This window comes from Python bivittatus, unplaced genomic scaffold (genome assembly GCF_059951505.1).
Source record: "Python bivittatus isolate LINGU-HERP-01145 unplaced genomic scaffold, Pbiv_v1 ctg000850_np1212, whole genome shotgun sequence".
NCBI lineage: Eukaryota > Metazoa > Chordata > Lepidosauria > Squamata > Pythonidae > Python > Python bivittatus.
Genome location: NW_028277112.1, coordinates 8,696,732 through 8,985,089, shown reverse-complemented (window position 1 = coordinate 8,985,089; position 288,358 = coordinate 8,696,732). Strand labels below are relative to the sequence as shown.

The 288,358-nt window shown below is 36.4% G+C and overlaps 1 protein-coding gene across 1 annotated transcript; it reads left to right on the top strand.

Moving 5' to 3' along the window:
- Positions 1–55,309: 55,309 nt before the first annotated feature.
- Positions 55,310–246,319, top strand: EDIL3 (EGF like and discoidin domains 3). Its single transcript, XM_025167536.2, has 10 exons — positions 55,310–55,457; positions 72,424–72,549; positions 134,932–135,060; positions 142,061–142,174; positions 154,673–154,854; positions 176,906–177,061; positions 183,598–183,742; positions 191,277–191,461; positions 224,154–224,309; positions 246,162–246,319. The coding sequence occupies exons 1-10, from the start codon at positions 55,310–55,312 to the stop codon at positions 246,309–246,311; spliced, it is 1,491 nt and encodes a 496-aa protein (XP_025023304.1). The 3' UTR covers positions 246,312–246,319.
- The last annotated feature ends 42,039 nt before the right edge of the window (positions 246,320–288,358 follow it).

The following is a 288,358-nucleotide window of genomic DNA, read 5'->3' as shown; positions in this document are numbered from 1 at the left end:
AATTTAATATTTTGAGAGCAAAGCTATTGGCTTTTATCTTCACTTTAGATGAATTATATCCCTGCCTTATATCTTGGAAAAGGAAATGCAGCATTTTTATGCCTGCTTGTCACATTGGATGGAAGTATTAATTGCCTATAGAATAATCTGTATTTTATTGCATGTGATACTGTAACAGAAATGATTGATGGAATAAAAGCAACCCAGTATATTGGCCTCATGTAGCTATGTTAAGGGTCAAGTTCTTAGCATAGTATGTAATGTGACCTTCTGTACCTCAGTCGTCTCCAGACTTTTTTCCAGCAAATAGGCATCTATTTTTGTCACAGTGCCATTAGCTAATCCTACTACACCTCACCTATGTACAGCCAGCAGGAGAGGAATCTTCAAGTATTTATAAAGAAAAAAATGAATAAGAATATCCTTCAGTATAGTAAATGTAGCCTATCTATAGACCAATCATCATAGGGGATGCTTGCTTTCTGCAAATTAAAACTGTTTGTTTGTTTGCTTAAGGTGGGCAATGTGTGGTGATGATGATGTTGTATAATTCAATAACATGCTGCATCTTGAAAGGAAGCAGAAATGTTGAATGTAGCCATAAAAATCACACTCAGCACCCATTTCCAGAAATACTGCTTCTTTTGTGGTTTTATTTCATCAATGTCCATATTTATTATTACATCAAAATATCTCTTGAAGTCTTGCACCACAGCCATATCTCCTTGGTTATAACTACTTCTTGGTTATATACAGATGAGTCTGCTGGTTTTTCAAGCAAATGCTTTCTTCGTGAATGCTGATGCACTAGTGCAGTGTTGTCCAAACTTGGCCACTTTAAAATGAGTGGACTTCAACTCCCAGAATTCCCCAGCCACTGGGAGTTGAAGTCCACTCATCTTAGAGTGGCCAGGTTGGACAACACTGCACTAGAGTCTTTCCAGTGTTGACTCAAGATTTTTGCTACCTGGAACAGAGCCCACCTATACCCTTCTAAGGCCATATGTTAAATAGTCATGCTGCACTCTCAAGACCCAATTCCTGTCATCATTTACTATGCTTCTTGAAGATTGCTATTTTATTCTAGTGTAGGGGTGAGCGACCTGCATCTCTCATCTTTCCCCCTCATTAGCTCTGTGGTTAAGTTTCATGGCAGTTGCAGTTTAACAATGTCTGGAGAGCCACATATTGTCTATCTCTACTCATCTCAGAACCTGCTCTGAGCCCATTCCTTCAAAAATAAGAGTACAATATTTTCTTGATTCAGTACGTAGCTTTCTTCTCAGGAGAGTATAGAAAAAAACCTCCCCTCTAATAACAATGTTATGATGAAGGTTTATTATGTAATTTCACATACAAAAGAAAGAGAGATAAACACGGTAAAGAAATATAGACCAAAGAACAGGGTTTGACAAACTGTAACTGTACCAGAAGCTGGCTCCTACAAAAACCATTTTTTGTGCGTCTAAAGTCATGATTGTGTTACAAGTGTCCTACATGTAGGTGGCTGCAATTTTGAGTCTGCTGTTTGTTTACTTGAACACTAAAATGAGTAGCTTGCATTCTTCTTTATAAGCAGAGGAAAAGGGGAAAAGGAGAGATTAGATTCTTGCTTTTCAACTAGTTCTAGAAAGATTAAAAATTGCTTTTCTCTATGTGGCCACTCAGAATGCTGAAACAGTAATTGTGATACAATGATCTGTATAGGTTGCAGAAAGATTTAATTCATACACTCCTAGACTATTACAGACTAAAGCTGTGAACATACCAGAATACTTGCACTGAGACATCAGGAAAATGAACAAATAGGAAGAACTGGGCAAAAAGGAGAACTTTAGTACATCTAGGTTGTTAAGTTACAGGAGAAAAGCTTGGTGTTTTTAGGCATAAATTATCCCCCTTAGGTTATATGAGAGAGAATACAAATAGCTCTTTTTAATCTCTTTGTTTGCTTTGATGTACCTTGCTTTTAATGAAAAGCAACTGTCTGTACCTGCATGATCAGAAATAGTTAAATAAACAAGTGGAAGGTTACTTGCTGATTTTCCATCTGGCCAATTGCTACCTACCGCTGCTCTTCCTCTGTATTGGTCTTTGTGAGGAAAAACATAGGAATGGAAAAGCATTTTTTTTTTTAAGCCATCAGCAGACAAAGTGCTTAAAATACATTTTCATCATCACTCTTTGCACTCCCTGTCTCAATCTTCCAGCACTGTTTTTCATTTTTAAAGTGCTGAGCAAAAAAGGCATGAAACTTTATGTCTACTTTGTAATCTAGGTTCCTTTTAGCTACATAAAGTAGAAAACAATGTGTGGTGGTGTAGCTTGATACCTTGTGCCGTATGTGCGTATACTTGTCTATGCGTCAGTACACAAGTCGTCTGTCTGCCTATCAATCACAATGCGTGGCAGAATGACATCACTGATTTTTTGGCAAATATGTGTTACTACTGAGCAGGAAACAAGAAATAAGAAAATAGAAACAGGAACTTGCAATAAATTAAGGAACATTCTTGTAAAAATGAATTGTATCTAATAGCAATTTATACAAATGCCCCCCCCCCCCAAATGGTGCTTAACTCTCTCAAATAAAAACCAGTGGTACTCTGAAATACTTAGTTTGGTCTTTTCCTATACAACAGAAACCCTTACAATTCCAACTGTACTTAAACTGATTCTGCCCAACCACAGGCCCTGGAGCAACATAGGTCTCTAACCTTCCCTCCCAGTTGTTTTTTGGGTTTTTTGGTTTGTTTATTTTTGCAGTTCCCAGAGCTCTGATCGTGTTTCTGAGTCTTTGCCATGGTTTCCTGTAATTTTGAGGCAGAAACACCTGAAAATTGTGGTGTATCCTAATAAAACATTAACATAAATTAAAATAAAAATCCTAATCCCCCAAATCCAGAAAATCCTCATACAGTCCCTCCCATTTTGCATTATTGCCCACCTGTTTTTGGTGTCTCTGGCTACCAGAATGTGGTCATTCCTGCTTGGACACTATCTAAGAAGTGTGTGGACAAGTTCCATCTCCTCCAGAAGTGGGCCCTCTACTATAAGCAGTTCAGTAACTTTCCTGATATTTCATATTGTGGCATGTATATACTGAAACACATGTTGACTTTTATGGTAGTCCTCAAAGTAATATTTTGGGGAATAAAATAGGGGTTCAGACCCAAATCCAATCAATATGATGTTTGTGGGAAAGAAAATGTTCATATATTACTTGTGGTCCTCAAATAAGGGCTCGTAATAGGAACACTATAGTTTTCAGGTTGTAAGCTAGCTTTGAAGATGTAATGTTGTTATCATGACCCTGCTTCATTATACTTCCTACTGGAAATGGTGAACAGATTCTTTCTTTCTTTCTTTCTTTTTTAAGCTGGACACAGGGGCATCTATGTCAAGCCAAGATGTCATCAAAATGATGAAACAAACATCATGATCTCACAACCCCTGCTCTATACCTTGCATCCATCATTACAATACAACTACAAAAGGTATAGAGTTGGTATCACAACATTATATGTTTTGTCATTTGCCCCTCTTGAATGGACAATAAATTTAATAAACCCTTAACAGAGTAGAAAAGAAAGTGCTATAAGAACCAGGTTAAGTACTGTCCTTTTTCAGGGGTCCATGAAGAGGGAATCAGAATGTAGAGGAAGCATGTTACCAGAAAAGGATCACTGGACTGTTTCAACCTTATAAAAGTGAGACACACTTGCCAGTATTGAACAGCAAACAGCAGACCACTAAGTCCCATTTTTCATGAATGATATCCCCATTTGGCTTGACTACACTGTCACTATCTACCATTTTAATTTGCATTTGAAATATATGCTGCAGGCTGAATTGATGATCACCAATTTGCAATTTTTATTTTTATTGTTAACTCACAGATTTATCATCGCTGATCTTTTTTTTTTAATTTAATAAAATAGAAAAAAATAAGAGAAAAATAGATTAAAAATAACAAAAAAGAAAGAAAAATGCAAATACCGGATAACTTGTACATAAAAGAGATTGTCAAGCATATATAGATGTGTGTGTATATACACACATAAACATATACACATGTATATAAATGAAATTATTTATGTAATAGTTTCAATAAAACATAATAATATTTCATTTTAATTGTCTATGCATAATTTAAGTCCATAGGCAATTCATTCATAGGACACAAGTAATGCCAGGTGTTTAGTCCACTGGGTAATTGGGGCCATAAATTTGTCTTTTCAATGTTGAAGAACTAATCTCTTGGCAATAAAAAGGGCATTGAGAATCCATTTCCATTGTCCAGCTGTCAATTTCCTTGTGGTTCTTAAAAAAAAAAAAAAAGTGTGTGCGTCTAAATGTATTTTATTAGTATATACTTACTGTTATTATTTCCTCCCAGAACATAGTAACTTTAGGACATTGCAAAAACATATTTGAATGCAACATTATTTTGGCTGTATCTCCAGCAACATGATGATTTACTCATTCCTTTTCTGTACAAATGTAATGGGGTCTAGTAACTCTGAAATAGTTTTGTGATGGTGGTTGTTGTGTAATCTGTAATCTGAGGTGTAGTGAGGCTTTTTGGTATTGAAGTTATAACACATTCCCATTGTTTATGCAAAATGGGGGTCTCTATTTCCTAATTCTATTCAATCTTTAAAGTTTGCATATACACTTTAAACTTATTTATTTTTAACAGATATTTATAAAGACTCTGGACTTTTTGATCTTACAGGATTTAATTGTCCCATCTAAAATTGTAGGTGCCTCTGAGGCTGAAAATGCTATGGGTCCATACTGAGTTGTCAATAAATGTTTTAACTGTAAATGTGATTAATGGGTGGCAGGTACAAAATGGGTTTTCTCTTTTAACATATAAAATTATTTAAAAAAACATTGTTATCATCTACTGGTTGATCTAATGTAGAAGTCCCAACATCCATCCAGATCTTCCATAAAACCATTTTTTTAAAAAAAATCAGTGTTGAGATTTGCCTCATCACAGAGTCAATTTAACAAGAGAAAAAGGATCAAAATATGTTTTTCCAGAAATAATATAAAGTACCATGGTTTTTTAATCAATATGATAGTGACAGGAGACCTAGCAAATCTATTATATTTTGAACCCAAAGCAGCCCAGTTAACTTAAGATCTTACATAGGAATATTCTAACAGGGCCCATGATGGAGAATTTGCACTAAATGAAGATGTCCAAAATTTGGTACTAGTCAAAAGGTATGCATACTGATATAATCCAAGACTCAAAAAACGGAAAGCCTCATCCTTAACTGTTTATACAATAGTTTCAATTTAGCTTTCTCAGCCTTCATTTTTATTAGCTGCTAAATGTAAATTATGTTGTGAGGAGTGCAAAATAAAGCATTTGCAAGAGCATGTGTCCCTCATCAGTCCTTTTTTTTTTTTTTTTTGCTGAAGCCTTGTTGGGTGGTAATTGGTGGATACAGCTACAGTCCCATTGTTCATGAAATCCAATATCATTTTCCACTGAAGGATAACCATTGCTTGTAATTAAGCATGAGCTTTTTAATGAATAAAATGTAACTAATGCTTTTCTGAAAATATTCACTAAGAGTGTTAGTGGTTCAATGATATGTTAGGGCTCTCTTCGGTATTCTGTAATTGATGATGGGGATAAATGAAAGAAATCTGTTTTATTTAGGTTAATTTCATACATTTCACACATACTCTTGTTACCTGAAGTTGATAGCTTTTGTTAGTGCAGCATTAAAATATTACTTTTGTAAGTGCAGCCTTAGAATATTCAACGAACGAACATTTCCTGCATTATGTAGACATAAAATAAAAGCTTCTTCAAAAAAGTAAGCAAACAGCTTTCTCCCTCTTGTGTAACCTAGTTTTCAAGATCTGTATTCAATTCTACCACTGTATTCTTTTGTTATGCTAGTGCTAAATCATGAATCCAGCACCATCTACAATCCCAATGCATAAAGCAACATACATTAGCATTCCCCTGATTTCCAGTCTCTTATGTAGAGCCTGTATATTGTACTATGGTGCTGGATTATAATTAGTATATCTATAATATTACAAATAAAATCTTCTTTGCTCTGAACTGGAAATGTTCTGCATCTATTAAGAGTTGAACAATGCACTGTTCATACGATGCACTGTCATACTCAGGTAATGTATGAATTAGACAACATTCACACACATACATATACACACACTTCATTCAGTCACACAATCTGTCACTTATTCTACTGGTGCTAGATAACAGTTACACAGTTGGTAAGAATATTTCTCTCTCCCTCTTAATTATATGGATGTTTCTGCAACTTTTAAGGAATGAATTGTAGAAGAGTGAGAAAATGGAACTAATGGTCAAATAATGCTTTATAAGGAATATTTTGTCTTAATAAGATAATGTACACTCTACATATTTCTCTACATCCAAGGACTTGTGAGTTTCCTCCCCCCCCCCTTTTTTTAAACAACAGCCTGAATATCCAAGAATGGGGTATAATATCAATTGCTTTTTAATAATAAACATTATTTGGACTGGCATGTTGTGACTTGGTTACATTGGTCCAAAGATATTTAGTAGTCCCCAAACATCCTTATTCCTAAGCAGTGTTATGGCTAGAAATTATAATTAGAAATATGGATTCACAAAACATGTAAGAATATATACAATCTAGATAGTTTGTTTGTATCTCCACCTTTTTTTTTTTAATTTGTCATATTACAATACTCCCAAAGTGAAACACATTTATTGGTCCAAGACTATGAAAGTATAGAAGAGAGAAAACTTGCCAATCTAAATGAACACGTGAAACCAATAATTGATAGGGTTTCATTCTTGCTAAAAGACCAAGTACACAGCTAATCTGGGTTTGGCACTAATTTTAGAGGTACAGGTGGCATTACTTGCCAATATTAGTTTTTGTAAACTCCTCCTGATCCACCACCTGTATTCTTTATCATTCATATTCTGGTTACATCCAGACTATATTCATGTGACCAATTACTGATGAATTCACTGAGTGAATACATGTTAAGCACTGAGTCACATCTTTAAAGCTATAAGGAGCTATGGACCAGCTTATTTAAAATTCCTCTATACAGACCTTGTTCATCTGCCTGCTGCTAAGACTAGTTAAGTTGGCTAGTACTTAGGGTAGGCTATTTTTTCTAAAAATCCATGTTTTGAAATGCATGTTTCTCTAATTATTTTTGAATGAGGATTATAGACCTGAATGTTCCCGCGTACTTTTAAAAGATTGGATGCCCATTTGATTTACAATGTTTACTTCTGCTGTTTAAAATGCTTTAGGCTAGTGTTTTAGTTACTTCAATGTTACATTATATTGTTTCTTTTCTCATCTAGTAAATTGCCCTGAGCAGATTTTGCCTGAAAGGCAGATTATGCATTTAAACAACAGTGACTATATCGAGACCTACAAAAACTAGACATGGGTGATTTAAATAGTATAGAAGGAAATGTAAAATATGTGAGGGTTTTCCTATCACCATGTTACCCCAGCATAGCTACACATTTGCCATGCTTATGTTCTGGAAGGTGAATTGTTCAGCATCTCAAAAGACTCTCCTATATTTGTCCTGATAGCAGCAACGTTCCATTTCATCTTATACCTATACCCCAAACTTTTCTGCTCTGTTTGTGAGTGAGGGTGATGTTATATCTCCTTCAAAGAACAAGCCATATTTTTTTGGTTCCACAACCACATACTAGAAATAATTTCTTTTTTTATGTTTTTCATAAGTTTAGATACATTTCAGTTAAACTTTTTTTCTGAAAGGCACCTGTCACTGAGCTCAGAGGATTTTAATTTTTCTTTGGCTTCCTTCATGCATAACTGAAATGTTCAGAAGGTTGTTTCTGTATTACCTGGATTGGCCAGCTTGATATTGCTTTCTTAAAAGCTCCTAGTAGAATTTTAATTTTCTGGCAATCATATTGATTCAGGAACAAAACTGAGATGTAATATTATACACCACATTGCTGGTAAGACACTATTAGTACAAAAGCAAGGATTATTGATCTGATATACAACTGTATCATATTTCTTATTGTTTTGTATAGAATACATTGATAAGCAAAATCAGGAGGCAGAAGAATACGTTTATAAATAAGATGTATAAAATAAAAAGCATAAAGTAGCGATGATGATGATGATGATGATGATGATGATGATGATGATGATGATTTTTTGCTCATAGGGTGCATTTTACTTCACTATAATGGTAAAATGGACATTTATTTATTTAAATTATTATGTAACCTCCCAACTTGCATACCAGAAGAAAGCAACAACAACAATACCATAGAACATAGAATATCTAAGGTAACCACAACATATTCCAATTCAAAATCATCTATCTTATCTAACATTCCGGTCCAATGCCTCAGGGAAATCCATGTTTTCAAGGCCTTAAACAAGGCCAGCAGGTCAGAGAATTATGGACTTGGACTACAAGATCCATAATTTCCAGCACTAAATAGAATATTATTGATTACTTACAGCTAAAGAGAGGACTCACTGCCTTAAATTTCGTTCCTTTATGAGAAATTCTTGTTTAAGGAAAACAGGATGGGGCTGACAGACAAGATAGTAGTGCAAATGGGATACCAACCTTATTTCAAGTTTTGGTTCTACCCCAAGGGAGGCTGTATCTAGCTTGATACGGGACAACCAGAATATTGAATAAGGTGGTTACTGCCTACTTCAAAACCTCATTTTATTTATTTATTTATTTACCAAATTTTTCAACCGTCCATCTCCCCCCAATGGGGGAACTCTAGGCGATTCACAACAAACATTAAAAACATAAATATCTATAAATACATAAAACATTAATTAAAAACATTACTAAAAAGGAGAAGGAGAGTCCAAGAGAATGAAAAATCTGAGGCTGAAGACAGAAGGACTCTATGGGGCTAGCCATCCCCATAGTGTTAGCCATCATGCTAACACTAGTACAAAGAATTGTTCACATTGGCTGTTTTTATTACAATTCTGAGATGAAAGAAAAGTAGAGAGCCACTCTAAAGTTTGTGTCAGGCCTGATTTGTTCAGCTACATCTGGTGACAGTGAGGTGTGTCCTTTCTAGACACATGTGTGCACCTCAAGTACTACCAGAGACATGGGTGCCCCTCAAGTACAACAAGCAAAAGAGCCCCAGAAGGTTCCCAGCATGGTTTGTTTCAAGCAGAACAGCTTGAACCAAGCCAGAACTCCCACTTTTATGAAAGAATAATTTGCTCTGATATCATCCATGACCTGTCAAGTTCTTTCAAAGAGTGTTTCTAGTCTGTCACACTTTGCCTGGATAACATGAGGAGGAACTTTATTTTGTGAGTTATCAGAAAATCCAAAAGGTACATACTGCAAGCTATGTCATAATCCAGACATGTTTTTTTTACCAACACTTAAATTCTGTATGTGCAAGCTTTAAGAAGAAATACTTGGCTGCAGCACTCCAGAGCTAAAGATATCTTCTTTATTTTTTTGTGCAGAGAAAATAAAGGCTTGTGCTTCTGATCTACAGAATAAATAAGAGCAATGCTTTCTATAATTGGAAATTGCTCAGGCTGGCACTTCCTTACATTTTTATTACTGCTGAAGGGGATGGCAAATAAGTTCATGTAATTAGCAGGAAAATATTAAAGGGTTTAAAGAATACTTGAGATTAAGAATTTATCTCTAGGCCCTGAGAATTCATAAGTGCAATCAATATTAATAAGAGAGCAGATGCCAGTTTCAAGAATATCAAAATTGCTTAGGCACTGCTATCTCTTACCTGTCTTCATTCGCCTTCCATAATAAGTGGGTTTTCTTCTGTGTTTGTAGTATTCTCAGTGATTATGTAGACATTTTAAGGATATAAGGTCTTTTTCACATTTGTTTCTATCTGTGGTTCTGTTCTATGTTATCACTGACTTTTTTCAGCAGAATGAATTATTTCTTCATAATTGCAAACTCTAAAACAACAGAAAAAAATTGCACCAAATTTTATGGCAGTTTGTTTGAATAAGAATTGATACGGTTTAAGAATTATTCCTCTCACTAAGCACCTGCCCTTTCTGTGTCCAAATGCCAAATATAGTAATTAACAATTTTACCTATAAACAACATCTTTGAACCTAAAGTATTAAAGAAACTCCCAATTTCCAGTAAGAAAGGATTTCATTTACCTCCAAATGTCTAGTTTTTCCCAGGGGAAGGGAATAAAGAAAAAAACCTAAGTTTTCCTTGGTTTCATAATTTCCAGAAATATTATTCTATAACAAGGTATATGCAATGACAGGGAATGAGGAATGGATTCAAAAGCCAGGAATCCAGTTTCTAGAGTAGATATGAGACTGAAACAGATTTCTCTCTACAGAATTGTGGAAAAGGCTACGTCATAAAATGATTAAATGAATTCAATTTTATATTTTATAAAAATTTCAGGTTTTATGGTATCTTCTTTTTTCTCATTTTTCCTAAGCATAAACAAGAAAGATTTCTAATGCTGATGAAGGTTGAAAAATTCAAAATGCAGCCTCTCATCCTGCGTCAATACTTCAGATTATGTTATCGTTTCTTATCTCCCGCTCCTGTCTCCATAAAATGGCCAAGCTTGTTTTTGAACCTAAAAAGACAAATTATTTCATAGACGTTCATAGAAAGCTCGATTATGGAATCTCAAAGCTCAGAAGAGATAATACCACATTATAGGTTGTCATCTTACTGATCTCCTTGAAAATGGGTGCCAGTTGTGAATGGGCAGGTTAAACATGACATATGAGGTTGTGCTCTCAAGTTGAGGTTGTTTATGCTCAATTTATGCAAATGGAACACCAAAGAGGACTATTATACCAAAGGCTCAATTAATGCAGTCTCATAGTGAGAATCTGTCAAATGTATTGTCAGTTTTCAGAGTACATTGAAATTTTGTTTAGCTTCAAATTTCAAATAAATTCAGTAACTATCTTAAATATTTGGATCTAAAAGTTGTGAGATAAAGCTTTCCACAAAACCACACTAATTATTTATTAGCACTAAAATATATAGCGACTGTTATTTACAGTATTTAGAGCAAGTCAGTGTTGGCTGCTGTTGAAAACATTCCCTATATATCTTTAAAAATTGAATTATTTAAGTCAGACTGTATTGCTTTGTTGGCAATAAATACAGAAATTTAATACTTTATCTACCCCGTGACATAGTCCTATTGAAAATAATACTCGATTTTAGCCTGAATAAATTACCATTTCTCCAAGTTCATGCTCTCTCACACTTTTCTATGTTTGGTACCCCAGGGAAGGAATTAGTCCACAACATCTTGTCTGACAGAACTGCTTTCAATAGCAATCGGAAATGCTGAGGAGGATTAAAGGTGGAGAGCCTATGACCAGTTAAGTGTTTCATCCAATGTACTCAGTCCAAAGGATAGGGTTTAAGATTTTGGATTTCCTGGTGGGAAGATCTCAGAAGTGGATTCTAGAGGATTATACCCCCAATTCATGAGAAACTGTCTTATCAGATAAACCCCAGGTTGTAGGGTTCATATATACACACACACATGCATACACACCCACATACATACAGTATATACACACATATACATACATATGTGCATGCACACACACACACACACACTTGCAACTTCTGCCCCCGGAACAGAATTCCTCCTGACATTTTCATGACCCTGACCTTAGAGCACTAAAAACTTAGGCCAGGGGATATTTTGTAAGACTGCTTAGCAATGTGATATTTTAATAGGTTTTGTATGTTTTGTATTTTCTGGCACAAACTTTTAGTTTTACAGTTTCCTTTGTGGTTGTGCTATTTTTTTTTTTTATGATTTATTTTGTGATGCAATATTAATTCTCTGTATGTTACTTTGAGTCATCTGATAGGCAGCTTATTGATGGAATAATAAATAAAAATAAAATGAACCCATGGGAAGAATGATGTGAAAAATGATATGAAATATGAGATAGTAAGTTTCCTGAATGTTTGTCTAGAGAAACTAATGAAGCGGAGAAAGTGTAGAAGATTAACTTAGATAAAATGCAGTTATTGTGCATTAAAACCCAACTAGACAACATGCTGTTACATGGGCGGCACCCGGGGCAGGGAGGGGGGCAACTCATAAAAGACCCATTGTGATGTCATGATGCAAACTCTCCCTTTACATAGTTGTGTGAAATATTGTGACACAAATTGAGAAATGTGGAGCCTGTATCATGTCAGATGATGAATATTTTGTCATTTTGGCTTCATCATGTTGAACTGCATACAGTTCTGAATATAATTTGGTTTGGTGTGTATTCTGCACAAAACATGCCTTTCTGAGTACTCTTTCAAATTGTGAACCACATCACATACTCAAGTGCTATCTGGTTCCTAGTTTTAAATGATGTAGATTGCTTGTTTTTGCATGAATCTGGACTGATTTTTCTCTATCCATAATTATTGTGTTCAGCTATCCATGATCTTCCATGTGGCAGCTTCTTCTAGTAAAATAATAGCTTTTCAGTAGAGTTGTATGAAATACTGTAATGAATACACTGCTTAATGACAAAGGGGGGGGGAGAAAAGTCTGGCAACTGAATGTTCTGCAGAAGGGTAGGGAAGGGAAGGGAAGGGAAGGGAAGGGAAGGGAAGGGAAGGGAAGGGAAGGGAAGGGAAGGGAAGGGAAGGGAAGGGAAGGGAAGGGAAGGGAAGGGAAGGGAAGGTGCCTTTAATTAAGAGAGTAGTCAGATTTTCCAAAATCTGAAAAGGCAAAAGAATTAGGATGCAGTTTGAACTCTAGAGCCCATTTAAAAATTAAAGATCAAGGTTATTACTTCTCAATGGGGTTCATGTGACCTTACAATAATGAGTCTTGCTATCAGAGACAATGCAGGTATGCTGAATAGGACTGTGTGACTCATTCCTGTTTCAATTTGAACTGGAGATTTGAAATTCAATCGATTCAATTCCAATTAGGAATTCAAAAATGGGATGAAAATAGAGGGATGGTAGTCTCTTTAGAGAACTATAAGGCTTCCAAGTTCTAGTTGGATATCTTTAAGGATTTTACTACAATACATTTTTTGAGACTTATACTGTTTAGAACAGAGTAGAGACCTTTATCTTTTAGAGAAGAGAAAACAACAGCATAGCAACTTCAAATCTGCCAGCAAAGAATCAATGACGTCCTACTCCAATTTAAAAATACAAACTTTTAAAAACTATGTTAAAAAAATGTCTTACCATTCCACTTTCTTTTCTGTGGTACCCCAGGACTATGCTTTGCTGCCTCAGATCACTGGGTTTCCATCCAGCAGCACTAGGAGGGATGCGTAAGATTGGCAATCTTGACCCCTTATTACTGGCCTCGGCAGAGTGCCAAGCTGGGCAAGACGTGCTGACAAAACTTCACCTCTCCTGGTCAGGAAGAATGGACTTTCCCTTGTATAGCTTTGATGTCTCTGTCATCATGTGCTCTAAGATGCCAGGAGAGTTAACATAGCTGTCTGACAAGCCTGGATTCTCTTGGGAATGAATCCTTCATCACTGACCAGATTTGGTTCTATCAAGGAGATGGTTTTTTGGCCATTCTCTGTATTAGGATACAACACCACAGAGGTAGGCAAGCCACAGATAAAGGGACTGGCATAGAAACTCATCCCACCCATATTTTTAGAGCACCAGAAGTTTAGATTAATGCTTCTAAGTTTTAGACTAGCACCAATTCTCTTGTTGTCAAGAGCTTAATTCTACCCCAGTCATGCAGAATCAAAAGTATTGACAGACTCTTGCCTATATTTAAATCACTGAAAGTTGATTTGAACTTCTGGTTATGTTGGCAGGGCCATCATTGATGACTAGCATCCTATTACCACCAAAGAAAGCAAAGTGAGGGCTTCTGGCTCACTATAATCAAGAACTTATGAACTGAGAAAGTAAACAATGCCCAAAGTAATGTTAGACTTGCTACCTTAAAAGAGCTGTGATAGGCACAGAGTTTAATAAGGCCATACATCTCACTGGCTGGTTGTTCCTGTTCATGTCCGAAAGACCATCATATCATTCAACCCCACCCTTACAGCATTTCCAAAAAATTAAATTGAAATTGCAACATTATACTGTATATGGTCAGGAACAATTTCAAACACAACAGAAAAGTTACTGAATATTGAAAATGCCTAAGAAGAACTTTGGAACCACCCAATTTGCTGTTTTCAAGCACATCCTTGTTTCAATTGAAAAATGTATTTGATGGGTAATTCAACTGAAGGTTTGTCAAATGAAATGACTCATTCAAAACTTTGTATAGATCTAATGGCCTGTAGTGGTTTTGCTCTTTCTCCCCTGCATGCATAGTGTAGTGAGAAAAGAAAGTATTGTCCAGTTCAGCTCCAGGTCTAACACAAATGATTCCTGAATTGGTTGTGATTCATACTTCACAAATGTAGACTTAAAATATCTATTTAGTTTATAGTTTTTTTTAAGTTTATGCTTTAAAAAACAACAACACTGAATTAACAATAAAGAAGAGCCAACAATACTTTGGCAGGGGAATTCAACTGAGAATAAGGAAGAGGCAGAAAAGAGAGGAGAAAGAAGAGAAAAAAGTGGAAAGATTGCTGATTTATTTCTGTTTTTGAGTGCTGCTGATTGCCCATTGTATGTGATTGGAACATTGTTTGCTGCTGACCTAGTTGAGGCTGCTTCAGGAGATATATAAGGAAATCACCTGTCCAGAGAGCAAGTTCACTGACTAAGTGACCAGGAAGAACAAACAAGAGTTTAGTAGGGGAAGCAGAGGGAGCTGCTCTTGTGACCTGCAGAGGATGTGCCGTCTCCATTTTTTCTCCCTGAAAGCAAGAATTATACATGCTACAAATGCAATCTGACAGTTCTCCTGGAAGAGAAAGCGAAAGGGCTGGAAGCAAAACTACTCACCCCATAACCCACCCAGCTTATCAGGGATGACTGGGAGTTCTTGAATTGGGCAGAGTGACAATGGCATCAAGAATCTTTCCAAAAGACATAAGTGGAGATATGGAGAGATGAAGGATTGTGACACAAAAGCCCAAGACTGTCAAAAAGAGCTCTTGTACTCTGGAACTTCAGAAGAGTTTCCAGGGTCTCATTTCTGGTGTTTCTAGGCTGCTGGACTGAGGAAGAGGAATGTACAAGCTTTACAAACAATGGATTTCTGCCTCTTCCCTACAGGGCAGTGACAATTAGAGACCCTGGACTGAGAAGAACTGAAGCAGCAATTTGCTGGCTATACACTTCAAGAGAAGCATGCTGCTTTCCTGGGCTCACATTCAGGATGTAATGGAAAGACTCTCAATACTCTTTCAGCTTCACTAACAAATATATTTTTCCATTTCATATGGACACAAATGACAGAGATATAGCTTTGGAGATATTGCAAGCCAATATGAATTGCTGAGCAGGAGGATGAAGGAGCTGTGGGCACAGCTGGTGTTCCCTTCCCTCCTCCTTATCAAGAACATGTCCCATGGATAAAGAAAAGAATAGTAGAAAGAAACAACTGGCTACACAAAGGTGCCAATGCAAACAGTTTGGATTATTTAACAGGGAAAGGATATATTTGGAAATTTTTTTGCAGACATGACCTGGAAGAATTTAAAGTGAATCTCATGGAGGAGGAAAAAGAGAACCCAGAAAGTAGAGCATTGCCACATACTAGGAACAGGATGGGTTATCCTGGATGTGGAATAGTTATGAACATATAAATATAGGAAGGAATTGGTCAAGTTAACTGACCCAAGGATTCTGGTATCTCTATACAAATGCACAAGGATCAGAAATGAACAGGAAGGACATCAGTGCAGAAAGGTGAATGTGATTTATTATGCACTAGTAAAACCTAATTGGATGAAAGTCTTAAGCAGAATACAATGACTGAAGGGAATAACTTATTCAAAAGCAATAGACAAATACAAAATTGTCCAGCTATTCAGAAATAATCTAGGACATGACTATAGGATAAATGGGACCTTACTTGGCAAAGCACATACTGTATGGAAAATATTTGGATGTTTTTGTAGGCCACAAACTGAAAATGAGCCAATAAAGTGATGCAGCTGCAAGGAAAGAAGAAAAAGGAAAAGGAAAAGGAAAAAGACAAAAATAAAAATAAAAAGAAGAAAGGGAGGGAGGGAGGGAGGCTGCATTAACAAAAGTACAGTATCAAGATCAAGAGATTTCATTGTACCTCTCTCTTCAGGATTATTGAGACTACATCTAGAATATTGCATATATTTTATATATTCCCCATTTTAGGAAAGATGTTGACAGACTGGAACATTTCCAGAGGAAAGTAAACCAAAGTAAACCAACCTGGAGAAGACTGTGGGGAGTCAAGTAGCTAAAGGACTGTCATGTAGATGACAGAACAGAATTGTTTAGAAGACAGGACAATAAATAATGAGTTTAAATCATAAGGAAGTAGATTTCAGTTGGACATAAAGAAAAATTTCCTTATTATAAGAACTGTTCAACAATGGAACAGACTGTCCTTTTAACGATGGATGCTCTTTTCCCAGAGGCATTGCAACAAAGTCTGAATGGCTCTGTGTCAATGACGCTCTATTAGTAGATGCGTGTACAAGGCAGGGGTTAGGCTAGATGACCTCTAAAATACTTTCAAAACTTTTTACTCTCTAATGCTATAAAAGACAATTGCCTCTATGTGGGAGAAAAAACCCGCATAGAAGACTAAATATATTATTGGATCCATTTCTGTTTGAGAAGAAAAAAAAGATACTTATACTATCCAACATTATTAGAAACTGGACATGTGTGTTATAACACTGTTCCAGAATGGCCAGGTCCAGATCCTGAGATGAGTTACTTCCTTGTTCCTTGTTAAAATACTCCAAAACAGCTGCGTAGCTCTTTCAAGCTCAATGCTCCAATTACACCATTCCATTCTCACTAGGGGAGAGTGACAGCTTTTAAACTCTTAGATGAATCATTCCACAATCTGGAAATAATCCTCTTTCAAAGAATAGCATTACTGGTTTATTGAGCATAGAGATATACACCCTTCATTTCAGATCAGCAAATATTCATAGTATCCCTAAACTTTCTAAGAATTTGCTAGTAACCTGGAAATACTGTAGTTTATTATATTTAAAATCCTTTGAAACTATGAATAATGGCCTTTCAGACAACATTTAGAACACGGAGAGTTTATCTGATCCTATTATAAAATTTTCAGTATAGGACATCTCTTAGGCATAGAGGTCATATAAAAACATTCTGATTTACTTTTAAAAAGTAATTTGAAATGTTCTTTACAGAGTGAACAAAGAAGCTAGGATAATTAATCAAGATGACTATTGATTGCTATTTGGGAAAACTTGACTGTAAAACAGAGCTGACTAATTTCAGTCCGAGTTGCTTTGCTTTTGCACATAAATAGAAGCATCTGATTAGCTGGCAGTGTATTACTGGCCTGAGGCTTTACTATAGATAAACACCAAGTTAATTAGGCTCTATTCTCAGAACAGAAAAGAAAAAAACCCCAGAAATGCTATTTAGTTCCTTCCCCCACAAGGAAACAAACAAAACATCCAAAAGGAGCAGAAAAGTTATAAATATGTTTCAGAAAACATAAATCCCTTTCAATTGGCGATACCAGTCCTGATTAAAGTAATTTTATTATTAAATTATTAATTACAATTAAATTATTAAATTAAAGCACATTTTAGGACAGGAATATGCAATTGTCATTGGTCTGAGGGCTGTACCAGGCTTTGCATGTCATAACAAGGCCAAACTTTAAAAGTGGTTATTGTTTTTTGAAGGTATTAGTGATCCCAGATACTGGATTAGATTTTTTTTTTTGACCTAACAATTACATAATTACAGAAGTTTCAATCTTTTTTCAAAGTTCTCAGCGTCAAATGACCCATGTATACACAGTTTACTCTGTCCAGTGTTTGATACTGTGTGTGGCATTGCATGAAAAGGTCTTCAGTAATTAACACATTATTGGCACAGCAAAGACAATGTGGAGATGGCAAATGTAAATGAATTAATGAAGTAGCAAAATGTGATGTAAAGGGGAAAGAGAATCTGAAGAGTTCAAAGAGCAGGAAGCAGAATAAAATTATTTAAAAAAAAATAATGAAAGGAAGCCAGAGAATCAACACACTTTAATGTTAATATTAATGAATTAAATTCATTAACTATGAGTAGATTGAAGTTTAACCTTATAAATGAATAACGTTAATATAAATAAAAGTAATCTAGATTTCTTTAATCAATTCACATTCATGGGTGTGGGATGCTCATTTACAAATGATAGAAGTTATTGCCCAACTCATGTGAAGAATATCCAGCCCTGTTCAGAAATCCAGATGAATGAATGCGGCAGCGCTCTAGAGAGCATCTTGATTGAAATGAGTGGAGGAACCAATAAAAGAAATACTGTTCCTGGTGTGTATTATCAACCCTCCAACAAGGACAAGATGTTCATGCTGCTTTTCAAATGTAAACTATTGATTTTTCGAAGAACATGAAGCATTATGATGTGAAACTTTATTTGCCCTGACATTGTTGGAAGACAAATTTTACCAAGCAAGGTCTTGCTGAGAAATTCCTGACTTGTCTTAATGACAATTTTCTCCTTCAAAGAATGAAGGAAGGCACAAGAAGATCAGCTGTTCTTGACTTAAAACTAATAAATAAGGCACACGAAGCTGAAGAAATGGAAACAGCAGGAACTTTGGGGGAAAGTAACCCCGTAAATTGGTATTCTTAATTTTAAGCAAAACTGAATATTTATTGAAACAAGACCTTGATAAATACAGAGTAATGAAAAATAAAATCTCATGGCAGAAGTTAAAGGGAAAGCCCAAAACAGGTGGGAGTTGTTAAAGAAGGTGATGCTAAAATTGCAAACAATTCCAATAAAAAGAAAAAAGAAGAGGATGAGAAAAGAAGCTCACATGGCTACACACACAAAACCTAATGAAAGTCTTAAAACAAAGAAACAAAAATGGATATGTATTTATTTTACAATACTTATATGCTGCATCAATCCAAACAGATTCTGGGTGGGGTACAATAAAGCCCAAAGAAGTGAAACTGACAGACAGAGAGACAGACAGATATGGATAATAAAACCCAACAATAAAAACCCTGCTTTGGCTTGTTTTCAGAATACATATAAACTATCTGCCTGGGATACTTCAGTTTGGATTTATGAACTCAAGAGAGCTTTGGATTTTATGACCTAAATGGCCCCTTCCCATTTCATGATTCTATGAAAGCCAACTGGTCTGGGAAGACTGAACTAATCAACTTGTCTAGACATCATTAGATCAGTGATCTTCAACCTCAACAACTTTAAGATGTGTGGACTTTGACTCCCAGAAATCCCCAGCTGGCCATACTCCATTCCAATAGCCGATTAAAGTTGCTGAGGTTGAGCATTACTGCATTAGAGTGTTAGACTCATCACTAAATTGGATACACATGCAGGCCGAAAGTAGCGATTGGTCACTAGCTTTCTCTTATATAAAAACACCCATCCAATTTACATATTCCCCCATAATGAGAGGTAAACTTCAATGTTTCATGAATGAGATTGGGGAAGATCGTTCAGAATCATGCACTGTCCTTCTCTTTGAAGACTAGAGATTAGGTGAAGATCTAGTAATTGCTATAGATACTATTGTTTCTTTCACATTTTTTTCATGTTCAGGTCATCACACAGAATTATTAGGTTAAATTCTTAAGCAGAAGTTTCTCAGCTTCTCCTCTGGTCTGCAGGCATTCAAAAAGACTGGGATGAATCTGTCAGGTGAAAGAAATCCATTCAGTTCTTATAGAGGACTAACTATTGATTGGAAAATATCTGTAAACATATTTACAGAAGATTCATAGAATATTCCAGAAATAATTGGAGGACAAAATTTTTATTTGATCAGCCTAAAATCAGGTGGTTCTCAGTTCTTGCATATATTAAGTGGCACCAATCAGTCTATCAAGGAACTTGGGTCCAGACATGACCAAAAGAAAAAGCTTATTTTTTTCCCAAGGACATTTATATGTTTACAGGTACCTTGTTACTACATTTATTATTTTAAAGACTTAAAATTTCAATGACTCCCCTTGTGTTCCACCTAGACTACTTTTCTGTCACATCTGTGATATATGTTGGGAACTATTAGACTAAGCTATGGCTTTCATATGTGAGGCAAGGCATCACTTACATCATTAGTGTGGGATTGCAAGGCATTCATATATATATAATTTTTATTAAAAAAATTAAAAGAATAAAAACAATACAATTTTTGAAAGAGAAAAGTAAGGAAAGTAAAGAAAAGTAATAAGTGAAAAAAAGTAGAAGAAAGAAAGAAAGAAAGAAAGAAAGAAAGAAAGAAAGAAAGAAAGAAAGAAAGAAAAGAGAAAAGAGAAAAGAGAAAAGAAAATGTTATAAAGAAGCAGTTTCCAGTCTTCTTAACAGCAGTTACAAGTAATATCTCTCTAAAGTTACAACATAATTTCCTTCTTTTCATAGTCTACCCTTTCTAATCATCGAACCCATTAATCACAAGTTCATTATTTTCTTTTTTCTGAAAAAGTCAATAAGGGGTTTCCAGTCACTAATAAATGTAGTTATTATCCTTTCTCTAATTAAATAAGTCAGTTTTGCCATATCTGCTAATTATGTCATCTTTACTATCCATTCCTCCATTGTGGGTATTTCAGAGTCTTTCCATTTTTGTGCATATAATAATTTTGCAGTAGCTGTCATATATAAGAACAATCTTCCATAACTCTTTTCCTATAAACTCTAAACTATCCATTATATATATATATATAATCATATCCATCCATCATAGTTTATATATATATAATCATATATATATATATATATATATATATATATAATCATATATATATATATATATAATCATATATATATATATATATAATCATATATATATGTGTGTGTGTGTGTCATTTTAATATCTTAGAATCTTTTTTGTGGACAAATTACTCCCCTCCAATCTCCAATTTTCATATGATAAATCCATTAGTTTATCCATAGGTCCTTTGTAAAATGTTATTTTATTCACATTTGGAGCATAAATTCCCACTAATCAGAGTCTTGATTCCATGCAAAGTAGCTTCAGCCCCCATATATCTACCATAATCATCAGTCAATATTAGTTCTGGCTGTAACTGGGCATTTATATACAAAACAACTCCATTTTTCTTTTTAACTCTTGCTGAAATAAATTCTTCACCTTAATTTTTGCAAATAAAATATTTTATATCCTTTTTTCTGATATATATTTCTTGGAAACAAACTACATATTGTTTCAATTTTTTAAAATACTGAAAAAAATTTCTTCTGTTTTGAGGAGCATTTGCTCCATTTATATTCCACATTAGGCATTTAAAATCCATATTTATGCCAAAAATGTAGAAAAGTCAATACTTGTAGCACCTAACATGGTGGTCTCCTCCTCAATTTTTTATTGTGGCTGTTGCTTACAGCCCTCTGTCACTTCCATTTCCATTTCCATTTCCATTTCCATCTCTTCCAATTCCCCTTAATTTTTTTCTAGGAATTCTCTTGCTTTTTGGACTGAATTCAACCTAAACCTCTGTTGTTTAAAAGTGAAGATCACTCCTTCCAACTTATCCCATTGAACTGGTATCTTTTTCTCTTTGAGCTTGTCAGTAAAAAAAAAATAATAATCTTTTTGTTTGCGCAGTATTGGAATTGGAATTTCTTTAAGTACAATCACATCTGTATTATTAATCTTCAGTCTGGCAGTAAAATGCTGCTGCAAAACTCTAGTCTTCTTCCTGACAAAGTGCACAAGAATATCCCTTGGTGCATTTTTTAATTTTGCAAATTGTGTATTGATTCTATACACTTTGTCAATTTCTGCCTCCATCATCTTCATCCCATTCCAAAAAATTTTTAAAGCTTGAACAACCTTTTCATTGGTGTCTTCTCCACGATCCTCTGGAACTGCTCTAAGTCTCAAGCAAAATTATTTTTATCTCAATTCCAGTAATGCCAGATTGTCTAAGTCCTTTTCCATCTCTCTGTTTATACAATACAATACAATACAATACAATACAATACAATACAATACAATACAATACAATACAATACAAATACTTTAATGACCAAGTATAAAATATACACAAGGAATTTGTCTTCGGTGACGAACAGCAAGATCAATGGTGCGTTTGGATAGCAACAAAAAATTAATAAACAGTAACAATAACACTGCCCAATAAAATAACTTTTCCAAAGAAGAAGCCACTGTCCAATACATATCAAATCATACAGTTATTATTTCTGTTTTACTTTCTAAAATGCCCACCTTGTCATTAATTTGTTTAACTTATCCCATAAGTTGCCCTATAGATTCTTCATTTTTTTTGTAACTTCTTTTATCTCCACTTTCATCTTTACAAACCTTTCTTCCATTCTCACTTCAGTAGCCCACTTTTAATAGATTTGACAGATTCAGATACCTGCTTCTCCATCTCTTCAAACATCTTTTGTAATATTTCTGGAGTAACCCCCTTTTTTGTCATTCTGTCATTCTCCAATGATCCTTTTCTTCCCTCACCAGCCCTTGCAGTTTTTCTGGTAGTTACCGTTCTTTTATTTATAATCCAAACATAGAAGTAAATAATTTACAGAGATGGAAGTAAAAAAGGAAGGTTCTCCTTCCCCCCCCCCCACTTTCACCTTTTCTATACCCGTAAGGCTTTAGTCCAATCTATCTTTCTGTAGTTTTAATAACACAGTCAATCTCATGTTACACTTATCTCCTTGTTTTGTAAATTCCACCAATTGTCTTTTCCCTTTTATGTCAAACAGTGACATCAAACAATCAACATTCCCATGAAGGTCTGGGCTATTTATTTAATTACTTCCAAATAGCACCAGAAGCGCATTCACCAAAATATTAATCTTTCAAATTTGTAAAGTCCCCTTTATCCTTTTATAACTTTCTTAGTCAAAATCTTGTTAAGCTCTTCGCTGTTGTTTTAAAGTCTTTTAAAAATATAATTTTCCCCTTTGCTTTAGTTTTTGTAATCTTCGGAAGGAAGGCTGATTCACCCAGAGGTGGTTTTCTTTGTCCTGCTGTTTTCAAATACCTCTTTTCAGCTGTAAATTGATTGTATCCTTAAGTGATTAAGAAAGGTAGGGTTTGGTTAAACTTAGTGACCTTTAAAAGGCTGCACTTGTGTGTGTGAGCATGCTCTTTCTCCTTCAAGCCCCAGACACTGTACTCATGAGAAAACCACAGGACTTCCATCCCATGGTCTCCTCACAAGGAGCAGCAGTCTGGGGTGCAAGTGGGCAATCTCTCAGTCTCTCCTTTATCCAGAAAGACTTCGTTGGCCAGAGATCATGCTGACTGCCATTCACTGCCACAGCACCATCTCTGCTCCTTCAGAGATGTCTAGTCTTTATATATATAATTGCTTTTTAATTAATAACAAAAAGGGAAAAAACCCACCTCACCCAGAAGCCCAAATTGCAAGACATTCCAACATGTAAAAAGGCAAATGTAACATCTGAGGTAGCTGACCTTTTCATGTTCAGTGTGAACATCAAGATATATATTCAGGTCTTTAATTCTTTAGCCTTTCAAATTCTGAACTTAGAGAATGCTTATGCTGTATGTTGAACAAATCACTCATTCTGATCAGTGGATGTTAAGTGTAAAAGAGTCACTGGTGTTAGAAACATAATGGCACTTTTGTTAGTTTACTTATCCAAGAACCTCATTACAAGAAGGCTAGAAGCCTGAGGACATGTGAATCTGAACTTCATCCAGCTGTGGTACCACAGGAGTCTGGCTAAAATGGCTGGGGAGGGGGAGGGAGACAATGGCAAAGCTAACCATCTACTGCCACTTAACATTTAAAAAATGGCAAAACTTTTGCCTCCGGTGTTATTCAAAAAACCTGGACAAACAATGAAAAAAATACTTCTCTAGTCACTTAATTATCCCATCTGTCATGCTGATCTCTGCTTTCATAGTAAGTAAATGTATTTATGATTCAGTCATTTGGTTGCTTGTGATTCTTTATGGCCCCATGGGCATAATTTCACCTGGACTGTCTGTCAGTAACTTATTCTCTGAACTCAAAGAATATATATAACCACACAAAACCTTACACTGACAAATGTAAGTCTAATTTACACACACACACACACACACACACACACACACACACAGTAGCTTATTTCTTTGCTCAGGTTTTGGGGACAACTAATAATTGAACTTGGGGAATGTAACTAATAAAAACAAATGTAGTTAACATTAACTGGGATTTTTCCTTTTCCCATAATACGACAAATGGGACTACTGCCTGATAACATGTTTCAGTAAGTATCTTGGGCCCAATGTAATCTTTTTTAAATTATTTATTTCAGTAGTTTGGAGGCTGCCCAACTTCTGGTGTCTCTAGACAGCATGGAGATTTTTAAAAAAGGGGAGAACGCTATGACAACAGTATCTTCATAAGTGTCTTAAAGATGAACGTATAAACAAAAACCCTGCAATAGGGTCTTCAGGCTTATCTTATCCTAAGACCTGGGAGAATAGCTAAGTATTTAGTAGCTTCCTGAACATCATCATGGTGGGAATCATCCAGATCTCTAGGGGGATATCATTCCAGAGGTAGGTGCCATGACAGAGAAGGTATACGTCCTGGGTCCTGCTAGATGCCATTCCTTAATTGATGGGACCCAAAGCACCCCCTCTCTGCCCAATCTCATTGGATAGACATAAACAGCCAGAGACAGGCAATCCTTCAAATTACCCATTGTTATGCCATGAAGAACTTTACAGGTGATAACCAGTACTTTGAACTGTACTCAGAAGCCTACTGGTAACCTTGAATTGCACTTGGAAACCTACTGACAACCAGTGAAGTTCACAGAGCAATGGGATCATAGGGGCATAATGAGGCATGCCCACTACTGTCCATGCCATCCCATTCTGGACTAGTTATAGGAATGGCTTCAGGGTAGCCTCATGTACAGTGCATTACAATAGTCCATTTATGAGGTGACTAAGACATGAGTTACTGTCTGAAGGGCATCCTGGTCCAGGAAAGGACACAACTGGTGTCCTAGATGTACCTATGCAGAGGCCCTCTTGGCCATAGCTGCCACCTCTTTGAGCAGGAACTGTGAATCCAAGATGACCCCCAGATTGTGCACTAGTCTTAAATGGGGAAGCAGAATTCCATTCAAGACCAGAGATGGAAAATCCTCAGACCCAGGAAGCCCAAATATCCACATCCACTCAGGCTTGTTAGGATTGAGTCTTAAATTTGTTCCTCCCCATTCAGACCTGCACAGCCTCAAGACACTGGGATTGAGATGAACAGTTGGGTATCATCAGCATACCTGACCCCAAACTGACAGATGAGGTCAAAAAGCATTTTCATGTAGATGTTAAACAAAAGGGGTAAAGGTGTTGAGCCCTGTGGTAGCCCACAAGTGAGGCCCTGTCCCTGTGTCAACACCAACTGAGACCGGCTGCCAAGAAAGAAGAGAATTTCCACAAAAGAGTGCTTCTCATTCCCAAACCCTGCAGCTGATCCAGAAGGGTAGAGTGATCGATGATATTGAAAACCACTGAGAAATCAAGGAGCACTAGGAGGGACATATTTCCCCCATCTCAGCTCTGCCTGAGGTCATCAAGAAGCATAACCAATACTGTTTCTGTATTATAACCCAGCTTGAAACCTGACTGAAGTGGGTCCACATAACCATCTCATCCAGGAATCTAAGGAGCTGAAGCCCAACCATCTTCTGAACAACCTTTCCCAAAAAGGGTAGGTTGGAGCCTGTATGAAAATTAGACAGATTGTTAGATCCAGAGATGGTTTCAGAAGAAGGGGCATACCACTTCTTCCTTCAAGACTGAGGGAACAATTCCTTCTCTAAAATAAGCTGATACCATTGCATGGACCCAGCCATAGGTCATTTCCCAGGTGGCCTTGACCAACCAGGAGGGACTAAGATTTTACAAACAATAATCAGCTTCATTCTGTTCATTAGGGTAGGTAAGACACCAACAAGGTTGGAAAAGTGATAGAAAGTTAGGGAGGAACTGCATTATTATCAGCCCTAGATAGACCAGGCCAGGAAATTGAATCCACATAAAAGCCCCTTCAGCCCCTTTTGCCTAAGTAAGGGTTCCTGCATATCTCTGTCAAGATGATATTCCTTACTTTCTACAATTATCCCCAGCATCTATTGGGGCTATAGTAGCATGAAGAAGACCCTGTGCTTTACAACACACTCACAGTTACATAATGATATGGATAATGATGGATGGATAAAAATAAAAATGATGGTATGCTATGCAGCTATGTTTGTTCCACCACAGTTCAAAGAAAGCATGACAAAGCATGGTTGATAAAAAATATTTATTTTCCCTGGACTTTTTTTTTTTAAATAATGTTTTTAAGTGTGGTATTTGCTTGTAGGATAGGTAACCATCTGAACATTCACTTAGTCTAATAGTCAAAAGGAAGAAAGAAAAATGCTATGCGAACGGTTAAAACAACTAAGATGTACTATAGGTCTCACTGATACCACACTCATCTTCAGTGCATAGCTCACGTGTACAGAATCTATTTTTATATATGCTCCATTATGTAACATCCACAAAGCTGGGTATGTAGTAGTAGTAGTAGTAGTAGTAGTAGTAGTAGTATCTTTATTATGGTTATAATATTATTATTATTATTATATTATAATTATAATATATAATTATATATAATTAATATATAATATTATATAATTAATTATAATTATAATTATAATATTATTATAATATTATTATTATTAAGACCAGTGCAATAGAAGTTAAAGCAACCCAAATATAATCCAAAAATACAGTAACAGTATAACAGTTTAATACATGGTGTACTTCTCTTAACAAATATGGGTATGACATAGCTTTATGGCTACAGTACAAAACTTAGCAATTAAGTGATTTCAGGACACCTGTTGCTTAAAAAAATTTCTGAATAGCATTGATTAGGGGAGCCAGGCAGTTTTTCCATTAATGGAGAATGCAGTTCTACATAGAATTTATACCTTAGAAAAACGTGTTATGGGGTTTCAGGTTTACTAGAGGCACAAGGGCATTGCCTAAGCGCTACAGGGATTCTTTTGTATCTGCCATTCATAATCTCAGGAGGGAGGGCATTAAAACAAGCTCTGGAAAAAGACCATCGGCAATGGGTATGGGATAACTTTAATAGTGTGTGCAAGTTGTGGTTCTCTTGATTCATTGAAGAGATGATATAACTTAGGGGCTGCTGCTAAATTATGCTGATGTTCAATTTCTTCTAATCTTTGTTTAACAAGCTCCATGGCAGATTTAGAACCCAGATTGAGAAAGAAATCATGGGACATGCCAAGGTGAAGCAGTTTGTTAGTTAATGCTATACTGTATACCATCTAGACTTAAATTATAACATACTAACTGGAACAGAAGCCTTATGGAACATAGATTCTAAGCCAATAAAATATTATTAACTGCCAAACTGTTGTTTCAGTGCTAATTAGCCCACCTAGTCTAAGTACAGCATTGGAGACATTTTTAGGTGTAGAGAATATGGCTCTCAAAAACTATAATTGTATTCTTTCATATGGCTGGAATTTTATTCTAGGATGTAGTCGCACACCATAAAGAAGCCATGCTACTGATTTTGCAACAAATAATCTGTCAGGTTCAGCCCAAGAATAACAGTGAGACAGTCCAGAACAGATTAGCTCCTTTATTAGCGTACACCTAATAGATAGAATCTCATCAGACTAAATCTACACCACAGCAACCGTAACTATAACCATGAGGCCCTAGGGAGGGGCCAGTCTCATTCTCTTGGCTTTCCCACACTACGGCTGGTGACTGAGGAGGTGCTTCCCCTGGAATGTCTCTCTCCCCCCTCCTGGCAACCTTGAAGCTCCATTCCAGAACCTTCCCCACTCATGCCTTCCATCACAGTACTATTGATTTTGCAACAAATAATCAGGGATGCAGGTATATAATATCCACCCTGGTTCCTAAAAATCTACAGTGGCCACCAGACTTCTGTGATGGCATTGTTGATATGTACCATTTGATGTCCAGAGGCCTGAAAAACTACCCCCAGATATTTAAAACAACTAGCCTGGTCTATTGATTGTCTATCTATGAACTAGTTGTACTTTTTGGAGAATATCATTATTTTGCTTCGGGGTTTTGTTTTTGGATAACTAACAACCAACTGATCTTTGATACAAAATTGGCTCCATCTAAGGCCAGCTTGTGTCAGGAAAAGAATTATGGCATCATCTGCATATAGCAGGATAGGCAGGTGTTTGCCCACTAATTTGGACCATGGAACCTGCTGTATAATTCCTGCTACCATTGCATGCCTGCTTCTTGTGTTAAGTTTATGTACAGGCGATATGAACATGGCTATTATCTCTTTAAAATCATTTAGTCAGGAACAACCACCGGATTTCAGTAAAATAAGTGGGACATTCCCAATTGTACTTGAAGGTCAATATTCCCCAGTCTAGTGGCTTTCAGGTGCACAGCATAGCAACCTGTCAGCATTTACTGAGATCCACACAGAAATCTTGCCTCATTTAGCTAGCAGCTTATAACATATATTTTAAAAGGCTCTTGGGACAGAAAACAACTGCTGTAATGTAACCCTTTGGGGTTGATTAAGCAAGGAAGTGTTAACAGCTAGAATTAATAGAACAAATGAGAAGGAAATAGGAGCCAAAAATGGTGGCAATGCAGGCCACTGAGAGAAAGAATCGGAGCAATGGAAGAATTGTTACTGTATTACTTAATTATTCACAAGGTACATGTGAATTACTTTGAAATTAAGCTAATGTGATCATTTATGCTTTCTGTTCACCAAGGACTTTGAGGAAACATTAAATGCAGAGAACGATTAAAGTTTAACATTAGCACAGTCATCAGGAATATATTAGTGCTGAAAAAAAATCTGTGGAGCCTGGTCACTTGAATTTCCTGTTCATGCTAGTAACAGGAGTTGGTGCTAATTATTTCTGGCCACTGAATCCATGATGAATGAAAAATACTGATGTCTGTATTCCCCAAAATGAATGTTTGGGAGTTTTGTTTTTGTTCCTATGCTGATCACACAAACTGAAGGTTGAAGATTTATCCTCAGTCTTTTCTAGCATTGATTACAGTCAAGATAAATTAGGGAAAGATATGCAGAGAACTGAAATCTAGGAGTGGTTTTTTTCCCCTAGATTTTCATATGACCAACTATTTTATGGTTGCCTTGTTCACTCAGAGAATTAATTGAGGCAGTCTACAAATAATATAAAATAACATAACATAGCGAACACATATTTTCAATATTCAAATGTATGCATAATTCAGCTAATGACTGTTACTTCTTTTCCTTTTAAGCTTGAAATGGTTTAGGACCAGAATGTAGGTATGTAGTAATATATGTTTTGTGGGCACCATAGTGATAAATTCTCATCATCTGGTAAATTTATATAGGTGATTATACTCTAACATTAATCTGGTGAATCACACAAGCATTTGAAAAGTATATCAGATACTTTCATAATTCACCGGGTTTTTTTTCCCCCCTGCGAATTAGAGAGAAAAAAAGTAGCTTATAAAAACTGAGAAACATCTGTGTTACTAGATTTCTTTAATTATTGTCCTCATAGATATCCTTTTTACAAGCCACACTTTCCTATTTGTAATATTTATAATTGTTATTTTGCTCTAGATGTGGATTTTGTTGAGAATTGTGAATGTTTCTCACTTACAGTAAGCAGTTGCAGTGCTTAAACATACAGACATACATTTTGTTTCATGGCTGGCATGGAAGGAAGTTCACAAAGAAGAATTTGGAGGATGAAAACTCTGTGTATGTTTACACTGAAGGGTGGCTGGAAAAGAGAAACCTTGGTATCCCACCATCACTACCACCACCCTGCACTGTTCTTGGTTAGAAGCCAAGATGGGACTTCTGTAAGAAATTAGTTCCTTTCCTTTATGTAGATTTTCAACTATTCTAGAAACAACAAAGATGTCTGAACTTCCTTCACCTCCATGTCAGGCTACTAACTGAAGGAAAAAAAAAATCTCTGGTAGAAGCAAAGGTTTTTTTGGCTTTTTAGAACTGACATTGCTGCTGGAGCTAGTGTGTGTGTGTGTGCACGCATGTGTGTGTGTTTGGAGACTACAGTTTTGCCAGAAGGAAGGAAGAAAGAAGACAGAAGTATGGGGAAAAGACAACATGGAATGTTGAAAAGCAGTAGCTGACACATAATGAGACCAAGTAGACAAGCAGAGGCAGCTAAGAACAGCCTGATAAAAAGAAAAAGGAATCCTGCATCAACTACCTAAATAAATATCTAAAAGAGAGAGGTGAAACATATTATCAAGTGACTCACCAGTCTCAGAGAGATAATTAGAGTATTGACTGAGAGCTGGTAGGATAAAAGACTGAAAAGTGAAACTGAAAGTGAAAGCAAGTTAGAGTGACTGAAATTACTCAGCAAGGTTTAAATAAACTGTCATGAATATTAGGAAGAACTGCAAAATAGTGCGATTCAGTACACTAAGTTATGAGATGCTTACTTAAGGACTGTAAATAAATCAGTAGACTAATAAGAAAAGAGTTAGATAGGAATCAGATATAGATAATTTCTTAAGAATAAGAAATAGCTAAGTGAAAATAAAAGTCTACTTGTGTATCTAATAAGCAATAAATAAAAACTTTGTAATGGTAAAACATATTCCTATTCATCCTGCTTGTGTTTATACCATCTATGACAGATTATATAAAATATTATATAGCAGTCAGAATTGGGTTACTTGGATGGTCTTCCAGATTGCTTTTTTTCCTATTGCTGCTGCTTATTTGTAAATAACCTTCTTTACCATGACAAATTTTATAGAAATTTAAATAGTTTAACTTACATAGATTTAGGATTTAGATAAATGCCCTATGGTCGTGCCTCTGGATAGATATGTAATGCAGATTATTATTTATATTAATTAAAATGTCAGTAAGTAATATGAACATATTTTTCTAGTAAAGGTTTGTTTTTAAAAATAGTATAATAATACAATGTAATAAAATAAGAAAATACAGCACTTAGAAAATTTCTTTTACAATTATAAGATGGAGGTTAGTTTTGTTCTGAATCTAACAGTAATTTTTATCTTGACATTTTCCTGATGCTAAAGACATCTTTACTTATTTTGTCTTACTGAATTATGGAGCTAAACTGTATGGTACATGAAATGCATTTCTATTTTTATTTTTGTCTACTGTAAATACTCACTGACCTAATCTATAAAAAGAACCTAAAAAAAGAAAAACTTAATCTTTCCCTTCCCCCTTGCTTGAAAAATAATAATAATAATTCACCATTCCAGACATGAGTGCAGAGACTTAAAAAAAAAAAAAATCAAAATTTCTACATTTACAGTATGTCTTAACATAATAGCCATATAATAGCTGCAAGTTAACAGCTGCATTTCAACATAAAGCTAAAACATTATTTAGCATTATGAGAATAAGCCTCAGTTAACTTCAGATTTATGTACTCATTTTTTCTGACTCTCTCAATATATCTAATAGAAAGGTGTAAGCTTCTGAACCCATTTTGAATTAACATGAGGCCAGTTACAAAACATCTCAAGGCAATCTTATTTTTTTCATTAAACATAATATTAATATCTTTATAAATAAAATAGAAACAGCCATAATCATAATCACAGTACAGAAGCATTCTCCAGAAAATACATTGAAACTTATTTATTTATTTATTTATTTGTTTGTTTGTTTGTTTGTTTATTTTTCAAATTTGTCACCACCCATCTCACTGCAAATCTCTATAAATACCCACAGAAGGGTCACTTCACCCTGGGCACAGAGAGAACTGCTCCTGTCTGTGCTCCTGCACTCTGAAGATGCCGGTCACAGGTGCTGGCGAAACGTTAGGAAACAAAACTTCAAGACCACGGCCACACAGCCCGGAAGACCCACGCCAGCCATCTTAATAGATGACTTCATATAAAAGCATCAATATCAGTATAATACTATTGGTCTAGAAGATGACTTTTATTTGTAGGTCAAATATGGTGATGTAATGGTCTGTGGGAATGACATTGGGAGACAGGAGAAAGAGCCACAGGCTAGACAATGGTCTGATAAATGAAATTTGAGTCCAAAGTGGAGAAAGCATCTCAGAAGGGACTCTCCCTGGTTTTGGGGAGAGTAAAAATGAGAGACCGGAGGAGTACTTTTCAGACTTGCAAGATTCTATAAATTTAACCCTACAATAAAGGTACAGCTAGTATTCATTGCCATGCTTCTTGTCTGGATTATGTCGAAGAGCTAACAGGTGATGACCTGGCAAGGTCTGATATATGCATCAAACTGATGTTATTCCTTTAATATAAACAAGTTCCAGAGGAGTGGCCATCTTAGCTTTCTGATTCCCAAACAGTTTTGTGGGATAACCATTTTATTAGCACATATGCTTCTGTAGATTACAGTCCACATTGTTCTTTTTTGCCATTTTTATTGCTTAGATGACATGCAACTGACCTCAGCATCATCTGGATGAGAGCCAGATGGAAAATATGTATAAAACTTTCTGTAGTCTTTGGATGAAGAGAAGTACATTCCAGCTAACTCCTTCTTAGTTCCTAGCATTCTCAGGCAGCTGATGTTGATTCAGCCTGGCAACTAGCACTAACTCCTGCCATGAATCCTGGAACCACCTTTGAAATCTTTCCACAGAATCCCAATGCAGCATCATTCTGAAGCATTTAGAAAATGCTGGTGTATTTTTGCCCACCATTTCCATAATATCAGTCTTTGGTTAGTAGCTCACCAACACAGGGAAATGTCCTTTAGAGGATGCTTCGTTGAGGGCCATTTCAAATCTAGTGCTGATTATGGGACCTAGTGGTGTCACAAACAAATATTTAGTTTGCTCACAAATGTGTTCAAGCTCAGCATGGAGAATGTTGCATACATTACAGGGCAATGAGAAAATGTAGTTTCAACTCTGAAAAAAGTCCTCCAGATTATTCCAAAATTATAAAATGAATGTTTTGCTTATGCCTTTTTGAAAGCTCTACAAGTACCAATCATGTGTTGCTAATACATGAAATGAGGTTACATTTCTTATCCAGTGATTTCCAATAAACTCTTTTAACAGACTTTAGCTGAAAATGGCCCCGTGCAAGACAAATACCCCAACTCCATCCATTAAACCACTGTATTTTTCCTTTCACCAATGTATTTCTATTAGAATCATGAAAGAGAAAAGAATTTAATACTAAACAAGAATATATCAAATGAACTCATTTTTAGATTAAGCATTAAATCCCTGACATCTCAGTCATAAACCCTTTGTAAAAACAGTATTAATTTCAGTAACATATCTATTATTTAATACTCTCCTTCAAGTGGAATATTGAAATATTCCTAGTTCAGAACAATTCTACATCTAACTTCATATGTGGAGTAGGAAGCTAAGAACAGGATTGTGCTTAGCAGCCCTGTGCCTGCCCAGTCACTGATTTTATTTTCCTGTTAAGTTATTTGTTATACATGTGTTAATGGAGTTCAGTCAGGGTAACATAAGAAGGTTAGGGTGTGGGTAGAGCAGTGATGGCGAACCTTTTGAGCTTGGCATGTCAAAAATTCAGAAAATGCCTAACTTGACTCTGCTGGCATGTCACACACACACACACACGAACAAAAGAGAAACAATTCTTTACATATTCATTTATTTAAAAAATAATAGGTTCGCCATCAGTGGGATAGAACTGAACTGCTGTGTCCATCTGCCTGCAGGCAATGTTTGCATTATATGCTTAACCACCTCAATGATAAACCTAACTGCTGCAATAGCACAATCTGTTAACATTAACCTTATTGGCATTAAGATTGGTTAGGTTTATTACAGCATAATGTGTTGTAGAAACCCAGTAAGGTTTGTTTGTGATTCAACATAGTATGCAAACCAAAAGCATGCTAATTCAACAAGCATGTTAAGCATGTTTTATGAACAGAACCACAAAGGGCATGTGGCGTGGCCTCTCAACGTTGTCTTCATTTGTTCAAACAAAATTTGTTTTCTTCAGTCATGCTTTGATTAATTCTTTTGAAAAGTGGTTTGCTCTGTTATGCTTACAATTTATTTTGTTTTGTTGATTATGACTTAATTTGTTTTTTGGTCTTTGTTAGCAGCTCTGAAGCGCTAAAGCAGAAAATCATAAAGCATAAATATGACTGAGTAAAAAAAAAAGTGAAACAAATGTTTCACACTCTCTTGGCTTCTCATTTGTTTTAATATTGGGTGTGTTTTAATAAACTGGGTGTGCTGAATCCAGGAGGTTTTTTTGGCTATTTATTCATTCATTCATTCATTCATTCATTCATTCATTCATTCATTCATTTATTTATTTATTTGGCTTAACTGCCTTAACTGTAGATGATTCTAGGTAATTTACAAGCTAATAATTTACAAAATGAAATTAATAATACAACAGAACTACAATATTAAATTAATAGGTCATCATGCAAAGTTAATTCATGATTTTCCATATCTATCCATGATGTAATCCCCAAGGTCTTCGGAAGTTACTGGATTTTAACCAATCAATGAAATATCATAAGGGAAGAGGCCATTCTTGCCTCTAGGGGCAAGCTATTCCATAATCAGGAAGCCCCCCCCTCCCCGAATATCTACTTCTGTGCTCCCATATACCAGACATCCTGAAAAGTGGGCACCCTTAGTCAACTAATTCCTTAGTGCCAGGAATAGGGAGTGTTGAACAGACCCAAATAATGTGAGTGATATTGGAGGGGATTTATCCACAAAGAGAGAATGCAGAGACAATAGCACACCTTTGCCCATACTATGCTGTTGAGAATTAAGTTGTCTGCATAGGCCTCTTTCACATATGAGGGACATGCAGGGGATTTCTACTGAAAAGGGATTTGCACGCAGCAAATCTGCTGTACAAACAAAGATGAGTCCTGGGGACATTGGCTGCTGTTTTGTGCACCTGTATGGAACACAGGCCAGCTCCCTGGTAAAAGAGAACACAACTCCAGCAATTGGGGCAGTGGCACATGGCAGGAAAATGGTGCCAAGCATATAATGAGTGAGGCCACTGGGGGTATGAAAGTTCTAATACTCAAGTTAGTTGACACAACAGATATAACTTTAAAAGAAAGTGTGCATTAAAGGTGTTCTAGTTCATGCTGAATTCATAATATGAATAATGGATGAAAAATAAATTACAAAATGCTAAAAAGAAAAAGGTTAAATGTTTGGCAGAAATTTTTACTGATTACATGTGGTGCAGACATTCCATTGCAGTGCCTTTCAAAATATAATTGACATAATTTCTTCCTTTAAAATGACAGATGCAGGAATATCTTGTACTTCTATAGTTACAGAACAATTTGGCAATCTCTTTTCTTTGCCTGAAAATGGAATAGTAAGAGCATCTCTTGCATGATTACTATGCCTTCTATGGTTTCAGACTTGTCAGCTTGTGGAATAAAAAGCATGAGTAGGCCTAAACTAAAATTGGATGATATACAGCATGTACATGACTGGCATTCTTCTCAAAGCCACTCTAGTACTGCCAAAAATTTTAACAGAATTCTAGTGGGAGTCTTTACTTTGAACTGGTAGTCAAGTTAATTTACCAGGGAGGGTGTTGTATAGTGTGGATTCTAAACAGGAGATTCTTGGAGATCAGGTTTGAGCTAAATTACTACCTATGTATTTATCTAAATTTCCAAGGAACTCTGATAATTTTTATTTGCATTATTTGTTAGACAATCAGGATAAATCTCTCTCTCTAAAAGTAGCTAAATTCTGCTACATTATGTGCAAGCTTCACCTACAAATGGTTGCCAACAGTCATTGATGTTAGAGGTTAACTTTCTTTGTTTTATCGAATGTATTTTTATTGGTCAATGACTGAAATAACGTTTCTGTCTATCTGTTACTTAACTATGTAAGTTTTATTAGTTTCAGATCAATAACATACAGAAAAAAGTATTTGCAATTGTCTATTTTATTCTCAGTGGTTCAAGCTACAGGTGGCCAACCCTATAAGTGAGTGCTAAGCTGGGTGTAGGCTGCTTGGACTGGAGAAGACTTCACAGTTTAACTCAGGTAGACATTGCAGATGGATTCTTCTCACATATGGGAGTTTCCTGGGCCTCTGATATGCTACCTACTGGAGTCTTTTCAAACGATCTTTTTTTTTTCATGCATGTAATATTCATACTGTATTCACACATGCTCTCTCTCTTCTGTTTAACTCTTGCAATTTTTGTAAGCAGCCTCTTTGCTGATTTTAGGAATTCTGGAAATCAGGCATGCCCATAAATATGGTGTTTTGTTTATTGGCTATTTATCAAAGTTGCCCACTGATACAAATCAAGCCATCTTTCTAGTTTCTGCTAGACTCTTCTCATTAGTTCTCTGAGACTTATAGTTCTTCTTTCTTGCCTTTCATTTTTCACAGCACTCAAAACAGTTTCTCATACTTTCATCAGTGCTCTTTCCAGCAACCAACAGAGGAGTACAAAAACAATAATTAATGTAATACTTTGCCTTTTATGGCAGCAGCTGGCATGATGCCTTCATTTGGTCTCCCTGCCCTCCACTGATTAGACCTATCCACAGAGAAAGGAGGGGAACCAGTGGAACACATGCTCCTAACACCAAATGCCAGCCGGCAGTCTAGAAAGATACCATGATTGCTGTTACTGAGGGCTGTTGAGAAATTAAGTAAAACAAGGATGGTTGTACTATGCCTGTCTCAGCTGTGCCAAATGTCATCAGCAAGTGCAACTGATGCCATCTTGGTACCAGAAAAGGAATGTTGGAGACTCAACAAAAGTTGTACAAAACAGGGATTTAGAGCAGCAATGTCAAGGCAATAGACCCTTTCCTTATCTTTTTCATCTGGTATAACCCATGTTCCTTTATATAAATAGCATGAAGCAACTGTTAATTAATGTAGAATAAATTAAAGATCTCTATTGTTTCAGTTTGTCTGAAACATGGCTGCCCAGAGAAACAAAATATTTTTCTTCTGTTATTCTATCTTGTTCAATTCCAGTTTCTGAAGACCGTAATAGACTCCATGTTGGGGAAAAGAATATTCACACTATTCTTGAAACTGAAAACTCAGTCATCCATTGCTTTTTTCATATTAAAATTACCCTATTTATTAGGTTTTTCCATTCTTGACTTATTCAGTTAAGAATGTTACTATAATAGATATATTCTTACAAGGAAGCTATAATATAATAATTGTCCTCATGGGTGAACTATAAGAGTTTTTAAGGGTATATGAACTCAGTGTGAAAGCCTTTGTTTTTATTCCTTGCAGTCCATTTTTGAGGAATGTTAATGCAAAGTCCATATGTCTGAACTTTAAACTCCCATCTATAGGTATCTGCAGGGAAGGTAAGGGGGGCAAGTGATGGCAGGTGCATCATGACATCATCACACTACATGTATGATGACATCATGATGTATGCATTATTTTGAAGTCATAACAACTTCTAATGGACATTATTGATCTCATCAATATGGCTAAAATGGCAAATACTTTGGAGCTATGGGACTCTGTCTTACTGTGATCATTATACGTCAGAAGACATAATAGGTGATTATTGTAGTAGTTATGATATCATCTGTGTTCTGCAATCATAAATTGAAATGCATTCAGACTAGCCATAGATGACAAATGTAATTATTTCACATTTCATGGCACACTTAGCCCAAGTTATGTATCCCATGGCAAACAGTGCACTGATAAAGCATTGTGGCAGGAAATAATGGTAGTGGGGAAGCTGCTGTCATTAGGAGATCTAACCCCACTATTTCCTATGCCAACAGCTGAAATAGATTTTGAAAAAAAGGGGGAAAGAGTGCTTCTGCTTTGAAAACTTATATAGAACTTGGCTTCCTGAAAAAGTTATATAATTGCTTTTCATTATCTCTCCCAAAATTCACTATTTTCAAATTTAGTGACTAAAACCAATTTTCCATCTGGACACAGAGTAGATGTGCTTCTCCAATCTTTTATTTCTTCATTTCTCTCTCTTATCCCCTTCCCCCTGTGTTTGTGCATGTACACACTTTTCCCCTACCTCCTGAGAAGCACACTTGTACATATATATACCAGGAGAGAAGAAATAATCAGAAGCAGCTTTGGGTTTTTTTATTGAAGAGAGTATAGTACAGAGAAGAAAAATAGTTCTCTCTCTCTCTCTCTCTCTCTCTCTCTCTCTCTGTGTGTGTGTGTGTGTGTGACACACACACACACACACAGTTAAGGACCAACCATAAAATAGAAATAGGCTGATTCTAATATCTCTTTTCTGATTTAGATCTTACCTGCAATGGAGAATCAGATAATACCTTCTTTCTTTTTTCAGGGAGTGCATTTGGCTCAACTCCCAGTCTACATAGACCCTCATGGAAGAGTTGCGTATTCCAATAAAGTCTTGGCCAAATAATTCCAGCAAGTGAAACCCAGATTCTATGGATAACTTTTCATGTTAACTTTTTACTCAACCCAATGGGGGAATTGCACTATTAGTTCTAGGTAATGTGGCAGCCTCAAATACCCTTATTTTAAAATGAATTAACATTAATAAATGTAGGTATATAAATGTATTTAGATCTACAGCTCCCCAAATTTACAGGTAGCATGGAGGTCATCATGGTATATTGTGAGAGAAACTGTGTGCGTCCAACAGCAACATTTATTAGGAAAAGACAATACAGTAAAAAAGATAGATTTCCTACAATGTGTTCAGAAAATATGGTAGGGGAAGAAAGAAACAGAATAGTGTATTTCCATAATGAGTCTCTGGATTGTTATTAATAGCTCAATTTAATAAGAAATATGTTAAAAATCCTGGCTCTACTTTATCTCTTCTCCATATCCAGTGTTTACTTTAGCCCTTTGTTTGTTAAGCTGGCATGCTGCTCCTCTGTCGGGACTATGTTAATGTGTTTACGTAGTTGCAATAACTCTTTTCTATTTCCAGGCAATGTATGATGAAGGTTCTCTAATCACCTGTTTGCTCTATAACTACTGTATTCTATTGGCCCCAGCTGATTTTGCTAAATGATGGCAATAAAGACCTAAACTTTAGCACGTTGAACAGAGGGAGGGTAAATAGGACCCCAAATTAAGAAAAAGAACACTTAGAAGAGATACTTTTTAGAAGAGACAACTTTTTAATAGGTTTGGCCAAGATGAAATATCTTAGGGCAGGGGTTCCTAAACCTTTTGTCATCATACCTCCCTTTAGTATAATCTTAATGTACACACCTCCCCTAAAAATCCAAACATCAAAATGGACACAAATGAACAATTAAAACAACACAATGAAACTTTGGGAAAGATGGATTTATTGTAACAATGTAACTAAAAGATTCTTCACATGTCCCCTAGACTCTGTCTGCACCTCCCCAAGGGGCGGGGGCATACACCGTGCAGGTTGGGAAACCCTATTCTAGGATTTGCCTTCCTGGTGTCACAGTTCCAACTGGGACACACATCTGCCTTAGAAGAAATCACTGAAAAGGCAAGACATCATCAAAGGTAGCTCTTGTAATCAAGAGCTTAACTCCTATCCCATGAAGAATTCTGCAGGATTCATAAGCTAACATGCATCCCAGCCTAAACTGGTCCAATGAAAAAATGTCACTGCATTTCCTACTTGCCTCAGTTTGGACAGTTTTCAGTAATACAGTGATTTGCACAATTAGAACTGCAATTTTATACTATATTATTGAGCATTGGCCACTGGGGGCAATAAAATATCTGTGTAGGAATACAGCTTGGTTGATATCTCCAGTGACTACAGATAAAAGGATCATGAAGTATAAGAGCTGGAAGTCCAGTGAGAGCCAATCAGAACAGAAAATCCTGGCTATTTAAACAAATGGATGACTGCTTATGATGTAATTCCAATATACAATATGTATTTATAAAGTATTTTAATTTAAGTTGTATTTATAATTGTTTTCTAGTGCCTTTCTTTTTTGTCCTGAGTGCTATATATTATGGAAGCTTGTGGCTTAAAAGAAAGCAAATATCTCTATACTTAGTTGTATTCATTTTCAGATTGGATAGGATATTCTAAGCAAGAGATGTAATTTTAGAAATGGCTGCTTGCTCCATGTTGCTCTTTTTTCTGAGATTCACACTTCTAAGAAAAAGGTGGTCATTCTTAATAGTTGAAGGACAAACTATAAGGTAGTACAATAAAGGAGCAAGAGGGTCTCTTGCATCATGGGCCAAGAGTATAAAAGGAAAGAAAGGGAACTACAGATTTTGTGTGAGTGTATGCTTGACCTCCTCCATCTCTCCCACCCTCCTTCCCTCATAACGTCGACCCTGCCATATCTTTTGTAAATCACAGTTTATGCCTTAATTTCTGTAACCAAGCCAACTGTAGATTTATTCATTTATTTAGACTTTTATACCACTACAATCATTACAACTTTCAGTTGTTGTTGTTGTTCTCATTAGAAAGGAGACTGCAATGTTGTTGCCATAATCTTCTTAATACATTTTACTAATAAAAACTCAGAGATACTTGTTCTTGAGATTAACTGCTTCCGGTCTAGGTAGTTACCAGACGTCTGGCATAACCCATCAACTGGAACTCATGTCTGGTATTTTTCATGCTAGGAGAACATTTCAAGAGGTTTTCTATGGCAGTTCTTCTGACGATCTCATGGGGGGAAAATAATACTTCTCTTTAGATTGGTCTTTGCTAATATATGTATTCTAGGCTCGTTCAGTAAATGGGGTTTTGTATGTATTGTTGGCCTTTTCTTCCCATTACAATGCTTATGTTTATAAAATACAATGTATTTTGTCCCAGATTATTTGGTTAAATTCCAGATGTTCTTTGAAATAGAGAGTTTGCAATATAATCTTACTTGAATAGATTTTGAAATATTAAAAAAGAAAAATAAAGCCAAAAAAATGCTTTTGTTTTTGTTTTGTTTTGTTTTTGATAAAATAATCTATTGCATAGGGCAATCATTTTTCTGAAGATTAGTTTCACAACATGAATTTATTAGAAATATATAAAATATAAAATATAAGTTCCATAAAGTTTTTTAAAAATATTTATTTTGCCAATTTACATTAACAGATAAATGCCAACTGAGGCATGCAGAACAGTAAAACACACATTAAAATAAAGAAGTATTTTTACCCAAAGCTGTCTAAATGACTGGCATGGGAACCATTAAATATTAAAGTAACAGTACAGATCTTAAGTGGCTTAGATAAATTGACTTGCTGTTCAAACTCTTCCTTTGACCATACTTTCCACTTACGTTTAACACTGAAACTGGCCTGGAGGGATAATTGATCTAAATAACTGATTGTGTTGGTGCTTTTCAGTTAACTGGCTTTCCATCTTATTTTAACAGAAAAGGATTTAAATGTCAATTTGTTTCTTTTTATACAAAAGTTATAACTGTGGATATACACACTGTATAATATATATTTACCATTTTACAGTAGGAATATGTATAAGTAAACGAGGAGGCTGTCTAAATATTAGGGCTGTGTAGTGTTTTGGGGCCCATGGGGGTGCACATGTAACACCTTTAGATCAAATGTGTCTTTTCCTGGGATTGTACTGCAGCTCTCTGATTGCAAGAAAAGGCTCTGTTGCTTTACCGAGCTGCAGTCATATGCTGTGTGCATGTTCCCCAAAAATTAAAAGGAAGCATACATTCACCTTTGATATGCAGGCCCTACCCAAACTGGACCATATACCTTGTGCAGATATAAGTTGGGAGCATGGAATGGTTTTAATATATCAAAAAGTTAAAGACTCTGCCTGAATGATTAAAGATCGATATAAGGAGATATGATAATATCTTTTGAAGGAAATAGATTGAAAAAGAATGACATAAGATTTTGAGGAAATTATAGTTTACCAGTGACAGTAGCGTTGTGGCATTTCTACCAGGAATATAGCTTGATATCTTCTGAATCTGTCAGTCAAAGTCTACACTGAACACAGAAAAGTGTTAACAGAGACTGATAAACTCAGAAATTGGTGGGGAAAATACTCTGAAGTGTGATCTGATGGATGAGATTGAGACACTAAGTAAAAGGTTTCTGGACAAGCTAGATATACTAAATTTGAATCAGGAGATTTTAGCATCTGGAAAATGTGTTCTCAACCTCCATTTAATGGAAAAGTTCAAAGGATAGACTTTGCCAATAGGAATTTGGCAGTTTTACTTGAAAGGAGCTACTGTGTCATGTACAACCCATTTTAAAATGGAATGTTTAGTCTTTTTATGAGCTAGAACAAAGACTTTTCAGCATTTTGCTTTGCTGCAACATTTTAAGCCTTTAATCATAATTATCTAGGCTGCTGTCAATTTTCCCCCTATCATTGTGCTTTTGTTTTATTTGCATTTATCTTATATTTTAATATTGTACATCATCATATACTGCAAAGAAAAATATATGAAACAATTTGATATTTGCAAAAATGACAAATTAAAAGCTTGGTTAATTATAAGTGCAGTTAGCATTAAATAACAGAATTAATATAAACACTAATATGTTCAGCTGAGTTCGTTTTTAATGATTTCCTATAATGTAGAAGTATAGAAATGTTTCTTTGCTTAAATATTTTTGTAGAACAGTAGGCTTCTTAACAAATTCATAAGAAACTAAAAATCACAATAGGATTTTTGAGAAGAGAATACTGTAATTTAGGAACTGTAAAAGAAAAAGGGGAGTGAGAAGTAACTACTATTTTGAGATAGATAGAAAAATATACTGATTTAAATGTTAAAAGTTCTTGCTACAATGATGATAATAGAACATTAATTTAGAAATTGAAAGAGCAACTCCTCTACAGCTTATCCCCAATACTTTTTTTTAGTGTTCAGAATGGAAGAAGTGATTGATCAGCACACGAAGTTGCTTCCTCTACCATATAACCCACCTGCTGCCCCCAGTAAATCTTTATTTCTACAGGCAACTGGGACTCTTCTGCTAACAGCAAATATTCTGTAACCCGTTAGCTGTAAATCACATGGCAAGTTTATATGCAGGGAATCTACTTCAGATGACCAATACTTATAATTTTTTGAAGTTACTAATTTAAAGTAAGGTCCAATTAATATCAAATTAAACATGGAATTAGAAAAAATGTTTTTGTTTTTAAAAAGCAAATATAGGGTCTCCACCTTTTATCAGGATTGAAGTGAATGGGTAAAAAAACCTACCCCACCTTATCCTTTCCTAACCCTAACCCGAACCCTAACCCTAATCTTAATCCTAAATCTTAGAACCTTTCTTCTACAGCTATAGCACTTAATAAAAACCATCCTTCTTAGACATTGCTTGGAGCACCTGTTTGAGAGTTGGAGGCTGCAGCTCAGCCTTCTGACTTTCTGGATAGCTTCAGGATGGCATTCACTGGTGCTGTAATGGGTTACTGAAAGTGTTGTAGCTGAAAATTTTTCAGCCTTTTTTTGGGCGGGGGTCTTGTTAGCAGGGTTAAAGGTGGGAATGGAAACAGAAGATTTTCCAGAAGCAAGCTGCCCCTATCTTCAACCTTAAACCATTCCTTCCCAAATAGAAAAGCTCTGAAGTCCTACATTTGGCCATTTGCTATAAAATTTTATCAACACAATCTCAGCATGCTCTGGACTGTAGTGGAAGGCTGGCCTGGGACCATATGTGGTCCATGGGCTGTAGATTACCTAAATCTTTAGTACTGTGAAGCATTTGCATTCCAAGAATAATGGGGAAATATTTTATTGGGATTGTGACTGAGAAGAAAATGGTGAAACTCCATTCATATTTTGAAGGTAGCCCATCCTTGCTTACTGGGAATTCAAAAGAATTTGATGGATTTCCTCATGTATGCTGAGTATCACATCTGGTTGTTGGTAGTGGTGGATTTTTTTCCCTGACATGTGGACTTTTTGAGAAATTATATGAAGGAAACACTGAATCACAACTTTACAGAGAACTCAAGCAGTCACTAAATAACTGAAATGAAATACGGAAAATATTTCCAAAACTTGGAGAATTAAATTCCAAATATGAACTTCTGATAATTGTACCTAACACAACTTGAGGGTGCCAGTCAGAAAAAAACAGGCTTGGAAATTACTTGGATATAATGCATAGTCAATAAATGCTTGTGTATATACCTCAGTAATGTAGGTTTTCCGGAAAAGTTTCTCTGGAAGATTTAAACTGGATTTTTTTTCTAGAAAACTCTCCTTCTTAGAAAGGTTTCCTGGACTAACTTGCATTGGGTAATTTGCATTTGAAAAACTTGAGTGATCTAATTTAGCATGATTGTTTACTTGTATTTAAGAAAAGTTCAAAAATGTGTCCCATACTAATTGTCTGTGAGAATGCACCATACAATTTGACCTGAAATTTTTAAGGAAAAAAGTTAAAGCATGGTGAGTGTAGCTTAAACAATGTTATATTGTGAAGAAATGTTTAATATACATTTATAGACAATAATATTTGCTCTACATTATTTAAACTGAAAATGGTACTGAAAACTTATTAATTTACTAATAAGTTATAGGACCCAAAGAATTGTGCATTGATAAACACATATCTATTTCAGAGTTTAACTCTGTTACATGGAATATAGTTTCACTATTATTACTAATTACTTCCATTTTACACTGAGAATCTGATTTGGAATGACTGAAATGGTTATTTTCTTTAAAAAAGTAGGTGTTTGTGCTTACTAATAAATTTATGAAATGGATGCTTTTCCTCAAAATAAAGAACACTAGAAAATTTCCCACCCTGTATCACTGGAATGCTATACATTCTGTGCTACCAGCCTATCATTCCTCTGTTCATTCTGGTCCCTCAAAAATACCCAAAGGAAACTAGAATTTTTATGAAACGTCAGGCAGGCATTTGAACTAGAACTGTTATTAAAATCTCTTATTCTAAAACCAAACAAGTCAATATAGAGTGGAAGTTTATTTATTTAGCATATGGAATCTCATACATGGACTTACATTAAATACTAACATTTAGCCCAAGTTAAAAGCACTTTGAAATATAAATATTAAAAAGATCTAGATTCAAATACCAATGTCTAGGCCATCTAACCATTGAGGCACAGCATCATTTATATTAAAAAAAGTCAGATATTGGGCCATTATATGCCCTCAGCTTACAGCTGGTCACAATGTGATCTATAGTTTGACTTGCGGCCCTGCAGTCACACTGAGGTGATGATGCCATACGCTATTTATGCAGTGAATCCTTGCAGACACCATGTGAAGTGTGAATCCTGTTCAGGGCCATCCATTGCTGGTGAGATAGATCAAAACCTGGCACATTTTGCGTAGGGTAATCTATATGTTTTCCTGTATCTGTGTGTTCAACGACCCATGTAACTTTCCACTGGGAGTCAATGTTGAAGTAGTTATGCAGATGTTGTGCAAGTATCAATGGGGGCTTCCTAGATTTAAGCCTTCCAAGTGATAAGTAGGGAAGCTCAGCATGCGCCGGAAGAAGTGGGTTGTTCATGATTTTTCTATATTCTCTCACTAGTGCATCTTGCCTTCACAAAACTGGCAGTGCTATATGACTCAAAACAGGAAGCCAACAGATAGGAGTGGTTTTGATACATCAGGTTATAATTCTCATGGTGTCATTAAGTCTGGGATCACAGGGGCACAGTATTCTGCTGTGGAGTAGACCAACCCTAGTGTTGATGTCCTAAGGGTGGCAGCTGAAGCTCCCCATTTTGTTCCACCTGATTTCTGGAGTATGTTGTTCCTAGTATTAATTTTTGCGGCCATGTTCTCTAGATGTATCTTATAAGAAAGAGTCCAATCCAATGTTACCCCAAGGTATTTTGGATAAGGGTTTTAGGGAAGTAAGTTGTTATTCAGATAAATCTTCAGGGCTTTATTTGCTAGTTTATTATTAAGGTGGAAACACATAGTCACTGTTTTACTAACACTAGGAGTAAGCCTCCAATCAGTAAAAAAATTTCCCAGGATGTTAAGATCTTTTGAGAGGAGGCTGTCTGCCACCTCCATATGTTTTTCTTGCACTGTTATGGCCACATCTTCAGCGTATCCAAATCTGCATCCCCTTGTCGCGGGCATATCTGATATGTATAAATTAAATAATGTAGGTTCCATTATAGAACCTTGTGGGAGGCCATTGTAGACATTGTCTACATTGTAGACTTCCTGGCTCTCAAAATACATGGAAATGAAAACAAAAAAAAAAAAACCAGGCCTTTTCAGGCCCAAATGACAAGAGAGTGGAAGTAGTTTAACAAAAATGTTTCAAAATCATATCAAATGAAACTGAAGTTCTTATTCAGACTCTGTTCCCCAGCATCTAATCCAGTGTTTCTCAAACTTGGCAACTTTAAGATATATGGACTTCAACTCCCAGAATTCTCCAGCCAGCATGGGGAAGTAGCTAAGTTTGAGAAACACTGATTTAATCTAAAGATCTGTGTTCTACAGTGTAAACTTCTCCCAAACTGTTGTCATCCAAAGTTGTTGGGATACAACTCTGAAAATCCCATACCAGCATAGACTTAGAAGTTGTAGTGTCAGCACATCTGAGGTCAAAAAGTTAATGTACCTACAAACTGTTGGAAGAATAAAAACTGACTTCAGAAAACAAAAGAGGACTTCTAAGAAAAATAACAGCATTCGAAATGCTTATACAGAATCAAGACTATTAGGATATATACACAAAATGATACTTAGATATGATATGAAGACAGAACAAAAAAAAAGCATGATAAGATGGATGCAAGACTTAAAAGAATATAATAATGGGAAAATTATCTATAAAAGTTACCCAAGTTATAACTTAAGATAAAACTGGTATAAAATAAATGTTGTATAGACAATATACAATTCCATCAATAATTGCCAAGATAAATAAATCATATAGTAATACAGTGTTGTCCAAACTTGGCCACTTTAAGATGAGTGGACTTCAACTCCCAGAATTCCCCAGCCAGCCATGCTAGCTGGGGAATTCTGGGAGTTGAAATCCACTCATCTTAAAGTGGCCAAGTCTGGACAACACTGTAGTAATAGATGCTGGAAATGACATGAAACAGAGGGGACACTTTATCCTATGTGGTAGATGTGTAAAAAACGGAAAAATACTAGAAAGGCATACATAGCACTATTCGGAGAATTTTAAAAATCAAATTGAAATGATTTTTTTTCACTAATTCCAAGACATATCAACAAAAGATATCTGTTTACTAAGATAACTGTTCATGGCTGCAAGGATAAACTTAGCACAACACTGGAAAAGAGATATGTTACGAATGATATCAGACTGGGAACGTATGCAATAATGGCAAAATTAACAGCATATATTCATAACAGAATGTTGACCAAAGTTAAACAAGAATGGCTTCCATGTATGTTACATATTATACAGCAAGGCAAATCCAAGCATTTAGAGCATGCTAGCTGGGGAATTCTGGGTGTTGAAGTCTACACATCTTAAAGTTGTCAAGTTTGAAAAACACTAATTTAGAGCATAGTGTTTAAGGGAAAAAAGAACTGACCAAAAACTGAAATCCAAAATATATGAAAGCTTTTATAAATATTGTATATTAGAGTACAAAAAAGGGTAAGTTGGAAACTGAATATTTACCTTTAAAAAAAAAAAAGTGGGAGGAGGGTGCCTGCTATAGAGATACAGTTATAAACCCAGAAACCAGCAGCATGTGGTACCAATTAATTTGCAACTCTCCAACCAACTTGCAGGAGCCTTTGCATTTTGAAACAAATCAACCATTAACCGGAACAACTGTTTATTTGTTTGTTAGAAGAACTATAAAGCACATTTGTCCTCCTGTTTATCAGTCAGTGTCTTTGTACCTTAATCAAGATTCATGGCTATGTTTCTGCTTCAGTTGTGGCATGGTTTCAATTGTGGATAAACAGATCTGAACTTTGACAGTTTACAAATTGCTCTGTGCATCAAAACAGCCTATTAAATGGCTTTGAACAGAGTCATTGTTTATTGTCAACCATAATTTTGTCTCAATATTATCCAAAGGAAAAAAATAAAAAAGACTAAGACTGAGTGGCCATAAAAAAAATGATGCTGCCAGTTATATAATATTATTTATTATTTCACCCTTATTGCTTTATCTTATAACCATCATCTCTGTGAAGTTGAATTCATTCTTAGAATGCCAATCCATGGGTAACCAAACAATACTATCTGAATACAGGTAGCCCTCGCTTGAGACTTTCAGTGTTGCGTTTTCCAGAATTTGAATAAGTGTGATCCTCTGCTATAGCATTATCAAACTATATAAAACTGATCTTACAGTTTTGGCCAAAAGGGATGTCCACTTCAATCATTCCTGATTTGTTCTATTGCCTACTATATTATGACTCTTTTGTGCTACATTGTTTCTGCATTTCCACTATTAAGTCTAAGCCAAGTGGTTAGCGATCACTCTCAGGCTGATCTATAATGTTAAAACATATATTATTGGGCTCAGTGAGGGGGATATAAATATATAATCAACAACAGTTCCCCCTTTGTGGCTGGCTGAGGTATACAACCACCCCAAATGGATCCTATTGTGATCCATATAAACTGACCATTCATAATTTGTACATTAAATTGAGTAGTTCTAGCCCATGCTTATTCTGAATCTTATCATGTAACATGTGACCTAGAGGCAAAATGGCCTCCATTTCAAAAAAATCCTTTATATTTTAAGTTCAGTATTTCCAAACCTGGGCCAATTCTAGCATTAAAATCCCCACCTGTATTTTTGGAATGATATAACATATCAGCTAATGCCTGTTCTAGCTTATCCCAATTTACCTGTTATCTGGGTGGCACATATTAATATTTTCTCTTTCAATTTCAGCCTCAGTATTTGAATTTTGTCTACATTATAACTTCCAATTTAATTTCTTCTACCCTCACATCTATATGTATTTGTCAGGCCTAGCCCAAAGAACTCCTGGAGACCATGCAGGTTCAATCAGCAAGGTTTATTAGCCAGCGCCTGTTTACAGAAATCTTCTCAGACTGACCACTAGTTCCCAGGCACAGCTATTCACTATCTTCTGGAATTTTTAGGGATGCGCCAGCTTCCTCCGCTTATCTCCAGAGCGTTGCTCTGGAGACAAGAGCGCCGTTTTCACCCCCCTTCCTCCATTCCAGTCCATCACATCACCCCTCCCTCCATCTTCATCCTCCCCCTCAGAGTTCTCAGGGGAACTTGGCAAGGGCGGGAGAGATCACATGTCCGAGAAGGATGGTCCGTCAGCACTTGCCACCTCCTCTATACATTCTTCCGCTGGGTCCTGAAAAACATCTACAACATTAATAGTATTGGCCCCCCTCCCTCCTACCATCTGCCAGCCTGAAGTGGAAGGCTGCGGGCTTCCAGCTCGAGTCTGCTCCTCCCCCACATTCCATACCAAACCTTCCTCCAGTTCGCTGCCCCCTCCTTCTTCTTGTAAATTAACTGCTGAAGTTCCAGACAGCTCTCCAGGCTTCGGCTTGCTTGGAAAACGCCTATGGAAGTCAATGACCAGCTCTGGGGCGTGAACATTCTTTGCATTCTCCCATGAACGATCTGTTTCGTTCCCTTTTGATCCCTTCCAATGGATCAAATGCTGAGTCCCTTTCCCCCTCCTATGAGAGTCCAAAATTGCCTCTACCTCGTATTCCTCCTCTCCTTCGATTACAACTGGAGGAGGTGGGAGTGTGCACGTTCTCAAGGGACTTGGAGGAGCCTCTTTCACTAACAATGAGCGGTGGAAAACCGGATGAACCTTCATGGATGAGGGCAACTGCAATCGGAAGGCTACGTTATTCACCTTCTGCAAGACTTTATATGGCCCGACAAAGCATTCACTCAATTTTCTGGATGGTCTGTTGGAAGCTAGAAACTTAGTAGACAACCAGACTCTGTCTCCTACTGAAATCAATGGACCTGCTTGTCTGTGGGCATCAGCATTTCTCTTATACGCTTGCTTAGCCTTTGCTAATTGCTCTCTCAATAGCTGCTGAGCTGCTTGCTGTTCTTTCAAAAAATGTGCTGCCCCTGGCACTCCCCCCTCTGAGATAGTCTATGGTAAAACCTGGGGTGCCCAGCCATAGAGCGCTTGAAACGGGGACATCCCAATTGAAGAGTGCACTGAATTGTTGTAAGAGAATTCCGCCAAGGGTCTTAACTCAAGCCAATTATCCTGGCTGTATGTAGTATAACACCTTAAATACTGTTGCAACATCTGATGGGTCCTCTCTGCCTCTCCATTGGTAGCCGGATGGTGTGCTGAAGAGATCTGGCTGCACACTTTTAACAGTCCAAAAAGGGCTTTCCAGAACTTAGAAGAGAATTGACTGCCTCTGTCCGTTATTAATGTAGTCACCATTCCTCTAAGTCGGAACACATGATCCAAAAACAATTGTGCTGTGGCTTGAGCAGAAGGTAGACCCTTGCATGGTATAAAATGAGCCATCTTAGTAAATAAGTCCACAACCACCAGTACTGAAGAATAGCCCTTCACTGGAGGCAAATCAGTAATAAAGTCCATCGAAACTATATGCCAAGGCTTGGGAGGAGTCTCTAAAGGCTGTAACAGCCCCGCGGTTTTCCCATGAAAAATCTTAGCTCATTTGCACACATGACAAGATGCCACGTAATCTCTGATGTTTGCCGCCATCTTAAGCCACCAATAGTCTCTTAAGGTTCTGTGCAGGGTCTTAAATACCCCTCCATGTCCCGCTGTTACATTATCTTGGCAAAGTTGTAACACCTCTTCTCGCAAGGACAGAGGAACATATAACTTTCCCTTGTGATAGAGGTATCCTCCTTCCATGGAAAAAGGGGAATCCTCGCCCTGCTGGGTGCCCTGGAGGTCATCCATCCGCCCCCTCGCAAAGGCGTCCTGTGCCAGCTGCTCCCTTATTCTTACCAGTAAATCTTCTGCCTGCTGACTGGCTCCCAGCTTCTCTCTTGTGCTGTCCCATTCTTTAAAGTTGCCAGGCTGCAGGATCGTCGCTTGCTGTGGCTGCGATTGCTCAGCAGCATACTCCAGTTTCCGAGAAAGTGCATCAGGCATAAAATTTTGCGCCCCCAGAACGTACGTGATGTAAAAATTAAAACGTGAAAAGAACTGACTCCATCTCACTTGCCGTGGAGTGAGTGAGCGTGAGTTTTGCATTGCTTCCAAGTTTTTATGGTCCGTGCACACTTGCACTGGAAACAGCCCCCTCTAGCCATTGCCTCCATTCCTGGAAAGCTGCCTTAACTGCAAGTAACTCTTTGTTAAAAATGTCATAATTTCTCTCTGCTGGGGAGAGCGTGCGAGAGAAAAAGGCACACGGTATCCACCGCTTCACACCTGCTTCTTCTGCTTGCAACAAAACTGCTCCTATCGTGACATCAGATGCATCAGTACATAAAGCAAACTGCTTTGAAGGGTCGGGATGAATTAACAGTGGCTGAGATGCAAAAAGCTGTTTCAACTGTTGGAAGGCTGCCTGCTCTTTCTCCGCCCAAAGAAACTTTTTTCCTTTCTTCAATAACTGCGTGAGGGGCTTCACTCGCTCCGCAAAGTTGGGAATAAACTTTCTATAAAAATTAGCAAATCCCAGAAAACATTGTACATCCTTTACATTACGGGGTGGATGCCAAGATAACACTGCTTGCACTTTAGCTGGATCCATCTGTATTCCCTCTGTAGAAATTCTAAAACCTAAATAGTCCAATTGTGGCAAATCAAACGCACACTTCTCGGGTTTGGCAAAAAGCTTATTTTCTCTCAGCCTCTGTAACACATTTCTGACATGCATTGTGTGTGATTGGACATCGCCATAGTATATTAGGATGTCATCCAAATAAATCACCACACAAGAATCAATTATTTCAGAGAAAATCTGATTCATAAATCTAGAAAACACTGCTCCACAATTGGAAAGCCCGAACGGCATGACCGTGTACTCATATTTGCCATATCTGGAATCAAAAACTGTAAGAAATTCATGGCCTTCCTTCACACAAATAAGGTTGTAGGCATTTCTCAGATCTAGCTTTGTAAAAATGTGAGCCTTCTGTAGCCAGTCTAAAAGATCTGAAATCAGTGGGAGTGGATAATGATCCCTAACAGTCACTTTATTCAACTGTTTGTAATCATGAACTGTGTGCAGTGGAATAGTCGCACCGGTGTTAGTTCCAAATGTCTGTGGGTCTGGCTTCTTTGGTACAAAAAATGTGGGGGCTGAGGCTGGAGACTTTGATGGCCTGATAAATCCTTTCTTCAAATTTACTTCTATATAATCCTTGAGAACAGCCAACTCTTTTGCAGACATGGGGAATTGCCTTCTGGCTGGGATTTTAGCACCTGGCTTCAAATCAATTGTGCAATCACAGTCTCTATGGGGGGGTAAGGCCCACTTGGCCGCCGAGCCTTTCAACAAACTCATCACAAAAGCCACTCTTGTTTGATCTGTAGGAAATTCTCCCGGTCTGCCATCCATGAACAATTCACACTGTGCTAGAAATGTTCTCATCTGTTCCACCTCACCTCCGTACTTCTCTGGCATGCTACCAGGCGAACGTAACAACACTGGTGGTGGTGCTGGTGGTGGCTGTTGGGCTCCCGGGCCGACCTGCTGCATCAGTTGTCCCATTGCTGTCTGCAGGTTATTAATCTGTGCATCCACTTGCTGCTGATGTTGTAGCAAAGTGGCCGCCAACATTTTCGGGGTCAGATTAGCTCCCTGTGGATCTGTAGCCATGATGTTACTCCTTCTACTTGAAGGTAAATAGGAGTCTGAGAAGATTGATGTCAGGCCTAGCCCAAAGAACTCCTGGAGACTATGCGGGTTCAATCAGCAAGGTTTATTAGCCAGCGCCTGTTTACAGAAATCTTCTCAGACTGACCACTAGTTCCCAGGCACAGCTATTCACTATCTTCTGGAATGTTTAGGGATGCACCAGTTTCCTCTGCTTATCTCCAGAGCATAGCTCTGGAGACGAGAGCGCCGTTTTCACCCCCCTTCCTCCATTCCAGTCCATCACAGTATTGCAGTTAAGCTCATTTGCTTTTTATAGAAGCACATATAGCCAGTTAATGCTGTCACATTCTTTCCTATCAACCAAGTTTCTTGGAGAAAAATCATATCATAATTTTGTAGAAAATGAAAAGAGTCCTCATCTACACATTTATCTGCCCAACCAGCAATATTCTAGGATACACATTTAATTGTGGATGTATCTATATTTGTTTTGTGTCAACTCTGTTGATTAACTTCATTTTGAATTTGGATTCTGAGGACTGTTTTGTCTACTTCCCCTAAAAAGTTGTTGCTGTGTTGAAGTATGGCATATGTGCTAGCCTCTAGACTTTTCTTCTTTTGATGTATTTGAATCATCCTCTGACCATTTCACTTGTTCTATTAAATTTAAAATTCCTTGAATGTCTTTGTGAACACAGTGGTTTTTAACCCTAGAGATATTTGGTGTGAATATATGCTCCATCCTGGGCCTCCTTGAGGGATCCAGCGTTCAATTTTAGGTCTATTTGCTTTGTTGTGTATACATCTGCTGTAGTTTTATGAACTCCTGTGCTATTTATCTTTGCTGTCTTATCCATCTCAACTAGCAATAGATCTCATGACATTACATGAATCACTGTCTGTTCCAGATTATGTCCATTTATATAACTCCCTTCATGATTGTTAAGAGTCTTTACTGAATGTTGTTTTGGTGGAGCTGTTTCTTCTGAGCCACACATATTATTGGAAAGTTTACTTCCGCAGTTAGGATTTTCCCTAGCTCCCTTCTTTCTATTCATAATCAATCCTTAGTGGTATAGTAAAGAAAAGTAGTAAAGTGGTATAGTAAAAGAAATAGTAAAAATATAGTAAAGAAAAAAGAAAAGAAATATATAAAGAAATGACTTCCCCCTTCATCAAAACAAGTATAAACAATTTTAGTAACTTATCACCTTGTCTTAAAATACAACAAATGATCCCATCTTCTTCCCATCTAGGGCTACCAGAGATAACAACATATCTATTTCTAGTGGATATATCCTCCACTTGTGATATATATGGAACTTCAATCCCTCAATTTTCAATTTTCCAGTGTTAATTGGCTCAGGTTATCTTTATAAACTTCACAGAGCATGTAGTTTTGGAAGAAACATAATACTCCTACAGAGAATTTATTTAACAAACTCTTTCTCTAAATCACCAAACTAATTGTAACTGTAGATTCAAAAGTCCTCTTTGATCTGGCACTGATGTGGTTATAAAATAGATACGAAACTCTGTCTATATCTTTTGTTGAGAGGTCAGGTTGCTAAGAGTTGAAAACAACTTGGTGGCACATAAACAATTACATCTAAGTATTGCATCAGATGAACAACATACTATTTTAAATCAAATTGAATTTGCAAACATCTAGGTTTAGGGTAATTGTTTTGTTACGTCTGCTTATCTTTGGTCTCCCTGTCCTCACATTGTTTTCTTGCTAAATTATTCAAAGACTTTTCTGGTCATTTTCCCTTTTTGCATTCAGTTTCCATGATATGAAGCAGATTGTTTGGCTTGAATTTCCTTGTTGATCTATAAAACTCCACATTTTTTATTTTATTTTATTTTTTTTATTCTTCTGCATTTCTTAACTTGTATTCCCTTTCTATTAGCCAACTTTCTTAGTTTAATGCCTTCTTTAGGGAGTTTTCTTTTCTGTTTCCCAGTTATTAATTCTATATCTTTTCCTTCAGGGTATGGTATGTGGGTTACTGTGGCTGGTGTGTGTTCCACTGGAGTGTCTTGCAATTTATAATCTTTCCCATTTAATGTCTTGTGCATCAGTTCTATCAATGTTTGTAGTAAATCTTTATACTCTGCTGAGAGATTTCCTATGCCCAAGTGGAGACAAGGTTATTTAAATCCTGTTGTTGTTTGCTAAATATATTCATTAATGTTAGCAAACCTAATATTAATGATTCATTAGAGTGGTAATTTCCAATTGTTAGGCATGAAATCAGAGGATCATTTATATCCTCAGTCCCCATACCTCCCAGATTAGTCTGGTTCTCCTCTATGGGAGATTTATTTGATGTCAGTATATAAGAACCTCCATGAAGGCAAGTTCCTTGGTTAAATTTACTCCTGTTTTGGCTGGCTCTGTTGTGAACATACAGTTGGGCCCTAATGACCAGTCATGGGAAGACAGAACAGTAGGGTCTTCAACTGAGACAACTGAGCCATTGTCTAAAGGAGAGCTAGGTAAGTGTCTTGTTGGAAGGAAAAAAACCTGTAATCTTGGCTTGGCTTCCTCCTTCTGTATCATCTTCCATTACTCCAGGCTCTGGCTTTAATCATAGTCCATGATAGCTACCTCTTGTGAGGACCTTTGTGAGTATTTAAATAATAAGAACCCTCCTTCTCATTACTGTATTGTTCTTAACCTTCCATCCACCTGCAGTAAATGCTCTCAGCTTTATTAACTGGCTGCCTGTATTATTGTTAGGAGAGCTAAAATAAGTTTTTGTGAGATAAGATGCTGGGAGCACTATGTTGTGGCAAGGACAATTGATGCCCCTTTCTTCCTTTTTGTTCCCCTCTGGGTTTGTTGTCTTTGCCATCATTGTTCTTTTTTCTGGGACTGTTTTTGTCTTTTTTGTATTGTTTTTTGCTGTTAAATGCTTTTAACAATTGTAAACGGCCCAGAGTTGCTGGGAGTTGGGCGGCTTATCATCATCATCATCATCATCATCATCATCATCATCATCATCATCATCATCATCATCATCATCATCATCTATCAGCACGTCACACTTCTGCAATAACTTAGCTTTTTTATAGTGATTTTTTTATTAAAAATTACAATTGCAACAACAAAAACTAGTGCAAACTAAAAGAATAAAAAAATAGAAGGTGCAAAAAAGAAAAAAAATAAAGAAAAATAGAAAAGAAAGAAAAAAGAAAAATATAGTAAAGAAAAAAGAAAAGAAATATATAAAGAAATGACTTCCCCCTTCATCAAAACAAGTATAAACAATTTTAGTAACTTATCACCTTGTCTTAAAATACAACAAATGATCCCATCTTCTTCCCATCTAGGGCTACCAGAGATAACAACATATCTATTTTAACCATGATCAAATAATCCTACATTATATTCCTTCCTTTTACTTTTAGCAATCTTGAACTTTAGTTCCTTCAAATAATGCCCTAGAACTTGATTTCTTTTCATTTTCTTCTTTGTCCCTTCTCACATAATTCTTCAAAGCTTTAACAAGCCTCTTTTGCAAATCCAATATAGGAAAATGATCCAGATCACTTTCTTGGTTTGTTATTTGTATACCCCTTTTAATTATTAAGACATCAGCCAGTTTCTTTGCTATGTCCAGTGTAACATTTTTTTCCATATCATTCTTGTAGCCTGTCATTTTTAAATCCACCTGCAGATCAGTCTCAATCTTTTCATGTAGAACCTGATATGGGAGGTGCCTACTTAAGAGTGGGCTTTTCCAGTACCTTTTTGGAATAATGAATTAATATATATAAGTAGATTTATGGGAAAATCTTTAAATGTTAAAGATGTTAATGTAATACTGAGTTTTATATCAAAGTTTTGGGATCTGACTATTTATCAGGAATTATGGCTATATCATGCATGGGGTGGGTGGCTAAAAGAATTATATTAAGACTGGAAAAGTGATATTATTCCAAATGTTGGAAATGTGTGATTCTGTTTTGGAAAAGGCAATATTTTCTATTAGTCAAATGATGCAACAATGTGTGTTACTATGGCAGAGATGTTGTGATATCTTTCAATAATATCTTGTATTGCTCATATTATAGCAGTGAATTTATTAGTAAACTAGTGATTATTGATAAGTATAAAATATAAGGTAGAATTTTTTTTCTTTTCCTTCTTAGTTTACATTTACATTTACATTTTGGATTTATCTCCACCCATCTCCCCAGTGGGCAACTCTAGGCAGTTCACAAAGTACACTTTAACCATTACAATTACAATTACCTCTATTCTAATACAACTACAGTGCAACCCTATTCTATTGTGGCCAGCAGTGGTCGCAAGGGAGTCAGCTCATCCGGGCTTTCTTCCACTGATGATCTTTTCACCCATTGCGTTAGTTGCGTCCAGTGTCCAGCGTTTGTTCTTTCCGCCAATCGGGTCCAGCACCAGTTCCAGCTTTCCTGTGCAAGTGCCGCCGGTTCCTCCCACCGAAATGGGAGTACCTATTTATCTACTTGCAGATGGAATTGCTTTCGAACTGCTAGGTTGGCAGAAGCTGGGATGAGCGATTGGAGCTCACCCCGTCATCCAGAGCAGGCTTGAACCACTGGAGTGCCAACCATTTCTGGCCAGCAAGCTCCAGCATCATTAAGTCCTGTGCTACCGCGTCCCACATTTGCATTTTTAGGTTGTACTTTTATTTTTTTAAAAAAATATATTTTTCTTTAATCATTTGTTAAGAATAAAGATTGTTTTGTTAATTATTCATGTATAAACTAACTAAATAAAAATTTAAAAAGAGTTGGCTTTTTCAATGGTAGTCCACCTGATTCTCAAATACCATTGTCAATCAACTATACCTGGCACCAATCTTATTATCTTTCCATCATCACACTGAGACAATTTTATTTTTATAGGCCTTTAATCACTTAATGTGATTTTTAAACCATATGCTGCTTAGAAAATTTTAAATACTTTACTGCTTTTATTCTGTTATTATTTATATTATATACTTTAAATATTGTTCATTATTTTGAATATTAATTATTCAACATTTTTGCTTATCTGATTTTGGAATGTTGTAAATGCCTTGGAAAAGTGTGTTTTTGCAAAGTGACATTCATATTTTGTTAATATAGAAATAGAAGTCATAGCATGCATGAGAATAAATGAAATGCTTAACAAATGCCTCAATGGTTAGCAAGCAATAAGACAGGCACATGTGATTTCCACTTGGATATTTATTGTATTTACTGAGAGAGAGAGAGACAGACAGACAGACAGGAAAAGTGAAAAGCTTGAGGTGACATTAGAGATGTGTTGGTTGGGAATTGAAAATGTGTGTGCTTTTGTAAGCCATTTGAGTTATTGCAAGAAGTAACTGATTACTGAAAACTGTGAAATGGCAGTATATTTATTTAAAGCATTGCTTGATTTCACAAGACACCATACAGAATGTTTGAAAAAGAATATGAGTTTATTGTAAAAAAGCAATTTCAAGTATTTGCCAATGTGTGTGTTTGGGGGGGGGGGGGGAGACATCTAAGGCCCTTTATATTCCATGAAATTAATAGAGGCATCACATTGGATGAACACTCATAAACAAATCTAAAAAAAAATCTCTCTTCCTCCACCCCCAATATGTATGCATAAGCTAATATTTGCAGGTCAAGGAAGAGAAAAATGGAAGTTATACGTTTTGCAAGATTAAAAACCTACATGGAAAAAATATTTTTAAATAAAATAAAATTAAATAACAATGGAAAAGGGGAAAACTAGAATGGTATGTGCAAGAGAGAAACAAAGATAAAGGGGAAAAAATCAAAGCAAAATTTGAAGCAAAATGTACTGCTTGGACTCCTAGTTGGAGCATTCTGAAACCACAGTACTGGTGTACCTCCTTTAAAAGTGTTAAGTAGGGGAGGCATTAAAAAGACTCCTATTCCTTCAGTTCAGATAATCTCACAAAAATAAATTTCTCAGCACCAGTTGCATGAAAAAAAAGTTCACTCCTGAATCCAGGAACTAAAAAAAAAAAAAAACAGACATAATATCAGACATAATCCCTTTTAATTTGGTTGCTAGACAAGTGTTACTGATTGTTTCCATGTCTGAACTGCCTGTAGAAGAAGATCTAGAAAAATCATCATTTTTTTTTTTTTTGCCTTAAACTTTCATTCAAGGTTTTCCACTTTCAGTAATAAGTTCAGAATATAGTTCTGCATTGTTGATTTCATATATGTCACAACTATGAGAACGTTCAGGCAAAGGAAAATAGCAAGTCATGAATAGATTTTTCCAAATCTATTGGAAAGTAGAGTTTCTACAGGCTATGGAATGTTTAAAAAACAAATTATTTCTGCAATAAAGACTGTATGAGGGGCCATATTTGCCACATGTGTTACAGGTTGTTTATCAGAGTTTTGAAGCTGAGTAGTTCTTGTTTCATCAGAATCAGTCACCAGAGTTATCATTTTCACCTCTGCTTTATCAAAAACATCAAATCTTTTATATATTTAAATCCTAAAATTTCTGATTCAAGTGAAATTCTTGCAGGCTTGTTTACAGGTTGTAGAATTCAGTATTTATTGACACAGAATTCTGAATATCTTTGTTTTAGACAGAGTACTGTTTTGCTACGAACATGAAATGCTTATTGATTGATCAAGGGATAATGAAGTATCCAGATATGGTCATGCAGTTCTTAAGGGTAAATGCTGTAAATATAGATAATGGATAAACTGACTTCTGTAAAAACATTCTTATCTGCAGTGAATCCTACAATTTAAATTTGAACAAAGAGTATCTTTGTATTTAAATTCACAATAAATCTAAATGGTATCAAACTGTTCAGAAACAAACAGAATTTTTTTTTTCTTTTTTGAGTCTCTTGAGATAATGCCATATGATCATACAGATCATATATTTCAAGGAGAATTCTTACCCCTTTGAAAGTGTGCATTGAAAAGCAGAATTCCTAGTGTCTAAGTCTTACATTTTAGCAAAGTTAAATAAAACTATTTTCAAGCCCCAGATTTCTTTGTATTCCTGCATATTTATCAAGATCCTCCCCCAATCATCTCATACATAAAGTTAATTGGACTTTATGTTCAAGCCTAGCCCTATATTCAAACAGACCAGCCAAGTTTCAGCAACCAGTTTAATGCTGTTCCTTTATAGCTAAGTAAATAGCAATTGTCCTAGAAACATATATGTTTGGAAAACCTGTTCCAAAGGTTACTGGGGTAAATCTGGAAGTGGTTGTTAGTTATTACTATGAAATTGCATTTTTCCTAAGTGTGTTCCTAGCAAAACACACAACTGCATCGAACAATCCACGTGCTACAATGGGAACATATGATCTTTTGGACTGTAGTGATTAAACTGGAATCTCCTATTATATAATAGCCATTCTTAATTTCTACAACTGCATACTCATACATGAATGCCATCACTTCTTTAAAGAGAAGAGATAAACATTTATTTAAATGTGCATACTCAAATTAGTGAAACAGTCTTAAAATGTGAATGACTGCTGGTGAAATTTCACAGAAAAAAACAAATGCTTCTCTCAATTTTCATCTGTGCCTCTTGAGGGTCAACTTATTTTGAGATATTGAAGTCTAACTTGTTCTACATGTTACTACATTTGATGAATCAACTTTCATTTTTAAAGGCTTCGCTCTTCAGAACTCTCCTGGTTTACGCCAATGTTACTGGTGATGGGATTTCTTACTATAAAATAATACACAATGTTGCATTTCATATGCAGTTTAATATAGAATAATGGTTTAAAATATTAGTTTTCTATTGAGATGAGCTAAAAAAGGATTAGGCTTTTCATAAGGAATGGTAATTATAAAACTATTTTGTGTGTGTGTGCCAATTTTGTGGTCCCCTTAACTTATTATGCACTTTCAGGATACTTTTTTTCAGTACAACGGAAAACTTGGATAATATGATTCAATGTGGTCATGGTTTAATTTATTTTTTAAAAAAGAGTTAATTATCTTTTATACACATAAAATGTTGCTGTCTCTTATTTAGTTTGTCCTATCTTGCTTTTTTTCCTTCTTCTTCCTAATTATATGTTCTGGGTTGAGGAAGGTGGTTTGGTAGTTGTATTAAAGCAATGAAAGTAATTAAAATAAGATTCTTTACAACAATTTGATAGCAAATTGTATTTAAGGGCTTTCCAGATTCAGTCAGCCATGAATATTCAATTATTGAATAATCATGATAGACTTTAAATTTTTTTTGAAGACAGTGTTAAGTAAGTTATGAACAATGACCCAGCATCCTTATGAATGCAGAGAGTTTCAGATCCAGATACTAAGAGACACAGGACTGATCAGCAATTTTCTGGCTAGTTAGCCCTTGATTATTCTAGCTGATGCTTAGTGCAGGATGCTTAGTAGAAGTAGAGAAACATGAAAGCATTCATTTGTGAGCAGACCAGTACAGAATAATGTTTAACTGATTTGTTGCTGATCTTGGATCTTCTGACTCATTTCTTCAACCACTTGTACTATCTGTACAATCTTTATGCTTATCCAAAAGGTAAATCCAAGTTTATATTTTGTTTGCTGTGAGTATCTAGCCTAGGACTAATTGATTAACTTAGCCTTTCTATCTGACAAGCTGAAATAAACCCTGAATGGCTATGTAAGTGGGTTGAAAAGAAATTATGTCCAAATAGGCTGTTGCAAATAAGTCAACCATAAGCCCTGTTTTAAAGCTGGATTATTATCTTGGGTGTATCTTGGTGGCAGAATGTAGGCTTTTCCTAAGAAAGTCCCAAGTTAAATTCTATATATATCAAGGTAACTTTGGTGAAGCATCTGCCTGATATTCTGCTGAAATGTTAGCAATCTGTGTTGACAATTCTGATCTACCTGGACTATTAGTATGATGTAATATAATTTTCTTATGAAGCAACTATGGTTGTGCTGGTCCATAAGGGGAAAACATAGTGGATGGTATTTTTGAGTTCTTCAGAAATCATAATCAGACAAGATGGCACATTTTTAAGAAAAAAAGTCCAAATATTAGGCATATATTTAAGACATGAGATCTGCAGTCCAAAATCAGTCCTAAAATAGTGGTTATGGATATACCATTTGGTATTAAGAATTAATATTAGGTTATATCCAGTCATCGGCAACCAAGAAATGGTTGTGCATTTCTTGTGCACTGAAAACAAACAAAAACATTGGTTCCCACTCAAATTATTTGGGGACTAATAATATTTTTGTCATTTAATTTCTGTGAATATAATATTTCAGTCTAGTATTTCCATTTCATTACCATTAGGAACATAATGATTACTCATTTAAGCCAGATAAAATAATCTCATTTTAATTCTTCTCTTTTCCCTTTAGTGAGAAGTACACACTGACCAGATTTAGTTTGGGCAAGTTTATCTAATTTTGAAATAGCTCCATTTGCAGACCTAACAGGTCTGTTAGAGAGATTGGTGTGGAGCAGTTAGTCTCCTCTAAACATGAACATGCTTGCAGCTTTGCCACTTTTGGACCAAAGTAAATGATACTTTTGCATGGCAAGTATTTTATTGGGATGGTTTCTGAAGTCTTTCTATGTTGATTTTTCAGCAGCTTGACCTGTCTCTTTATTCTGACATTTTTATGTAGAAATAAAACTGAATGTAATTCCAATCTAGGTGCTGTATGCTAATTTGACCACAAATTAAGATGAACAGAACATTAGTCTTCCAGCAATTTCAAAAGCCATTACTGTAGAATGATTTTTGTAAATTATCCCAATCACTATATTAGCTTCCCTTGCACTATAACGCTGTACTTTGCCTGACAGCAAAAGGTAACCTAAAAACAGCAGTTCAACCATTCTACATAAATAATGCAGCACATCAAGTTAATAAAAGTCCATCAATCTGTGGTAGGAATACAAACTTGAAGTAAGATCGTTTTTATAATATTGCAAAAGAACAGCAACCTGGGATGCACTGTTAAAATAGAAAAGCAGGAGAAAAAACTTTAATGATTACATTAGCATGTCCTAATTGCAAAACCTAGATATTTTAAGACTCAAATGCTCTATAATTTAAACAAGGGATAAAGCCTATTCTCAGAAATTATGCAGGGTAGGATCAAGTTAGTACTTGGATGAAAAATTACCAGGAAATGCAAGGCTGTAGGCTATTGAAAACTGAAAAAAGTCCTAGAAGGCAAGGGCAAAACCAAGTGTTGCCAAGAAGACTTCATGGACATGTCTTTAGAAAGTTACCAGGAATTTGACTTGAAGAAGAATTTGACTTTAGAGTTCTGCCTTAAGATATGCAGGAACATGTATTGTAAGTTGGTCAGCATTTAAGAATCAATATAATGAATAATTTTTAAAACCATAAATAACACTGTTACCTAGCTTTGAACCATTACCTTTGCACAGCACAGTGATGTTTAACTTAACCACAACTTTCTCAATTAATTTGATATTCTAGGTTTCTCATAACCCAGCACCTAAGCTGGGTTCACTGAACACTTTAGGCAAAAATAGAGTTGGTTTGTTTGTGGCTTAAAATATGATTGGCTAGTTCGTGTGTTGAGTCAATCCAAACAGAGGGTCCTAGAAGACTAGAGCAACATTTCAAAAATATGGAGTATTGAAAACCTCAGGCTTAGTGAAGAGTAAAATCCAAATAAGTGTAGTGCCATTCCAATTGTTGCTTCATTCCTTTTTCCTTTCTTTCTCACTAGCAGTACTGGGATTTGTTAGCAAAGAACCAAACTGAATATATGGATGTCAGACCTCAGCAATGCAAAATGAAGGATGTTGCATGTTGTCTCCTTTAGACTCTGCAAAAATATGTTTTGTTTAATTGAAAAACACAGTAATTTATGTTCTGTTCAATGAAAATCATAACTCACATTAAAAAAAGAATAAAAACAATGAAAGCCCAAATTATTTTAGCAAGGACAGTTTCAACTTTTATTTTCATTTGTTTGGAATGCTGGATGTCCTTGATGTCTAATAACCAAAATGTCAAGGCCAATTTTGTCACCATGCAAGCAGTAATAAAATGATTCTGCAGTATACACCCACATATACACAAGTTTATTCTTTCGCTTTTCTTGTTCTCTTTTAAGCATCCATTACGCTGCTGCAACCTATTATTCTGTAATGATAATAATGAAATTCAGTGATAGCAAAGCTTAGACTAGGAAAAAGTCTGACAAGAAACACAGTAAACTAGGTCAAGGTAAGAATGCATGGTTCTTCAAAAATCTACTCCATTTTACAGCCCCCTTCAGCAAGGTAATTTTAAGGGCCAATGTTTTTAAGGATTATTTGGCAAATTAGATAGAGTAGACAGAGAATGTTCACACACACACACACACACAGAGATATATATATACAGTATACACACACACATGCACACACACATATGTACTTATTCATATACATAAAAGAGGAGGCTAAAGGAGCTCTCTTTATTTCATTTCATTTTATACTTATCAGCAGGCTGAGTTTTTTCCCACTGAGTCTTCTTCCATTTTTTAGGGCTTCCAGGCTGACTTTGTCATGTGGTTACATGGTTCTCCAAGGGTACATGGTCATTCCAGGAAATAGTGAGATAGAATAAGCCTCTTTGTACAGAACCTGTGCTTCTGTAAGAACACTAAGCTTTTAAAAGATCAGACCTTTAAGAGGATCCTATGGCTACCTTGTTCATTTTTTAGAAAAGTAAGTGTGGTTCCCCACAACTTTTTATGATTTTATTTTTCAGGCAGCATTTTTTAAAATCCCTATTGATAGCTATGACATTATACAGTTAAGCATTCAAGCACAGCAACTACAGTATATTTAACAAAATGTGGGAATATTCCTACCTTAAGGCCTCCCCTATGAAGCCCCCTCCATAAAGGGAAGCTGACTGTGCCTGCTCATTTACTTCTAGCATAATATATCTCCTGGCATAACTTCTGGAGCTGCTTATTCATATAGAGATGATTTGATAGGACCTAATTCATATACTGGCATTGTCATATTTTCATTAATTTTGCACATTTAAGTGCTGGAAAGCATAACCACAGGACAGTGTTAGAATAGCAATGGCAAGTAATCATTTATCGAAAGAATGCAGTTAAGGGTTATGTTTTTTTAAAGCCCTATCATATACCAGTGGAGTCTCTCAGATTGAAGAACTAATTAAATGCTCTGTGTGCCAGTAGCCTAGCAACCAGGTGGAGTTAAGAAAGTTTGTGGTAGGCTTCTTTGTATTCTTCTTTCATTCTGAAACAGCTCTTATCCTAATACTCCAATCTTCTAGAAGACTTTTGCTTAACTTTTACACCCAGTAAAGTTTACCACATCCTTAACTCACTAAACTGAGTATGCCTATATTTACTACTCTGCTAGTATATGGATGTAAGGAATAATGAGAGATTAGGCCCTATTCCCCACTTGTGCTAATTTTATAAATGAAATTTCTACACAACTTTCTTGTTATGTTTGGAAGTCATATTACTGTATAAACATGGATTATTTATAGATTGGGCAGTCATTCCCTAGTCCCAAACCCTAAAATAAATGCCCAATAATTGAAATACTTTGAAAGTAGCAAAGCAATGGTATATGTAAAAAACAAAGATTCCTGCCTCATGCAGACCTATGAATTTCTTTTTTAAGGAACTAGTGCTATTTTTTTGTCCCTTGTATTTACTTTGTAAATTGAATTGAATGAGCACCTACCATTGTCAACGGGCATTACTGACCTGCTTTCCAATTATACTGTATCTTTAATTATGAAATTGATGGGAGGAAATCTAAATCTAATTATACCACAGTTGAAGTACTGTAAGACCTTCTGCATCCTAATCATGTTTTCTCATGAGGGGTTCGAGGATGTACCAAAAGATGACATGCAAGCCTGAATTAGAAAGGCTGGGCCCAAAGCCAATAAAGTTATTGTTGGGAGAGAAAGAGAAGTTGGACTTTATTATATGGCTGCCATATTGTTGAAAGCAAGGACACCAAGTACCAGAAATCATATCAGTGCCTAAAATAATACTTGCAGTCCTATCTTAGGCTATGAGGTCCATTATTATATAGCTCAAGCAAGAGAAGGGTGCTATATTAGCAAGTACAAAGAAACCTTACGGTTTTCAACAGAAGAAAGTCCAACACCTACCACAGTACCCTAAAAACCACCCAATGACATTGTTTTCTCGTAGCCATACAATGCTGACTAGCTGTGGGGGAGGGAAAATGGAATGGAGAATGGAGCAGGGGAAACACGAGAGCGCAGGGTTCATTTCACGGCAGGTCCTACTGGCATATTTGTTTGCTTGGTTCTTGCCTTTCTAGGTTGTCCAACTCTAAAACAAGTCTGGGTGACTTCCTAAACTAAAAGCACAATAAATTAATATCAGCATACAGTAAAACACAACCACCATGTGGAAAGAAACCACAAGTACTCAACATACCCGCACTTCATCAACACTAAAAGGGGAAACCACCCATTTGTGTATTACTCTCAGGTGATTTGAAATCTGATCTCAGATTAGGCAGACAATTAGTAGAACCATATCAAGCTCTCTCTGCCAGTTTCCAGTGCATTTAAAAAAAAAAGAACCTTAACCAAAATATTCCACGAAGTTCTGTATAATGCAAAGCTGGCATAAAATGAGAACAAACTTTTTCAGAAATGGAAAATCTGGTGTTTGTGTACCTTCATATCCATCAAGATTGCTTTGCTGGTGCCTAACACAGACCAACTGTATAAATGAGCAATATCAATTTAATAGTATCCTCTAATGCCCAAACTTCCTAATTTAATTTAATCAAATTTTCTATATGGGTTTGCACAAGCAATATCTTATTTGACAGATTAATTATTAACACTGCTAGGAACATAATTCTCCAGCATCCCATAACTATATTAGTAATAACTGGGTCCTCAACATATTTTCTTCCTCTAAAGAGATACCAGGTTGATCCTTAAAGACTGCCCTCTGGCCACCTCTATTCCCCAAAGCATGCTGTGAACAACATGAAACTTGCCCAGAGAACATTAGGACAGAACAGAAAAACAGATGCTTTCTAATATGGAAAGGCAGGTCATTGGTTCTCTGCTTGAACTAACACGTAACTCGCTCAGATGCTTAATTGGCAGAATAGGATACAGAACAAGCAAGAAGCAAAGCTAACCATGTCAATTTTCAAAATGACCTATTACCCTAACACCTGGCAGAGTGAATGTAAATTTCTTCTCCTTTCCATTCATTTGTAAAAGTGTTGGCTTCATTGCAAGCTCTCTTAATGCTGAAATTGTCACATTAGAATTGTTGCTTTGTAAAGAGATGTACTGATGCTTGGATAGCTGTTATCTGTTTCTCCCCCTCCATCTGCAATATTTTATAATATCACTGTGCAGAGCCAGGCAACTATGATTATTTGATTGATTGATTGATTGTGGCCATCAAATCGGTGCTAACTCCTAGTGACAACATAGACAGACCTTCTCTGGAATGATCTGCCCCATCTCCGATTGATTGATTGATTGATTGATTGATTGATTGATTGATTTTTATATTTCAAATTTGAATACCACCCATCTCACAAAAAGTGACTTAAGTCACTTTAAGTCAAGTCCATCCACATTGCTTCTAGTCATTATTTTCTTCTCTTTCCTTCCACTTGTCCCAGCATTATCTTTTTCTTCTCTTTCCTCCCAGTTGCCTAGGGAGCTGGATCTTCACATAATGTGTTCAAAATATCATAATTTCAGCCTGGTCATTTGTACTTCAAGTGACAACTCTGCATTGATTTGTTCTATGACCTATTTGTTTTCTTATCTATCCATGGTATTTTTTAGAGTTTTCTCCAACCCCAACATTCAAAAATGTCAATACTCTTTGAAGTCCAACTTTCCTTTCCATGGAGTGTCACAGGGAAAATCATTGCCTATACAGTTCTGATCTTGTAGGTATAGTTACATTACAGTCCCTGTCTTTTATGTAGCTTTCATTGCTATCTACCAAGTGGTAGTCTGCATGTTTCACTTCATTCAAAGGATTCCATGGCACAAAAAGGTAAGAACCACTGCCTTAGAGGAAATTCTAGAGCTACTGTGTATATTCTATAAACAGCCCCATAAAGTGATAAAAAATGTAGGAGTCTATGAATTATGATGTCAAGGAAGTGTTTCTATATTCACTTGAGAGCATATTTTATGATTGGGCTAATTAATGACAAGAAAATAGAATTAACCGAGAACAGGATTTCCTTCATAACAAGAAGCAACAGTTTTGGGATTTGATGAAGAGACCTATAGCTTGAACCAAGGAAGTTTTAGAACATATATAGTAAGTCATCTTACTGAGCTCAATGAAACTGTTTCCCTGGTAAGAGGAAAAGATAGATAGATAGATAGATAGATAGATAGATAGATAGATAGATAGATAGATAGATAATCCATAAAGGACCATAGTCTTATATCCACTTACCAGTGAGTCAATCCCACTGAGCTCAGTAAGATGACTCTTTAGTTGACATGTATAAAAAAGTAAGTGCCCTTCAAACTGAACTCAACCTGATAACTTTATCATCATCTCTATGTCATTCCCCTGGAAATGATTTGCCATTACTGGCTTCTGGGATGCATTTGATCCAGTTTAGCTTATAGGCTTGATATTTTTGGATGACTACTTTTTTGAATTCAGCCAATATCAGCTAGATGCAGCCACCCAGCTAGGCTGACATATAAAGATAGGTTTAATATAAAGAGATTTGTGAGCCTGTACAGAGATGTGCACAGCACAAGAAAAGAATGTTTGATTCTCTACTCAGGGATAACATGACTACAGTGTTGTATGTCCTTCATGAAAATAATTATATGACTGCTTATTGGCATAATGATTTACTTGGAAGTTGAATTCATATTTTTTTTCTTTTCTTATATTCTTTAATAGTTTGAATACAGCAATTGTCTTGTCCTAATCAAACAGGAACTTCAAAAGTAGACAGACCCAGTGGTAGGAGTAATGGGTTTTGGTTGTGACTCAGTCTTGACCATTGGTTTCTAGTAGCTTCAGTGCCACTTGTTTAAAGAACATGAACAGCTCCCTCTATATGAGTCCAAGCTGCTCTCGTAATAGGGTTCCTGATAGATACTTTTATAGAAAAGGGAATGCTGTGGATTTTTCATTTCATGGAAAGGATAGCATAAACAAAAACAGAGAAATATCTATATAAAAAAAAATATCACTTGGATATATTTTAGAATGGTTCTCCCAAGAAGGTTTCTAAAACCTTATTTCTTTCTTATGACCTCTTCAGCTGTCTTTATTCTGAAAGGCTAACAAACTCAAACTTAAGAAGAGAGGTTGTGCTATAGCTACTAGATAACCAACCTTTGTAAAACTGATTGCTCGCTGTTATAGAGAACTAGAATATATTTCCTAACTGGGGTGATGGGGCATATTTTCCTGAATGGATATTTAACTACCTGCAAGGTTGAAATCATAGATGTATAGTCTGTGAAAAAAGCAGTTTGGAACCTGAATTTAGGAAAAAGAGGGAAAAAGAGGGAATTTTGCGTTGTGCGTCAGTTACACCCCTTCCTGAATCAGGAGGATCTCTGCACAGACATTCATGCCCTGGTCACCTCCCGGTTGGATTACTGCATTGCACTGTATGTGGGGCTAATCTTGAAGAGTATACAGAAGTTACAACTAGCACAAAATGAAGTGGCACGGACAGTTTTGAATGACCCTGGGGGTCTCATATAACACCTCTGTTATACAAGCTTCATTGGTTGGCGGTTTGCTTCCAGGTCCAATTCAAGGTGTTGGTTATTACTTTTAAAGCCTTTCATGGCACAGGACCAGGTAATCTGAGGAGCCATCTCACCCCCATTATATCAGCTTCCCCCCCTTGGTCCAGCAGAAGGGGCATGTTGTGGACCCCACCAGTCAAGGAATTTCAACTGGTGGGGCCTAGGAAGAGGGCCTTTTCTGCTGTGGCCCCTGCTCTGTGGAACAACTTACCACCTGAGGTGCAGTGCAACCCCACTCTCATGGCCTTCAGGAAGAGTGTGAAATCTTGGCTATGCCAGATGGCCTGGGGCCTCACATCATTGGAATTGGCTCAGGGGGTAATTGTTCTAACCCCCCCTCCAGTCATATTGAATTTTAGAGTCTTTTTATGTATAGATCATACTTTATATAGTCACCGTCTGGGGGAGATGGGAAGGGTATAAATAAATAAAAACAGAGAGTTTGAATGTATCTGGACCTGATGCAAGTTGTGTTGGAAGCTAGGGAGATACATAATGTTATATTGAGATCATACTGCTGCTTTGAAAATCCATTTCTTCTGCTTTTTTATGTTGTTTTTACTAGGCTCTGCTTGTACATTGGTAAATCAAACCATTATTCAGAGTAACCATATATCTCTGATGCACTTTAATCCAGAGGAAATCAAACTTCTTAGCAGTACCTCTCTATTTCTTAGCAATCAGACAAATAAGGGGCCAATAAGGAATATGTTTGTTTCTGACCTAAATAAGAGGAAATTAAATTTTAAAATGACAAAATTAGCAGCATATGACAGATGCATACGTGAGGAGAGAAATTTAGCTGACATACTGCATGAGCTGATTTCATTATTATTAGGATATTATGAAATACAGTGCACCAGTATGACAGAAAGAGAACTATTAATCAGATGGATCCCTGACATCCAAGTGTAATCAAAGTCCAGTGAAATCAAATGAATTCTATGCAGAAAGGTGTTTTCTAGATTATACTCTGCTTGACAGCTCTGCAATTTGAAATACTAGAATCAGAAATGCCTTGCTGAGTATATGCTGAAGTCATATGTCATATTCTGGACAAATATATTACATTTTGTAAGGGGTCAATTTGTCAATATACAATCCAGCAGATGAGAGGCTACAAAATTTGATCTTTAGATTACAACAACTCCCACCCTTTATATTTAAAATTCAAGCTTCCATTCAATTTTCCTGGTCTATATTAATACAAAAGCAAAATACTTACCCAAAATGTCATATCTTTGAGGAGATTAAAAAAAAATCCAATCTGGTATGGCTAATGAGCATATCAGGTGGGAATTCTGGGAGTTGCTGTTCAATATATCTAGAGAACACCAGATGGGGGAAGGCTACAATATGACCTATTTCCTAAGTATACAAATGTATGATGTCTTCCTGGTTGAATAAACATATTTTTACCATTTCCCTATATCAGCAATTAGCAAATGTTTGGGGTTGTATATAGAACTGTGAAAAATAGTTTATTTTAAACATATTAGATTAACAAATTGCAGCTAAGTTGGATGGTCCATCTATTGAACAGGAGTTAATTTTTACAAATTCTGTGGGTGTCTGCTAACATAGAAGCTTCATTTCTAATATCTCTGTGTTAACATAATCTTCAGAGTAGATGTGGGGAATGTGATCAGCTGCTCACATCTTTGCTACTGCACGATTGATATGCCCACCTGGAGATAGTATATGCGAGATAGGTCTCTGCCAAAATTCTCATAGTTGTTCCCCATTTGAAACTAGTCAAGGTCAACGTATAGACTAAAAGAACCAAAAGTTAATTTGACATAATAATGTCCTATGACAGAGCATTCCCATAAGCAGTTGCTTTCATTCTGGCTTTTTCTCTGCAGATGACTTATGTTATCAATAAGGCAACAGTATACTTCTTCCTCTCATGGGCCTATGTAACTCATGTATTTTATGAATGGTGTCGCATTTAAGAGAATTGCACCTTAATTGTTCAAACTTTCTAATCTTACAAAGTACATGAATGTTATTGAACTGCAAAAAAAAGTCCATTTGCCATAGAATTCGAAGTGGTGGTATTGGAAATGTAGGCTAATAATACAAGTAAATATCTTTCTTAGTGTTGAATAGAGAAAAAGAATATGAGAAAAATATATTTGAACAACCTATAATTCAGCGTTTCCTTTTAAAATACACTTATAAAATGATGCATCTGGAGCTCTTCCTATTTTCTTTAGGTCTGTCTAAAATGTTATCTATTTTATTGTTGCTGACAGATTCTTTGGAAATTCATATTTTCCCCTTTTGTAGGTGCTTTGAGGGATAAATATTGGATGCTCTCCTTTCTTCTGGTTTAGCAATATCCCTTCTATTAATCCTCCTTATTCTAGGTTGGCAGTGTTTTATATTTCATCCCTAGTATTCAACAGATACTACTTGCTTAATGGCACATAACAAAAAATAATCATAATACCATTTTTAACATATAGCATTGAATGCATGGCTTTCAATAGGAGATGATTCCTATTAAACCCTTAACAAAAAAAGTATTGGAAGAGCCCTGTAGAACAGTTTTCTTGTCAAGAGATATTAAAATAGAAAAATAATAAACTTTTCCTGAAGCTTAGTGAACATATATTTACAGTATTGTTCACCATACAATTGACACCTCTTTCTTTAATTTACAGGGGATGCATGTGACTCTAATCCTTGTGAAAATGGAGGCATCTGTGTGTCTGGCTTGGATGATTTCTATTCTTGCGAATGTCCTGATGGCATCACAGATTCCAATTGTTCTAGTGTTATGGAGGTTGGTAAGTGAAAATAAAACAAAAAAGCAAAAATGTTGATATGCATTATTAGTTTATAAAATATAAAAGTTTCCTAATCCATCTTGCAATAACCAAGCCATGATCTTCATTCCAAATGGTTTAATTTTAGCCATTGTTTACTGACTGCATATTTTCCTACACTGGATGTCTTACTGGTTTGGTAGCAGTGTACTTCTATCATTTTAACAAACCTGATAGCAGATTTGAAATAATCTGTATGTGGCTCTTATTAATATGACTTTAATAGGTAGCAAAGGAGACATACATGGTGTGTGGTGAATCAACATGCCACTACCACATGACTACAGAGAAGATCCATTGATACATGCAGATTTTCAAAGAAGCCTAAAATATTCTCTTATGTAACCATAGATCTGTATCTACTAGGTGGAAATTATTTTGATTGGCTTCACATGGATGGCATAAAGTGCAGCGGGGCCTTTAGTGTATTATCATTTCAAAGACCTCAGATGTTATACAGACTAAACATACCAGTTATCTGGAGCCTGCAGGCAGTATCACATTTTAAAAATTATTTTAAAGTTATTTCCTATCTATGTCCAGTGGGTGGAAATAAGCTTTTATGGGCCAACAAAATGAATACTGTATGGTTGGGAGGCAAATGAAGCATTGCAAGTAGCCACAGTCTACGAGAGAAATACAGCCCAAAAGAAATGAATGCTTCAAAGTTCAATTATACTTGGCCAAAGAACTTCCCAGATGCTCGCTTTATTTCAGTGATTTCTTGATCCATTTTTCCAGTTAATAGGGGGGAAAAATGAGAAAGCCTTGCTATCTGCCAGCTGTATAAAATCAGCCTGGGATTCCTGAGTCAACCCATTTCCCTTCCATCTCATGGATCATTTTCGGTAAATAAGAGTTCAGCAGTCTAAAAGAAACTCACAGTGACAACCTTTCCATTATAGTCTCTCTCCACAGTTGCAAGATCTACACATTGTGAATATAGTTAATTAAGTCATGTCTTTATAAATTTTTTTGCATATGATTATCTTAGTTCATATGGATGGTCCAACATCCTTGCATTAATCAGACTTGTGCCTATGATATGGAATGTAATCTTAGATCAATGTAGTTTACACTCACGGTTTTTTGTCAGCACCATTCATTTCTACCAAGGCTCATGTTCTCTATCTCTGGAAGTTTGTCAGAAGAGGCTCAACAGTGAGCTCTCAAGGTTTTGACATAATTGGTTTTTAATTAAAATTTCTCTGAGTTAAATTACTGTTTTAGACTTACCCTCTACCACTCATTTTAATCCTATTAATTTCATATTTAGGCAAATTGTTATGTTTATTGTCATTAACCAGCATAAAATAAAGATTTACTTGATTTTGATTTGGTGTTTCTACATATTGCAGAAGGTTGAACCAGTTGATCTGTGTTTTTTTCCTATTCCACAGTTCTCCGATTCTCTGATTCTACTTCTTTAATTTGTAAATCTCATTCTCTCTAAAAACATAACAGAACAAAATCATACCTTTTTTCATGCTACACTATTGGAGTTGTGGTTTTTCTCTTATTTTACACTATTGGAGAAAGAAGCTATATGAAGCTCTGATGTCCAAATCTTAGTCCAGCAACTGTGGGCCCAAATCTGGAACATCTTTCGACTAACCAAACTAATCTGTTTCTAGACTATGGACCCCCCTAATTTGTGGTCATTTGATACTATTTTTGTAGGCACATTTTTTAGCATAAATACTTTGAAAGGAAGTTTCAAATACATTTCATTTCAGGGCTTCTCCCTCAAATGCAGTTGGGGTTTGAACATTACCTTACATTTTGAATCACAAATTCCACCACAAAATTCTTAAGAGTTTAGAATTTGCTGCCTTCTGGCATAGATTTGAAGAAAAGTGCAATTTGGTTATATTTCTCCAAAGATTCAGGTCAAAGGAATTTCTTCTCCATGACCATACTACCCTCTCTCATATATGGGAAAAGGGAGCAGTTCATGTGTTCTCTTTGCTGGATCAGACTAATTTCAATATAAGCACAAGACCACTAAAGTCAATGTTAATCAGGGCTCACTATCTCAGTAAGCAGGCATGCAAAAACAAATATAAAGTATTCTTCATACAATTCTATACCTGAGAGTCAGATATGATCAAGATTTGTTAAAACAGAATTCTGATAGCAAAGCTAACAAGAGTTAGCAAAACCAGTGCAGATGTGCTTTTCTGGAAAATTTTGAATAGGCATTGCTCATGTTTCTATTTATTTTGGAGTTTTTGATTTTTTTTTTTAATCATCTACTTAACATAGGCACTCTAACTAGAGAAACATTTGGCTGAACAAGACTGGGTTTGCAGATAAAGAAACTGCACCATCAGGCCCATTTGATTCATTCAAAAATGGCTAAATAGATTGTAATTTAACATGAGAGCCCTAATGCTTTCAAAATAAGGCATTTAATTTTAGCTCCTATTTTTGCTGGCACAAAAAAAAAGCAAAAAGCATCAGCAGCTGCCGTGACTCATTGACACACTGGTTAGATCAGTAGCAACTGAAAAGTAAGGGATCTGTCTTTTTTTTAACCAGTGGCATCTTTTAGGCTAATATAAATGGTATGAGTACTGGAAAATGATTGTGGATATTTTCCAGTTTAGTTTGTACCCAGAACTCTCCCAGTGTTCAGATCTGAGCAAGCACACACACGTAGTTCAGTCAGCAAAAATATTCAGTTGATATTAAACATCACAAACATTAAAAAAAGTTAACTGGCAAACTAGCACAAGAGACAGATAAAAGCAGAGAAAGAGAAGAAATATATGAACAACAGGCAAAAATGTAGAGTAACTAAATATCAAAAGTCCCAGAACTTTCCAGAACCACTGGAACAAATGCTGTTGGGTAATTAGCATGGTCAGACCCAAAGAGACCGGCAGCAAACAGACCGTTTTTATCTTCCCTGTGTTTCTAGGGAGGCTTTTATTACATAAAGTTTAACAAATTTACTTCTTGTCATAACTTCTACCTTACCACTTATTACTAAGCCTATACTATACCATCCAATACATATACTAACATCCATATCCATGCCTGTATATATATCTTATTCCAAAACAGTCTATAACAATTCCGTTCTCCTTTGTTGCCTGAGTTTACATCAAAGTCTTTAGACACTCTTTAGCCACCTTCAAGTTGGCTTCTGTTGTTGTCAGCTCTTCTTGAAACATTGGCTTGCAAGTTTCTAAGTCTGGGTGACAAAAGGAAGGTGCTCCATCAGATGCTGGCTGGCTGTAGCCTCTCTGCATTTCTGCTGGAGTGGTGAAGCTGCTGGGCTCTCCTTCTTCTTTCAGCTTGTCTGCTGCTGGGTCGCTGAAGTCCAAGCCTGGTCCTCCTTTGCCATTAGTTGCCTGTTTTGCTGACAGCTGCAAATTCCTCCCTTTGCTCTCCCCCATGATACAAATCTTCCTCCAGAACATACCCACACTCTGGTGCTCTCAGTGCTTTCCTTTTATAATTGGGAATCAGGTCTGGTGCAGTGCTCTTCAGGCTGTCTTAAAGTCCTTCTCCAGGGGAGAAAGCAAAGAGAAAGAAGAGTACATACTGGCCACTGCAAGGCTTTTGTTCCACAAGGTAATTTGAAATTGACCTGAAAGGTCCTGACTTTTAGAGACATTTTCCTCCAGAAAACTTCACTGGCTGGCTTCTCTGATATTTATTTTAAAAGATTTGGTTGAAGCTGTAAGAATAAAAGACTTTTATAAACCAGGATGCTTTCCCACACAGAGTGTCTGGCTGTGCCTGACTGATCTCTTCTTTCCTTTCCTTCTCGCATACATAGACATACACTCTACTTTGCAGACTGAAGTCTATTACAGATCTGCAGGAATTAACATGGCGTGAAAAGACTAGAGATTATTACACAGTACTAGGATGCTTGTAAAGTAGGTTAGAGTTTCATTAAGCCTCTTGGAGCATACGGTCTCCAGTTGTCAGGCCTAAATGTTAATACAATTTATATGATTGTTTAATGCTGAGAAGCTTTTGACCCATTAATACAGGAGTGAAACATCCAGATTCCAGCATAGTAAAAGTAGTTTCAGTTTCCTATTGTTCATTTTAATGTGCTGTGACCGCACCAGCCCTTTGACCTCTCTGGACATTTTTTTCCCCACTGACCAGGCAAAAACCTGTCACTGAGATTTAATGTATTAACAGAAAGCTTATTAGGACTAAGCAGTCTAGAAGAATGCCTTACTGATATATTGCAGATCATGATGCAATGTTTCCAGGGTTACAGGCAGTGATCAGGGAAAAAAAAGAGTTTGATGAATGAATTAAAAACAAAATCAATCAAACCGAAACATGATATATATTTCCTTACTCTCTAAAACACACTATTTTGTCAGCTGGAGATCACAGTTCACTTTTTTAGGGAGTAAAAGCTGCAGTGGGTGTGATGGTGATTCAGACTGGCCAAAGCTATTTCACACACAAAGGTAGGCCAGGGTGTTCCATTTGTTCCCCTCATTTTGGACAGAAATGCTGAAGGTCCTTTGTTTGTTAATTTTTAAATTTTGAGTAGCATTTGGGGTGGGGGGTTGCTCTTCTTTACAATGTCTGGTCTCCTGTACAAAAACAGTATTGGCAATTGCACTGTCAGTCCAGGGGATAAAAGAAGCAACTGGGTGGGCCAACAATTTAATCTCAAGAAATGTGAATGAATATCCACAGTTTTCAACACTAAAATGGACAAGAATTTTAGGACAAAGGGCAAATATAATCTCTGCAGTCTAACCCCAAATATTCAGTCCCAAGGATATTTTGCCAAAGGCTAGTACAGAATGTGGAGAAGAGGATTCATGTGTCAATCTTGATTTTCAGTGCCTCCTGATTAACTATCTCTTGGAGTCTAACAGATATTCTTGTAATCCATTTTTCCTCTTCTTCAGACATCAGTTATGATCCCAGGACTGTATCCAATAACTAGTAGAAAGTTATTTCACTCACATCAGGCAAAACACCATTTTTTTCCTTTTATTTTTATGGCATATTTTATCCTCTTCCAAAGCATTCTCTTAACTCACAAGATTGCATTTGGATGTAGCTGCAATGGATGTGTTTGGCTGGGAAGATCTGAATATCTTGTTGAAATAGAAGTTTTTTCAGCTACAGCAAACTGCTGTTGGATACGTTGTCATTTTCTATTTCTGCATTCTGTGGTTAAGCACGGAGCCATCTATTATTAAGATATAGGGATCCATAAATTAATTCATAAATAAATATTCTTACACAGCACAATATATTATACCATTTTTAGATTTGTTCTCCTCCATCCCCTATTGGTGTACAAAATATAATCACCACTCCTTACCAACTCATAGTACTACTACTTTCACCAACTACAAAGAACAGCAAAATGTTTATGGGATGTGGTGATACATCAGTTTTTTTTAAATCTATTTATTTAATGTTAGTTCTGAAGAAATACTATATATTTACAGATTCTAATGATGTGATGATGTAAGAAAGATGCATCCATCGTAGATATGTGTACACTGTACATACAAGTCTTATTTTACTAAAAAGATGCATAAACCTATTAGTTTTAAAATAGAGTATCTATAAAATGAAATAATTCATTTACCTGATGAAAATGTCATAATCTCACCATTTTATTTTAGCATTTTGAATATATTTCATATTTAGTTATCAAAGTATTTTGATATATTATTATTTGAGAATACAAAGTAATTAACAGACTCCTGAAATGCAGGGGCTATATTAACATTTAATATTTAACAAAATCTCTTAACAAGAAATTTTCATAGACATGGGTATATGCAGATGCTTGAACAAGTATTCTTGGAATTTACATTATTACAGGTAGTCCCTGGGTTAAGAATGCCTGGGTTATGGATGACCCATAGTTAAGAATGGAGCCCATAGTACAAAAATTCAAGTTAAATGCACAATGATTTGAATTAAATCCACAATGGTTTGAGTTAATTACACAATACTACTTATACAGTATTATACAATAATACTGTTCTGGCTTACGTACAAATTCAATTTAAGGACAGACCTTAGGAACAGAACTCGTTCTTAAACTGGGGACTACCTGTATTGTAAAGCATTTTTAGGGAAAGGCACTTATCATTATTAATTGGGTTCTAGTGCAGCAGTTTTAACTTTACATGCTGCTTTTTCTGTCCAAAATCTCCTGTGATTGAAATAAACTGTTTTAAAAAAAATCAATTTGCCTTATTTGGCACACCATGGCATAGGAACACATAATACTAACCTTTTGAAGTTGTATTCTGGAAGTAACTGGGATCTGGGAGTGGTCTTCCTTGGGTGGTAAAGAATATTCTGCTAGTGCAGGGAACGGCCTTCAGGCTATGGCCACCATTAACAGCAGAAGGTATACAAGTAGGTTTTCCATGGGTTGGGGATGGATGGGGAGTAAGATCCAGAGTGCTATAGGCAGGACCATCTACATGGGAGGGGGGGATCAAGATGAAGGCCACAACTGCTCATAGTCCTGGCCTTCAGTGCCCATGGTTATAGGTCAGGTTTATTGAAATCATGGGAACTCTTACCTCAGGAATCCATGGAATTTGGTTGCTGTATTATTTTCACATTGTTATCAATAAGAGGGTAATTTAGGAAAAGTCCACAGCATAGGGTGGAGAAGGAGACACTGTTTCTTACTTAGCTCTAGTGAACAAGGCTTAAAATGGGGTGGTACATCCATTACACTGTGCATATGCATACCAACCATACTTGGGGATACACCTGTAGTGAATGGCAATCCTAATTAATGAATAAGCAAAGGAATAAGCAAGTATCTATATAAAATGGAAGAAGTCAAGAAGAGCTGAAGCAGGATTTGACTGAGAAATGAGATTTCTATTAGGAAAGCTGATTAACAGTTACAAGTAGTTTATATAGTAAGCTACTGTCAATTAACTATTTTTATTAACTGGAAGTCAGACCATGTTGTAAAAAATAATGGTGACATTGGAATTGAACAACATAATTTTTGGTAGTAAATCACACCACAAACATTTGGGGAGCAAACTGTTTGGAAAGAATCTCTAGTTAGGAGAAAGGATGATAGTTAGGAAAAGAAAAACCCAGGTTGATAAATATCTGGGATAATATTATGGATTTATAGATGAATGTTATAGATAATTCAGCTTCAGAAACATTAGGAAATTGAGCTGCTTATCTGAAAAATTGCAACTATTTCTTTTCAGATATCCCATTTGATAACAACATAATTGTTGTAGCTGTTTTAAAAAACTTAGCAAAAGAATCAAATATACCTCAGTGTCAGTGAAGTTTCCCCAGTCTGAAATGCAAGTAGTACAAAATAGTTACTCAGAGTAAGATGTTCTCTCGAGTGCTGAAAACACTGCCTTAACAGATGCTGAAAGCTATATAGGCATATCACAGCCAGAGGTGTCTCCAGGAAGGGGATCAAAAATGTCAAGATGATGGCTGTGACTATGTGATCAAAGCCCTCTTTATTACACATGTTAAAAAGGGGCAAGTTGTCTACTGCCCAGCTGCAACTGCCATCTTGACTTTTTTGATCCCCATGCAGATTCCCCTGATCTGGACTTACAAGCTTGACCGAGCTGGATTTCCTGACACTTAAGAGAAAAGGAGAGTTCGGTGCAGCTTAGAGCTTCCACGTCCATGATTTGAAATGGTCAAAGTCTTAGCTTTCTTCCCTCCAGGTTTTCATGGGGAAGATTAAATTCTTGAACTGAAGACCAGTCTCAAGAGGGGAAGCTGTTTAGTAGTTGGGTTAAAGCCAGAGTGGGCAACTTCTGTTTCTTGATCTTTTTGCACGCCTTTGCCAAACTCATAATCTTTCCACATTCACATACAGTAAACATCTGCAAGATGGGAAAAGGAAGGGCCAGTTGCCTCTTTCAGATAAGACATAATCCTTCTAGAAGCCAAGAGGAAACAAAATGTACAATCTTATTTCTACCCCTCTGATTTAGTAAAAGAGGTCTGTTCTTGCTTGTCTGTCTGTTCAGACAGTGAATAAACAGTCCTACAATGATAGGCGTAAAGTTGTCTACAGAAGGAAGTCCTTTTTTATTTCCTTTCTTTGGCGGGAAATAACTGCAGCTTGTGCTATGTGACTGGGAAAATGTAAGAGTTTATAACATTCCTCACTACAATCTTACCATTATTTTTTTTTTCTGAATTTCTAAGCATTTTAAAAAGTTATTGTGCCCTTGCATGCAGATAAAGTCTATCATTCCTCTACATATGGGAGGACACCACAATGCAGAACACATGGCTGAAAGACTGTAAGTTATGCCAGTTCTGCAAAATAACTTTTATACCCATGAGTGGCAAGAACAGAGATGCATGACGATCCTACAGAATAGACGAGTGTTATTATCTAGCTTCCAGTGTGCTGGATATTTCTAAGGGATTATCACGAGGAAAGTCAGTTGTAAAGCCAATGCAATTTATTAAATTCTGGAAGGTTTGTGATCTATACTGTGAACAGGATGAAGCCAAACTGCACGTTTTCCTTTCTCTTACCTCAGGCCGTGGTGCTGAGCCAATCTGCCAAATGGCTGCTTGGAAATTAATTTTTTTCTCATACACTGTAGTAATAAACATAACGTCTTCTGTGAATTAAGCTTGGCTTTGTGGACATGCTTGTAAGGTTTGGCCAGGAAAGTTTATTGGGTTGCCACTGCCAACTTTTTGTTTTTGGTTTGGTTTGGTTTGGATTTTTGGCTCCCCAGTCGAAGCCACAATCCTGAATGGTTTTCCATTCAAGTGCTAACCAGGTGCAATCCTGGTTAGCTTCTCATGATCAACCAAGGATTAAACCTAGCTGGGTTTTACTACCACAAGTATTCTATTGAGAAGGTATCTCAGTCTTCTTGGGTGCTTTTAGAGAACCTAGAGTGATTGCCCCTTAAACAAAGTGGTATATAGTTAAAGGAAGCCAAAGGAAGTGTTTATTTATTCAGTGATACCCTGCTTTTCCCTATAGACTGATGCTCAGAATAGCTAGCAATTCCTTGTTGCTTTTTGATTGATGAGGCGCACTTCTTAGTTTAATGTGGGTGAAGGATCAATTTGTTTCTCTTTATGCATGGTTGACAGTGAATGCTGTTTTAGAATGGAACAGCTTTCTTAGATTTCAAGTCTTGAGGATTTTAGCCATGGGTGGAAACATGTTGTCTCAAACCCCAAGTTCAACCACTGAAAAAGATTGTACCACTTTTTCAAAGTCTGAGGCCAGACTGCTCAGTCATCAGAATTACCAGAAATGGTAGACCTGTTCTATGACACTTTCAACCCTTTTTAAAAGTAAATGTGCAACCAGACATAAAATCTGCAGTTCGGGTTTTTTTTTTTAACTATACAAAATTGAAAATAAAGCAAATTCCAAGCCCTGACCACATACATCCATATTTTCCCATCTCCTCTGCCAAGACACACTCCACAGAACATATGGCCATTCTCTGTAGAATGTTCACCAGTGTTTTGAAGTCAAGTTGAGGGTCTGTAGTTCAGTATATAGCCTCTGATTTGCATGCACTAGATTCCATATTTAATTCATGGCTTGCCATACTTGGCTTGGTGTATCCACCCTTGTCACCCATCTCTACCGGAGTCATTAGGTATTGTGAGGTACTGCTCTTATTCCGTACAAGTTGAAATGGAACAGAGGGAACTATGAATATTTTTTTCAATCATAAGTTTATAAAATTCAGTGAAAAGTTTTACTACTTCGTTCCAACGCTGCATTTTATGTTCTTTTGAGAAATTTTGCGCAAGATTTATATATTTTAAAATATATTGAATTTGTTGTACACAAGATTATGATGTTTTCTATTATGTTCTATTCTGCTATGGGTAAAGAAGCAGCTGGATGACTAGTATTAGGTACTGTATTAGGTATTGTCATTACGCCATTGATCAGTTTCAGGAAAAATCTCTAAGCAGATTCTTCATTTTACAAACTAACTTGTATTCAGTCTTCTGCTTTTATTATTCTTATGTTATTGTTACGTATTTAAAATATTGTTTAAATTGTTTGAGAATTTTATTATTTTAAACTGTTGTAGACTAGCCTGATTTTGAAGGGTGGTGTCTGTGTGTGGGGGTGTGTGTGTAGGTGTAGCTTTAACACACAATAAAAAAGATGCAGGCCAAAGGACATGGTTGGTTTTTGTTTTGTTTTGTTTTGCTCTTTCCTTGTTACATCACAGAGGAATCTTCTGATGGACTGTGTCTATTCACCCATTTCCAGTCAATATAGATGTATTCAGATTGAAACAAAAAAAGACAAGTTGCCAGACCCTACAAAAGCTATCACAGATGTGTATTTCTGATACTACTCTTCACTGTGACCTATTTAACTCAGCCACTACTTTAAAAGGAAATGATTGTATGTAAATAGGAGATGCATTATGATGTATTTAGGGAGAGATTTCTGGTAAAGAACCTGAGACTCTAAAATGCTGTTGTTCTAAAATATGTCTCTCTCTGTCTTTCACACAAACACATATACATGGAGAAAGATTTTTATGCACATGTACATGCAGAAAGTTAGACAGTTTGCTTATAGGTCAGTCTGCTCCTGCAGAGTTTGGTCTCCCTTCTTAGCTCTCATCAAACACTCTGACCACCATGGTGGCCAGTGAACTGAGGCACCTTTGTGTTTCTTTGGTGGTTCAACATGGCATGGAACCATACATGTGTAGACATGCCCACAGCACACAACATATAAATGTGTGTATGTAGATGTATACACATACGTACATACACATACACATACACACACGTGTGAATGTATGAGTGTGTGTGCATATTTATAGGAGAGATATAGTTTGGTATAGTGGTTTAAGGCACCAGGTGGAAAACCAGGAGACTATGAGCTCTAGTCCTGCTTTAGGCACAGAGTCAGCTGAATGACCTTGGGTCAATCACTGTCTCTCAGCTCTAGGAAGAAGGCAATGGCAAACCACTTCCAAAAAATATTGCCAACAAAATTACAGTTAAGAATGACTTGAAGGCAACACACACACACACATACACACACACACACACACACACACAATTATAAATAAATAGTAATACTGCTAATGTGCTAATGAAAACAATGATATTCAATATGAATTCATTTAATTTAATGAAGTAAACACCTGCAGCCATTCAAAATATTCCTAGTAAAAAGTGATTTTATTCCTAATAAAAACTGAACTTGGTACTTTCACTCAAGCAGTCACTAAAAATGTGTAATATATACAACTATTGTTTCTTTCTCCCTCTTTCTAATTTTTATCTATTTTTTTCATACTTGTAATTTTGATCATATTTGTATGTTTCGATCATAGAAGGTGATTGCAATACGATTTTATGCATTTAAGAGAAGTTTGGAGCTGACTTCTGGTGAGGACATGGTGAACTAGATGTCCCTGAAGGAGCAGGGACAACATTATGGCGGAGATTGGCGGCTGGATGGTGGATCCTGGCCAGTGAAATCTCTCTAGAGAAAGGAGAGTTCATGAGATTGCCCACATGTACTCCAGACAGCTGCTCCTCATGAGTAAACTGCAGGAACCAAGGTTTTTGCGGTTGGTTTATGAGTCAAGCAGCTGGGAATTGACAGATTTCAACTAAGTTCACAGTCATATTGTAGCCTATAGGGACATAAACTTTGCCCAAGCCTCATTTCTTAATCACATTTGGAATTACTTTTTTACTACTTTTTAAATATTAAGAACCTTTAGAACAACAAGCTTTATGGCACTCACTAGGTGTGTTTCTTTCAATCCTTAGTGAAAGGAGTTTTAAGTACAAGCTTAGGAACTTAGAAATAAAATATTTTTTTGGAATAAACAACAAAAGGGTGATTAGAGTGTTGATTTTAGAAAGTTATAAATAGATTAAGGGTCCAGGTGGATTTGAAAGAAGACTTTGAAATTAAATATAAGAATCCTTCCTGTGGTTCTGTTGTTCTGATTTCTAAAAAAAAAAAAAAATGTTAAGATGGGACTTTGAAGGTTGGACACTAGAGGGAACCAGAAGGAACTAAATATTATAATTAAAGGAATTTATATTCTGAGTGGAATTCCACTTCATACATCTGGAAAATATTTTCAGAAAATAAATTCTTTGTTTAGAAAATTTCTGTGGGGTTCTTTGATTCTGAGAATATATTTACAGAAAATTCAATTACCAATTAATGAGGAAGGATTTGGTTTTCAGAATCTGGAGCTATATCTTCATGCTTACCTATTGTCAAGTATTAAATACTGGAAGCCAACAATTGGTGATAATTTTCCAATTTGGGCAACTTTGGAATATACATATATACCACCTTTGGTTGGATGGACAGCATTAGGATCTAAATACACTAAAACTCTGGTGTCCCTGGAATCAATTAAATCAGTTAGAAAGTTATGGAATAACTGTAACTAATAAAAAAAGGTTCAAACCTTTTTCCCATGCTAAATTTACTTTATGGGGAAACCCAACTTTAAGAATTGGGGAAAAGATGGTAATATGGAAAAATCAGATGGAAGTGGGGATATTGACTTTGGACCAACTGATAGATGATTGAGATGAATTTTTAACATGCACTGGGTGAAGAGATAAATATCATCTATCAGATGAAACCCAATGGCAATATTTACAGCTACAACATTTGTTAACAACATTGTTTGGACCGGCAGCATTTTCATCTTCTGAGACATGTGAGATATTAGAACAACTTGTTAAATCCTTTAAAATGAAAACACCTACTATTAGTTTTTATAGATATTTGTTATCAATAAATCAATTTGATATGCAGATGCTAAGAAATTAGTGGAGTAAAGAATTAGTGGTTCCTATATAGACAATGGGAGAGTATCTTAACTTCTATAGCAAGAGTGTCAATGGACCTCAAATTACAGTATGCCTTATACAATAAAAAATAATATTTAGAATTTATTGGACTCCATTACATTTGTATAGAAAGAACTTTTCAAAGACAGCATTTTGTTGGAGATGTAATAAGGATAATGCTTCTTTAAAACACATGTTTTTACAATGTCCTATACTTATTAAGTTTTGGGAGAAAGTAGTGGACTATATAAATATGACTGTGTGACAAAAGCTAAAATTTTCAGAGGGTAATATTCTCTTGAACTACATACCTAGTACATGGAATTTGACAACTGGACAACATATATGGCCTGTGCCCATACTATGGCTAAAACACTGATATTGCAACATTGGAAGGATAAATGTATGGCCCCATTCACTCAGTGGATTGAAGACCTGATTACACTTGCCACCTATGAGTGGATTGCCTATAGACATAGACTTTGTATGGACAAGTATAATGAAATATGGGCCTCATTTATATAAAATACAGTAGGTTAAAAATGAAGAATGATAGGGTTATATATTAAATAAGTAATAAATAATAATATTCATTATTTATATTAGATAAGTATATATAGAACTGTTAATTATTATAACAATATATTGTACTTTGGAGGGGGGGTGTCTTTTTTCTGTTGTATTTTTTTAAAGCAATTTTTATGCGTAGTTTTTTTTGTGTCTGAAAATATATGTACAGTATTTGCATTGTAGTTATCTTTGTGTTTTGTTTATTTTATTTTCTGTTATTTTAAAAGCAATAAAAATAAATAAATAGGATTGCAATTAAAAGAGAAGAACACTTAAATTTGACTTTCTAACACACAATGGAGCAAATTACTTCAACATGGGACTTATTGAAGAATATTTGTGAACAATGGACTCAGAACTTAATTTTAAGAATGTCTGCCATTATAGACTGTGTCTAAATGATGTTATAGAAAAGGAACAAGTTCTACTGGACAAGACTGAAATTGATTTGAACTTGGATTTAAAAATGACATGCCAGAAGAATGATATGAAAAAGATGATATACTGGATATAATATTTTATGCATTTAAAACTAATAACCAAATGTGAACAACAGACAGACAGAAACTTTATTTCAGTCACTTACTGATAAAAATATATTCAGTAAAACAAACAAAGAAAAATTAACCCCTAACATCAATAATTCTTGGCAACCATTTGTGGGAGAAGCTTGCACATAATGTAGCAGAATTGTGCTGGTTTTGGAGAGAGAGGTTTATCCTGGTTGTCTAAGAATTAATGCAAATAAAAATTATTGGAGTGCCCCAGAAATTTAAATAAAAAAGTGATAATCAACTGATGGCGAATGTCCCTGTAGAACTGGCAGTACCAAAGCACATGGGCTGTGGTTTCTATAGCACCCATGTCACAGGGGCAGTGTCGAGTTTCATAAGGGGTTTTCCTATATTTCCCTTTCAAAACAGTTGTGGAGAAAGCATTAAATCAAGATAAAGATAAAGGTCTCCTGAATTTGGGAACTCTGATGTGATATAAATATGAAGCTGATATAGGAGTATAACCAATAACATTTGGTTATTTACAAATACATTGTGAGAGAAAGCAGCAATTTCTGTTTGGCCTGCTATATCTAAGATCCTTTGCCTTAATATTGATCTAGTTTGATCTAGCCCTAAAGTTAAGATGGCATCACTGGAAAAGCCATAGTGGCTCAGTTTCCTTTGGATAGCTGTTTCCAAGAAGATCTGAAGTTGTCTGCTGATCTTAGATGGGTCAGTCCACTAGGACTGTGGTGTAGTTTTAGCTAGTAGGTAAAGATATTTATCCAGAGATTGGATTCAAGTTTACTGACTCCTGTTTCCCATCAAAGTACTGCATTTGGAACACAGTGGGTAACCTGGAAGATGCTTCTCAAAAATTTTGTTTGAATTCTTTCTAAGGTAATTATACTGTTATATGGTTCTAATTGACCCCTGTATAGCAGTTGTGCTCAGGCTTTAGCAGCAAACAACTTAATTGCAGCAAGGATAAACTGCTCCTCTGGAAAAATAATAAGTTTGAATAGCTGATGCAGATCTCTGTGCATTACAAGATACATAATCCAGGTGAGCATTTCTACTTCCTGAAGCTTGAAAAACTATCCCTAAATATCTAAAGATCTTAACCTCCTCTATGGACTGGCTACCTAAGTTCCAGCTTCTCTGTTTTGGGCATTTGGAGAAAGTGAGACTTGGAGTAATTTATTATTAGTTCCGCCTCAGTACAATAATGCATAAGTGATCTCAAGGCTCTTTTAAGGCCAATGGAAGTCAATGACAGACTTATTGCATCATTGGCATACAGTAATAAATTGATATGTCTATGGGCTAATTTAGGAGGATGAAAAGTAGAGTTACTTAAGTGAAGAACTAATTAATTTATATAGTAATTGAATAAAACTGGAGCCAATACATATCCCTGTCTAATTCCTGTCCTTACGGGTATTTTCTTTGTGATGTGTCCTTGATTACTGCACCTGACCTTCAATCTCGTATTCTCATGTATTTTAATGAGCAGCAAGAGTAGACGTTTGTCTGTTGTGATATTTTTTAATTTATTCCACAGTTTAGTTCTAGATACTGTGAGAAAAGCTAACCTAAAGTCAATAAACACTGCATAAAGAGATTGTCCAGAGTTGTGAATATACTTTTCTACCAAGTACTGCAGCACCATAGCATGATCTAATGTTGATTGACCTGCTCCAAACCCAGCCTGTTTATGTACTGAATGTGTTACTATTAATAAATACATCACAATGTTTATATAATTGGATGCCTTTTAAATGTTTTAGTAGACTAGATTAATTTAGAATTTTAATCTGCAATTACTTGATTTTTAGTCATATTATGGATGCAATAGTATGAAGTATGGAAATACCACCAAAAAATATGGGGAAAATACTGTTTTTGAATACCAGTTTCAGGAATAAACTTTTATCTTTAAAAAAAAAAAAAAAACCTGCTAGCTCCTATCTGTTCAGCTGGCACATTCCCATGACTGGCATACTTGCTTAGGGATGTCCATGACAGGATGACTCTCAGGAAATGCAGAAAATACATTTTCCTTCTGGGAAAATGAACTTGACTTGTCCTTTTTGTCCACGACCACGTCCATCATCATCATCATCATCATCATCATCATCATCATCATCATCTCCTCCACCACCACCACCATCACCATCACCTCCTTTGCTTTTCCATTGAATCCTATCTAAGTACTAACCAGATATTTCCTTGTTTAGCTTTTCTGAGCCAAGGTCAGTTAGATGCTTCCAACTGTTCTTTGCCACATTTTGTGTAAATGCAATTTTAAAAAAAAAACTTACAGAAACTTATCTTAGAAAAGCTGTACTGAGATATAGTCAAAAGTTACCAAAGGTGTTTCCTAAAGTTAACCAAGCAATTTTAGCATGTGCTAAAATAAAATCAAAACCAGAAACGATCCTTGGCACCCTTGTAATTCTATTAGGATGTGTCAATATCCCACATTTACAGAATCTCCCTCTCTTCAATTGTCCTCACTTCACTTCTTTATGATGATCTCTAGTTTCTTCTTTTCTTCCATTGTTTATATATCCTTATATATTGTATGTATCATTATATATCTTAATGCACAAAATAAACAAAATGAAGTACAAATATCTGCATGCACATACAGTATTTTCTATATATTTGGAAATGGGCTAATTTTGGGGAGATATGTTATCAAATGGTATAAGAAGAAATACATCTAATATTACATGTGGTGCTCTTCATACTTCAGGGTCTTCCAAATGAACTTTGTGAATAGATCAACTGTTGTGTTGCTGGACTTCTATTAACACAACAGCACTTTCTACTATTTCCTGAAACTGTCTGTCCCCACATCTCCAACAGAGGACCTCTGGCTCTCTGAAGGAGATTTTCTGGGGTGGCTGCAGGGTATGGAGGAATTGACAATTCTGCTTACTAAAGTGTGGATCTGTGTAGGGAAGGGGAGGGAAGTACAACTGAATACAACATTTAAATTAGTTGTTACTGCATTTGGTGAGAATATGCATGAATTATACAATTATAAATTGTCAAGTCATATTATTTTATTCAGTTCTGGGAAGTGTAAGTGTAGAATGTTGACTCTGAATTTTCCTATATCTCTGAATATAGTGTCCAGTACTCTGTCATCTCATTCCCACCCATCCATTAATGCCACCTAAAAGAATATATTTTCCTCTGCATGGCATTCAACCAGAAGACTGCAGAGTTTTCCCCAAGCCTCATCCTTGGTTCTTCCACTATTGCCATTCAGTGGAGCATAACATTCACCAATGCCAGTCTACTTTCATATGTATCTACCACAATCCAGAAGACACAAATTCTTACTTTAATAATTATACATGTACAAACATACAATATATATTTATATGTTTTAATCCTTTCATTCCTAATTAAATGTACACTTTCACATTCCTGCATGTAGTCATTAACTCCAGATGATCATACTTTCATTTAGATCTATTACATCTTTCTTCTTTCTCTTAGTTTCACAGACACACAACTAATCTATTTTTCCACCTTTCATTCCATCTATTAATTCATGCTTACTATTTATTCATTTTATATTCCAGTTTGCAATCTTCCATATGCCACAGTTATCATTGTATGGGCCCGTAGATATTCAATTATATCACTCATGATTTTTGGTCAGTTGAGGTTTTCACATAAAGCTTTTTAGTAATGTAACAAAAGAGTGCACTAGGTTACCAACCTTAGTTGTACCCATGCCTTTTGCAGCATTCCCTGCTAACATTATGGTCATTACTGGTCAGCTTGGCCACATTTTGGCCAATAAACCATAAAGTCCAGGTGTGTCCACAGGGTAAGTCAAAAGTCAAGATGACTACATTGTTGAAACTGTCTCCCCCCTTTTACATTACATTTTAAAAGTTATATATATTTGATAATATAGTTGCAACCACCATTTTGGCAACCACCATTTTTGATTTTTTGACATCCTTCATGGTATACCTGCAAGTATGGTTGCATTATTCTATGCAAGTTGGATCTCTAACTTAGGAACTATCTTGCAAAACAGAATAATGTTGCCTGTATCCTACCATATTGAATAAACTAATACATACCCAGGATCCAACTTATTTTTTCTTATTAAGGTTTATGCTCAATGTAGAAATAATAAAACAACAGCCCTAGAAATGTTTGACATGTCTGCAGCAATTATAACTAATTTGATAAAATCTGGTGGGGATAAGATTAGACTCATCAATCTGATAGAAGAACCAGAAATAATAAGGGATAGATAAATTCCCCATGGAGTTTGTTTAGAACATTGGTTCTCAACGGGGGTGGTACCGCCCCCCAGGGGGCGGTGGGAGAATGCTGAGGGGCGGTGAACTTGTTTTGGGTGCTAGAGGGGCGATGAGCATGTTTTGGCATTCGAACTTAATTTTAAAACTCCCCCAAAATTTATTAAATCGATTATCTGGTTTACACCATTTGTACAGCAATAAAACGAACTTACGCAATGGCTGCCCTCATGCACTTCTAAGTATGGTGAGACGAATTTGTATTCTAGGTAGGATGACCTTGAAGAACTCGACACTACGATTCTTCTCTGATCCCAACCAGCACAGCGCATGCGTCAGCTGTTTTCCCGCGTGATTAATCGCAGCACGTGCGTCAGCTGTCTTCCCGTGCGATTAATCACAGTGCGTGCGTTGAGCATCCTTTCAATATGAATGTTTGATTTGACCCGTGTTTCTTGAGTTGCTTTTCATTCGCTTCATTTTTTTTGCATTAGTCATTTTAATTTTAATAAAAGGAATACAATTACCTTCCAGGGCAAAAGTATCGTGTTAAATCGAACAAATTTGGTGTGTAAGTCTACTGAAAAAAATTACTTAAAATTTTTGCCTTTTATAATTCAGTAACCCCCCCCCCCCCATACCCTAAATTACAGGATTTTCACAAAGGGTGGCGCTGAAAAATTTTCCGCTCCTTAGGGGGGCGGCAGCTTCAAAAAGGTTGAGAATCACTGGTTTAGAACTTAATAATTGTAGTTATTCTCACTATGAGCTGACATATGCCTTAGGCATTTATATAAAAAAGTGGTTTAAGCACTTAAAATCCTAAGAAGGGAACAGTAGATTTGAATTTTAAATAGTCTTTAATTCTAAAAGGAAGTCTAATAAAATACCTTATAAAATCAATAGGTCTGACTCCTACACTAATGCAGATTGGAAGTTGGATAGAAGTTAAGGTATGCTATTTTGTCCCAAGTGTTTCTGAACAAAAGTTGAGTCACAGGAGGCTGATAAACTTTTGATTCCTAGACATTTTTCATTAAAATAAAAAAGGATCAATGAAAATTATTTTTACTCAGCCTACTCATGAGCAATATGCCAAGTAATTTACAAAGCTCCATTTAAGGGCCATACAAAAGTTAATAATTTGATTCTAATTCCTAAACATATTTTAGGAACCAATTTCTATTTAATAGTATTACCAAGTGAATGTCAATTACTGCTTGGAATTTACTCAACACATTTCAGGGTCAGACATTCATTCATGTATGTATGTATGTATGTATGTATGTATGTATTTAAATTTATATGCCACCCATCTCCCCCAGAGGGTGACATCATTTTCCTTTGTATATCTAAATTTATTAGATTTATGTAACCACCCATCTAAAATACATGACTCTGAGTGGCTTACAATATTAAAAAAACAATTTTAAAATATATACAAGAAACATAAATAGCAGTTCTTCATAATATATGCATTTGTGCCTGCAAATAAAATTTTCTTTATAATACACATTATATTTACACATTTTAAGCAAAGAGCTGAATTACAAAATCCAGAGACATTCAAATCAAAGAGATGAGGAATCTGAGAAGTGTGAACTAGTACAGGTCAGTTCACTTAATAAGGAACAATCTAAGTTCTCTAACACCTCTGTTTTTTAGTAGATATGTGTAGGATAATGACCTATATCGTTAGAAGCTTGAGCAAGCACTGTTGGGTTACCTCTAACCAAAGTGCAGTGGAACTGAGATCTAGTGGAAACATTGAGATCTACTGCCCTGCTGTCTTGAATCAGGCCCCAGTTTTTGCCTTTAGCAGCAATTCTTTGTGGGACACCATGTGCTTTCCCTGACATGGGACAATATCGGAGGGCCAAGCTTGCGTAAAGCCACTCTTACATGTATTTGAGCTTGTACTCTGTTTCATCCTGCATGGATGCTTTTCTTCTTGTAGAAGAAGATAACATTCATGTCTCTTCACAAAAATAAATAATAACCCTATCAGGAGGAAGGACACTGAGGTTTGGGGAAATGCCACTGTCCACATAACATCTAGTGCTTCCTGGCAAATGGAGGTCTAGATCCAATTCCTCAGAGCTATTTTAGAGAAAGAGTCCCATAAATTAACAACAGCAGAGAAAAAGCCTCCTTTCCAGTAGCTACTTTCCTCTTCTTAAAAAACAAAAACATGCAGTGAAAAGTCATGAAGCTATGAAAATTCTTGATTGATAAATAATTTCTTGTGGGAGAAAGTTATGCCACCAAGTTATCAGAGAACATATTCCACTGATCTCAGTGGGAATTTTTGTTCCTGTATGTTAGGGTGTGTATTATAATAGACATTTTTCCTATACTATTTACTAGAAGGTGATATAAAAATATCTGCAATAAATGACGATCAGAATAATCATAGAGATTTTTCCTACATTATATTTAGTCTTGTTCGCTGAAAAGAGGATTTCACTTGCTCTTAGAGCTGTGATGATCTGAATATGCAATATATTCTTGTAACATAACTGTTCATCACTGGATTTACAATACCTCTCTGGATATTGTAGAGCACAGGCATATTAGATATGAGAGCAAAAAAAATCAGAAGGAATCTGGTTGTACCTTTTTTGACTAATACTTTTTATTAAAAATTGTAAGTGTTGAAAGTCAAGGAAACCACAATCCATGGAAGAAATGAATGACATATATCCTAGGCCCCCTTGAAATGAAATCAGTGCAAGAATACGAGAGTCTATCCATTAAAAAATCCTCTGCAACAAAATTTAAAAGCATTTTTTTTTCATCAGGTTGAATGAGAAAAGTCATAAAAATATAAAATGTTATTGCATGGCATTAGTAAAATATACTATTATGCAGCATATCGGGCTGGACAGTTTAGGACAGTGTTGTCCAAACTTGGCCACTTTAAGATGAGTGGACTTCAACTCCCAGAATTCCCCAGCCAGCATGGCTGGCTGGGGAATTCTGGAAGTTGAAGTCCACTCATCTTAAAGTGGCCAAGTTTGGACAACACTGGTTTAGGAACTAGCCATGCTACTGGTACTGTGAATCCAATCGTCCTGGTAGTTCTCTTCTTGTGATAGCAACCTACGAATGCTGAGGTCATGTAATATCATCTGTTCAAGACCAGAGAGAACTGCCAAAATAATTTGTGATATGGCTTCATGAAATAGAAGGCAAACATTTCATTTAAAATAGCTTTTTGCATCCTGATGTATATCGCTGATGAACACTGAAACTGGACTTGAAATATATGCCAGGTTTCTACAGTAAGGTTTTAGATTACATTTAATAAATTCACCCATCCACCTACCCAACCATACCCATACACACACGATCAAACTAGCTATAATAATATAAGCCTGTTGTGTGTGGTAGGCAGATTGCTAGTGTTGATTTCCTCTGATAAAAAAATAAAGCAAAACTGTTTGTGTGCCAAGTCTGTGGGATTTGTATATTGTTTTTATTTATACTTAATTTTAACAATATTTTGCCTTTTGCTTATGTCAGTAACTTAGAAATGCAATGTAGCAACTTAAATTGCTTTTACCTCTTTATAATAGCAATTCTGCGTGGGCTATTTTTTCCTGTCCTTTCCACAACTGCTGTATAGATTGCAAATGAAAGTGGTGACATCTATATATCAATAACATAAGGCAAAAGCCATCAAGAGGTTTTTCTGCTTATCCATTATTGAATGGGAAAATACTATGAAGCATAATGAGGACTCTTGCACTATCCCTGTTTAATGTCAATGGATTTTGCATCAGAGAGCTTCCTGACACGTTGTGTCAATTACCAGTTATCTTTGCCAGATCAGCAGGGGTTCATTTTACACCTATTTCCCTTGCCTACTTACTGAACATTTTAACTGTATTGAAGATTCAGAATAGAAGTGCTTAGTAATTTATTTTTTAAAAAATCCTTCTGAAATTTGATTTGATCTACCTCTCAGAATTTAACCATTGAACCATGATCCTCTGAATGTCGCAAGCCACTTCATTGCACTTAGTGTGCAATATGCACACTAAGCACACTAGTTTACATGTGCTTAGAGTGCATATTGAAATGTTTCCATATGCAATTTAAAAATCTTTATACATCCTAAACTAGCCCATTCCCATCAGTACATACAATCATCTAGAAGAAATGAGAGGAACCCCTTTTACATCTGCTTCTCAAGCAGCAAAATATTTGAAGCCAATCCATAGACCAGACACAGACTGATGAACAGGGCTGTGCTTCCCAGTGTGCACTGGCGCAAGAGAAGCACACTTCCTCTAAGCGTTAAAGACTAAGTGTGACTATTTCCAAAGCTTTCCTGGGCATAATGTGTGTACATGTGTACATATGCACCATTATTCTGCTGAGACTGCCAGCAGAGGAAAACAGTTGTCTGTCCATGCAGGCCCAAATAGCTATCAAAGTAGCACCTCCTAATTACATTACTAATTTCACAGTTAATTTCACCTGAACCTCAGAATGGCCAATAGTGCCGGTCACCTGGATTAACCACATAATGCAGTCATGCAATGATGGATTACATATTTGCAGACATTTCTCTTGATGTCTTCTTGATTGTCTGGCCTGCCTGGCTTTATTTTAAGACCCAAAGCCAGGTGAGGCAGGAGGCAAACAAGGGAAGGGGCTTTTCAATGAACAATGTGATGTTACATGCCCAGAAAGGACAGGAGTTTCTGGAATTTGCAGCATGACAACATGAGGCAGCTTTCATCCTTTGGCAAAGGCAGCAAGATCCTGAGGACACTGATGCACAAAGTCTCAGTTCTAGGTATTTCTCAGATTACCTGGGGCAAACCTCCCCCCTCCCAGAAGAGGAAGAGGAAGAAGATGATGATATAGGAGGGATATACTGTAGAAATTTAAAAATAGGTTTTACACACCTATTTTACAGCTTTTTTTTTTTTTTAAGCATTAAACTACACTCCATACAGTAATTGGGCAAGCAGATGTGAAATTTTGGCAGTCTGATCTTGGGAAGTTCTGCAGATCATCTAAAAGGAAGTGAACCATATGCACTTTTCCTGGCTGGTTCCTATTGTTAATGCTGTCCTGGCTTCTTCTATGCATGGGCTTTGTGTCCTGAATCAAAATGAATAGTGTAATATAAAAATGTTCAATTTCTAACTTAGGGAGGACTGCAAATATACATCAAAGCTTTTCTTTCTTTCTCTCTTTCTCTCTTTCTCTCTTTCTCTCTTTCTCTCTTTCTTTCTCTTTCTTTCTTTCTTTCTTTCCCTTTTCTCTTGTGCAACTTCTTTGATTTACCCTCTTCTATGCTGTTCTATGCTTCACTAACTTAAAGCTCTGCATTATATACTGAATATTAGTTGTCCTTCCATTGTTGATCACCTTTCTGATATCTCAATGCTGAAATCACAGATTTCAAATGAAGTCAGATGGAGTCAATTGACATACAGTGTTAAACTCTCTGAGTAACAAATTCATTTCCTTGTACTTGTTCTTCCTAAAATCTCTTATATGAGTTTAGTCAAAAGAGAAGGGAATCCTGGTAGCAATCAAAACCATATTCATCACCTTTTGTGATTTGTTTCTGACATCTCCAGGAAAGAATGTATTCCAGACATGTAATTGGAAGTAACCACAGTGACCAATATAATTGTCATATGCAACAATATATAACATCCTCACATGAGCTGCCAAGAATTATATATAGGCAGCTAATAGTATTCATATGTCATGGTTTTGTTTTTGTTTTTTTAATATTAGCAGTGTTATTTTTCAAAACCAGTACAGTAAAATCTGGCATACAATAGAGCATGGGTCTTCAAAGAAACTCTGTCTAGGTTTTAACTAATGCAATCCAATTCTGTATTAATTAAAATCTAATTTTTCTGTCATTCTCATGCAGTTTAATGAACAATAATTGGCTTTCTTTTCTTTCTTTTCCAAAAGAGAATAAAGTCTCATGAGAGAGGTGCAGGTTTCTTACACTTAGCTTAATTAGCTTAATTATTTCACCCTGACCAGAAGTCTGCAGCTTCCTGCTTTTTCACATTTCAGTTAAATCCCATGAGAAAACATCAGGAGAGGACTCACCCCATGGGCCTTGTTCAATTTGGGAAGTAGGAGCTATAGAGTAATGGAGAATTAAGGCAACAGAAACAACAGAGCACAAGTAAGAGTTGCAGCATTTTCTATCACCTTAGAGTTTTAAATTGAGCCCTAAAACATCACCAATGGAATTACATATATGTTTGTTTATTTGTAATTTGCTTACTTACAATATTTGTAAGCCAGCCTAGTAAGTTGCAACTCTGAGTCATGAACAACAAAGTAAATTAAGGCAATGATACAAGAATAAGAAACATAATTAATCTATTTTATTGATATCAAATCAATCAATTTCTGCTGACTGAATAGTGGAATAACATGATTTTAGCTGCCTTGTTGAGAGAGAGAGATGGAATTTTGATATGGTCAGTTGACTAACCAATAAAAATTATTATACTATATGTCCGGGGAAGTTTGTTGCAAAGCTTGGAGGATATAACAGAAAATGCCCACCTCCCTTTGCTTCTCATAGGTGGGGAGAATTCTCAACAGGCTCTGTCTAGATAACCAGTCCAGATAGGCAGTTTCAGTTCTGGCAAAGCAATGCTTGATGTAACCTTGTGATAACCAGCACTTTGAGATGGGCCCAGAAGCCCACTGGGAATCAGTGCAGTAGCCTGCAGGAAGAAATATCCTGCCAGCAGTTTAGACATTGCATTCTGGAACAGCTCCAACTTCTGACTCATCTTCAAAGAAAGCCTCATGCAGAATGTGTTGTGCTAGTCTATCCAGGACACAAGTCATTGACATTTGGGCATCTTAGTTCAAGTGGGATCACAACTGGCTCATCATCCAAAACCTGATGAAGGCCCTCCTGGCCACAGCCTGGACTGGTAGCGATTACTCCCAAGAACTCATCCATCTGTATTCTTATTAATAAGATTTATTAAGAAGAAGGTTAATGTGACAAAACCAGAATTCTGGGGAATATCCGAAATGAGAAGCCTGTATATAGGCAAATCAGGATGGAAAGATTCTGTTTCTTCTCTTCTCTCTTTTTTCTCTTTTTTTAGTTCTCTATATAAAGGGGAGGAGATTTGTATCTTTTGTGAAAGAGGGGTAGACTGCACTTCTTGACTGTTTAGGAAATGGCTAGTAAACTTCTTCTCAATCTCAGAAGCAGCTCTCCCAGCAAGAGAGTACTTGACAAAGGTATGTTAGTAGTATTCTCTGCTGTAAACTTTCTTTTGTTTGGTGATCCTGGATGGGAATTCTGAAAACTGTGGTTCCATCTAGGAAGTAAGATAGGTTCTTACTCAAATAAACTTTCAAAATATCTATTCTTCTGTATTATATTATCGCCTTCTCCCCATTATAAATGTCTCTTGCATATACTCCCATACCCAATGGGCATACCCCAAAATACCACAGACAATTTGCACCTATATCTTATGCTGATTCTTTTTCCCTCAACTTGCTCTGCCTTCCATTTTAAAAGGACTTGTTCAGTAATTAACATTCAAATGCCTTTTTCAGCATGTGAATGTTAATTATATTTTTTTAATGGAATAAAGAGAGAAAAAACAGAAGCACAAATGGCCCCAGCTGATAAACAAACACAGGTGTTCTTTCCTTCACATTAAAGAAGAAATGAAGATAAATTGTCAGATTAAGAAGAATGTTGCAACACCGAAAAATGCTTTCTTCATCTACACTTTTACTTTGGCAGATGTAAACACATTCATAAATGTAAACCTACATAACCAATTTCTCACATGAGTACCTCCATTATACACAATAAGATTGTTTCTATGAACTGTTGAGCTCCCAACAAGAATATCTGGAGTTGAGAGTATAAGGACATGTCTCAACTTTTGCACAAATAACATGATGGGATGTCAAATCCACTAGAATTGCTCATATTTGCAACAAACTATTAAGTACTAAAACATTTGTATTTATACATTTATTATTATTTTTAGCTGAACAAAAATCATGCATGTGATTTGAAGGCAGTCTTTTTATATGACCCATTCTTAACTTACAAGAAAGCCATGCTAATAACATGTCATAACTCTATGCCAAGATGGTATATAATGTAATATTCTACTTTGTAGCAATGTTTTAATATAGCTATTTGCATATGAATGCTACAAATGTGTCTCTGTATCATGCTTGCTGAGGTCTTAACTGATGTGGAGAACAGATATGCATCTTATGGAATTTTGCCATATCCCATACATACCTAAACTCCCTTCTCCCTGCCAAAATACTACTATAATAATGGTGTTCTCAATCTGCATAGTTAGTATGTGCATTCAAGGGTAACATTATTACACCATGAATGATCCAGCACTAAAAATGGAAATTAATGTTCATTATTTCTTCAGTCTTCCTGGATCTGGGCCTTTCCTATATAATTTTTTTACATATTGCTAAGGCGTCTGACCATATTTAAATATGAGGAAGGCAACAAACTCCAGATGTATCTCTATATTTGTCTAGTATGAGTGTTCTTGGAATAGATACATGCTAGTCTATGGCTGGCAGGCCCAATACCAATACCCAACATTTTACATGGCTGTTTGGTCCTCAGTCCCACACCTGGCCCATGGTCATTGATCTCAATCTGGGGTCCTTGCATTACATTTAGTTTTCAGTTCCCTGGAACGCCTATACAGAGGAATCTGGAGCATGACAAAGTGATGTCAAGAGTGAGAGCTGCCATTTTAAATTGTTAAAGATGCTATTTTGGAAATTCTTGGGCACCATGGAAAATTTTAAGTGGAAGTTTGTGGCAAATCACTGTTGTTGCCAAATCAGTCTGCATTTAAATAGGATGCAACTGGAGCTGAAGGAGGCCAACAAAACAAATGTTTTGCTAAGACCTCTCAGTCCTGGAACTGGCATTTTTAGTTGAGTGTGACAATGATTAAATGTCTATAGAAAATAGAAGAAGCCAACAAGTGAGAATTGAAAAGTTTGAATCCAGGGAAGATAGCACAGTATTTAGCTTTGCTGAGACAACTAAGACTAGCAACAATTTCTAGTTGTGACAATAACATTCCCACTTTACTGTTCTCACAATATCCCTTTAAAAAGTATTTTCTCTATACTATTTTACAGTATGTTGATGCTATCATTCATCCTTTCCTTGGATTACATTGGATTCAAACTGAGAAAATATGAGAGGAGCTTCATATGGGCTTGTCAATTAAAGAAGGGGCCAAGAGAGTCCATTTATACTGTAGATGTACACACACACACGCACCCCTTCAGGAAGCCTTTTAAAAGGAAGATTGCAAAGGATGAGCACATAAGGGAATTGTTTTTTCCCAAATGATAAGTTTCCAATGGGCACATAATTAGTTCAAATGTCTAAAATATCTGCTTGGAATCTGTGTGTGACAATGTGTGTGTGTGTTTTCCACAGCAGTTACTGCAGGATTCTTATGCTCATAAATACCAACTTTTTTTAACCAAAATGTAATTTAGGTCATAGAATGCTATTTGAATCTTTAGAAAATGTTTATCTCTACTGCTTCTTTTTGCTTTGAGATACAACCAGATGTTGTTATTTTGAAAGTAAATGGTTTTATTGTTCTTCTTAAGTAGTTTTTATATTTATTTGCCAGGTTGTACTGACATTTAAACTCTTACAGTTTCCATAGAAAAGATAATCTCTACAACAATTGCTTAGAGAACACAGTTGTTTAATTGTTGAACAAAAGTACCAATTTTTTAAATAAAGAGACTGTAATGAATATTTAAAAAGCTGCTTTAATATCAGAGGTGTATGCCAACTCTTTTTGTTTTCTGAAAGGGCATGAATCAGAATCATACACTGCATGCTTATTGATATTAAACAATCCTACAAATTTTAATTAGTATAGCATTCATCTGCTTGGCAGAATCATTTTCATATCATGAACCAGGGTTGATTAATTTATATTTATTTTCAAGTAAATGCTTCATTTATCTACTTACTTATTTGAAACAAACTTTCATACATCTGGAACACAGCAGAAAGATTTAATCCCAGCCTGCCCCTTTTGTGGGCTTGCATAAATTTCCAGTCTCAGTTCTGTAATCCCTGTGTGCTGCAAATGGCAGTACCATGGCAATCCAACCAAAGAGAAAAACTGAAACAAATTCAACATTTATTTTTATTAAATGCAGTAGTGAAGTGGAAGGGAGAAAGAGTGATTGACAAGTCTGCCTGAATTAGTGACCTTTACAATCAGGCTGTCACTTCAGTCCAAAAGTTCTCTTTGTTTTGTAGTGTAACATGGTTGATATTCCCCTTCATGGATCACTGCCTTGTTGTGGCGAAGAGGCTTGCGTAACTCAGTGAAGCCATGAGCTATACCGTGCAGGGCCACCCAAGATGGACAGGTCATGACAGAGAGTTCTGACAAAATGTGGTCCACTGGAGAAGGAAATGGCAACCCTCTCCAGTACCCTTGCCAAGAAAACCCCATGGACAATGTCAAAAGGCTAAAAGATATGATGCCGGAAGATGAGCCCCTCAGGTCGGAAGGTGTCCGATATGCTACTGGGGAAGAGCGGAGAGCAATTCCAAGTAGCTCCAGAAAGAGTGAAACGGCTGGGCCAAAGCCAAAAGGATGTTCAGCTGTGGATGTATCTGGAAGCGAAAAGAAGGTCCGATGCTGTAAAGAACAATATTGTATAGGTACCTGGAATGTAAGATCTATGAACCAAGGCAAGCTGGATGTGGTCAAACATGAGATGACAAGATTGAACATCGACATCTTAGGAATCAGTGAATTGAAATGGAAGGGAAAGGGTGAATTTAATTCGGGTGACCATTATATCTACTACTGTGGGCAAGAAACCCTTAGAAGAAATGGAGTAGCACTCATAGACAATAAGAGTGGGAAAGGCAGTAAAGGGGTACAACCTCAAAAACGACAGAATGATATCAGTGTGAATCCAAGGCAAACCATTCAACATCACAGTAATCCAAGTCTATGCCCCAACCACTGATGCCGAAGAATCTGAAGTTGACCAGTTCTATGAAGACCTACAACACCTTCTAGAACTAGTACCAAAAAAAGATGTCCTTTTCATCATAGGGGATTGGAATGCTAAAGTAGGAAGTCAAGGAGTAATCGGAATAACAGGCAAGTTTGGCCTTGGAGTACAAAATGAAGCAGGGCAAAGGCTAATAGAGTTCTGTCAAGAGAACAAGCTAGTCATAGCAAACACTCTTTTCCAACAACACAAGAGATGACTCTACACATGGACATCACCAGATGGTCAATACCGAAAACAGATTAATTATATACTTTGCAGCCAAAGATGGAGAAGCTCTTTACAGACAGCAAAAACAAGACCAGGAGCTGACTGTGGCTCAGATCATAAGCTTCTTACTAGAAAATTTAGGCTTAACTTGAAGACCGTAAGGAAAACCACTAGACCATTCAGGTATGACTTAGATCATATTCCTTTTGAGTACACAGTGAAGGTGATGAATAGATTTAGGGGATTAGATTTGGTAGACAGAATGCCTGAAGAACTATGGATGGAGGTCCCTAACATTATACAGGAGGCAGCAACTAAAACCATCCCAAAGAAAAAGAAATGCAAGAAAGCAAAATGGCTGCCTGATGAGGCTTTACAAATAGCTGTGGAAAGAAGGAATGCGAAAAGCAAGGGTGAAAGGGAAAGATATAAGCAACTGAATGCAGATTTCCAGAGAATAGCAAGGAGAGATAAGAATGCTTTCTTAAATGAACAGTGCAAAGAAATCGAGGAAAATAATAGAATGGGGAAGACTAGAGATCTCTGCAAGAAAATTGGAGATATTAAAGGAACGTTTAGTGCAAAGATGGGCATGATAAAGGACAAAAAAGGCAGGGACCTAACAGAAGCAGAAGAGATGAAGAAGAGGTGGCAAGAATACACAGAAGAACTATACAAGAAAGTTCTTAATGTCCCTGATGTTCATGCTGGTATGGTCACCAGAAATCCTAGAGAGTGAAGTCAAGAGGGCCTTAGGAAGCATTATGTAACAACCACCCTCGGGGCTGGTACATCTCTCTGGGTTCTTTCCGTTGCTGGTTACAGTATGTGCAATGACAAACAACTCAAGAAGCAATTGAATAACTTTCCGACTGAAGCTTTACTTACTGCCCAAAAGGGTTGTATACAGAAATTAAGCTGCATGCTAAAACTTGCTTAATTCAAAGCAAGCAGTCCCATAAAAGTAAAAGCAGGTAAATAAATCCCCTTTCACCTAAGCAGCCTCACGTGAGCAAGCCTTGATGATGAATAACACGGACAAGCAGGCTCTCCCTTGCACAGATGAAATAAAGGCTTGAGATTCACAGCTTCCACAAGAAAGTTGATTCCAGCAAGGATTCAAAGCAGACATCCTTTCTTCTCCAAAACTCTCCCCTCCATCCTCTTCCTATAGCTCCAGGGCTTATCTTAAGTACCTTCTCCAGGCTGGCCTCTACCCCCCTTCACAGGTGGTAACAATTTAGTGCACTGCTTTGATTTTAATTAACAAAGTTAGCAAAAGTTACAATCCAAGGATACAACTAAGGTTCCTTCCCAAGATCTTATCTGGTTACAAAGTTTTATAGATTTCTAACACCTAAAGCTTGTTTTTTCTAACCGGTGATAAAAGCCTTATCCCTATCACTTCAAAGTGGGAGTCAGGAAGCTTTTCCATCTACTGAGTAGAACAAGGGAATATACAAAAGACAAGTCAATTCCTGGCAAATGGAAGGGATAGAAATGGAAGCAGTAACAGACTTCATTTATTTGGGCTCCAAGATCATGGCAGATGGAGACTGCAGCCATGAAATTAAAAGATGCTTGCTCCTTGGGAGGAAAGCTATGGCAAACCTAGATAGCATATTAAAAAGCAGAGACATCACCTTGCTGACAAAGATCTGCATAATCAAAGCTATGGTTTTTCCAGTAGTAATGTATGGCTGTGAGAACTGGACCATAAAGAAGGCTGAATGGCAAAGAATTGATGCCTTTGAACTGTGGTGCTGGAGAAGACTCTTAAGAGTCCCCTGGACTGCAAGGTGGTCAAACCAGTCAATCTTAAAGGAAATCAACCCTGATTGCTCATTGGAAGGATTGATACTGAAGCTGAAGCTCAGATACTTTGGTCACCTAATGTGAAGAGAGGACTCTTTGGAAAAGACCCTGATGCTGGGAAAGATTGAAGGCAAAAGGAGAAGAGGACGGCAGAGGATGAGATGGTTAGATAGCATCACTGAAGCAATGAGCATGAAACTGAGCAAACTCAGGGAGGCAGTGAAGGACAGGAAGGCCTGGCGCGATATGGTTCATGGGGTCATGAAGAGTCGGACATGACTTAACGACTGAACAACAACAACAATGGTTTTTATTGCAGATTCTTATTTGTAGCATTTTCTAAATTGCATTAGCTAACTGATCTGGCCTAGTAGCAACTGGTTTATTTCACCAGAAATATTGGTGGATTTCCCCCTCCTTCACAGAATTTTCTGCAACCAGCTCCAAATTCAGGAACAGATATTATCACTCCTTGAAAATACCCCTTGCTTTTGCACAACTCCCTCAATATATGCCTGGAATTTAAAAAGAATATACTCCATAGCAGCTGTTATCCATTAACATTTCATTACTTTGGGTCTCAAATCAAAATAAAGTCCTGTTTCTCCAAATCACATTCCATATCTGGACACTGAGTTAGATCTCAGGAACTGCTGGAGCAAATCAGGGATTGAAGACTAAGGCAGGAAAAAGGATTGCCACCACCTCTCCTCTGGGGGTGCCTCACCTGGCATCATAAACCTGGTGTATGAGAGAGCTATAACTGGTCACTACTGGAGTCAGTACTGAAAGAGGAGCATGGATATGAGAACAACCAGTAAATTAAAACTGGAAATTGGAAATGTCATACATGTCTTCCACTGATATTTCTTATACTCCATGTTCCCCTTTCAGTACTGATTCCATTGTGATTTTCTTGTAACTTTTGACCACATTTTCAACTTCAGATATACTTGTGGAAGTTGAAGATTCTTCTGCAGTAATTAAAGGATTGCCTTTTAACTTGGCAGTCTTTTAATTTGTCTCCTGTCTATACATTTCAGCCATGACCATTCAGTTTCCTCAGCTACTGTACAGAAGTGCCTTCTTCTGAGTTTAATTTTGCAATTTCTTCTCCTACATGGATTGATTTCCGTAAGGTCTGAAAAATCCCATCTCCTCTCTCCCTCCCTGATTCCCATTCCTCTCCTTTTAACCTCACCAGCAAACTTGATCATATCAGGAGCTCCCATTCCTGCTAGCCTCAGCCTCAGGGTCATTAAAGATACTGACTGCTCCCACTATGTCAGAGAAATAATTATTGGGTCTCTTGCACATCCTCCACTTAGCGTTTGGCCTATAATTTTGAGTGGCTTCTGTGATCGTGATTTTTTAAAGGTGTTCGTTTCTTTTTGCCAGAATTCTGAATGTATTGATCACATGTTTTCTGTATCAGTTTACATATTTGAATGAGAAAATATAAAAAAAATATTTATACTCCTTTTAATGCACATTTGTCATAATGTAATAATAATAATAATAATAATAATAATAATAATAGTTTATTAAATTTGTATGCCACCCAACTCCCAACAACTCTGGGCAGCTCATAGCAATCAAACAAAAAAATAACAATAAAGTAAATAAAAGATAAAGATAAAAGATGGCAAGCATGACAGATGGAATGAAGCAACAGGTCCCACTCTTCCTCATCAAAGGCCTGGGTGAAGAACCAGGTCTTCATGGCTCTTCCAAACAACAGCAGAATGGGTGCCATCCAGGACTTAGGAGGAACCCCATTCCAGAGGGCAGGTGCTGCTACAGAGAAGCAGAGAAGTTTGCTTCCGAAGTCCTGATAGATGACATTATTAAATCAAAGGAACCCAGAGCATACCAATCCTTCAAGATTGAAGTGGTCAGGGAAATACTACAGGAGACAGGCAGTCCCTCAAGTAACCAGGGCTATACCATGTACGGCTTTATAGAAAATGACCAGCACCTTAAATTGCAACTTGAAGCAAACAGGTAACCAGTGCAGCTCGTGAAGCGGAGGTGTTACATGGGTATATGGAGGCATGCCCATCACTGCTTGCACCGCTGCACTCTGGACTAGTTCAAGCATCTGGGTGGTCTTCAAGGGCAGCCCCATGTAGAGTTCATTGCTTAGTCAAGCTGCTAGGTGACTAAGGCATGAGTGACTATCTGACTAGCCTCTCGATCTAGGAAAAGGCACAACTGGATCATCATGTGAAGTTGTGCAAAGGCACTCCTGGCCATTTCTGCTACTTGCTCTTCAAGTAGGAGCTGAGAGTCCAGGAAGACTCCCAGATTGTGGACAACACTGAAAGGGGAAATGCTATACCATCCAAGATCAAAGATGGAAAATCCCCAGTTCTGGGTGGCCCAAACACCCACAGACCCTCAGTCTTGGTAGGATTGAATTGGAAATGATTCCTTCCATCCAAACTTGCACAGCCTCCAGGCACTGGGAAAAAAACTTTGACAGTCTCACTTGGCTGGCCTGGGGTCAAAAGGCACTTGGCTGTCTCCACTGGAGAAAAGCTAGGAAGTCACATATTTGAGGAATTATCCAAGAAGCTTTTAATCCAGAATAGGCTAAGAACAGGTATAAATACAACTCTTGGAATGATTTTTCAAAGTACATGGAATTCAGTAAAAACTAACTTACTGGGCTATAACTAGTGCATTAAAATATGCAGGCCTCTTCTTGAAACAAGGTGAAGCATAACAGTCTTACTACTACTATATAAATGTGTGTGTATGTGTATAAGAGAAGGGGATTGAGAAATGGGTTCCCAAATACATGAGTGCCAGGTCTGAACAGGCTGGAGATAACCACATGAAAATGAGATAAATGTTCCTGTATTACATGAACACCTAGCATGGCTCAAACATCTTGATTGAAATGTCTGAGTAAGAAAATTGTAGCTGGGAATTATGAAGAAGACTACATTAATGACTCATTTTATTCATGCAGGAAAAGAAAAAAAATGAAATTAAAAAATATCCAAAGGCCCTTAATATTTTCAATTTGTTTCTTTGGGATTTCAGCTACAGTCTGTTCTTTTTCAACTGCTATCAACTTTGCAATGATTTCTGTACTACACTAGTATGAACTAACATGGCTTTCAGGCATTATTTTAGGTTGTCGGTAACAAAGGAGAGATTAAAACTAAATGGAATAAAGTATTTCAAGGTCGAAGGGGAAATAGAAACAAATGGATTCCACCCCTTCCTTGCGCTTCTGGTTATTAAGCTTAGTCTCTTTTATCACTGATAAGATGGCCAGTTTAATCCAAGTGAGTTTCTCCCTTTAATATGGTAACTATATTCCTTTCTTACAGTTAGTGCTTTGTCTTGGGTGGAATGGGGAATTGTTAAACTCTCTGATGTCCCAGACAACCAGTTCGTTGGCTTCTGCCAGTAGGGTTTGCCCATCTTTGTAAGAGATTGGGGTAATTGGATTGGCTGCAGAATTGCTTGCCTGGTTTCTGCTCCTACCTCTAAACTGTTTGCAAAAAGTAGCTGATGAAGAATGCAAGCCACTTGCTTACTAAATAAGGCTACAGTCCTATATCCATTTACCTGAAAATAGTTTCCATTGAGGGGAAAAATAGAGGCTTGCCTGTAATATTGACAGTCATAAGAAACAGTACCCATTGTCATACATCTATCTATCTATCTATCTATCTATCTATCTATCTATCTATCTATCTATCTATCTATAAAAATATCCGGTCCTGGGGGTTTGAGGGTTCTGCACAGTATCTTAGCTTTTCCTAGCACTGTACTCTTCTGGACAGAGAGCTCTGATGTTGTTCCTGGGATCTATTGGAGCCACTCTCCCAGCTTAGGAGTCACAGCCCAATGGGAAGCTCACAGCCAGCATAATAGGAAGAACAAGATCCATGCCATCAACATTTATGCCCTGCCAGTCATCAGATACCCTGCCAGTATAGTTAGCTGGCCAAGAAGAACTTGGAGGCTGCTGACGTGAAGACCCTGAAGCACCTCACAAGGTTTCTACCCCAAGGCCAACTCCCAGAGACTGAAAGAGGGAAGGTGGGGCCTGGTGAGTGTCAAAGCCACCATCCTGGATGAAACCCAGAGCATCCGGAGTACATCACTAAGATGGTACCCAAAGATAAGCTGCTGAGAGAATGCCTGAGGCAGCAGCAGACATGGGAGGAGGTTCAAGCAGAGGAAGTGCTGTGGCAAGACAAAACCCTGCATGGGACGTACCATCAACAGATAGCTGAGGTGGCTGGCATTGGGAAATCCTACCACTGGCTGGAAAGGGCTGGACTAAAAGACAGTATCAAGGCACTGATTATAGCAGCACAAGAACAGGCACTAAGCACCAGATCCATAGACGCAGGAGTCTACCTACACTAGACAGGACCCAAGGTGCAGGTTGTGCAAAGAGGCCTCAGAGACAGTTCAACACATAGTGGCAGGGTGTAATATGCAGGCAGGAACAGCATACACTGAATGGTACAACCAAGTAGCTGGCATTGTGTACAGGAACATTGGGCTAGATCTTCCCAAGTCCAGATGGGAGATTCCACAGAAGGCCATGGAGAATAACTGGGTTAAGATCCTGTGGGACTTCCAGATCCGATTGGACAGGCAGGTACTGGCCAATCAACCAGACATCATGGTAATAAACAAGGACCAGAAGACAGCGATGGTGATAGATGTAGTGGTGCCAAGTGACAGCAACATCAAGAAGGAGTATGAGAAGCTGGAGAAGTACCAAGGACTGAGGAGGAACTAGAGAGGATGTAGAAAGTAAAGGCCAAAGTGGTCCCAGTGGTGGTAGGAACATTCAGGGCTGTGACTCCTAAGTGGGAGAGTGGCTCCAACAGATCCCAGCAACAACATCCAAGCTCTCTGTGCAGAAGAGTGCAGTGCTAGGAACAGCTAAGGTACTGCACAGAACCCTCAAACTCCCAGGCCTCTGGTAGAGGACCCAAGATTGAGGAAGACACATACCACCCATAGGGTTGAGAAGGGATTTTTTATATTTGCTGCATATGTACATCCTGTATGTACCTCCTAGTTGGTGAGATGCAGTATATTGGTCTTTCATACGGATGGTCTCTAAAGCCTGCTACTTTTGCACAAAATATTGTAAGAATGACTGTGGTAAAATTGGACTTCGGTTGCATTTGTAACATTTTGGCCAATCTGTGGTAAAACTGATTAATATGGTCATTACCATTAGTAGGGAATATTGTGTATAGCATAGCTGTGACTAAGTCTGGTAACCTGGACTGTGGTAACCTTAGGAACAAAATATAAATCCACTACATAAATTACATATTTTTCATAATCAAAGAATAGTTAGAGAAAATACATATAAGTATTGCATATTCAATGGAATAAAAGTCATAAAAGAAAAAGAAAATAGCAACACTGTTCTTTCTAGACAACTTCATCAGCAGGCATCATCGGCATAATACAAACCAAGCCACTGGAAAGTAATCCACAGAAACTAAATCGTCAACTACAACAGTAACAACCCAACCACACACAAAAGAAATTATTTAAAGAACATATCCAGACAAGGCATAATACATTGCAGCACATCAAAATTACAAAAAGCAAAATAATCTGTCTATATGACATCTTTCAATGCAATGGATACCTGACAATGTTATCAAAAAGTGCACATTAATCCATCAAAGCATACATCATAACCCACAAAAAGGGTAACCTTCTCCTACATCAACAGCATCACAGAATCCACTAACAGACTACCATCTGTTCAACTATTTAGAATAATTGTGGTTAACAAACTACAAATGCTAACTAATTGTCAAAACACAATTTGACTTCATTAATCTCCCTACTGGACAATAAAGTTATCGAACTGATAGATAGCTTCTGCCTTTTAGGATCAACCATCAACAGTAAAGGAACAAGCAGTCAAGAATTATGCTGCAGACTAGCACTTGGTAGAACAGCCATGAAGGCCTTGGAAAAGATATTAAAATACTGTGATGTGACTATATCTACAAAGATCAGTGTCGTGCAAGCCATGATATTTCCTGTGACACTCCATGGAAGTGAAAGTTGGACTTTAAAGAAGTAGGATGACTTCTTTCTTAAAATTTCTTAAAGAAGAATATTGATGTCTTTGAACTTTGGTGTTGGAGAAGACTCCTGAGAATAATGTGGACAGCCAAGAAAACAAACCAATGGATCACTGAACAAATCAACCCAGAGTTCTCACTTGAGATACAAATAGCCAGGCTCAAATTATCCTACTTTGGACACATTATGTGAAGACCCAGCTCTCTGGAAAAGGCTCTAATGCTGGGAAAGGTAGAAGGAAAAAGAAGAAGAGGATGACTAAGAGCAAAGTGGCTGGAATCAGTTACAATGGTGATGAGTGCACCATTGGGAGACTTGAAAGAACAGTTTAGGGATAGATCATCATGGAGAAGATCTATCGATGTGGTCGCTAGGAGTCAAAAATGACTTGATAGCACATAATCAGTTAAAAAAATCTCCCTCCACACTGACAATCTTGGGCATAACGCCATCTGGGAAACTGTGGAGACCTTAGGAACAAATTAAAGAGAAAAATGTGAGAGAATTCTTAGGAGCATTGCACTCTGGCCAAACAGTTACCAACAGACATATAAATTTAAAGCCTATCCTTGGACCTTTCAAAAGATATAACCAAAGACCCAACATTAATGCATCAGCTCAATTCACAATATTCCCCTCATATCACAGCAATCAACCAATACCTAGATAGACTAAAGCCATTTCTATATCAATCTATCAAAGAACACCATAGTTCAGATATCTCAGGAAAAAAGAAACCCTCACAGCAAGCCATCCTATTGCACAACTATTACCACAACCAGTCACACAGGAAGCAACCAGCACACAAAGAAGACAGAATCACTACCTTACCAGGCAAAGAAATAATCTACCAACCACAAGGTATTAAGCACTTACAATATGCCAGCAGGCCCACCTGATCCAAGCATGCACAAAGACAGAAAGATATATAACCACTGCCAACCGACAAAAACACTTCTCCAAACCTCCTGCACTGATCAGTAATGATATTTCTGCAACATAAAAACCAACTTTGGACTCCATTAATGAAACTCTATTCATGCAACAATTGGTAGCTAAATGTGGCAAGAGTAATAAATGATGGAAGTAAAGTATTCATGAAAACAAATGGAATGCTTAGTGAATGGTTTAATATTGTGCAGTTAGTGAGATAAGTATATGTGTCACTTTGGTCAAGTTATGGATATAAAGAATGGTTGGGGTGATGTCAAAATACTTTTGTATGCAAACAATGCCATGTTCTTGGCTAACAGCCTGAATGATTTGCAGCAAATGTTAGATGCATTGTATGATGCAACAAGGAGCACAGATCTGAAAATTACTGTGTTGAAGACCAAGATTGTTGTGCTTGATAATGAAAAGGAAGTTCAATTTAAAGTGATGTAAATGCGGGGGGGGGGGGTAGAGGAAGCATATGAATGTGTGTATCTTGACCAAAACTTTAGTAAGGATGGCAAAATGGATGGAGAAATCTTAAAATGATTAAATGCTGGTTAGAAAGGTTGTGTGTAAGCACATGTTCTGTTGAGAGAAATGTCAAAAGATATAAAAATGGCTGCATATGAGTATGCCTCTGCCCACTTTGTTATACAGAAGTGAGAGTTAAGGAAACAAACACAAAAAAGTAAGTTTATTTATTTTATTTATTCAATTTGTATAGCTGCCCATCTCAAATAAGTGACTCTGGGTGGTGAGCAATCATAAAATCAATTAAACCAATTGAAAACACAATAGAAAAGAAAAATTAAATATATCTAACAGCCAAGAAATTTTATAATCCATAGGTGTTAGCATAATCAGGAAACGGGGTCCTTCATATGCTTGGGACCCCAGGCCCTGGCACATAACCTGGCACAAGGCCATTCTAATCTCAGGAGGGAGGGTGTTCCAGAGGGCAGGCATTACAGCAGAGAAGGCACATCTTCTGGTCCCTGTCAGCTGACATTCCTTGGTTGATGGGACCCAAAGCATGCCCATCCCGCCAGACTGGATTGGATGGGTAGAAACAACTGGGAGAAGATGGTCCCTCAGTTAGTCCTATCCCAAGCCATAAAGGGCTTTAAATGTGACAACCAGCACCTTGAATTGTACCCAGAAACACACTGGCAACCAATGCAGCCCATGAAGCAGCGGTGTTACATGTGCCGAATAACTGACACCATTTACAACCTGTGCAGCTGCATTCTTCACCAGCTGAAGCTTTTGAATCTCTTCAAGGGCAGCCCCATGTAGAGTGTATTGCAATAGTCCAGATTGGAGGTCACAATGGCATGAGTAATTGGTAATGTTTTGTTTAAGAAGTGCATGCAGACAATCCTTGCTTACTGACCACTTGTTCAGTGACCATTCGAAGCTACGATGGCACTGAAAAAGGAGATGTATGACTGGCCATTGCAGCATCCCCACAGTCACATGGTTGCCATTTTTGACCTTCACAGTTGGATTCCAACATGCAAAGTCAATGGGGAAGCTGGCAGGAAGTCACAAGTCGTGGTCATGTAACATCACACTTAATGACCCCATGTGATTCACTTAACAACCACAGCTGGAACTGATGTTGTAAGTCAGTGTGGTCATGTGATGCTTCACTTTATGACCACATCACTTAGCAATGGAGTTGTCTGCCCCAATTGTGGTCGGTAACTGAGAACTACTTGTATTGTAAAACAAGAAGAGATAGATTGAAGAATTAATGGGTAATGAATAAATATGGATTAAATACAAAAGTGAGTGACCTATCAAAAAAGTATGTTGAGGTGATTTTGTCCTATAGAATGAATTAATATTCACATTGATTAATGTTCAAATCGCAAAATGAATATGTAAAACAAGAGTGAATGTGTTGAAAGAAAGGAGAAGACTGAGGAAGTCATAGTTGAATGGAGTTGATGAGATCCTCAAAAAGAGAAGAGAACTTTAAAGAATAAAAAAATAGTATATGAATCAGTATAGGGACATGGTAGAAAAAGGATGATGTGCAAGGGTAGAATGGTACAAAGAGTTATGTTTATGGTGTTAATGTAAATTAGATTTACCTATGTTCCAATTCCTTTTTTCTTTTTTCTTTTTTTAGTATCTTACCTTTACTTTTTTGGCTTTATTTCCCATTCCTTTCTGCACTTTGCATAGACCCATTTACTGTGGAAGTGTGTAATATGTAGAATTTGTTTTTAAGTAGCTAAAGGTGGCCACTTCTAAACATTCAGAAACATATCTTTGAAATTAAGATAGGAAATCACTACTCATGATTAATTCATATAAATTAGAATAGCAAAAGAAGTTGGTAAACTGTTTAAAAATCAAAACTATCTGATGTGAAGAGGAAAATAAATTCATAAATGTTACATGAAAAAGGGTGAGAAATAGTATACAGGCTTTGGTATCAATGTTCAACGTGTGTGGTTAGAGGACTTTCTGTATTTCTCTATGTGTTTCTGCACAGTTAAAATGATTATCAATTTTTAAAAAGCACAGAAAATAAAATATTTTACAAATAAACATTAAAACAGAGGAACGTGAGGAAAGCAATACTCTGAACATATATGCTAAAATTATGCATGATATTCTACCAAATCAAAATTCGGATATGAATCCAGCTTATTTGGAAGTGTTGGGAAGATGCCTGAATCAAAGCTTGGCTAAGATTTTCACAACCTTTAGACTTCTGGTCAGCCAGGACAATTGCTGCCAAAGTTTTCTATATAAGAAACTCCAGAGGGAGAAGGAGGTAATACAGTTTTGTGACCAATAGATCTAGCTTGTATTCACAGTGAATTTTTTTATTATATCTGCCCCATTTCAGAAAGAAATATTGAAGTAATATATCTCAGTGTTCTTTCCTAACTCTTTCTCTCCCTAGAGTTTTAGTGAAGTCTTTGGAATCTTGGAGAATATAATAGAAGTTGCTTGCTTGGAAAATGATGGATGTTTAAGAGACTTTCTGCACCTGCCATCGTATGTTGTACATCTCTCTGTTTTTGTATTGCCTTTTCTTTGGTTTGGTAGAAAATGAACTGAAAAGAAACAAATGAAATATCTGATATTGTCCTTTATTCACCCTAACTTTTTCATTATTGCACTGATCATTCTGAAAGGTTCAGATTTCTCACCTAGACACTTACCTCTGCTGAATACAATTTCTATACAAAGTACACCATTACTACCCCACAAAAATGGAGATGCACATTTCTCTCCTTGCATTTCCAAAATGGGAATATGCCTATTTCACCAAAAACATTGCAACTGTCCTAAAAGGTTTCAGATTTCTTATCCAGGAAACCTTTTTATCTTATTTTAGGATTTGGATTGTGGATTTTAATGTCTTTTGTTAAAATAACTGTTCTTTTGTTGATGTCGGATTTTATCATGTTTTTAGTGTGTATTTTATGGTACTCTTATTCTGTTTAATCCACCCAAAGAATATTCATTATTAGGAAAACAAAAAGTAAATAAAAGTTTTTCACAATAAAACAAGGGAATAAGCATTTCTTGTTTAAGACCTCCAAAATTCTAATAGTTGGTCTTACTCAAAACCCTGAATGCATCATGTGAGTTTGACAAGTTTTATCCCTTTAGAGAGAAATAGTCCTTTCTCGAAATGCTCGCATAAGTTTTGGGATCTTTTGAAAGCATCTTGTATATTCCAAAGTTCCTCAACCTAAGATGTCTTAGGTTTTCTAACACCATGATTTTAAAAGAAATTAAAGAAATAAAAATTGACATCAGTCCTACATAAATTTTTAATTTTTTTTTAAAAAAGCAAGTTGCCTTTTGTCTTGTTTCAGATACTAGCAGCCAGAAGTTGGCTACAATAAAACAAAATCTCAGCTATACGGTATTTTATTTTATTTTATTTTATTTTATTTTATTTTATTTTATTTTATTTTATTTTATTTTATTTTTATTCTATTCTATTTTTTATTTTAAGAATAAGTCATATTCCATATTTCTTCTCTGATGAGTGTTCAGCACAACATATTTGAGAATCTGAATACCTGCAAAGAAGTATCAGAGGAAAAGAAACATTGACTATCATTGTAAAATCACATGCAGAATCCCATTTTGCATTCTAAACTGAAGACCTTTTCACAGCATTACCCTTGATGTGAAATATCCTAACATTGTAAGCTGGAGAAACTTGTGTTCCAAATAAAATACTTAGGCATATCATCAGTGTCAGTAACCACACCAGTATGTATAAAAGAGTTTACATAAGATGTGGAGTTGCTGGAAGTTGGGCAGTATATACCTTTAATAAATACTATCAGTATTGAACCCACAAAGACAGCATTATGATATCTCAAAAATAAGGAAGAAAGAATATTTTTCCTTGAGTGAGAGCCCCCACTCTCTTAAGTCAGACCAATTATGTTCTTTAAACTGCTGCTCACTTGGTAACCAGCTAAAATCCTGGTTGTCTAACCTATTTAGTACTTAAATCCTGTCTTTTATTCTGTGGATTATTAAATCAAAGTAATACTTTTGATTGTTTCCCCAATAATGCATGGTTTTATTTCAAAATTATGTCATTTGAAACTAAGTAGTATTAAACATTTCAAACTTTTATTCATTTCAGGGACAGAGATGCATGGTTCTGTTCTCCTTCATTAAAATGAATGTGATGAAAAATGGATAAATTTTGAATCATTCTTGGATACATACCTAAAACAGCAGTTAGGAACATAGGCTATGACCAAATAGCCTAATTTTATTATCCATCTTCATTCATGTATTATGCATAATTGAGGTGCTTTGCTCCCTTCTTTAAGAAGATATATATCCCATGCATTTAGTACATAAACCTGACTAAGCTACTTCTCTCAACATGTGTAAGGCCAAATGGAGATGTGAGACGGTGCACATATGCATTGTCTGTAGCATTCCCTCATACTTGGCTCCTAGCAAAGATCTTCACACACATACCATTTGGTGAGCACAGAAGCTTAGCTGTAGTTGGAAATCTCAATAAGGCTGCATTCCCAACTGCAGAAAATACCACTCTTCCAGGTCTGCAAGAACTTTGACAGAAATCATACTGACAAGTATGCTGAAGGTATGCTGACATATCTATAAAAAATAACATCTATAAGCTCATATGTGTGCAGGCAAAACTCTGCAAAGGATGAATGCTTCTTAATATCTGGAATACTTCCTGCACACAATTGACTTTTAAACCCATCTCCCTAAGTAGAAAATGCTATATTCATATTCACAATTATCAGGTCTATACACAGAATTAAATATATGCAGTTAAGGTGTTGATCATTAAGATATTTGATATGCTTAACTGAAGAATCCCTCAAAAGAGGGATTGTAAAGAGACAAAAATACAGATGTCACAAATCAGGAGCAATGTACCATGAAAATGTGTTAGAGAGAGAAAAAAACAGAAGTGGCTTAGAAAAATGTAGGTTTATGTAAACATGCAATTACTGAGCTTCCTACATAAATGAATTCACAGCTGGAGATTCAATGAAGTAGTTGTCATTATAACATCGCTATGTTTTGTTTGATACTAAACTTTCATGAGAGTGGATTTGGAAATAAGATACAACTGAGGAAGGTGAAAGAAGATTTATTTGACATCAGGGGAGGTAAGATAATTGCAAGCCTTAAGGGGTTTTACTACCTGTTTTGAAGAAGAATTTGAAAAATTGAATGGGATAATCCATTGCATTTCCAGGTAAAAAGAGAAACAGAGAGACAAAATATAACAAAGAAGATTATGCAGTTAATAAATGTTTAAAAAATATATGAGCACAATGTAATCACAACTCTGGAGATAAGATCAGAGAGAGATGATAATGGAGATATTTAGGTATGAAATAGGGGCAATATTAGAGGAAATTTGTTTCAAGTTGAACTAATTAAAATGCTTCATTGCTCAACCTACCTGCAACCATACTGAGCCATGTCATGGGATGCCTGGAAGTCACTGGATATCCAAGAATACCTCTGGAAGGAAAAGCATTATAAGCCTTCAAAAAAGGATTCTGTAGATATTGTCTACTTTGGTTCCATACAGTTAAGATACAATGAGCTTCATGTGAAGCTCATTATGAATCTGAAATTCCAAGCAAATGTCTCAATCAAAAATTGAATTTGATATATTTAAGGATGACTGAAGTTCCAATTCATTTTAGACTTAGATGTAAGACAAATTCCAAATGGCTGTGTAAAAAATAATCTCTTGCTGGGAAGAAACAGCCTAGAATCCCCTATCTTGTTACCTAAAGACAGCTGTTCAAACTAGTGACTGTTTAATGAAATGATAGAAATGAATGGCATAGTAAAACTGCTCCCTTTTTTATCCATAGAGTTGACAGAAATGGGAGTCTGACTTTCCTATCTAATTTTCCAATTGTGGGAAAATTACTGTGCATAATTGCCAGTTTAGTTTGCACCTACCTAGATTAACACTTCCAGTCATTCCCTACATCCAGCTCAGAGCAAGCACATACACCACTTAATTCAGCTAGAAAAATATAGCTAGATGTTTATTTATTAAACATCAGCAAACATTTAAAAAACACAGTTAACCAGGCAAATGAGATATAAGGCAGGCAAAAAGAGGAAAAGAAACACAGACAACAAGCAAGAATTTACACCATCTATATCTATCAGAAGTAACAGAAGGAAAATAAGCTGCAAGATGATCCCTCTATTCTGCACCATGAAAAAAAAAAATGTTTGGGAATGATGTATCCAACACCAATAAGATGAAATAATTCCCCTCTCATCCCTGCGGGTGGCATGTGTCTTCCTCAATCTTGGGTCCTCTACCAGAGGCCTGGGAGTTTGAGGGTTCTGGCCAGTATCTTAGCTGTTCCTAGCACTGCACTCTTCTGGACTCTGCTGTTCATCTTTGTATATCATCTTACTGATATACTCTTGGATGCTCTGGGTTTTGTCCAGGATGGTGGCTTTTACGCTCACCAGGCCCCACCCACCCTCTTTCCAGCTGGTGTACAGTCTCTGGGTGTTGGACTTGGGGTGAAGGAAACCTCCATAATTGTGAGGAGCTTCCAGGTCTTCACATCAGCAGCCTCCATGTCCTCCTTTGGCCAGCTCACTATACTGGCAGGGTGTCTGATGACTGGCAGGGTGTATATGTTAATGGTGTGGATCTTGTTCTTCCCATTGAGCTGGCTCTTCAGGACCTGTTTATCTTCTGGATGTTGCTGTCTTCCTTTCCTCCTCATCGTGGTTCCCGTGTGACTGTGGAATTTCAAGGTATTTGTAGCTGGTCTGTATGTCTGCTATGTGGCCTGCTGGTAATTCTACCCCATCACTCTTAACTACCTTTCCTTTCTTTACTACCATCTGGCCACATTTTTCCAGTCTGAATGACACCCGAATGTCCTCACTGTAGATCCATGTCAGCTGGCTCAGCAAGTCAATGTCTTGTTCACTCTTAGTATACAGCTTGATGTCATCCATGTAGAGGAGGTGGCTGATGGTAGTTCCACTCTTGAACTTGTACCCGTATCCAGCCCTTGTGATTATCTGGCTGAGGGGATTCAAGCCTATGCAGGACAGCAGTGGGGATAGTGCATCACCTTTGTATATGCCACACTTGATGGCTACTTGTGTGAGCTGTCTTGAGTTGACTCTATCTATGAGCAACTGGTGTTTTGAACCTCTGGTATTGTTCGCAATGCCCTCTTGAGCTGGGCTCGCATTGTGGCCCATATGGTCCTATAGCTTGGCAGCCATGATGCCTGATAGGATTTCCATGTTGTGGGGAGGCAGGTTATTGGCCAGTAGTTGGATGGTGCTGTTCCCTTATATATTTATATATATTTACAGGACTGAAGTCTCACTAGTATTGGGGGTGGGGAGAAAATGTTTGCAAGGCAAGAAGAAAGTACCTCTTTGGGTCTTCTATAAATAATAATCATTTATGAATGATAAAGAAGAATAAGTCCTTCTTTATTTTGGGAGGGGCAAATTTTATACCTCCTGTAAAGCCTAACATTGTAAGAAAAGAGAAATATTAAAAAGCTGGAAATTTCAGTGTCTCAGCTTTATGGAAGAGATCCAGTTTGGTTAAGATGCTGGGCTAGAAACCAGGAGATGTGAGTTCTAGGCCTGCTTTAGGCATGAAAGCCAGCTGGGTGACTTTGGGCCACTCATTCTCTCTCTGCCCAACCCACTTCACACTGTTGTTGTTGTGGGCTAAATAGGCAGCAGGAGCATTAGGTATGTTTGCTATCTTGAGTTATATATAAAAAAGGCAGAGGAGGAGGAGGAGGCAGCTGCTTTACAGCAGCTTATACAAAGCATACAAATGTTTACATAGTTTAGTCTCAGTTGATCCACAACTACAGTAGAACAGTCCACTCATCTACAGAGTTCAGGGTGTGAGATTTTGTCTATTTAAATCCAGATGTTATTAATAAATAAGAGGAATACATTGTTGCTGTTATTGTTGCTGCTGCTATTATCGCTGTTACTATTTCAAACTTTTGTGACTGAGGCTTAGTCTGTTGTGCTTTCTTAGTTTCAACTATACTAGTAGCAAAACATGGACTAGGTTATTTCCAATTCTTGCCAGTTACAAACTGTTCAAAAACCTAAAGGTTTTTCCATCCCCATCATGCAATGTTGATACTAAAGTCTATCATCTTCACGAGATGCTATTTCTGATCCACTTGGCTTGGGAATTTAGCATATTTATTAGAAGTTCTACAAAGTTATTCGAAATGAGAAAGTGACATTGTGGTGTCCCTCTTGATCACTAACCTTTTATATGACTGATACAGTAAGGTAATGGCAAATATAATGGAAAAGATTTCTTTGTGGATGCAAATTTTTCACTAGTGCATAGTCCTGACTTGTAAAAGTGGGTTGTTCAACCTCTCTGCACTGCTTCTTCCTCTGCTATTTTTGTGCTGTATTAATATTTTTGGAGATAGCACCATCCTTCTATTTTACTAGCAAATGTGGTTTTGTTCAGAGAATGTCCACAAATAATATTTGCAGAAGATATATCCAAAGTTAGTGTGGAGTAGCCCTGTAATTTTGCATAAAGTACTGAGGTGGGCAGGAAATTGGTAGAAAATAAGACTAGTTATCAATGACAACCAGATGGTGAGAACCCAAAGGGGAAATGCAAAAATTAAGAATGATTTCCTGTCAAGGGTAATCTGAAGAGGTGATGCCATATAATCTAGCAGTGCAGAATCATAAAATCTGATACATGTATCCACTTCTTCATCCATCATTGGGAGCCAGTTCATCTCTCTAAGAAGCTATTTTCCTTTACAATGCCTAGATGTCCTTCATGGGCCCTATGACATGACAGATGTAGTTCCCCAGAGAAGAAGACAGTATCCATTACAATCAGTACTTGTCTGATATTCTAAAATGATTGAAGAAGATGCCTAGAAATATAATCATCAGAATTATTCCTGACAGGGCAATAAAGTAAAATGTAATCATAAACATGTAAGCATAATGTCCATCATTCACTACAACCAGGATGTAGAACTGAAATAGTAGTCAAAAGATTGCAGATGCTTTTGGTCAGTTACAGTGGAATTGGCTGACTATAAATGAAAATGTACACAGCTACAGTATATTTGACAGCAAGGGATTCTTGTATAAAATGTAACTACCAGAGTTCCACACTTAAGTCATCAGAACCAGTCTATTAGAATACTGCCCTGACAGTATCTCTAAAAAGGGAGGTCTTAAATTGTGACAAAACCTCTTGGTGAGTGGGCATCTACTCCCACCACTTTGCTTTGCTATGAGTTTTTGAAGAGGTTGCATGACAGTAGATAGCCTGGGGTGAAACAACCATAGTATGTAACAAAGCCAAGAAGATTTCAAAGTTCTGAACTATTTTGAGGAGTGCCAATATTCTTTATTATGATTTGGTTCCACAAACCCTCCTCCGATAAGAAGAGCCCCATCATAGCCACCCAAGACACTACAGACTCTGACTTAAGCCTCAGTTTCCTCGACCCAGCATTCAAATATGCCACCATTTAAAAAGAAAGAAGGGAAGGCAGGATTGTGGAAAAGTGCTCCCTTATGTTAACTGGCTGGATCCAGTAAAATTAATCCAAAAGAAAGCCAAGGCACATGAGATCCGACTGTGCCCTGATAGGCTTAGTGATGGGGCTCTTTAAAATCAGTTCAGGAGGGAAAAATTTGCTGGAAGAATGAAGATGGAGGTGACAAGAGTCAGAGAGAAATAGGGTTTTAAAGAACCAAGGATAATTAATGTATGAAGCTATATATGGACAAAGTGGAAGCAAGGATAATTTGCAACAATGGAATGATACAGAGATGTAAAGTGAAGGTGTCGTGTAAATTAGTTTTAGCTATTTTTTTTCTTTCTCTTTTTTCTTTTTATGTTATGCCTTTAATTTTTTTTTGTGGATTATTGTTTTTCCTTTCTTCACTCTGCAGAATGTTGCTTAGTAGTATGATGGATACAGTGTGTGTGAATTTGTATATATTCAATTCTCAACCATTTTAATTTTGTCACTTAGATAGTTATAAAGGAATCAAACTCCATTGAAAATAAAGTCACATATTCCTATAATGAGTACAGCAGGATCCATGTAGGATCAATCAGCAGATTTTTAGCAACTACAGAGGAAATGGGAAGCAATTTGGTTCAAATGAAAGACTAAATATAGGGCCTCTGCTGGGTAGAAAACACTTGGCCATGAACCATAGGCTCATAGAACCAGAAGCAGCATAGAAACCAAGTCAGAAAAAAATATGGGAGAAAGACAGGCATTTTAGCACCATGTGATTGCTGGGGCCTAATTACCATGTCTTTTTCCCTGAGTATAAAATAAAGTAGAAGAAATATTGGCTATGCATTACAATTCCCTTGATTTAAATCTTGAATTTCAGAAAAAATACATGACTAGGATCATACTTTTCACCCTGTGATGTTCTTTGCTTGATTTTGGCTTAGTGTGATATGTAAATCTTGACAGTGTGGTTTATAATCCATGGTTACATTTTAACATTTGTGAAGCATTACATTGTGCAAGAAACCATGATTGAAACAAGTCATATCACAGCAGACTGCATTAATAAAGCCCATATTTAGCTGCAGAAGCTACTATAGGAACTGAAGGGAAAAAATTGAGAAGAAAATGGATAACTGGTAGGAAAGAACTAACTAGATATTGGGAACTGAAAATAATTAAACAGTGGTTAAACCACATGCAGTGTCAGATAACACCATTCAGTACCTAGTACCTTTTGAAGTCAAATTATATAGAGTATCAGTTGCAAAATGTTGCAAAGAAGATCAAGCTTAACTGTAAATTTAATCTGCCATTTTCAGTAAAAGTGAGACTAACAAGAAAGTCTTTATCAACCTCCGTTTTTTCAATTACAAAGTGACACTGCATGACCATGAGCTTTAAACAGCTTGTCATCAGTAAATACTCCCCCAGTTCTTTAGCTGAAATGCAAAATCATGGGCTGAGCATTTCTATGCTGTTTTGCATTTCTCTGTAATCACAGTTCATTCAAATCAAAAAGGCACAGAACAGTTGCAGCATTTTATAAATATATCTTCACTTTTGACTTAGCCGGATGAGGACACTTTAATTATGGAAATCAACATGCTTTATTGGATGCATAAAACATGATAACTATTTAACCAACACAAAGTCAAGTCCTGGTCAGTGTCATTTTTTTATAATGAATATAAAAAATGTTGCAATCATGCCATGTTGATCTATTAAGGTTATCTTTTAAAAGTACCGATCTGCTAATTTAGTAGAGGACAGAATATCCACTACGTTGAAAATTTAGTCATGCCTGGTACATGTAAAATATGAAAAGCTGGAAATCTCATTACTATAAAACATTGAGTTTTGTTGTAATATTTATATAGCATGAATATTATAAACCCTGTCCTCTTCTTTAAATACATGTCTCCCTGACTTTGGGAATCATTTTGCATTGTAGGTCCAATTTGTTCTTTGTCTGATGTGATTTCATCTGCAGCAGTGTGATTTCACTGACATCATCCAGTTGACTAATCAAGGAGTTTATGCCTGGGTGGTTGTATGTGTAGATCTACTGGTTTGGCAACTACTGTATTGACAAATGTAGCTTAGGAATATTGCCTATAATAATTGTATTGCTGACACATGGACAGGTTAAGATATATGGCAGGAGTACCCTATACACAACCTCACAAAATTTGGGATTAGAGCAGGCGTAATTTGAAGGGCAGGGGGAGGAAGAGGCTTTTAGAGCAACATCTTTCAAGTGTGAAACAGGAAGTGAGCCCTCTGTCAGTAACACCCCAGCAATGTGATGACGTCCTTCCCAAGCAGTATCCAAATGCTGGATTGATAGCACTGGAACCTCTGATCGAGGGAGGAAACAGATTGGTTTATTTCCATGATGTCATCACCCTTTCCAAATTGTACATTTGGTAAACCAGTGTTTTTCAAACTTGGCAACTTCAAGGTGGGGACTTCAACCCCCAGAATTCCCCAGTCAGTTGGGAGTTGAAATCCACACATCTTAAAGTTGCCAGATTAGAAAAGCACTGTGGTAAACTGAGTAAAAAATAAAACATAAATGTATGTATGTATGTATGTATGTATGTATGTATGTATGTATATATATATATTTCTATGTCTCTCTCTCTCCTTCTCTTTCTCTCTCTCTCTCTCTCTCTATATATATATATATATATATATAGAGAGAGAGAGAGAGAGAGAGAGAGAAATCACATATAAAATGTATATGATTGTTTTTGCAGATGAAGATATGCATGTAACAATATAGCTGTTATGTACTCGTGTGTACTTTAAATGTGGCAAACTAATAGAAAACTGGATGCTTAAAATTATTGGGGTTATATGTTCATTCTTAGTTGTGATTTCATGCAGCATACTCTTTTTAAAATTTTGTACAAATTTTATCAATATATGTGATGTAGAGGAAGAGAAGGTATTTGATCTTTTACAGCAAATAAAAGATTGTAGATTTATTACCTATTACTGAAAATGGTATCAATTTGAAGCTCTGCATAGACAAGTTCATTAAGGAAAATTAATCGTGCCATAGTACTGTAATTCAGACTCATTATTGTGTCACTGAGCAGATAACGTGGCTAACCAGGATTAATTGAGAGCTGATAGCAGAGGGTGGACAGCTTCTGTAGCAATATTGCCTTTTATTTTAAACAGCAAAGCAGTTCCATGAGAATTCACACTGCAAGATAAATTCTGAGACACAGAATTTTTCATGTTATGAAATTCACTATCAATATAAATATTTAAATGTTTCCAAACCTGCAGAATTCTTCCTAAAAAAGTAAATCTTTCTTATGCAACTGTATTTCAAGAGGATTTTGTTTTATCTGAGCAGATTTTTCCCTTGTTTATTGTTGGACTAGGACCAAGGGGACCCAAATGTAAATCTGTCCTCACCTATGGAAAGTTAGTGGGTGACTGAAGCCAGTCAAAATTTCTATTTCAAGTTGTGGGTAGATAGGAAGGGAGAAATCAAAGGTGCTATGTACATCACAATAACTTCTGGAGAAAATGTGGTTTATAGATCTAACAAATTACAAAAACAACAACTTAAATTATTGTATGGATATTTTAACATGACCATGATCTCCTTTTATTCAAAACATAATGCCAATCAGATTTCCATTTCTAAGACTTACAGTTTTAGAAATTCCAAAAACACATGGCAAGATTCGTTCTGTATTTTTTCAGGGACCTTCTTCTTTACATATTCTCAGGATTTTTTTTAGTGCTGTTAGAACCATATTGAAGTCTAACAAGTCAAAATCAGGACTTCTATAACATAATACCAGTCCACCAACTGTCCCTGAGTACAATGATAATCTTAAATATGTTTCAATTTTTTTAATGAGAATTCAGTGATTAGAAAACAGGAATCCTAGAAATTGTATGCTAGAGCTGTGCATGCTTCAAAAATTATTCAGAAAAAGTATTTCCTACTTTGCCTGACTGTAAGCACAATACCTCTAGGCTAATCATTAATGTAGCTCAAGATTTTTAGGTGTTAATGTGACCCTGAAAAAAAATGGCGCTGATTTAAAGAGGCAACTCATTAAAGAAGCCATGGAAAGTTAGCTTTGTCATAGGTATAACACAGAACAACATGTTAGGGTAATCTCAGAAGTTCCACACTTTTACTTAATTTCTCAACCTAATACAGGAATAAGGAAATATTTGGAAGAGGGAACTGATAAATTGGAGGAAGTGTTTTGTATATTCTATGTCTCTTAATGCTTTCTTCCAAATTCCACCTACTTTATTCCATTTTCTCCTACTCTGAACTGTTGTAACAGAAATGATGGCATCATTTATTTATTTTATTTATTTAATCAATTTATATGACCACCCATTCAAAGAAATTACTCTGAGTAGCTAACAATATTAAAAGCCAATAAAAACAATACTTATGCAAAAATTAAAACATACAGCAGCCAAGGAAATTCACAAACAGCCATTAACCAGGAGACAGGCTCCTTCACACCTCTGGGACCCCAGGCTGGAGCACAGAATCAGGTCTTTACATCTAAAATAGGCTTTGTACTATTCTGGGAAAAGAATAGTAACCAAAACTGTAATGGGAAGCCTCAAATTGTAGCTTCTCTGTGAAGAAAGATATCTGAGGGTTTTTAGATTTGAGTGAAGGTGGGTAAAGGGAGACATGCAAGAAGAATATATAAGAAGTTTTTGCTCAAACTTTTATAATATTATACACTGAAACTGAATATGGGGGAGATTGTGAGTTTATAATACATCTTCACACAACACATAGTTAGATTAGATGAATTCACTACCATCAGCTGTGATGATTGCTAGTCATTTAAATAATTTTGAAAGGGAAATTTGTGGAGCTTTCTGTTGGCTATTAATCTTGATGGGTACATTACCTCCTGGTCAAAACCGACATACCTCAATAAAAGTTACTGGGTAGCAACTGTGCGAGTTCAATCTCATCTATTACAAGCTGTTATCTATAATGATGTTGCTATTTAGCTAAGTAACTGATTTCAGGAATAATGCAAATCCTTTCTGCTTCAATCTAGGTCAAGATAAGAATGTGCAGTTCCTACATGATTCCCTTCTCCCTCCAAATCTCTTCTGTGATTAGGTGATGAGGAGATAACTGTTAAGTCCAATGGAATACAGAGGCTTTTGTTCCGTTGAGTTTTTGAAAAAAATTCTCAGCTGAGAGTTGTCTATTATGTTGCTAATTGCTGCATTGTGAACATTCAGAGCCTTCTCCCACCTTACACACACCCTATTCCTCTCAGAAAATGCCTACATGATCCAATTAAATCATTTAGAGTGGCAAACATGCCCAAATCCGAAGTTCCAGAGTACTTTTATTTTACCTAAGGTCTTTTACACAAAAATTAGCTACCGATCACAGCATATAAGGACATATAAAGAAAAAAATATCCTGCTGGTTTTGAATGCTGTTAGCTTATGCTAGTGGTACGCTGATGGAAAAACATTTATTTTTTTTCTTTTTTCAGAGCAGACTTAAACCTTATGTTAAGAACAGCTAAGGAAGTGCCCATGGGTGTAATGATGTCTAAGAAGCTATTCTGAGTTTATATGCTGAAGTAATAGACAGAGAATTTGAAAAGAAAGAATGGTACCATGGATAACTACACAATAAAATATGCCTGTGCGTTTGGTTTTTGTATGTTTATTGACTGAAATTTATTTCATCAAACCTCAAGCTACACCATGGAACCTTCTGTGTAGTGCAGTGTTGTGCAAACTTGGCCACTTTAAGATGAGTGGACTTCAACTCCCAGAATTCCCCAGCCAGTATGGCTGGCTGGGGAATTCTGGGAGTTGGAGTCCACTCATCTTAAAGTGGCCAAGTTTGGACAACACTGGTGTAGTGTTTCTGGTTGTTTCCTATTATTTATTTCATTTGTCAATGTTTACATTTTACCTGAGGAAAAAAATAGTATTTTGCACTATATCTGACAGACCCTCTATTTTAAATCCAAACTACCTGACCCATTTGGAAATATTTAATCTTCAGAGTTGAGTACTCCCCGGTGTGCTCATATTTATGGAAATTGAGTTAATTGTATTTGTCACCAGAGCTGAGAAGTAACATGGTTCTTGCCTTGGAGACCTTTCTATAACCCACAGAGAAAAGAGGCATTTGATTCATTTGCCTAAAAACCTTATATATTTCATTCAGAGCTTCCAAAAATTCAGACCTGCTATCCTTTTATGTTGATGATTGTATTATTAGTATCTTTCAGTGCAGAATAGGATTTCAATTGAATTTCAGCCTCATGCACATCTGAGGCCTCCTAGCATTTATTATTTCTCTAGCTATTATCAGTGGAGATGTACTGAGAGCAGGGCTCAAAGGAGCTGCAGACTGTATAGATCTATTACTTTTACAGTGCAATTAATCTTGTTGACATTACTTATATAAATGTGGATTAAAATGCCTGGAAAGCATACCGTTGAATTCTGTTGCTCATTAATATTGATCAAAGGTTGTTGTTCCCTTTTGTGTTAGAAGCTACTTAAAGATTACCTACAAAAGTGTTACTAAATCATTGACTTTTTAAAAAAAGAATTTGAAGCCTGGTGTGCTTTAAAGCAAAACTACAACAAAACTTGGCAAACTTTCACTGTACTTAATAATAACAACCACATTAACATTTTGGTGGCATCTTTCCTATATTTTAATTAATATTTACCATCTTTACTTAGGTGTAGTGTTTCCTACAATAGAAGTTCTCTGATGGTCAAACTGTACATATTAAATTTCTATAATTATGCAGAAGTTAATGATTCTTGGTCAAAGCTGCTATCATACATTAAGAGAACCATAACCTACAAAGAGATATTTTATTAGGAGAAGAAATTCCATGATATATATTACAGTACCCACCTTAAGGATATATGCACCCTAATCTATATGCACACATCAGGTCCTGGGTGCATCCCCAAGAGTTTCTCCCAAAGTTGCCACCAAAATTGTAATTTTTAATATGACAGAAGATGACTACATACATGAAGACTTATCCTAACAACTGTTCTTAACTAATTTTAATTAACTTTAAATTAAATTTTATTCTGGCTCTCCTTTTTGGAATGTGGTCCTGGTTTGCTACTTAAAGACTAAGTGTGGCCTTTAAGTTGTGCATTCCTGGTGTATATATGTACAGTAGTCTATTTAAGATGACTTTTTTTTTCACTTAAAAGGATAAAAGAGAGATAAAAGGGATGTCAGACAGACTATCTGTCCGACTGTCTGATCAGTCTGTCAGGCATCTAAGAATCTATACAGCATAGGCAATACTTACTACAAAACATTTTCAGATTATTCTATTAAAACAAGAATTTCATGAAAAGGAAAAGCTGGATCTCATAGAGTGTGATTATTGGTAATGTTAATTTATTTGCAGGCAAGCCTTGGGCCTCTAAAGAAAAAAACTAGGAATTTCTTGATGGAACTTATCATTTGTTATGTTCTAATAAAAAAGAATCTAAAGAATAGACAACTCTGAAGTTTAAATTCAACTGAGTTTTCATGGTAGTACATGGTTTAAAAAAAGTTTGCAGATTTTTATTGTCTTTCTCTCAACAAAATTTCAGAATATATGCATTTTATATTACTTTATTTTACATAAAATAATTTGCTTTTTACAATTCCTATTTCAAAAAGATTGCATTTTCCCTAAAATGCACTTTCTTTTTTTTACACAAAAATCTGGAAGCTTGGCAGACTATCCATGGATGAATTGGTATAGTCCTGATGACAAATAGAATGTGCCAGAGTTCTCAGCATGTTACATTCCCAGAATTATAAGTTTTGCACATACCTAGTTGGGAAAAATATCTACTAGATTTGGCCAAGCTATTTATAAAAATGTACAGTGTTGAACTCAGAAACATGATATTAATAAAGCAGTTATTTATTAGCTCTATTTACATGGCTTGTAGATTTGCCCAATCAAAATAGACTCTGATGCAAAGTAAATAAAAAAACATGATTAATCAAACTCATTAAAAATGTAGCATAATCAGCACCAATACATTCAGTTGGCAGGTAACAATCACACTATGAGCCCCAAAAGTGTTGGGATAAAATGGTTGTCAGGGCCTTTCAGATTTCAAGGACAGCTGGATCCAAGTGTATCTTCAGAGGCAATATGTTCTAAGTATGGGGGCTAATATTGAAAAGATCTAGGAATGGATGCCCCCTTTAAATTAAAAGAATCCCTATAGCATTTCAGAGGGAGGAGGGGGGTTGTTAAGAAAAATAATGGTAAATCCTATATTGGGAACTAGCATGTGGAAAAAATGTGAATGAAAAGTCTCCTATAATATAAATGTAGATAAACTGCTTTAGATTTAAAAAGAGAGTCGTCCATTTGGGATTTAAGATACAGGTAGGATAGCCTTTTGATTAATCTGTACCAGCAACTAATAGTCCTGCCATTTCCATTCTGACTCATTTCCTTCATTGGTCTATGTCCTAAAAATGAGTACTGCATGCAGAACCCATTATCTAGCATTGTGTACAGTGGAGAAACAGTTGGTTTTAATTTTAATGTAATGCTATAAAATCATGGAAAGAATGCAAGTGCTACATCTTTTTCTGTATCTGTAACACCATTTATACCTTTTAATTATATTTTGAATGTGACGTGTTCCCTTTTAGATGATTTACAAACTTTCACCCAAGTTTAGATGTATGATTTCTTTAACATATTTCTTTATATCTTTTATACTTCATATATTTCTTTGATAATGAATTTTTTGAAGAGTGGTGAATTCTGAATCAGTGCACTTAAAAAGTCAATAGTCTTTTTATGAAGAAAATTGCAAACTTTTTTAGATTATGAAAAATGTGCATTTCTTGAATGTTCCAGTCATTTACTTATAATAAACTGGTAAAAAAAACATATTTATAACAATGAGAGGTTTTAAATAAACTTTAAAAAAAAACAAACCTATTGCTTTTCAGAGAATGAGGCTTAATTCTTTTATACAGACAACTTAATGACAGCTGTTGAGAGCTCCTTTCATACACTTTCAAGCATGCAATCACTTTTTTAAATTCTAATGCTATTGATTGCCAAATTTTTAAAGGCAAAATATTACAGGTAAAGCCATGATCTATCACTAAGAAATACTGACCATGGTTTTGTGCAAGCCAGTGATTAATACTGAGCAAAGATAATGGTATATCTTATATAAAAATAATGTTTATAGAAAATGGGCATCCATCCACAGTTTATTTGTACATGAAGAAAAAGCCTGGAAGCTATTACAAGTGCCCTCAAAAAAGAAGTGAAGTAATTGTAATGTATTTTCTGCCCACGTTTTTCATAAGTCAAGCTTCCATTTTCTTCCTTTATTGTTTACAAAGCTTCTGATCTCCCCTAAAATAAAGTATCCTGAATATGTAGCTGTACACTGTCCCTCATAGTTGATGGAAGTCAGGCTATAGTATGATGCTTTGAAGGGAATCAATAGATTAGAATTCTGGCTTGCATAGAATAGCATGAGTATGCTGAAATAAAATCTGGGTTCAGTTATATATGTGATTCACTGGTCAAAGTGTTCCAAAACTGACTAGTACAAAATGAAATGAAAAGGGTATAAATGATATAGAGCATGAATTAACAGATGAAAAGAAAGGAAAAATGGATAGATTCTATATCTGTAAAACTAAGAAAGGAAAGTCTATGTTAGACTTGAATGATGCTAAGCTGATCCATTCAGGGGAGAGAAGGTGTAGGTATAATTATGAATGAAAGAACTAAAATGTATATCAGAAACTATGAAATGGTGTCATTTAGCTTGTTGAGGGTCCATATGAAAGTAGAAAACCATAGGTAGCTGAGAAAGCAGGGATAGGTTTGGGGAATAATTGTGTAGCATTCTGAATAAATGCAACCTGGAGGAAAATTTAAGTATTGGGAGTGGTGTCCTGCTAGATGCTTAAGAACCAGCTTTGTCTGTTCTATTGCTACCATTGTACTGCACTGCTAGCTGCGGAATAGCTGATTGGCATGCCAGGTTTCAAGGTTCATCTTTGCTATAACTGGCTTGCAAAATTCCAGATAATTTAACAATCAGCCCTTGTGAGCCAGTGTGAGCCAACTCCAGCTCACTGCTGGGTGTTCTTAACATGAATGGCTGGATTGGAACAAAATGTGAGAGTAGAAAAAAAAATTCAGAGAACTCAAGAATTACAGACAATAATGATGTAAGCATCCGCTTAGGAGAAAGTTTGTTTCTTTCAAATGAGTGGTTTAAGCATAAGACTCTATATGTACACATGGAAAAGGAATGAATAAAAAACATAAATTATTTGGTTGTTTATAATGAAAGATTGATGGACTTAATTAAAAAGCAATTTTGATGGAAATTAGAAATGGTTTTGGAACTGGGTGAAAATGACTAAACAAGAAGCTTTCAGCAGAGGAAATAGAATTTAAAATAAAAACAATGAAATGATGTGGGATGAAACTGAAGTAAGGAATAAAAGAGCATTTTAGAAATGGGTGTGGGAATGATAGAGTTATGTTAAAGAGTGAAATTTAAACAAAGGTCATAAATGTTAGTGTCCAGGGGAAAAAAGATGTAAAAGAAGTCATTAATGCTGTGAGAATGTTGAAAAATGTATGGCAGCAAATGCACAGTATAACTGGGGAAGTATTAAAATATTTAACCCCAATTTGGTGTAGTGGTTAAGGTCCTGGGCTAGAAAGTGGGAGGCTGTGAGTTCTCGTCCTTCCTTAGGCCTGAAGGCATTCATAGAAGAAGAATATGATAAAGTGAAAATTATTATTAATTTTATTATAAAATAATTAATTTTAATTATTAATTAAAAATATTAAATTATGGAATGTTTTTCATGAACATGGGGTTCATGGGTGGTTACTGAATGTAATAAGAGCAATAAGAGCAATAGATGATAAAGGAAAGCATGCATGACAGTAAATTAAATACGATGTTGAATTGTTCAACATAGACCTAGACCTGGAATTAAGACAAAGTTGTGCAATGTGTCTTTGGTTCTTTAATGCATTTATAAATAAATATGTACGCAATGCTTGTGGTGACATTAGAGGTATGTTGGTTGGAGATATAAATGAGCATATAATTTTGTATGCAGAAATCATTGCTTATTGGCTAATGTTCTGAATAATTTATAGCAGGTGTGGGACAGAGGTTGAACACAGATCTGAAGATTAACCAAATACCAAGGCAGTTGTGTTTGGCAGAGAAAATAGAGAGAATTGCTTTAAGTTATACAGTATATAATTTTTTCAAACTAGAGCAGGTAGAAGAATTTGGGTATATTTATAGAATGTTTACTAAAGATGGTAAAATGGAAGAATACATTTTAATATGTGCAAATGCTGATAGAAAGGCAATGGTTATAGGTGGCGTGTTGCAAGGAATGAATGTTTGTCTAAAGAACAACAATGTCTCTAAATAAGAGCATCCTTCCGCCTGTTTTGTGGATTGAGTAGACAAGTGATCAGTACAAAAGAAATTCATTGAGGTTGTTTGGTCATATAAAGAGAAGAAATTAGGACTCTATTGCAAATTAATATATATAAAGACAGTAAATGTTTGAGAGGAAAGGGAAGATTGAGAAAGTCATGGTTGACTAGAGTTGATAAGTTTCTCAAAAAGGGAGAGTTCAAAAACAAAAGGCAGTATGAATTAGTGTATGGATAAGTTAAAAGCAAGGATGGCTTTCTAGAATGGAAACTGACAAAGAGGCATGATGAATGTTATTTGTGTAAATCTGTTTTATTTATATTTTTTTCTCTTTTCCTTCTTTCATGCCTTAATTTCTTTCCTCACTATTCCTTCCTCCTTTTCTGCTCTTTTTATAATATTGCTTACCCTAAATGGAGCAGCATGATTGGTGTGATGTATGTAAAATAAAATACAGTACAATCATGGTGTACTGATTCAAACAGCAAAATAAAAGCTTCAGGTACTCCTGGAGCTGCTTAATTTCAAAGTCCCTCCCCCCCTGCTTTACACAAGAAAGGAATAACTGCTTATTTTGCTGCACACTAAGAAAGGGAATTCCTTAGAATTTTACTCAATAGCATGTAGATGATTTTCAGAAAATAAAGAAGTTACATATGTCAACTTCTGTGCTGCCTCTTGCTATACACAATATGAATATGCTTCATATTAGGGAGTGTGAAATATGCTTAGCTACAAATTGCCAGATGGTACTGATGCATCAGTTAGTTACCAATTTTACATTGACTTATGCGCAAAATAGAAAAAAATGTAGTGCAATTGTTCTGCGTTCATCCCTTGAAATCTTTTAAATCACTTTAAAAAAAACACAGAACTTTAATTACAAAATTGCTTTGTACTTTCCAGATTACAGAGGATCTGATTAAATGCATTATTGTTGCGTTATGCCCATGCACAATCACACAAGTTAGATAAGCCTGACATTAAGTGGCCAACTTAGTATAGCTTTATGGTCCAGAGGAAGCACATACACGTTTTGATGTTCTCCCTCTGTTCTCCATCACTTCCATGTGGATCCTCCCAACTCTCTGTTTTAAACCTTTGGCCTGGGAAGGTGTCATTCTTTTTTTGTATTCATGAGGGAACAAAAAAGAGAGAGAGACTGGAGAGAGTGAGACTCATCGGTGTGCACAATCATACTTTAAATGTAGTGATCTCTTCACCTACATTGTTCACTTACTGGAAAAGGGAAGGGGCTGCTTAATTCTTCAAAAAAAAAAAACTCTTGAATAGGGCTAAGATCCATTTAGCTCAGTGTTTTTCAAACTTGGGAACTTTAAGATGTGTGGACTCCAACTCCCAGAATTCCCTAGCCAGCATGATGGCTGGGGAATTCTGGGAGTTAGAGTCCACACATCTTAAAGTTGCTAACTTTGAAAAACACTGATTTAGTTGCATTCCAGAATATGTCACTATCTCTTCCTTGCTTGGCATTTTATTGGTTACCAAGATATGTAAACTGTAGCACTCTGAATGTTTCAAATTATACCTCCCAGCAACTCCTGCCACTGATCATACTCCAATGCATACTGAGTTATAATTCAGCAATATCTAAAGGGCCACAGTTTACCTATCCCCGTTGGTTACTTTAATTATATTTTTGTTAACATATGCTAATCCAAGTTCTTCCTCATCTGTTCCCAGCCTTCATCAGTGATCTGAAAATTTCTATTGGTTTTGTTTTTCTTAATTCACACACTAAAATGTCTCCCTCTAACCTACAGTTATGCATAATTCGTTTTAGTCTACAGAGCTTACTCTGAACCTACCACAGAAGCATACCCAGCCTAAAGCCCATGGATTTGCTATTCTCTTCTTTATCTAATTTAACTGGGCATCTTCATACTATATCATTGGGACTATATCCAGAATCTTAGCTTTATCTAACTGTAAGATTAAGAAAAGCCATCAAAACCTGGCTGCTTCAAACAGGTCCTGGGGGTCGATATATTATGAGGTGAATCCTTTCAGCAGTAGGAATGTTCTATTATATTAAAAATTACAGTTTTAATAGAAGTTTTAAAGGTCTCTATGGATTGCACCCAGGCATTTGGGAGCTGTCCCGGCCTTGAGGCAAACCAGCTGCTCCTACTTCCTGATCTAAAAAAGTCATATAGGTGGAATTCCTCAACTGCCCCTTAACTAAAGTAAGTGCCATAGGCCTGTTTTCTCCCTATGAAAATGTTCTTTTTCTTTGGTAAAAAATGAAATTCATTCAATTTTTTAAATTTAAAATGTGCCACACAATATTGATCAGTTTATCTTCAAAGCTTATCAGTGTTTGAATGAAATAGATTCATGCTTTTTTTTTTTTTTTTTTTGCACTCAAATATTTCATTTGTCTTTCAGGCCCATGTCTCCCTAATCCCTGCCATAACGGTGGAACATGTGAAATCAGTGAAGCCTACAGAGGAGACACATTCATAGGCTACCTCTGCAAATGTCCAGTGGGATTTAATGGAATACACTGCCAGCACAGTAAGTTTTAAAATGGTACTTACCTTTCCTGCTCTGTGAGAAAATACCTACAACTGCTATTCTGCATAGTCATGCACTTACTAAATGTGCTTGACCCAACAGACCTCTTTGCCTGTTAACTATGGATGTGTCAGGGCATCAGGATCCTTGCTAGACTCTTCCACAAGTTTTTTTGTAATTTTTGTTGCAATGACAGTAGCAATCTTCATGCTTCACTTCTTCCCATAAAATCAAGATAAGATTCTTTCCCTTTTTTTTTTCTTTTTTATATTTAAGGGGTATCAGAAAATGGGATATTGCAATTTCTTTTAGAGCTCAGGGCTTTATCCTGATGTTGTCAGCAGTTCATTCAGCTAATGATGGCTGAAGATGAAAAGGGTTGTTAAAAAGTAGATATTTATGGTAATAGGTTTCCTATATCCTCTGTTTCTGCCCATTTTAAAACTAACCCAAGACAGGTGCTGTTAGCCATGTTATTTAATTGAATAGGAAAAGTTTCCTGAGGGCTTTATTAATAGATGTTCTGGATTTTTCTACCATTAGTTAAAAGCCCAGCACTACTTCTATCTAAAATTCATTATAGCTAGTCAGGAAAAGTAAATTATGAATCAGACAATTTAGTTCACTTTCTCTTATTACTCTGGAATTAAGTAAATGAAGGGCTTCTGTATGTGGTCCATACCAACTTTTCTCAATCATTTACTTTAGTGGACTAGCTATTCATGAAAACAAATATCCCAACTCATTTTCATTTTCTGTGTAGATGATGTAACTGGCAGAAACTGGAGAGTCTCTGGACTCACATTAAAATAGTTCTGCATTGAATCTCCAGTCTGCTCAGTGAGTTGTATTTCTGAGTGGACAAAGGATTAAAATAAACTTTCTGAATCCTATTCTTTTGCAAATGGCTTCCAATGTTTATTTTAATTGCAATTCTGAACAGGGAAAAATTGTTTTCAAAATAGTGTATCTTGATTTTTTAACTTAATTCTGTAATTATTAAATAGAAATAGTATTGCCATAGTACAAGGAAAATAGCCAATTCAAAAGCATCCTCAATCATTATTTTTCCTAATCCAGTTACTTTTGCAATAAAACAGCTACACTAAGATGGAATCCTATGATTCTGTGGGTGAAATGCAATACCTTGTAAGTGTTATGCCTGAGAGCTTTGCCTTATTATTATTTTAATAGTCATAAAAGATTTCTAATGTTTCGATAGAGTTATCACTGGGCAACCATTAGATGCCTTTATTTACTTATTTATTTAAAGATTTATAAGGCTGCCCAACTCAGAAAATGTAACTCTGGGCAGCGTACAACATAAACACACCATCATCATCATCCAACAACAAACAATCAATATATAAATGCAAAAATTTAAAAGCTAATATTTTAAATGGAAACCAAGCACAGAACAAAACAAACTCCCACTCAGCTGACTATGTAAAGCCATATGTTAAACTATAATTAGGACTGGTAAAGAATAAGTGGTAATCAAGTAACAAAATGCTGTGGTGCAGATTCTTTTATAAATTCTTCCATTCATAGTTCATTTGTAGTTCATTGTTTTCCTCTTTCAAACGCCCCACTGGCAAATGAGTAGACCACCTCCCTTGCTATCAACCTAACCTACCAGGGGCTAGACAGGATTGCCTGAAGCTTAGTGGCACATAGTCTTGGCCAGCTGGGGATGGGGCATTATTAGAGGATACAATCACCTACTTTCAACAAAGGAACAGAAGTTCAGTAAACTCAAGGGAGCGCAGGGAATTTCCATTAAGCTTTATTCATTACAATTGCTTAAGCATTGCACACACTCATATTTATTTGCCTGTTACAGAACCAATCAGGTAATACATGGGTGTTGGGGAAGACAGGAGTACTCCACAGATAGTTGTGTACATAAATTGGGGGTCTTCTGACAGAGACCTGTGCTGCTTATCCTTTTATCCTTTGCCAGTAATGAAGTTCATACAGTATATTCCTTGTGTCACCGCAGCCTTTCTTCAACCACTACATGACCTGCTGCATGGCAGTTCTTATCTGGTAGCTGTCATTCCAGACTTTGTCTGATTTTGGTGGATTGTGTCCCTATGTCTTGTTGCATGGCAGTTCTTATTTCTGGTAGCTGGTATCCACATCTGTTTTCACTGCATCTATGAATTTTTCTTCAGATGTACAAATTTCATTCATCAATTTCTCCCAAGATTTTATTTCTTGTAAAATTTAAAAAGGCACTATGTGATATGGAGCCATTGTGGGCACACACATAGCACTTGTCAGAAACACCTTAAGCCAAATGCATATTTTCCCAAGATTGAGTGGCTTTTGCCACATAAGCCTAGGGAAAAATACAGCTGCTTAATAATTTTAAACAGAGATCTGCAACAAAGTGTGAAAAAAAAAATACCTGAACGAACATTACTACTTTAGCCAAAACTATGCAGCTGAACTGGTAGACACTCTAAACATTCTAAGAGTGTAAATAATTCATGAGTTTAACTTTACCACCCCATTAAACTTTGTTTAGCTGTTGTACTTCTCTGTATGCAGTTTTTTTTTTTCCTCTCCCAAACATAGCCCCTGCTATAACACAGAAGCTGGTCCTGAGTTTAAAAACTGATTCCCTCAGACAGTTGTGCAAGCAGACTCTCCTTCAGCTTCCAGAGAATTAATTTTAATCAAAGCTATTGCCATATCTTGGCAAGTTGGGGGGTGGGGAAGGATTCAAAGGAGGAATTTCCCTTCTAAATGGGCATCCAGTAAGAAGTATATGCCACTAATTATGAAATGTTTAGAGCTTTATTTCATGGAATCACAGAATCATACAGTTGGGAGCGACCTTGAAGTCTCTAGTCCAGTGTTTTTCAACCTTTAAGATATCTGGACTTCAACAGAATTTGCATAGCCAGGGTTTCAAAAGTTGTTATACCTCCTGGTCTTCTTCAAATTTTTTTTACTATATAATAGTTTTTTACCTACATTGCTTATAAGACTATTGTATGTTTTGTATTATAAATGTACTACTTATTGATGCCATTGATTCAGTTGTTCTAATAGATGATATTTATTTTTGCTGAAAGCTGCTTTGAATGCTATATTTTATGGAAAAGCAGCATGTAACTAAAAAGCTAAAACAGTTCAGAGTAAAACAATCAACCAAAGCTACTAAACCAGAGTTCAGCTTGGCTGTCAGTATAATTCGAAATGCAAAGATGTTGTTATCTCCCAAAATACTTCAAAGTAGTTGGTTGAAACAGCAACTAAAAGCATTAAGTTCTACTCATTAGTCTAGACCATTAGTTTCACTCATCCAGCAAATGACCTCTTGAATTGGAGGAACTTATATTACGATGCCCAAATCAATTAAGACTATTCATGTAAATCCTTTCCTGTACTTTTTTTGGTCTTCTAATGGTGACTCATAATGAATCCCAATACTTCTGTTTTTATTATATTTTGATTACCTTTCAGTAGGAAAAAAATATGATGGCTATGACTGATACCTATAGAAAAGCTGTGGGCTGCTTTGGTAAGAAAAGCGGGGTAAAAAAGCTTCTAGAAAGCCTACTTGCAAGACCTTCTTCTGTCTGTGTTCCAAAAACCCTGACATTCAGAGGTTTATTCTTTAAAACCAACGAAGTTGGTGATTATCACTGTCCCATTTGTTGGAGGATACCATCATTTAACAATGTATCAAATACTTTCTTTTATATGAGTCTCCCACCATTTCACTTGATTGGTTGATTCTGTGTTTTAGTAATATGAAAGAGGGAATTTTCCACTTTTTTCACACCACGCAGAATTGTATGATTCTTCTATCATGTTCCTCTTTAGATTGTTATCCTTTTTGCAGCCATAAAACTTAACTTTAAATTAGATTAAAACAAAACCAAAAACAAAAACAATCTCAATGGATTTCTACAGGGAATTCTCAAACTAGTTCCTTTAGTTAGTTCCATCCAGAGTTGTTGGGAGTCAGGCGGCATATAAATTTAATAAATTATTGTTGATCATAAAGTCAGCCAGTTGTTTAGACTGGATTTGGATGATGATGATGATGATGATGATGATGATGATGATGATATGCCTCAGTCGTAAGTAAATAATTATATAAAATCAGTATTATAAAGTAGGAAGAAAAAAAAGAAAAATGTGTTTTCATCAATGGGGTTGGCTTCACACCTCAGACCAAATGCTAATTCTCATTTTTATCACTTAGTAGAATGTGTTTATCATAAAATGTGTAACTTAAGAGTTTTGTTTCAGCCTCTGTATCCAAACAAATGGAGCCTATATAATCCTTGAATATATTTTATTTCTCTACTGTCAATTTCTCTCCAATATCTTGGAAGGTATTGATTTATTCTGAACAGAGATTTAACAGTTTGTTCTTTTTTCAAGGAAAAACTTTTAAAAAATCATTTTGTATCAGATCAACACCATATCTTTCTTTGTTTTCTAGAAGTTTAGACAGAATATTTTGGTCCCTTTAGGCTATACTTCAGGTTTACACAGTTTTTTTAAAATGTACTCACAATCCCTTTAATTCTTGCAAAATGGGACTTTAGTGTTTGAAGGATGCCTGTAAGTTGAACGTTTGTGTTTTTTATCACTGAATCAAAACTAGAAGGTACCATGTAAGTAAACAGAAATAGTTTTAAAGTGAAAAATGAACCTGAGCATAGTTTATTGGAAGAGAAGGAAACTCAGTCAAGCAAAGCCAGTATATTTGAACAATGAATAAATGTTTCACTGGATGTGGTTCCCATTATATATTTTCAATTAATACCTAAGAATAATGTAGGCTTATCTTAATGGCTTGCCTTTCCATTTAAACTGAACTGAAGAGCCAAGCTAGTAGTTGCTTTCCATCTGGCTTGCACATCGCCTAACGGTTGCATTGCTGCTGCCTGGCAGTATTCATAGGGCTACTGGATCTGGGCTGCCAAACACCAGATGACTAGTAGATGGCTGTAGAAAGATACAGAAGACTGTTGTTGCCAATAATTAATAGATTTTTACAACCCAGATCCATTAGTCCTACAAGTACTCATTGTTTGAAAGTTGGATATAGACCTCAGTTCTTCAAAATATGGTGGCACAGATGATGCCATACAATTCCACAGACTGCATTAGCACAACATGGTAAATTATTAAAGTCAATTAATACAAATGTGCTCATTGGCTCCTTCTTTCTGAGTGGAGAAGCTATTAAAATAATCATCTGTAGTTTATTTACTGTTTAGGGTGTCATGTGTACAATGATTATATTACATAGATCTGAAATTATAGACTACAGACAACTACAGACAGAGCATGTGAACAGGTTGGGGTATTATAGGCAACTGATGGGACTAGCAGTAACGTTTGCTGGCAGTTTGCTTTTCACAAGAAATCTGTGTTCTCTTGAAATGATTTCTGTTTGTAGACCAGAATTGTTCTTACAGATTTGAATATTTCTGTAAGTAGTGATGACTGATAATGCATTGACTCTCTTTAAGGTAATCTCATTTGTGTCCTGGTCATATATATAAATAGTCAGTCATGGTAATAGGGTTCAAGGAAGATAATGGTAATTGTTGCCGTGAAGGCATATTTTTAATGTGTGAAATTACAGTGAAAATAAGTTAATGAATTACTGTGATTGCTATCTCAGTGTATATTAAAAGCAGTTAGAAAGAAGGAATAGTATTAGCTCTCTCTGTGTAACTTAGAAAAGTTTCAATTTTTCAACCAACAAAAAAAGAAAAAAAAATCAGTTATGTGCAAAATCCAGTGCTACCAAATTTGAACCATTTCTGACTGGTTTTCTTGATAGGAATGTATCTTCATTTCAATCCAGGGGTGGGGGAACTACAACTTTTGAAGGACTCCATGCCGGACTTGCCTGGGGGGGTAGAAAGAGCTATTCTGTACCACTTCTAGGATTCTCAGTACAACTGTTAAAATCTCATAGGAGTGCACATTTCCACAACTGAAGTCCTAGAGTGAAACTGACTGAATTTGGGCTTTTTGAGAGTTACTGAAAAATAGTTATGTTATGCTGGAGTTGTTTGTGGTCCAAAGAATAAAATTTTGAGAATGCTAATTGAATAACAGGAAACATGAAAAAGGACAGGTGAAAGTGAAAGTGAATACCTGTTTTTAAGTTTTTCTCTTTAAAATGTCTTTTTTATTTTTTTCTAATTCAAATTTGGTATGGGGGAGACAAATTTGATGCATGTGGGAAGGGGAAGCTAGGAAAAGTTAGAAAATAGATTTAGCCAGAGGCTCTAGAGGAAAACATTCCAGAAAAATATTGTCCAATGCATCCTTGTGGCTCTGTTGGGCAGCAACTCAGAATGTTGTTGATTGTGTCATGCTAAGCCCCTCTGTCTCCTTCCATCTGGTCATGAGAACTAGTTCAGAGTATATGCAGCTTGCCCTCTTTCTCAACACACACAAATCCACCCAGATACAACACGAGGAGAGAGCAGAAACATATATCCAGAGATGCAATATATTATTACTTGGTAACCCAAAAACAAGAGGTTGGAAGGAATTCCAGAAGAGTTGGGCAACATAGAGTAGGGTACCAACTGCAGCATTTTGATATTATGCAACATCTGAGTTTTTGGAGTACCAATAATATACCTTCTTGTTCCAATTATTTTGCAGTTTTGTTTTCATGGACTCAGTTTAAGCAAAATTCAGGGGGTTTTTTTGTTTTGTTTTTGTTTTTGTTTAAATGAGAAGGATTTGAGAATGTAACCGACTGTTCCATGGAAACCAATGCAGATGTTAAAATGCTTTTCTTGACTATATAATGTTCCATTTTTTATTACCAGCATATTGCCTGGCTCTTAATTACATATGTGAGAAAGACAGAAGTCTGTAGGATTTTTTCTTCACTGAAAACACATTTATACTTTATATAGGCAATCTCTCCAAGCATTGGACTTGTTCTGATAATGGAGTTTTTTTTTTTACTAAGGATTTAATTCCTTCCCCACAGATGTGAATGAATGTGAAGCTGAACCCTGCAAGAATGGTGGCATTTGTACAGATCTGGTAGCTAACTATTCCTGTGAGTGCCCAGGTGAATTCATGGGGAGAAATTGCCAATATAGTAAGTATACATTACAACATACAGATTTCACTCTGATTGTCCTAGTGCTAGTGTGTAAGTGTTGTGAACTAATATGTTATATCAATGGAAGACAATCAAGAAGCATAACATTTAAATGAAGGTAATATAAAATTGGCTGAACTCATACCATCTCAGAGTTTTGATTGATGACTACCATTTTAGAATCACTGAGCAGCTTTCTCTCCATTCCACTTTCTCTTTTAGTAGGATAATTTTTTATAATCAATTTCAGAAACGGTTCACACAATTTTGTACATTTTCTTCTTCTCTTTCATTTTTTTCCCTTGTAAAAAGAAGATAGACAGACAGACAGACAGACAGACAATGTATGATCACATTTCTCTTTGGGAAGTTGTTTTACAATATTTATGTATTCATCTTTTGATTCTAGGAAGGGAGGAAGCAATATTTGCCAATTGCTCATTCCTTTTGTATCCTTGAAAAGCTTAAGGGATGTATGGATGCATATAGAAAGTTACACAGAGGAGAGAGACTAGGAGATTTCCCTGTCCTCTTTTTCCTCTAGTATAAGCATCTACTGGCTCTCAACCCCTTCAGGAGAAACTTTTATGGCCATCTCATGAGTTTCATGCCTCATCCATGATTAAAGCTTTCAAAGAAATAGGTTTGGTACACATTTTTATATGATAAGGCTGAGATGCACAAGATATTGTTGCAGTGCAAATTGATACCCCCATATGGTATGTTGGAATGTTGGGGTACAGTGTATATAGATTATGCTGATCTATATAGCAAAACATACATTCTGTTTTGAAAAATTATTTCATTCTTAGACCTCCATTAACTGCTGATAATTGTAAAGTGAATAATATGATGGACAGGTGATTTAACATTTCTCTGGCTGAAATGTTAAAAACCATTTAGAAAAATCAACCACAGACTTTCTGAAAACATTAGTTTAAGTTCCCTAAGTTTTAATATTCGTGAGCTATAAACATAAACTATGGCATACTGAAATGCTAACATGTAGTCTTAGTACAAGATTGTTCTCAGAGACATAATATTAATATAGAAAAGCTCCCTTTCTTTCACAAATGTTTATAGCATGTCAAAACCCTAACTGTGTAGCAATATTGAAATTACAAAAACTACCATTGCATATATTTATAGTAATTATGTAACTGAAAAATGTCATGCTACTTATATAAATCAATGATTTGCATAATATATATAATAAATTGTTCCTGCCTCTAATTAAACCAAGGTTTTCTCACTATAAATTTAACATACTTAAGCATTGACAGTTAGAAGAGATTTGTACAATTATGGACATCCAATGCAAGTTTTAGATCATGAAACAGATTTTCTATTGAGATATTTTCTATTAAGATAGTCTATTAAGATATGTGTTAACTTCATTTTGTTCTTGCTTTGAAATTAACTTGGAACATCTTCAACCCAGGACATTTTTGAAGTTTTGTATAGAGTGGTTGCTTGTAGGTCACTGTCAGGAGGTTTATATAAACTTATTTTCAAACAAATAAATTTTAGCCGTGTTATTACACTAGAGCACCCAGTTTGTCAAGCAAATAGAACAAGAAGTAGAGTATAATTCATTGGCTTTGATTATACTTTAGGGATAGAAGGACTCAAAAAAAAAAAAAAGCTTTTACTGCATTGGCACACCATACATATGCTGAAGATACATCCTTGGTGACAGGTTTTGCAAATTGAGACTCTGGAGAATTTGGGTTCTAGTGAAAAAGCAGTAAGACCTATATTGTAATAAAGGGAAAGTAATGCTTTCTCCCATACATATTCTGATAGAAAACCTGCCCTTCCATGCACATATGTGTTTTTTCCTAAATAGGACAAATGTTCACATTCTTCTAGGCTGCACCATTGTTTACCTACCCACAATTGCTGTTTGGAAATTTCAGAAATGGGTAGTGATCTTTTTGTTCAATGTTGGGCAGCCCAAGTGCAAGGAGGCCTATTATGCAACTGCTCTCCAAAACAAAGCTTGGGTAATATATCTGGGTCCATAGATAATATCTTCAGCCAATAGTTGAATACTTTAATTACTAGATGGCCTTGTATAGGGAGTATACCCGATTGTGCCTTTACTGCCGGAGTTGGTGCAGACTTGTACAGAAAATAGCCATGGGTCAGAAAAACACCTGCAAACCCTAAAAAGCAAAAATGAAATTTCCTAAAAACTGGTACAGTTAATTTACCAGTGTCATCCATTCCATTGCCTATGGATGATTCTTGCAGGAAATAAATAGGCACAAATAAAAGATAGCCATATTTGGAAGTAGTATAGGGACTTCTCTGTATTAATGCTTCCCTGCCTTAAATAAATGAGCACATGTTAACTATAATTATCTCATGTCCTGAGCCCTTGAAATATTTATTCACTCAAATCTCATTTGACTAAGCTGTTGAGGATTTGTGAAATATGATAGAAAAAAAAATCAAGCTAGAATCTCTCATCATTGCTGCATATTCTGCTATTAATGTCAACAATTTCTACATAATCTCCCTTATCTGTCTCTCCTCCCCCCCCCCCACTCCTTTTTTTATCATTTAAGGTATCACTTATGCAGCATTGGGTACAACCAAAGAAAGCAACAGTCATATAGTCAAATATGCTGTAAAACTGTGTGTTGTGGACTATAGTTGTTTAACTGAGCAAGCTGCATCCAGAACCAGCCATACCATTGGGCAGAGATGTTAGACAGGAAGCTGCAGCAAGATATTGGAGATCAGCATTGTTTATAGCTTTATTTTATCTTTATAGAACAGTTACCATCAGTATCAGAAGCAGTAAGTGTCTTGCTAGAGAACAATGGTGGATGATGGTGTTGCTGAGCTTCCATTTCATTTGTTGGATTCCAGTTGGCATTTGGTGGGCCCTTTGTCTCTTTCACAATCAACAGTATGGAAGATGATAGACAGTCCTATGATGAGGGAAACTGAGGATGGAAAGCTGAAGCAATGCTCCAGCAATGCTAAAGAGGTGTTAAAAGCTGTGCAAATTCACAGCAGCCTATGTGGCCCTTCCTAAAAATTTCCTTAGACCCAATAGAAAATACTGCCGATGTACAAGTAAGATTAAATTGGCAGTTCTTTTGACTTCTGACATGGGACTGGGGAATACCTCCTGCATTTTGGGGAAAAAAAGCAAAGCATATGCCTTGATTTGAGCCTGAGTGGCAAGAAGAAATATATCTATTCTTATGTAATGGGCATTTATTAACATATGCGCTATGGTGTCCAATTCTGTGGCAGCTCCTTGATAGTTTCAGTATTAATTTGGATTTGGCTAGCATTCATAATATTTTTACAATTCTCTTCAGTCTCCTCCTTGAAGCCCATCTTATTCCTATACTAAATATGTTTCTCTAACAATACTTCACTTTTATTTTCCACATGTGATGCTATTTTTTCCCCAGAAATACAATAATGCACAAGAATTGATTGATTATGTGCCATCAAATCAGTGTCAACTCTTAATGACCACATAGATTTTCTCCATGACAATCTATCCCTAACTTGGTCTCTCAATGGTACACTCATTGCCACTGTAACTAAGTCCATCCACCTAATTGCTGGTTGTGCTTCTTTTTTCTTTCCTTTCACTTTTCCCAGTATTAGAGCCTTCTCCAGAGAGCTAGCTCTTCATATAATGTATCCAAAGTAAGATAATTTGTGGTCATTTGTGTCACTAGTGAGAACTCTAGGTTGATTTGTTCGATGAGCCATGTGTTTGTTTTCTTGGCTGATGCAAGGTTTTGAAGTAGATGGGTTCTGAAAGGGGAGCAATAATATCATTGTGCCTGTAAGCTAATACTAAGGGAGTCAGATTTATTGCCATGCTTGATTCAGTCAAGTAGTGTCATCTACTTCTGCTGTCATTTATATAGCTTTCCCAGAGTTTGTGAAACCCATGGAGAACAATTCAAGACTGGAATTAGTTTGGTTCAAGAGCAAGCATGAAGAATCATTCCTTGTTGAAGCCACATTTCCTTAGGATTGAGCTGTCAGGGGTTGTATGCAAGTAGAAACCAGAACTGGCTTTAAGCTAAGGTCAAGTAGGCACTAGCCTAGGGCACAAAGCTTAGGGAGCACCTATGCTGCCCCTTCTTCCAAATCATTCTAAAAATGTGAATTTTCATATCAGTGGAAAATGGCACCATCAGTCAATGTGGCCTAGGGGTGCCATACTGTATATCCTTGAGCTGGCACTAGTAGGACCAAAGGTAACAGCAAAGTCAAGAGTCAGTGAAGCTACAGTCAATAATAGATAGGTTCAGGCCTTTCTTCCTTTCATTTTTTACAGTAGTGTTATCAATAAGTGGCAGGATGTTGTCTTGACTAATCTTCTACCATCAATATTAATCCTCCATTAAGATGGAGCTTACCACTTTTAGCTACTTTTTAAAAGGAGAATATGACATTCTGTGACTTTGGGTAATTTAATAAATGTGGCTGAGAGCTTTTCTTTTCTTAAGTCACCTCAAGCAGAGTAAGGCCTAGTACATACATTACTAACCCATTTTCACTATCCCATATTCATCTGAGAAAAGGTTTCATTCTAGTATATCTTGGGATATGAGTTCATTTCCCATAGGGCACTTAGCAGAAATGTAGTTATTTTTCATGCCCTGCAATGTTCTTTTGTTCAGATTGAATATAAGGCTGCACATCACAAGTGCGGTGTGATTGCTATCATATGGATCAGACAGATAGTGTTCAGCTACTTAGATATTCTGCTCCTATAAAGATTGGTAATTTCTTGCCAGCATTACTTCTGAACCTTCTCCCATTTACCTAAGAATTATCTTTATATCTATGTTAAACACAATTTCACTTCCATAACTTTGCTTTGATTTATATAGGTCCCCGCATAGTTCATCATTTCCATCTGACATAAAAATACTCTAATTTTATTATTTTTCTAAAAAAGAGAGAACAGTGTGTGTACATATACACACACACATACTTACACTACATGTATATGTATATATACATATATACATACACACACATACACAATATACACACAATATACATAAGATGTGTGAGAGGTATTGCAGCTTTTTAATTTATTTAAATGAGAACAATTTGCCTGTATTTCTGCTTTCTAAGATTATTATACCTCATTTTTAGCACTTTACATTAGCATGATATTCTTGATTATTTCCAAAGGACTTCTTCTATGCTAACAACCTCTACTGTCGACTTAGTTTTGCTCATTGGACCACAAAGTTCCCTATTCCACCCCCCTGCCCACTTTCTGGCTGCTGAAAAGATAACACAAAAAAGCTGGAGAAATGGCAGGGGGCGGGGGGGAGAGAGACTTCCTTGTTTCCATAGGCAGGCTGTGCCTTTCTGTGATGTATGTATGTGGTTGCTGTGAATGTTCAGTGCATGTGAGTGGGTGATAGGGATGAATGTGCATGTATCCAAGCAAGTAAGTCATGTAGAAGGTTGTATACCAACAGGCAGGTTCATTCTGTCCACTCTAGTGCTGGCTGCTGTCCCATTAGTTAGGACTGTGGCCTTACCTACAGCTGGTATGTAGCTCCCAACTTGCTTGTCCAACTTGCTTGTCAAAGCAGCGCTTGGGCAATTAAAATTTCTTTTGTCTTGCTTTAAGCTGCCTTGGTAACTATATCTTGTAACCAATAGCACTATTGTCATACTGTGGAAAAACCCTTATGCTAATTTATGGGAAGGATAGATTGTATGTTTAAATAGATACCCATGGATCACCAACATTTCACACTTGAAAGAATAAACTCCCTTTCTAGTAGAACAGAATGTTTATGAAAACATGTTATTCATATAAAATGCCTTCCAGCAGTGTTAAAAGCAATATATAAGACAGCATCTTTCTGTGGGCTGGCCTTTCGGTAGACAATACGACCTTTCAGTAGACAGTATTGTAAAACAAGATGAGAAGTATAGCTCAGCATCAACAGAGCAAACTGTATATTCTAAAACAATGTACCATTACCATTATCCATTGGTTTATGCTGCTGTTGCTTTTAGAATTACTGTATATGAACATATCTAAATCTATGACAGAGTTCCCCAAAACTCCTACACTGATGATGTTAGCATAATAAAACATTTGCAGTTCAAAAACCAAGCTCACAGAACTTCAAAAATGCAACAAGCGGGTTACGTTGATTTAAACTTAGTTTACATATAATGAATAATAGAAACAGCATATAGAAAAATAATTTCATTTATCACAATTGAGGCATATTACCAACATGCAGGTTCCAGTCAGGGGGCCAGTCTCAACTAGAATTCCAATGAGATGGGTTCCATATGCAAGTTCTAGAACACAGTGAGAGTGTGGACACTTGCATCTAGAGTGCAGCAATTATGGATTGCCCTCTAACACCGTCCTTTTTATCTGTTGTGTTCAGTTTGCCAATCCCACCTAAGCTTCCGGGCTCCTTAGTTTCCTTGCTTCTTGTCTTCTTGCAGCTATTATTTTAGACTGTGTAGCCCACCTCAGGCAATCAAAAAAATTTATGAGACCAGAGCATATTTCTTCTTCCTGTGGTTTTCACCATTAGCTACTTGCATAAATTATATATATCTTCACCCATTTGGGATTTCCCCATTTTTGATCAGATAGCAGAGAGGGACAAAACAATCCTATTGCAGTCTTTAGCTCTGGAGTTTTAAACAAGCATAGTGTTGACTTCACAGTGTGCTTCAAATGCAGTGTGCATCAACAATGCAGCACTGCAAACTAATACAAACTCCAAAAATTCAGCTCCAGTTCCATAGTTCCTCAACAATGTAAAGCAGGAGATATCATTGTGAATTGCAGAAATTAAACACATTTATAGGGAACAAACATCACTCAAAATAGTGGGAGTTGTTTCTAAGTAAACATAAAGAGGATTGTACTCCCTGTTACACTTCATTATTAATGAATTTACTTGTAACCCAAACAGCTCAGTTGAAGTAGTTCCAGCTGAAAGTGCTGAGGATTGAACTGTATGTCAAAATTGCACAGAAGAAAATAATCATTCATTTGTAGAAGATTATGAGATCCAGCAGAAATGTCCAGAATCTGAAAAAAATGCAGCAATCTAGTCCCTTTCTTTTTGCAACTCCTATACCATCTTCCACTATGTTCCAGAATCCCCACTCCCAAACTTTCTAGAGCAGAACTGAGGCAGTCCTTTCCCATCAAAAATTACACAATCAGTCTTACATTCTTATCTAAACTGATATGATATTTTATCAGCGACTGGTGGGTTCTGGTGGCTGTCAGACCTATTGCTGCCTTTTCTTCTGAAGGGTCAGCAGATCCTAAGTCCTACTTTGAGGGACCTCTCAATTTTTATTTTGGCTATTAATTCATTTCAAATACCTGGAAAAAAAACCTGTGACAAAGAGAAAATATGTTACAAAGCTGCATCATTGGTTCTTTAACATCCTTTATATTTCCAACAATGTTCATTGTAGATATGGTCCACTGCTCTTAAGCACTTTACAGCATCACCCATTTTGGGGTATTTTTTGGATCAGCTGTTTTTTGCTTTAAATGTCAGGACATAGCATAGCATAGTATCTCTCTATTACATCCCTAGCTTTCATACACCTTAACATAGATGAGACCGATTTAAAATGCAACAGAAGTATAATGAAATTAATAACCCATTTAGAACAGAGTTTCCTTTAGATTATGCAAACAGATTTTACAAGCACAAACATAACTATTGACTATTTTGTAGGTAATATCATGGTGTTTGTCTGCTAAAAGGAGAGAAGTATAATAAGCTTTTGAGTTCCACACAAAAATATCTATAAAAGGAGCTGTATGAAAGGACATGTCCAATGGTTTCAACTATTCCTGAGTACAGAGGCAAACATGTTCATTATAAGTTATATTATTGAATTTTCCCTCTAGCAGAGTGGTTGGAAGAATATTAGTATAGCCCTTAAAGGGTGCTTTCCAATATCTGGCCAAAGCCAGGAACTTAAAATAGCAGTTTGGCTTAGTGAACAAGAGTCTTGGTCTCTATGTTTGATAATCTAAGGGGCATTTGCTGATCCAAGCCTGTGATGAGTTGCATAAGAAGCTCCTTAGCCGATAGGGCATTGTTAAGAAAACTTTGCTGTGAAACCACATGACAGCATTTTTTTTATGAACTGTCAATTTCCAAGCAGACTGGAAATCATCAGCAAATATAGAAAGGGCTAGATCTCATTGACAATGTTTTAGTATTGGCTAATACTTGAGCATGACATGCTACACTCTTCTGTCAGTTGCCCCATTTCCAGACAAAGAACAGCATTAAGCACGTCTTGTAGCAAGGTTCTTAGAAATTTGAATTGTATGTGTACTAATGAGGCAAAGTTGAGTTTGTATCTGGGCCTAATTGAGTTCTATATAGGAATTAGGGCCAGTATTTTGATCACAAATAAGTTATAGGCCAGGCTGAAAATCTTGTTTCCTTTCCCATAAAAGAATCTCAGGGTAACTGTCCTAGTTCTTTGGGCAGTCAAGGTTGCTGGGTCATCCAGCTCCATTGTTTTTTATTTTTTTATTTTTATTTTTTACTTGTCCTAAGAGCTGAAAAACCAAACTTAAGTACTTAAAGCACTTGGCCAATTCAATACCATTACAACTGATTGGCCTTAGGTCTTGTAGCAACAACCATAATTTTGGTCTTATAATAATAAATTACAAGTTAATTACTTAAGAATCTTCAAGGCTGTCCTGAAGCGACTGAAGACTATACTAGTATCAGAACATCATCTGCATAAAGTAAAATAAGCTATTGCTCTTAGCAAATTTAGAAATGTGTATTCCAAAGTAAGATGCCTCATCAGTGAATTAACATAGAAGTTAAAAAGTAGCAGTGATAAGATACAGCCTTGCAATACTCCTTTGGGATTAGAACACACCTAGAAAGCAGACTTTCACTGTAATACCTAATTCTCAAGATTGCAGTTAAGTGTTACAGTAAATAACCTAATTTGTAAATTGCAAATGAGTAATAATAAGTACCTTTGAATTGTAGAGTTGTTAAGTTTAACCCCTAGTTTTACTCTAGAAATGGCATAAAATGCAATTTTGAAATCAACAAAGGCTGCATTTAGGATTGTTCTGGATTTAGTGATGCATTTTTCAACCAAATGTTGCAGTACAAATCCTTGGTTTACAGTAGAGTACCCTCAGGACAAAGTTCAAAGGTATGCAATTATCTTCTGTGAGCATAAACATGTACCTGGAATATAGGCAAGATGCTTTCTGAGCTTTCAGTAAATGCATCTAGTCATAGAAAAGGAAAATGTGCTATTTCATGAAGTTTAAAGGGGTAGGATCTTCAATCAATTAACTCTGAATGTGTGCAGAACTGAAGTCAGACCAGTAATTCATGGCTGTCAACTGTTTTACAGGACTGTCAGTAAAACAGATAGTTCTCTAAAATTGTTCCTAGAGTCATAAACATATAATTTTATAGTAAGATAATACTGAGGCAGTTTGAATAACATTCTTGTTCAAACCTAATGTAAGGAATCTTCCAATGCTTTTAAGCATTCTTGTTTATTCTGGTTGTTTGCAGAGAAGAGACCTTATGCTGTGGATAGAAAAAGACCAATAATAACCCACTGAATTTATGTTTCATATGTGGATATAATCTGAACCAAACAGACTTTTGAAATGCTCATTCCAGGCCACCTTTAATGATCTTTCATATGGATGGCGCTTTATTTTTCCCTAATTCTAAACACAAGAACTGCAAATGAATCTGAATGTCTCTGCATTTAATTGCACACTGATAGGTTTATGCATAAATCAGTATTAAACACTGTAGTACTGGGGGTAATCTATAATCTACTGTCAGTTTGCATTCCGAATATCATGCTATACTAAGCACAGCCAGAGTTACCTAATTTCAGAAAATGAGTTATTGGGAGAAGAAAACCACACGTCTCAAGCAGATTTGCTTTTGATATGCTTCCCATTTAAAAAACTGTTGAACTCCTGATGTCTTAGCAAACGCTGCTAACAGGATAAAAGAAAGTAATGCATTTAAACTGTGATGCCACTGTTAACAACAAAACAACCTCTTTTGATAAATTGATTGATGCACCATCAAGTTGTTTTTGACTCCTAGTGACCACATAGATATATTTTCTCCATGATGATCTATCTTTAACCTGTTCTTTGAGGTCTCCCAGTGGTGCAGTCTCGCCACTGTAACTGAGTCCATCCACCTTGCTGCTGCTCTTCCTCTTTCCTTTCACCTTTCTCAGCATTAGAGCCTTTTCCAGAGAGCTAGGTCTTTGCATAATGTGTCCAAAGTAGGCTAATTTGAGTCTGGTCATTTGTGCCTCAAATCAGAACTCTGGGTTGATTTGTTCAATGATCCATCACTTTGTTTTCTTGGCTGTCCATGGTATTCTCAGGAGTCTTCTCCAACACCAAAATCAAAGGCATCAATACTCTTCCTATCCTGCTTCTTTAAAGTCCAACTTTCACTTTTATAGAGTGTCATAGGGCATACCATGGTTTGCATGATTCTCATCTTTGTAGGTATAGACATATCACAGCATTTGAATATCTTTTCCAAGACCTTCATGGCTGGTCTACCAAGTGCTAGTCTGTGGCATATTTTTTGACTGCTTGTTCCTTTATTATTGATGGTTGATCCTAAAAGGCAGAAGCTATCCACCACTTTGATATCTTCATTGCCAATTCTAAGGCTGTTTCTTCTATCTGTTGTCATTAGTTTGGTCTTCTTTATTTTTAATTTTAGTCCCATTTTTTCATTGTGCTCTTTGACTTTTGGTAATAGGGCTGGAGATCCTCTGCATTTTCAGCTATCAGAGTAGTGTCATCAGCATAGCGCAGGTTATTGATGTTTCTTCCTCCAATTTTAACACCACATACATTTTCTTCCAATCCAGCGTCCCTTAATATATATTCAGCATATACTGTAGGTTGAATAAAAATAGGAGAGTATACAGCCTTGTTGCACTCCTTTGCCAACCTGGCATCAATCTGTTTCACCATGTTCTGTCTGTACTGTGGCTTCCTGACCTGTATATAAGTTTTTCATGAGGACAATGGGATGTTCTGAGATTTCCATTTTTCTGGGCATACTCAGAACCTCTTTTGGCACATCCTTATTTTCAAGAAATCATATTGCTTTTGTACCAATTAGAAAAATAGTCATTTGTCAGATTTCAATAAGTACATCATCTACAAGATTACTACTGGATCTAGAGTATTATATTGTCAAGTATTAGAAGGCATCTTCTAAATCTAGGGGGAACGTTGATTACCTGGATTAATCTACAACTGAATCAGTTTAAGCAAAATTAATTAGACTGAAATCAGTTTTCTTAATTCATTTAAATAGATCTATAGATTATTTTTGTCCAAATATTTGATCAAAACTGGTCTATGGATTTAATTTATAAGTGCAGCCAGCAGTCCACGTAAACTGCTGCCTTCAGATATCAGACAATGTGACTGTAAAGTCCTTATCTGCTAATTTAATTGATAATTGTTTTGGAAAAGTTGGATTTAACAGTTCTGACCAACATTTGGGTGGCTTTTAGCTTAACCTCTATTAACCCATAAATTCAGCAAGAAATCATTCATACTTAAAAAAAAAAGTGTATATTATTCCAGGGAATAAATATCTTTTCCACAAGTCTTTAATCAAAACTGATGTTTTAAAAACAATAAAAAGGAGGCCTGACCTCATATTCTCTGTAATATATACAAATCCAAGAAAGGATAAGAATAGCATAATAAAAAGTTATTTCTAGGACCTGTCTCAGGCAAAAATGCATGGGAAACTTTTGCTTTTACAGTTAGTTCCTAGTTACTGTGCAAAGCAGGCTACTTTACTTTACTGTTATTTACTACATCTTTACTATAGCTTGTATTACAAAGTATCTAGGATTGCATTCTGATTTCTATGAATAGTATTCCGAGGACCAGTGCAAAAATAAAATAAAATATCAGGAATATCTATATACATATACACACACACATATGTATACCCACATATGCATACACACAATATTATATAATGTAATATATAATGAAATGACTTTATAAGGGAACTCAGTTTAAGACACAAGCCTCTGTGTGCATGCTATGCCTTTTATGTAATGGAAGACAACAGGAAACCTTTCTAAGCATACTGTACAAACTCTAAGCAGAATTTTGCATTTATACTTTGTTGTTGTTATTTTTAATTATTATTATTATTATTATTATTATTATTAATGTTTGCTTTGCAATGAAAACCCATAAAGCTTACTCATAATTCTGGAAGGTACCACTCAAATCACTATCTCAGCTATCCCCCCCCCCCCCTTTGGGACCTGGTTTATATCTTCCATCCTCAAAATGGTGATATCAGGGATCTGTGGTCTCAGTTTCCAAAGTTCTTATTTTCTTCCTTTATTTTCATTCTCCCTCCCCCCCACCCCCACCTTCCTGCACAGAATGCTCTGGACCATTGGGAATTGAAGGAGGAATCATTTCTAACCAGCAGATTACTGCGTCATCCACCCATCGAGCTCTTTTTGGGCTCCAGAAGTGGTACCCCTACTATGCACGACTTAACAAGAAGGGTCTAATAAATGCTTGGACTGCAGCAGAAAATGACAGATGGCCATGGATTCAGGTAACCGATGGAGCTGGGTGTGTGGAAAACTACTGGCTTATATTGCTACTATTGTTTAAGTAAACAGTGCAATTTTCATAGAGGCCTAGACCTGCAGTGAAATGTTTTTCAAATATTTTCTGTTGTCCAGGGTCAAATTTCATTCAGTCTCCTCAAGAATCTTTTCAAACGTAACTATCAGCTCCCAAACATATATATCTGGATCTGCTTTAATGGGAGATGGTTGACGCACCTATTTGTGTAAAATACTTATATCAGTGTGAACTGCCACTGACACAACTTTCAATATCAATCCATTCATCCCATATTAATTAACCATTAACAGAGAGAAATGAGATCTAGGTTTGATGATGTGACAGTCAAACTCAATCTTCCCTACTTCTGCAAAAATACTGAAAACTGAGATTGATGGAATCCTTGTAAAAACAGAGTATGTTGGGAGCTAACAGATGGCTAAATTAGCCTAGCAATTTTCAGAATCAGATATCTGGAAATCCACTGTCCAAATCTTCCAAATTTGAATCCCAGTTTTAATTAGCTCCTAATCAACACTGTCAATTTTCTAAATCTTTGTTTCCTTAGTTTGAATAGCAAGAGCACCATTTCTCTGCTACCGTCATTACCTGTCTCTTCAAATTAAAAAGCAGGGGTGAGAGATTAACTCCCATGCAACCAATTATCATCATCAACAAATGTAGAAGTTATTAATTTAACATCAGATGGTTTCTGAGCTTTCTGGATTGTTAGCTTCTTCTACTTTCTCATTCAGAACTAACATCTTGCTTTTCAGAATGTCAAATACTGGTCATTCCCAATCCTGCCTGACATTCTCAAAGTTTCAGCCTAAAAATTTCTTCATGAAAAATGTCTCTTTAAAAAAAAAAAAAACAGCAGATGTAACAGCAGATAAAACTTTAATGGGGGGGAGTGTATGATGAATATGCATAGAAGAGGGGAGGACAGAAAAAAGGATTCCTGCCTTTAGAACTACAGCATATTAATGGGTAAAACTTGATTAGAAGTGTAAGTACTGAGATGTGGGAACTTATGATGCCCAGGCTAGAGATACCATTGTGTAAATATATCAGAACTGCACAACTTCAGGGCTATAAGATGCCATTCCATGTATCCATCAATCTGGAAAGGTAGAAGGAAGAAGCCTAGAATTTAAATCCTTGAGAACAGAGATATCCCTGACATCTATGAATTGTAGCCAGCAATCAACTATTGCATATATGGCTTCATTCTTGCCCATAATAATGACTGTAATCTAGTCAAGCCATGTTTATGGGTCTTCTGCCAAGTCAAGCTGAGAAGCTGACCTAAGGGGAAAGTATCAGGAGATCAGTGTTTTACTGCCAAACCATTTAAGTGTGAAACAACCTTTACTTGTTTAAAAACCATGGTTGACAGCCATCTGCAACTTACAATGGACTGCTTCCAGAAGAAAACATGGACCTGTATTCCTGGGATTTCACAGTTGTTGTTGGAGGAGGCATACAGACAAAGATTGTCTTCCATTTGTAATCCTGCATTTTCTCCACCACTTCTTCTGTTAATCTGTTAAGGAAAAAACTATCCCATGTAAAAGCATTAAACTTACACCCTGTACCTTTAGGTGCCTTTTTGAAAGACTCAGACTTAAGTGAGATATATTTAACAGAAGTTTGCCATTAGTGGTTCTAAGAAATAGATTATTAAATAAGGGCCTAAGTATTTTCATTAGTATCCAGTTTTTAACAACCACTGTATTTTCATATTTCCAGTTCTTATACAGAAAAGTTTTATAATTCTTCTTTGCCCATAGTGAAGTACTTTTCAGACATTAATACAAAATAATGTATTTTGGCAAGGATGACCGGTGCCCCTTCTTTCTTTTCCTTGTTTCTGTCTGGGTTTATTTTCTCTGCCATCTTTGTTCTTTTGTTTTGTGCTGCTTTGGGTTCTTTTTAATTGTTCTTTGTAAATTTTTTAACAATTTGTAAACTGCCCAGAATCGCTGGGAGGTAGGTGGCATATAAATTTAATAAATTATTGTTGGTCACAGAGTCAGCCAGGTGTTTAGACTGGATTTGGCATTTTTATCCACCTATCAAGTCCTTCCCAAGGACCTGGGATAAGCAAATGTTGTTGTTTGATGGTGTTAAAGGTATCACCGCAGGATATGAGCTGTTCCAAGTAAAACTCCCTTTTGAAATTGACTGATGGTGATTTTGTCAATGTTGATGGTCTTCAAATGATGCTCCAGATGTTTTGGGATTGCACCTAAGACACCTATTGGTACTGTCTTTGCTTTCTTTTGCCACAGTCGTTCTACTCCTATTTGCAGGTCTTTATATTTTGTGATTTTCTCCAGTTCTTTCTCTTCTATTTTGGTGCCTCCAGGTATTGCAATGTCCACTATCCAGACTTTTTTGTCTTTCTTATCAACAATTGCTAAGTCTGGGGTGTTGTGTGGCAGGGGCTTGTCTGTTTGAATTCTAAAGTCCCAGAGCACTTTAGCTTCTCCATTTTCTATTACTTTGTCTGTTTTGTGGTCCCACCAGTTCTTGCTTGCAGGCAAATGGTATTTCTTGCAGATATTCCAATGTATAATTGTTGTTACTTTGTCATGCCATTGTTTGTAGTCAGTCTGTGTGATCTTCTTGTAGCAGCTAACCAGGTGGTCCACTGTTTCTTCAGCTTCTTTTCAGAGGCAGCATTTGCTGTGTGTTGCTGTCTTCTCAATTCTGGCCTTATATGCATTTGTTCTTAAGGCTTGGTCTTGTGCAGCCAGAATTAGCGCCTCTGTCTCTTTCTTCAACTTTCCTGCTCTTAGCCATTGCCAGGTCTTGTTGTTATCTGTTTTGCCTGCTAATATGTACTGACCATGTAATATTTTGCCTTGCCATGCCTCTTTTTTGTTCTTCATTTGTTCTTTTTTGTACTTCATTTGGTCTTTCTTATAGGCCGGTTTGGTTTCTTTGGTATTCAGTAAGCCTTCATGGTGTACTGGCTTCAGTGTATCTTTTTGACTGTCCTTCAGATATTCTTCTAATGTCCTTTTTTCTTCTTCAACTGTCTGGTGTACTTGCAACACTCCATGCCCACCTATGCTCCTTGTTGTTGTTGTTTTTATTTTGAGTATAAGGGAAAATAAGAAGCAAAGACATCATAATTCTTTCTGAATTATATGTATAAGGTAGAGTGAAGAATGGTCCTCCTTATCAATGTTGAAAGATTGCTAGCTTGATGAAAGCAGTTTCTGATACCAGAAACTTACAAATTAATTGAATGTCTTTGCTTGAAAACTGCACATAACACAGTCCATGTACTTAGAATGATAGACTTTTAAATATTTACTAAATATGTGTCCATTACTGAATTCATTGTTATATGACATGCTTAGAGTACACAGAAATCCATAATTTTGCTGGATCAGTATTATCTGCTGTACTTTATTCTGTACCAATCGCAAACTCCAAAACATTTCACAATCAAAACCTCATGGTGAATAAAATTTGAAAAGTCTGAAAACAAAAAAGGATTATATTTAGGTGTCTAGCTGATAAACAATTGGCTTAAAATATAGGCAGAGCAATCCTAAAATGGTTGATGGGAAAAAGCCACAGTGGAGGAACTGCCACTTTCAAACTTTTGCCTTAGTAATTCTCCACCAGCTCCTATTGCCACTAGTTTACTACACCAGCTTCCAGCTACTATAGTTTCCAGTTATGTTTGGATTCATATCTGAGAATATCCAAGTGGATCCTTGGCTGCTGCAAGGTCTCCCAATGCTGATCAGAACCACACTGGTGATGCTTGAAATAATTTGTGATATTACGTTGTTGGTCTAACTTTTGAGGTTTTTTTAATGTTTGCATATACTATAAATATTGAGATCATTTTAATGTTAGGTATTGCTGTTCCTCCAAAAGTCTCTCATTTGAATGACTTGTATAGCAAGATATGTTTAGGTTCACTTGAGTTGAAGTAGCATGCTCAGCATCATCATAGACATTACTAGAACCAGAAGATGGAGCTTCTGGCTGAAATTTTATACACAGGAAGAAATCTCACTGAAAATGGGATTCACTTTTGAACTGACAATGCAGTTCCATCTGTTACACATGCTGCTCCCAGGTTCGGCTGATGGTCACTCACTCACATACTCACAGCCTGTTGAGGCACATGGATCTTGTCAGCCCCCCTTGTTTTCTACCTGGGTTTTCCAGATAGGTGTGGCTAGAGCAGACAAGACACACAGCCCTGGTCAACAGCCAGGAAATAATTAGGGACACACACAAATCACTTCCAACCAAACACTGAGGCACAAGAGGTTCTTTGAATTTAAAGTAACAGCAAAGCTTTACTGGTTGCAAGGTGCATTTGCTCTTTCTCACACACACACACACTCTCATCCACACTTACCCATGTCCTTCCCAACTAGGTTGCCAGGCACTAGCTAGAGGGATGGAAGCCGCCAAGTCTGGATCCAAACATGACTCAGAAGGGTCAGACGACTTAGAGTGGGTGGGCTTTGGGACCCCTTTTATCCCCCAAAGTCCTTGCTTGGTTGATTTACAAGTTGATGGGAATGGGTTGAGGGTTTCCCTGTGCTCATGCCTGATTTCTTTTGTCTGGTTCAGGTCCTTTGTGTCCTTAATGACTTGCGTCCTCCTTATCTACCTCCCCGAAGAGATCTCATAGACAAGATTCCTGACTTTTGTCCTCTCTGCTTAAGTGCCTGCTTCAGCTTTAGGCTATGGCAGCTTCAACCCAGGCTCACACATCCCATTCTGCAAGATATCTCCTGAGTTTATGATACAAAAGTTGATGTTAAAAAGGTGGCTTGACCATTAGCACTGGTAAGAGTTATATAGGAAGGAAACTTTTGAAAATAACATAATTTTTACTGAGGGAAAAACTGTTGAATGAAAACAGATCGTGGATTTCCACGTAATTAAACTGTATTGTATGTTATGATTATAACTTCAGACACCATTTCTAAAGGATTATACCATTTGTAATGGATAATATTCTCCATATGCATTATTGCATAAAGACAATAGTATGAAATTATTAGCAGTTACTTAACTTTCTTTTTAATTCTACACTGTTGCTCATCAAGTGAAAGACTGAGTTTATGTGTAATATTACTTTTGTAATACGTATAGTTTCCCTTATAAACTTTCAGGTGCCTGATATACACCAACCCGTAAATATGTAATTTATTTTTCTGCCTTCTCCTAATGAGCTGGATATTGAAGCTACCATTCTAAATGTGCATTGCCAGGATGTAATTAGTTGGAACTACAAGCTTGTAATTGGCTTGTGATTTAAAGGGTCACTAGCCATGGCATTATAAGCAAATTAAAAAGAAGCTCAGTCATATCTAAGTTTAAAGTAATCCTTATAGATTTAGAAATAAATAAAACACTATCCATGTTCAACACTTACTGCTTCATTAGAAGCACTGAAACATGTTGCTTTGACTCAGATGTAAAATAATTTTATATTACCTTATTTTAATATCCGCTATTGAGATATGATCATATTTGTTACTCAGTTTTTGTATTATATTTTGCTTTTTATCTCCACAGCAGTACTCTTACCTGCCCTGTTTTTATTATTCCTTGTCTAATGTGACTTTTAGCTTTTTACAAAGACATTTACCAAAAGATAAGGCTGCAACAAATGGAACATCTGTGTAACCCATGTGATATTGATATGCTTAAGGCATCTGCTTTATATTTTAAAACCTCAGCTGTTTTCTCAACCCAAAGCCTGTATAGAAAAGTTTTACCTAGTTATTACAAAGGGGTGCTGGGACAATTTACTGTCTTTGGGCCACAGATTACGCATTTCATTTGAATTTTGGACAAACTGTCTCAACCATAGCCCACCTAATACAATCCCAGTTGGGAAACAGATGACACTTGTATACACAGATGCTCCAAGTGGGGTGATGAAGGCCAGGAGAACCATCTGATCTAGGCTTCCAACTGGAAGACATTTTGCTTTGTTCTTCCCCTATGAGCAGAGAAAATGAGTCGTCGGTGAAGTAGACCAGATTCTACCAGCATAAGCAGGAATGCCAATTTCAGCAAAGAAGAACAATGGTTGGGTACAGCTTTGGAAGCAAAGGAATTCTTGGGGAGGAAAAAAGGAACCTCACTTGAGGCCTCAGAAGTTAGATGGATTGAACTGGGAGGCTGGATTAGGCCTGTTATCTCCAAATGCTAACCTAATTGGATCCCCTGCCCAGGTGTCAAGAAAACTCAACAAGCAGTTAATTAGCTACGATGAGCAGATATCCCTTTGAGTAAATTCATTTTTCTTATTTCAAAGTGATAATCAAATCAGTTTTACAGCATGTTTTCTTTGGACTATGCTTTGTAATACTCTTAAAAGTTTTTTACTATGTATCTTCCTGCATTTGCTTGCTAGAAGAGGTTTGTTCCAAGTGAATTAATGCAATAGTTCTAAGCAATGACTATCCCATAATTCCTAGACCATATACAATTTCTCAGTTTTGGTCTGCTTGTCCAACACCTGAATAAAATTCTGATTGTTTTGAACCAAAGTTTCTGACTTCAGTTAAGGAATGGAAAATTCTGTACTTGTACACAAAAATGGTTTGCTTCTTCATGATAAATACAGTAGTTGGCTTTTTATGATAAATGTGTTTTATATTTGAAGTCTAAGACAGTTTTAGAGATTAAAAAAAGGAGAAAGGAAAGCAGAACCTTGAAGTTATCCAATTAGTTAGCATCTGGATCACAAACAAAGTGGTCACACAGATCAACTATCATAATTTTCCACATTATGGTGACATTAAGTATACTTTTATTACCTCACAGTAAATTAGATATGCAGTTAATTTAAATTCTAGTGATCATTTCAAAACTCACATCTATCTGATTATTTATTTACAGTGCTTATATACCATCTTCCAGTACAACTATCAAGTAAACAGGATAACAATAAAGCAGCAATGACATTTTAAAAAAAATAAAACAGGGTACAAGCAGCATTCCCTACTAAAATGTTCAATATGATGGCAACAATCAAAACCCAAAAGTTCTGTTAAATAATGCTATTTTAACAGTTTTTCTAAAGCAAATCAAGGTAGACATTCACCAGACTTCTGGGAGACAATAATTTCAGAGGACAAGGGCTAGACTATCTCTGCCCTTCACTAACTTCTCAAATGGGGAGAAGGAAACCTTAAGCAACCTGAAGGAGATACCTAAAGATATTTGGGAGTGAAACTACCCATGTAAGACTTTAGAATTATAGCTAGCACTATACCTAAATTGTATCCAAAAGTATTGGAAGCTAATAAAACATCTGCCTAATATAATCCTTTATTAAATGCTGTAGTGGCTCTCACAGTGGTTGTCAGAAGGAGGCCTGTCTCTTATAGCACCAGCTGCAGCTTCTCAGTAATCTTTAAAGGCAGCCTTTTATAAACAACATTGCACAATCTAATGTCAGGGTGACAAGGGGCTGAATTACCCTTACCAAGGTGTCCCAATCCAGATGGGATCACAACTGACACATTATTAAAAGCTGGGCAAAGGTTTCCCTGGCCATGGTCTTTACTATGGTCTCTAGAAATCTAGCAGCAATCTCCAAGTTCTAGACCTGCTACTTCAGGCAGAGTGCTACCCTGTTTAGAGCCATCTGCAATGATCACATGAAAAACTTTCTCTCCTTTGGCAAATTTCAGTGAAACATTTCACTGAGCACCACATTCATCAAGGTCAAGGTATGCGAAATATGGAAGAGACAAAAATCAGTCGGTAGAACCAGCAGATAGAACCCCCTCCCCCACCCACCCAGTGCTCAGGGGCAAGATGGAAGACTGAACTTTCTGATCTAAAATCAAGTTTCATTCTTTTTTAAAAATAATTTTTATTGAGTTTTTACTTAGATAAAAGACAGATACAGAAATATATACAGTATAAAAAGAGAGAGAAAAAGAACAAGAGGGAAAAAGTGCAGAAAACAGCAATTAAAGAAAGAAAAAGAAGATAATTAAACAACTTCCACTCTTCTTACAAGCAAACTTATCATCTCTCCTTCCTCTTTAATATTACACTAATCCCTTTAACCCCTTATTCAATCCTTTTTCAATCATCAAATCCAGAAATCACCATTTCACTTTTTTCTGTTTTCAGCAAAAAGTCCATAAAAGGTTTCCATTTTTTTACAAAAGTACTTATTGTTTTATTCCTGACCAAACAGGTCAGTTTTGCCATCTCTGCTAATTCTACTATCTTCACAATCCATTCCTCCATTGTGCATATTTCAATATTTCTCCATCTTTGTGCATCTTGCTGCAGTTATCATGTATAAAATCAGTCTTCAATAAGTCTTTTTTAATTGACTATCCATAAGTCCCAATAAGAAAAGTTCTGACTTCATCTCAGTATTAGTCTTCAAAATTCTTTGTATCATTATATGTATTTGTTGTTTTTTTTCACACGTCAAATGTACCATCATGTTTTTCGCATTTCCAGCATTGACTAGAAATACTTTTATACATCTTAGACAATTTTTACAGATTATGGTAATCATTTTATAAAAATTCAGTCTTAAATTCACAATGTGAACTTCAGCCCTTTTATCCACATTCTTTCCCACTGATTATCCCATTCTCTTCCAATATTTTAACCAAAATTCTTAGCCCATTTTATCATGCAATCTTTAACTGTTCCTCTTCCAATCTGAAAATCAAATCTCAACAAAAGTTTATACATTTTTGCAGTCACATGTTCATCATTTGTACACAATTCATTTTCAAATTCTGTCTTATATTGTTCAATCCCCATTATCTTTTTATCTATATTAAATCTGTCTGTTTCTCTTTTCTGTTGGGTTCTTGGTGCTCTCTGAACTTGGTTGTTTTCTTACAGACATTTCATTACTTCACTAATGAGTATGTGTGTGAGAAAGTGGGCTTTGCTGGCTGTTTATATATAGTAGCTTACCCTGCCGGACTTGGTGGGGGTGTGGCTTCTTTCTTGATGGTTTCTTGATTAGGGTATTGTTTCTTCCCTGATTGTTTATCTGGTGCTATTTCCCGATTATCTGGTGTTGGCTGTTGAAGGGAATATGTTCTCAGCTGTTTGTTTCCTTCCTGGGCTTTTGATTGTATCTTTTAAATGGTATGTAAATGGTGTTTATCTCTATGTATCTACTGATGGCTGATTTGTCCAAATAGAAACTCCCTAGCATTTTTGGATTTGGCTTGATCTCAAATGTTAACAGTTTTCCAGCTGAAACTGCAGTTGAATGTGTTGCAAGATGAAGGAGTTCTCATCATGTCTTCTGAATGAAAGTTGGTGTTTGTGGATGTGCTCTAGTAATCTTCTGCCTGTCTGTCCTACATAGCAAGTTTGATATATAAAATAAATAAAATAAAACAAATAGCAGTTATTACAGTTAAAGTATCAATTTCCCAAAGTTCTTTTCTGAAAAACTGACTCTTCCTGAGACAATCTGAAGGTTGAGAATAACACTTCCATGATCAATAAACACACTTCCTATGAGGTCTCCAGTCTAATACATTCTTCTTACTGAGCAGGAAGAGGTAGCAAGTATCATATTTTTCCAACTATAAGACGATACTTTTTTCTAAAATCCTTACCCTAAAAATTGAAGGGCGTCTTATTCAAGGAAGTCAGCCGAGAATCGCGCGGTTGCAAAACTGCCCATACTTTGTTTCTGCAGAGAGGCTTCCTCCTATTGCTAGCCTCCAATCATGAGTGAAATAGCTTGTCTCCCAAACAGACTTCCTCCAATCACGAGCCTGATGTAACTGACGTCAGCTGATGCTGAACAAACCAATTGGAGGAAGGCTGTTTGCAGAGACAAGCAGTTTCACTCGTGCTTGAATGTAATCAATTATGCAAAAGAGCCTGGAAATAGAGCTGCAGAGAGACGGTTTGGAACTCCTCCCACCGAGTGTATCAGGTAAATGTTAACTAATTACTAAATAAAAATGTGTTCTGCACTATCTTTAAAATATTGATTTCTTAATTTGGGGTTGGAAAAGTGGGGGTCGTCTTATACATGGAGGCGTCTTATTGTCAGAAAAAGACGGTAATTGTGGGAGGGAAGCAACAACAGCATACAACTGAAGGTGATTTGTCTTTTCATCCCTTCCTTTTCATCTCCTTAATGTTTTGAGTAGCAGTAGAAAATGGCAGAAAGCCAAGTGGACAATGGGAGATCTAGGTTTCCTTTTACAACAGTCTTTGGAAGAATTGCTAGTCTCATGTTAAATCTGGCTTCATGCCTTGAATCAGACTGATGGAAAAGAGGTCATTTCCCAATAAAAGGATAAATTGCATTTGGAAGAGTTTTGTAGAGACTTATGGTGCTGGGAGGAAGGGAGGGGAAGGGAGGTGTCTTGAACAAAGCTGGCATGGACAAGTGAGCTTTTATGACCCCCCACCAAAATATTAATAGCCAAGACTGTTTTTGCAGAATACAGTCATCTCTGCTGAGTTTTGCTACATACTGTAAGAATTTTGTTGTTTTTTCCTACCTGGCCAAGATAGGGAAATCTCAATTGAGAGAAAAAGCCAACAAAATAGCAAGATACAAAATAAGCTTCCTTTCTGAAACTATAGATATTGATCTAGAGGTCAGACGTAGAAATCTATTGGTCCTTAGGTTTCAGTGTGGGAAAATATACATTGATCTCATAATTTTGTTCTTCCTTTTTCACCATATAATTTATTAATATATCTATTTCTTGCTGCTTGTTTTGGTTTTGGTTTTGGTTTCTGTTTTGTTTTTGTTTTTTAATTTGGGGGGATTTTTTTATTTTTGTTTAGCTCAAACATTTTAAGGGCAGGGAATCAGACTAGCACTATGACATTATCACCTACTGTATTCTTTTGGAGAAAGTGATTTGTGCATTTGCCAAAACTCAAGTGAATATCCAATTGGTAATACTTCCTCACTTCTGATTAAAGCTTACATTCCTAAGGGCTTATTGTGCTTAGTACAAGGGTTTCTCAACCTCAGCAACTTTAAGATGGGGAATGCTTTAAGCAACTTTAAGATGCTAGCTGGGGAATTCTGGGAGTTGAAGTCCACCCATCTTAAAGTTGCTGAGGTTGAGCAACCCTGGCTTAGTACATCAACTGACTGCTTAGCCTAACAATCCCATGTAAGTGATCCATTTGTTTTCAACCCTGTTGGAAAATTACAAATTTCATTTAGAAAGAGATTTTTTAAAAAATATTCACACATATATCTATAAATAAATGTCCTGAATGAATATGAATATATATAATAAGAAAGACACCTCATACTTAATTATAACTGAGTTCTTGCCTGATCTCACCACTTTTTCTATACATCTTATTTGCAATATGTGCTTGCTTATTAGCTGTAATATACAGATCTTAGGTGCTAAGTAATGTAGCTGCAAAGGTTTTATTTCAAAAAACTTCTTGAAATAAGCTGTCTTAGTCTTATTATAAAAAGTATTCTTCAAAGTAAATAGATATAGGAGGAGAAATTAAAATAATAGAAGATAAGACAGAAAGATTGCATATCTAAAAGCGTGTGTGGGGGAAGAAACTATACATGCGGCTAGAAGCTGGATCAATTTTCTATTTGTTAAGTAGTTTCCATTATCAAGGAAATAAGCTGCCTTTCAATTTAAAAATTAGTTTAATTCTTCAGTAGAGACTGCCTTATCCCAGCAGTATGTTTCTTTGGATTTCAACCATAGTTCACTATTGGAAATATAAACTTCTGTGATAAAGTGTTGAAGATCTAGATCAGGGTTTCTCAGCCTTGGCAACTTTAAGATATGTGGACTTCAAATCCCAGAATTCCTCAGCCAGCATGCCATACTGATCTAGACATTTCACAGATTTTAGACATTTCATAGAAGTTAGATGCACATTCCACCATTGATCAGTGAACTGCTGGCATTATATGGAAGATTACAGAAAATGTCAGGGAGAGAAACAACACAAGTAGTTTCAGCCAAAATCTCAAATACTGTTGGTGAGTGCATCTGCACCGTGATATTTTTACCAAGTGGATGTTGAAGACTAAACCCCCTCCCCCCAAAAAAATCCTAATTACAGTGCCAGACTTCCTCTTGAGACTCATCAAGTTTCATCTTCCCTCTGATTGACTCTGTAAAAGATGCTCCCAAACAAAGTGGTTTCAATTTTTAATGAGATGTATAGTCCTACATTTTTTACTGAGCAAAGGAAAAATACATTTTTTTTAACATCCATAATTCACTTTGAATAAAGCTCATATATTGCCAAGAGTTTGCTTGTGAGGTCGGTTTGCTTTTTTGTATGTGTGTGTGTTTCTCCAGCTAAAGTCTTCACATTCTTAACTTTTCTTATGACAGAATAATTACAAAAAGAGTTATAGGAAAAACACATATGTGGAGGAGTTTTCATATTTATATTGTGAAAAAAATAAACCAGGAAACCCTGGAATTAAAAAAGCTACAAAAATTCAAAATTAAAGATAGTTCAGGAAGAACGGAATCATAATCAACTCTACTTTGATATTAAGAAGAACAGTAGTATATTTGTCCCTTTAACTAATGTTTGTTTTTAATTATTTCTTAACGTATCACAATCCCTGTAGTATGTATTTATTTAGTATGTTTTTTATGATATTTTATACCTGCAGGAAACTTTCAAGGTGGCTTACAAGAGATTCACACACAAAATCACATTCAGGGCAGAACAAAAGAACAGAAATGAAATACTGTTGATATGAAACATGCTTCTGGCTGAGCAAATTAGTCTACCTCCCTTTTGTGTAGAGATGACCATGGAGAAGATATGCAGAGATCATAAGCAAAACATAGGCTCAGTCCAGGAAACCAAGAAAGTGTGAGAAAAAAACCTTAAGATTGCCCTTTCTTTTGGTTTAAGAGGGAGACAAGATTCTGTTATTATAGCCTGTATAAATAAAGTTCTAGTATTTCTTGCAACTTATTATGGTCTTCTATCAGAAGGTCTGATTTCATTCTGGGCATTCTGTTCAGATTTCCAGCTATCCATTTTTTGTCCCAACTATTTTTGTATTCTTCAGCCACTGAGCATTCTCTGGCTAGCACAGCATACTCAAATCTTCAGTGGGCTATTACAGGGTAGGGGTAAGTGACCTTCAGCCCATAGGAGACATGCAACCACAAAGTCCTTTTGGTCTGGCCAGGAACAGAACCCCCAGAACCAGCAGCACTGCAGTTTAACAACAAAACAGATTTCTTGCCACTGGTGTGTAAACATCAGATAGGCTTAATGCAGCTTAAAAAAAAAAAATCAGTTCTGCAACATGCCACAATCCAAGCTTCCTCCTACATGCAATGTCATTATATATTATCACCCCACCTACTGCAGTCTTCCACAATACAAGTACAACAACAATACCCCTACGCCAGCAACTTTGTACATCTTTCTTCTTAAGAACTTCTGTACTGTTGAAAATCTGGATTTCCCCACATTGGTTTGACTATTTCTTGCATGTGAAAAATGTCATTTTGCATACATAAGCAACAATACTCTCTTGTTTTTTTTTCAAATTGCTGCTACAGTTGTATTGTTTCAAAAAGCCTGAAAGTGGATAAACAATCACTACCCCATACACAGATTACATTTGGAATCATATTTTGCATCTGCATATAAAGGTTGTCTTTTATTAACCATATGAATGAATATTAATTTGTACCCAGAATAGCCCATATACTGAGTGTTTCCTAATTGGAAAGAGGAGGCCCTCTATAATAGTTCTCGTTCTTGTGCTATTTCAGATTAGAGTAAATGTAAATATTTTCTCTGTTCACCATTCTTTTTAGTTATGTTTTTCCTGCCCTGTGCCTAGCATACAAATAGAGAAAATTAATCTTGTAAAGTATATAGCAAAGTTATTATATGAAATGAAGTAATTTAATGTTATCCTTTTGCTAAACATAGGCTGATAATCAATAATTTGTAAAGTAAATGTATTTTAAATTATTGCTGAATTCTATAAAACAGGTGATGGAGTATGGGCTTTGTACTGAGTCTGCTGTCTAAACATGCTAGCCATTGAATAATTCATCTCTCTCTGTTAATAGCATTCTTAACAACTACCTTTGGGAGTAAAATAATAACTTAATAAGAAGAAAGAAACCAAACAAGTTTTGAGTCTGTCTAATTCTGTAAACTCTGAGGCATACCAAATGAATTGAATGTCTAGAGGAAAAAAACAGGTTCAGACTTTTGAAATACGTTCATTCTTACTTTAACCATCTGCTTGATTCCAGCCACTTATTATTTCTTGTACAAAACATTGAATAGGCTTTACACAAGGATGAACACTCCATCTGTATCAGAGAAGTATCTAGCAAGTTCGATGGGTACTAAAATAATATCAAAACATGGATGCAAAAAGTATATCTAGTATTTTCTTCTTTCTCTTTCTCACTCGCTCGCTCTCTCTTTTTTCTTTCTGGCAGGAGATTTATCTTTACATAATTAAATAGTGGAAATATTGGCATTTCGTTCAGAGATTCAAAAATATCTTTAAAATCCTTTCCCTTTTTGTTAAATGTGTTCTGTTTTTTATGGTTAATTCTTCATCAACAATATACTGAGCACTAATTTTATAATGTTTGCAACTTCTCTGTCCGCTCACTGAAATATCTTTGGATCAATTCCTTTTTTATTTTTATTTATTTGTTTTTGTTTGTATCCCTTTTTAAAAAATGATTCATCTTTTTTTTAAAGTTTATCCAGGTATATACTGTACAACCATATTCATATTAGCTATGTGCCCAGCATCCTGATTCTGAAAGCAAACTTTCTTTGCCGGATTAAAAAGGCTTGTTGTTTCAAAGCTCGTGCTCTGCCAAGAATTAGGAAAACTGGGTGTGATCTTCTGCTCTCCTCCATTAGCATGTGACTTCTTTATGTAGATGCTGGGACATCAGCTGATATCTCAGCTCCCCTGCTCCTGATGTCAGTCACCATCATGACCAATTTTAATTTTTGGTTCATCTGTATTATATTGAAATGTGCATCCTGTCCTGCTAGAGCCTTTCCATTATTCAGAGAAGCAAAAAACAAATAAAAACAGTAGAATAAAAAGAAAAGCTCAACCCCTCTGAGGTACAAAGATTGACAGCGAGATCAGGCAGCTTGCCAAGACTGAAAGCCAGGAAATCAATCCAACTGAGATGCTGGATTTCATTACTGCAAAGCATTATTAAATCCAATCTATGGGTCCAATGCTAAAAGGTACAGTAATGGATTCAAGAAGGGTCAGGCTATAGTAGCATTCATGATCCAGGCAAAGGTCAATACATTCAGGGAAAAAGGTCACAGTCTCAAATTGCAATGTGGGGGTGTAACAGTTATTTCCAGCAACCATCTGTACCTCTGACACGGTCTTCTAACAAGTCTCTCTGAGCTCAGTTGGTGCTCATTGCGGTACTGGCTATTTATCCCAAGAACTGAAACCTGCAATGTGCCACTCCTCTGCCACTTAGCCTTCTTGTCTTCCACACATAGCAGCAGCACTGCTTAAGACTATGGATCAGATGTTGGAGTTCTAGGGACCAAAGATTTCACAGGGATAAGTTGTTGTTCAATGTCTGTTCTCTGAACTGAGCCTTGGTTTACAAGAGGTACACTTGGATCCTTGTTCTCATTCTCCAAAAATGTCTCCTTTCCCAAAGAAGAATCCAGGTTGGACATAACTAGATAAATAGAATATTAAAAAGGGAACAACTGCAAGCAAAACATGAAACAGCAAGATCTTCCAGAATATTGAGGCAGTCACTGAGAATGATCTCTCATCATCAGATAAGGCAAAGACAAAAGCCTTTTAGAGAACAGGCTGATTGAAATAGAAGGTGATCCTTTAAGTATCTTGGATCTAAGTTATTTAGCACTTTAAGGACCTTCATCAATACTCTGAAATGTGCACAGAAGCAAACTGACATTCAAACAGATGTTTTAGTTTACCAGATATATTTCAATTGTAGGTATTATTTAATAGGTAACATAAATAACCATATATTTATCTACATTTATCCTCTTCTTTGCTAGTGATAGAATATAACTATAGGAGACATTAATCTATCTTCCATGAATGTAGAAGTTAGAAAGGCATTTGTCTTCTGCACACACATGCAGCACACATACAAATACATTCGCTCTTTAGTAAAGAGATTCTAGGAAAAAGAGTTTGAAATATATCACCTCAGTTGCAGCGCATGAAATATTATTCCAATACTGTATCCACACAAAACTCAAGATCTAACCCTGAGGAGGGGAGCTGAACTTTGAAGAAAGAAAATAGGAGCAATTTACAATAATGTTTTAGCCAGACATCCTCCAAAAGCAGAATGACTGGAATGGAACCAGAAGAGAGGAGCAGATGGTGCTGATGCAACAGCACGGTTCTATATTTAATCGCTTCTGCTGTAGAAAAAGCTGAACAAGATAACTGAAATGAAAGATAGGGGGAAAAAAAAACCACAGCTACTAGCTGTTCAGATGCAGTTTTGTTTAATTTATGAGGTGGAAGGAAAGGTGATCTACGTTTTTCTCTACTTGTACCACATATAACGGTCAAAACTCTGTTGGTGTCTTGTATCTAGGCAGAATGGGTGTCATGTTTAAGGTTTCATATATATGTTTAGCTTCTACATTTTACATATATGCTGGTTGCCAGAATAAATTATTCACCAGATTAACAGGTCTCCTGTGATTCCCAAATCCCAAGGTACAACTTAAAAGTCAGATTTTAATAGTCTATCTGGTTGCCAGCTCTACCTCCAGCGTTAGGCTCAGTGTTTGTGGATAGGAAGACACCATCTTTTTCCTTTAAAGTTAAATATTCCTTTGGTCTTTAAGGGCACACGCTTTGTGGTCTTTAGAATTATAATGTTATTTTCATGTTGTGACGTAAGGAAATGTGTAAGCCTACACATCTAATGAAAAACAAATCTTGAAATGGCAAATCTGTTTCTAGCTATATTTTGCTGTTCCTTGTAAAAATATTCTTCTTATTTATTGACTGCTAACCACAGTGATGCCAAAATGACAGTCGATACATAGTGACATTGCACATAAATTCATAAGGTGTAATGTTTGCAATGCCATACTGTGAGGCACATTTCATCACTTGTCTCTCCCACAGACACACCTGCACAGAATTTACTGGGATTTATATAATATAAATTAAGATAGTCATTAAGGTATTTGCCTTATTTTACCACGTTTTGCTGCAGAGAAAGTACAAGCCTAGAAGTTCCTGCTTGTCTATTTTTTTATGTTGTTGTTGTTTTGTTTGCCAGAAACTAGGCATTTTGAGGCCATCCATGTTAGCTTTAGTTCCCTGCCTACCAACCATCTTCATTGCCTCTTCCTCTGCTCCCATGCCCATTTAATATTAAGTGTGAATTTTACTTCCTCCAATCCAACCTGTTCCAATTGGACAGCAATAAGCATTTGATAGTAACATGTAGTGATTGTCAGGAAGTCCACAGTGGGTAATGGGTCAAATCTACATGAAAATGGTCAAGGCTTTGATCACTTGGTTGCAGCCTCCATCTTGAACCCACAGACATCTCTGATAATTATATTTCACTAGAGATACATTATGACATTTTTTTTGCTTTATCTCTTCTCATTTCTTTCACTGATCTGAAAGAAGCATTTAACAGATAATATGTAACAGTGATTATTTTCCCCCAAATAGTTAACTTACTTGTTAAGCTTTTAAAATGAGAAAACATTGTTTATCAAATACCAAGAAACATAATAGGACTATGGTCTGAAAATAGACAAAGCCCTAATTTCAAGATAGATTTGGTTATTTTGGGATATTGTCATTTACATGAACTGGAGTAGATGATTTAAATACATGTCCTGATTCCAAATCCTCTCAATTTTCAGCCTCTTCCATAGCTTAGCTCTGCTGCTAATAGTAATGCTGTAGAAGCTACAGTAGAAAAGAAAAAAAGGATCCCACTTGATGGGCAGGACAGGAGGACTGGATTCAATAGGTCTATACTCAGCTCAAGGGACTTTTGTGATTAGACTACCACCAGTTGTGCCAGTCACAGTACTTTGGATGGATCATAAGATTTAGGAAGAGGAGAGAAGTATGGTTCTCAGTAAAATTACAAACACTAAAGATTACTGGGAGTTGGGGGAACACTATGTCTAAGCTATGTATATAAAGACACAAATAAAAATATAGTACCAAACACCTACAATAAGTCATAGCAAACTAAGGCATAGGCATACAATCTGTCTTGGGAAATAACAGGTCATTATCACCAGAAAAGATAGTCAACAGAGGAGGTCTTGTTGTTGTTGTTGTTTTCCTTATCACACTCCAAAACCCAAGACCAAGTTGGATCAAAGAACCCTAACACAGGGCATGTTGCTTCTAGAACATCAGAGCCATCTCTCAAAGAAATTGGGTGATCGCTGCTCACTTCAAAAAGCTAAGGATTGCAATTCAAAGGTTAAGTTACTCTTTTCATCCTGAAAAAGGGAGTACAATTTTTGTTTCAAATTATATAGTACATATCAGCATTTGTTTAAAGAGCCCTGGAAAATTAAAATAGCTGAAAATATTTGCTTTGGCTTCATAGTGTCAATTGTTCTAGTAATACATGTAAGAATTAAATTATTTAAATAAGGGGAGAGAACTTTTTACATTTTTTAAAATCAGTTGTGTATTTCTCAGAGTGTACTATTAAAGCAATAAAATGAATTGCATTGTGCATTCAAAGGATTCATAAGATTGTTTTCACATATTTCTTCATTATCTTGTTGTATTTACTTGGCTTTCTTATAAATGTGGGGAAATATTGCTTTTCAAATGATTTGTTGCCTTTCCCTGGCTGGTAGGAAATTTAGCAATAGCAGCTATGTGTCTTCTGATTTGAAAACAATTCAAAGTTCATCTTGTGATGTAAGATGGGTCCCAATATGCACATATCAGAGCTTCTGCTTGTGCTGTCTTGGAGTTTGTGTCCTGAGTGTTGCCTCCATATGATTCTTCATTTTTGTGAACAATTTTTAAGTGAAGATCAAGGGTAAACTTTGAGGAAGGGGCTCTGAAGGCTTGCAAGTATAAAGAATTGCACCCTGACCCTGCCTGCCTTGTGGAAGGCATTAAAGACCTAATTTTCCCTCCCAGAAATTCGGTCTGGAAATGGTATGACCTGCTGAATGATTTTTTTTCCTGGCACTTTTGTGTTTGAACAGATGTAAATGTTCCTGGGAAACTGAACTCCTATTATCATTTCTGAAGCAACAGTACTGACTGAACAATTGAGTTTCATCCTTCAGCTTTATATATATATATATATATATATATATATATATATATATATATATATGAACATTTGTCAGGAAAACCAAATTCTAGTCTAGAGTCTTATCTGTTTTACCATAAAGACTACCAAGGAAGAAAGAGGAAGGAAAACTTCCACTGAATGAACTGAAATCTGCTTATTTAATGTCTAGCCTTTACTCCATAAGCATATGTAAGCTACATAAAGTCTTAGCCAAATCATTATTTCTTTAAAAACAGCTATAATGTAAGAATAAATGCTTTAATGTATTCAGATAGATGCAAAACTATTCTTTATGTTACACTTTATTAAAATAAATGTGAAAAGACCAAAGTGGAAACTTTTTTTTCCTCTTGTTTTGCCAATTTTTTCCTCTTTCTTTTCTCCTGTTCTCTTCAAAAATTGTTAAAACAGGCTCCTCCACTTCCCCTGTTTAGATGACTCATTTTCTACGGAGAACATTTTTGACTAAAATTGTGAGCAGTTGAGAAATGAATTTGTGGATTCATTCACCAACCCTTCCAACTCCCTCCCCCATATGATTTGAGCACTAACGTATTATTTTTTGCAATGAATTAGTACGAATGCTATTCAGAAAGCATTGCTTATTGATTAGAGTATGTCAGTTGCCTACATGTTTCTATTAACTTTATGTAAATCACTTGCAGGCAAAGAAGATTAAAACAATTATGTTAAAACAATAATTTGAAATATAAACCCTGTTTGAAGTCCTTTTGAAATCTGCATTAAAAATATATGATCAGAATTGTCTTTTTCATTAAGGCAGGTGTAAATGTTAGCTAATTTAATCCTGGCAGGAAATAAATTGTCAATTTATATTTAAGTATGCTTTATTTAACTAACAATCTAATATATTCTTTTCTTGGGAATCATAAATCAAACTTCCTATAAATATTGGCCAATATAAAATGTGCATTATGAATGTTCTTTTCACTTGCAGAGAAATATAACACCATTTATAACAGTTTTTTTAAAAAAAAATAACTAATATGTATGCATATTTGTCTTCTTTTTATTCTACAAAGCTAGTCATTCTTTTACTTCTACTGAATAGTTGTTCCAAAATATAATACCAAGCAGAAATGCTGCTCTGCTGAATTTCTGTTCATGATCAACCATATTTGTACTGGATATGTTTACAAAAAAAACTGGAAAGAATCTAAATATATATTAAGGTTTTTTACCCGCTACAATTAAGATTTTTCAGTATAGAAATTTGTCATTGCTTTCAAAATTCTCTTATTAGTGAGGAACTGAAAAGACAGTGAGTTATGAAAAAAAATATAAACACTGCTAGTCAAATGAAGTTTTCATACGTGAACACTTCACAAAGCAGTTGATCTGTTAATCAGAGATGTGCATAGATTAATACACAAGCTTGCTGGACTAAAACATGTATTTATTACTCAGAAACATTTAACTACTTGCATCTATTCATAGCAAAATAATTCATAGTTAATTATAATTTTTTAAAAGGCCTTAATTGATTCTTAGGCTGTGGTTAGTATATTATGGAACATAGCAGGTATTTTACCTAGATCCTGCTATCAGCTTCTGACTTCATGGTTCTGGAATGTAACTGCAGATATTTCATCACATCATAGTTTTATTCATCAGAGTGGCTCAAACTAAATGTACATTTTGGACCATGCATAATTATAAACTGTTCTATTATGTACTCTTTTATTCACATTTCCAAACAAGGAAATACCAAATCTTGTAACTAAGAGTAAGGAAACATTTTTAGTTTTCATTAATTCAGAACAGTTTTTTTGAGTTTGGAATGGGTTCTGACTTTATTGGAAGTGTTCCAATACTGTTCTGACCATTCTGGAAGAGTTTTGAACTTGAAACAGGGCTGTTTTGAACTGAAAATCCCTCAGAACAGACTTGCTTTAAGCTCAGAACACTTCAAGTTTGAAACTACTACTTCTTCAAATTTAAAATGAACTGTTTCAAATTACAAACATTTTGCATACTCCTAGATGTAAACCTTCATATAAGAATTGCTCCAATAATTAGTCACTTTTATTAATATATAAACTATTATTGTTTGTTACTTGTCCTCTTTTAATTTATTATTTTACTTTTCATTGCCATTTTCCTCTTATACTAACACCTGGAGTACTAAAATTCATTCTCCTGGAATCCCTGTAGATGAAAGCAAACTTTTTATACTTTTAAAATAAATAAATGATTAGGCAAATAAATAATATCTATATAGTCACTGTATGTTACACAGAAAAAAGTAAACATATATATTTTATGAATGACCTGCATTTCTGAATTTGAAGTATATATACCAGTAAGCATAATATGGAATCTGTTTAATACAGTTTTAGCAGTGGAAGTTATTACAAAGATCAGGCCTCTAGCTATGTGATGTATATTCTCCAAGTTGTGAACTTGACTTTGTTCTGTATTATTCTTGTGCCCATAGGAATATACAGGGGCATGGAAAACATGCTAGAGGAAATTATTTTTCTTTAGCATGTGACATTCTATTAAATGAATTAAGTGTCATAAGTGGTATCACTGAGCTCAAGTCTAAATGAAGCCTTGGACATAGGAAAATTCAGTGTTAGACAAACCATACATTTAATGTATACAAGCAACAGCAACAGCTAAATGAAATATCATAATGTTGATTATTCCATTGATGATGCCTGATTATAATTTCAGATAAACCTACAACGAAAAATGAGAATCACTGGAGTTATCACACAAGGTGCCAAGCGAATTGGAAGCCCAGAATACATAAAATCATACAAAATTGCATATAGCAATGATGGTAAATTATGGACCACATACAAAGTGAAAGGCACCACTGAAGATATGGTAAGTCAATTTCATCAATAGAAAAACACTTTATGTCTTTCAGTAGCATAACTTACATAAAAGTAAGCTGAGACGTTTCTGCCTTCAGATTTTATTCTGCAATAAAATGCAATTTTGAGTTGATTGTTTTTATTTATTTGGACTGTTATTGGATTGCTATTCAATTTGGACATCACCCAACTCTAACTGACTATGGGCAGCTCACCATATATTACCATAAATAATCAATGCAAACAACAACCAATGGGATGTGGGCACTGTATAAAGGCAGAAACAAAAATAACAAAACTACACCAAACCAGGGGCCTATCCATCTCATCCCAAGGGCTGGGAGAACAACCAGGTCTCTAAGGCTTTATGGAATGCCAACAGGGTGGGGGCTGTTGGAGAAAAATATCTAAGAGGGAACTCCTGTTCCATCCCATTCGCAACTTACAAGTTTTCTCTTCCTTCCTAAGATGAGGTTTGTTTTGTTTATTCAAGCAGCACATCAGAGGACTTCAGTCTCCAAACATATTATTATTGTTATTGGTCACACAGTAAGGACCAGGGATAGGCAGATGGTGTTAAAGGTATCATTGCAGGATGTAAGCTGTTCCAAGTAAAGCTGCCTTTTGAAATTCACTGATGGTGATTTTGTCAATGCCAATGGTCTTCAAGTGGTGCTCCAGATGTTTTGGGATTGCACCCAAGGTGCCTATAAGTATTGGTACTATCTTTGCTTTCTTTTGCCATAGTTGTTCTACTTCAATTTGCAGGTCTTTATATTTTGCTATTTTCTCCAGTTCTTCTCTTCTATTCTGCTGTCTCCAGGTATTGCAATGTCCATGATCCAGACTTTTTGTCTGTCTTATCAACAATTGTTAAGTCTGGGGTGCTGTATGGCAAGTGCTTGTCTGTTTGAGCACTTTTAGCTTCCTCATTTTCTATTACTTTGTTTTGTGGTCCCACCAGTTCTTGCTTGCAGACAAATGGTATTTCTTGCAGATATTCCAATGCACCATTGTTGCTACTTTGCTTTGCCATGTCTCTTTTCTATTCTTAATTTGGTCTTTCTTATAGACAAGTTTGGTCTCTTCAGTATTCAGTAAGCCTTCATGGTGTACTAGTTCAGTGCATCTTCTTCACTGTCCTTCAGATATTCTTCTAATACCCTTTTTCTTCTTCAACTGTCTGGTATACTTGCAACGTTCCACGCCCACCTATGCTCCTTGATAAGTGGAGTCTGTCAACCTTGCTGCATGGATGAAGGGCATGATTCATTGTCATTATTTTTCTGGTCTTCCTGTCCAAGGCTTCTGGTTCTGCTTATGTCCAGTCCACTATTCCAGCTGTGTACTTAATGACTGGAATAGCCCAGGTGTTAATTGCTTTGATGGTATTTCCTCCACCGAGTTTGGACTTTAAGATCTTCTTCACTCTCATGATGTATTGACTACTAACTTTCCTCTTGACTTCAGTGTGCTTGATGTTGTCAGCTTGAAGGATGCCCAGGTATTTGTAGGGACCTTCTTCATCCAGACTCTTGATGTTATTTCCATAGGGCATCTTGATTCCTTCAGTTTTCACTATTTTTTCCCTGTTGATGGTAAGGGTGGCACATTTGTCCAGTCCAAACTCCATTGCAATATCTTGGCTGTATATTCGAACAATGTTGACCAGTGATTCTATTTCAGATGGTGTTTTTCCTTATAGCTTCAGATCGTCCATGTAAAGGAGGTGGGATAGCCTGGCAGATGTTTTAGATGTTTGATAGCCATGGCTTGACTTGCTCAGTATTGTTGACAGAGGAATCAATGCAATGACACAGTATTGGTGATAGTGAGTCTCCTTGAAAGATTCCTTTCTTGATATTAATCTCTCCAGTTTATCACCATTGACCAGCAACTGTGTCTTCCATTGTGACATTGATCTTTGCACAAAGCATCTGACGTTTCTACTGACTCCTGTTATTTCTAGACACTTGATTATCCAATCATGTGGCAAGGAGTCGAATGCCTTCTTGTAATCAATCCAAGCTACATTCAAGTTGGTCTTCCTTCTCTTGCAGTTTTCCAAAATCATCTTGTCAGTTAGGAGCTGATCTTTTGTTCCTCTGCTGTTTGGGCAGTTTCTTTTCTGCTCAGATGAAAAGAGCCTGTTTTCAACTAGATGCTGTTGGACTGCATCAGCTACCACACCAGTTAGCAATTTGAACGTTGTTGATAAGCAGGTAATTGGCCTGTAGTTGCCTGGTGCTGCCCCTTTGGTTGGATCTTTCATTGTCAGGTTGGTTTTGACAGATGTTAACCAATCTTCAATTTCACCTCCTTGCAGTATGTTGTTAAACTGCTTGGCAATGAGTGGATGCAGAGCAGTCAGATGTTTCAACCAAAAACTATGCAGTTCATCTTCACCTGGTGCTGACCAATTCTTCATCTTCCTTGCCCTTTTCTCCACCATTTCTGCTGTTATTATAAGTTCTTTCATTTCAGCTTCTTTTTTATTCTTTTCCATCTCCTTTATCCAACCTGCATTCTTGTTGTATTTCTTTGGGTTGTCCCATAGCTGCGCCGAAAACTGCACTATCTTCTTTATCAGGTGTTGACTGGTTCATTGCAATCTCTTCATTTATGGATTGGTAGAAATGTTTTTGATTCGACTGAAATTGGAGATTCTGCCTATAGTGTGCAATTTGGGCTTCATATCTGCTGATCTTTTTGACTATAGCTGTTATTTGCTGCTTTATCATTTCCAGTGCTTCTTTGATCTTCCTTGTTTCTAGGTGATATTTCTTGATCAGGCATTCTTTGGTCTTCTTGTTCTTTAGCTTCTTTTCTTTCATCTGTTCTACCTTGCTTCCATCTGACCTTAGCATGCTGATCTTATTTTCCAACCTGATCTTCTATTTTGGTGGTGCACTGTTTGGCTTTTTTTCTTGTTTGTTGATTTTGCATCCAAGGTATTCAGTTATAGGTGCAGCCATGGTGTACATTAGCTGGTTTGTTTCTTGCAGTGAGCTGGTGCTTATATTTGATATTACAGTATTGGCATCTTTTAATACTTGTGCTAGCTGTTTCTTTGTAACAAGCTTCAACTTTACTCTGTTCTTTTTGTGCTGTTCTAAGTGTTCAGTTATTCTTTGTTTCAATTCCTCTTGTTTTTTAGTGAGAGGGGTTTGTTCTTTCTGAGGAGAAGGCAGAGGAGAGGGTTCCTGGTTTGGGAATGAAAACAACTCAATAGCTTACTGCCAACTCTCCCTGGTTTGCCTTTACAGTCTGAACTACTTCTGGCAAGGCTTCAATTTCTTTGCCCTGGGTAGACCTTTGTAGTTCTTCCAATTCTACTTCTGTGAATACTTTATTTCATATTACAAATCGACATTGATCTGCTAGCCTCTATTCTGTTATTTCTGATTCTGGATTATGTTCTTTCCAAAACTGGTGCATTCTTTTCAGATATCCTGATCTTACCGGACTTAATTTGTAATAGGAGATCATTATTTCTTTGTTTTCAGTCTTTCAATCTTCAGTCATATTTGTGACAGATAAAAAACTTTTCTTCCAGTAGTCCTGCTGGCCCTGGTTGCTCAGCCAACAGTCCTGAGTCCTGTAGTCCACTTGTCACCAGATCTCCAGGAACTAGAACACATAGCATGGTCCTTGTTGACCCAGGCAACAACTGATCTGGTATAGGTTTCTGTAAATTACATCTCACCATATTATTTATGGGATAAACACTCTTTATCTGGCTCCTGTAATGACACCAGTCCAGTATGGTTGAACCTCTGGCATAGCTCTCATCCTCCTCAAAGCATCCAAGCTCTACAACCCCTTCAAGTTTAAATTTATATTATGAATTTGCAAAGCCAGGTCAAGCATTCCTGGATATGTTCAGCAACATTCCATGGGCAAGACCCCAATACACAGGAAACAGGGTATATTTATAATCAAGCACCAAGGAAATACAAGATCATAAATGTGATTGGATACAAATTAATTATAAAGATAAAGTTTTGAAAGTTGCTATGTTGTACATGCTAAATATTAAACCACAGCTTCAGCAAATTCTAGATGCCCTGACCAATTTCCTCTTGAAGCCTCTTGAAGTATATAGTTACAATATATAAACTATTCTTATGTACCTCCTTGCTTCTAGTGCTTGCTAAAGATTTGTGTAAAACACTTACTAATATTCAAATGGTTTAAATATTTCTACAGGCACAAATGGATTTCAGGCAATCCCATTGCCCCTTATAGAATCATAGTGCTATAGTAAATCTGTTTATTAACTTTAAATACCTTAAGTAGGTTGACAAATGGCTAATCCTTGAAAATAAAGGAAACACTGAATAAACTAATTGTAAAATAAAAATGCATTTTAAAATTTATCCTGACTTATAGTAAGTATACCCCATTGTATGTCACTCTTAAGAGCAGAAGAAGAATACAACACCATTCCTGTCCTGAAGCAAGGACAGAGAATTGTGTATTTAAAAAATATGATAAAAAAGATATATGAAGATAGGAACTGCCTCTTACTGTACTCAGGGTCAAACGACAGAGTTTGTTTTAAAGCTATTGTCACAGACTAGATTCTATAGGGCAGCAGTTAATAAAAAATCCAGACAGTAGCCTTTTAGTGCATTTGACCTGGTAAAAGGTAATTTGGACAGGCATGGCAAGCTTGGTGAAAAGTCAAGATTCAGAGTATACATAGAGGCATACACATAGGGTGCAGACACAGGAAGTAGAAAAACAGAATGCTCCAGCCCTTCCCTATTTTGCTACATATATTTTTAACAAAACAGTGACACCTAGTGGCCTTTCTACCTCATGGAGTTGTGTTGCTGTGGAGCGTGGGCCCAAAACTGCTTGCAAAGTGATTGTGCAGAAGTTAAGAAAGCATCCAGTTAGCATCTAAATAGTGTTTTACTCAGTGAAAGATAATGTAGATAGGTGTGTCAAGCTTGGTGAAGGCAAAGCTCAACATAAATGCCTGTACAAGCATGGAGGAAAAGTGTAGTTACAGGAAGCAGTAAGGAATAGTGTTCTGTTCCCTTCCAGAAACTCCACATATATTTTTAGTATGACACTGAGACCAAGCGATCTTAGTAGCTCATGGGGCATATTGCCTTTGCCTATTCCAACACCTAAGAGATACTCTTTGAGAGACATATTATGAGAATAACAGTGGACCACTTTTTGGCAGGAGACAAGTGAAGGACACTGTTGAAAGCATTCTACCATCTACGCTATGGTTCCAGTCAAGATTACATGTGTTTTCAGTTGCCGGCCATTTTTTTACATCTAGCTTGTCAATAAACAATTGTCAGATTAAAGTAATGATAATGTTATTGATTATTACTTTCATTGGTTGATATTAATAAAAATAGCCAAATACAAGAAAAATAGGGGGAAAACAATCTTGCTCAAAGAACTACTTTCAAAATCAAATACATAGCAAAGCTGGGCAAATTCTTTGAAAGGGGTATTTTGAAGTATGTGGGAGTGAAAATGAAGCACCTTTTTTTGAATACTTGAAGCAGCTACAACTTCTTCTGGCACATATGGCGGCTTTGGATGCTACTCCTGCTATCTCCCTGTATATATCTAAAGGTGGTCTCAAAGAGAAGTGGATGTGTATGTACCTGTATGCAAAGACAGGCAGAGGTAGCTTCTAAAGAATCTATGTGAGTTTGGGGGGGAAAAACCCAAAGCTGTTCAAAAAGCACTTCAAAAAGAGGTGTGTCATATATTACTGAGCATTCCAAAGTATTTCTTCTGAAGAATTTATGAAGCCCAGATACATGTGATACCTCTAAGTGCTTTGAATTGCCTTCTTCCTAGGGCTGAGAGAGATTGACTGGCCCAAAGTCACCCAGCTGGCTTCATGCCTAACTCACAGTCTCCTGGTTTCTAACTACTATAGAAACTGACCCTCCCTTCATGGCTTAGGGCAGTGTTGTCCAAACTTGGCCACTTTAAGATGAGTGGACTTCAACTCCCAGAATTCCCCAGCCAGCCATGTTGAAGTCCACTCATCTTAAAGCGGCCAAGTTTGGACAACACTGGCATAGGGCCTGGATATCTGTGAGGTCACCTGTCTCCAATGATCTATGCCTATCCTATATGATCTGGCAGGGTTGACAGGTTCCAAGTCCCATCAATAAAACAATGTCAGACATCTCACCATGTCAACGCCCTCTTCTCTGTCATCACACCTGGCTTTTGGATTTGCAATCCCCCTGAGGACTGTACAGCTGTGATCCTGTGGTCCTTTAGGAAGGCCTTAAAAACCTGGCTCTTCCAGGAAGCACTGGAACAGGGCAAATTGTAAAACTTGCTGGAGCATCTGCATTGTAAGCTTTTATCTAGCATGGCTATTACCTTTTAGGGCATTGTTAATTTGTGTTTTTTAACCCTCTTGAAAGCCACCTTGAGTCACTAGTCAATTGGGCAGACCTATACATTGAATTAATAAATTAATAATTAATTTTCTATATTTGCCTGTTACATCTGTCAGGTGTGACTAAAACCTATTGTGTACTGTTGCAGGTATTCCATGGAAATGTGGATAATAATACACCTTATGCAAATTCTTTCACCCCACCAATAAAATCTCAGTATATACGATTGTATCCTCAAGTCTGTAGAAGGCATTGTACTTTGCGAATGGAACTTCTTGGCTGTGAATTATCAGGTCGGTATTTTCTTGGAATACAAATTTTCTTTGTATTATTTGTAAATATTATTTACAAGTGCCTTATTATGAATTTATGTACAACTATATAAATATATCAAAACTAATGCAATTTGTGCATTCTTTATTTATTTATTTATTTAACATTTTTAAAAACACATTTTTATTATTCCTCCATTTATCTGTTATTCTCCTACTGGAGCACACCACTCCCCTTTTTTACCTTCTCTTATATTTTATCATCCTATCTAAATTTAAATCATTATCTCTTTTTATAGTCACTAATTGTGAAGGAATCTAATAGTTGTTTGTTTTAATACAAGAAATACATTCAGATCCAAAATTAAACCTAAATCAATAAATTAAAAAAAAAAGTAGAATAAAGATATACAGCCAGCACTGAAAATGAATAAAAACAAATCATTTATTGTTTTCACATTGTTGGCATTTATATCATAATTTTCCACTAGTACATGTTGGTCAAGGAAGCTAACAAAGACTTAAAAACAGTATAATTAAAATGTAATTAAAATAATTATTTTGTTTATAAAACAAACAAACAAAAAACACCAATGATCACCAGGGTTCCAACATCCACAGGTAAAGCCCATGTATATATCAAAGGTCTAAAGCAGTGTTTTTTAAACCTGGAAACTTTAAGAAGTGTGGACTTCAGCTCCCAGAATTCCAAAGTTCCTGGAACTTTCATGGATTTATCCTTGTAGTTTTTGGAGCAATATTATGGAAGTGGTCTATTACCTTCTTCTGGGATCAAAAATCTACCCAAATTGAGAGGGAGAAAGAAAGGCTGCCACAGACAGGTTGCTTTCTTTTACTCCCTTAATATATTGTATAACTACACTGCAGCTATATGTATGGTAGATAAGCATGATGATTCCCTCATGGCCACCATGATGTGTGTGCACCCCTATGGTAAGCATCCAAGGCCATGCTTTCCTTTCCAGCTTGAAGCTGAAAAGGAATTCAAAGATGGCCTATATTTTTACACTGAGTTTCAGCACTTCTCAGCAGATATTCAATATAGCTTAGAGCTTACATTTTCTCTGCAGGTGCTCTGAACTGCCAGGGCCTCTTAAGTATCTTTGAAGGTCAGGGTGTATTATTTCCCCTCTACAAAATTATAACTAGGAGGAAAATCAAGAATTTTCCCTGAATTCCTATGGAAGTGGAGCATGAAGTATAAAATCATATAATGAAATGTTTCTTAACCTTGGCAACTTCAAGATGTGTGGACTTCAACTTCAACACTGACTGAGGAATTCTGGGAGTTGAAGTCCACACATCTTGAAATTGCCTAGGTTAAGAAACAGATATAATATATAAACTGGAAGAGATCTTGGAGCTCTTCTAATTACCTCTCCACAGTGCAAGAATCTACTACTGCAGCATCCCATGGTCATTCAAACTATGTTTGAATACCACCAGTGAAGAAGAGTTTTCCATTTCCCAAGGCAATTTGTTCCATTCTTGAACAGCTCTTACTATTGTGAATTTTTTTTCCTGATGTCCAAATGAAATCTTCCCTCCTAAATCCACAGTTTCTTGTTGTATCTTCTGAAATAACTCTGAACATTTCTGCCCATCTGCTACATGACAGGGCTCAGACACTTGAAGATTGCTACTATGTCTCCCCTTCTCCAAGCTAAATATACCCAATGGCTCCAACTGTTTCATTCATTCATTCATTCATTCATTCATTCATTCATTCATTCATTCGTTCATTCATTTCCAGGACCCTTATCTTCTTAGCTGGTGATCTCTGGATACTCCAGTTTGTCATTGTTCTTTCTAAAATGCGGTACCCAGTACAGACATGGTTTCTCTTGATCTTGACAGTGTATCTCTGTTGATGCAGCTAAGGATTGAATATGATTTTTTTGCAGATGCATGGCACAGCTGCTCATATTCAGTTTGTGATCCAATGCATGCAGATTCTTATTACACATATTGTTGTCTGATACAGTCTCCCCCAACTTATATTAGACAAGATCTTAACTCTTCTCCAAGAAGGAAGACATAACCAGTTGTTTTAGGCCCAGTATCTATTTGACTTTTATCACAGAGGAACATAGAGACAGGATTATAAATATACAATGTCAATTTACAATATTTGTAGCCTATCTCAGTTCAAAGACGCTGGGTTATGTACAACAAATTCCAAACAAGCGCACTAAAATATATATCAACAATAAAAAATCAATACAACAAAGGCCCTTTTCAATTAACCTAAGGGCCAAATGCTTGCTAGAAAAGTGCTGCTTTGACTTATTTTTTAAATACAGTACCAGTAGGGCGCAGAAGTCATTTGTGCCACCAACAGCAAGGGTGGGCAGATTCTGATATGTAAATACGTAACTGAACCTGAGCCAAGTGCAGCTGATATCAGGAGTCAAGCTTGATTTGAAGGAAACTTTGACTTCACATTTTTGACTACAGATGGTCCTCAGGTTATGACAGTTCATTCAGTGACCATTCAAGGTCACAATGGCACTGAATCTGAACAAATGGTACTTACAACAGATCCTTGAAGCATCCCCAGAAACATGTGATCATAATCTGGGCACTCAGTGCCTGGCTCACAATTACAAAGTTGCAGCAAACTATGGTCATGTGATTGTAATATCCAAAGTTCCCTACTGGCTTCCCACAAAGTCAATGGGAAAACCGGTAGGAAGTCAGAAGTCACGGTCATGTGAGCTCCTCACTTAACAATGGCAATCAGGACATTATTATGCCTGGAATAAAAAGGTATTTGGTGCTTTTCTAAAGGAATAGGGAGTCTGAGCCAGCTGTAACTGTGGGGTCAGAGTATTCCAAAGTGTAGGAAGACTTATTAAAAAAACATTTTGTCAGCAGAATTCTCAATAGGTCCTCTCTTGATGACCAGACTGCATAGTCAGATTAATGTTTGGTAAGGAGGTCCCTGATATATCCAAGCATCTCACTGTATAAAGCCTTATATGTAATGACCACCACTTTCAATTAGCCTCAGAAGCATACATCCTGTAACCAATGTAGCAACCTAAGAAAAGGTGTAATCTGTAGTAGCAGGTTTCCCTGGCTGACAGCCAGGCCACTGCATTCTGGACCAGTTCTAGCTTCTGAGTTATCCTGGCAGACTCATTTACAGTGCATTCTAATAGTCCAATTATATACTGTCATCAGAGTTTCCTGGTCTGAGTAATGTCATAACTGATGCACCAGATGAAGCTGCAAGAAGGCCACAGCTTTCTCCTTCTATCTGAGCAGGAACTATGAGTCCAGGAGAACTCCCAGTTCATGGGCTAGATCCTTCAGGAGGAGCATGGCCTTGTCAAGAGCCACCACTGGAATTGATGCTGTTGGATACTTACTAACAAATAGCGACTCCACCTAGATAGGGTTGTTTCTTCCTATTCAGACCCTTACAACCTCTGACTACCAATTCAAGATATCTGCAACATCTCTAGCTTGCCCAGGGAGGAGAAATAGAATGAGTGTCAGCATATTGATGATGCCTCACTGAGAACCAATGCATATCTTTTTCAGCAATTTCATATAGATGTTAGTTAGCATAGGGAATAGGGCCAAACCCTGTAACATTCCACACTGGAGTAGGCAAGGCCTTGACCACTCATCCCCTATAACTACCAGCTGAAGAAACTGATTTAAACTGTTGTCATGTTTAATTTCCTGTTCATCTGAACACATTAATACATAATAATCATGAACACATAGATTAAACTATATATCTAAAGGAATATTTTTCCTTGAACCTTCATGAATTTGCTTAGAATGTGCACAGTGCAATAATTTCATACTGACAATAAACTGATTCATATTTATATACTTTTTTGTTAATACTTTCAATTAATACTTGTAATCCAAATCCCAAGAGAAAGTGGAGTATTTTTAATTCTTTATTTTAAATTCCATCCTTCAATTATTCATACACTTCTTCCTAGTTTAATGCTTTCTTCCATAAGTCAACAAAAAATCAGGCATCTGATAGTAACTTTTCCATTTAGATGTGAGTGGCAGCTCACAAAAGCTTATGCCTTTTAATAAAATGTGTTAGAAAATGTGCTACCAGACTCCTCCTGATTTTTTTTGCTACCATAGGCTAACATGGTTCTCCTCCTACAGTTCTTCCATAAGTCAGAAATACTGTCTTTCCTGTTTTCTTACTAGATCATGCAGAACAAGCATGATACACAATTACAGCATGGGGAGTATACATGGATATCCCAAGATTTTCACCCATATCATATTATCCAGTATTACAGGTCATGCCTTTTTTCACATTTTAATAGATATATGTCTTTACATCTTACTGTGCTTGTCATCAGAAGAGAGTGTCAGCTTCAGTCGATTCTCTTCCAGTTGTTGCTAAACACAAAATTGTCTTTTGCTGCAAGTGGCTTCTGCTTCTGGAGTATACTGGTAGTTATTCATGATATGATCCACCATAGTGGACATTTCCTAGTTAGGGCTTCTTCTTTTTCAAAGGTGTTTGTTGTATCTCTGCCAGTCTTGCAAAAGAAAATCTCTCTCAATCTCCTAATAATTCTCTATTGTCAAATCATCAAAATTCTTTGAAAGGACAAAACCCCATTTGAGTTCTGATTGGATCCCAGCCTTCTAACTCTATCAAGCAAAAGAAGCACTGGCTACATCAGATTTATTGGCATATGGAAAGTGGATGAAGCCAATGGTGGCCCTATTTTCAGTAGTATATTTGCAATTGTCCTTAAAAGGCCACTTTTTCAAGATCTTCAGATAATTTACATATTCATATATCTCCTTGAATTCAAGCAGGCTCTTGGAAGTTGAACTGATCTCTCTCACAAAATCCTCCACAGAGTTGAGTAATTAAGATCAGAGTTTAATGTATCCAGGTGAAGCAGACAGGACTGAAATTAATCCATTTGGCTTCAAGGGCTCCATAGCATGCAATATCCTAATCAGATGCCTCCCAGATTTTGTCATGCTTTTTCGTATGAGTTTTGTTACCCTAATGATAAGGCTATGATAAGCCATCCCAGTCACAGGGTAATGGAGTGGAGAATTTGAGGGGACTAGAACAGCTTTTTAGTTTTCTGGTTCACATCATCTCATTGTTGCTCTGTTTCACAACAATGGAAGTGGTAATTATTTCCATCAGCAATCTACATTAGCTAGGTGACCTAGAATAATAGCTGTCTTTATTAATTTATTACAAGTATATGTATGCCACTGATTCAAACAGTGCTAAGCAGCTTACAACACTTACCTTAAAAAGTTATGTAAAATCCACCAATCATTAAAATTTTTAATAGCTGTGGCTGTCTTCCATTAAAACTGACAGCCTAAAAGCCCTGCAGAAGGGGACAATTTTTACTGTTTCTTGAAGTATGAAAGGGTAGTGCTGATGTCTGACCTGACCTCAAGGGGTAAGCTGCTCCAAAGCGCCTCTGTTGTTTATTGTTGTTTAGTCGTTAAGTCGTGTCCGACTCTTCGTGACCCCATGAACCATATTGCGCCAGGCCTTCCTGTCCTTCACTGCCTCCCTGAGTTTGCTCAGTTTCATGCTCATAAGCGCCTCTGAGAATGCCATTATCTAGTTCTTCCCCTTCTGCTCTCTCTCAGAGTGTGTACCCACAGCATTCTTTGACTATTTTCTCAAGATTGGCACCTTCACCTATAACCCTTCTGTCAAAGGCAAAGGATATAATCTTACTATTGGCTGACTTGTCAGCAAAAACTCTAGAACAGTTCTCTAGTTGTATTCAATCATGATTGTACAGTAGTAAGGATGCCATGGTCTAGTTCTGATTGCTGCCGTGGAAGATAAAAGTTGTTGGGCATTAAAATAGTGGCACTATAGCTATTACTATGAATGTTTAACTATTAATTTCATCTCTAGATATACTGAGTGAATTTTATCTTGGATCACCAGTCTCTGACTATTAATGAATAAATACAAATTAATGAACTGGTTAAATAAAGTGTCAGCTGTCCCTTAGCTTGGTTAACTAGTATAGGCAAGCTCTTTCTAATCTGAAAATAATTCTTCACATTCAGAGATAGTACCTCAGACTGCCACCACTTAAGGCAGAAAGACTGATATACAAATCCTTTGCTGTCTTCATATCCCACTTAATTGGATAGAGTGGGCATGCTCCAGATCCCTTCCCTCAAAAGTTGTCATCTCGTGGGACCTAAGAAGCTTGCCTTTTCCATAGTGGCCCCTGCCTTGTGGAACAACCCTCCCATTGAGATCCCAGAAAACCATTTAGAGCTGACTTTTCACCCAAGCATTGGGATAGTAAAGCTAGAGCATGGGGGACTGTACAGCTGGATAGATGTAGAGTAGTTGTTGGACTGGGTGCCTGACTTTTCTTGTTTCTGTTGTGTAGTTTTCTTGTGTTTTTATTACTGCTGTTAGCCACCCAGAGTTGTGTCTCACAAGATGGGCAGTCATATACATCTTTTTAAATAAATAAATCTTATTTTATGACCCATTAAAATGTTTTGTTGCTGTTCAGTGATTAAGCAGTTTTTGCTAATGAATTGTTGAACTACAGTTTTAAATGGTTTAAAATTTAGAATTCCTTTAGCTGCAAAAAGATGTTAATTAAATTTAGTACAGAAATCTAGAAGTACTAAAATAAAAGAGTGTTAATATTCTATTACAGTAAGAAAAAGTGAAATTTTGTTCAATATCTACATGTAAAACCTTTGGAACTTTTATAAATGATACTAATTAAGAACTCCAGGAAGTTTAACATATGTCTAAATACATGTTGATTGTTTCATAAAATACCACAAACAGTTATTTTCTCAGAGCAAAATTTTGGGCAGATATCTAGTGCAAGAGGGAGACCTGCCTTACCCCATTTAGAAGTAAGAAATAAAAGCACATTAACTTCTAAATATTTTCCCCTCTGAGAATTAAGTGAAAAAATACAATCATTTATATAGCCATTCTGCAAGTCCACAATATGGCCTTGCAAAGTCCATAATTTGACCATAATTTGAAGTTACCTAACTACCCCACTGGTTATAGTAAAAGGGGTACCTTATATATTCATAGATAACCTGAGAATTTTAGGTGCCAAAATACAGCCCAAAAACTGGGTTTGTCTTATTTCCTGTGAAAGAAGTTTAATTTTCTTTCTGTTTTTTTCACAGAGAATGGAAAAATTTCTTTTAAAATACATTCGTGCTATCTCTATAGCACTTCTTTGAATGTCTGCAGCTTGAACACTGCTCATTTTTCCTTTCAGGGTTGAAATTTATAACATCTGAATAAATCTTTAGTTAACTGATAAATAAACTGAGCATATACATGAAATCTTCTGTTGCTTTCTTCTCAGTTTCAAAATAGTAATCTAAAATGATGTTTATTTCTTCAAAAGTTAAATGTAATAACTGGACTTCCATTGCCTTCAGTAAAACTGAGCACTTTTAATAAATACATGCTTGAACACAATGTCAGAATTTACAGGTCACTCCCCTTTAGTTTTTCAAACATCTTCTTTCATTTCTTTAGGTTGTTCTGAGCCTCTGGGGATGAAATCAGGACATATACAGGATTATCAGATCACTGCTTCCAGTATCTTCAGAACACTCAACATGGATATGTTCACGTGGGAACCCAGGAAAGCTCGACTAGACAAACAAGGCAAAGTGAATGCCTGGACATCAGGGCATAGTGACCAGTCACAGTGGCTGCAGGTGATAATTTTGGCATTGGGCTTTTTGTAAAAGAGCAACTGCTATTTCAGATTAGATTAGATGATTAGATTGGATTAGATTAGATGATAGGGATGGGGGGACAGATAAATGTATAGAGTTTACTGAATTAAAAAACAGAGATATACTGAATTTAAAGAATTTCAGACAGTAATAGGTATATTGAAATACAAGAGGCTATGATGATATGGAGATAGGCTATACTAAGCTCTCTCCATTGAAAAGAGATAGCATCAAGCCTAAATAACTTAGGAAGTAGTTGGAATGCCAATAATATTACCAAATCTTTCTCTTTTTTATCACTGTATGTTCATTTACTAAGAAAAGAGAAAATATATAGTAATGTTTTATTTATTTGCCTTTGAATAACAAACTCTGCTTAACATTTCCTTTAGAGGGAATGAACTGATTAGCATCCATTAGATGCTGATAATCTTTCTTTGTACATATTGAATTGAATCCAATAGATACATATGATGAGGCTGGTAGAAGCAGAGTTTATTTATTAAATTTGTATGCCACCCATCTCCCCCTGAGGGGAGTTCATTAGCTGTATTTCTTCAAGACCCTCTCTAATCTCTTAGAAATGCTACACAGCAGATCAAGGGACCATTCTGAAATAGGTAGACATAAGTATCAGGCTTCATAAGAAATAGCTTCTATGAAAAGAACTTCACCTACAAAGGTGAACATCTGATCTTCAGGAATTCTACTTTCCTCCCTTTCTCCACACCTTTTCCCATTTAAAATGGTTCCAGTCTTTAGTGGAATATGGAAGGGAAATGAAGATTTATTTATTTTTTATTATTTATTTAAATTTATTGGCCACCCAACTCCAAGGGACTCTGAGCAACATACGAAACTAGGGAAAACATAAAAACAGCCAAAAGCATTAAATCACACAGACAGCCCAGACTAAAATATGGACAGCAAAAAAACAAGTTATTATGGAACAAATAATAAACATCAACCCCAGTCCTGGGACCAAAGCCAGGTTTTCAAACCTTTCCGGAACCCCAGGAGAGAGGGCACCATCCTTACCCCTGGGGAGATGCTGTTCCAGAGGGTGGGAGCTGCTATAGAGAAGGCACATTTCCTAGGTCCCACAAGACGCCAATGTTTAATGGAGGAGGCCTGGAGCACATCCACTCTGCTGGAACATACTGGGCGGGCAGAAACAGTTGGAGATAAGCAGTCTCTCAGGTAGCCAGGCCCTACACCATACAGGGCTTCATAGGTAATAACTGGCACCAGATGAGACACAAAGTCTATTTCTTCCAGTTGATTACAAGTGTCTAGATTGGAATCCAATTCAGGAATTCTTTATTTGAATTTCCATAGATCTGTTATCCATATGGAGGCAATTATGTGAATAAATCTCTGTAAATCCAGGTACTTAAATTTAATTTGAGTAAGTGTATAATCAACTTGATTGTGCTGTTAGAAGACTATCTGAAATGAGCTGAATAATGGATAATCACAGATGCCATCTGGAAAGTTTTTCTATGTGATTGGCTGGCTATGTCATATCATGTCACAGCAATGGAAGCATAGTGTCTGATTTTAATTAAATATTTTTTGAAGCACATGTACCAGATCAGATTTACTGAATCAAATTGAATTATTCAAATGGAAATTCACAAGAGCCATGGAACTGTAATTTACTATTTGTCAAAGAGATTGAATATTTGGATTTGATTAATGAGCGTATAAAAAAATACTTATTCCATCTCCATATACAGTATACTTGGCAACCTGATGTTATTCACTTGTTTATTTTTGACAGCAAAACCTTTCATTAGACTACTTGATAAGGCTCCAGATCTGCATTTATCTACTATGTTTAGCTCTAGTAAGATTGATTCAGCACTGTGAACTATTAGGAAGCTGTTCACATTGCTTGTTTTCAGAGTTAGGATGATTTACAGAAGTTCCTGTATAGGCTAATATGTAAAAGTGCAACAAATCACCAGACAGAAGACTATTTGACAGGTCACTGTTCAATTTACATCTTAGAAACATTGTATATGGCAGTGATTTGAATCTTCTGTCAGAAGGGGAAAGGATGCTCAGCATGAAGTCTAACTGCACCAGAAATGTGCTTCTAACCCCCTGCAATCGTTTCACATATAAATTATGACTTATTAACTTTTGTTGTTGTTGTTTTTTTACCTGTGGTTGCTAAGCAATTCAACTGTATGATTACTGCCTTCACTCTGGGCCTAGTAGGAAGAGAAGGAAGAAAAAGAACTAGCAACTCCACTGTGTATTTATTATTTCAAGCTGTTTAGATAATAATCACTCAAGTCATTCACCTACAGATGACTGGAATGCTCCTGAACGAGGGGGAAAGAGGATGTTGATCTGCCCATGGGTTACCTTGTTTGGTCAACTATAAAAGGAATCCACAGAACAAAGTGGTTAGCCACATTGCACCTAGGCTAAAAACAACTCGTTTCTGGGAGAAATGAAATGAACTGGTTCTGACCGTGAAAGCCATAAACAATTTGGGTCCATGAGGGAAAGTCAGAACCCTGATCAACCCTAAATATTGATTTCAGTTGTTGATTTTAGTTATTTTAGTTATGGTCACTTTAGAGAGACAGTTTGATGTAGTGGTTAAGGCATCAGGCAAGAGACTGTGAGTTCTAGTCCCACCTTAGGCACAAAGTCAGCTTTGGGCAAGTCACTCTCTCTTAGCCCTAGGAAGCAGACAATCCACTTCTGAAATCTTGCCAAGAAAACTGCAAGGACCTGTGCAGCCAGCTGTCAGGAGTCAACCCTGGCACACACACAAAAAAAAGTCATTCAGGTTTTAATTTGGATTTTAATTTTTATCTTCTTCCTCCTAACTGCAATTGAATAAAGATGTGTAGGCCACTTAATGGGCAAATGCTTCCCTCACCCTGAGATTATACTGTAGAAAATAAGTAACAGAAATCTAAATTCAACAGCATGACTTTCCAAACTGTTTTCCACTGATAGGCTTATTATACTTACTTTTATGTTTTAATTTCCCCACCTCCAGAAGAGACAAAATACCTTTGCATCCCTATGGAAACTGAGCTTTGTTTTTTGTTTTGTTTTAACCTGCCATTGCCCTAAGGGCTCCAGCTGAAATTTAAGGATCTGTTGATCTTTTGTAATACATTTCCTTTTCTCCATAATGAATATGGGAGGCTCTTGACAGCTTGTGGTTGCCTCGGAGAAAAACCCAAGAGTTTCTCAAAGCTCAGAAGAGTGTTGGCTCTTCCAGCCAAAGTAGTGCTTTGCAATAGACAGTGCTGAAAGGCATCCCTCATTTTTGTTGATTTTGCTGGATCCTAAAACAAAACTTGTGCAAGACAATATACAATGGTTTGAATGGTGAATTATTCCATGACTGGTAACAGTGTTGGTGCAGATGGGCAGGGAATTGCACAAATGGCTCTTATCAATTCACCTAGAAATATTGGTTATGTTCCAGACCCTCTTGTGTTGTGAACCTGATTGAGTATATAAATTGATTCCTTTTGCATTTAGTGTCTCCTGGCAGCCTGAGAAAAATTATGCCCATTTTTCTTCTGCTTCAAAGTGCATAAAATCTCTCTAGGGCAGGATATGGCTACTGAAAACAAATGATCATTTGTAGTTCATAAAGTATTATGATGTGAACTCACAGAAATCTTTGACAAAGTGTTTTTATTGTTTCTTTTTGAAGATGAAGTTAGTAACTACTAGGCCTGTGCAAATTATCTATGCTTTGAAAGCTCCACTATGTAAAAGTGTGGCAAGGCACTGCTTCTATTCTATTCTATAGGTCCTTAAGACTCACTGGGGAAGTCAAGCAAGATTAATGGGATTGTGTACATGCACAGCCATCCTTGTGCATGACATCTCTTCATTGGACATTCCTGTGGAAGTCATTTCTATGTATACTCACAAATACAAATCCATGCATACAATTGGAGAAGATCTTTAAAACCATTTTGTTAAGATTTCTGGAAAACAAAGCTGCTTTAACACATCAAGGAAAGGAGTTTTTCTCACACCAACGTCCTTCATAATGTGGTCTTTAACTTGCTTTGAACCAGGAATAGCAAGCAAAGCCTGGTTCACCAGACAAGACAGCAGGACTATGGACAGTTCCAAGTACAGTAGGTCCTCCTGGCTGAGTTTCTCACCCTCGCAAGCTAGATGGGCAAATCTTATCCCAGCCACATTGCCAGTATTACCAGGAAATTGTTGTCTGAATTAGAAGATATTAGCAAGGCTGTGCTCTCTGGCTGGGAGGAACCTCATTATGAGACTGCCTAATTTCTCTTGAGGATTCTTCATCCAAGTCTTCTGCAATGTGATTTAACAGACCTGAAATTACTGACAGAGACAGGACTGAAATAAGATAACCATTTTCAAAGTATGTGGAAAAAAAAGGAATACCAGCTCTGATCCTACCACCTCCTTTTTATACTGGTAGTAAAAAGCTAGTTGCATTAGGCGTCTTGATTGCACAAGGTTTCTAATTGTTCAGGGCAGTGTAATTGCATTCAGCTGCTGGTTCTTAGGTTATATTTTAATTTCAGACTTTCCATGTTAAGGTTTGAAGGGGAAAAGTGACAGGTGCTTAAGTCAGCTTCATAATTAGAATAGCTGAATGCCTGAAAAGAGCTCATACTGTAGGACTAATTAACAGGGTTGACCTAATTATGTCTTTAGGGAGGGGAAAGAAAAAAGCTGTATCCATAAGCTGGAAACTTAAGCATTGAAAATAGTCTATATATTTCAGTGAAACTGAAGGACTCAGTCCCATATTGATTGGGCAGCTCACCATACAGCAAGAAGTAAAAGTGATATTAAAATTGTATCAAAAACAGGTTTTAAAAAGCAAAGAGTAAGTGAAATTGAAAACAAAATTCTTAAGTCAAGAAGCATCAGAACCACAATAAAATATACCTGGTCATTTTTTTTTTTTTTAAAAGTCTTCATCCAGTTCTTAAAACTGGTCAGAATAGTTACCAGGTGAACATTCTGAAGAGTTTAGTAGCATTTCCAAGGTGATCATTGTAAAAACCCTGTCCTTCTACACCATCTGTCAAAACATTGATAACAGGTTCCTGGAGAACAGCTTCAGACAAATTTAGCTGATATCAATAATTTCATAATGCTTTGATTTCCTTAAAATAAATCATTTCCCCATAAGCTTTATCATAGCATATTGGCATGAATAAGCTTTGTAACAGGTATGAATTGATGTTTTGATCCAGATCAGAGGTGATTCACATATGTCAGATGTGGGAAAAAAAATGAAGTTATTTCAGTTATCTGTTCTGTAATTTTTGAAAGTGTTATGGACTTGGTCAAAGTAAGATATTTTAAAAGTGGGAGGAAATGAAATACCACTTACAATAGTATCATTTTGTTTTGTTTTTAACACTCATTCTGTCAGGCCTAGCCCAAAGAACTCCTGGAGACCATGCAGGTTCAATCAGCAAGGTTTATTTGCCAGCACCTGTTTACAGAAATCTTCTCAGACTGACCAGCAGTTCCCAGGCACAAGTCTCTACTATCTTCTGGAATGTTTAGGGATGCGCCAGCTTTCTCTGCTTATCTCCAGAGCGTTGCTCTGGAGAAAGAGCACCGTTTTCATCCCCCTTCCTCCATTCCAGTCCATCACACATTCCTTTGGTATCCAGTCTATCCAATGATTTTGCCATGGTCCTCCATGTCATCTCTGAAAAATATTCAGCTTTTCTTATTTCATATAGTATTAATTCCCATTAATTGCAGTAATTAGTGATGCAAGACAATTGACAGCATTCAAGGGCAATATCTCAGCAATGCATTTGGTAAGATTCTGTACGTCATTGATTTACCCTTGTTGCCTTGAATACAATTCTGAGCAGAATCCATTATTCATATTAATTGTGTTGGTTAAAATGTATACGGCTGTATTGCCCTTCTGAAAACTGTTTTTATCTTATCAGAGTTTTAATTCAGTATTCATTTTATGAAAATGTTTATAGTGACAATAGAATTTAGGTGTTCCATTTCAGTAAAACCAAAAAAGGCTTAATTTATTTTTAATGTAGCATTTAAAATATAAAATGCACAACCTTGGAACAATCATTAAATTAATTCCAGTTAGCCACCTGCAGTGATATAATTAGCAGGGCAGAGCAAGAAAAGTCTTCTAAAACTTTATTTTACAAGCAATATCTCTTGCATTCCATGAAATAGCAGTAATTTGATTCAATATAATTTAATTTATTCAATTTAGGTGCTGCCTGATGCCAAACGAGTCTGGGTGGCTCAAAATATAACAAACAATAAAATTCAATATGAATAATGAAAAACAAAATAAAGAAATAACAAGAAAAATAACAAACAAGAATAAAAATAAGACAGTGGGCTGATCAACAATCCATACAAAAAAATACTGTTTTTATTGAGTCCAGATTCTGTTTTCCTTTCATGACATGTTAAAAGGAGATGATGTATTACTGGTTATAAAAGGAAACTTCATTGTAAAATGTGTGGCATTTGAAATAATTAAAATGTCTCATTTTATGTGATAAGAACTTAATAAAGATATTTGACACTTTTATTTTTTTATGTACAACTAGATCAAAAATTAATTATAAACTTTGAAAGTTCAAACCTGTATGAACACATTTTAAAGCAAAGTTAGTAACAGTTTCTATTGCACTAGAGCAGTGTTTCTCAAATTCAGCAGCTTTAAGATGGGTGGACTTCAACTCCCAGAATTCTCTAGCCACTGGCTGAGGAATTCTGGGAGTTGAAGTCCACCCATCTTAAAGCTGCTAAGTTTGAGAAACACTACACTAGAGATTCTTTCTTAATCTTGCATTTAGAGGTTTGAGGAAGCCAGTTTGGTGTAGTGGTTAAGTGCTGGCCTAGAAACCAGGAGACTGTGAATTCTAGGCCTCCCTTATGTATGAAACCTGGCTCAGGGACTTTGGTCCAGTCATTCTCTCTCAGCGCAACCCACCTTGCAGGTTAGTTATTGTGAGAACAATAGGAAGTGGAAACACTGTAAATTGCCTGGACTGGTACAAAATAAAGGTCTGATATAAATCTAGTAATAAATAAGAATTTCCTAGCATGGTATTTAGTGATAAATTCTGGAAATTTAGTCTCAATATTAGGTTCCTGTGGAAACCTGTACCAGGTAGTCTCTCCCTAATCTCTTACTTTCCTGTTATTTGAGTTTGGTAAATCTTGAATAAATCTGTTTTTATTTTGCACAGTTTCACATTTTATTAACTGCGGTTTGTTTAGAAACATTTTTATATTTGCATACAAAAGCATTCATTTTTGTGTCCATTTCTAATAATATCCTCCCTATTTACATATATTGTTCACATTTTCTTTCTCTGTGGCCACCCCTAGTTTTTGAAATGTGCTTCTCCCCTCCCCCTGGAACAAATATAATTGTATACTTGTGTGTGTCTCTATTATGCACACTTTTCTGTGTACTTTTTTCTTGTACCATATTTACCCAAAAGGAAACAGCCCTGCATGTCAGATTATTCCCCAACCAGAAAGGGATGATTAGATAGAGAGAGAGAAAAAATCAGATTATATCTCCATTGCTATGTCTGCAATGAATATGAAACAATTCTTCCATTTAAAAAAATAAATTATTTCTGGAGAATGCCTCTTCCATTGAGCCCAATTTGATATTCACATTACTATTTCCATTTTAAAACATGTTGAAATTAAAATTCTGAAAAACAGAGCTTTCAGAAAAAGCTATTTCCAATTCACTTATAGGGTTTCAAAAGTGGAAACTTAGTAAATTCATATGAAAACCAATGAACCCATTACATCACCATCTGAACACATTCAGCATTTTCTTTTCTGCACTGGGTCTTGTACATTAACCCTACACCAGGATTTTGCAACCTTGGAAACTCAGGAATCTGGGAAGCTGGCTGGGAAATTCTGGAAATTGGTCCACTCATCTTAAAGTTGCTGATGTTGAAAAACACTGTACAGATTGTTGCTCCTAGGATGATCAGGAACTGATCTGTTTCAGTGGAGTCCTTGGGGTTCTCTGAGCTTGGTTGTTTTCTTGCAAACGTTTCTTGCTAGCACTGAAGATGTTACCAAGCCAGGTAACAAAATGTCTGCAAAAAAACAACCAAGCTCAGAGAACCCCAAGGACTCCAGTGTTCAACTCTGAGCTACACATATTCTCTTCTATTGCTACTGGTCTGTTTCAGTTAGGACTGAAAAGTGACCTCTCTACCCAGTGCTAGACAAACTTTTGTAATTTGGGAGGAGAATTGCTAAGACTATGAAGTGCAAGTGTTTATAATTTAATAGCGAGTACTAATATAAGAAATCCATCCGCTGCAATGTTAGTACTTGGTTCTGTCTGTCTGTCTATGTCTGTCTGTCTGTCTGTCTATCTATCTATCTATTGCTGTAAATGTTTGATCTGCCTTATATTTTATTGTGTGCACTGTTCTTTTACTTAGCTATGTCAAAACTATTTTATTATTTAGATTTTTTAAAAAATTATAATCCGATTATCATGGTGCAACAATTTTAAGTATTGTATCTACAGTTGCAACTCTTCTATTCCTTTCTTCCATCCAGAGATGTATATGAGTTGGCAACTATATAAATTGAATAAATAGACACATTTCTAAATACTGCAATATTATAACAATATATGGCAGCTGCGTGGCTAGTTTTACTGGCATCTGTTATTACCCATGATGGGTTTGGTTTATATCCAAATACAACTTTATTTTATCATCATCAATCATTCCTGTTCTACTCAATGATGTGGAATTAGCAGCAGAGTAACACAGTGTTGTAGAAGTCTTTACAGACAGATGGAACTAGACCCATTTTTTTTTTTTTTTTTTTAGTAGCAGCTATCTTATAGCATTGCATTTTGTTTCAGTCAGGAAATTCAAAATATTTGAAGTGATAACCTGCACAAATTTTCTTGGCACAACAGCACTTGCAAGGAAAGACAAGATGCTTTTACTATGAGAATACAGATATTGTTCACTGGAATTAAAAACAGTATGGATTAGCAACTGTAGAAAGAGATAAAGGTTTTGATAACCTAAAGGAGATGAGTTCAAGATCAGAAATGATATGTTGGATGACACTGCATCCTATAAGATGACCTGCATCTTACTGTATGTAATGTTAGCCTTACCCAATCTTTATAATAAGAATTTAATATGGTAAGTCATATTTACAGATTGAGTTATTTCTACATTATGCAAATTAGCTTTACATTTCCACCATGCTACTTTGCATAAAACGGATAAAAAAAGCAGATGAACTGCTTTTCTTGAAGATGGGTTGTGTATAAGAGTTGTACGTTTATTGGCATCATTCTACAATTATGAGATTAACTGGCACATACAAAATTGTATTATAAAATCCTAGATGATTTAAGACTATCCATCATCACAAACATCCATTTCATGTTGCTTTATCTTAGTCTGCTTTCTGGCAACATTAAGACAAAATATAAAGACAGATTCTGTGCCTAACTGGCAAATTATAAATGGAAGGCATTAGTCATTTCCTTCTTGCATTACCAATAAAATCAAGGGAGTCATGTTGGGAAGGGATTAGCAGTGACAAATCCCCATCTAATTAATCTTAATTAAAAGACTACTACATCAGAGATCTCCTAAGAAGCCAATAATCAAGGAAAATATCAAGAATTATATAGATGCCATAATCTGTCAACCAGGAAAAAATGGATCCACGATGTAGCATATAAAATGAAATCAAATATTTTATTTTAGCCTTTCCTTCCCCTTCCCCTTCCCTTCCCCCTCCCCCTCCCCCTCCCCCTCCCCCTCCCCCTCCCCCTCCCCTTCTTCTTCTTCTTCTTCTTCCACCCAAAAAATTAGATGTAATATATAAGCATTTTTATATGTACCTTAATCATTATTAATTTTGTCATGATAGTTTATATTGTATGTAAAAATATGTTCCAAATATTTGAGGAATATATTGAAGAAGTTTTTGAAGGTAGTTTGGGAGGAGATGAAGAAAAGGTCATTGTAAAATCAAAAGCCCAATTATGCAATGTTGATTATTAGTAATTTTTAAAATTAGGATTGTCTTTTCAAACACATGTATTTTTACCTATGGAACCTGATTCATCTTCTTCTTATTTTTGAATGAAATCCTGGACAGTGTCCTGCTTGAAGTTTAAGTGACATGCCAGCATTTAATCTTGTATCTTTCTCTTGATTAAGAAAAGCTCAATCTGAATTCTTCAAGCAAACTGTGGCTCAGATTATAGTTCCCAAAACCAAGACTTTCAGATACATTTAAAATAATCACTGGTTCAACCATGGATCCATATAATTATTTCTAATTCAGAGTTAACCTATTCTCCTATCTGCAGTGAGGGGGTGACAAATGACAAAACAAGTGTTGGGAAACCATGAGACATACTTTGCTCCTTTTTTATGTATATCATGATGTTGCACACACACACATATAAGGGGTGCACTGCAAAATTCTACCACTCATTTTGTCATTATGATTAAACCATTGCATTCTGTGGATACCTTTGCCCCCAACAGACCCAATCCCTTGTTGTTTGAAACCTTTAAGGATCAGTTTGATCCAGATCTCAGTAAATCCTATTGTTGTTCTGTGTTCACTGTTTACAACATTAAAATGTGCAGGCTAACAATACTAAGTGAGAGCATTAAAAGAATCAGTTCTGGAGAGAGGGTTGCAGAGAACTAAATCCCCCCCCCCCCAAAAAAACCATCTGGTGTTGGGAACTGTTATACAGGGAGATCTTGTTTAGTGACTGCCTTAGGTAGCTACTGTTCAAAGTTACAACAGTGATGAAAAAGTAACTTTGTAACCAATGCCTACATTTATGGTCTTCACAGTGTTTCTTTCTCAGTCACATGTTCACCATTACAGACAGTTAGGACACCTTGTATGTGCCTGACCTGTTTTGTTTTGTTTTTTCTTTTTCTCCTCTTTGCAGAGCAGAAAAATTGCCTAAACAAGCGATCTCTTCCTGAGCTGCTTTTCTCTGCAGCACAGCACTTCCCCAAAAGGTGAAAACCACAAGTTAACAAGCTCAGCTCAGTGACCTTTATTAGCAGCTGCCAGCTGCTGCTTGTAACTGACAAGACTTTAATCACTTTCACACCTTTGACTTTTGTTTGCCTCCTAAGAGGCTCAGGGCTCAGAGCTGCAAGCATACTAGGCAAACAGTGCCAGCACATTCCTTTCTATGTGTATTCCCCATTGTGTGACTGTTTGCTCTCTTGCAATCCCTTCCTCTCCAATTAATGTAAATGCAAACATTAATTTCCTTCTTGCTAATTATACCAGCACAAGGGTGAACATTCCCAAGGGCAGGGGAATGGGGAAAAAGGGCTATAAAATTTGTCCTTTTACTTGGCTTCCTTGTGAGTCAGGTTTCCCTGATGTTTGGGCTCACCCAGCTATTTGGGGTCATATCCTTCTGATGCTGTAAAGCAAAAGAACGCTGAAGTAAAATCGGAAGTAGAGTCTTGGTCACTCAGCAATCACATCACTTAGTGACTGAGTTTCTGGTTCCAATTGTGGTCGGTAAATTAGGATTACCTATAGTAAACATTCCAGAATAGTAAGTGGAACTTAACATACTTATTTCCACAGGACACTTCCCTATAGCAATCAAAATTTGGGTGCTTGGTACCCAGCCTGCATTTATGACCATTGCAGTGTCCCACAGTCAGGTTCTCCTGCCCTGTGTGAACTGCCTCCACTTCAACTCCCCCCACCCACCTATCTCCACCTCCCACTTCTGCTCTTTTGGCTGCCCTGCACTGCATGGCCAGGATGAAGAGGCCTCTGTATTCCACTGCCACCTACCCACCACTGCTGCCCCCAGCTGACCTTCATTGTCTTCTTCACCTCACCTCCCTTCCGCTGGTCTCACTGACCCTTGTGGTGGTAAGGCGGTAGCAAGCATGCATGCATAACCCCTGGCTGACACCAAGCTGAGACTGCTGAAGTGGCAGGCCTGCCAGGAGCCCAGCAGCTGAGAAGGCAAAGGAAAGCAGTGGCAAGCATGCATGCATGGCTCCAGATCAGCAGCATGGTGAGGCTGCTGGAGCGGGGCAGGACCTCCAGGAGCTTGGCTGCTGAGGAGGTGGAGATGAACCCTATGCCAACAGAGCCCCCATGCCACTTGTGGCCTGTGCTTGTGGCCAGCTAGCATTGGTGAGCCCAGTGGAGGGGAGTGAGGTGAAGAGGATGACAGTCAGCTGGGGTGGCAGTGGAAGGTGGCAGTGGCACAATAGAGCAGCCTCTTCATCTTGGCTATGCTGTGCAGAGTGGCAAAAAGGGCAGAGATGGAGTAGGAGAAGCATGAGGTCCTCACCTAACAATCGCAGCTGGGACTGCCAGAACTGCCATCACTAAGTGGCTCAGTCATACGATGTTTTGCTTAATGACTGCTTCACTTAGCCATGGTAATTCCAGTCCCAGTTAGGGTTGTAACCCAAGGACTACCTGTATTCCTGATCTATATTTCATAAATGATTAATCAGTTGATAGAATAGTGCCCACCCAGCTTCACCTCCCAAACATTTTTGCATACAATTGCATTCCTGTTTGTTCATATCTCCTACATAGATGAATCCTCATACAGGTACCTGTATATCTACAGTACAAAAGCTAAGATCAGGCACTGGGAAGATGAAGCATTGCCATGCTATAAATGCCTGTGTGTACTAAGAAATAGCAAAGTTTGCTTGTGTTTATTTCTAGCTGAGATTTTGCACCGACATTCCTTACAGTTGTGGTGAAAACAACTGACAAACAAGGTATAACCCTAAGATAATACATAATAATATACAGTTATTCACTAACAGATATGGTATACCTCTTTTCTCATCCAAATTATCCATGTATGATCATGGATTCTAAAATTATATTTTCTGGTAAATCACAAAAAATATATTTTGGCTATAAGACATATTTTACCTTCATCTTTCAGCAATTAAATATGAGATTTAGGATGAAAGCAGTTCACTAACACTGGCTTGGGGTTCCTATTTACCAGTAAATGGCAGTTTTCCTTATGTCTGAAACTGGTCTCCTTACACTGTAAGTAATATGAGTAGACTTGATGACATATAGCCCTGTTTGTTTATGCAGCAGGATATATGTGGAAAACTTGTCAGTGATAAGAATGCATCCATTAGTTCCTCTCCCATACAACATGCATTTGATAAGTATCTGAAAAGAATTGTTCCACAAATCTACAGGGTTCATGCCTGTATATCCTGCCTTTTCCAAGGATCATAACTGCTTACTGATTCTAACATATTGCTGGAAGATGGAATTCTACTAGTTTTACAAGCCCAAAATTGGATGAACTTTAACATGTGAGAATAAATTACATTATCATAATGGTCCATAATTGTGGAACATTGTAATTTTGTAGTAATTTTTGTGTTCCATAATTTTAGATAAGAAAAGGAAGGTGGGGGGCAAAGAGCCAGGATAAAAGCAGACACAAAATTGTACAAAGTGCTCCTTGCTTCTTTGGGAATACTGAACTTGTGTGTTTTTTAATGCCAGTTCTACATGTCATGTAGCTCAGATAGAAGCACCTTGCTGTCCTTGGCTAAGGCTGAAAAGCACTAACCAGGACTGGACCTAGTTAGAATTGGAAGGGGACACCACTAGGAAATCCTACAGGACTGTAGACCTGATAGAATAAGGCTGAGAATAAGGCAATAGCATACCATGCCATGAAAAATATACAGTCCATTTAGTCAGCAAAAGTTGAGCTCTTCACAAAGGAATCTGTACTGTTACTTTCTACAACATGTGGCAAACTATTTTTGAAGCTTAAGTGTCATGTGCAAAACCAGAATAGATATGGGAAGTATGCCAATTGTATCATAGATTGATCTGCATCAGGTACTTCTTTGGCTTCCTGTCATAGACAGATTGCCATCGTTATACTATGCTTTACTAGATAGGTTTTGATTCCATTCATTTCACACTTCAGTAACTTATGTGTGTCACCTTCAGGAGGATATATAATACCGAGCCCAGTATTATATGTTTAATTTACAATGCAAGTTCTTCAGGCAGAATACAGATCCAGATCGCTGGTATTAGCCAGAATTAAAGCAAGGGAAGGGGGGAGTCAGCTATAGTGGCAAAAGATGGCAGAGGACAAAAGAACAGAACAGTTCACTTCACCTCCCTACACAGCCAGAGAAGAAATGCAACATACAGATGACAGCTGCACGCTTACTCTATTTTCCAAATGGTCTTCCATTATCTCTTTCTGTTTCTTAGGGCAGCGTTTCCCAACCTTGGCATCTTTAAGATGTGTGGACTTCAATATGAAGTCCACACATTTTCACATTGCCAAGGTTGAGAAACACTGTCCTAGGGTATAATCCTGTTCTTGGTTTCACTTCCTACATAAAGTATCTAAACAGTTTCCATAATTCGTGGGCAGTTAATATTTACCAATGTTTAGAAAAAGCAGATTGTCTTGTAAATAAGTACATCTTGTGTGTTGTTTGTGCACTGATCCAAAGAAACAGAGGGCGCTTAAATCATTTTTGCTACCCTGCTTTCTGTTTATATTCTGATTCTTCCTGATGGTCTTCTTTTTTAAAAAAAATCCCTGAGCAGCTTTAAAACAGCCACTTTTCATTTTTACTGTCACTTGTCTTCCAGTCAGCTGTCATAACATAATACTAAGAACCCCCACCCCACTCTTTAATAAATGTTTCATACTTTAAAAGTGTATAGGATTTAAAAACTGGTAAGAAATAGTAAGACCATTTAGTCTAACATAACTGCAGACTTGCTGTGTTGTTGAATAATCTCCAAACATTTCTTTTCTCTATGCAAATCCTTATTCAAGTTTATATCCTGTTGATCCTAAATTCCCATAGATGACTCTATTAATAACTAAATACTTCAATCCATATCTAATCCAATCATATCCACACTATAAAATATATTCCATAGAAAAGAGTAAAATAAAATAAAATAAAATAAAATAAAATAAATAAAATATAGCCATCCTAAAATACATTGAAACTTTCTGACTGAAATATTTAACTCACCTCTCTACCACTCAGGAAGCCCATACCATTTTCCAGTAGTGATGTCAGATAAGACTTTGATACATTTCCATGGGAAAAGCCAACACTTTTTTTTTCATCTATATATTCTGATATTCCTCCAAGAATATGTTGTTTTCCTCTGCCTCCAATGTTATCTTCATAATAATTTGTGAGATGGCTTATCTAGAGTTGCTGACTGGCCTAAATTCATCTACTGGGTTTCATAGCTGAGTGAGATTTGAACCAGGTTCTCCTCATTCCTAGCCAACTACAAAAAACATATAGATATTATACTTATGAAGATATCTTGGGAACAAAAATATACTGTATATTAGAGCATGCAGGAAACAACAACAAAAAAAACCTCCCACATATTTCCTTTTCTTGCATATTCTGTAATATCTAATACAAATCACAAGTCATGATTTCATCCATGTTCATCCTCATTTCTGGGTTTACTGATATAGGAATAAAATCTGATATCCTATCTGTATAAAGTTTGCCAGCCATTTTCATATGCATATTGGATAGGAAAGAGACAGACTGACCCACTGGAGACTATATAATGAAAGTTCTAAATGAACAGTTATCTATGACTGTATCCTGCAACCTTCTCAGTAGAAACAACAGAGCTTTTAGCAGCAACCTCATGCATGCCAGTGAGTTCCTACAGTTGCATCACCAGCTCTAAGATCAAAGACATCAAAGACCCTAGAATGATCCTTTAAGATTAACAGGGTACAATGCTCTTATTTTGCTAGCAAAAGTCAACAATAACATTTAGATGAAGATTTATCATTAATCCTAGTTCTGCAGTTCTTATTTGATGTTTCTGAAGCTCAATGTTTCATTAGTACAGGCCTAATATGCTTAAATACTGGTTTGGACAAAAGCCCTGTTAATATCATAAAATGCATTAAACTGTCTGTGATTTCATCAAAAATCTTCCATCCTGAAAGAACCATATGCCAAGTAGCAATAGATATATTGTGGGTTGGATACAAGGAAAGGAAGTCACTTCTATTTTATAAGAATCTTCTTCAGTATTTTCCATTAAATCAAATTTTTATTCTGCAAACTATGTTCTTTCTTCTGCACCAAAATATATAAGCAAATTAAAGTTTAATGTTGCAGGGCATTATCCCAAACATTAAAATTAATTATTCAAATTCAATCTGTAATCTAATTTTACAGACAGATGCCTGAGCACTGCACTTTGACCATCAAAGCAGTGTGATTTTAAAAAAATAAAACTTAGCCTTGAAGTGAATCGGTACTGAGTAATTTAACGTCATGTCTTTTTATGTGCTGTGTTCCATATTGTGCAACAAATTAAAGAAGGAAAACATCATGACAAATAAAATATTGCCTAGACGTCACTTGTAAAATTTGTTGTTTTCAGCATAACAGCATACTATATTATGTTAATCACTATGCAGAAAGGATAGAAATGGTTGTCTTATATTCCTGCTATTTGTATATTAATTATTTTATAGCTTAAAATTTAGTGCCACATAGCCTCAGAATTTGGTAGTAGCATTTGTGAGATTTTACAGTTCACATTAACTACTCCTATTAAACTAATTTAAATGTTTTAACAGCATGGTTAGTATCATAGATAAAGAATAAGTACTGGAAACCTTTCATATTATGTAAATAACATGAACTGGGGCATAGAGAAAACTACTGACATATGCAGAACAAAAGTAATTGTTGCCATTCTTGAGTTTTAAAAAAAGTAGAATAATTTAAAGTATTGCTATTTTTTTCATCTTCAATATATCAACAAGATTCCACTAACAAAGTAATAGCAGCAGCCCCATATTTCCCCATGTATATATATTTTTAACTAAAATGAGAAGATGAATCAGAGCTGGAGGGCTCTGCTACAGAAGAGGACATGTATTGTGGTTGTAGGAAACAGATGGAGCTTAAAACTATGCCCTGTGCACGTTACCTCATGAACTTCAAGAGCTGAGTAGAATGAGATAATATTATCCCAACAGATCCTGATATTGATTTTTTCAGACTTAGGCAAACCTAGACCATTGCTTGGGCAAGAGACCAATTCTGGCTATCTCTATAACTTTTTATTCCAGTCTTTCCCAGCCATGACAACATCTGTTGTGTAGACTTCAATTTCCAAAAATCTTAGCAATGTCTATGCTAGCTGCATAATTCTGGGAGTTAAACATCCACGTATCTGAAGAACATGCAGTGTGCTTCTTTTCCTCTCAGTTTTATTTATCTATTTGCCTGTATAACCCTGCTCCAGTCTAGAAGCCTACAGTAATCTGTGATTGATTTTCCTTTGAAGTACATATTGTAGAAATGGGCACAGGCTTATTTCCATTTGAAATTTCTGATTCTGATGAAATTTGTACGTGGTCTTGAATATTTGTAGTTTAACAGTCTCCAAGAAAAGGTGCACCTTTTCCTTTGCCACTGCCTTTCCTGTCTTCTATTTTCTGTCACCGATCATCTCTATCCTCTTTTTCCAAAAGAAGAATGTTTTTCCTTGTAAAAGGGGGCCTGATATGCACACTGGGGCAGCAGTAGATATTGCTTATGTATTCAAGCTGAGCATTCCAAACAACCCCTTCAATTTTTTCAAGTGTATCACTCGAGTACTCAAGCAGCTGAATTGATTTTGGGGGAGTCGTTTGAACAACTGATCAAGCATTCCTGCTGTTGTGCTATATTATGCAGCTCTGCTTCTGAAGTTCTAAAACAAAGAGAAGAGATGTAAGAAGCAGAGAGCAATGAAGTGAGTAAGACTCCAATAAAAAGTCAAGGACAATAAAAATTAAAAAGAGCCAGTGAGATATTAAAGAAACAGCTACGTTGGCAGCATTTTCAACTCTTCTGATACGGGTGAAGGTTATTTGTAATGAGACAAATACTAAGTCAGTGCTATTCTATGCACAAAGAGTGGTGTATTAGAAGTTCAAGAACAAGCCAGCAATATTGCTTGTACTCAAGCTATGGATTGATTATCAGTCTAGAATAGGGGCAAAGAGTGTGGTCTGTGTCATATTTCTCTTACATCTCAACACAGAAGAAGATAGGCATCCAGAGATGTAGCTATTGAATTTAGTAACTTGTGCACATTGACCTTATCCTCTAGGTCTCAGCTATAGAATATTCTATATAAATGAAATGACTTCTCACATTTGAGTTTGTCTTGAATCCAAATGTGGGTTCATTTTCAACAAAAACCTAGAGTGCAGAATAGCAGTATCTTTATTTAAAATATTTTTGGTGTCTAAGTACAGACCAGCAGTGTTAAGTGCTTTAAAATTCCCTTTAGCACTAGGACAGTGTTGTCCAAACTTGGCCACTTTAAGATGAGTGGACTTCAACTCCCAGAATTCCCTAGCCAGCCATGCTGGCTGGAGAATTCTGGGAGTTGAAGTCCACTCATCTTAAAGTGGCCAAGTTTGGACAACACTGCACTAGGAGATTTATCAAAGTAACTGAAAAATATTAAGCCTTTAATAGCTATTTACAAAAAGTTGTTAGAATACCCTTAACATGATATTAAAAGTATAGGCAGTTATGGAATGAGGAATTGGAATGTTCAGTACATGAACATCAATAGAAGATCATTTTGACATACTGTGACATTTCTATAGATTTAAAATTTTGCTCAATTCAACAAAAGTCTTATTTTGTATATATTGGACACGTTTTGTCAACAGTGGCCCTATTTTATATGGAAGAAATGTCCATTCAGTGGGTAAGCAAAAACATGGAAACATTTTTAAGATATCTTGGCGGCAGTAAAACATGTTTCAGAATACAAAGCTGGATGTGTTATATTCATAACATTTGGCAAAATAATAATGGTATATGGAGTTTCACAGAGATGCTTTGTCCTAATGAAGCTTTGATAAAAGCACACCTTCAAGGTGTACATGCACAGAAGCCCTGCTCATCAAAACAGAGCAGTCAGACCATCACATTTTGGGTGTCAAAAAAGTCAAATGAGGGTAAAAAAGTCAAGATGGTGGTCATTTTCAATAACCCCTTTTCGATGTGTGTTGTTGCCTGGGCATAGTGCAGCTTTGGATATCCTAGCCACATTCTGTATTGTACTCAGTTAACATTCTAGTCCTTCCGTCTTTGTACAGCTATTTCTGTGTGTTCAAGAGCTTTTCTTATTGTTCCTGAATGAACCAACTAATAGTGATCTATTTTACTTCTTGAAAATGGCTAATCTAGGGTCACTGTCTTTGTCAAAGCATTCTGTACCACAGTAGTGAATGGAATCATCTGTCTGTGCTTCTTCTGGTGATGCTTGTTAATTTAGCAGTGACTAAATATATTGGATTGAATATTTCTTATTCAGGATATATCTAGAACATATCTACTTTTTGTGATGCCATTGAACTAATGTGAGTACATGTCTTGTCTTTCTCCCCATTGCTCTTTTTGAACCCAGCTAATGGTTTTATGTCACTGATAAAGCACCTTCCATTTGGACTTACAGCTATAACACTGTAAAGATATAATAGCGATGTAATTGCACAATCAAAGACAGTCTTGCACAAAAAGAGAAAGTTATTATCTCTTCACTGTTATTGGGTCTGGAGTCTGGCAATTGTATTCCCTGTTAAAGGCTATTGGTGTTGCCTCTTTATAAAGCATGGGCCATATTTGCCTTCAAATGGCAAGCCATGGCCATGAGTCATTTGTTGCTAATCACTATTTATCACTGTAATTAGCAAAGCAATCTTCTATGTGCCAGCAACATAAGGTTCATTCAGAATTTATAGACTATAGTCTGGCATTCTGATCCTAAAACACATTTGGATGAAATAAGATGCACTGATTTCAATACAACATATATCAATTGGAGCATCCATTCATATGGCAATTTTTCTAGCTTTCCCCCCCACCCCCCTCCTTGGTAACTTACACTTTCATAATAAGTAATTGGAAAGCTCCAGGCTTTAGACAGAGATATAAATATTTCTCAGGGCCAAATTATGTGTGATGGGACTAAAACTCTCAGAATTTCCAGACAACATGGTCCCTGGATATGTTCAATTTTCAGCTCTTCTTGTGAGTGCCAGCATAACAGTGTAGTCTACATCCCTCTTCAAACTGAGTACCATTTGATTCAATGCTTAAATCTGTCCTTGCTTTTTCAAAAGTTCTAATGACGTCAATGACCCTTCCAGTGTCATTCAATAATATATTTCTGTTGTAGCTGTGGGGTTATTTTTATCAACCTACTTTTCTCAGATGCAAATAGGATCTCTATTCTAAGTAAATATACAATCATGCCACACAATAGTTCAAAATCAAATAATATCCAGGGTTACATTTATTTTGAATCAGAGTATAAAAGGGGAAATCAGCTAGTGATACCAATTCCTCTTTTTAGGAGGTCTGGGGTCATCTTTGACTGTGATTGTCCAGAATGGATAATATGGTATCCTGCCTTTTTGAAGAGAGAGAGATGGGGGCGGGGGGAACCCAACAATGAATGGAAACTACAGTGTAAACCTATACAAGGCTTAACATTATGTTAACAAATAACAACAACAAAAACCTCCAAACTCTCTTCAGATATTGGTGGGGAGGATTCAAAATCCTGACTCTGCTCGATCTGCCCACTTCCAGATATATTGATAGTACAACTCCCACAATCCCCAGTCACTATAGATTTTGAGATTCTTGGGAGAAGCTATACCAACACCTCTGGAAGAAACCAACTTGGGGAAAATGTCACTAAATGATCAGTATTCCAGTCATTGTGTCCTAATTTACTTGTTCCAAATAGTCACAACCCTGTGACTTTCAGCTTTATCTATGGATACATGATGTCATTTATGCTAGGCCAAATCAACCCTGATTTGATTCAAATTGGAGATTAAGCACTTAATATTCAGCAGTCTCTACCTTATCCAGCAAAGACCTTAAGTTGCTGGACCAGGAAACATATCTTTCTGCTAGGGTATATTGTCCAAGTTGTTTATTCCTGGATGACTTTCCCTTCCAATGATAATGAATCAGCTGCAGTAGTCTTGTGATATCCTTCCAATACACAGGTTTGAAGACAAAGTCCCAAAGTAAGGTGTGGCACAGCCTTGCATGCCAACAAGAGCTGTGACAGTACCAAGTCCCAATTACTGGAGTGTTCTTGGATAAGCTTTCTAATCATGGCACCTAAAGTTCTACTGAATTTCCCCATAAGGCTGAAGCTTACTAAACAAAGATTAGAAAATACTGAACTCAGAATAACTTAGCGGTAACCCCTAGGTTATATTGTCATTTCAATGAATGAAACAAACTCCAACATATGTTTTATTTAAGTTATCCTATACCTATTGCCAGAAGGGTGAAAGGTGACGGCTCCAACATCCTCTACCAGAAGCCTGCCTGCCTGCCTGCCTGCCTGCCTGCCTTAGCAAAGCTGTTTGGTAGTTACTGCTGCTGGGACATCCTCCCAGCTAACCCCAATCTGTGAGTCACAGAGAGATACCACCGCTTAATTTACTGGCAAATAGACAGGAAAAAGATAATAACTAGTGAAACTCTCACCTCTGAGAGTTAAATTAAATTCAAAAGATATAATTAAATTCAGACCTTATTAAGAAAAGGGAAAAATGAAAATGTAAACATTTTTTAACTTTAGGTAGTCACATGTAAACACAATAAAAAAGTTCTGCTAAACTCACAAGCAGTGCTTTAAAGGAGTCTTCCATAAAACCTATAAAGAAGAATCTAAGCTTGAGGTAGCTCACAAGAATGATAGATCCGCTACTCAGAGATCCCATGTAATAACCATCAGAGAATAAAAGATGTTAGCTAGCATGGAGAAAATCAAGAAAATCCTTAGTGGAAACTAACCTGACATTTACCTGTGTCTTCCTAAGTAACAGTTCCTTGAATCAGAAGTTCCTTTCTGATTCCTTTTTACCTGGATTATTATTATTTTTATTATTATTTTTCTGGAAGCTTAATTCTGGGGCTGAAGGAAAATCATCTCAATCTTCCCCTTTGCAACACCCTAGCTTGCATTTCTTGCTTCATTCTCTTCTGCAAGAGTTCTGTCTGCCATCACCCCAAAAGAACTAAGGCCTCTCCCTCCCTAAGAAAAGGATTTCCTTCTCTGTGTGACAAAATGCAAATTACCTCAGACTCCGTGCTGACAGCATTTCAGAAACTCTGTTTCCTTTAGACTGGTTGGCTGTAAACTCAGTGAATGGGGAGGAAGGTTTGCCTATCCATTCAGTGTGTGTGGTTTGACCTAGCGCATGTAGTGAACCAGGGTGCTGAGACCTGAATTTAAATCCCTATTGTAATTAGTACCAAAGTTTAATATTCAGTTAGTACAAGAACAATAATATGCTTGTGGCAGTCAATCATATGAAAAATATTGATAGATGAAAAAAATGAATGAAGCTCAGAGCAATCTAGCCAGGCCATTGATAGGCAGAGTTCCATGAGTAAATAAAACTCATTGGCTCGTTGCTCATGGCAATATACTTCAGGATTCTGCATAGTTTCTGAGTGAAACTACAGCATTGCATTTTGTCTTTTAACAACCCTAGAAGCAGCAGAAAAGCCTCTAAAAATGTGGAGTATTTTAAAAAGATATGAAATATTTCACAGATATTTGATTTAAAGCAGGACCACTTCAGTGGGGTGATTCAATCAAAACTTCATAGAACCAACATCCCCTTAGAAACTTGGTCCAATCTTACTGTATGCACAATCCTCAGCTTGTATCTCAATTGCCTTTACATCTTTTCATTTCTCTGACACAAATTCATTCTCTTGATTCACTTCTAAGAATCTTTTCAAGAAATGTCAACTGGGAATACATTGTTCCTTTATATCAATAAATAACTACTAACTTTTCCATTCCTCCTAATCAGTTTTTCCCACTAAAAATGAAGGTACTGAGCCAGCAGCTTCAATTTCAGCATGAAACTATTCAGTAGCCTTGGATAAGCTAGCCTCTCTCAGCTTTAACAGGCCACCACCCAGTTAAAGGGGATTAAACAGATGCATCCATATAAAGTTACCCATTAGCATAGCTCTTGATGTCTACAGACTATTTCCTGGATCAGACAATCAGACACTCAGGCATTGAGGAACAACTCCTAAGACTGTTGCCTTCTTGTTATGCTTGCAGGCTTTCCAGCAGCAAGAGCAAGCAGCTGAACAAAGTAGCATACAGTTGCTCTTCTTATACCCTGAAGTTCTTGTATGCAATACAAACTAAATTATATGTGTGAAACACTAGCACAAATGAAAGCGCATTTATTAAATTATTAAATGGCATACCTCCCATCTGGCTTACATATGATAAATAGAAGTTTTCAGCATCAAAAACATATGTTTACTTCTGGAGACACCGTTTATATTAAAGTGGCTAAAACGTAGAAGACAACATTTGTCTTCTAAGACAATTTTTTGAAAGCTGGTGTTAGCAGTGGTTAAAAGATGGTAAAATGAATCAAAAGTATCTAGTTCAAGTATGATTTAGACATAATATTCTTATTATCAGTTTTGCCATGCACAATCTGATTATGTATTTCCATGATCAGGGTAACCCACTGGGCACAGTGTGCACCATGCAAGATTGCCGCAGAGGGAGGGCACCAATAGCAAGATTTAAAAAATTTTTTAATGCCACACAAGTATGCATGCACGTGGCTAGAATGTGTGTGTGTGTGCACGTGTGCGCGTGCATGCACGCAAGTACAGATGCACATGGGTAGAATATTTTAAAAATGTTTTTATGTACAAGGGCACCTTATACGCCAGCAGCACCTCTGTCCATGGTAATCCTACAGAAAACCTGTGTTTCAAACAATGTAAAGAACTAGAAAAAAGCTAACTGCCTCTATTTAACACATTTTTTGAAAGATCAAGAATAATAGATAAGCCACTGTCTAAATAGATTTCCACACACCATTACTTGGAATATAGTCAGTCCTTTGCAGTTCTCTCACAGGAAGACTAGAGAATGGGAAAATTATAACACAGTCCAACTTCTTCTAAAGGAGAATAAGGACCTATTGCTGCTTATAAAAGTATGTCATTTCCTGGGGCTTCTCTTGAGCCGATGCAATAGGATTTTCCTGTGATAGCATTTACAGATCATCTGGGACTCATCACATTATGATAAAACCAACACATCCCTAAACTGAGCAGGTTCCCTTTTCGGAGGTCATAGGTCTTGCTATAATATTTTCATAATCATCATATGTCAACCATAATATTTAATATATTTATCATTACAAGAGTTTGTGAACTATTTTGTAAAGTGTTTCTGAAATGTTCTCCTTAAATAAATTAAGTGGTTTAAATGAATATGGTTTAAATTAATCTTGTTGTTGTTAGATTTCCTTATCTTTTGAATGGCACTTTTGCATTGCTTGCGTGCTTATATTTAAGTTTTTGCTGATCTTCAAAGAAGCCTCAGTGGCTATTTCTAGAGCTACTTAGTTCTGAAAGCTATAGTTGGTGCTAACTGAAGCCATTTGATAGCTTGAAGCAAGCAAGGATGGCATCTTCTCACTATTTAATGCACCAAAGCCAAACCTATTAGAGTTAATTATTACTTCTAGACCAACAGTCTAGACAAAACTAGATTTGTCTTTCCACACCCTATTGCCCCTCCCCCCCACCCCCAATATCTGCTGACTTAGGCAGCCACTTCACTCTGCATAATGATAGGTCTCATTCTATCTGACTTCCTGGTAGTTCTGCAGATATAATTCACTTGAAATGCTCATTCTGAGATACACTATTCTCAGTCTACCATCTTTTTGAGATCTTTTGCATCTAAATTTTCAGCATCTCTTCATAGTCACTAAATTAGTTTAGAGAACGTTTTTAGCAATGCTGTTTCTACAGTGGGTAGAGTTCAGAATAAAGTCCAAGTTCCAATATCCCAAGCTGTCCCACCCACTTCCACCCATTCCATCAAAGGACACATGGGTAGATGGGCAAGCAACAAAGCCAACCTAAAGAAGCCAACCAAAACAAAATCACAATTAGGTTGGCTTTAGCTTAATATGCCCCATGATGGTGATGACTGCTTTCCTCAGTAAACTTTTTTCTTTTATAAATATGAATATTTATAATTAGCGGTATTTATGCTTAGTAAAGTGTTTATTATCAACTTAAAAGAAGCCAACTCTATTTTAGTCTGGTAGACGTTATGATACTAGATTTAAACAAGTTGAAAATGTGAAGCATTTCAAATTTCTCAGCATGTTCTAGAGTATTCTTTCTATTCTTTGGCTTTTTTTCCCCCTGATACATCAAGAATATAAAGGCAACAAGAATGATAGCTGGCTGAACGAGATACTTGTTATGCTACTTTTTCCATGGAGCAATTTCAAACAATAGTTCCCAATCTTCCAAGATTCTGGGAAATACAGGAATTCAAGGTTATCTAGTTTACAGGTTAAAATCTTAGAGTCGGAAGAGACTTTGAAGATAATCTAATCCAGTGTTTCTCAATCCTGGCAACTTTAAGATGTGTGGACTTCAACTAATTCCCCAGCCAGCATGCTGGGGTTGAAGTCCACACGTCTTAAAGTTGCCAAGGCTGAGAAACACTGATCTAATCTAACCCATGCCAGCATAAGCAATCAGCAGTGGGGATGGAAAAGGATATCTGGAGAAATGTGACTGCTGTCTTCTCCTGGCATCTACCACCCTTATCCACCTAATGATAGGTTGTTTCTGCCACTAATAAAGATGGGTTTACAGCCTTCTGAAGCCAAGTTTCCACAGCTCATATTTTCAGGAGCTTCTTTTTGATATTGAATTGCTATATTGCTAGCCTTGTGCTAAAATCTAGAGAAAATATGTACTGCAGGTTAAGGAGATGTCTCCCTAAGAATTAGTTATTTGGCAATTGTGATGTATGCGCATTTGCAAAGATTTAATATAAACCAATGATATTTTAATCCTTAAACAAGGCAGCAGTACTATAATATATGGTTCCCTAGAGCCTGAGGGATGAACTATTCTAACAGATTGGGTATCAAAAAGTACACAACAGCACTTCATTAAATATTGAATATAGTCCAGGTAAACAGTAGTATACTTCAGAATGAATCATAGCCTATGCAGTTATGAATAGAGTTAAAATAGATTTATGATAAAGTATTTGAACACTGCAGCTTACTTGTTTCCATTCCAACACTTCCTATCATTTTATAGCTGTGATATATATATAATTTTGTCCCCAAGGAACTTTAAATGGAGTTTATTTTGTTTTCTATCAAAACTCACTGAAGTAAAATCTTACCTCAATGACTTGGCATTGTTGTAATTTTTTCCTTCCTTTTCTTTCCAGTGTTTCTTCCATAGATAATGTTACATCAAAGATTCTTGTAACAACTTCTCATAAAAATGCATCCAAAATTCTATGAGCTACTAAGAAAATTGTATACATGCCACATGTGCACAGCTTTATATGTGCTTCAAAAAGAAAGGCAAAATGAAAGAGGAATGAAATAATAACATATGGTTCAAAAAAAGAGAAACAGAATGAAACCAAAACGAATGGGTCAGCCATCTTGGTGGATGAAAAACACTTTTGATCAAGTTTGGTTGGTGTCAGTTTTCAGTCAAAAAGGCATTCATAGTATCTCACAAAGGTTAATGCAAACACACAATTAAAATTCATAGGGACAAATTTCACACATACAAATTTCACACATTCACAGACAGAAAGGATCTCTGGGAAAATAATGAACATTATTCTCATTACCTCTATTTCAGCATCCACTACTCCAAAAAGGGAAGAGGATTTGTTCCCCTCTCTGTTTAATTATTCTTTTCCTGAATATCACTGTTTGTACATGCATAAAAGATGTTATCACTTAAGTAGCAAAGGTAGCAAAGTTTTATTTTTCTCTAAAAGTTCAAGAAAGGTGCCTTTCCCCCTGACTACTAATTACGACTTCTATCTTCTTGCTCCTTTTTAAAAAAATGGCTATAGTATTCTTTGGATTACTATTATTACAATTAGTAGAGAGTACTGAAATGCATGAAAGATCTCCAGGAGTCTACCAATAAAGAAAAAAAAAAGATACATTTGCTTGGGAAAGGGGGTCAAGGGATTTTTTTATTATTATTTTTCAGGCATGTTTTTGATGTCATGAGCTTGGGGTTCATTTTTTTTTTTTTTTGTCTGCTACATCCCAAACAGGTGTATTAAAACATACGTTGATTAATATCAGGAACTGGAGCAAATCATTAAACAGATGAAGTAGTACTTCCCATATACATCCATCCATACATACATATTGTACATTGTACAATATTTATTGTACATAAAACTTTATTTATTTATTTATTTATTTATTTATTTATTTATTTATTTGTTGGATTTCTCTCCCGCCCATCTCCCCTACAATAGTGTAATAATTATGTAGTATAATGGTAAAAGCAGCATCTGATTTGACCAGCATCCATATACAAAATGCATTGCCAATTAGCAACAGGAAAAAAATGCAATCGTTTTAAAAGAATTGTAAATATTATGAGATAGTCATAAATATTATCAGCAAAATAATTTCCAGTGTTGAGAAACAATTTACATTCTGTACATTGTGAAGAGGATTTTATTAGTCATTAAAACTAATTTCTAAGCTAGAAAAATAATTTATGACATACCTTATATAACTTTTTCTATACTGAGAGCAAAACACCCAAACTCATAATCAGTTACTTAAATAAGATTACTTCTAAATAATTTAAGATAAAAGGGTCCCTGCGTTTTTTGGATATGTTTGGATGGATTTGGCCAAGAATGTATCCAGTTCACTATTATATAGTCATCAGTAATCTTCTCCTAATTCCCAGGTCTCTGCCCTAAGAGCTTTATCACTTCCTTCCCCTGTATATTTATTTTAATTTATTTCAATTTTTCAATTTTCTACCAAGAGTGAAACATAATGTTAATGCCACTTAATGAACCTACCAGCGATAGCTAGATTATTCTGCTATAAACTAGATTCTATGACTTAAAAATCAGTCTTCCGTCCCCATTTCTTTCTCCTGGAGCTCTTAAAAGCTTTGGCCAACCTCCCTTTCATCATTGTTTCCCTCCTTTTTTAGACTTCTGCATTGGCCTAATAAACTTATTTGCCTCATCAAGGTATTCCTCTAATGTAGCAATATTTTTCAACCTAATATTATAGGGAAAACTTTCTGCTGATAAATTTAATAGCAATATAAGTGACATTAATGAAGCCATGACATTCAAAGTGCTTCTTGTTTAAATTCAGAACAAGGAGCCCTTAATTAATATTTAAGGGATTTTAAAAATTGAAAAGCTTTCAGCATTCTAATAGCAGCTGCTTTAGCTTTTTAAAAGAATAAATCCCATGTGTTATCTAAAGCAGGCTGGGTAACTTTTCTCTGCTTAACGGCCGTATCCTTTCAAGGTTAATAATTTGAGTGTCACGTGCCAATAACAAAAATCCTGAAGGAAATGGAAGACTGTGTGCCTCTCTTTTGAGATCTCTTCCTTTTGCTTTCTGGTTTCCTCCTCTTCCTTCTCCTTTGTTCTTTTTGTGTTTCTGTCTATCCTAAGCAATAGAAGATCACTTATAGAAAAGTTTTAAATATGTTGGGCAGTGGGGGGAGGGGTGTAAATTAAATTAGAGTAAGATCTGTATAGGAGTCATATATCTTTTAAATAAAAGAAAAAGAATTTCTCAGTGCAGACCTTTTAGTTGGTAGAAGTTGACAGGTGACTGGGTCAAAGTGATAGTAAATGCATCTTCAGGATAGGTGATATCTTCCATCTCTAAAAAATGCAGTATGTACCTTCCTCAGGAAGCCATCACTTCATTTAGGTACAGTGTTTGGATATTGATTAACTGATTGCCAACCTCCCCTTTTGGGGATGTTTATTGCAAAAATGGTGGACCTGCAGTTAAGGAGGCCCCATGAAGAGATGGATTAATGTAGATCTGTTTCAGGCTGAAGTATGGCACCAAGGCCAAATTAATCACTCATGTAAATGAGTTGTGCTGGGACCAGGATAGGAGAAGAATGGCTCTTTGGTCCTATCTGACCTGTCAGTTACTTTCAGATGGACTTCTTGAAGGGAGTAGGGGAGCACAGTTTTGCATTAGTTCTCATCTTCCTGAAAGAATAGTTTCAGTCAGTCATAGTGGTCAGGACAGGACAAACTCTAAGGCTTTTCTTTGTGTACCTTATATTTAACATCTACATGGGCTACTAGGATCACAGCACAGTGTCAGGTACCATCTGACTATTCCATTTCTATATCTCATTTGGGCAGAACCAGAGATGCAGTTGAGATCCTGTCCCAGTAACTGGAAGCTGTGATGGGAAGAACAGACTTGGGCTCAGTTCTAGCAAGATGCAGTAGATATACTGTAGGTTCAGAAACCAATGGAGACCAGTGATGCTCCATCTTCAGTTCTGGATGGGGTTGCACTCTGCTGTTCAGGAAGCAGGTAGCAATTGTGACTAGGAGGGCTTTGCACATTTCCAGCTTGTGTTTTTGTTAATAATAACAAAAAAAGAAAAAAGAATGAAAAAAACAAACAAAAAGGAACAAAACAGAAAGATGCATACATCATCAAAAGGAAAAAAAAATTACACAAGTGCTCAAAAAATAAGTAGAAAAATACTACGAAAAAATAATAAAAAATATAAAGTATAACAAGTTACAACAGTTACAATTCTATATACATTTATTTAATGTAAATATTATGCATATATATATATTTATAATACAATTATATAACTATCAAGTTTTTTTCCTAAGCTACTATATTTTGTATAAATGAGTCCCATATTTCATTATACTTGTCTGTACAAAGTTTACATCTATAGGCAATCCACTCATAGGTGGCAAGTGAAATCAGGTCTTCAATTCACTGAGTGGATGGGGCCATACATTTATCCTTCCAGTGTTGCAGTATCACTCTTTTAGCCAAAGTAAGGGCAACAGTTCCAGCTTGTGTGTTAATTGCAATCATTCCTGGATCAAGAGACTGGGCTCAGAGTCACTCATGTCTTCACTCTTCTATTCAACTATTGCAATTTGTTCTACACTAGACAACCCTAGAAGACCCACAGAAGCTATAGTTGGTCCAGAATGCAGGGGCTTGAGTGCATAATGGTAGCCCCTTGGCTACTGAAAAAGTTGCCTGGTTGCCAATTTGCTTTCAGGTGTAATTCAAGGTGTGGGCTGTCATCAAGTCCTACATGGCTCAGAACCTGGGTTTCTGTGGGGCCACCTTTTCCCAGCAGTTCTGCTTATCCAGTAAGAACTAATAGGGAGGGCACCCTTCAGATCCATATCTGAAGAGATTTTATCATTGGGGACCACAATATACCTTCTCCATCACTACTACTCTTTTTTAGCATAGTCCTCTAATTGAGCTCAGTTCAGTGTTGACACTGCTGGTAATCAGGAAGACCACTAAAACTAGTTTTTCAGGAAGACTTTGGAGTTGATAGAGAGGTTTCCACCCTGAAGTAGGGACTGATTATATCTAAGAATATTATTCCTCAGCATATGCTGCTTAGAAACATTTACGATTAAGTGAATTGTAAGACTAAGTCAGTAAGTAAACACATATACATTTGCTTGCTTGCTTATAATAATTATAAACTGAGCACCTACACTACATAAAATGAAGAAGTTTAATTCTAAAACAAACAATTACTTTGAAAATTGAAAATAATTATAGTGCACTTTGCATGAGGATATATTAGTTGATTTTACTTACAAAGGACTCAAACATGAAGAGTTAAAACCCAGATTGTTTTACTATCGTTTTAGCAGTTTATAAACAGTACTAATTATTGAGGATTGAATATGTATGAAGTAATTTAAATTGAATCAACCTATCATTAAAGCTGTAGAGCATACGAAGAAACACATTATCTTTTTTCTTTTTCCTGATGTCCTGATAGAATTGGTAATGATCACAGTTGCTAGATCTGTACTCAAGAATGGGAAAATATTCTGCAGTTTTGCTTCACAATCTCTTGACAATCAAATCTGTTAAGAATATCAATCTGCTTGACAAACTGCAAGCTTGCAGACATACTTTTCCAGTATACATTTTTATGAGAGACAGCTCTCTGCCACATGGATAGAGACTGAATATCCTAGCTCCTTTCTCTATTTGGGGGATAAACACTTTTTTGTCTTTTTAAAATCAAGGTAGAAGTTGCTGGGAGAAGAGGGGACTAACAGAGACTCAGAATTTGGTATTCAGAATTTCTATTTAAAAAAAAAAGACCATGTAAACTGAAAAAGAGGAACAGAAACTTCACATACTAATTCTGAAGAAATAAGTAACAAGTTTAGAAATTAATTTACTTAAAAATTGATGTTTGTTTCTCTGTGGTAGATAAGTCTCCTGTCTTTTATTTCTCCATATAAGCTCAGTAATTGTGTGTATTTCAACCTTGTATGAATATTTCAGGTTATGCATAATAATGAATAAATTTTCTTTAACAATTATGATTTTGAATAATAAATTGAAATACTATTGCAATCTATTTATACCATGTTCTCTTTTATGTGTAGCAGGTCTGCACCATATTTTGGTCCACTTGGAACATTTTGTTTTAAAAAAATCTGTTTAAAACTGCTTTTTTCCTGTGACTTTGAATAGCTCTGTATCGATCTTCTTCAAAACGGAATGTTGGTCTTTTAATGTCTAAAGTTAAAAGAGCTATTACAGTTTATTTTTTTTTCCTTTTTGAAAATAAATGTTGCTTTTTTATGTTTTGCGAGATTGATCTATCTCCAAAATAAACAATAAAACAACTAGTTGCACAGTCAAGAAGTAGTGCTATAGGAACTATTTCACTATTTCTATTTTAATCACTAGAAAAACAATTCATGATACAAGAGCCCCATATTTTGCACACTCCAGGTTGAAAGGGGTATATTCCAGGTGAGGCTCCCCCTGCAATATGCATCATACCAGTATGAACTGCCAAGCTACTAGACAAAGCAATAGGTAGACCAGAATGTGAAGACACAAAGGTCTTCTGGGAGAGGTGGTTTTAAATCACCAGCCTTCATCGCAAAATCTTGCACTAATATTAATTAATTAATATTTAAAATACTAATCATTTTGTAATAATGGATTACAAAAATATTATAAAAATATGTAGAAGAAAGCATGGCAAAAATACACACAGTCACTGAAGGGAAATAAATTGAAAATGCAATCTGAAGTTTGTTTTTTTCCATTTCATATCCAGAAATAGAGGTAAAGGTGAATTTTTACTTGTTTTATTTTAAAATTTTATCCAAGCTCTTTAATTCAAAATTTTTGCAAGCATTTCCTCTTCAGTGACTAAAAGTAATAAGGTTTGGGGAGAAATTGATTAGTGAAAGAAAATATATTCATCCCATTAACTGAAGTTATTAATGAATGTCCTTTACTTCTATCAATCAGATCTTTCATAATCAGATAAAGAAAGCGATACATTTTAAGTTTTTAAAAAAAATAAGTCTGAGAACTCATAGTATTCTAACCTATGTTTTATTTTGTTTTTATTTATAGATTGATCTTCTTGTTCCTACAAAAATCACTGGCATTATTACTCAAGGAGCTAAAGATTTTGGTCATGTTCAGTTTGTGGGCTCCTATAAACTTGCCTATAGCAATGACGGAGAACACTGGACCATATATCAGGATGAAAAGCAAAAAAAAGATAAGGTAATGAGGTGATTGATATTTGGAATATAGTCATTGATAGCTTCAACCCCAACAGTCTCCAAGGTAGTAAGCTGCAGGTTAATGTATGTTGTGTGGGATGTTCATGTTCCTTGGCTAAAGGTCAATGCAAAGTAAAAAAAAAAAAAAAGTAATATAAATATACTGACATTTACTGATACTTTAATATTAATATGTGTAAAGTGTCAAATTTAAATAAGTTAAAGAGCAAACATAACATTTAAATGTATAATAATAAAAACTGCTAAGATGAAAAACTTCTATTAAAATTCACTTTCAGATGTGATAAATTAGTAGTTAGAACATAAACATATATACAGAAGGAAATAAAAATGTATACAATGTTTTGAAACAGAATTTCTCAAACTATTCACACAACTTCTGAAAGAATGTACTATGGTACGGAATAATTTTTATTTTATTATTTATTATTTACTTACTGAATTTATATCACCGCCCATCTCACTTGCATGTGACTCTGGGTGGCATGCACAATTAAATCACAAACTAAACAATCAACATAATTCAAGCATTAAAAGCAATTAAAAAACAATTCACCATATACTTTAGTCCCAGCATCTTATATCAGAAGTCCCTGGTATTTTTGAGCTAATGGATACGTGTTGTTCGTGCTTTCATAAAATGTCTGTGACCCAGATGGCTCATCACAAAATTTGCCAGATGACAAACTAGGGAGGATGTTCCCTACTTCTTCCCCTAGTTCTCTAAAGTTCTGTCCAAACCTTCAATTTTTGTTTAATGGTTTAGTTGCTTTCAGCTCTTTGTGATCCAGTGGGCATCATTTCATCATAACTGTCTGTCAGTAACTACTTGTTTGAGTCCTTATATGTTTAGGCTTCTATCTTCAGTTATAATATCTGGCCACTTTGCCTTCTATCAGCTTCTTTTTTTATTGCTTTCCATTTTTCCAAGTATCAGGTTCTTCTTCAGTGATTCTTGCCTTCACATTTGTTTCCAAAATATTAAGCTTCATTTTTAGTGCTTCCAGTGAACAGTCTAGTTTTATTTCATCTAGTACTGAATTATTTGTTCTTCTTGTAGTCCAAGGTATTTTCAACAATTTTCCTCAGCACCACTATTCATAGACATCAATTTTTCTTCATTTAGTCTTTCTGATGATCCAGCTTTCATAGCCATGTCCAATAACTAGGAAAACCATGGCCTTGACAATATGTACTTTTCTTGTCAGTGTGATGTCTCTTCCTTTAATGTACACAATATCTTTGCCCTTTTTGTGAACACCTGGGCACATTCCAAATAAGGTAGTGAACTGGGATGTCCCCTTCATTCTTCTACTGAAAAAATGCTTATATGGTTGTGAGACCCTGAGGAATTTTTGTAAATAAAAATAATGTAAGAAGCAGGTGCTTTGTTCTACACTATATCAGTATATCTAAAAGAATGTAGCATTATTTTAAAAATATAATTCAAAGGATCTATTTAAAAAATAGCATCGCCTCAACCACACTCATTTTCAGCTGCTCAAGGTCAAGAAACAGGCACCACAGGGATTCCAGGAATTCTATTTATTGTAGTAAAGTAGAATAACTGAATCTTGAAAGCCTGGCCAAGTTTCTCTCTATCTCTTCTTATACTAAATTAGGGGTTCTTAACCTTTCTGTGCCACAGACCTTCTTGAGAGTCTTTCTCAGGAAAATGTATTTAAATGCATATAATAAAATACATAGTTACAGACTGTATTACAAAGGAAATCAATTATTGTCAAATTCAGTTATCAAAATATTTAAAAATTACAAATGTACAATATATGTGCTTCTTTATTAATCCATTAATTCAATAACAAGACAATACTTGTTGGGGATATAATATTTTTAGGTATAATTTCAATTCCATAATAGATATTTATTGAAGTTAACGAACATTCTTGGAATCTAGAGGCCATTAACTTGTCCATATACATTACTGAATAAAAAGCTAAGTTTCAGTTAGAGGTTAGTGAAAATAAAGTTGTGATTTTTTTCCTATCCAAGGTCACAAATCCCTGTACTAAATAAAAATCAAAGAAGTGATATTTTGAGTTTGTTTTTCATGCTTCCCTCTTTCACAGGACTGTGTAATTTATTCTACAAGCCCCATCTTAACAGTTTATTCCTTCTTTTCATGAGATCAGCTCTACATTCCTTTATTGCCACTCATTCATACTAATTACAGAATATTCCTTGTCACAGACTACCTCATTTTAGCACACTCATTCATAATTAAATGTAGACTTCCATGCATGTATTCTTGGCTGTACTATATAGAATCACCTTCTTGTAGATCTCTTACATACTTTCCTGTTCCATTAGTTCCAAACACATGTGCTCTCTATCTTAGTTTCTTTTATCTCATTTGTTAATACATATTCTTCAGTATATTCCTCTTACATTCCAAGTTGCATATATTATTGTTATCATCATATGGTCTAGTGAATACTGACTTCTACGTCTGGCATGTTTGGGTCAGTATGTGTCAGGTTTAGCCCAAAGAACTCCAAGAGACAATGCAAAATCAGTTCAGCTATGTTTATTAGCTACAACCTCTAGCAAGAATCTTCCCAGACTGAAACTCCAGCTCCCAAGCAAGCCAGCCACAACACCGTGAATTCCTCAGGGAGGTGCCAGCCTCATCCTCTTGTAGTTCCCATGCTCTTGCGGTGAACTAAGAAAATGCTTATCTCCCTGAGCTTGGCCTTCATCATTCCATTCTATCACAGTATGCCACAAGCATACTGAACCTAAGCCCTGGCTACCCCAAACATGCTAGAGCTATGGTGTACAAGGTAGGATCTCTTATCTGGATACTATCTTGCAAGGCAATGTACTGTGGGGTGCCACATCTACCAACTTGGAGGTACTTGCAATACATTGACACTGGATGTGTGTGTTGGGGGGGGGTGTCAGGCTGGCCATGTGAATTTTGAAGGAGTTTTCCATATATATTTGAAATAATTTGTTTCACTTTTCTAACTATATCAAAACGAGACAATAGCAGAAGTATATATTAGCTTTCTTTGGTTATGTTATTTTGTACAAATTCTGAGCCATAGGCTTAACTTGAAGATTCTTGTACTTGCTTCAGGGCTGTACACTTCTTTGTTCACATCCGTACAACTGTTTCTGAACAAAACTCTCCTTCTACTGTCATGGTGGGCACTTTTTCATTTAATAACATCACTGCTAGAGAGTCATACCATTCTCCCCTAGTAGCTGTCAGCTGGAGCAGCCATGGTATCAGGCTGATTTTTTTTAGCAACTCCTTGACTTCAAAGGGGTGTTTCACAAAGTTTTATGACATCCCTTGATTGCTCAGCATGGCTGTTTGAAGAGTTCCAATATTGTCTCTATGTGCATGTGCAAGCCTTGTCAACAATTATACTCAGGCTGCAAGCAAAGTAATTAGGCATGCAGAGCTAAACTGGAAAAACCTTCAGTGACTGCAGAAATAAATTTTTGCCCCTAACCTGGACCTTCAGGTCTTCCAAAAATACACCCATTACTGCTATCATTGAGTTCTTCCTCATTTTTCCTTCTACTTCTCCCAGCATTAGAGTCTTCTTCAGAGAACTAGGCATTCACATAATGTGTCCAAAGAAGGATAATTTAAGCCTGGTCATTTGTGCCTCAAGCAAGAACTCTGGATTGATTTGTTCAATGATCTATTGTCCCTGGTATTCTCAGGAGTATTCAAAGTTCAAAAGCATCAATGCTCTTTCTATCCTTCTTCATCAAATTTAAATTTAGCTTCTACAGAATGTCACAAGGAATACCATTGTTTGCACTATTCAGCATGTAGTTTGAATAAATAAGGAGAAACTATATAGCCATGCTTTACTCCTTTGCTGACCTGGAACCAGTCTGTTTAACAAGGTTCCATCTGGACTATGACTTCCTGACAGTGTAGAAAAAATAAAATCAGAAAATTAAACTTAAATCATTAACCACTCTTACAGATTTTTTAAAGGCAGAGAGAGTTAGGACTAAAGACAACCCCCAAGGGACTCTCTTCCCTACTTGAAAGAACCCAGAAAGCTCTGTCCTATGTGCCAAATACATGAGTCTCTGGAAACAGGGGCATTTCAAAAGGACCTGCTCTGGATATCTTAATGGCCAAGCAAGCAGGTTTACAGTTGGAGAGATGATACCTCAATCCCCTTAGATAACTAGAGATACCACATAATGTTTTAATTTAGATCAAAGCTTTAGAAGCAAACTTTAATAAAAGAAAAAAAACCTGCAGCATATTCAGAGGCTGGGATTTATTATTACCAAAAAGAAAAAAAATCTTGAAAATAAAGAAAATAATGAAAATAAAAGGGAAAGGAAAAAAAGTAAAAGTAAAAGTAAAATGTGGCCCTGTTCAGGTGTGTAATGGGAACCTTTGCATGGCCCCAAAGGTCAGTGCAGCTTTTAGCTGAAGGAAGCATTCATTCTCCAAAGAGAGGCAGTGTGGGGTAGTGATTATGGAGGGAGGGAGATATAACAGGGTGTGTGTGTGAATGCATGCATGTGTGTATGTATGTCTGTGGGTGTGTATGCATATATATGCATGTGTGTGTGTGTGTGTGCGTTCATGTGTGTGTATATATATATATAAACGCTTTAGTAAAACTATAAACAGAAGTATTGTGAGCAATAGTAAAAGGAGGAGAAAAAAAGAATACACTTGCTTGTCCTTTACATTTTTTGGAGTCTGCAAAAATCAGATTTCTGTACCATTTGTGATTGGAATGATTTTTTGCAAGAGTGTGTGAATCAGGTCTGATATGAACTGGAATGTCAGCTTGGATTAACAATTTTATCTGGGACAAAGGTAGTTAGTACATAGAATGTGTTGGAATAAACCACATTTATCCAAATTATACAACATTAATAATAAATACTAAATCCATGATCAGCATCATCATAGCACAATAGAACCATAACTGGTCTCAGAATCAACATCCTTAGCTATTCATCCAAAGCCATGGAAGGGATAGCGGAAAATATTCAAAAATATTGTTTAACAATATTGAAAAACATCAAAGAACTAAAGATACTGTTTTGGGTCAACTCTGGTTGCCTACTTTCCAATGGAAACAATGTAAAAATAAGACCAGTAGCTCCTGCTGTTTCAAAATGCCAGGTATCCAAGTTTAAATTGACACTCAGCCCGCTGGGAATACAGCCCAGTGAAGCTGCAAAACTTTACCTTTAGAATGTTGTTTTTCTCATTCATTTTAAAGTAGTTTGAAAAGGAAATATACATGAATGCTGTTTTTATACCTGCACGGAGTGGAAATCACTGAAACTGAAATATGCTGGAGAAAAATATATTTTAGGGGGGAAAAAAATCTCTGAGTTAAATAGTATTCTTGCTTTTCTCAACTAGAGGTCAGTAGATCATTGCAGTTTCAGAGATAACAAAATGGTACCATACATGGTAAAAATCTTTTTAAAAATCTACTGCAATCTGTGCTTTGAGAGAAAAAAAATCATGGTACAACCTATGAAAAAAAACCCTCCTATTATTGCAAATCTTTTCTCAGTGTGCTTGGAATGTAGCATACAGAGAATGAACGTGTTGGAGGAGGGACACTCAACATGAAATATTATGTGCAGGACGTGTATATAGCTACTTCTTAACCTTCTTTACACATGGGAAGATAGACAAGTTCACTAACCACAAGATTTATATTGTATCCCAATTTGGCAGTTCAAAAATATCCTGATTTGACTTGAGCTCTTTCAGATGCCACGTATGAGATTTAGAATCAGTTTGGGATTCTAAAGGATTTGGAAATGTAAAGCTATCATGGGAAAGTCAGAAATGCCTGTGATTTTATTACATGTTAATATAGTTATAAAATGCCTTTGGCAAGCACAATAGCACTGCTCTGGGAGAGTATCGTGCAGAATTTCAGACAATTTTATACAGCAATTTTAGTGCTAAGCCTTTGGAACTTTGATTTTTTTTAAGTGCAGGATAATACATGGACTGTACATTTTGGGCTTTAAATAAGTGTTATTTATAGGTTCCCAAGTCTCCACCCCCACCCCCCAGCATATAGCTTATGGGAGGGGGTTTCCAGATAGCACTTTATGGGAGAGGGTAAACAAATTTTCCAATTGCCTAAGGATTTGGTAGCATTTTCTAATAAAACTAGCAAGCTTTGTATACATAACATTTCCCCTGAATATTTTTTTTCAAGTATGATAAGGATAGGCATAGAATCTCTTATCCAAAAGCCAACAAGGTACACTAGGTAATTGAATATAATAGATTCCACTGGGTTTAATTTAATGCCAGAATCTCACTTTAACTATATGTGATGCATAGGAAACTGCCCGTGTATATACTTATACTTGCCCCACCCTTTGCCCTCTGTAAAAGTCTGCCAAACCTTCTACAATTTCCTACTCACGATACAAATCAGCCACCCTGATTTGATTTGTGATATGATGATTTGTGTGATATGTATGTGTATATGTAATGAAGATGTAAATGTTTGGACAAGATGCACATCTGGCACATGAAGTCAAACTGCCACAATATCAACTGCTTATATTAAAGACAACTTGGTAATCCCACATACTGTGTTCTGAGATTCTTAGAAGAAAAGTGAAAGAGATATCAAGGGACTGAAAACAAAGTTGTATGAGGACAGATTGAAGAGATTGGGTATTTTGGTCTTGAGAAAAGATAATTAAGGTGATACATAAAAATGCATTCTAAATACTTAAAAGGAAGACCAAGATCTTGTTCGTCCCAGTGTGCAGCACATAAATAATGGATTTGATTTTCACAATGGCAGATTTGGCAAGAATAGTTCAACAGTGAAACCAAGTATCAAAAGATGTGAGGAGTCCCCTTCATTGGATGTGTTCAAGGGAAGATTGGACAGTCGTTTATCGGGGATGCTCTAACTTGAATTCTTGCACTGAAAATATTCTTGGACATGATGGCCCAAATGGTCTCATCCAATTCTATCATTATAACAGTAGTCTGAGTCTTACAGTGGGAATATACAGTATATAAACATTGCAAAAAATGTTTCACTAAAGCAGTCTGTTAGTAAAGCTAACACAGCATTGTTCCTTAACTCCAGTCTACCACTTATCATTAAGGACGGGTAAAGCAAGGGTTCAATCTTATTTCATCCGGTTGCCACAACAATTTTTCTCTGTTATATTTTCAGATTTTTCAAATATGTTGCCCAGAGGGAAAAAAAAGCTTTGCTCTGTTGGAGATCATTGTAACTACTGCAAAGAAGACAGTTTAATTGCATCCCACAGCTATTATTGAAAGAAAAACTGTGCATTTCAAGCAACTTTATGCCAGGCAATTAAACAGACTGAGCTTCCTAAGATTTCCTCATAATTTGAATGGAATCTTACTATTAAAGAAAATGCTATTTTTATAAAATGGTTTAGATCCTTTTAGAATCCAAACTAAACCTTATCTTTTATTTTTAAATTATAAAGGCAAAAAATAAAGCCCAAATATATAGTTGCATCCTATAATATTCCAGCATCCTAATGTGGGCCCTGTAATGTTACACTACTTCATGTTAAATGCATGACACTGGATTTCAATAGTCTGTGTTCATATTCATTCCCTGCAGATGGCATCATGGCCTTGCAAGGAAAAAAGATAAAGGACGCAGCCCCCTGTGCAAGGAAAAAAATTAAAATAAGTGAAACCTCAAACTAGTTTTGGGAAAAAAGATGTTATAAGATTGTAACCTGTCTCCTTTTTGTATTTTGATATAGATGTTGCCAAGATAGCAGAAAAATATTCTTGAGTCTCTGAGAAAGATTGTTATCAAAACACCTTGAGCATCTCATTGTTTTACAAGGACACCTTGTTATTTAATAAATAAGGATGGATGGCTATGTCACTTTTGGTTTTGCTGTTTCTCATTTTCTTGACGGATAAGTTCATTTCAGCCTATTTCCACATCTGCTCTCCCCTGCCCCTCAAAATGACACAAATAGTCAAAAACACTTTTATTTATACACATTTGGGTACATATAGCAATATGTACTTTTGTACTTTCCCCCAAGTATATTAATTTTAGTGTTCATAATTTAATACATACTTTTTGTGCACTGGCAAACTGCACAGCAAAATTCTAAAAATTGCAAGTGTCCAGGCAAGAGTTCTGGTTTACATATAGATTTGAAATGGTAAATCTGCCTAAAAAATTCAGACCAAATAAACTTTTAACCAATAACTTTGGCTCATTAATTCCTAGTATTATTTTAATGCTTTGTTTTGTGTAGTTGTCCTACTAGATGGTCTACACCTAGTATGCACTATTAACTTTATACTACTCACCTTGGGTTTCTACTAAATTATGCAGGAAAGGACAGCTGTGACACATGTTAGGCCATACTGTAATATTTAGAATCTTATAAAAAGGTTCAAGTTTTTAATTAACTGTACCATATAGAATTTTAAAATACTACTTTGTAGGGTGAATTAGAGTAATAGCTTGTTAGAAATGTGTTGCTAAAGATTCTTTCATATTCATACCCAGTGAATAGAATAGAATAGAATAGAATAGAATAGAATAGAATAGAATAGAATAGAATAGAATAGAATAGAATAGAATAGAATAGAATAGAATAGAATAGAATAGAATAGCTTTATTGGCCAAGTATGAGACATACAAGGAATTTGACTTCAGTGCAAAAAACTCTCAGTGTGTTTGCATAGCATCAGGAAATAAGGAATAATAAAAAGTAATAACGTTATATACTAATTTTAATTTAAAATTTAAATTAAATTAAATTTTAATTTTAAAAAATCAATATATTGTCTAGAAATACAGAGCAATTGTTCCATGATTGTCCCATTGAGACATTTATAAACAAGATGAAAGGATAATAAATATCTGGATATCATCAAATTCTGATAAACAATGGATAATGAGCAGGATCCATTCACTTTCTAACAGCTAGCACAACAATGTGACAATATGTATGAAACAAGGTCCACAGAGATATTAGGCTTGGATTTTGATGTAATGGATAATGAGCAGGATCCATTCACTTTCGAAGAGCTAGCACAACAATGTGACAATATGTGTGAAACGAGGTCCACAGAGATTTTAGGCTTGGATTTTGATGTGCTGCAGGCAGGACAAGGAGACAGAACAGTGCTAGGCTATGATAAAGATTGACGGGGCCCAGGAAATTAGTGGAACCATGACAATTTCTAATTTAATTTCTTACTTTCCTATCTTGACCTGTCTCAGGGAATAGCTTGTGTTTTTTTTCCACGGATATTCTCTGTTTCTTGCCCTTTTTCTTGCTTTTTTTGTATTTCCCATAGCTTTGCTGGCATAAAGTTTCTTTTTCCTAGTCCTTCATTCACTTGTAGCATATAATTTATCATTTTAATCATAATGTGATTATCATTTGATAAGGGTGTCAATTCAAAAGAGACTTAAAGCAGCATGCAAAATTTAAAACAACAACCCACAAATACAGAAATATCAATCCATTGGACAAATACACAAACAAGAACTTTCCACCCACCTATCATCAATCAAGCAGAATCACAAATCACTCCTGTCTCTGGCCTGTTTGAAAAGCCTAGTTTTTAAAGCTTTTCTAAAGGACAGTGGGATTGGGGCCAAACAGAATTTAAGGGAAGTGACAGAGAAGGCATATGCCTAAAACATTTGAGTTTCTGCTTGCTGAGCATCATCTCAAGTAAGCAACCAGTCAATATTTGGCCAAGGAGTAACTGGTTCTTCCGACAGCCCATAATACCTGTAGTAACCATATCCAAATCCATAATCTGAAGGCATCTCTCTTCTTTCTCTTAATCTTTCTGTGTCCAGGTTTCAAAACTGTAAATTGCCACCTGAAAGGCCTTTAACTATTATGATTTTTGTTGTCACTGAAATTTCCTTGTCCTTCGTGATAAGTTTGTCATCATCTTCCTCCCTAGCATTCATCTCTTTACTGTTCCAGCACATTGTTCATCTTTGTCTCTTTTTGAGCCCAAGAAGACAAAACTCTACTACCTTCACTTCTGTATCATCATCTATAAGTTCAGTAATCATGCAGACTGATATTATCTTTCTCTTCTTAATATGTAGTAATAATCCATAATTTTACTTTACTGTTTTATTTTCATAGTAAATTCTTCTAAGCCTTTACTTTTAGCTAAAAAAGGACATAATCTGATCATTTATTTATTTATTTATTTATTTACTTACTTACTTACTTTCTGTTATTTATTTATTTGCTGTTTACCCTGCCACAATCTGAATTTATACATGACAGCTTATAAATGAAACAACACAGCAAAATAACAATAAATTAAAACAAAAGCATAATAGTTGTAATCCCATCCACCTAGCATCAGGGCCCACATGCTGGAAGAAGCCCTTCAGCTAACCATTCCAAAGGGTTGGCACTGCCACCAAAAAGCAACACCTCCAAACATTGACCCCTTGACTTCCCAAAAATGGGGACCGATAATCTGCCTCTCCCAACACAACCTATAATCAATCTTTAGTGGCCTTTATAGGTTACCTCCAGCACTTTATATTGCATCTGGAAACCAACAAGGAACCCAAAAGGGCCATTAATACAGGTGTCACATATGCTTGCTACAGTGACTGACTGCAAGCATCCAGACCGCTGCATTTTGTACCAACTGAAGTTGGTTTTTAAAGATAGCCCCACGTAGAGCAGGTAACAGTACTCTAGACAAATAGAGATGAGGGCATGAGTTATTGTAGGAAGGTACAATAGTGTCTTTGCCTTATATTTTGACTATAGTCAGCTGTCATCTATCTCTGCCATTCTTGTACTATTTTCATTGAGTAAGTTAAACAAAAGCACAGTATACAACCTTTCCTATTCTGAACCATTCTGTTTTTTCCAGAGTCAGTTCTTACAGTAGCTTTGGTTCATTGTGAGGGTTCCTCAGAAGAATAATCAGCTATTTTGCACACCCATCAACCATTATAGATTCCATTATATTAATATGATGAACAAAAAGTTCTTGCTGTACTCTAGTGGGACTTCCGGTGAGTAATGGCTGTGCACTAGGCTCTACTTTTCAAGCGGAGAGTCATCTTCATAAACTTTTTTAGGCTCAGGCAGGCTTCCTGGAGCCTGAAGAATTCTCCAGATCTGAGGAGAATCCCTGAAATTGTCCCATATGACCTTCAGACAGCCTTTCACAGCCAGAAGACCTCGAAACGGAGACTTTCAGGATCCACTGGTGAGTGATCAGCTGGGAGGCAGTTCCAAGCTGCGAAGAAGCTGGGGGGAAAAATGGACACTTGCGCTGACCTTCTCATTTCCAAAATCACCTTTTTTGTTGTTTTTTAGAAAGAGAGGCTTTCTTTAGTTACAGTGTATTTTTTCCTTTTGACTACTATAGGTGCTTTGTGGAAAGATTTACTTTCTTTTTTTATTGGGATAAATAGTTTTGTATATTCAGCGAAAAAGGCAAAGGCTTGGACTTTTTATTAATTTTTAAGTAATAACACAAAAGGAATTCTTTTTATTTATTTATTTTTTTTTGGCGAATCTGTGCTTGGGTTTTTGATATTGGAATGTGGATATGGGAACTGTGTGAACTCTGCTTTGTTTTCTTACTTAGTTGGCCCTGATTGGAGAGGAATTTTAAACAAGATAAAGAGACTTTTTTCCTTTCACTATTTACATTGGATAGAATGTAATTTGTATTTTTGACACTAGAGAGCACTATTGACCATGGCTATTAAGAGAGCAAACAGCAGGGATGAGTGTTTCAAGAATATGTTTCAAAACTTTTCAGAAAAAATAATTCAGTCACTGGAGGATAAATTTGATAATTTGAACAAGAAACTGCTAAATGAGCCTGCTATTGATGTGAGGCAAGTTGAATACAAGTTGAATGTTTAGGAGAATAATATGGATAATAAAGATATGGAAGAAGGAAGAGAGAGGGATATCTTACTGGATCTTAAAGAAAAAGAATCTTATTTTGGACTTACAGTTACTTTGGATCAGCCTAACAATGATATCATTTTGGATTTATAAAAAGAATGTTTTAAATCACTGAGAGACAAAGACAACTTATTGAAATGGTTCCTGAAGAAAGAAGACAAGGAGAAAATAATAAAGATTCAACTTGTGGGGCACTCTTTGCTAGGTTTTAAGAATGAACTCTCTAAAAGTAAACAGTACTTGGATCAGTCTAATGGTAACACTATTTTGGATCTACAACAAGAAGGTCTTAAACTACTAAAAGATAAAGAGAATGTATTGAAGTTGCTCCTGAAAGAAGAAGACAAGGAGAAAATAATAAAGACTCAATATGTGTAGTAGTATCTGTTAGGACTAAGGAATGAACCTCTTAAAAGTAAACAGAAAGTGTATAAAGTAAATCTGTTTGATTATGGTTAAAACATAGGCTATGGTTTCTGATAGATTAATGGTAATTTTTTGGGACCAGAACTGTTTTTTTTTTTTTTTAATCTGCGCTCAGTCGTTACCGACTCTGCAGTGACTGCTTGGATGAGTCCTTGCAGTTTTCAAGGCAAGGTGTTTCAGAAGTGGTTTGCCATGATGATATTATTAAGATTATTGTTGCTTAATAGTAGTAAAAATGAATATAAGTTGTGGCTCTGATAACTGATAGTTATCAGAGAGGATTCTTGTTGATTAGGACTGAATGGAGAAGTTACTAGGACTATACAAGGGAATGTTGGGAAATATGAGTGATATGAAAGTGCTTTCTATTATCTTTGTGAAGGGATGATGGCATATGATAATACTAGTGAGATTTTTATATGCACATAGATGATAAAAACACAGAGATATTTAGGACTGGGCAGTAATGGTAGTAGTGGAGATGGTGACATAGTGTATTGAAATTTAAAAAGGGGGGGTTACTCTTGCTTCTGTTTGGAAATTGCTTTTATTTTTATTTTTTTGCTTGGGATTGTAAAATGCCATGTTGACTTGGGGTTTTGATAATTCTTAGATTTCAGGATTAAAGAAGTATTTTGTATCAGTTATATTTTTAGAGTAAAAGATGTATGTATTCTATATTTGTATCTGCAACAAAGAAAGTCGGAAGTCACCTATTCTTTCTTTCTTTCTTTCTTTCTTTCTTTCTTTCTTTCTTTCTTTCTTTCTTTCTCTTCTTTTCTTTTTTTCTTTTCTGCACTTTTAACTTTATTTCTTTTTTTTCTTGAACTTTTCTTTCTCTTTGTTTTGTCTGTTTCCTTATATTTTATTCTTTATTGAAAATTAATAAAGTTTCTTTAAAAAAAATGTCTTGCTCTTTCTATTATTCCTCTATTCCAGTGTTTCTCAACCTAGGCAAATTTAAGGCATGTGGATTTCAACTACCACAATTCCACAGCTAGGTAGAAGTCCACATGCCTTAAAGTTGCCCTGGTTGAGAAACACTGCTCCATTCCATTATGCCTTTTCTCCTGCAGCTTTAAACAGTTCAGTAGAAGTTTTTTATCTGTTCCTGGTGCTTTTCTATTTGATAAGTGGTCTCTTCCTTTTCATACCTTATTTTCTAATGGGGCTGATTCTTTAATATAATTTGCCTGTGCAAATATTTTTTTTTTCATTCTATAATCCTACTTGTAAAGGGCTCCAGTACAGTCTTTCTGTCTTCCTTTGACCTCATTTGCTTTTATTAGATCTCCTACATGCTTATTCTTGAATTTTCCTAACTTGGTTGTAAATTTTCCTGATTTTAAACAAATCTTGTTTTTATTTCTTCTAATGTTCCTCCATTTGTTGAAATTACTGAGATATCTTTCTTTTTCTCTTTTTGCTGGAAGAGAAGTCAGCATTCATTTGCTCAGGCTTTTGGCAAGGGAGATTGAAGCTCACTTTGGGGTGTTGTCCTGTTTTTGCCATCTTTGTCATCTTTGATTCTTTTACTCTTGATCATTATTGTATTTTTATTGTTATTTTTTAATTTTTATTACTTATGAACTTCCCAGAGTCATTGAGAGTCAGGCAATATACAAATTTAATTTATTATTATGGTTGGTCACACAGTCAGACAGATGTTTAGACTGGATTTGGTATTTTTATCCACCTATCGAGTCTTTTCCAAGGACCTGGGATAGGCAGATGTGGTTGTTTGATGGTGTTAAAGGAATTGTCACAGGATATAAGCTGTTCCAAGTAAAGCTGCCTTTTGCAATTGACCGATGGTGATTTTGTCAATGCCGATGGTCTTCAAGTGGTGCTCCAGATGTTTTGGAATTGTACCTAAGGTGCCTATTACTATTGCTACTGATATTACTACTATCTTTGCTTTCCTTTGCCAAAGTCATTCTACTTCTATTTTCAGGTCTTTTAATATTTTGTTATTTTTTCTCCCCAGTTCTTTCTCTTCTATTCTGCTATCTCCAGGTATTGCAATGTCCACTATCCAGACTTTTTTGTCTTTCTTATCAACAATTGTTAAGTCTGGGGTGTTGTGTGGCAGGTGCTTGTCTGTTTGAATTCTACCATCCCAGAGCACTTTAGCATCTTCATTTTCTATTACTTTGTCTGTTTTGTGGTCCCACCAGTTCTTGCTTGCGGGCAAATGGTATTTCTTGCAGATATTCCAATGCACCATTGTTGCTACTTTGCCATAGTTTGTAGTCAGTCTGTGCTATCTTCTTGCAGCAGCTAACTAGGTGGTCCACTCTTTCTTCAGCTTCTTTGCAGAGGCAGCATTTGCTGTCTGTTGCTGTCTTCTCAGTTCTGGCTTTTATGCATTTGTTCTTAAGGCTTGGTCTTGTGCAGCCAGAATTAGCCCCTCTGTCTCTTTCTTCAATTTTTTTGCTCTCAGCCATTACCAGGTCTCCTTGTTATCTGCTTTGCCTGCTAATTTTTTTGTGTGCTGGCCATGTAATACTTTGCCTTGCCATGTCTCTTTTCTATTTTCATTTGGTCTTTCTTATAGGCCAGTTTGGTTTCTTTGGTGGTGTTATTATTATCATCATTATTATTATTATTCAATTACTGTATGCTATTCTTGTTGTTCTAAGCTTTTGTTCTTCATCCTTTCCTAGGTATTGTGACTGCTTGTTCTGCAGACTATTTTGATATTTACCTCTTTGGGGAAATTTGGGAATTTGTTTTTCTACTTCCATTTTTTCATTGTTTCTTAAGTCTTCCTATAACTTTCCAGGTAATCTTTTGCACACTTTAAGTGTACTAAATTTGTTCCATACAAATTTCTGTAAAATATTCTGATAAATAAATAAATAATTTATTTGTATTTAAAAATATTTATTGATAAATAAATAAAATGTTTTAATTTTATGTCTATCTAATCAAAAATTTCTGGCACACTTAATCTTTTTAATCTCTGATATGTAACCCACATATTTGAACCAGTATATCTATTCCATAATCCACCCCTAGAAGTGTCCTAGCTGATTGGATTCTTATTCTCCATCTTCTATTTCTAATTACGTGGCTGATTTGATTTCAGTCTTGTGTGTTTGATTATCTGCATTTATAGAATCTGCATTTACATTTCGTAAAGCAGTTATTGGCAATAAACAAAAAATCCTTTTTGCAAAACTGTATTAATCTATCTTCTGCACTATTATACTTATTCAGAACTTCTGTAATTCCAGATTCCTCCATTTATCCATTTCTTGAATTCCAATCACTCATTACATTTATATTTAATTCAGATTAATATAATGAATCCCCATGTATTTTTTTTTTTTAATCTAACTTAAAATTGTAATTTGGTGGCAACTTTTGGAGAACTCTGGTACCACCACTACCATTAGCACCACCAGCACCAGCTTCAGGTATCTTAGAGCCTCAGCTTGAATAATCCTAAGTAAGAGCCATATATGAATGGCCTTGTGTTGAAATGGAGCAAGGAGAGGTTAGAATTTAGAATGATTATGGTTCAGAGAATGATGGCTACGATGAAGGATAAACATCTTTTTAAATGATTAATTTGTTTTCAGTTTATACATTAATATTTAAGTATTACTATATTTACAACAGATTGTTATCTTGTCTGTTTTTGTTTTTAAGCTTCTATTCTGTGCTAGCAATGACAAAGCTTTTACAAGTCATCTTTGGCTTTAGTGTAGAAATCATGTGGTACATTTTACTCAAAATTATATTGCCACTGAAGGAAGAAAATCAAAGGCGGCTCCTCTGCAGAATTATTGGTTGATTATTCATTGATTATACCTAATGCTATATGAAGAGTCACTTTGCAGTGAGATGGTCAATTATCTCATCCCAGGAACCCATCTGGTTTATCCGACTAATGTACACAATTATGAAGGGTTGTCTACTATAAATCCAGCTTAAGAATGACTCCTAAGAAGAAGGATATGGAAGAACAGTGAAGTAGCTGATCAGCAGTTTGCTCCTGAACTGCCATACACAAGCCACATGTTCCTTTTTTTGCCAGTGTGAGTGTTGTAATGTAATTTGATTTAAATCATCACAATTATTTTTAAATTTTCAAATCTCCCTCCTCTTTCACCCTTCACTTTTTAACAATGAATTTCCACTTTGGGGATGATGCTTGTGTGACTTCTGCAATCATCTGGCAAGGAGGAAAAGGAATACACTTCTGCACATTAGCTTATCCCACCTTAGCAAATGAAGCCTAAAATATACCCTTTATATCATGTGGACATTTACATTTAATCAGCCTGTTTGCTGTTTGAAAATGATTACCTTGTTAGCTTATATTTCTTTGGGATAGATGTCATTTTATTCATTAGCAGCTTTTTTAGAAAAATCTCCAAGCTGCATGCCAGTGATAAATTCAATTCCAGCTTTTGAAAAGTGCACATAAACAATATTTTCCCTTATTGTCTGCTTTGCAAAATTATGCCCTTTACTGAGTAAGTATCATTAAAGGGTACTTTAATTACAAAAGTAGTAAAATATTTCAGGGAGCTACAGGCATTATATTCAGGTCATGTTCTGTTTTGCTGGGGAGGCTTGCCTTTCTACCAATACCCCTTTTTAAATCCATACCACTTCATTGGATGGAAGTGTACAACTGTTTTTTAAAGAGTAACTAGTTCTGAGTTTAAGAAATTGTCTTCAAGGGAAACTCCCATCATAGGGTCCCTATCAATATCTCTCTTTAATCTATTTAAAACCAAGATGCTCCTAATTCTCCAACCAGCACACAGCTCCAAGACTGACTCCATCCTACCATCATATTTCCAATAAGACCGAAGACACTCTAGTTATGAACAGATAGCCCAGTTTTATTGTTTTTCATGTATTTAAAACCAAATTTAACAGCAAATGTATTTGACAGTTTGCATTAAAATAACAACCATACCATTCTAGAGAGGTTATTGCAGAAATACATGAACATAAGAGTAACTTTATACAAAAATAGCTATTGAATTCAATGGGAATGAATTCCCCCACCACAACCCCCCAGCTCTAAGAGGCTTGTTCAGAAAATGCAGTCTTTTTTCCCTCTTGTCACCTAACAGCCAGGAAGACTGTTTTTAAAAAGCAGTACTTTCTAGAAGCCCAAGCAATTCCACACAACTCAAACACCATTAGTTGCCTTGCAAAAGTCTCATGGAGAGGGATGTCCACAGGGTGTGGTTAAAAAATGTCTAGAGGGTGGCCATATGGTGTGATTGAAGCGCCATTTGTTTTTTATGTGTTGTTTTGTCACTGCCCTCCCTTGGTATTTTTGACCACACCCTGTAGACGTCCCCTGCTCATGGAGCCATTCCACTCTCCCCCTCCTTGGCTCTGTTTACTTCCTTTTGCATCTATTCCTTCCTGGCAGGAAACCAAATCCAGACGGCTGCTTCTCAGCTCTTCAGTTCTGCCAGGCCCCACCTATTCCCAGGTAACTCTTACTGGGTGCTTCTCTCTTTCTTGTCTCAGTTCCTTCACCCACCCACCCACCCTCAATTGAAGTGCTCAAATTATTTCCTTGCTTCTCATGGCACACTTCTGCCAGTTTGCACCAATTTTACTAATTTCCACAACTTCACTGCAATTCCTGCAAGTTAGTAATTTTATGGGAGCAATGTCTGATGGTACATGCCATTCCCTTTGGAGAAACCAATGTTCTGCAAAGCACAGGAAAAAAATAAGAAGTAGTAAGGAAAGGAAAGGCGTCAGACAAGAAACAAAAACAGGCAAATCTCATGTGCGCTGATACTGTTCATGTTTCTATTCTTGCAATTCATCCTTGCTTCCACCCAGTCTGTACCCAATTTGCACTTTTGTTTGTAAACTTCTTAACTCTCTTTTTGAAGATTATTATCAGCTCCATACTGATAATATCCAACCACAATTTTCTCATTCTTTCCCTTTCTCTCAACCCATTAACTCTTCCTCATTTATTCTCCCCATATGACCAAATCACCACAAAATCCTTCTGTGATCTTTCATTTTAGCATTCAGGTCACATGCATTCAGGGCTCTCTCTCTTCTTGTTTTACCACACTTCTTAAATAGCCTCTTTCTACTGTCTTCAATTTATTTCTTCTGATTCTCACTTACCTACAATAAAGTGGGCAAAAGCTCACTTTTATATAGGTTATAGCCATTTTCACCTCTATCAACAAACATTAATTCCTCATAACAGATGACCTACTTTTTCACCAGTATGTGTACATCTTAAAATCTCTCCATCCATTTTACCAACCTTACTAAATATTCTACCAATATTCTACCAATATTACCCTACTCTATTTTTTTTACCATGGTTGTATAACTTGCAATTGTTCAGTCCATTCTTCAAGTCAATGACAGTTCGACTTCTATACATTTAATTTTCAAATCCACACGTCCCTTTGAATGTTTTTCTGAAAATAATTTGGGTTCCCAGCCAGCAACACAGCACTGTCTACATGAAAAGTACACACACATTTATCATCTTGACAAACACACCTCTAATCACCACAAGTATTTCTTATGTATTTATCCATGGATACATTAAATAACCAAGAGAACATTGCACATCCTTGCCTTACTCCCTGCTAAATATTGAACTGTTTGCTAAGTGTTGCTGATGATACTCAATTATATATCTCCATCCCGGGTGACCTAAGCGATGCTGTCTCTACCCTTTCATGGTGCCTGGAGGCTGTAGGGGCCCAGATGGGGGACAGCAGGCTTCAACTGAACCCTGGTAAGACGGAGTGGCTGTGGATACGGGGAGCCTCAAGATCTAGGAGTTTATCATCTTTGGTTCTTGACGGGGTCGCACTACCCCAGACAGACCCGGTGCGTAATCTGGGGGTCCTCCTGCACTCTCGACTCCTGTTTGAAGAGCAGGTGGCAGTCGTGGCTAGGAGGGCCTTTGTGCAACTTCATGTTGTGCAGCAGTTACGCCCCATCCTCAATCAAGAGGCCCTCTGCACGGTCACTCATGCCCTGGTCACCTCCCGGTTGGATTACTGCAATGCACTGTACATGGGGCTACCCTTGAAGAGTATCCGGAAGCTACAGCTGGTGCAGAATGCAGCGGTGCAGACAGTTCTGAATGCCTCTAGGGGGGCCCATATAACACCGCTGTTACATGAGCTGCATTGGTTGCTGATTTGCTTCCCGGTCCAATTCAAGGTGTTGGTTATCACCTTTAAAGCCCTTCATGGCACAGGACCAGGTTATCTGAAGAACTGCCTCGCCCCTATTATATCAGCCCGCCCCACTTGGTCCGGCAGAAAGGGCATGTTGCAGACTCCACCAGTCAAGGAATTTCAACTGGTGGGATCTAGGAAGAGGGCCTTTTCTGTCATGGCCCCCGCTCTCTGGAACAACCTACCACCCGAGGTGTGGTGTGCCCCCTCTCTCATGGCCTTCAGGAACAGCCTGAAATCCTGACTATGCTGGATGGCCTGGGGGCCAGATGGGGGCTCGCATCGGTGGAAGTGGCTTGTGGAGTAATTGATTCTGCCCCCCCCAATCATCTTGAATGTTTTTAGTTTTTATGTATAGGGGTTGCTTATAGTTTGACCTTTTAATTGATTAATCAATTTTAATTAATTAATGTGTATTTATTTTTCATTGTTTGTGGGTTTTGTTTTAATTGTGAGCTGCCCAGAGTCACCCATTGGGAGAGATAAGTGGCATACAAGTGTAATAAATAAATAAATGTTTCATTTATTTCATGCATCCTTTACTTGCATCACATACTGTACTTACAACATTCAGCAACCAATCTTCAACTCTGTATTTGTGCAAAACATTCCATAATTCAAATCTATTCACTTTACCATATGTTTTCTCTAATCAACAAAAGTGCAATAAAATTTCTTTCTCACAATCCTCTGATGACCAGTAACCACCAAAGAACAAAAATCTGCTCAGCACACCACCTGCCCAGCATAAAGCCACACTGCACTTCCCAAATAATGTTATCCTTTAGTAATATTCTTTCATCATAAACTGCCAAATCAGTAATGCTTTTACATTTATATTCCTTTGACACTGTAAGCATGAGAAGACTCTGCTTAAAACACATATTTGAAACAAATATTTTTCTAAGCACATACTCCAAACCATTTTCATTCATTCCTAGGTCTGTGAATGGCCCAATAACTCATTTCCCCCCATCTATCTAAGTCACCAAACAGATTACTTTTCTTTCTGGATAGCGTTAATTTAGAATGTTGCACAATTTTTTTTAAACCCTCATTTCTTGTTCTATTCTTACCATGCACTGGGGCATAACATGTAACTATTAGCAGCCTCTGAATGCCTGCTTTCATATGTACTCAACAACAATCCTGATGACACAAGTTCATTCTTTCCAACATACATTGAGCCCTATAACTTACACAGTTTCATATCTCTACATGTATTCATCAACTTTACTCCGCAAAATCCACTTCATTCAGATCTTTTACATCCTTCTCCTTTCTCTTACTTTCACAAACATACCACATATCTATTTTTATTTCTTTCATTTCATTGGTTGATTCATGCTTTTTAGCACTTATATTCCAGGCTGCAATCTTCTCTATGCCTTGCCTGCATTCTGGTTTTGGTTAATTGAGACTTTTAACAATGTTTTTAAATAAGACAAAGAAGTTATACACTAACTTACCAGCTTTAGTTGTATTTCTGGCAAGCGCAACATTTCCTCCTGACAGTATGAACACTGGTATGTTTTGATACATTTTCAGCAGTATTCTATAGTCCAAAACTCAATTTCACCCCAACATGCAGTTCTTTGCAAGCTACAGTATGATCCCTAATCTAAAGACTCTCTTACAAGCCAACATATCTGCTGCATCCAACTAAATAGAAAGTAAATGCAGTGTATGATATACTTAGAATATATCTGATAGATCATAATACCAAAATATAAATATAATGACAGACTGGTTTAAACAGTCCATGAGTATTTAGTGATGGTTTGAGCAACAATTGATTTTTATAATAAAATATGATTGTCTTTGATGTATTTGCATGTAGGCTGTTATAGATGTCAGACAACTGATCAAATTTGATGGAAGAAGGGTTCTGTGAATGTAGACACCTGTAAAATGACTGTTTAAGGGTTTCTTCAGCATACTTACTTAAGAATAAGTCTTCCTTAATTCAGAAGGATTCAGTCCCTAATAGACTGATAGATTTACAAATCACACTGTTTTTTTTTTTAATAAGCATATCAAACTTCTCCTATTAAGCCAAACGTCTATTTTAAAAAAATATAAGAATTCCTTTCTAGGGTACCTTTTCTTTCTTATGACAAAATGTAGCCTCCTTTATGAGGCCAGAAGATATAACATCTTTGAAGTGAACATTTTTGTTTTTTTTGTGCACTACATTTTGTTATAACTAGATCTTGTTGGTCACCTTTCAGGTTTTCCAGGGAAACTTTGACAATGATACCCACAGAAAGAACGTTATTGATCCTCCAATCTATGCACAGCACATAAGGATCCTCCCCTGGTCATGGTATGGCAGAATCACTTTACGGTCAGAGCTTTTGGGCTGTACAGAAGAGGACTGATACATAGATCTGCACTTAATAGCACAACTCTTGATATTTCTAAATATATATATATATATATATATATATATATATATGTGTGTGTGTGTGTGTGTGTATATATATATATATATATATATATATATATATATATAACTCCATAGAAGAAACTGTGCAAAACCTGTAGAAAGTTGAATGGGCTTTTCATGAATAAGTGCTCACTTTCTGGTAGGCTGTTGTCTTTTGTAAGGAAGTCTAAGCCTGCCCTTAAATGGTCCAATTCTGATTCATATGATTTTCTTTCTTTTTTTCTTTTTCTGTTCTTGCCCTTTTAAATCTGCTCCAGTTATTCCTCTGTTCTGCTGTGAAATTTCAAGTTCTCTTCTGAGTTGTTCTCATTGGCTAAAACATGATAAGACATAAAATTAAAATACCATTATTTTTGCAAGGGAGATGAACATGGTTTTACAGAGTTCATTAGTAATCTGAGAACAAGCAGATGGATTTCATTATTTCCAAACCCATGCAGTCATCTTACTTATTTGTAAGTGGTACTGCAGCTTTAGCAATAAGTTTTTCTTGGGAATGACTCCATTTGATTCTTTCCCTTGTGCCTATCATATACTGTCATGACAAATGATATTTTTTTTAAAAAAAAATCTGTGGTCTGCAGTCCTTCTGATGTCACAAGCTACCTTTTGTAATTTCTTTTAAAAGAACTGAGTCCACGCACCTTAGATTTCATTTCCACTCATTTCCTCTTCATTAAGCATACTGGGGACATTTCATTGTCTTTTACATTCAGTTCCATTAACTGCCGCTGTTTACTTTCAGTAAGCAAAGCTGGAATTTATAGAACAAAATCTACCATTGTTATATTATGTAGTCTATGATTTTGTAAATGAATTCAGCTTACAGCCCCCCCCCCCCCCAAAATGCTGAGCTGACAAAAGCATGGACCAAATTTGAAGCTGATTTTCAGTAAAAGGAAATTGCATAAAAATATTAACATGGCATTCATGTGCTCCTGTCTTTTCTTGCTTAAGACTTGGCTTGTGAAGAAGGAGCTGCCCTCTTTTGGCTCAATGGGCAAGGGAGACAGTGTGATCAAAAACCTAGCATACATTCCAAAATGAACCAATATATCTTAGTTCAGAAGTGCAACTCACTATAGCATTGTCCATAAGCTACACTTCAGACAGACAGGTACAAGTGATGGGCTGGCTGCTCTTATGCCATGATTTTTTAAATTATTGCAACATTCATCTGTACAAAGTTTCTTTGGGCACACAGGTCTGATAATAAGGCCAGGAACAGGCAAAGGTAGAAGGAAAAGCAGGAGAAAGAAAACATGTTGTACTGAATACAGTGGTACCTTTAGTTACGAACTTAATCTGTTCCGTGACTCTGGTTGCAACTCGAGTTGGTCTCAAGTCAAGGTAAAGTTTCTCATAAGGTTCAATGTAAATCCAGTTAATCCGTTCTGCCCTCCAAATTTGGTCGCACCACTAGGCAAATTTCCCCATAAGGTTCAATGTAAATACGGCTAATCCGCTCTCCGAATTTGGTCGCACCCCGAGGTAAATTTCCCCCATAAGGTTCAATGTAAATGCAGCTAAACAGTTCTGAAACATATGCATTTTATTTTTAAACCTCAAAAACCTTCCAAACGCCACAAAAACCTTTCAAGTGCCACAAAACATACCACAAGCCTTACCGAATGTCTCCTTGCTACCGCGATCTCGCCCACAGGAAGCCGCGACCGCGTGGCAGCAGGGAAAATGGCCGTGGATCCGGTTCGTAAGTAGAGGTGAGTTCGTAAGTAGAGGTAAATTTTTGGGGCCGGAGCTGGTCGTATCTTGAAAAATTCGTAAGTAGGGGGGTTCGTAAGTAGAGGTACCACTGTACAAACATCAGACTTAATTTCAAATTAAGCATGTCTCTGGTTCTTAAGACCGTAAAAACACTGGTGTTTGGACTAAGGTGTATATAGCTCCTAATAACAACACAGAGTTAAGAGTATAATTTCAATTCTTTTTAAAACAAGGAATATTTCCTGCTCTAATAAAAGAGTTTAACCATAGTGTTTGTAGAAATTAAGCCACTAGAAGACAGCTAAATAGCCCAAGATCCCTTCTTCTGGAATTCAGCTTTCTTTTACTCTATAACCCAGGGCCCGTTGTATTCCATCCTGGCAGAGTTTTCCAACAGTATGGAAGAAATGAAGTTATTAGGAGAGGGATAAGGTTTCAAAGTGATGGTTTAATGTTACAGGAGAGGTTCCTATTGGAACTATTGCTCCTACCTCCCCCGAGACTTCTAACACATCAGAGCTATTGTACTTAGAGAAATAAGTGTGACAAGAATTAGCCATAAATCCAATTCTCATGCACCTTGATTAAGGAGCATTGCCTTCTGTGCCTTGGATGTCCTACCTGAAAGTATACAGCTAGGATTCAATGCACACCAGTCAATGCTAGAGAGCCATGTATCCCTAGTATATATTGCAACATTAGTCTGTGCTCATCCTTAGCCAAACAAGATGTGAGATGCTGTTGCCATGGGAAAGGAGGGTACCAAGACACTGCAAAAGGACAGTGAGAATGGCTTCTCATTTCCACTTATGTCCAGCCACAGTGGCAAATATATATGGAAACACTGTGAGAATTTGACAGATGACTTAATAGGTGGAATTTCTCTTGCATATGGAACTCCACTTTGTGCAGGAGTTTCTGCTAGACAGTGATCCTGGCCACTATTGCAAAGCACTTTCATTTAAACAAGGTATTTGATGAATGTATTTTAATTACTTGAAACCCTATATCAATCACCCTCTCCATTCTTATTTTCATAAAGAATGTGTGTGGTGTGTGTTGTTTTTTTTTTAATCTCATTAAAATGGTTCACACTAAACATTTTTATGAAATTGCATTATTTCTTTTTTCAAATCATGGCAATATAAGCACGGGCTCTATGACCTTGTTAAAAAATAAGTCACCCTATAACTGTAAAGAGTGTAATTAGAAAAAAGAAAAAAGAAGCACTGGCTTCCTGCAGTGGAAAGGATGGTGGGATAGATTATTCTTTTTGAAACCAAAACCCTTCCCCACATGTGCCCTGAAGTTTAGGAAATTCTCTAGAGCAGATTAGGGGATTACACGGGAACACAGGGGAAGACCAGCAAGGAGAGGGAGATAGTATGGCACAAGTGGAAGTAATGTTATATGTAACCCAAGATCTTTACAGATTCTGCTATAGATTTGCCTCATGTGGTTTGGGCTATATAAACTTTTAATTTTCAGATGATATTTCTTGAAAGCATCTTTCAAAAAAAAAAAAGTGCACCAGTAAAAAAATAAAATAAAAAGACTTCTGTCTAGACTTTAAAACACACAGAACTCACACATTTATTTTGTAAGGCTTAGACAAAGATACTCAGAGATGTTCAGTAGGGGAATCTAATCAAGGTAAAGCAAGTATCTGTAAGGAATGCCAAGGTTCTGTGTATGTTTATGGCTTTTGTATATGTGTGTGTATTTTTAGTTGGATTTGTGCTGCATTACAATTCCACTAGACTGTTACTGTTTTGTCTGTAACTGTGTTAACATTTCTTAACAATGTTATTAATGGAATTGTCTTCAATTGTAGTGAACAATTTTAAAGAGAAAGTCAACTGTGATTGTATTAAGGTGTGAAAGTCTGATGGAATAAAGGTAGTAACCAAGATGGCATTGAACTCCCTACATCCCCTATTCTGCACTTTAGGCTCTTACGAAGATGCTGTAACTCACAGCCAAGCAAATCTGTTGAATTCTAAATGCCTGTTCTAGAATTTAAAACAACAACAACAAACTGTAGCTTGTTGTAAGTCTTTGCTTTTATAGTGGATCTATACTTTAAAGCAGAGATTAGCAAGGAAGCACAGCTGGGATACATTTTTTCAGCCTTTAAAGGCCACAAAGGAAAGTGGCAATGATGGTGAAATGTCAATCAGAGGGAGACATTACATTTTGGATCTCTTTAAAAAAAAGGGGGGGGTCTAAAAAGTTGGGTTTTTTTTTACAGAAATATGTAAATTAAACTCAATGGAAATATTGTGAGCCTATATTCTATGCTTGCTTGGGCAAAAAAGGTTAAATCCACCAAAAAATGGTGCAGTGAGGGGCTATGGAGGCTGCAAGAATGGGGCTGGGAATTTGCATATGGCAGGTTGCCCATCCTGGTTAGCAATCTCATTCCTTCTTTCAGTGTCATTGGGCCAAAGGTTGCACTTGTAGTCCTATGTTCATACAATGCAAAAGAAATTAATTTGGTTCTTGGCACCCGGAGAACAAATTCAGAACCCAGTGCAGAGACCTATACATGACCTGTCTTGAGGACAGGCAGATAAAATCTGGATTAACATCCTAAACAGGTGACCAATGCCATTCAAATCAGTGCTAACCTTTTTAGTGGCAGGCGCACAGCCTCTAACTTGTGAGAGAAATTGCAGAAATGATACATTTTGGCATATATGGACTCCAGTCCAATATCCTACAGACTGCCTTTGGTAGGTCAGGGTAATAAACATAATTTCTACTCTGCAGAAAGTAACATGGGGAAAAAACAGCTGGGTCTACAACATCCCCTCAATAAGGAATGGTTTCTGTACTGAGTTCCATCCTGACAAACTTCTAATACTGCTAGCACCACTTCATTGCACTGATGAAACAATTTGAGCTGCTGGTCATTATAGACTTATAAAATGTACCTCTGTTTATTAGTGCTTTTCTTTTTAAAATGCAAGGAAGTGAATATTTATTTGATTCACTATTAATGTATGTATTATACTTTACAGTGCATAAAATGTCCTTATGTTCAAATTTAGTAATTTATGTTCATTGTTCTTCTCTTTGAAATGATTGCATTATTTATCTTTCTTTGTTTATTTCTGTAAACTAGTTAATTATATGATTCTGGAAGGTGTCTGTTTTTAACAACTATGGGCACAATTTGCTGAAAAAGAATTCCTGCAAGACCCACTTAAATGAATAACTGGATTACCCTGTTATAGCTATAGATCTTGTCCTGATACAGCCATAGAGAAACTTGATCATCTTCAGAATTATGGCTAATAGAAAATGAAAACCTTCACTGGTACCAATGGAAGATTCCTTTGAAGTAAAAATGGCTGCTTCTCATGAGTAATCTTTATTAGACCAAGGAAGGGAAGGTATTATTTTAAAATTCCCTTATCCCACCATAATCCTGTTAATGCTACCTTACAGCAGCTATTTATACAGCAAAAATGTGTATAAAACTGTTACACTCATATAATGAATATATTTAATTTGTCAGTCAATTAGGCTTGCAAAGGATAAATTTCTCAGTGAATTGTGTTCTTTGGATCTTAAATACGTTGACAACTAAATTGCACTTTTTAATCCCATGTGTCATTGTTGGAAATTGTCTACTGCTCTAGGATGTATTCTATAGTAAGAATGAATCTGTGCATCTATTCACGATTGCTCAGCAAATGACATGGGTGAAACAGCCGTCTCTGATCAAAGCCCTCCAAACAACCCAATCCCATCAAACAGAAAGCTTTTCCATACAGAAACTTCACACAGTCAACTGCAAATAATCGGATTTCAATGACTGAGTACTTGGATAGTGTGTGATGTACATATGTGTTTAAGTCAGCCCTGGGTCTATAAATCGCATCTTATTAAAAAAAAAAAAAAAGAAAGAACTACATCATGCAGTTTTACATATATTACATTTGGCTGGCTGTGATTTACAAAGTCTAATTTACTAAGTCAGCTCAGTAGCCAGTATTCTAGTCCAGGCTAAGTACTTGGTGAATGGTAACTAGAGCTTTTGGCCTAAAATGAGAACAGATTCACAAAACTAGCAAAAACAGCCTAACATGTATGTGCCTCCCACAGAATGGAGAGTTTAGGATCAAGTCACACAATTATACCATATGTAGAGTGTTTTGTACAAACTTAGGCTTATATGTATTTTTGAACATGAATTTGCTCTGCCCATATTATCTGTTTTGCCCTTCTAGTGTGATTATTCAGTATGAAAATATCATTAACTGTCTCATCAGGTTTAAGACATTCTGTGATTTATATAAGCATTCATCAAATATTAGAACATAACATACATAAAAGGACAAGTATAGACTCTCTACATGGAATGGGGAAATCTGTGTTTTTCAGGATTCTGTAATTATGTTAAAGGAATGTGTATAGATAAAACTTATACATATTCAGACCTTGGACAAATGAAGCTAGGAATGGGGGACCGCATATGATCCTCCCTCTACTTCTTCACTGCGTTATAGAAAACATTCTGTGTATGTGGAAGCCTGAGACACTCTATTGCCCCATTTCACTTGTGATGCAAACAAAAGAGAGATGTGTGAACTTGCCCACTTTCAATTTATTTTATCTGAAGTCAATGGAAATTTTCTAGAAGTTGGTACCTTGAGATTCACTACTTAATTTGGTTTAAGATCAGCAAGTTGGTTGCTTTAGAGCAACATCTCCCAAGTCATTTCCTCTTGCATGACTTTTTACTTAAATGGTAAGAGGAGAGTAAACTTTTGTGGAAAAAATATGATAAAATTCTCTTTAACTTTTGTATTAATTCCAATAGTAAAACAGAATAGGAGATTCAATTTCCCCTCTGTTTACCTTAAAATGATTTAGTTATTTATTTCTAGGCAGATTTCACCTTTCTATAGCCTCCCTAATTTGCTACTTTTTATAGCCTGGGAAGTAAAACATAATGCACAAGGCTTAGGATAATCTACATTGTATTAAGGGCTTCTCACAAAATCAACCACAATAAAAATATCCAATCCTGATTTTTAGATTGACTTTCTCTTATGGAATGAATACATACAAATTCATGTGGTTTTGAAGACTAAGGATACTAATGAGTACCTGTGCTATGCCACAAATTATGAAATACAATTTTCAAACTGGCTTCTTATGTGTCAGTAAGTACAGAACTGTCTCAGATACCTTGGCAACCTGTGTAAAGTTCCAATGTATTTTGTATATACTTAAATTACGTAGAATGATGTTAAAACAGTACAACCTCGTCTAGTCTTCAAACTTAACAATAAAACTTTTGAAAAATTAGTAAATTCTTGAAATGTTTTGAATGTACACACTATACACTGAGAAGTATATTCATGTGCAAAATTCAAGTGTGAAAATTAAGAGTGTGCAGAGAACCATCTGATCCTGGGGGGTGGGGTAAAATAATTAACAATTCCACAAAAGGTTCAGGAAACATGGATTCATCCTCCCATAGTATGGAGGAAAACAAAGTTGTAAGTTTTTCTATTTCAGGATAAATTTTTGAGGTAGTCCAGAATATGAGAGGGTGAACCTGAAAATTTAATGGACATTCTAATTAAACTCTTTTATATATTAAAACTGCCCGTTCGATGTTTGGGAATAACATATGATGACATGTCCATTGATAATACCACTATGTTGGGGACTGCCCATGTGAAATTTCAGGTGCACTATTGAAAAATTAGTCTGCTTTGCCTTGGAAACCTGTGCTTGACCAAATTTGATGTCCTTCTGATGAAAAACAGATTTTATTTTGCTCTTTGATAGATGTTTATGAAACACTGCATACTGCAGCATGCTATGGTAGTTCCATGGAGCACTCAAGAGATCTAGAATTCCCTGAAAAACAGACTGCCTACACAAACAGTTTGCACATCCATTTTCATTTTGTTTTATTCTGTCTTAAGCTCTTAACCTTATCTCCAATCACTTGAGTTGACTTCTGCTGGTGTAAATGAAATCTTCCCGTTCCATCTGTAGCAACTTACATGTTCTCAGATTGGCCTCAGATCATTTGTTTGCTTGTTTATACAATATATAGACTCCCTGACTTCCAACAACTCTAGGTGGCTTATGATTAAAAAGTAATCACAAGCAGCCCCAAAAACTTATAACCCAAAACACCCCACCCAGTAGGGGCTTACCTTTCACTCAGCTCCAAAGCCTGGGAGAATAGTTGTGTCTTTAACAGCTTCCTGAATATCATCAGAGTAGGAGCCATATAGATCTCCAGGGGAATATCATTCCAGAGAGCAGGCACCATGACAGGGAAGCCACACTTCCTGGGTCCCACAAGATGACACTTCTTGATCAATGGAACACATAGTATGTCTACTCTGCCCAATCCAAATGGGCAGAAACCACCAGAGACAGGTGGTTCAAATAACCAAGCTCTATGCTATGAATGGCTTTATAGATGATAACAAGCACCCAAAAGCCAATTGGTAACCAGAGAAACTCATAGAACAGTAGGGTCACATGGGCAAAATGAGACATGCTCCTCATTGGCTGCAATGCTGCATTCTGGACCAGCTGTAACTTCTGAGTGATCTATATGGACTGGCCTATGTATTGTACATTACAATAATCCATTCATGTGTGTTGCTGTCTAAATGGCCTCACATGTTATAGCCCTTCTAGACTTGTCCTAGGAGGAGGAAGGAGAGGAGGAAGAGGAGAAAGTAGAGCCAGGGTCATCTAAAGGAGAGGGTGGTTCCAGCAGTGTTGAAGCCAAAGACTCCATTCTGGCTGAGGATTCCCTGCCTGCACCAGTGACAGCCTCTCAGACTCCGAAGTTCAGTCACCTAGTCCCAAGCAGAGGCATGCTTTGAAGATCCAGCAGCAGAGGGCTGAGCTCTGCAGGTCAGATAGACTGGCCCAGAAGCAGGCCAGCAGGAGAGAAGACTCATGAGCCATGTGCCTCAGCTGTGCACTTGGGTGGAACTTCAGCTTGGCTGATTTATTGGCCTCCCTCCCAGACAGAAAACACTGAGAAGAGCTCTTCAAGCCTCAGCTCTGTTGTGTTTACCTTGCTGTGCCATGCTCAGAACTCTGGACTCCACCTCACCCTGTCTCTTGTCTTTTCCCCTGGGTTTCTTGCTTGTTTACTGGATTGCCAGTGCCAAGCCTGTGGCTACATCTACAGTTGCTGCCTTAAGATATTGGTAAAAAGGACACTTTGCTTCTCAAAATTCTGCCCGAGTTTGCCTATCACTAGACTGTGGCAGGCATCCAGCTAGCTATCTTGTTGGCTGGCAGTCAATAGTGCTGGCACAGAAAATCCCAGCGCAGGAAAGGGTACAAGTGGCACATTAGATGTACCTTTGCAAAGCCCTCTTGGCCGTAGCTGCCACCTGCTCTTTCAGCAGAAGTTGTGAGTCCAGGACTATCTCCAAAGAGTTGGAGGCCAATCAATAGTTGATAACACAGAGACAGCTTCAGGGGACAACCTTCTCTAACCACTGACCAAAGCAGTTCTGTCATCAAGAAGATTTGATTAGATTATACATTGTAGGTACAATTAGCATAATTAAAGACATAATTAAAATACATAAATAATGAAGATCATCATAAAATAACAGTATTGAGTTTGTTCCTGAGTGGGAAATTGTTTTGATACTTTGACCCCTATGAAGACAAAGAACAATAATCTCTTTCTATTATACATCAGAAAACATTAGCTTTATTACTTTATTCAAAAAATTAACTTATGAATAGAACACACTGGGAAATGTCTCAAAAGAAGGTATATTTACCAAGTGCTGAACTTCATGTGGCTAAATTAGGACTGATAAAGATGTGAGAACACGAATATTTTGCCTGTAAGTGTCCTATCAGGATTGGGGCTGCTCTTATCTCCTATATGCAGTGGGACCAAAAAGGTCCCCAGTGAGGTAGAAAACAATGCACCTAGTTGTCCTTTTTCCCCAGTGAAGTTTGTGAAACTCGAAAAATTAGAATATCGTGCAAATGTTCATTTATGTCAGTAAGGCAACTCAAAAGGTGAAACCAATATATGAGATAGACGCATTACATGCAAAGCGAGATATGTCAAGCCTTACTTTGGTATAATTGTGATGAGTATGGCGTACAGCTTATGAAAACCCCAAATTCACAATCTCAGAAAATTAGAATATTACATGACATCAGTAACACAAAGATTGGAAATAGAACAATATCGGACCTCTGCAAAGTATAAGCATGCATATGTATTCAGTAATTGGTTTGGGCCCCTTTTGCAGCAATGACTGCTGCAATGCGGCGTGGCATGGATGCTATCAGCCTGTGGCACTGCTGAGGTGTTATGGAAGACCAGGGTGCTTCAATAGCGGCCTTCAGCTCCGCTGCATTGTTCGGTCTCATGTCCCTCATCTTTCTCTTGGCAATGCCCCATAGATTCTCTATGGGGTTCAGGTCAGGCGAGTTTGCTGGCCAATCAAGCACAGCAATCCCATGGTCATTGAACCAGGTTTTGGTACTTTTGGCAGTGTGGGCAGGTGCAAAGTCCTGCTGGAAAATGAAGTCAGCATCCCCATAAAGCTCGTCTGCGGAAGGAAGCATGAAGTGCTCCAAAATCTCCTGGTAGACAGCTGTGTTGACCCTGGACTTAATGAATCACAGTGGACCAACACCAGCAGATGACATGGCTCCCCAAATCAACACAGACTGTGGAAACTTCACACTGGACTTCAAGCATCGTGCATTGTGTGCCTCTCCATTCTTCCTCCAGACTCTGGGTCCTTGGTTCCCAAATGAGATGCAAAAGTTGCTCTCATCAGAAAAGAGGACTTTGGACCACTGGGCAACAGACCAGTTCTTTTTTTCTGTAGCCCAGGTAAGACGCTTCTGACGTTGTTTGTTGTTCAGGAGCGGCTTGACAAGAGGAATACGACATTTGAAGCCCATGTCCAGGATCCGTCTGTGTGTGGTGGCTCTTGATGCACTAACTCCAGCCTCAGTCCACTCCTTGTGAAAGTCCCCAACACTTTTGAATGGCCTTTTCCTGACAATCCTCTCCAGGCTGCTGTCATCCCTGTGCTTGTGCACCTTTTTCTACCACACTTTTCCCTTCCACATAACCTTCTATTGATGTGCTTTGATACAGCACTTTGGGAACATCCAACTTCTTTTGCAATTACCTTTTGGGGCTTTCCCTCCTTATGGAGGGTGTCAATGATGGTTTTCTGCACAACTGTCAGGTCAGCAGTCTTTCCCATGCTTGTGATTCCTACTGAACCAGCCCGAGAGACCATTTAAAGGCTCAGGAACCCTTTGCAGGTGCTATGGATTCATTAGCTGATTAGAGTGGGACACTTTGAGCCTAGAATATTGAACCTTTTCACACTATTCTAATTTTCTGAGATTGTGAATTTGGGGTTTTCATAAGCTGTACGCCATACTCATCACAATTATACCAAAGTAAGGCTTGACATATCTCGCTTTGCATGTAATGCGTCTATCTCATATATTGGTTTCACCTTTTGAGTTGCCTTACTGACATAAATGAACATTTGCACGATATTCTAATTTTTCGAGTTTCACCTGTATAATGCTAACATATACTGACCTAGCCTTTTATTTATTTTTTATGTATGTATTTATTCAAATGTATTATTTTAGCTGTTTATCCCTTATTACAGCTAGTCCCAATGTTTGTTCCTTCACTGATGCCTACAAGGGGATGCCAAAAAAGACAAGTCAGTGGTCCTGGCAGTACAGTCAAAGCCTTACCCCTTAACTGTGTGTGCTGACAGTGCTTTCTGACTACATTTAATGCTCATTTGCCATGAACACTACAATTCTACAATTGCCTAGAAATGCAGCACTGGGTTTAGTAAAAACTTATTGCCAGGTCAATAAACTTAGCATTTTAGCCTCAAACAAACCATTTCAACAGTGTAGGAATCCATAGGTTAAACGACCATGGATAGGAAGTGAAGGACTAAGTGCTGTCTCCAATTCCCCCCAATCTGCCTCTAGAAATGAAAGAAAATCAGAATGCAAACTGCATAATATTACTCATTAAGTGTAATAAATAGTTTATTTTCAATCAGTTAGAGCAGTGTTTCTCGATCTTGGCAACTTTAAGATGCGTGGACGTCAACTCCCAGAATTCCCCCGCCAGCATGGCTGGCAGGGGTATTCTGGAAGTTGACGTCCACACATTTTAAAGTTGCTAAGTTGAGAAGTGTTGGACTAGACCAGGGTTCCTCAACCTCAGCAATGTTAAGATGGGTGGACGTCAACTCCCAGAATTCCCTAGCCAGCCATGGAATTCTGGGAGTTGAAATCCACCCATCTTAAAGTTGCTGAGGTTGAGGAACCCTGGATTAGACTGACATTTTAAGCATTTTTCCACAACATTCAAGAATGTACTTCTGTCCTCTAATCTGCCAGCAGGCTTTTTATTAGGCATTTATAAAATAAATCTACTATTTTACCTCTTCCACACTCATATTCCATTCATTTTTGCAATGTTGCAGTGTTTCTGTGGATAATGTTTCTGTGCATCTGATATTTCAATTTCAGTGCATTTATTACTTTCTAGCCTTTAAGATTAAGTTTGTTCAGCTATAACAAATATTTTGTGATACACAGGTATCACATGTTGGCAAAGTTATTTCCCAGCAGTATAATTGAGTCAAAAGCTTCCTGTAGTGTAAGCAGAGAATGGAGAGGTCCATATCTTATTGCTGGTCTGAAAGCTGTTACATCACAGTTATCTGAGGCTATATATTAGGAAATAGGACAATAGATGTAATTTTTTATCTTCTCATGACTAGATAACCAAATCAGCATCCACAAGAAAAATACGTATACATATACATGTTTTAAAGGTGACTCTTTTATTGCAGATGGATAAAAGAATAAAATCTCCAAATTATATTGATTCATTAAACATTGTATTATATATAATTTCCATTTCTTGTCACTGCTTCATAAAAATATCCTAACATAGGTAGCAGTATAAAACACCCAGTAATAAAACATAAATATCTTAACCAAATGGCAGTACATCAGAATATTGAATTCAACCTGGAACTGATCAACTAATAGTCAACTAATGTCCTGATTTGGGATCTGTATTAGGTGGTTCAATTCAGCATTCTTGTGGTCGTATGTTGCCCTAACTGGAATTCCCATTCCCAAGGGCAGAATCGTGTAGAAAACATAATAACCCAGATGAAAAGTTACCTGATCATGGATTATTATAGCTAAAGCATCTCTGACTAAACCTATTAAAAAAAAAAAAAAAACAAGTCAGACATGTACATTATGAGTTATTGAATTCTTTGCAGCCCTTTTACCAGCAATGGGTACAGGAGGTATCTAAGGTGAAGTAATGTATTGTACACATATATGTGTATATGTTACACTTTCTGCCCAGGATCTAATCCAGGTGGGTACATATATGTGGCCTCTGTGTGCATGTTTGTGCTGTTCTCTCATGTTGGATCTGTATGTTTTCATATGAGTATACTCAGGAGCATCACGCATGCTCTACAGTCTATATACTCTCCCCTAAGTTACATGACTGCAAAGGAGGGAGAGGTGCCTAGAATGGAGTAGTTGCCAACATTCCAAGCTGCTACCTAAATACCTCTTCCATACAATGGGAGAATTTTTGGGGATTTTTTTTCCTCCACAGCTTCAAACCTGATGCCATCCATTTTCAAGCTCAATTTTTTTCTTTTGCCAACTTCTCCTGTCATAAAAATTTTAGTCCAGTTCTGTTCAGTTTTCAGAGAGTTACCCTGTTGACAGACAGATGGACAGAATCCCAAGCCTGTTTACATATTTTCTTTCCAATGTTCCATTGGGTTGGAAAGAACGAGAAGGCAGGGAATGGATGCAGAATTCTGGGATTCCTTCCAACCCATTTACCAGCAGCGATCACAGGAGGGCATCTGTATTTTCATCTGAGTAACAGAGTGGTGTGTGTGTATGTTTCTGATCATCTCCCTTGTTGTGTCTTTGTGTTTCTGTGTGGTACAAAAAAGTTCCAAAAAAGTCAACCAGTTGGTGTTCTGCTTCTCATTCTTTTCTCACCACATTAGCTTTCTGAAGGCAAGAGACAGAGAAAAAAAAGAGATTCTTCCGACTGGAATTGTAGCAATTGGAGAGGATGGGGTACAGGAGGGAAGGGAGGAAACCCAGGAGTTGGGACAAGGCAAGAGCTCCCATCAGTGGGAAGTCCCTAATTTGTCTCCAGAGGAAATGTGGTCTTTGCAGCATTCACAGTGAATTGGATGGCCTCAATCTCAGATCAGTGAAACTCATTAGTGGCACAGGATGGCAATGGATGACAGGGACAGCACTGATTATAAGAGAGATTGATGCAACTCTTGAACATAGAAAAAGTCTGTTGTCCAATATTGCACTTCATGCTTATTTCTTCCTGTGAAAAATATCTAAAAATATCTAACTATCTTTGCTTTTCTACAAGATTTTTTTTTTCTTATTGCTGTATGAGGTTTGACAAAAGTAGGGAACTTCATGAGAAAAATAGTAAGTCCAACATTTTCACCATTAGCCTCTCCTCTAAATGCTTTTCATGTTGGAGATAATTACAGTGAGAAAAGTGTAATTACATATGCAGACATGGTCACCCATGAATAAGTTAAAGTCACAGCAAGAACTACTTAGTGAAGGCCAAAATATACCATGGTTGAGGTACCTACAAATTGCTAAAAGAATAAAATCTGACCTTAAAAATGAGGGAGGGAGATTAAGAAAATGACAGAATTAGAAATTCTCATACAGAATCAAAACCACCTATTACAGCACACATATAAATTCCTACTTAGATATGATACAGAGAGAGAACAAATTAAAAAATGTATGATAAACTGGATGCTAAATTTTAAAGAAACAGCCCCAATACAACAATGGGAAGAATTATGGAACAAATCTATAAAATTTACCCCGAGGTATAGTTTAAGAGAAAACTGGTATGAAATATTTTACAGATGGCATATAACTCTGTCAATAATTGCCGAAATAGACAAATCATACAATAATAAATATTGGAAATGCCACAAGATAGAAGGAATATTGTATCGTATGTGGCAGATATGCAAAAAACCCTCAAAAGTACTGGAAAAACATTTAGAGGTTCTTTGAAATGAAATCTGAAATGAAACCACAATACTTTTTTTTATCCCACCTTTATTATTTTTTTTATAAATAACTAAAGGCAGTGAACATATATAATACTTCTTCCTCCTCCTATTTTCCCAACAACAACAACCCTATGAGGTAGATCGGGCTGAGAGAGAGTGACTGGCCCAAAGTCACCCAGCCAGCTTTCATGGCTAAGGCAGGACTAGAAATCACAGTGTCCTTATTTCTAGGTCAGCATCTTGGCAACTACACCAAACTGGCTAGTTTTACTAGCAATAGAAGCAAATATGTGTAGCTCAGGGATGAACTGTGGAGTCCTTGGGGTTCTCTGAGCTTGCCTGTTTTCTTGCAAACTTTTTATTATCCAGCTAGGTAACACCTTCAGTGCTAGAATGGAGTGGGGCTTGCTCTCTGTCTATATACAGTGGCATGACCTGCCAGTGTTGGTGGGGGTGGGGGTTTTCTTTTGTTTTTTCCCTCTGGTAATTCTTTGATTAGGGTATTGTTTACTGCTGATTGTATGTCTGGTGATAATCTTGGTGTTAATCTCTGCTTATCTGGGTGATGATTGCTGGTGAGGAAATGTTCTGGTCTTTTGTTTTTCTTTTTATTGTCTCTTTTGAATAGTGTGTAGATGCTGTTTATCTCTATGTGCCTGTCTCAGAAACTACCAACAGACTATTACAACCACATGGCATCTCCTAGCACACAAACCAACTAAAGCCCTCCAAAACATCTTAAGCAAACCAAAGGACCCAGTAGCCCAGGAAGAAAAAACAGGAATCATCTACAACATACAGTGTAAGGACTGTAACAACCACTATGTAGGACAAACAGGCAGGAGGCTAGCAGAGCGCATCCATGAACACCAACTAGCAGTCAGAAGACATGATGAAAACTCCTTAATCTCACAACACATAGACAGACTTAACTATAGTTTCAACTAGGAAACTGTCAGCATCTTAGATCAAGCTAAATCCAAAAATGCGAGGGAATTCCTGGAAGCTTGGTATTCAGACAAGGCAGCCATCAACAGGCACATAGAGATAAACAACATCTACACACTATTCAAAAGAGACAATAAAAAGGAAACAAAAGACCAGAACATCTCTTCGCCAGCAATCATCACCCAGATGAGCAGAGATTTACACCAAGATTATCACCAGACATACAATCAGCAGTAAACAATACCCTAATCAAAGAACTATCAGAGGGAAAAAACAAAAGAAAAAACCCCAACCCCACCAACACTGGCAGGTCATGCCACTGTATATAGACAGAGAGCAAGCCCCACTCCATTCTAGCACTGAAGATGTTAGCTAGCCGGATAACAAAAAGTTTGCAAGAAAACAGGCAAGCTCAGAGAAACTCAAGGACTCCACAGTTTACTAAATTTAATCCCAGAACATACCAACATAAAGTACCATAATTTATAATTTAGGTTTAATCATTTAGGTTTATAATTTAAATAACATAATTTAGGTTTAAACCCAGAAATATCAACCAAAAGTACCATAAAAAATACCATATGGCTGCAAAGACAAACTTTGCACAACTCTGGAAAAAAGACATAGGACTGACAATATCTGACTGGGAATACAAACTTGAAGAATACACAACAATAGTAAAATTAACAGAATATACTGAAGATATAAAAGAATTTTAACTAAATTTAAGCAAGAATGGCTTCCGTACATACAATATATAATGCAGCATAGCAAACACAAACAGAGTATGGCTTCTAAAGATTATGTTTATAAATACTGTAAATCGGTTGGAGTACAAAGAAGGGGGAGTTCATAAATCAAATAATTATCAATACTATTTTTAGTAATTTTTTAAAATATTTATAAATAACAATACAGTAGAGATTTTGGCAGTAAACTCAAAGATTTATACTCTTTTTCATATCATAAAAATAAATGTCTTGTATGGCTTTATTAATCTTATATTGAGCATTAATTATATAACTTTAGTAATTTTCTTTGTCCCGTTATTGATATTATAACTTCCAAAATTATATCTTTGGTTTAAATGTATAAGAAAGAGAGAGAGAGAAAGAGAGAGAGCATCTAGCCCATGTTTAGTTGCATAAAGCTGTTCTGCTCTCTGTTGCCCATAACTCATTCAATAGGATTTCATTTCTGATCTGCTAACCATAACATCTATTCATTCACCTAGTATTTGAAGGCTGACATCTCAAAGACCTTCCAGTTCTATTCATCTTCCTGTTTTCAAACTTTCAGCATTATGAACTATAATTGGAAAGGCACTTACATTTAGATTCAAAACATATCCATAAATGTAGAGGCCAATCTAACAGTGCTAAGTAAGATCAAGATGCTGACTGTAGTGTTATTCAGTCATTAGATGTATTAAAATGTTTAGCCAAATGTTATTACTTCTATTTCTTTTTATTTTTAAGAAAATTGAAGACTGATCTCAACACCTGTGTGTACATATTAGAGAGAGAGAGAGAGAGAGAGAGAGAGAGTCCATACCTTATTTTTAAAATATATTTATAATTTCTTCCATGACAGAACTCAGGTGGTATACAAATGATTTACAGGCCATCTCCCATCTAATCATTGGCTGATTTAGGTTTTAGCAAGACAGACACATCATGAACCTATGATTTTCTGCTGCTAGATGTCATAGCATTATTAGAGATAATGTCACAAAAAAGACAAAGTGTATGTTTGCACATCCTCACTTCTTAAAAAAAAAATCTGAACTCTTAACATAGCAATGGAAGTCATACTCAGAAGTGGGAGAAACATAGATTAAATCACCGCTCTTGGCTCATCCTTAAGGTACTTAAGAAGAGAAGGTGAACCAGGATAAAGAAGGAATTGATTAACATGGAAGGATCATTCTATAAGTCATAGGTAGGCACTGTTAGAAGAGGATTCTAGTTGACCTTTACATCCTAATTTACACAAGGGTGAATTATAGTTTTTCACTGTTCCAATCCTAAGATAATGATAGAGAATACTTTAAAGGTAAGTATGTTTAATTTCTGCCTCAGATTGAAAATGCTGAAAAAAGTTCACATTAATATTCATAGATATGACACTTTTTATCAAATAAGTATCTGAAGAGTTTTGTTTTTCATCAGTAGTAATGATCATAGTATGTGATGTGTGGTACTGTGCTGTTATTGAATATCCAAGCCATGCCTTACTAAAGTCAGCAGTGTAGCAGTCATTTCAAGAAAATACAATCTATGCCAGAATGGAAAACAGGGCCAATGTGACATTTAAGATTCCTGCCAACAGAATTTTTCCTCTTTCCTTAGAACTCTCAGTTGATGTTAACATTACATATATATACTCATAATTCCCTTTCCTTTCCTTTTCCATTTCTGGAAAATACGGTTTTGCCATGGGAGATATGCCATCTTCTCACAGATGGCTATTCATTGGAAATATGCTTAAACTGCTAATGATCACATTTTCCAAACAATTTTAAAAAACCTAAAAACAGATTGAAAAACTAGGCAATAACCATAAAAAAGTTTCATGTGGGTTGAGGAAGTTTGTTCAGCATCAATTCAACCTCTGAACTGACCAAAGGCATACATAGATTGCACCTGTAAGTGGAAAGTCGGCAATGGAGAATATGAAAGAGAGAAAAGTCTTGTGATATCCACTGCACCAAAACTGTGGAACATATGTCTAAACTTTTAACTATCATCTCCTTACTCTGCATCTACCACAGACATTTCTTTTGACCTCAAAACTCTATTGCTTTTCCTTAATATAATACAAAATATTTGGACACAGCTTTCTAATAAATTCAAATGTATAGCAGAAAATAATTGTGAAATTAATATGTTATTTCAAACAGCTCAAGGCACTTATTACATGTAGTACAGGAGACCTATGGTACTTGTGTAAAAGTATTATTTACATATATATTGGTTGAGTTAGAAAATTTCTAAGCATAGAGATAAGTCCATGAACAGGAAATGTTCAGCAACATCATTTTGATACTGATATTCAAACCTGTCCTTTTGTCATCCATATCTGAAGATTATATTCAATTAATCTAGCCAGCGTAAGCCCTGACTGGGCCTTATGGATAAAGGAGTTATGTGAATACAGAAGCAAGCAGTTGAGACATGTGAGTTCTGTGCGAACATTTCCTGAAGTTACTCATGCTGTATACTGTGTGCATCAGCCTATCCAGCATGAACTTCTGTAAATAACAAGCCTTAATTTGTTCTACTGTACAGAGTTTTCTACCTTAATAGCAACCAAGCACATATATCTGAGTTCCTGCTCATATAAGGGTCCCTTTATGTTCATTTGTAGGCTTCCATCTCACAGAAGTTTGCAGAGCATATGTAAACTCTTGTGGAAGAACCTACATGATGTGGGAGATATCAGGGAGTGTCATAAAAATGTCATTGGCATCAGTAGCCCTATTTACTTGAATAAGGTTTTTGGCTTCACCTGAGTCACGGCTGTCTTCCTACCTTACAACTACATGTAATTCAATATATCTCTGAATAGACAGCACCCTCATCATTATAGCAAATCTAAAGAAAATGTTGCTTATAGATCCAGACATATGAATTGGGTGACCTGGTTTCCTGACCTTGATACTTAAAATGAATAATCTATATAACCTCTGCATCTGATGAACTTGAGTCACAAAAATGTATTTCATAATCCAAGGTTCATTCATCAAAGCAAATGAACTAGCAGATCAGACATTTAACCCAACATAATAATTTGAACTCAGCCAACATGATAATTTGAGGTCAGCATTTAACATAAAAGATTCTAAGTCAAGAGGCAAACTAAACAAGAAACCAAGAATAAGAATAAAAATTGACTTATTTGTGGGTTTAGTGGAATTAGTGTAATACAGCACGGTTTCTGTGTAATCATATAAACATTAACCAAAAATTATTCTTATATTTTTTTTCTTTTCAACTAAAATAAGTTTACAAGATAATAGTACCTAAGCTGGTTGCCTTGGCCCACTCTGCCATAATATTTAAGATAGTATATGATAGTCTGCTGCAGAAAATCATGCTATCCCACTGAAAGTTTCTTTGACCTCTGAATTATAATCTAAATTAACAGTAATAAAACAGTAGTCTATTGGACAAACTGGCATACTGGATCATTGTTGGTCATTGTTAATAAAGTCTTCTTTATCATGTTTAATAAAAAATTTCCAATATTATATACATGATAAGGAAGTTGATCCTTGTGAAGCTTTAGTTACCAACAGTAATGTCTGGATTAGAGTCCCATAATCCACTGCCATTAGTTCTACTAGCTTAGGCTGGGGCAGCTGAGATTCAGAATATCAGGATGGTGTCAGGTTGCCTGTCTTTGTATGAAAATACACCATAGATGATAGTTTTTGCCACCACCACAATGAGGAAACAGAATTTTATATTATAGGTAGGAAAATAAGAATATATGGTTTTCATACTTGAGAAAAACAAAACCACAAAAAGAGTATACACCCTTTGCCCTATTCTTTAGGGAGAATAGGATGGCAAAAGGCCAGGAACAGAAGAAAGAAATGAACTGGAGAAGACAATGTGGCTCTTTGCCATTGACCGGATCATTTATGACAGACAATGAAGTGAGCTGATGTGCCCCACTGACTCCAACACCTCTGCTCTCCCATGTTATATTAACAGCTAAATTATAAGCAACATAGAGGCTGATTGCTCTGTAATCTCAGCTCTCAGCCACAGCCTTTTGCCATTTCCATCTTAATTAGTTCCTGGAATAGCAAAGGAAGGTAGCCTTGAGCAGCAGAGTGATATCGGTTATTAGTTATTGTACCAGCCCTTGGTTCATGATCTGAGGGCCAAAGGCACAAGCTATTTCTATAGTGCAGCACCATGACCTTTATACCATCATCTGTGACTCATTATCTCAGTACAGACTATTTCATAACATATAACAAGACTGTCAAAAGTAGACCTTTACACAGTAGCCCCATTCTTCTAGCATGTCAAAGTGGCTTGTGGTAAAATAATATTTTGACCAGTAACTATGTCTGCTATCTTCTGTGTTCTCAAATATAAATTGAAATAAGTGTTCCCTAAGAGTGTTCTACAAATTAGTGTATACAGCATTAAAATGTATAATCAAAAATGAATGGTAAATTAGCTACAGTGATTTCAGAATTCCAAAACCATTTGATTTACAAAGCCTAATATTAATACCTGGATTAAGAAGAAAATGACTAAAATCTACATATTAGACAACTATTATTTTTTACATCTCTATCTGCTCCAATGTGACCTTATTTATATTTTATTCTAATTCCATAAATTTATATAATAAATCTGCATTTTTTATTACAAAAGTATAATGGAAAGAGCATTTTCATGCCATTCTCATACACTTTTTGGAACCCTTGACTGTTATTGTGTCTGGAGAATTCTAGACTTTCCAAAGCTGTCCATTGTCTAAAAGTATTATCAGCCATGCAGTGATGTCATGGCAACATGAATAGACTTCATGTCTAGCATTCAAGCTTGGCCAATTGTCCTTCAAGAGAAATAGTTATGGCACAGAAGCCTAATCCTCATGGTTTAGGACAAGGCAAGACTAATGAAAATATGCTTTCTGTCTCTTTGTTTGCAGCTGACAACAGTAGTTATTTATTTAAGGACTAAGCTTATTACAAGACAGATGTTTCCATCAGAGAAAATAGTCCCTGATGATGCCTATGTCTCTTCTAACCAGAAACAACATCATCAGAAAAAATGGTTTCATAATAAATGTATTCAAAGCTCACTAGTCAATGCAGTACATGAACAAAGCTAAATAGCAAGACATTTCCAGTTTTCCTAAGTAGCCTTGCTAAAGTCGCTAAAAATGGCCTTTGAACTACATCTGAATTTAGAAGAAAGCACAAATAATTGGTACTTCTTGTTTTTGTTCACTTTTGTAATGTATGAAACAAAGGTTCATAAGCATTTTTCTAAGGAAATATATATGCTTTCAAGAGTTTAAGAAATTGTCTAGTTCTTGTCTAAGTTTAAAGCTGGCTGGGTACAAGATAACTTCTTATATCCCCAAGTGACATTCTTGGCTTTTGAAATATTACATTACTGCCAGGAGTGTCCATGCTATCATCTTGACTTTTCCCCACCATCACCACCACCACTGTGGATGCTCCTGCTTACAACCTTTGAGCCTATTCATGTACTATGGAGTCAGAAAGATTTTAGCAGGCACCAGTTGCCCCCCTGAAGTGCTTTAACAAGTGCCAGGAGATATGCATTCTTCCTCAAACAGATATGCTGTGAGAGCTCCTCACAATGGAAAGTGTGCAGGGCATTTAAACTGGTAAACAGAAGAAAAAGAAAGATAAAATTATGTGTGTGGGAGATGGGGACTATCACTAAATATTAGGCTGTTTGTTCTTCAAAAACAGTGACAGAATAGAGCTGCCAGCTCGGAGCTGCAAAAATCCAGATAACCATGAGGTGTCATTGGTAGCATATTCAGCACTATTGAAGATGGTGAATAAAGTAAGTTTAGTCTTAAATAAAGGCAAACTTGGCTCATGCCATGTTCACTCAAAATTGCTTCCAGCAGGATGCATGTCAAATTCCTTTTAAATCCCTCCTCTCAGTCCTTGATTTACTTTCCTTTCACCATGGTAAGTATAAGATGAGAGAAGAGAGACTGAGAGACACCCCCAGCCACATACATACAAGGAAATGGAAACAGCCTTTTTAAAAAAAGATACCGCTCTCTCTAAAGCCTCATTTCATGAAGCCAAATATCATTGCTGCTTCAAACAGCTAGAAAACATAAGAGACTTCCTTGCATGGGAGTGATTAACTGCTCTCTGCTTGCATAAGGGAGAGATTGTGTTGCTCAGTATGGAGCTGGTGAGTTGCTTCTCCTGCCAGGCATCAGGGAAAGCAGTGGCGCAGATGGCCTTTATCTGCTTCCATTTTTTTTTTTAATTTCCATTTTAAAGCAAGAATGTGCTTTGCATTTGAACTGTTTCTGGACTCTTTTCCCTCTCTCTGTAGTTGTGTGCGCATGGCTGTGTGGGATGTCTATCTGTCTGTCTGTCTTAATGTGTGATGTAACAGGGTTGTCCACTAGGAGGTCAAAATGTTAATATGGCGGCCGGGACTGAATGATCAAAGCCCCCCTCTTTTTACATGTGTCAACAACCCTATGACATAGATAAGGAGAAAGGCCCTCACTCACCACTGCTGTGTGAGTCCAGATTTGAAAAAATACTCTGCTTGCATTTTAGCTTCCCCCTCTTCCTCTTTTCAGAGACTCAAGCATTTTAGTGATTAATTTGTTCTACAAGCATAATGATTGATGAACAGTAATAGAGGTGGCTTACTTCGGCTGCTTTATTCACAGATAAATTCCCAGATTTCCCAGGTGACTGTCTGTTTAGTACCCTGTGCATATAAACCTGAAGTCTTGTTTTGTTTTTATTTCTTTCCAAGTCACAATGCGCTGTCAGAATCTTTGAAGTGAAAAGGCAGGCTACCATTATGTTTAACTCAAAGTGGTAGTAATTGGAGTGACCTAAAATTTCTCAGAACTATTTCATCTTCAGAAACCTACACTTACCTTGGCTGACCTTTCTCTACAGCTGCCAATCTATGCAAATACAAAGAGGACGGCATGTACCAGCTTCTTAGAAGCTCTTGAAAATGCACTGAGTCAGAAACTGCAGTGGTGAACTACTGTTCCCTCTAATTGGAACCCAGTGTTTTAGTCTGGTTTACTCCCTAAATGATCAGTACGCCAGAATCAAAGAGCTGAAGCATACATTAGCGGTCATCTTTCCAATTCCTTGTTCAGTTTTGTAATACCATCATTGTCAAATGAGCATCCAGCAACTGCTTAAAAACATTCAGTAAAAAGAGTGGCCACCAACCTCCCTAAGAGAATCTGTTTTACTGTCAAAAAACATTTACTGTTAAGGAATATTTCTAAAGTCTAGTTCTAATATATTCCTCTGTAACTTTCCGATATGGGTTCTCCTCTTATATTTGTTTGTTTGTTAGACTGAGCTCACTTTTCTATGAGAGCTCAAAGCAGCTTCCATGAAGACCTCTCTTCATTTTATCTTGCAGTATGTACATGGAATAACAGTTCATTGGAGAGCCCAGGCCTGGACTGTCAACTGGCACAGCTTTAGCCCCTTAGTGAATACTAAGCACATCACTTTGCTTATGCAGGTCAGATGTTTCCTACATTTGTGCTACTTTCAAGAGTTGAGCCTTTTCAGTTTCCAGAATGCATGCCAGTCAACTCATGTTAATTCATTTCTTTGCTTTTGTAACTTATATGGCCACCCAACTTGCTAACTAGCTCATTGTTAATCTGGATGGCTAACAGAATAACCAATTATCAGAAAAGATATAAAATATATAGTGCAATTAAAAAAAGGCCAAATTGCAATCATATTTACATTTTCAATGCCATTACAAAATGGGTTCATCTGATATTCTGGCCCAATGCCTGGGGTGGGGGGAGTTTTCAAGGCCTTTCAGAAAGCCACAAGGGCCAGGGCCAGGGCCATCCAAATCTTGGGGGACTATGCTGTTTCAAAGGACAGGCACTGCAACACAGAAGACACACCTCCTGGGTTCCATTAGGTGGCACTGCTTCATAGAAGGAACCTGAAGCATTCCCAGTATAAGATCTCATGGGATGAGCTGAAACTGTACAAGATAGATGGCCCTGCAAATAACCCAGCCCTGTGCCATGAAGGGCTTTATACGTAAGTGATAAACATCACTCCCAATTGCACCCAGCAGCCTATAGGAAACCAGTGCAGCTTACAAAATAGTGGTGCTACATGGGCGTACTGTGATGCATACATAATTACCCATGCTGCTCCATTCTGGACACAATTGTAGCTTCTGGATGTTTTTCTACAGCCTCATGTAGAACACATTGTAATAGTTCATGTGGGAGATAACCAAATGTTGTGAGACCGTGAGCAGAGCTTCCCGATCCAGGAATGGGTACAATCAACACACAAGATGGATTTGTGTAAAGGCACTCTTGGGCGTGACTGTCACCTGCTATTCAAGCAGGAACTTAGAATGCACCCGTTCTATCTGGGGGAAGGCAATCCCACCAGAAGTAAATATGGAAAATCTATAGATCCAGGGAGCCTGAAACCATTCAGTTTTGCCTGAATTAAGCTGAATCCCCATTCTTCACCATCCAGTTCCCCACAGTCTCCAGACACTGGGAGAAAACCTTGATCAGAACACTTGGTTGGCCAGGGGTAGTTATGTATAACTGAGTAGCATCAGTTGTAACACTCACCAATTATTTCTCAGGACCTCAAAACTTCTGCAAAACAGTAATTGTTATTAGTTGATCATTAATAATGATTGTTAATAGTTATTAATGATTTGGTAGGGAGAAAGTTTGTATGGGTCTTCCTCGCTTTCAATTGTTTTATCAGCTTAGTTATTTCAGAAGCTGTAACCAGAGGCCAATTAGGTAGCCTATATAACCTAAGCAGTGGCTGAGGTGTGCAGTTGGAGTCTACCATAAAGCAGGGAAGAAAGGCATCTCCTGCACCCAGACAGAAGTGGGACAGTCCAACTGGTGCCTCCTACTATGTATGTTGCTGCTGAGTCAGAAAATTGCTAAGTTCCTTGGCATAGCCACTACAATCTTCTTCGTTTTTGTCCCTGTCCAGAGTTTTATCATTATGATTTTGAGAACCTAAGAATTTGCTCTCTCCATATGCTTTATATTTGGTTATTAATAGGGATAAAAATCCAGAGGACTATCAAATGGTAGCAAAGAAATATAAATGCTCAAATTTTTTGCTACCATTTGGATATTGCAGTCCCCAAAATGCCTTAGTTATGAGGGCAGTTTTTGGTCTCTTACATTCTTGATTAATTTGAGAGCCAGTCTGGTTTAGTGCTTATGGTGCTGGCCTAGAAATTAGGAGAGTGTGAGTTCAAGGCCTCCCTTAGGAATGAAATCTGGCTGGGGGACTTTGGGCCACTCACTCTCTCTGCGCGCAAGCCACCTCACAGGGTTGTTGTTGTGGAGAAAATAGGAGGCAGGAATATTAGATATGTTTGCCACCATGAGTTGACCAAATATATATATGGAATAAAAATATTTATTTTTAAATATTTTAAAATAAATATTTTAAATAAATAAAAATAAAATAAAAATATTGCAAATATTATTATTTAACACTAGTAATAAGAAAATTTCAGTTAAAATGTGTGAAATTAAATAACATCAGCAACAGAAAGACACATATTTTACAAACTATACTTTGTAATTGTCAGTGCTACCCAGAGTCACAAGCGTGACATGGGTGGCTATATAAATTTAACAGACAAACAATTTAATAAACAAACAAAAATATAATAATAATAACAATAACAATAATAATAATAATAATAATAATAATAATAATAATAATAATAATAATAAAAATTCAAGGATTAGATTTATGATTAACCCCGGTCCATATAGCCATGCAAGGGTTGTGCTAAAGCCTTTCTTTGGGTCAGATGACATAACTAGTCAGATGACATAACTGCCATTGCTGAGAAATGGAGTGGAAAGGACTTCCAGGAGAGTAATGGTGGATTGAAGACAACTTCATTTTCACAGAGCTGATGACCGCAGCAGTTAAGAGGAGCCAGCAAAATGTCCGATTCTTCAGAACCACCTGTGGACAAAGGAGATGACTGGATCACCCGTAAGTACTCCTTACAGAGGCTCCCTGTGAAGAGATTGCAATTCAGCGATCTCCAGCAGGTTGAGCGCCCTGGGAGTTGCAGGAAACATCGAGCCTAAGCCGTGGTTCAGAGCCTCCAAAGAGACACTAGATTTACTCTCACTTCCTCTTTTAATTAACATCAGAAATTACCTATTAATGATTTACTTGGAAATTAAAAACCTTCTGAAAGGTAAGTTGCTGTACACTGGGAGAATTTCCTTCTATCCTGGGAGAAAGAAGATTTAAGTAAGTGTAAAGATTAAAAAAGAAAAATTTTAACTTTTGGAAAACAGCAAAAGGGAGTTAATGAATGAATATAAAGACTGCAGGGGTGGGTAGTTTCAATGCCTAGAATTTCTGGAGTTTCTAAAAACAGATGTTTTACTGGCTACGGACAGTTAAGGAGCCAGATGTATTTGAAAGAATAGTTTTTTTATGGACTGTTTTAAATTTTATAAAAATACAGCAGATGCTTTTGGAATTAACTGTAAGAAAACTTATTGTGGGAGAGCTTTGGCTTTGAAAATAAACAAAAGATAAGACTGGGCTTTGAAGGTTAACTAGAGGGAACCAGAGAGTAATTAAAAGAAAAGATATTTCCTAACATAATGAAAGAACATTGTTTTACTATAGATGAATTTAAATCTGTTTGGGAACAATGTGTTCAGGACTTATTTTTAAAATTGAATCTAACAGAGGTTATAGAAGAAGAAAAATTCTACTGGATAAAACAGAAGCTGAGGATGCTTTGAATGGGGATTTTAAAATGGACTTTAAAGAACTGCCAGACTATAAAAGAGATACGGAAGATATGCAAAAAGTTGTTGTGGATTTGAAAATGGACTTAAAAATGTTTGACTACAAGAGTGATATGGAGAAAGAACACACTATGTTCACTGATGTTTTAACAGTTAAAGGGGATATCCTGATTATAAATCAGAAGAGTGATTTGGAGACTTATCTTATTTTGGATCCACAGAAGGGAAGCACTAAATCTCTGAAGTTGCCACTGAAAACAGACAAGGAAAAAATGATAAGAAATCACTAAGTGGGACTTTATTTGAAGAACTGACTGAAGATTAAGCATTTTAAAAAGAAGAAAAAGGAATTCAAAGTGGACTTATTTGACCAGGGTTAAATTGCATACATTTTGATTTTGGGTTATTATTGGATTTTTTTTTTTAACCAGGATTGCAAGGCGATGTAAAGATTTTTTCACATGAGGCTAAATCTGTTACCTTCTATTTCTCTATTGTTAGAGAAAGTTATGGGTTAGAATGTAAAAGAGACCTACTGGATCTAGTTTAAAATATATATGTTACTTTTATTATATTTTTATACCTATGGGGATAAATCTTTTATGTCTTAATAGAGAAAGTTATAAGTCAAAATGCAAAATAGATTTATTGGTCTAAGTTTAAAACATATAGGTTATTACTATTGGTTCTCTTAATGCTTTTGCTGGGTAAGACTGATTGATGAATATTTCTATAATTTGGTTATCGTTTAGTGATGAGAAGCAGAAAGAAGAGGGTTTTTTCTGTAATATTAGAGAAGGTGTTAACTACTGTAAATGCTTCTACTTGTTTGGAGGGGGGGAAGTCACTTTTTATGTCTTTCTTTTTCTTTTTTCCTTTTCTGTCTCTTGTTCTCTTCTTTCTTTTTTGTTTGTACATCTTTTCTAACTCTGTATTAGCTTTTAACTATGTAAAACTCTAATAAAAATATTATTAAAAAAATAAATAAAAGAGAAATGACATGGAAAGACCTTCAGTTCCAAGGAATTTTGAAATTTCATTTTCAAGCCTTGATTCCTGCTTAATCTCTGTGTGCCATTTTGACAAACATTTTTGTTTTGCATTCCTAAACAGTATTGTTCATAAGGTACATTACACATATGTCTATACTGAGTGATGGTACACACAAAAATTTGTATGCATTTTCATGTGAACATTTTTCCTACATAACAAAAAAGAGCTCTGAATGCATATTGCAATAGTGAAGAATATATGTATCATCGGATTGAACTGTTCACTTCCCCATTGCAGAACACTGATGATTTACCTAGATTACTAATGAAGTGTTTGCCAGAAGGAAACCAACCTCATAGAAAATCAAGACTCCAACAATATGAACTTGGCTGAATGTATTTACAGAATTCCTACTATGAGGAACATTAATCAGATAGGTGGTCTGCTCAGAGGAACTGTGTAAGGATCTTCAATTAAATGAACATGGAGAACCTTTTGAATAGCATTGCACCAAGCACATGGTGCAAAAGTGTGATTTATTAGTACTTATATTGCCTTGCCATTTTAAGATAGGAAATTCAAGATGGTTTGGATCAGACACAATTTCCTCCTACATAATTTGCATGAACAAAGATTATCATTATAAGCTATAGAATTCTTGTAATGAAAGTTATTGAAGACACTGCAGGTAGAGTTTTTTTTAAAAAAATCACTAAAAAAATAAATTATGGGATTTCCTAATGTAAGATTATTTCATCTCTGCAACAAGAGCGCCATGTGATCTTTTCTTCTTCAGCAATAGGAGGGGCTGGAGAGAACTATTTGCATTTGAAAAGACAGATCTTGTTAGAGTTACTTTGATGACAATAGAACAACAATTCTATCATTAATAGAATTTCAGTGAGTCATAGAATGAAGAAATCAAAGCAAGGAAATTTTTGAATTACTCATCCATCTCTAATGATTAGGTTCTCAAAGTTGGGAAGAAAAAATTGGGGAACAACTGTTACAGCTCCAATTCTGGCACCTTGCCACTGAAGTCACAAAGGTAGCATCTTAGTTCAGTGGTGCCGTTTTCTCTATGTGTTGGGGGTAGCCACAGCACCTGCTAAATCTGTCCCAACAGATGCCACTGCTCCCAGGTCTGCACATTTGATAGGTAGCCAACTATAATTGTAAAGACTAAAGATCTTCTTTGAAGGCTTCATAGAAAATGTAGAGAATCCATTAAATTTGTGATGGGATTGCCTTTATTATGCTATGTTTTAACTTCTCTTTGTAGTCTTGTTTCATTATGCATGTACCTAATTTGTTGAAACTGGCGCACATTAAAGGCAAATCAAATATTTCCTATACACCACCACAACACTTTACATTTTTGCTTGAAAGAAAAGACCTAGCAAAGAGAACAAAACATGAAAAGCAGGTGGATTATTACTTCAGTATCTAATAAAAATTATTCCCTCTGATCAGTCACAACTCTATGCCCTTCAACTCTTTCACCACATTCTTCCCAACCTAACATTTTTCTTATGAGAAGCTTGAGGAGAAATGTTGCTATGTTTTCAGGCTCTCAGTTCTGAGATTATTGAAATGATTCATACACAAGGAGGCATCTGGATCTGATTATATTATATGGCTCTGCTAAAGAGGATTTAAATGCTGAACTAACTTTTGGGGGCTGCAAAAGAGCCAGTGTGGTCTATTATATTATGGTTCCACATATTTATGCTCACCTAATAACCTATTTTTATATCAGAAATTGCCCTGATAGTGACAATTTCCCATTAATCTGCTGGCTGAATCCTAAAGTAAGTTCTAAATTTCCAGCTGTAGATTATTGTCCCCTTGGGACCACAATAAAAGGCTGCCTTTGGAATAAATGGTTTTCCAGAGTGTCAAAAAACTGGTTTGCTCTGTTGAATTCAGAACCCTTCCTTCATCTTCACTCCCAAATTTTGTTTAGCAGACTCCTCTGAACAGCTTATCACACTGCCAGTCTATCATCCACATTCTCCAGGCCCCACTATCTAAACTGCCATCAACTGTTCTAGACACTTTCCTATGAGATCCAAACCTTGGTTTGATAAAGATAGTTAAAAAGCAAAAGGTCCTTCTCACTGCAGTTTATACTTTTCATTCTGACAACTCATTAGGTTCCATTCTATCACTCAAAGAGCATAAGAAGATCTATAAGGATCTTTCAAAATGTAAGAAACAGGAAGCATCAAGAGATGATTGGGGGAGGTTAATAGCAGCAGCTAAGCTTAAGAATCCTGCCTAGTTAACTGCTCTCTTATAGGTAGACATTTAGCTCCTTTCTGCCAAATACCTGCAGTTATTTGGAATAATTACTTTCTAGCATTTTCAACACAGAATTATTAAATAAACCAGTGGTAGACCCCAACTGTAATGTATGTCCTGTATGGCTGCCTACGTCTATAGCCAAGGTTAAGGATCTCATCATTCAATTAAAATCTTGGAAAGCTCCTAGAGGTGATTTCATCCCTCCAGAATTACTAAGGGAAAATAAAGATTGGTGGGCCTCAATGTTGGCTGCTTTATTTATTTTTAACAGCACACCATGTTTCCCAGCTGAGTGGAATCAAGTCTTTGCCATCCTTTTCTGTAAGAATAAAGGAAGTAGACTTGGCCCTGCCAGATACAGACCTATTAGGTTGCTTAAAACAACAAGCAAGCTATATGCAAACAACATTTATTTAAAACGATTGGATTGGGTCCAAAGTGAAAATATTCTTGCTGAGGAGCAATCAGGATACAGAGGGGACTGTTCCATCTTGGACCATTGTTCAGTCTTTCACTATTTACTGAAAAATACACCTCACCACCCAAAGGCTCCCTTTTTTGCAGCTTTCATGGACTTCAGATCAACATTTGATGTGATCCCAAGGGAGAGGTTATGGGAACAATTACAGGTATCCTCAGTGGTTAAAAGATTGTTCCTTCTCATCCAGACCCTTACCTCATAGAAAGTCAGATGTTCCCCCCAGGGGGCATTTTTCTGGAGCTGTTACCACCCAGACAGAGGGAAGGCAAGGGTGTATCTTAGTCTGTTTTTCAATTTACATATTAATTCAATAATTTAGGCTCTGATGTCTTCTCCTCATGACCCTCCAGTGTTAGCAGATTGTGCAATTCCAGCTTTATTATATGCTGATGACATAGCAATTTTCTTTGTCTCAGAGGTGGGACTGAGAAGAGCATTGAGGGCATTGGCTTTCTTTTGCCTAAAAGAACAGCTTGTAATAAATCATGAAAAAACTGATGTGCTTTTTTTTTTTTTGCACAGTGCTACTATATGATGCATAAAAGCATAAAAGCCAATTTAATGGAACTCCAATAGAACAGGTGCATTCTTGGGGTGCAGTCCAAGGTCTTTCTACCTTGGATCACCCATTTCTTTTATTGGTCCAGTGTTGCTCAACACAGCAGCTCAGCTATCTTGAGATTTTTCCAGTCATAAGGAGCGCATTTTATTCTTGCAGCCTGCAAGGTCTTTCTTGCTAAGGTTATTTCTCAGTTTCTTTATGGAGTTCAGATTTGTGCTTTTACAAAGTTTAGCACCCTGGAAGCAGCCCTATCAAAGTTTGTAAGAGTTATCCTTGCTGTTTTGAGATGCATGAAGAATGCTGCCTTATGGTTAGAAATAGGTTTGGTTTCCATGGGTGCCAAAGCCTGGTATATTGTTGTTGTGTTGTTGTTATGGTTGGTCGCAAAGTCAGCCAGATGTTTAGGCTGTATTTGGCATTTTTACCCCAGTCCTTCCCAAGGACCTGAGATAGGTAGATGTTGTTGTTTCATGGTGTTAAAAGTATCATCGCAGGATATAAGCTGTTCCAGGTAAAGCTGCTTATATATATATATATATATATATATATATATATATATATATATATATAATGCTTATAATGCTCCAGATGTTTTGGGATTTCACCTAAGGTGCCGATAACTATTGGTACTACCTTTGCTTTCTTTTGCCATAGTCATTCTACTTCTATTTGCAGGTCTTTATATTTTGTTATTTTCTCCAGTTCTTTCTCTTCTATTCTGCTGTCTCTAGGTATTACAATGTCCACTATCCAGAATTTTTTGTCTTTCTTATCAACAGCTGTTAAGTCTGGGTGTTGTGTGGCAGGTGCTTGTCTGTTTGAATTCTAAAGTCCCAGAGCACTTTAGCTCTTCATTTTCTATTACTTTGTCTATTTTGTGGTCCCACCAGTTCCTGCTTGCAGGCAAATGGTATTTCTTGCAGATATTCCAATGCACCATTGTTGCTACTTTGTCATGCCATTGTTTGTAGTCAGTCTGTGCGATCTGCTTGCAGCAGCTAACTAGGTGGTCCACTCTTTCTTCAGCTTCTTTGCAGAGGTGGCATTTGCTGTCTGTTGCTGTCTTCTCGGTTCTGGATTTGTATGCATTTGTTCTTAAGGCTTGGTCTTGTGTAGCCAGAATTAGCCCCTCTGTCTCTTTCTTCAACTTTCCTGCTCTTAGCCATTGCCTGGTCTTATTGTTATCTGCTCTGCCTGCTAGTTGTGTGTGTGTGTGTGTGTGTGTGTGCTGGCCATGTAGTATTTTGCCTTGCCACATCTCTTTTCTGGTCTTCATTTGGTCTTTTTTATAGGCCAGTTTGGTCTCTTCAGTAAGCCTTCATGGTTTATTAACTTCAGTGCATCTTCTTTACTGTCCTTCAGATATTCTTCCAATGACCTTTTTTCTTCTTTAACTGTCTGGTGTACTTGCAACTCTCCGTGCCCACATATGCTCTTGGTAAGTAGAGTCAGTCTACGTTGCTTTGGGGATGAAGGGCCTGATTCATTGTCATTATGTTTCTGGTCTTCCTATCCAGGGCTTTTAGTTCAGCTTGAGTCCAGTCCACTATTCCAGCTGTATATTATTATTATTATTATTATTATTATTATTATTATTATTATTATTATTATTTCTGGTTAAAATTAACTTTTTTTCCCTTGTGAGTCTGGCCTCACTGGTTCTCAGAGACTTTTTAAAATCACCTTGGCTAAAAAGAGTTAATAACAAACTCCAGTTATTAGGTCTGTCTTTGCAGAGACTCTGCTCATTAGGGTCTGAAAATGCCAGGAGTCATCTTAAGCAACATGTCTGGGATATTGATTTCCAAACCAGTCTAAGCCTAGTATCACATTCCATAGTCTGTGGATTTTTTTTTTTTCAAATGGGCATGTTTTTCTTTCATTCCAGTTCTGAAATTTCCTGGACCTTCAACTTGGCCAGATTGGACATGGTACCTTCTGCAGTCCTGTGGGGATGTAGTAAAATTCTCTCTCTACATCATTGCTTGTGCCAATTCTGAGGAGTCCCTGAGCCTTTTGTTGCTCTCTGTACAGGGAATCACAGATGGAATCCATCTATCCCATTCTGGAAAATACCCTGGTAGAGAGTACAAAGCTTCTCTAACTTCTGCCTGACCAGGATTCTGAGGATTCTGTACCCCCATTTGTTCTATTCATCCCACATATGACTGAAGAATAGTACTAATCCTGATGACTACCATTATTATTTGCATTATTGTTATTATTATTGTTATTTTATTGTATTGTATTCTATGCTTATTTTTATCTATACTTTTTGCAATTATACCCAGGTGCTCAGGGATGACTGTGCTTGCATGTGAATACTTTGTATGCCTCCAATTGTTGCACTTTTCCCCCGCCATCAAACACTGATGCACTAGTGCTTGGAAAATTAAACATGCCAAACCAGGAGAAATGAAATAGCTTAGAGTATATTAGTCCACCCTTCTACTCGTATAAGTCTTTTCAAAGCTGTCATTTTCCAGCTGTAGGGAATTATTCTTATTTTGTTCATAAAAGAAGAATATCAAACACTGTTCATTCTCTTGCAGTGTGTCCATTGAGATTTATGGGAAAAAATAACATTTGAAGCAAAGACTTATTTCTATTTCTATCTCTGACTTGTCTTGAAAAAAAAAGGCTCACTATTCAAACTGAGGGGGGTTGGAGAGGTTCTTCAGCGTTGGGAATGAACTGATTACTGTCAGAATCCACAGCTTAAAAGATAGAAATAATTCCAACAAGAGGAGCATCTAATGCGCCATCCTGACAAAACGTTTGAAAGCAGATAATTTCTGTAAAGCTGGAATAGCTGGGGGAAAAGATGATATTTGGCAAGATTCATATTTTATTCCCTTAATAAAAAGATCCTAACATACAGAAAAAAGATTATTCAGTAATATGGCACATTTGAAGCCTAAGTATTACCATTACTCTTAGGTGGCTTGCCATGATCATACAAATACTCACGGGGATATTAGTTTCCACTGTGATGCTCAGATGAACATCAGTTTCTATTATTATGCTTGGCTGCACAGTCAGCCAGATGTTTTGACTGGATTTAGCATTTTTATCCACCTATTGAGTCCTTCCCGAGAACTGGGATAGGCAGATGTTGTTGTTTGATGGTGTTCCATTAAAGCTGCCTTTTGCAATTGACTAATAGTGATTTTGTCAATGCCGATGGTCTTCAAGTGGTTCTCCAGATGTTTTGGGATTGTCCACTATCAAGACTTTATTGTCTTTCTTATCAACAATTGTTAAGTCTGGGGTGTTGTGTGGCAGGTGCTTGTTTGTTTGAATTCTATGGTCACAGAGCACTTTAACTTCTTCATTTTCTATTACTTTGTTTTGTGGTCCCACCAGTTCTTGCTTGCGGGCAAATGGTATTTCTTCCAGATATTCCAATGCACCATTGTTGCTACTTTGTCATGCCGTTGTTTGTAGTCAGTCTATGTGATCTTTTTGCAGCAGCTGATTAAGTGGGCCACAGTTTCTTCAGCTTCTTCGCAGAGGCGGCATTTGCTGTCTGTTGCTGTCTTCTCAATTATTATTATTTCTTTCTCAATAACTAGATTGCAAGTAAATATATCCTTGAGTGAGACCCAACTTCTGATTACTTCAGAATCTCTAAGAAGCCTATTGTTTTCATTTAGAAGAACCCAAATTTAATTCCTGACATTTCCATTAGAAGTTTCAGCTAGGAAATGATTGAAAACTCCCTAGCTAGTAGTGCTGCGGTCAACTAATGAAAACAACAAACCCAACTGAGGGGAAGTTTTTCTGTGCTACTAGTGATAACTCTAATGGAATCTGGAGTCTATTTTATCATTGCCTTTTTCAGAAAGAAAGAAAGAAAGAAAGAAAGAAAGAAAGAAAGAAAGAAAGAAAGAAAGAAAGAAAGAAAGAAAGAAAGAAAGAAAGAAAGAAAGAAAGAAAGAACCGACTGACTGACTGACTGACTGACTGACTGACTGACTGAGTGAGTGAGTGAGTGAGTCCTGGTGATTTGTCCATACAGCAGTAGAGATATGATTTGCCATTGCCTTCTTCTGCAACATATTTTACTTTTGTTGTCCTAGTCTACAACCCTGGCATTTCCTGGTGTTCTCCCATTAAATTACTAAGTGGATCTGATGGTGTTAGTATTTGGGAATTGGCCAAGGTCAGCTAGGAGTTATCTATTTCAAAAAATATCTATTTGTGAACTTGATGTAAATTAATTACCAGATGAAGCAAAAAACGTTTTTCCTAGCTACAATGAGAAACATTTAAAATGTATGTGTGTGTGTGTGTGTGTGTCATTTTTGTCTTCTACTGTGTGATTATGAATTATTTTTACTCTTTGTTTCCAGATGGTAAGTAATCTCACCAATTCTAGAAAAACAGGCAGAAGAAACTTTTTCCTCCATAATTTAAAAACTGAAAAATACTATGAGTCCATAATGTCAGTATCTGTAAGACATCCTATGCATCATTTGTCAATAAGAGATATTAAAATTTTCCTTAGGATGGTACAGAGAAGTCTGGATTGAACATCAGGGTGTGTTTTTTTTTTGCCATGTTCAAAACAGCTGTGAATCTAAAAAGAGCTTTGTAATAAATTTCATACTGATACTCTGATGGTGAATCATAAATGCATAATACTGTTATGAACAGAAGGAATAACCTTGAGAAGGAAGAACAACAATGGTCAAATAAAAGAAATCTGAGTCCTGTGCAGAACTGAAATCTGAGTGTCTCAGACAACACCTTCCTCTTCCTCATGAAGATTGGGGGGGGGGGTAAGCACATTCACTTGCAAGATTCTGTTACTGTACCCTTATAATAAATGTAGTATTACCATTTGTGACTTTGGTTTCCTAGTGTGCTCTACCTTGAAGGGCTGACAAATATTGGCTTCCTGAACACTTTGAACTACTGATAGTTGTTAGAAATAATGATGGCCTATATTAGACTACACACCTACTGTATTTTCATAGTCCAGTCTGCAAACTTTAAAATCAGGAAGTAATTATTAGTGAGGGCAAATTATTTGCTAGTCACACAAGGATGGGAAAAAACCATTATAGATAGATCTCACTTACCGACTGCCTCATGCAGCGACCATTCAAAGTTTTGACAGCGCTGAAAAGATAACTTTCTGACCAAGCCGCATACTGTATTTATGACCTCCACAGGGTCTGTCTTTCTGTCACGTGTTTGCCATTACAGTCAGTTAGTATGCATTGTCCTGTGCTTGATCCATTTTTTTTTTTCTTTTTTTCCCCCCTTCAGATGGAGGGATTGCCTAAATAAGCAGTCTCTTTAGGCAATCTCTCCTGTGCCTGATCCATTTTTCTTCTCTCCCCTCTTGCATAGTGGAAAGATTGGAGAGGAAGGGTTTACAAGAGAGTAAGCAAGCACACAATGTGGAACAAACTTCAAAAGGAGCATGCTACACAAATAGCCGGCACTAGCACATACCTTTTGATGTGTGCCTGCTTATTCTCTTGTAATCCTTTCCTCTCAAATGAATGTAAATACAAACATTAATTCCCTTCTTGCTAATTATCCCAGCACTGGAGTGCAGAGGAGTGGGGAAAAGGAAAGCACAGTTGTGGTCATGAGATTTCCCACTTAGTGATTGTATCACTTAGTGACCAAGTTTCCAGTCCCAAATGTGGTTGCTAAACAAGGACTACCTCTATTTAAAATCAACAACAACAACAACAAAGATTCTGCTACTCCAGATTTTACTGGTAAGTCTTTTTCCAGAATCAAAAGTCTAGCAACCTGAAGACAGATTGGTGCCCCTTTCCCATGTAATCTCCCTATTAACTTCTCCCTGAAAAAAATCCTTGAAAAACTTCAGAAGATCATTATTTAAACTGGGAAGGACACTTCTACTTCATTTGGTGTAAAGGCTTTTTGCTTAAGAAGTCAGATTTCCAAAACACACTAGACAGCTTAATATTAGAAGTTGCAAACCCATATCCTCTCTTGAAAGTTGGACTTGGCTGAAGATCTGGATCTAGCCTTCATTTGACCCAGCAAATTAGATACATTAGGAGGATTTCACATTCCCTGATATTTCTCTTTGAAAGAGGACTTAGAAAGTTATCATTCCCCATGTTCTTCAACAACACAGATGCTCTAATAGCCAACCCATCAAGATCAAGGAGCCACGTTGTATCTTCCCAAAAGGATGATTCCAATTGATCTGTTCAGCTTTGCTCATACATAATTGTAACTATTGCTCACTATTACTCATGATAGCCAAGAGGTTTAAATATAATAGATTCAAATAATGGCATCTAGTCTATTGTTCAATAGTTCCTTCTATTCCTTTAGTAGCTAGCAGAATATCTGCTTTATTCTACATGAATAAGGAAGTAACATGAGCAGAGGATCCAGAATTTAAGTTAGCAAGCAAATTGACTAGGAAAGAAGAAAATATGGGGTGTCTAATAGATGAGCGTGCAGATATGTTTTTAGAGAAGGTCTAGCAAGAATGGCAGAGGATAGGTCTCAAAGTAGTGGTGGTCGGGAAGGCGGATAACTGTTGGCACAAGCCTTGATACTCAAATACCAGTGTGCAAGAGCTAGAATGACCAAGGTCAGATGCAAAGAACCCAAAACCAGGCAGCTCTGTTGCAAGAACAATGCACAGATGTCAGTTGTGTGTCCCATTGAAAAATGATACTCTTTCAGTCTATTAAGGCACGCAGTAATAGAAAGTTTAAACTTTGGGACTGCTATATATGTGGTTCAAGGCTTATAGCTAGCAGCTGCTGGTTTTCTACTCTATTACAGTTTTTTGAGTATCTGTAATAAACTAGCTTTTCAAAAGGCCAGGTCCTTTGCTTACTAGCATTTCAGTTTTAACAAGTCTGGGTGCAACCTGACACAGTTCAGAAGAAATATAAAAACAAGCTTCTGTTCTGAAAACTGATTCTCTGAGTGTCATCCAAAACCTTCATTATCCCCAGCCATGCCCTGCCCTTGTCCCTTTATACAAAGCCACTTCCCAATGATAGTTTGACAATGACCTAGTTGAAACTGGCAAGTAATTTGATACTATATGAAGGGAAGGGAAGCCTCCCTTGTTTTTCTTCCCCATTCACCTAGGATTATGGAAAAAAGGCTATATCTTATCTGTTTTTCTTATCAGATTTAGAAATGGCAGAGCAGGAAATCATGATCAGCACTCTTCTAAATGTAGAAATCAATGCTGCATTCTGTTAAGAATACAGATTTTGGCACAATAATACATGTTAATAAAGTATAATATTATTCACTTTCTTAGAGATTATTTTAAAAAGTGAGAACTCTTTCAGGATAAACTTCACAAGAAAATCAACTACAAGCCAAGAAATTTCATAAGGACATGACATAACTGATAATTTGTGGACAAAGCAGAAGTGGAGAAATCATAAAACCCCTAATAAAGACATCATGAAATCTCTAATAAAGACAGCAAACACAACAAACAAGAACAAACAATTAAAAAGTGAAGAATAGCACAGTGCTTAAATTAAGAGAATAGCAACTTAGACAAAACCCTATCCACTACCTTGGAGACCACAGGGCAAAGGACTCCCAGCTAACCTTGCAAGACGGTGCCCTGGTCACTACCAAGGACTTTCCCCATGTAGAGTAAGGACTCTGGTGAATCTGAACGACTACCAGTGAAATGTGCAAGTTGGTCACAGTGGCCAGGTAAGAGGTCTCCGTGCTTCCCCCTACCCAGAAGCAGCTGGTCACCCTAAACTAGGCTGCTAGATGATAGCTGTTGAGCAATAAGGAGAAGAAGTAAGCATGCTTTGCTTCCTTTATCACCATGGTATAGGCCTGGGCGTGTACCCATGCTCGCTTAGACTCACTTCTCACCTTCTTCCATCAGTGCTCCAGATGTCATTTCTGGCATTCTATTTCCCAAAGATTCTTAGAAAATTAAGGCACCAACCAGAATTGGTGTGCCAGAAAGACACCACTTGGAGGCAATATATCACCATAATGCAAGTTCACAGACCCTCCTGGTACCTGCTCACAAGCACTGAAGTATCATGGATTCATTCACATCTGCCTGTCCCATCAGGTAGAGCCACCCAATATTTTACTTTGTCTCACACCCAAGGCATTCCCTAAAAATCAGTAGCAGAAAAAGTTGTACTGGCTGCCCACTTCCCCATTTTTCACTTTCATTACAAATAAGATTTGCTCACATTCGTGATTCCCAGCATTCATTCATTCATTCTCTCTATATAACTCCTAAGAAGTGTGTGTGTGTGTATGTATGTACGTATGTATGTATGTATGTATGTGTGTATGTGGATAGATAGATAGATAGATAGATAGATAGATAGATAGATAGATAGATAGATAGATGATAAATAGATAGATAGATTTCTTTTTATATAGGAAAAAAGAAACAAAAAAAAAACCAACCAACAGAAAGAAAACATGATAGCAGCATACAAAAAGTTAGTATTGTCGTTATCATCTGCTTGTGACTACCTATAAAAAGACAAGGAAATAACCAGGATAATTTCACCACTTCACATAATCAACTCCTGCCCAACTCTCGCTAGAATAATTGATGCTGTAAATTAAGGTTCTAAACATAGTCTGTCTAATTTGCAGCTATATTTAATCTCTAAAGGATCATATTACATGTGCTTGTTTAACTATTTTCAGCATTGATTGTTGGGTGTTGGGGACAGTATATAATAAGCTTCCTCTGAACACGGCAGATGTGTTTTCATCTATGTCCACATTTTGTAATTCTAGACAGGCTGACACCATAGTATTTTATCTAATCAAATCTGCATGAAAGGAAGAATAAAGTGTGAAGTGGCTTTTGGTGCTAAAAAGAACAGTAATTTAGATTTGTTAGACTAGCCTCTCTTTATAAGATAAATAATTACCTTGAATAAATGAAATAATAAACAATAAACTCTCTTCTCTAATTATCTCTAGAGAGGCAAGTGCTCATATTCATTACTTTCAAGTTTCCTAGTTATGTTGAGACCATATTGCTTCAAGACCATAACATGTTATTTTTTTATGCAGAAGATGTCTGGGGCAAGTGGTGCACAAAGTGATTCCTTATGAATTGTTTCATGTGCCAAAGGATTACATGGGTCATGTTGGTGTTGTAATTCTGCAAGAATATATAGAAGCTGCAGATGAAGTCCTTGACCCCAGATTTCAGCATTCCCAAGAGTTTCATAAAGGTCATAGACAATGCACAGGAAAGCTCAGTAGCTCGATAACCACAAAAGAGCATGCAAAGTCAATGCTGTTGTTCTCATGCATAAAGTAAAATCATCTAACAAGAAAGTTCACATCTGCTCACTAATGTTTCCAGCCCCCATTAACCTCACCTCTTAATTTCCACATATCAGGCAAAAATATCTTACACAGTTACCTATCTAGGCACAACTCTTCTTATACAAACTCCCTGTAGGATCAGGATGTAAGGTTGCTAACTTTACATTCATGTAGTTCAGAGGGTAGTGTTGAATAAACTGCCGTGGTATGGAAATCGGGCCAACAGATGTCACAATATATGGGTCAGGCCAGCAATCACAGCTCTGCTGCCTGTGTTTTTTGTATGCATTATGGCAACAACTGAATGAAGATACTTTGAGCTCATTAATCAGCAACTTTGAAGGGAAAAGATCAGCCTAATAAAAAGACAGGCACTTCCTGATCAAAAAACACACTCATACACACACAAAAGTACGTAGAGCTGCTATTTGCCTTCTAAAAAGAAACAGTACCTTCAGGGTTAGAAAGATTTAGGTGAGAAAAATGTCTGAGTGGAAAGAAAAGTTAAGCATCTCATTTTCCAGCACCACATGCTCAATCCAAAATCACTTGTACAGCATTATAAAAAAAAACAGGAAGGAAGGTACAGCTTCCATTGGAAAGATGTCTGTTTATTTTTTAAAATTGCGTTCCATTCTTCAAAACAAAGTTTTTTTCAATCATGATTTATGACTGAAATTAAGAAATTAGCAGCAGGGTAAGATGCAATCTTCATTGACTCTCTTATACTTTCTAAAACATGGTCTCTGGCTTACTTTTTTAATAGATAAATATAATGATAATAATTTGGGCATTTCTACAACATGGCCTGTTATCGTTATGAGTGCTTCTCTGTATTAATAATTATTTTTCACTTTTCATGAATGACTGGCAGCAAGGTGGGTTGGTTGGCAGATTGGGTCATTTGGTAAGCATGGTTAGTC

Bases quoted from the DNA above. Each gene is read 5' to 3' on its own strand.
- EDIL3 (XM_025167536.2), top strand. From the start codon at position 55,310: ATGAAGGCAAGTTCCTTGGTTAAATTTACTCCTGTTTTGGCTGGCTCT. The intron at 55,458-72,423 runs GTAAGTGTCTTG...TTTAATTTACAG, and splicing joins ATTGTCTAAAGGAGAGCTAG to GGGATGCATGTGACTCTAAT. The intron at 72,550-134,931 runs GTAAGTGAAAAT...TTTGTCTTTCAG, and splicing joins TTCTAGTGTTATGGAGGTTG to GCCCATGTCTCCCTAATCCC.